Source organism: Salmo salar, chromosome 03 (genome assembly GCF_965601325.2).
Source record: "Salmo salar chromosome 03, fSalSal1, whole genome shotgun sequence".
Classification (NCBI taxonomy): Eukaryota; Metazoa; Chordata; class Actinopteri; order Salmoniformes; family Salmonidae; genus Salmo; species Salmo salar.
Window position 1 is genome coordinate 39,866,222 of NC_138293.1, and position 282,650 is coordinate 40,148,871.

General features: G+C 43.3%; 5 protein-coding genes across 12 annotated transcripts; 3 read left to right on the top strand and 2 right to left on the bottom strand.

Moving 5' to 3' along the window:
* The first annotated feature begins 3,426 nt into the window (after positions 1–3,426).
* Positions 3,427–101,041, top strand: LOC106600038 (receptor-type tyrosine-protein phosphatase S). Of its 3 annotated transcripts, XM_082973507.1 has the most exons (35): positions 3,427–3,809; positions 19,124–19,207; positions 24,041–24,247; positions 27,278–27,423; positions 27,726–27,867; positions 49,373–49,561; positions 58,490–58,600; positions 64,000–64,269; positions 64,508–64,887; positions 65,497–65,698; positions 66,011–66,147; positions 66,641–66,785; positions 69,445–69,765; positions 74,872–75,065; positions 75,430–75,456; positions 75,756–75,873; positions 76,057–76,698; positions 77,998–78,092; positions 78,278–78,531; positions 78,633–78,720; positions 78,876–79,091; positions 79,364–79,521; positions 80,207–80,319; positions 82,779–82,876; positions 83,150–83,285; positions 83,884–84,059; positions 84,753–84,872; positions 88,958–89,112; positions 89,281–89,566; positions 89,790–89,968; positions 90,195–90,321; positions 90,424–90,549; positions 91,365–91,519; positions 97,199–97,334; positions 98,257–101,041. In XM_082973507.1, exons 3-35 carry the CDS (start codon positions 24,109–24,111, stop codon positions 98,323–98,325), a joined length of 5,850 nt encoding a protein of 1,949 aa, XP_082829633.1. In that variant the 5' UTR covers positions 3,427–3,809; positions 19,124–19,207; positions 24,041–24,108; the 3' UTR covers positions 98,326–101,041. The 3 variants fall into 3 exon arrangements, with proteins under 3 accessions (XP_082829633.1, XP_082829631.1, XP_082829632.1); XM_082973505.1 differs by lacking the exons at positions 69,445–69,765; positions 74,872–75,065; positions 75,430–75,456; positions 75,756–75,873; positions 76,057–76,698 and having other exon boundaries at positions 3,444–3,809; XM_082973506.1 differs by lacking the exons at positions 69,445–69,765; positions 74,872–75,065; positions 75,430–75,456; positions 75,756–75,873; positions 76,057–76,698 and having other exon boundaries at positions 3,444–3,809; positions 27,281–27,423.
* Positions 101,042–109,262: 8,221 nt separating this feature from the next.
* On the top strand, positions 109,263–122,019 carry LOC106600442 (uncharacterized). 3 transcript variants are annotated; one of them, XM_045714840.2, is made up of 13 exons: positions 109,263–109,515; positions 112,139–112,297; positions 112,412–112,472; positions 112,645–112,717; positions 113,083–113,186; positions 114,658–114,747; positions 114,854–114,925; positions 115,373–115,480; positions 115,761–115,842; positions 115,987–116,067; positions 116,304–116,403; positions 121,023–121,133; positions 121,548–122,019. In XM_045714840.2, exons 1-13 carry the CDS (start codon positions 109,475–109,477, stop codon positions 121,567–121,569), a joined length of 1,104 nt encoding a protein of 367 aa, XP_045570796.1. In that variant the 5' UTR covers positions 109,263–109,474; the 3' UTR covers positions 121,570–122,019. The 3 variants fall into 3 exon arrangements, with proteins under 3 accessions (XP_045570796.1, XP_014047275.1, XP_014047276.1); XM_014191800.3 differs by having other exon boundaries at positions 115,388–115,480; XM_014191801.3 differs by having other exon boundaries at positions 115,391–115,480.
* A 2,861-nt stretch (positions 122,020–124,880) lies between these two features.
* LOC106600034 (alpha/beta hydrolase domain-containing protein 17A) lies at positions 124,881–135,446 on the bottom strand. Of its 4 annotated transcripts, none has more exons than XM_014191366.3 (6): positions 135,236–135,446; positions 134,402–134,479; positions 133,884–134,290; positions 133,300–133,494; positions 128,649–128,828; positions 124,881–128,427 (listed from the first exon to the last, which is right to left on the bottom strand). In XM_014191366.3, the coding sequence occupies exons 3-6, from the start codon at positions 134,285–134,287 to the stop codon at positions 128,202–128,204; spliced, it is 1,005 nt and encodes a 334-aa protein (XP_014046841.1). In that variant the 5' UTR covers positions 134,288–134,290; positions 134,402–134,479; positions 135,236–135,446; the 3' UTR covers positions 124,881–128,201. The 4 variants fall into 4 exon arrangements, with proteins under 4 accessions (XP_014046841.1, XP_014046844.1, XP_014046845.1 ...); XM_014191369.3 differs by having other exon boundaries at positions 133,884–134,293; XM_014191370.3 differs by having other exon boundaries at positions 135,302–135,438.
* A 5,695-nt stretch (positions 135,447–141,141) lies between these two features.
* On the top strand, positions 141,142–212,020 carry LOC106600027 (semaphorin-6B). Its single transcript, XM_014191361.3, has 17 exons — positions 141,142–141,475; positions 158,120–158,243; positions 159,234–159,345; positions 159,523–159,583; positions 159,717–159,779; positions 195,319–195,417; positions 195,513–195,603; positions 195,830–195,949; positions 196,497–196,585; positions 196,722–196,939; positions 201,747–201,878; positions 201,979–202,128; positions 202,291–202,470; positions 202,753–202,893; positions 203,263–203,340; positions 203,472–203,530; positions 209,765–212,020. Exons 2-17 carry the CDS (start codon positions 158,138–158,140, stop codon positions 210,775–210,777), a joined length of 2,712 nt encoding a protein of 903 aa, XP_014046836.1. The 5' UTR covers positions 141,142–141,475; positions 158,120–158,137; the 3' UTR covers positions 210,778–212,020.
* A 16,036-nt stretch (positions 212,021–228,056) lies between these two features.
* Positions 228,057–231,416, bottom strand: LOC106599936 (G-protein coupled receptor 55). The gene is made up of 3 exons (XM_014191278.3): positions 231,243–231,416; positions 229,883–230,017; positions 228,057–229,177 (listed from the first exon to the last, which is right to left on the bottom strand). Exon 3 carries the CDS (start codon positions 229,169–229,171, stop codon positions 228,197–228,199), a length of 975 nt encoding a protein of 324 aa, XP_014046753.1. The 5' UTR covers positions 229,172–229,177; positions 229,883–230,017; positions 231,243–231,416; the 3' UTR covers positions 228,057–228,196.
* Between the last annotated feature and the right edge of the window lie 51,234 nt (positions 231,417–282,650).

Consider the following 282,650-nt stretch of genomic DNA (forward strand, 5'->3'; position numbering starts at 1 on the left):
ACTAAATCATGTAATGAATAATGTGGAAAAGTAACAAGTTGAGGAGACTGAACTTCTTGGAGTAACCCTGGATTGTAAACTGTGATGGTCAAAACATATTGCTGCAACGGTAGCTAAGATGAGAAGTCTGTCCATAATAAAGTGCAGCTCTGCTTTCTTGACATTGCTATGAAAAAAAGGTACTTCTGTCCCTAGTTTTGTCGCACCTGGACTACTGTCCAGTCATATGGTCAAGTGCCACAAAGAGGGACGCAGGCAAATTGCAATTGGCCCAGAATAGAACAGCACGGCTGGCCCTTAGATGTACACGGAGAGCCAGCAACTCTCCTGGCTCAGGAGCCTGCTTGTCTTTGTGACAGTTATTGACATGTTAAAATCATCGATCTGTCTGTTGAAGCGACCAGCGCACAGCTCAGACACCCATACATACCCCACAAGACATGCCACCAGAGGTTTCTTCACAGTCCCCAAGTCCAGAACAGACTACAGGAAATGCAAAGTACTACATAAAGCCATGAATACATGGAACTCTATTCCAAATCATGTAGCTTCGTCAAGCAGTAAAATCAGATTAAAGAAACTGATAAAACTACAATTTATGGAACAGCGTGGACTGTGAAGAGACACATGCAGGCACACACACACACACACACACACACACACACACACACACACACACACACACACACACACACACACACACACACACACACACACACACACAGACACACACACACACACACACACACACACACACACACACACACACACAGCATTCACAAACACATGCTAACACACACTACACGCACACGGCAGTGTAAAGTACTACTTAAGTAGTTTTTTGGGGTATCTGTACTTTACTTAACCATTTATATTTTTGACAACTTGTACTTTTACTCCACTACCTTCCTAAAGAAAATAATGTACTTTTTATTCCTTACATTTTCCCTGACATCCAAAAGTACTTGTAACATTTTGAAGGCTTAGCAGGACAGGAAAATTGTCCAATTCACGCACTTATCAAGAGAACAAGTGGTCATCCTTACTGCCTCTGATATGGTGGACTCACTAAACACAAATGCTTCTTTTGTAAATTATGTCTGAGTATTGGAGTGTGCCCGTGGCTATCCATACATTTTCAAAACATGAAAATGGTGCCGTCTGCTTTGCTTAGTATAAGGAATTTGAAATGATTTATACTTTTACTTTTGACACTTAAGTATATTTTAGGAATTACATTTACTTTTGATACTTAACTATATTTAGAAACAAATACTTTTAGACTTTTACTCAAGTAGTGTTTTACTGGGTGACTTTCACTTTTACCTGAGTAACTTTCTATTAAGGTACTTATATTTGTACTCAAGTATGACAATTGGGTACTTTTTCCTCCACTGCACACACATACATTTTAAATGTTGTTATTTTGCTGTATTGATTTTGTATTGTAGATATGTTATGGTAGAGTAGTGTGTAATAATGTGTTATGTATTGTTTTATTGTATGTAATTGTGATTGGACTGCATGAAGAGTAGCTTCTGCCTTGACAGCAGCATATGGGGATGTGGAATAAAATACAAAAAAATACTTTACTCGCATAAAAACTGTGCATAGAAATGTGGGTAGTGATGGTGAAAACTTGGAGAAATCTTGAGGTTAACTGGGCTAAAGTATTCCTAGTCACAAAGAGCGCACAGACCACTTTTGTCTTTGCCACAATAATCAAAAATACTGCATTTTCCTTGTGGTCTATATTAAAGACGACTGAATTTAATATAACAGGCTTTTAAAATTAATATTGGTGCACAATTTCTACTTAAAATAGGGATCTAAAAGGGATTCATTTCGTGGAACAACCCAGGTATACACTTCGTACATTATATATAGAGCAGACACGTTTCCCTATTACATGTGTTAGAATGGCATTTGTTTGATTCATTATACTGTACACGTTATGAACGTGCAGCACTACTGACTAATGTAAGACAATATGGAAAGCTGATGTAACTACAGTGGTACTTCTCTTTTCACCCACAAGGTGTCAGCAGTAACAAAGGAAATACAGCTTAGCCTCCTTTGTTCGAGAGCAGCTCAGATGGTCATATTCAGTCATGCCAGATAGAGACCTGGTCCAAAAACCAACCCGGTACCACCTGCCCTAGCCCCTACCACCTTCACTAGCACCCAAACTTGCTGTGTTAGTAGACCTGAAGGACCTGGATAGATAGCAATATGGCATTGGCAAGGGCTCCCCTAAACCCCTCTTCATCGAATTACCTTCTGCCCCTGACATTAAAGAGACTACATGGATAAATGATGGTTAGGTAAAGAGATAAACACAAATAAAGAATTGGTCTGGTGAAAGCAGATTATGCCTAGATGATGGTGAAAAGACAAGGTGTGTGTTAGTTGGGTTGATTCTGTGTCAGGGCATGCAGGTTTGAATATGTGTGTGTGCACCGCATCTCACTCATATCATGAACTGAAAGGTTGTGTGCGTGTTTGTATGCGTGTAAACAGCTAAAGTCGGGAAAGGTTTGCGCTCCCTGTAGATCTACATAAACAAGCCTGTATCGTATAATCTGTCGGGGAGGAATGGGATGCGTGGGCTAACGAGCAGCAGTAAATTCCGGTGTTTGGGTTTTTCATCTCTGGTTATTTGGACAAATCACAATTTCGCAGGTCTAAGCGTCTCTCGAATTTCGGAAGAGGAGGGGACATTCAGCCCATAATTTGCAAAGATAGAGAGGGTGGAGCTCCTCGTTCCGGTTCCAGATCCTCGATCTAGCATCTCTTGATCGCTTTTCTCAACAAGTATGGACCCAGAACTTAATCGATTACATGAGACTTTATTTCTGGGTTAACGCGATTCGCCTCCCTCACGAGCTTCAACATCCACCTGGTTCTCTGCATCTCCTCTGGCCCAGTGTCAAGACAAGACAACACTTATTCTCTTTTTTTTATGAAGGCAATATGTTTATAAGAGTGTTATATACTTGACTCTGAATATTCAATTCTATAAAAACACTTAGGCTACTCCTATGCATATTTTCATAGTTCAAAAGGACCTTCTTTTGTAACAAAAAAAGAAACGACCTGCAGACGATTTGCAGTGGATAGGTGAGTTGTTCTAATGAGACAGTTTGAATGCTACTCCAATGAATGTAGCCCTAATGATTCTTAAATTAAGTTCTGAATATCTCCCTTTTTCTTATTGTTAAATATACCTCATCTAGTCCATCATGACATGTAGAGCTCACTCTAACATACGAGTTACAGTAGACAGGCTACCTCAGCAACAGCAGCCATCTCTTTAGCACCAGTCAGCGGTCCACTGAGATGACAAAAAGGTTTGGGTGATGAGGGGATGCGGTTGCTATTGGAGATCTTGACTCCTTCACGTCATGATGGGAGGGAGGGGGAGCTCATCCGTGTGTGAGAGAGCGAACAGGGGAGAGAGGGGGAGAGGGAAAGGATATAGAGAGGGAGGGAGGAAGGGCATTGAGGAGGAAGACAGTGAGTATCAATTGACAACCAGCAGTGTCTAAAGCCGCGCGACCGGAGATGGTCCCCCCAAACACGGGCGCAGAATAGTGGTCCTGCAAGGCTTCTGAGGAAGCGAGAGGACAGCCGAGGACGCCGGCGATGCATGCGTTCACTGCCGAAAAATCTAACCTTTCAGAGGATCTCTCCTGTCAAATGGGATTATTATTTCTGTCGGGGGTTAAAGGGAAGCTGCCAGCTGCAAGTCCATGCACATTCATTTATCCGATCAAAAACAAGACGGAGCACTCACTTTCTCCATAAAGGTAAATATGAAATCGATAAAAAAAAAGGTTGTTTTGCCATATGCACGAGGGATTCATTTCCTTTATTTATTATTAAACACCGCGCCCTGATCGGTGTAGCTCGGTAGGCAGTTTGGCTGTCGTGTGCTCGGCTGCTGTTTACAGACTCAATTTTAAACATATGGGTCAATTCGGATAATTTCTCCTTCAAACAATAATAGTATGTTTTGTGTTGTTTTGGGTTACTTTAGACTTTGCATGCAACTGTTGAGCATGGGTTTTCTGGTTGAGAATAATATAATTTGCAGGTTGTCGTCGGTGGTACCAAGCCTTTTTGCCACCCAGCTTCTCTCCTGCGCCTCATTGTTCACCGGAGAGGCTTTATAAGGGACCCCTCGCTGGTTGGCGATATGTCGCCCCTTTGTTCCTCATCTGTTTGTTTTGACACCAGCCGGTGCTTTCGGCACGTCTGTCATCGTATATATTATTTATTTATTCTTAATAACCAATCGCGCCTATATTATGCTCGTTTTTTGTTGTTGTCCTTTATAGGCATATATCGAGCGTCAGTTCACCCAATTGCCATAAATCGGGCATGACATGACACCAGGTGGCGGGGCGGATAGCCTATTTAGATTACTCTACAGACTATTGGGTCGCTTCGCCTATTAGGCACCTGCTTCTCCCATTAGCATTGTTGGAAAAAAAAAACATTAAATATTCACAGATTTTTTTAAACACATGTTAATATGATGTGTTGACCCATTTAAAAATCCTATAAGGCCAGAAAAATGCGACCACACTTTCAGGAAGCATCTATGCTTCTGAAATATAATGCTGGCATCGATTTACCTTGACACATTTTCGCAGGGTGTGCTTGCATTGACAAAAACAAGCGCACCTTGAATACTTAAACTAACCACCATGCTTTTCTTGGTGCTTTAATTCCTTACAGACAGCGCAACCACCAGGCCTTCAGGCAGCAGTTTGGATAGATCCTATCATATCAAATCCAAGTTTAGGCTTAATTGTTTTTTCTTCCTTCCTTTCTCTTAAAACAGATGGTCTCTTCATCCCTGGAGGGGCATCATATGTAGGCTGGTGTTCATTCCGACCACTTTCCACATCTCTAATTGGTTCAAATTCACACCCATGCACCCATTCATATTCTGAATTAGATTTTCATTTTAAACTGATAGATGTTTACTAAATATTTATATCTGGCAAATGAGACAATATGACCAGCTATATTTAGGCTTTTTTTTCCCTCAATCATTTTTTCTCCATTTCCCTGTAAAGAGGTCAGACAGCAATACAGATACGTATTTTTACAGTTACAGTGAGGTTACATGTTAGAACTCTGTACTGCAATTCTAGTAGGAGCTTCCTCCCATGAACCATCTCTCCCAGATTGGTTTTTGGTGACTTTTTTATGGGTAGACAGATACAGCTGGTGAAACCAATGCCTCTGGGTAGGCCTAGGTCTTAGATTGGTTCTGAAGAACTTGGGTCTGGTTCTCGGTAGTCCTCAGTATAAAATATTCACCAATCCTGTGCAAGAAACCTGAGAAGCAACATGCTACATACCAAACAGATAGGATTGGATTTGCTGTAATCCATTTCCAATTTGAGTTTTCTCTCCATCACTTGGCTTCAATCTCTTTCACGTCATCAGCTCCATCAGAAACGCATCAAAATCATGTCAACGTTGAAGTGGTGAGTGAGCCCTGTGGAAAGTTGGATTTCAGGTCAGAGTGCACTTTCTGCTGCGGTGTCTCCACAGATCCTGGCAGGCGGCATTGATTTTAAACAGCTGTGCACACGCTTCTATTTCTATTCTTCCTCTCCATGTTGTGTCTTTAAGTCCTGTGGGCTGCTGCTGGTTAGTCAGAGGCCCATGTTCCTGGTTATCTGCAACCCCAGGCCTTGTGCATGTCAGGGGCACCAGCGTGATGGTGCGTGAGTCAAAAGACTATAATAAGATGTTACTTGTCTGTTAAACAGTTCATCCACAGTACCATCCAGACTCAGAGGAATCTTTTGTTGCATCTTTCAACATTGTAGCTCTTGGCCTATTACACTACCATTCAAAAGTTTTGGGGTCACTTAGAAATGTCCTTGTTTTTGAAAGAAAAACACATTTTTTTGGTCCATTAAAATAACATCAAATTGATCAGAAATAGAGTGTAGACATTGTTAATGTTGTAAATGACTATTGTAGCTGGAAACGGCATATTTTTAATGGACTGGCAGCTTCATTAAATAGTACCCGCAAAACACCAGTCTCAATGTCAACAGTGAAGAGGCGACTCCAGGATGCTGGCCTTCTAGGCAGAGTTCCTCTGTCCAGTGTCTGTGTTCTTTTGCCCATCTTAATCTTTTCTTTTTATTGGCCAGTCTGAGATATGGCTTTTTCTTTGTAACTCTGCCTAGAAGGCCACATCGCGGAGTCACCTCTTCACTGTTGATGTTGAGACTTGTGTTTTGCGGGTACTATTTAATGAAGCTGCCAGTTGAGGACTTGTGAGGTGTCTGTTTCTCAAACTAGACACTCTAATGTACTTACTTGTCCTCTTGCTCAGTTGTGCACCGGGGCCTCCCACTCCTCTTTCTATTCTGGTTAGAGCCAGTTTGCGCTGTTCTGTGAAGGGAGTAGTACACAGCGTTGTACGAGATCTTCAGTTTCTTGGCAATTTCTCGCATGGAATAGCCATCATTTCTCAGAACAAGAATAGACTGACGAGTTTCAGAAGAAAGTTCTTTGTTTCTGGCCATTTTGAGCCTGCAAACGAACCCACAAATGCTGATGCTCCAGATACTCAACTAGTCTAAAGAAGGACAGTTGTATTGCTTCTTTAATCATAACAACAGTTTTCAGCTGTGCTAACATAATTGCAAAATGGTTTTCTAATGATCAATTAGCCTTTACATTTTTTTTAACTTGGATTAGATAACACAACGTACCATTTGAACACAGGAGTGATGGTTGCTGATAATGGGCCTCTGTACGCCTATGTAGATATTCCATAAAGAAATCTGCCATTTCCAACTACTATAGTAATTTACATCATTAACAATTTCTTATCGGTATTTCCAATCAATTTGATGTTATTTTAATGGACCAAAAATTTGCTTTTCTTTCAAAAACAGGGACATTTCTAAGTGACCCCAAACCTTTGAACAGTAGTGTATATCACAATGACCACTGCCATGTGGGTTAATCCAACGGCACTGCAGTCAGTTCTCCTGTATATGGAGCAAATAGTTTGCAGGTTTGTTTCCAGTCAGATCCAGCGACCAGAATCTTAGACGTAGTTCATATGCTCAGAACCTCTATACTTCATCAAAAAATTGGGTTTTTAAGCACACCATACAATACTTTTTTAGTTTTTACACAGCTCTACAGGACCTCCTTGGTAGATTAGAAGAGAGGAGAGAAGAACAGAGGAGAGAATGAGAGTAGAGGAGTGTGGGTCTGGAGTGTACTGTGGATGAGTGAAAGCTGTGAGATGGATTGTGACTTGATTGATGCCCTTCACCAGACGAATCAGAGATTGTGATGTGTCAGCACAGATTAATAATGCACACTGCTTCGATATACCTCTCCTTTACCTCTCTATCCCATTTCTCTCTCTTTTATCTACCTTTCTCTCTCTGCTTTTTTCCTCTTTTTCCTCCTCTCCTCTCCACCCTGTCCTTTCATGTTCTTTCTTTCATGTTTTTCTCCTGTCTTCTCTCCTCTCCTGTTATTTTTCTCTCCCCTCTCTCTTTCTATCACTTCCACCTCCTCTCCTTTTTTCTCCTCCCACCCTCTCTTTTTCCTCTCTCCCCTTTCTCCCTCTCCCCTCCTTTCTACTATCTCTCCTCTTTCCCTATCTACTGTTACATTAGGATTTTTCATTTTGCAATATTCTTCCTATCAGATCTTTATTCTAGCTCTGTTGAAGAAGCAATGTATATGTTAATGTGTTGATTTGCAAGCCACTGTGAAACGCTCTAAAGTGGAAGTAGTGAAGTGGTTGCACTGAGGTGCTGTTGCTGCTGTGTCACCGAGTGACAGAAGTTATAAAGGGCAAGGAGATTGAGTGACAAGATGGCCGACATGATAGAAACTTGCAGACTGTCTCATCAGACGTGGAATGAAGGCTGTGGTTGGCAAGAATATTCTAGAACGTTGTAAAGAATGCTGATGAATTTGCCTGTTGTTTTGGGCAAGGATAGTTTTGGGAAAGAGAATAAGCTTCTTTGGTTTTGGGCTGTAGAACAAGGCTATTTCCGTTGTACAAAGAAAAGAAAATCCTCTTTCTGATTGAGAATCCCTTTTTGGCTCAAGAGTAAGGCTAGTAAACTCATTAATGTCTCCTGGATGGCTGCCGAGACCTAGAAGAAAATAGAAAATTAATCAGTATCCAGACAGTAATGACTTGTTTTGATGAAATCTGTCCATGTTAATGCTTTGACCTCAACTGTATCACTATCAGCTATGGATTATGGCTACTGCTGTCTACTATGGTCTGTCTGTACATGATTATTTTATATCCCTATCTGTGTGGGCTGGGCAGATTTCAAAGGTTATGACTCTATTTGCATAACATCACCTCTCACGACTCCAGGTCAGAAGGATGGAGACGATTTGGGTCCTGCAAGAGTGGTGGGGGAGTATATATAATTGTCATTTTTTGGGCCAGATATTGCGATTAGGAATTGATATTTTCAAACACGGGTGAAAATGTGGTAATTCCATCAGACATGGTTTAAACAAGTGTCAGGGTAGAGAACATCACCTCTAAAATGAGATCTTAAGAATGAATAAAAACTGTGCTAACTGAATACAAAACCAATTTAAAAAAATATTTTCCAACATTGTTATAGGCTACAATGATACTATATAGGCTTATTACAACTACATATTATTAAACATACATGTTTTACATTATCATCAAAATATACTATGCTATAAGCACTTATTAAATAGTTAATGAACAACATTGAGTTCCTATTTCCTATTTTACCATTATGAGTTCTTAAGTTTTACATTATCATCAAAATATACTATGCTATAAGCACTTATTCAATTGTTAATGAACAACATTGAGTTCCTATTTCCTATTTTACTATTATGAGTTCTTAAATAACCTAAGTTAATTATTTATTCAGGCAGCCATAAGCTACAGATGGAATAGGAAGCTTATGATTGTGTAATTATGTATACACTCACCAACAAGTTTATTAGGTACACCCATCTACTACTGGGTTGGACCCCCCTTTACCTCCAGAACAGCCTGAATTCTTTGGGGCAAGGATTCTACAAGTTTGAAACGTTCCACGGGGATGTTGGACCATGCTGACGGAATGGCATCATGCAGTTGCTGCAGATTCGATGGCGGTACACCACCGCCACCAGCCTGTACCGTTGACACCAGGCAGGATGGGTCCATGGACTCATGCTGCTTACGCCAAATCCTGACTCTATCATCAGCATGACGCAACAGGAACCGGATTCGTCGGACCAGGCGATGCTTTTCCACTCCTTAATTGTCCAGTGTTGGTGATCTCGTGCCCACTGGAGCCCCTTCCTCTTGATTTTAGCTGTTAGGTGTGAACCCATTGTGGTTGTCTGCAGCAATAGCCCATCCGTGATAAGGACCAACGATGTTTGAGTTCCCGAGATGCTGTTGTACTACACTGTTGTACTCCATCATTATTTTTCTGTTTGCCACCCCCATGTTAGCTTTCACGATTCTTGCCATTCTCCTTCGACCTCTCTCATCAACAAATTGTTTTCGCCCACGGGGCTGAGACTGGATTAGATTTTTGTTTGTCGCACCACTCTTGAGAAACCCTAGACACTGTCGTGCCCAGGAGGACGGACGTTTCTGAGAGACTGGATCCGGTGTGCCTGGCACCGGCGATCATACCACGCTCAAAGTCGCTTAGGTCACTCAAACAGTAATTGAATACCTCGATGTCTGCCTGCCTGCTTTATGTATGTGATTCACTGTATGTAGGAGTATTCAATTTTTGTGAACCATTTTAATGTATCATAAAAAGACAGTATTATAACCATTATTCAGTCTGATGGTAGTTGGTATGCACCAGGCTGGCTGAGATGTCTGGCTGAGGTTGGCAGAGATGTCTGGCCGTTGTGAGGACGGGGGCGATTTGTCAGTCTGTTATCTTTGGCAGCTCTTTAATTTGTCACAGACACACACACACTTGCCCACAAGTGCGCACGGACACTGCACACGCACAGCCGCAAGGACACACACACACTAACAACAGAGAGCACGGACATGCACGCAACGCACACATGCACACACACACGTATAAACACTCTCTCAGTCTCCCTCTCACTGACAGACAGGACAGAACAATCGAGCGCAATGTTTGTTTTTATACGTCATTACTTTGGCTTTCAATTCGATTCACATCTTTTTTGTCTCTCAAGGCAAACCTCATTTTGGCGTCACAAATCTCTCATCTCCATCAGGAACCAATGCAATGAATGGCTCGTTACCAGTAGAATTGCTCAAGATGGGTGCATGACACAGGAGGTTGGTGGCACCTTAATTGGGGAGAACGGGCTCGTGGGAATGGCTGGAGCGGAATGAGCGGGGAGGGTATCAAATACATCAAACACATGGTATTTAAATATAATCATACACTTTAATGCACCTCTAATGAGTATTTCAGTAGTTTTTTTCCCCTGAGGTTAAAATGATGTTAGTCTGGGTGCCAGTCTGCTCCTGCTCTCATGTTTGCCTTGACAATGACAGCAATGGAGTTGGCAAGTGCACAAACAGATCTGGGACCAGGCGACAATGACATCAGTGTGGTTCTTAATTTATGCGAGGCCATGTAGCCAGCAGCGCCAGGGATAATTAGATCTCAGAGGAGAGGATAGGGATCATGTGACCAGGCCTAGCCAGGTGTCGCCATGACAGTGTATGTCGCCATGACAGTGTGTGTACTCAGGAGGGACGGAGCTGGGTAAACGTACAAATGTTATACCAAGGAATTAATACACAGAATATCGATGACAGAGGTTTTACAATTAGAATAATAAATCTAGCCTGCATGATCTGGACAGCAGAGGCCAAACGCACTAATGAATGAAGTAGGCTCTGCCTACACATTGCAAATAAAGGAAAGGGGGATACCTAGTCAGTTGCACAACTGAATGCATTCAACCGAAATGTGTCTTCCGCATTTAACCCAACCCCTCTGAATCAGAGAGGTGTGGGGGGCTGTCTTAACTGACGTCATCAGCGCCCGGGGAGCAGTTGTTGATGTTGGGGGCTAACTACGTTTCTCAAGGGCAGAACGGCAGATTTTTCAACTTTGGAGGCTCGGGGATTCGAACCAGTGACTTTTCGGTTATTGCAGTGCCTATCTGAGAAATAGTCCTCATCTTCCTGAAAAGCTTGAGATGTGTCTTGATAATGACATGAAAGTGAGTGAAGATGATGAAGGCCGTCTCTGTTGTCAGGGAGCTTCTATTGTTCTTTCTTCCATCTCTTCTCTCCTCCTCCAGAAGCTACTTCACTAATTGCCTGCTGTTGCTCCCGTCAGAAGCATCTCAGGTTTCACTGTGTGGCTCGCTTGATGGGTTTTTAATCGTTCATTTGCTCAGGAATGAGGGGAGGCCTGCTTCACAAATGGCACCCTATTCCCTATATAATGCACTACTTTTGACATTTTGACTATGGCCCATAGAGCTTTGGTCAACAGTAGTGCACTACATAGGCAATAGGTTGCCATTTGGGATGTAGACGAGAGCTCTGAGAAGTGTGGCGGCCGCTCAGCTCAGCCTGGACATCTCATTAACTCCCCTGAGAGACACGACAGACAGGCAGAACAGAACAGGACTGACTGAGCCTCTACTGTAAAACCAAAATGGAGGGTGCGGGCGGGAGGGAGGCAGTGATAGAGAGAGGGACAGAGACAGAGAGAGACAGGGCCCGGCGCCATCTTGGTTATTAAAAACATGGAGGGAGAGAGATAGAGGGTTCGTCACTAGTTACCACAGCCACAAAGTCGTAAGCCCTGCCTATTTCAACCATTTATCTTCTTAAAATGTGATTTTAAACCTAACATTAACCCTGACCTTGACCACACTGCCAACCTTATGCCTAACCCTAACCTTAAATTACATTTTAGTTTTCACGAATTTCTACGACATAGCCATTTGACTTTGTGGCTGTGGTAACTGGTGGAAACCAGAGAGAGGGAGGGATGTGTGGGGGGTGGCTTGATAGATGGATACATCTATTTTCACAAACATACCAGAATATTGCATAAACATGCTATTAAAATAGACTAGTGAAAAATAGTGTATCTGATCACTTTTACTCATTGAATCAGTAGAAGTACTGTCAAACAGATCATCATCCGCATGAACTGCATGTAGCCAGTCGTATCCAGAATAGGGTATGTAGTACATACTGTACTCTACTTAACTTCTATGGGCTAGGTGGGATGTTTGCGTCCCACCCTAGTCAACAGCCAGTGGAATCGCGTGGCGCGAAGTACAAATACCTAAAAAATGCTATAACTTCAATTTCTCAAACATATGACTATTTTACACCATTTGAAAGACAAGACTCTCGTTAATCTAACAACATTGTCCGATTTCAAAAAGGCTTTACAGCAAAAGCAAAACCATAGATTATGTCAGGAGAGTACCCTGCCAAAAATAATCGCACAGCCATTTTCAAAGCAAGCATATATGTCACAAAAACCAAAACCACAGCTAAATGAAGCACTAACCTTTGATGATCTTCATCAGATGACACTCCTAGGACATTGTGTTATACAATACATGCATGTTTTGTTCAATCAAGTTCATATTTATATCAAAAACCAGCTTTTTACATTAGCATGTGATGTTCAGAACTAGCATACCCACCGAAAACTTCCGGTGAATTTACTAAATTACTCATGATAAACGTTGACAAAATACATTACAATTATTTTATGCAAACGCTATGTCAGATTTTAAAATAGCTTTTCGGCGAAAGCACATTTTGCAATATTCTGAGTACATAGCTCGGCCATCACAGGCTAGCTAATTTGACACCCACCAAGTTTGGGGCTCACTAAACTCGGAATTACTATTAGAAAAATTGGATTACCTTTGCTGTTCTTCATCAGAATGCACTCCCAGGACTTCTACTTCAACAACAAATGTTGTTTTGGTTCCAAATAATCCATAGTTATATCCAAATACCTCCGTTTTGTTCGTGCGTTCAGGTCACTATCCAAAGGGTAACGCATTTCGTGACAAAAAAAATCTAAATATTCCATTACCGTACTTAGAAGCATGTCAAACGCTGTTTAAAATCAATTTTTATGCTATTTTTCTCATAAAATAGCGATAATATTCCAACCGGGCAACGTTGTATTCATTCAAAGGCTGAAAGAAAAAAAATGGAGAAGTCTCGTGAACGCGCATCTCAGTCTCACTGTCCCCAGGCTGACCACTTACAAACTCTGCTGCTGTACTTTGCCCAGAGACAGCAGACACTCCATTCCACTTTCTGGTGGCTTTAGAGAGCCAATGGAAGCCTTAGAAAATGTCACGTTACAGCACAGATGCTATATTTTCGATAGAGATGCAACAGAAGGACAACAAATTGTCAGACAGGGCACTTCCTGTATGGAATCTTCTCAGGTTTTGGCCTGCCATATGAGTTCTGTTATACTCACAGACACCATTCAAACAGTTTTAGAAACTTTAGAGTGTTTTCTATCCAAATCTACTAATTATATGCATATTCTTGTTTCTGGGCAAGAGTAGTTACCAGTTTAAATCGGGTACGTTTTTTTATCCGGCTGTGCAAATACTGCCCCCTAGACCCAACAGGTTAATGGTGCTCCGTGTACTGTGCTGCCTCCAGCATGGATCAAGGTTTCTGGCAGTAGGAATACTGCATAATAAATGATAATCTGCATGCGTTGCATGTAGCTAGATATGCAGAACATACAGTAGGTACTGTAGCTACTGCACCCAGCTTGTATGGAGGTATCTGGCAGGCTCCGATATGGTAATTGACCCATGAGCTGACAAGGTCTCAGCCATCAGGCTGCTTAATGAGCCAATGAACAGACAGAGTTAGACAGACCAAGGGCCTGTTTTAGTGATAGAGATAGCAGGGATGTGGAGGTTGACAGGACTAAAGTGTGTCTCTGGTTGTCGGTGGTGGAGATTTGCCTGTTTCTCTCTGTTAAAGCTGTTTATCCCCCAAGAAAGTGATGTTTAGTCATAGGAATTTGCATAATCTCTCTCTGTTGGTGAGAGTGTGTTTTAGTGTGGGTGTGTGTGTTCGGTTTGTGTGTATGGATACGCCTATGTGTGAATGTGAATGTTGTGATAATGATTATTGTTCATGCACAGCTGTATATGATTAGAAACTTGTCTTTACAATTATGATAACATTTCAGGTCCATTTCCGTTAAGCATGTTGAAAACAGAAATGGTACCCGAACCTTTTTCCGGTGTGGCCCAGCTAAAACTAATGGGAGTTTTTGGCCACCCACTTCGCCAACAGCAGTGTGTATATACTGTATATATATACAGTGGCTTGCGAAAGTATTCACTCCCCTTCATATTTTTCCTATTTTGTTCGTCTTACAACCTGGAATTAAAATAGATTTGGGGGGGATCTGTATCATTTCATTTACACAACGTGCCTACCACTTTGAAGATGCAAAATAAATGTTTTTGTGAAACAAACAAGAAATAAGACAAAAAAACTGAAAACTTGAGCGTGCATAACTATTCACCCCCCAAAGCCAATACTTTGTAGAGGAATTACAGCTGCAAGTCTCTAGGGGTATGTCTCTATAAGCTTGGCACATCTAGCCACTGGGATTTTTGCCCATTCTTCAAGGAAAAACTGCTCCAGCTCCTTCAAGTTGGACGGGTTCCACTGGTGTACAGCAATCTTTAAGTCATACCACAGATTCTCAATTGGATTGAGGTCTGGGCTTTGACTAGGCCATTCCAAGACATTTAAATGTTTCCCCTTAAACCACTCAAGTGTTGCTTTAGCAGTATGCTTAGGGCCATTGTCCCGCTGGAAGGTGAACATCCATCCCAAGTTGGATGGGTTCAAGTTGGATGGGTTCTCAAATCTCTCGAAGACTAAAACAGGTTTTCTCAAGAATTTCCCTGTATTTAGCACAATCCATCATTCCTTCAATTCTGACCAGTTTCCCAGGCCCTGTCTATGAAAAACATAACCACAGCATGATGCTGCCACCACCATGCTTCACTGTGGGGATGATGAGTGGTGTTGGGTTTGCGCCAGACATAGCGTTTTCCTTGATGGCTAAAAAGCTACATTTTTGTCTCATCTGACCAGAGTACCTTCTTCCAAATGTTTGGGGAGTCTCCCACATGCCTTTTGGTGAACACCAAACGTGTTTGCTTATTTTTTTCTTTAAGCAATAGCTTTTTTCTGGCTACTCTTCCATAAAGCCCAGCTCTGTGGAGTGTACAGCTTAGTGGTCCTATGGACAGATACTCCAATCTCCGCTGTGGAGCTTTGGAGCTCCTTCAGGGTTATCTTTGGTCTCTTTGTTGCCTCTCTGATTAATGCCCTCTTTGCCTGGTCCATGAGTTTTGGTGGGCGGCCCTCTCTTGGCAGGTTTGTTGTGGTGCCATATCCTTTACATTTTTTGATAATGGATTTAATGGCGCTCCATGGGATGTTCAAAGTTTTGGATATTTTTTTATAACCCAACCCTGATCTGTACTTCTCCACAACTTTTTCCCTGACCTGTTTGGAGAGCTCCTTGGTCTTCATGGTACCACTTGCTTGATGGTGCCCCTTGCTTAGTGGTGTTGCAGACTCTGGGGCCTTTCAGAACAGGTGTATATATACTGAGATCATGTGACAGATCATGTGACATTTAGATTGCAAACAGGTGGACTTTATTTAACAAATTAGGTGACTTCTGAAGGTAATTTGGGCGCACCAGATCTTATTTAGAGGCTTCATAGCAAAGGGAATACATATGCACGCACCACTTTTCCGTTTTTTATTTATTTTTTAGAATTTTTTCATTTCACTTCACCAATTTGGACTATTTTGTTTAAGTCCATTACATGAAATCCAATTAAAAATCATTTTAAATGACAGGTTGTAATGCTACAAAATAGGAAAAAGGCCAAGTGGGATGAATACTTTTGCGAGGCACTGTATATATATATATTTTTTTATTTTTTTAACCAAGGACCGACTAACCCCGTTGTGAGCCTTGACCTAAAAGTCACCAGCAGCTAACCTCTATCTGGGATCATTTTGAGTACAATAACTTATCTCATTCATTCTAAAATCTCTCCTCCTAACAGCATATCATCTTCCCTCTTCACTGTGATGTTAACAGGTTAAAAAGGGATAATCTGGGATTGACCAAACCTAGGTTACCATGGTAACAGACATCACAAGGTCACCATCATATTCTGGACCAATCCGTTTGATTGGAAAGTCATATTTATCCAATCTGCATTATATGCTACAGTCTACCATAAGGCCACCACTTCAATTGAACAGCCATATTGTGGTTTTTGCCTTTTCTGCATATAAGGCCTGGTTGTGTGTGAATAAATGGTTTCCCTTCCGCTCTTGTAATCCGGCCTATATGTACTTTAATACCATTTGGTGCTAAGTTTTCCTGCCAGTCCATCTGTTAGCTTCATTCTGAGGGCACACACGGTCAATGAGCAGTTGTCACCCGTTCTTCTGTGTCCCCTTTTAGCTGAGTAGGCTTACAGTACAGTACAGTACAGTACAGTACAGTACAGTACAGTACAGTACAGTACAGTACAGTACAGTACAGTACAGTACAGTACACCAATCCTTCGGAGGTATTGTGACCAGTGACCACATCGCTGCACTAAGCACTTGACTACACCACCAACACAAATCAGGTTAAACCCTTTGGTGGGTTTGTGTGGGATGTTTGGGTCTGATATGGATAAGGTCCCTGGTTCGAGTCCCTCTTCCACTGGGCAGTAAGAGGAGGCATGTACAGGTACTATGAGTATACCTTGAGAATGCAGCCAAGAGAGTACAGTTTGTACAGTTTTTGACAACACAGCTAGAGCCACTGCTGAGCTCAGCCTCAGCCTCAGGCAAGGAGGTCTAAAAGGCTCCTATTATGGTGACTTAAGTGGTTGACAGGAAATCGAATTCTGAAATTGGTTGAAGAAAAACGAGGCGTATAGCATACACGCGTGCACGCACACATGCACGCACACATACACGCACACAAAGTCACTCAGGAAGCATAACACACAGTCGTTCTAAGCCCTACAATGCCCATTCCGCCTCACCAAACCCCAGGGAGGGATGATCACTAAATGCATCATCCACCACAAGCCAAGCTTTAGTTCCCTACGGTTGTGAGGGAACTTGTTTTTTTCCCCCATATTCATTCTCGGAAGTATGATTTGAGGATCACTCATCCTGGCTCGTAGCTTAACATGAGTAAATGGGGTAATCTCTTGACGGCTTCTGGTTCCGAATGTTTGAGGTTGATAACGTTCCTTGTTCCCAAACATTCCTTCCTGTAGGAACTGGCATTAGTTCGCCGAACTAATATGTTATTGCCAGTGGGAATAGCTAATACTTCGGATTTCTGAACACTGCTATATAACTCAGTGGGAAGGAACGTTAATATAGATGGTTTGTTCAGGCACCCTGGTCTGTAGCTCCATTGATATGCAGCAAAGTGAACAGTGCTTGTACTAGGAGACTGACGGTTATGTCGTTTTGTCAGGAAGGGCTTGGATGACTGGTGAAGTGGGGATCACAGGAACATAAAGACAGCAGCTCTCCTGCTAAAAACGTAACCGAGGCTGATGCAGCAGCACCCGCCTGCCGTAAGCCGTGCCTCATCCTGCGCCACTCTCATCCCTGGCTCCTCCTCTCTCTGTGTGTTTGTGTGTGTGTGTGTGTGTTAGGGAGAGAGAAAGTGAATGTTGTGCTTTGCTCTGTGCATTGAGTGTGTCAGGGAGTGTGTGTGTGGTGTGGGTGTGTGTGCGTGCCTGCTTGCGTGCATGGGTGTGTTAGTGTGTGTGTGTATGTGTGTCTGTATGTGTGTGTATCCTAATGTGCCTGCATGCATGTGTGTGTGTGTGTGTGTGTGTGTGTGTGTGTGTGTGTGTGTGTGTGTGTGTGTGTGTGTGTGTGTGTGTGTCTGTGTGTGTGTCTGTGTGTCTGTGTGTCTGTGTGTGTGTGTGTGTGTGCATGCATGAATGACTGTCTCTTTGCCAACAGGGTCTTGGGTCATGTAGATCGTGCTGCTCCAACAGCCTGCTCCACCACCACAGGAGCTTCTGTAGCCCACAAATACACATTTCCTGTGCTAAATTGATTTGTATTGTATGGAACTATACATGTGTGTATATGAATAGTTTCACAATATGTGGTCTGTAAACAAACTACAATATGAAATCTCTAATGAAAGCGAAGCACCCTCCAACAGTGTGTGTGTGCATGCGTACTACTGTATGTGTGGTTTTGTGTATCCTTATATTCTGTCACTAAACTCAGCAATCTGTTCAACTGTATCGGTCTAAAGAGACTATCCTGTAGCTATTAACTGCTGTTGCTAGCAATCTCCCAGCTACTGATGGGCTGTAAACCTACCCAAGGAAACAGATCCTGCCTGTGATCTCAGATCTCACTGGCTGCTTTGTTGTCATGGAGACAGGGCCCGTAGAGGCTGCCTCAGCCCGACTGTGGTGAAAAGCATGCTGGGTAAGAGGGAGGGGGAGGTGATAAAAACAAAACATGTTATCTCACCCACAGTGGAACGGGAAAGGGTTGTTTTCCTCAGTTCAATGTGTTGATGCTTAGAATCATAATAGAGTAATTTCCCTTGATTTGCTCTTTAGATTCCCCATGAGGTATACTCCATGTCTGGCAAACTGAAGATAACTTAACCCTAACCGGGGTGGGGCTCAAACAAAGGATGTATGTGTCTTTCTCTGTGTGAGTGTGTCTGTCTGTCTGTCTGTCTGTCTGTCTGTCTGTCTGTCTGTCTGTCTGTCTGTCTGTCTGTCTGTCTGTCTGTCTGTCTGTCTGTCTGTCTGTCTGTCTGTCTGTCTGTCTGTCTGTCTGTCTGTCTGTCTGTCTGCCTGTCTGTCTGTCTGGGTGTGTGTGTGGGGGGGGGATGTGTGTGTGTGTCTCTGTGTGTGCGTGTGTTCGTGCGTGCATGAATGTGTCTGTGAGTCTGTCTGACTGTCTGTGTGTGTGTCGTTGTGAAGTCACAAATACCCGCAGGTCATGTTGACTCATTCCCTCCTTCCTGTGTTGTTGCAGGTCCGCTGGATGGTCACACTGAGGATTCCACAGAGCAGGCCATGATGCCTCAGCCTCAGTCAGGGCTGTAGAAAACACACAGAGGTAAGGACACACATACAGTCGTGGCCAAAGGTTTTGAGAATTACACAAATATTAATTTTCACAAAGTCTGCTGCCTCAGTTTGTATGATGGCAATTTGCACATACTCCAGAATGTTATGAAGAGTGATCAGATGAGTCCCTCTTTTCCATGCAAATGAACTGAATCCCCCCAAAAAAACATTTCCACTGCATTTCAGCCCTGCCACAATAGGACCGGCTGACATCATGTCAGTGATTCTCTTGTTAACACAGGTGTGAGTGTTGACGAGGACAAGGCTGGAGATCACTCTGATTGAGTACGAATAACAGACTGGAAGCTTCAAAAGGAGGGTGGTGCTTGGAATCATTGTTCTTCCTCTGTCAATCATGGTTACCTGCAAGGAAACATGTGCCGTCATCATTGCTTTGCACAAAAAGGGCTTCACTGGCAAGGATATTGCTGCCAGTAAGATTGCACCTAAATCAACCATTTATCGGATCATCAAGAACTTCAAGGAGAGCGGTTCAATTGTTCTGAAGAAGGGTTCAGGGCGCCCAAGAAAGCCCAGCAAGCGCCAGGACCGTCTCCTAAAGTTGTTTCAGCTGCGGGATCACCATTACAGAGCTTGCTCAGGAACTATTGGTCAATCCTCAAGAGGCAGGTGGATAAACAAAACCCCACAAATTCTGACAAACTCCAAGCATTGATTATGCACGAATGGGCTGCCATCAGTCAGGATGTGGCCCAGAAGTTAATTGACAGCATGTCAGGGCGGATTGCAGAGGTCTTGAAAAAGAAGTGTCAACACTGCAAATATTGACTCTTTGCATCAACTTCATGTAATTGTCAATAAAATTATATGAAATGCTTGTAATTATACTTCAGTATTCCATAGTAACATCTGACAAAAATATCTAAAGACATTGAAGCAGCAAACTTTGTGAAAATTAATATTTGTGTCATTTTCAAAACTTTTGGCCACGACTGTACACATGCAGACACGAGTGTGCACAAACACTAATGATGGGGGGAAAAAATCGATACAATTACATATCGGGATATTATTTTTGACGATATATCATATCGTATTGACAATTTCGCAATATAATTCATGCAATAATTAATGCAATATAACTCTTTCATAGCTTGTTCTCCTGTTTATTTTCAAATTGGGAGCCCATTTCTTTTCAGAATTTTTATTTCCGTGAATTGATCAAACATGGCTTTGTCTTGTCCCTCTGCAGTAGACAGACTGTATATACTGAACAAAAATATGACCACAGCATGCAATAATTTAATTTATTTTACTGAGTTACAGTTCATATATGGAAATAAGTCAATTGAAAAAAATTAATTAGGCCCTAATCTATGGATTTCACATGACTGGGCAGGGGCCCACCCACTTGGGAGCCAGGCCCACTCACTGTCCAGGCCCAGCCAATCAAAATTAGTTTTCCCTCACAAAACAGCTTTATTACAGACAGAAATACTCCTCAGTTTCTGGGTGACTGGTGACTGGTCTCAGACAATCCTGCAGGTGAAGAAGCCGGATGTGAAGGTGCTACGGTTGTGAGGCCGGTTGGACATACTGCCAAAAGCGACGTTGGAGGCGGCTTATGGTAGAGAAATGAACATTAAATTCTCTGGCTCTTGTGGACATGCCAATTTCTCTTGTGGGGATGCCAATTGCACGCTCCCTCAAAAAAAAAGAGACATCTGTGGCATTGTGTTGTGTGACAAAACTGCCCATTTTAGAGTGGCCGTTTATTGTCCTCAGCACAAGGTGCACCTGTGTAATGATCATGCTGTTTAGTCAGCTTCTTGATATGCCACATCTTTCAGGTGGATGGATTATCTTAGCAAAGGACAAATGCTCACTAACAGGGATGTAAACAAATGGTCATGGTCTGATAGTCTTTAGGTACCTTTTGGCAAACTCTAAGCGGGCTGTCATGTGCCTTTTACTCAGGAGTGGCTTCCATCTGGCCACTCTATCATAAACGCCTGATTGGTGGAGTGCTGCAGTGATGGTTGTCCTTCTGGGAGGTTCTCCCATCTCCACAGAGGAACTCTAGAGCTCTGTCACAGTGACCATCTGGTGCTTGGTCACCTCCCTGGCCAAGACCGTTCTCTCCCAATTGCTCAGTTTGGCCGGGCTGCAAGCTCTAGGAAGAGTCTTGGGGGTTCCAAGCTTCTTCCATTTAAGAATTATAGAGGCCACTGTGTTCTTGGGGACCTTCATAGCGGCAGAAATTATTTGGTACCTTTCCCCAGATCTACGGACATTTCCTTCGACCTCATGGCTTGGTTTTTGACATGCACTTTCAACTGTGGGACCATATATAGACAGGTGTGTGCCTTTCCAAATCATGTCCAATCAATTGAATTTACCACAGGTAGACTCCAGTCAAGTTGTAGATACATCTCAAGTATGATCAATGGAAACAGGATGCACCTGAGCTGAATTTCGAGTCTCATAGCAAAGGGTCTGAATACTTATGTAAATTAGGTATTTATGTTTTTTATTTTGAATACATTAGTAAAATGTTCTAAAAACCTGTTTTTTCGCTTTGTCTTTATGGAGTATTGTGTGTAAATTGCTGAGTTTTTTAAATATATTTAATCCATTTTAGAATAAGGCTGTCATGTTACAAAATGCAGAATAAGGGAAGGGGTCTGAATACTTTCCAAATGCAATGTATATGGCCCTGCTCCAAACACCCTCTAGATGTGATGTATGCTATAGTATATGCTCTCTGTAGGTACAGTACAGTAAGGGACGTATGCCAAGGGTGAACATAAGAACCCAGAGGCAAATCTGACATTGTTTCCCAGCCAACAGGGTCAATGCCGTGGTAGTAGAGATGAGATTAGTTTTACGGCATTAACAACTGTTACGACCGCTCCTGGCAAGGCCTGCAGTACAGTATGTAGATGGGACTGTTTTCTCCATTCCCAGACTCACAGTAAGCCCGTTTGTTTAACTGTGTTAATGGACCACAGCCGGGCAGCTGGTGCAGCTGGGGAACAGGTAATGTGGGGAAAGAGAAGGATCAAAGGTTTTGATAGCAGGTTAAAAACAAGAGGGAGGGGGAGACAGGGAGGTGGAGGGGGGTGAGACAGGGTGAGAGGGGTGAGACAGGGGAGCCTTGTGGGGAAATGAGGGATCAAAGGTTCACGTAGATATCAATTTAAATACAATAGAAGGAGATGGGGAGGAAGAGACGGGACAGGGAAGGTGGAGCCGGGGAGAACAAGATGGGGTGACGGGTAGAGACGGGGGGATGAGACAGCTGATGGGTTGGACGGGTAAGGGGGATATAGAAGTAGACAGGTGTGAGATGAGGGATTGAGATGAGAGAAGGGTAGACCACAACAGGGGCTTGATTAGAGTGACAGACCACTCAAGATTGAATTAGATCAGGATCAAGTCACCATAGTGGGAAAGCGAGATTTCCAAAAAGGAATTTATTCCATTGACTTTCTACAACCCTTTTACAATGTTACCCTACTGAGTCAGCCCAGTTCAACAGGACCCACGTGCTTCTTATCATCCATTGCATCATGCTGATGATGCTAGCTAATAAATTGAGTTTCTTTAAGAGGAGACTTCATCGTGCTGGATGGAATGGCACTTGAATGATCTCTGATTAGGTTGTAGCTATTAGGTTATTGAATTGAAAAGTAGATCCTGAAAGCTCTTCGATTCCCTATCTATTAGGAACTTCTCTCCAAGCCTAGATAAGAGAGAGGGGGAAGCAGGGAAGTAGCGCTCCATGAAATATATGTCAGATGGACAGATACGTTTATAGACCGGTTATATTTAGAGCTCAGACGGGTTAAAGAGCCAGACTCCAATGCTTTTAAGCGCGTCAGATAAGAGCTAGAGAATTCCATATACGTTTTAATATGGAACTCTCGACCGGAAAGGGTAGAACGTCCCTGTATTAGGGAACCACGTTCAACACTTTCACTGGATGTGGGAAACTGTAGATAACTGTGGGCAGTGTAGGATGTGTGTGCACGTGCTTGTCAGCATACTTGTAAGCGTGTGTGTTCCTCTAATCTGTATGTATCTATATAAGTCTGTGCGCACTTGTATCTTTGTCTCTCTGTGTGTCTTCCATCCGTTCTGAACAGGATTGAAACAAAGAAGCCTGTCTCATTTGGTTTCACACCTGCGCTCCCACACTGGGGGGGGGGGGGGGGGGGTAGGAATAGAGGTAGAGAAGGAAAGAGGGAGGGATCGATGCGACTGGAGGAGTTATTGACTCCTGGACGGGGAGCTTCTGCAGAGCTCGGCTGAATATCTCCTCTCCTGTCAGGGATAAAAAAAATCTCCCCCAGGCAAAGAAGAGTCAGGCCTGATCCCCCTGGCTGGACTAGGATTACCCACAGGACATCTATTATAGGGGGCCTTCGCCATCTAACATTATAGATATTACGCTCTTATTGAATATTGCATGGTGCCGGGATGGCATAAACACCCCTTCTGCTTCAATATCGTCTTTGCTTGAGTGTTTCCATATTAGGGTTTTATGTGCGATATGTATGTTTATTTGTGGCCAGTGGGGAAAGACTGTGTCAGTGGAAAGGCTAGAAGAACAGTGGGTGGATAGAGTGAATATAATATCTGTACCGGGCTCAACACCTTCCTTTTATTTATGGGTATTTACTGTATACACATGCAGAGGCTTGCTTGACCTGTCAATCCGAAGTCAAAAGTGTTTTTTATTCAACTGACCAAATCCGGTATGGTCATCGACTATGTGCATTGTTCTTCAAAAGGATATTCTCTCCCTCGTATTTATTTGAACACATTTGTTTTTATTGGTTTGTTTGTTTTTCCACAGAGTGCCAAGCCCTGTTGAGTGAAGTTCCCCACCATCCCCCACCTCCATCCCCAGTCGCCGGAGGTACCATGGTTCCCCCCAGTCCTGGTGGAACCGTAGCCCAGTCCAGGGTGCCTCGCCCTGGGTACGGCCTCTGCCTCTACCCCCCTTTTCTGCTGCCACTGTTGCTGGTGCTCACTTCCCTGCCTAACCTCTCTGACGCCCTAGGTAAGTAACACACTACAGATGTATGCTTGTGTGGGTGTGTTAGTTAATGTGTCTGTATAGTATGTCCTCCAAATGGTCGATTTGTTTATGTGCAGGTTTGTCCGTTTTTCTGCATGGCCGTCGGTGCGTCCTATCTCTCTATCTCACTCTCTCTCTCTATCCCTCTCTCTCCCTCTATGCTGACAAGCGTCTGTGGCAGTGAGTTGTGTTGGTCAACGCTAGCTGCAGTGAGTGGTGACGTGGTGTTGGGCTGGAGGTGGACCGGTGAGGGTGTGTCTGCCTGTCTGTTTCTGCGGTGATGGGTGTTTAACAAGATCCGTCAGGGCCGTGGTGGTTTTATTGCACTAATAAGCGGCACACACACGTCAGCGCTTATCCGATCGTCACCGTCACTAAAGCATGTCAACAGATGTCTTGTCTTATGGATCGACGGTAAGACAGGTGAACAGAGAACGCATCTCATTTTAACACTGCAGCACAGAAAACGCTATGGAAGTATGTGGCACCGAAGAGCATGAATGGTGTTTGACACTGATGAGCAGTGAGGGGATGTCAGCCTATAGTTAGTCATCACATCGAGGCTACTGTATGAAAGCATGTCTTGATATGTCTTACAGTTCTAAATTTAAAGGACAGTGTGTTACCTAGAGGTATTATCGCGAACAGCGTTGCTCTGTGACTCAAAGATAATAGCATCCCAAAAAGAGCAGTCTGAACCACCATATTTCTTAACGCTGATGTAGTGCCCATGTTCATATTTGTTTTGGTTGGTGGCTAGGACCTTGCGTTTTTCTTGACCATGTAACCTGACCAGGAAAAACTCTGGACCCTAGTTATAGGCCACTTCTGTAATTGGTATGGGTTTACAGTGAACCTGAGTGATCTGGTCAGACTTGTCCAGACGGATCTAATTTCCAGCCTCCAGTCATAGTGGGGGTGATTATAGTATAATGACACCCACTTGCTACCTACCGACGCACATCTGCACATTACACTTTCCCAGCACTGCTATTAGATAATCATAGCCTTGTGGTGTTTCATTATGATAGGCCAGATGTAAGTCTTAAGTCTATCTTTATATCCCACTGGCAGCCAGGGAGTGAAGGAGTCAAGGCTACTCAGCCTTTAAAGGGACGGACTGCATTCTTGACTATCCTCACCATATTCGGAGGAATTTTTCATGAAAGGAAAACCAATATGTATGTCTTGTTTGAATCAGAACCAAAGGCTCTAACCAGAACAGAATGCAGCTGGAGGCCGGTAGTTGCACCCGTGTAATTAGAATTGGTTCTAGTGTGCAGTGGGAATAGCACAATAATCTCTTTGAAAGTGACAGTGCAGAAATATAAACCAATGTTGAATGTGAAATCAACCCTCTTACACAGCTCCCCAAAGTACTGCCTGTTCCCAAGTGCAACACTTCACAACTGACAAAGTGTGTGACGTGTATGGTAAAAAGGCTACAATAATACGCAGTGTTTTTTTCCCCGAAAAGTATTGTTGAGGTTTCTCTCGGTTTCTGCTCAGGCACTTTACCTCACAGCTCAGAGGTGGGCTGGCTGCTGTGTGACTGTTACTCACTGAAGTGTGAAGTTAGCAGGGGAGGGAGAAAAGCCAGAGAGCTTTTCCGTCTCTCAGTGATTTTGGGGAGTTATTGCAGTGTTTTTTTTTTCTTCAGCTGCTCTGCCTCTCTATTGTAGAACTGAATCAACACAGAAGGAGCTGGCCCAGTGATAGACTGAGTGAGAGACAGAGGTGGGAGAGCGGTAGAGAGGGAGGAAGGGAGGAAGGGAGGTTATTATGGTGAGGGTCTGGCCGGCTTTGCCCTGATGGATAAAACTGATTCCGCCACTGAGGAGGAGTTAAGCTGGCTGCCATGGTAACAGACACAGAGGGATAGAACTCTGGGCTTGCCGAAGAAGAGTCTGACATTCTAAGATGGGCAGAGAGACGTAGGGAGGGAGGGACAGTATGAGACAGTGTGCGAGAGAGAGAAGAGAAAAATGTATGAAGTAGCTTGACAAGATTTTAGCACAATGGAAATGTATGGAATTTTTGTGCCTGAAATAGATTTTTATTTGCTGTTAGTAATAAGCATTACTGAATTTTGGAAACTCTAGCAGCCGACATGACACGTTCTAAAACTAGAGCGTTCAGATCAAGCAAATTTTGTTCTAAAACTGCATAAAACTGTCTTGTCTGTTAGAATTGGGCTTTATAAATATAAAGGGTATAAATTAAAAGCCAAATGTATGTACTAATGCAATCCCTAAATCCTTGTACTCAAAATGGTCTCCTTGTTTCATTGTAATTTACTGCAGAGGCTGAAAAGGGTATGTGTGATATTAATACATTAAAGCCAATTATCTACTGTGAATTTCCACGACACCTTTTCATACACCCGTGTAGCACCCACCCATGTGTTCTCACAATCTGTGCTGCATAGTGGAGTAGCGTGCCCCAGGGTAGTGAAAAAACCTTCTCCTGTGAAGCTGAAGCACATCTTTTATAGATGACACACAGGAAGTCCTTGGTTATGTCCTCTAAATGATAGCCAGGAAGTGGACTGTACTTAGCGGCCAATCACCATGTCCATCACGACTCAGTGATATCATGTCTCTCTCTTCCTGTCCACGGCTTTGGGCTAGTTGGCATCTCTTGAGTGAGAGCTGTCTATCTTTGGGTAGATCAGTTGGTAGAGCATTGTGCTTGCAATGCCAGGGTTGTGGGTTCGATCGCCACGGGGGACCAAGTATAAAAATGTATGCTCAGTTGCTCTGGATAAGAGCATCTGCTAAAATGTAAATTATGATTTATGTATATTTACATGGGGAAAATATTAAGCAAAATCATTTTAGTACCATCATTCTAATAATGTTTAATAATTTGGATGTGTCTGTCTATCTATCTGTTTATGGATCCATTATTTGTTTGTTTTCTGAACTGCATTTTGTCTTGGACTCCTGGCTACAGAATTTCCCTATGAGGACAATAAAGTTTTAATTGATTTGAATTGTCTGTCTATCCCAGCAGCGCCCAAGTTTACCAAGATTCCCGGGGACCAGATTGGGGTGTCGGGAGGCGTGGCCTCTTTCGTGTGCCAGGCGTCAGGTGACCCCAAGCCCATGGTCAACTGGAACAAGAAAGGCAAGAAGGTCAACTCCCAACGCATAGAGGTGAGCTCACTCCATTCTCCACTCTGTAAAGATCATATTTGTCTATTAGCAATTTTTTAGGGGTTTTGTTTTTTCACTTGTTGGACCAGCTCTTCTCTCCTTGTTTTTATTCCCCTGAATACTGGCCTTTTCCATTCGTTCCCAATTGGTCTCCTTCCTGGTTACTCACCTGGTTTCTGTCTCTTCCTGGTTCTTTGTCTTGGTTTCTGTCTCCTCTTGTTTTCCTCCTCATTCCAAACTGTTCCTGACTGTTTCTCCGCTGGCTATTTCCTGACTGTTCCCTATCTCCTCCTCTCTCCTAGACGATAGAGTTTGATGATGGAGCTGGGGCCGTGCTGAGGATCCAGCCTCTCAGGGCCCCCCGAGATGAGAACGTCTATGAGTGTGTGGCCCGCAACAGTGAGGGAGAGGTGGCCACCACCGCCAAGCTAGCCATCATACGAGGTGAGTGTGTGTGTGTGTGTGTGTGTGTGTGTGTGTGTGTGTGTGTGTGTGTGTGTGTGTGTGTGTGTGTGTGTGTGTGTGTGTGTGTGTGTGTGTGTGTCCACAAGAATAGGAAGCAAACAAACATTTTACCAACTGTGGACATTTTGTTAGTCCCTACAAGGTCAAATGCTATTTCTAGGGGGTTTAGGGTTAAAGTAGAATTAGGGTTAGAATTAGGTTTAGGAGTTACGGTTAGTTTTAGGGTCAGGATTTAGGTTTAGGGTTAAGGTTCGGTTTTGGGGTTAAGGTTAAAATTAGGGTTAGGGTAAGGGTTAGGGTTAGGGAAAATAGGATTTTGAATGGTTATAAATTGTGTCCCCACAAGGTTATTTAAACAAGACTGTGTGTGCATGTGTGACTGAGTTCCTCTTCATGACCATCTTCATTACAGTACAATTGCTAACATGCATTGGTAAAAGTAGCCTTGTGGCTACAGTCAGTGAAACAGAAGTGTATGTGGACCAAACTGTGAATCATTTTTCATTGCTTTCACACAAAATGCATTCAATGACCACATTCTCCGAAACCCATGAACTCTTTTCTCATTCCTACTCCGCCACCTGGAAAACTAAATATTTGCAGCACATGTTTTCAAATGCTAACACACTGTTTCCAAAACTGTTAAAAACACATTCAAAACAGAATGATGGCAAATGTCGTACATGTCTGCAGTAACCAGATTGAAATATATAGAAAATCTCAGCAGAATATATAATCATTCCAAACACAGCTGATTGCAATTTCAGTTGAAAGCCTACCCAAGTGTCCTGTTTTTAGTCTCATTACCAAACAGACAAAAGAGGACAGCTTCGGAATAATTTAGTTTGGAAACATGGATCAAGGAAGACAGGTTGTTGGGGAGCGAAGAGTGGCAGGGTTGGATTAGACATTCCAGAAGATACTTTTCAAGATGCATCGCCAGAGAAGACATAAGATGTGATGTTGATGAGAACTTGTGGCCAAATGCAGGAGAGAGGGAGAACTAGAACCCTCTCAGTACTGTACAGTATGAGTGATTATACTATACATGTTGTTGATTGTGTTTTTTTGTAATTATTATTGCCGCCCTGGAATTTCAGGAATTCGTTTTTTGTTTCAACTTTTTATTTTTCTCAAGTAAATTACTATATGCAAAGATATAGAAAACAATAAAGGCTATTGAAGCAAATTGCTGCATTTCTGATTTATTCTTGTTACATATATTTCAGTACAGTCAATAAAGTGAAAATATGTTATTCTTATTCTATAATGAAATACTGATTTATGTGAAAAATCATTCAAACTTCAAAGAGAAAAGTTCATAATTTATGTAATGCTCCCTGTTACTGTTTTTAAGGTCAGTGTGTTATGAGTGACGGTGTATGCTTTCTGAGGGAGAATTGTTGCCAGTGTTATGGTCGAACAAGCTTATTTTAAGACATGTATGAAGTGTTTTGGTGGTTTTGAGTGAGTTTTGGAGGTGAGATTAACTGTTTGGCCAAGATGCACGTTGGTAATGCAAACTGTGTGAAGAGTTTTGAAAAAGTGGCTTCAGTATTGACCGATGCTTGTTAGCAATTGAAAAAAACTGTAATACTATCTATTTTAAGCACACACATCTTGCACACACACACACACCTGCTCACACAACTGCTCACACACAGTCTCTCCCTTTGTTCCCTTCACTCTCAATACAAGACGTGACAAACACCTCTGCTTACACCCTTCCATAGCAGGAAAGAAGGAGCTGTTCTTTTTTAGCCTGAGAGTCGGTGTGATTTGGCTGTGTTGAGGACCAGTTAGCATGTGATTTAGACTACAGCTTCTCTCTCATAATCACTTAATTTGTTCGCTTCCCAGACTGAGATGGTGTGAACCTAATGTAGCTGCGTTTGGCTGTAAGTCTGGCTGTAAGCCTGGCTGTAAGCCTAGGAGCTGGGGACTGGGCCTAGGCCCAACACAGGAGAGAGGGATGGAGAGAGAGAGAGAGAGAGGGATGGAGAAGAGGGATGGATGGGATAACAACTCCTTTTTACATGGGAAAGCAGAGGATTAGAACTGGGCTTGGACAGGGACCCAGTTCTGCAGGAGGGAGGATGAGGAAGAGAGGGATTGAGGGAGGGATATACAGGAGGATGTAAGGAGGAGCGAGACCGAGGGGATATAGGGAAAGATGGACGGGGACTCGGTGGTGGAGGAGGGGGAGTAGTGACACAGCAGGAGAAGGGGTGGAGAGAGACGGAGGGGAGAGAAAGAAGAGAGGAGGTATAGAAGAAAATAATGAGGAGGGAAGGAGGGGTAGATTTGGCAGGCTTGTGGTGTTCAGCAGAAGGCTGGTAGCCTGGGGAATAGCCTCCTGTCCATCTGTTCATAGGCCTGTCATCACTATACAAACACACCCAACCCACTCTGTGTCTGTGGGACATTACTACATAAACCTTATAGCCATTCAGGGTGTGTGGTGTGTGTGTGTGTGTGTGTGTGTGTGTGTGTGTGTGTGTGTGTGTGTGTGTGTGTGTGTGTGTGTGTGTGTGTGTGTGTGTGTGTGTGTGTGTGTGTGTGGTGCTAATCATCAGATGAGGGAGGAGAGGAGGTAGGGGGCCCACGTGGGTAACTGGGGGGCCCTGCCTTGATTGGGTAACTGATTAATACAAAATAAAAAAATAAAATGCATAATAAATCAATGTTACTGGTCAATTGTGTGAGTCAGGGGCTGGGCCCAAGAGGCATTGTTTATATATATATACAGTACCAGTCAAAAGTTTGGAAACACCTACTCATTCAAGGGTTTTTCTTTATTTTTACTATTTTCTACATTGTAGAATAATAGTGAAGACATCAAAATTATGAAATAACACATATGGAATCATGTAGTAACCAAAAAAGTGTTTCACAAATCAAAATATATTTTATGTTTGAGATTCTTCAAAGTAGCCACCCTTTGCCTTGATGACAGCTTTGCACACTCTTGGCATTCTCTCAACCAGCTTCATGAGATAGTCAGCTGGAATGCATTTCAATTAACAGGTGTGCCTTGTTAAAATATAATTTGTGGAATTTCTTTCCTTCTTAATGTGTTTGAGCCCATCAGTTGTGTTGTGACAAGGTAGGGGTGGTATACAGAAGATAGCCCTATTTGGTAAGACCAAGGCCATTTTATGGCGAGAACAGCTCAAATAAGCAAAGAGAAATGACAGTGTCACGCCCTGACCATAGAGAGCCCTTAGTTCTCTATGGTGTAGTAGGTCAGGGCGTGACTAGGGGGTAATCTAGTATGTCTATTTCTATGTTGGTGCTAATATGGTTCCCAATTAGAGGCAGCTGTTTATCGTTGCCTCTGATTGGGGATCATATTTAGGTAGCTATTTCCCCACCTGTGTTTTGTGGGATATTGATTGATTGTTAGTGTGTTTGGGCACTACGTCATCACGGTCTTTTTGTTATTGTTTTTTTGTCTTTTTGTTTTGTTATTTTGTTTTGTTAGTTTCACTTAAATAAATATGTGGAACTATACTCACTCTGCGCCTTGGTCCGATCATTTTCAAGAACGTGACAGACAGTCCATCATTACTTTAAGACATGAAGGTCAGTCAATCCGTAAAATTTCAAGAACTTTTACATTTCTTCAAGTGCAGTCGCAAAAACCATCAAGCGCTATGATGGAACTGGCTCTCATGAGGATGGCCACAGGAAAGGAAGACCCAGAGTTACCTCTGCTGCAAAGGATAAGTTCATTAAAGTTAACTGCACCTCAGATTGCAGCCCAAATAAATGCTTCACAGAGTTCAAGTAACAGACTGTAACGTGTGCGCTGGGAGTCGGGAAGCAAGTTCAGGGAGTGCATAATTTAATAAATAATGGAACAAAGCAAGAAACACGAACAACGCACAGACAGGAAACTGAAACAGAAACAATGACGCCTGGGGAAGGAACCAAAGGGAGTGACATATATAGAGCAGGTAATCACGGAGATGATGGAGTCCAGGTGAGTCTGACGTGCAGGTGCGCGTAACGAACGATGGTGACAGGTGTGCACCATAACGAGCAGCCTGGTGACCTAGAGGCCGTAGAGGGAACACACGTGACAGTACCGCCTCCCCTCCCAGCCGCAGGACGCTGATCCAAAATGACGATCCCGGGGATCAGGAGCGGACCTGTCACCTCTGCTGAGGCGCGGGAAACCTGTCAGTCCAGCTGAGACGCAGAAGCATGGTGACCTAGAGCGCCAGAGAGAGCATACATGATGGTACCCCCCTCCCCGGCGCGTTCGGCTCCAGCCGCAGGACGCCAACCAAAGGGACGATCCCGGGGATCCGGAAGGGACCGGTCGCCTAGCTGAGGCGCAGAAACCTGACGACCCAGCTGAGGTGTGAGTGCCTGATGAGCCGGGTGAGACCTCCCCGGTTGCCTCGGTTGAGGCACGGTAACATGTTCACCAGCTGAGGCATGGGAGCCTATCGAGCCAGCTGAGGCATGGGAGCCTATGGAGCCCGCTGAGGCATGGCTAGCTGTCGTGCCCACTGAGGCATGGCTAGCTGTCGAGCCCGCTTAGGCATGGCTAGCTGTCAAGCCCGCTGAGGCATGGCTAGCTGTCGAGCCTGTTGAGGCATGGCAGCCTGTCGAGCCAGCTGAGGCATGGGAGCCTGTCGAACCCTCTGAGGCATGGCAGCCTGTCGAGCCAGCTGAGGCATGGGAGCCTGTCAAACCCTCTGAGGCATGGCAGCCTGTCGAGCCCGCTGAGGCATGGCTTGCTGTCGAGCCCGCTGAGTCATGGCTAGCTTTGGAGCCAGCTGAGTCATGGCTAGCTTTCGAGCCAGCTGAGGCATGGCTAGCTTTCGAGCCAGCGGAGGCATGGCTAGCTGTCGAGCCAGCTGAGGCATGGGAGCCTATCGAACCCTCTGAGGCATGGCAGCCTGTCGAGCCAGCTGAGGCATGGCTAGCTGTCGAGCCAGCTGAGGCATGGGAGCCTATCGATCCCGCTGAGGTAGGGAAACCCGTCGAGCCAGCTGAGGCAGGGGAACCTGACAAACCTGCTGAGGCCTCCCAGGTAGCTCCGGTTCGGACACTCGGACCCAACATCACCTCCAAGACAAAACAATCACCCCTCGATGCTTCCCTTTGGTGAGGCGTCATTCTATAATGTGTGCGCTGGGGGTCGGGAAGCAAGTTCAGGGAGTGCATAATTTAATGAACAAAACAAGAAACACGAACAACGCACAGACAGAAAACTGAAACAGAAACAATGATGCCTGGGGAAGGAACCAAAGGGAGTGACTTATATAGGGCAGGTAATCAAGGAGGTGACGGAGTCCAGGTGAGTCTGATGACGTGCAGGTGCGTGTAACGATGGTGAAAGAAACCACTACTATAGGACACCAGTAAGAAGTGTCTTTGTGAGACGCAGAGTGGGTGAACGGATGATCTCCGCATGTGTGGTTCCCACTGTGAAGCATGGAAGAGGTGTGATGGTGTGGGGGTGCTTTACTGGTGACACTGGCAGTGATTTATTTAGAATTCAAGACACACTTAATCAGCATGGCTCCCACAGCATTCTGCAGCGATACGCCATCCCATTTGGTTTGCTCTTAGTGGGAATATCATTTGTTTTTCAACCTAGCAAAATGTGGAAAAAGTCAAGGGCTCTGAATACTTTCCAAAGGCACTGTATATCCTCCTAATTTTGTACAATCTGTGTGTTGATTTATTGGCCTGGGCTATTGTTTGTTTGAATTCAAGACCAGATTGATCAGAGTAGCCACTCATTTTGGTATTAAAAAATATTCAGCTAATGTCTTCTTACATGATGTTAAAAAAAAAAAAAAAGGCTTATTTAAAAAAAATGTTTATTAACAAAGCCCCAGGATTTATGATTTCTTAATCTGACCCTGGGTGGGTGGGGTATGGGTTACATTTACAGCTCTCTTATGAAGCTACATAAGACTTTATAAGATCATGTAGAGTAGCATCTTTTTGTAATGGTTGGCCCTCAGTACTCTCTGTCTCCCTATGAGATTTACTCTACAGAAGCCTTGTTGTTGGCCACAGGAGTGAGCTACTCCTCAGCCTGACTGTTAATGGAGGGAAGCTTATGTAGCATGCTGTGGTAACTGGGGTCAGGCAGAGGAGATATCTCATTCAGACACTCACACCTCCCTCTCTCTCCTTCACTACCTCTCTCGCCATCACTTTCTCTCTCTCTCTCCACCTAGCTAGCTATACCAAAGTACAGTATACCAATATCTTTCCATATGTATTCCTCTCTCTCCCCCCCTCTCTCTCCCTCTGGACACTGCGGTTTTGTATTGCCTAGCCTAGGGGAGGTTTTAGTATCTGCAGTTATGCGTGTTTTAAACCTCCGGTGGGCGAGAGATTCTCATCACTGCAGTAATGTGTGTGTGTGTGTGTGTGTGTGTGTGTGTGTGTGTGTGTGTGTGTGTGTGTGTGTGTGTGTGTGTGTGTGTGTGTGTGTGTGTGTGTGCGTGTGCGTGTGTGCGCTAAACCATGATTACCAACACCTCCCACTGCCCCATTTTCAGAGAAAAGGGTCTAGGAAGAAGGGTGTTAGAGAATGATTTTCTACCACTATGACAAATATGCTATGACATAGACTGTCTGATCAAATAGAATCAAATCCAATTGCCGAATACAACAGGTGTAGGCTATGAAATGCTTACTTCTCAACAATGCAGAGATAAAATTATGAAACAAATTAGCAAATAGAAAATAGTAACACAATACATAACAACGACGAGGCTATATACAAGGAGTACCTGTACCCAGTCAATGTGCAGAGGTATGAGGCAGTTGAGGTAATCGAGGTAATATGTGCAGTAGATGTACTTTAGGCAGAGGTAAAAGTGACTGGGCAATCAGGATAGATAATATATGGAGTAGCAGCGGCGTATGTGGACAGTGTGAAAGTCTGTGTGTGTGTGTGTGTCTATGTCTCTATGCGTTGGAGAGTCAGTGTAAGTATGTCTGAGTGTGTGGGTGTGTGGGTGGAGTCCAGTGAGTGTGCATAGAGTCAGTGTAAGAGAGTCAGTGTAAGTATGTATGAGCGTGTGGGTGGAGTCCAGTGAGTGTGCATAGAGTCAGTGTAAGAGAGTCAGTGTAAGTATGTATGGGCGTGTGGGTGGAGTCCAGTGAGTGTGCATAGAGTCAGTGTAAGAGAGTCAGTGTAAGTATGTATCAGTGTGTGGGTGGAGTCCAGTGAGTGTGCATAGAGTCAGTGTAAGAGAGTCAGTGTAAGTATGTATGAGTGTGTGGGTGGAGTCCAGTGAGTGTGCATAGAGTCAGTGTAAGAGAGTCAGTGTAAGTATGTATGAGCGTGTGGGTGGAGTCCAGTGAGTGTGCGTAGTCAGTGTAAAAAAAAGGTCAATGCAATAGTCTGAGTAGCTGTTTGATGAACTGTTCGGCAGTCTTATGGCTTGGGGGTAGAAGCTGTTCAGGTGCCTTTTGGCCCCAGATATGGCTCTTCGGTATCGCTTGGTGTGCGGTAGCAGAATGAACAGTCTATGGCTTGGGTGGCTGGGGTGGCTTTTTTTCGGACCTTCCTCTGACACCGCCTGGTGTAGAGGTCCTAGATGGCATGGAGCTTGACCCCTGTAGCGCCTTTCAATCGAGGGCGGTGTAGTTGCCACATCAAACAGAGATGCAGCTGCTCAAGATGCTCTCAAAGGTGCAGCTGTATAACTTTTTGAGGATCTGAGGGGCCATGCCAATGCTTTTCAACCTCCTGAGGGGGAAGAGGCACCTTCTTCACGACTGTGCTGGTGTGAAAGGACCATGTTAAGTCCTCAGTAATGTGGACACCAAGGAGCTTGAAGCTCTCGACCCGCTCCACTACAGCACCGCCAATGTGGATGGGCGTGTACTTGCTCCTCCATTTCCTGTAGTCCACGATCAGCTCCTTTGTCTTGCTGACGCTGAGTGAGAGGTTGTTGTCCTGGCACCACACTGCCAGGTCTCTGACCTCCTCCCAGTAGGCTGTACTATCATCGTTGGTGATCAGCCCTGCCACTGTTGTGTCGTCAGCGAACTTGATGATGGTGTTGGAGTCGTGCAGTTGTGGGTGAACAGGGAGTACAGGAGGGGACTAAGCACACACCCCTGAGGATCAGCATGTGTTGTTAACTACCCTCACTACCTGGGGGCGTCCTGTCAGAAAGTTGCAGAGGGAGATGTTCAGTCCCAGTGTCCCGAGCTTGGTGATTAGCTTGACCTGTAGTCAATGAACAGCATTCTCACATAGGTATTCCTCTTGTCCAGGTGGGAGAGAGCAGTGTGGAGTGCAATAGAGATTGCATCATCTGTGGATCTATTGGGGCGGTATGCAAATTGTAGTGGGTCCAGGATGTCTGGGATGATGGTGTTGATGTCCTCCATGACCAGCCTTTCAAAGCATTTCATGGTTACAGATGTGAGTGCTATGGGACAATATTTGTTTAGGCAGGTTACCTGTGAGTTCTTATAACAGGGACAGTGGTCATCTATAGACTGGGACAATGTCCATGAAGACACTTGCCAACTGGTCTGCGCATGCTCTGAGAACACGCCCTGGTATTAGCCTTTAGGCCGGTGCGGACACTGCCTGTAATCCATGGCTTTTGGTTTGGGTACGTATGTATGGTCACTGTGGGGATGACGTCGTCGATGCATTTATTGCTGAAACCTGTGACTGATGTGGTAAACTCTTCAGTGTTACCGGATGAATCACTAAACATATTATAGTCTGTGCTAATGAAGCTGTCTTGTAGCTTAGCGTCCGCTTTGTCGGACCACTTCTGCACTAGATTCTCCGAAGGGAGGGCAAGGGACGGTCTTGTATGCGTTTCTGTGGGTAGAGTATAAGTGCTCCAGAGTTTTTGAGCCTCTTGTGGTGCAGCAAACGTGTTGGTAAAAGTGTTGTAAAAAATGATTCCCCCAGAGTGTTCCTTGTTGGGATGCAGAGGTCCCTGATGCAGCATTCAGGACTGCAAGCACCAAAACGTCAATTGATACTATAGCGATTCAGATGCTTGTGTTATTAATCTTGCACGCGGCAGACACTATTTGTTTGTTTCCACGAGACTAACGTGTTATGTGTGCAGACCGATTTCAATCGAACATGGCCTAGCCCTAGTCCCTATGTGGCAACATAATATGCTATTAATATGTACATGTCGGCATGTGTTATCTGTAGCAGTAAGGGCTAAGTCGGGGGGGGGGGGGGGGGGGGGGTTGTAGACAGATAGATATACAGTCTGACAGTAAATACTGGAAGCATCATGTCGAGGCTCATTACCATAAAAGGGGCATTATCATTTAAAGTGTTTCCCTAAATCTCTTTAGGCTCTTTTATGTCAACACTAGGAGGTAGAGAATTACCCCAGATGACAGTTAAATCGTACCTAAGTGGGGAAGGATCATAGTCATTCAGGGTTTACCCTAGGTTTGTTCTTAGGCGGGCTCATTTTCCATTGAAACTAAGTGAGATTTATTTTAGATGAAGGTGATAGAGGGGTCCTAAACTCTGGTGCTGGGTTTGTTTCTGGGAATACAGTATAGGGCTGTGTGTCTGTGTGTGTGTCTGTGTGTGTGTCTGTGTGTGTGTCTGTGTGTGTGTCTGTGTGTGTGTCTGTGTGTGTGTCTGTGTGTGTGTCTGTGTGTGTGTGCGTGCCATATCCTGGCTGTAGCACCATGCATGCGTCGCTGTGCAAACACTAGGATTATAGCTGCTAGCCTCGTGACAGAACCCTAGGAGAAAAACATTGGTCGTAACCCGCAATGTCTCACTGAAATACTGCTGTCACACGCATACACACTTTCAAGCACGTTTTTTTCTGGATGATGGTGGTCGTGGCAATGGGTGCGGTCGGCAAGCCTGACCGAGGCCATAATGTTTTTTATTGAGTTTTTTTGTGTGCAATTTTATCATTTTTAAGCCAATTTCCTGCAATTCTCAGAATTTCTCCATGGAGCCAAGATACATTTTTACCGTTTAAAGTTAATTTCCTGCAATTCTACACATTTTTCCATGTAGCTGAGAGCTAAAGCTAATTTCCAGGAATTTGACATATTCTGCCATGTAGCGGAGAGAACATTTTACAGTTTTAAAGATAATTTCCTGCAATTCTATGCATTTTGCCATGGCTAATGCTGTGTTATTTTTCTCCAAGTTAACAACAAAATCAATACTGTTAAATGTATTGTTTTGGGAATTTTCTATTCCCCTGACTGTTAAGATTTTATTTTGGTGATTGTTCATTCTCAAAGATTATTAAAAAAGTGATAGGTCCATTATCTTTTCTACATACTTTATATTTGGTTGTAGTCATTTAAGTTTATGCTGAAAGCATTTTTCAATCCAGAAAATGCATTTCAACCCCAAAAATTATATATCTAGATTTTTTTAATGCATCACAAAACAACGCTTAGGCAGGCCACTCAAGGGTTTATTTATTTATTTATTTATTTTTACCCCCAATTTTGATCCTGTCTCATCGCTACAACTCCCCAATAGTCTCAGGAGGCGAAGGTCAAGTCATGCGTCCTCCAAAACATGACCCGCCAAACCGCGCTTCTTAACACCCGCCAGCTTAACCCAGAAGCCAGCCGCACCAATGTGTCAGAGGAAACACCGTTCACCTGACGAGCAAGGTCAGCCTGCAGGCGCCCGGCCTGCCATAAGGTAAAGTAAAGCCCCCTGGCCAAACCCTCATGACACTGGGCCAATTGTGCGCCGCCCTACGGGACTCCCGATCACAGCCAGTTGTGATACAACCTGTGATCGAACCCGGGTCTGTAGGAACTCCTCTAGCACTGTGATGCAGTGCCTTAGATTGCTGTGCCACTCGAGAGGCCCTCTGCCCAAGGGTTTCTATGGCAGAAAAATCCCTGAAATGTTCTAGTGTATTATACATTTTTATTCTAACAGGCATTGGGTGAAAAATAACCAGTGGTACCAGCCCACTGGGCACACACTGGTTGAATCAACGTTGTTTTCATGTCATATCAATGAAATTACATTGAACCAACGTGGAATAGACGTTGAATTGAGGAGTGTGTGTGTCTGATGAATTATGCATTGGTTTAAAACATGACCAAGGTGCTATCGTATCATGGCGGTAGGTACAGTAGGTTAGGTTTCTTTATATTATCTCCATTGCATGCACCTATAATCGCATTTGCACTGTGGCGTAGAGTTGAGCAGATGTGTTTTTAGGATTTCCACACATGGGGAAAATCTTTTAGCAGGGTCTGGACATTTTTTGGCCTTTGATAAACGCATTTCATGCAATTCGACGTAGATTACATGATAGAATAAATTAACAAAATATTTTTTTAATACCACTAAAATGAATGGCTACTCTGACAGTGGCGAACTGAGATCAATAAAAACAACCTGGCCTTGAATGATAAATCAAATAAAAAATTAAAAAAATGTCATATGCGCCAAATACTTGAAAATTTTAAGGACAGCCACACACTCTAGGAGCTCAGATGCAATAATTTACTACCCTAATATCATACGTTTCGACAGATAAGCCGTCTTCATCAGGGTATAATGACAAACACTGCGGGGTGACTAGTTTATATAGTGTCAAAGGACACACACACAGGTGTCTGCAATCATGGCCGATATCATTGGTTAATTCTCTGATGTAAAAAAAACAACATACCAAAAACATGAATGGATAACATACGATCATAGTTACAATTTGGCTACATAGGCCTACAAACATTTGCAATAGCAAAATCACAGTAATCACAAGAATGGCTCAAATCAAAGTCTATGTTGAGACCGAAGGGAGCAAGGGTCTTTATATTAAAGATCCAGGCAGCCTCTCGTTTTAACAATAAATTGTCGAGGTCACCCACTCTCCTAGGGAGGGTGACCTGTTCGATGCCGATATAACGTAGGGAAGAAATCGAGTGGTTTGTTTCCAAAAAGTGGGCCGCAACTGGTTAAGTCGAGTTTTTGCACCTAACGGGGCTACGATGCTCTGAGATACGTACTTTTAATTCACGCTTTGTTTTACCCACATCATTTTTACCACAAGGACACGTTATAAGATAAATAACTGCCTTAGTGGAGCACGTAATAACACCTTTAATGGGATCGATTTCCCTGTTTGAGGGTGTTTGAAGGATCTACATTTATAAGTGCCATTGCATTGAGCACAGCCATTACACTTGTAGTTTCCATCCAGTAGGGGCGCAAATAGACATTGTGCAAGGGATATCTTGGGGTGGTAAATCAGAGTTTACCAATTGATCTCTGAGATTTCTGCCCCACAAGAATACGACCAAGGGAGGGTCCAAAAACACATTACCCACACTGTCATCGGATCTTTCGAATGTGCCTATGTTTGTGAACGATTCCCTTAATTTGTTTAGAGCACATTGAATAGCGGGGTAGTTAGATCGCAAGAATACTTATTTTTACGCCAAATACAACTGGTGTAGACTATACTGTGAAATTCTTGCTTAGGAGCCATAAACAATGCAGTTTAAAGATACAAATAAAATGGTAACACAAAAGCAGAAAAATAAAATACACAAGAATGGAGCTACAGTGCATTCGGAAAGTATTCAGACCCCTTTCCTTTTTCCACATTTTGTTACATTACAGCCTTATTCTAAAATAGATGAAATAAAAATAAGAAATCATCAATCTACACACAATACCCCATAATGACGAAGCGAAAACAGGTTTTTAGACATTTTTGCACATTTATTTAAAATACAAACCAGAAATACCTTGTTAACATAATTATTCAGACCCTTAATTATGAGACTCAAAATTGAGCTCAGGTGCATCCTGTTTCCACTGATCATCCTTGAGATGTTTCTACAATTTGATTGGAGTCCACCTTTGGTAAATTCAATTGATTGGACATGATTCGGAAAGGCACTCACCTGTCAGAGCAATAACTAAGCCATAATGTCAAAGGAATTGTCCGTAGAGCTCCGAGAAAGGATAATGTCGAGGCACCAAAACATTTCTGCAGCATTGAAGGTCCCCAAGAACAGTGGCCTCTATCATTCTTAAATGGAAGAAGTTTGGAACCAGCAAGACTCTTCCTAGAGCTGGCCACCTGGCCAAACTGAGCAATCGGGAGAGAAGGGCCTTAGTCAGCGAAGTGACCAAGAACCCAATGGTCACTCTGACAGAGCTCCAGAGTTCCTCTGTGGAGATGGGAGAACCTTCCAGAAGGACAACCATCTCTGCAGCACTACACCAATCAGGCCTTTGTGGTAGAGTGGCCAGATGGAAGTCACTCCTCAGTAAAAGGCACATGACAGCCCGCTTGGAGTTTTCAAAAAGTCACCTAAAGATTCTCAGACTATGAGAAACTCTGGTCTGATGAAACCAAGACTGAACTCTTTGGCCTGAATGCCAAGTGTCACGTCTGGAGGAAACGTGGCACCATCCCTACAGTGAAGCATGGTGGTGTCAGGTTTGAGGGAAAGATGAACTGAGCAAAGTACAGAGAGATCCTTAATGAAAACCTGCTCCAGAGTCCTCAGGACCTCAGACAGGGGAGAGGATTCACCTTCCAACAGCCCAACGACCCTAAGCACACAGCCAAGACAACACAGGAGTGGCTTTGGGACAAGTCTCTGAATGACCTTAAGTGGCCCAGCCAGAGCCTGGAATTGAACCCGATCTAAAATCTCTGGAGAGTTCTGAAAATAGCTGTGCAGCAACGCTCCCCATCCAACCTGACAGAGCTTTAAAGGATCTGCAGAGAAGAATGGGAGAAAACTCCCCAAATAGGGAAGAATTCATTCCTTTACTTTTATCCTTCACCCTTAAAGAGGGTGAAGCCCCTCCCTCATCAAAGGAAGCCATCATTACTGTCATACCAAAAGAGGGTAAAGACAAAGAACATTTCAGTAATTATTATAGGCCAATCTCAATTTTGAATTTTGACTATAAACTATACACCTCGATTATCATCAGGAGACTTCAAACCTTTATGCCGGATCTAATTGAGTTGGACCAAACCGGGTTTATTAGAGGCCATCAAACCCAAAACATCAGAAGATCTCTACATAACATCAATCTGATTAAAGAAAACAATTCAGAAGCACTATTAGTCAGTTTAGATAGAGAAATGGCTTTTGATAGTGTTAATTGGACTCATTTATATCACGTTGTAGAGAGATTTGGCTTAAAAAAAGATGCAATCCAATGTTTTAAAACCATTTACCATGAGCCTACAGGTAGAATTAAAGTATTTTAAAATGTTTTATTTAACCTTTATTTAACTAGGCAAGTCAATTAGGAACAAATTCTTATTTACAATGATGGCCTACCCCAGCCAAAACCAGAGGATGCTGGGTCAATTGTGCACCACCCTACGGGACTCCCAATCACAGCCAGATGTGATACAGCCTTAGACCACTGCGCCACTCAGGAACAGTATATTGAGCCCCTTTCTCAAGCAACAAGGCAAAATGATTAATTACATGGTATTGGCATCAGAGGAAAAGAGCATAAAATTGCCTTATATGCTGATGATGTGCTAGTTCAAATGACTGACCCCAACACTTGCTTCCCAAAACTAACATATGGTTATTTTTCACGATACAAACTTAATGTACACAACACACAAATTCTATGCTTTAATTACACCGTATTGCAGGAAATAAAATATACATTTGGTTTCAACTGAAATTCAGAAAAGGTTACATATCTAGGGGTAAACCTAACAAAGGATAATTCAAAGCTATATATAACAAAATACAAACCAATTATCTGAAATATTCATAAAGATATATAGACATGGTCCCTTCTCCCTTTAGATTTCAGCTCTAGAATAGAGAAAGTTCAAATGAATAGTCTCCCCAGATTCCAGTCTTTACCAGTCGAGGTCCCCCTGAAACAATTCAATCTGTGGGACAAGTTAATATCATGGTTCATTTGGAATGGCAGGAAACCAAGGATTAGATATTTGACTCTACAGCTCCCTAAAGACAAGGGGGGGGTGGGGGGAATACTACTTAGCTGCACAACTAGTGTGTTGGTGTGACTCACAATACAGTGCTATTCGGAAAGATATTAAGCCTGTCATTCAAGGCTGCCTAATCCAGTCTGTAGCTGGGGATAAAGACACATTTCGGACATTAACAGGAATACTGAACCCTATATATCATAATTTACACTAGACCTCTGGTTTTCGATGGTGAAACAACACAAACTGGAAGAGGAAATCAGAATATAGAAATGGTTTGAGTTTGATCCATAATTTAAACCAGGTGTCTATGATTTTAATAATAATCCTAATCCTAGTGATTAATTCATGAGTTAATTGTTACATGATTAATCGGGTAACAATTAAACATAGTTAGTTGATTAGATAAATAACAGTCATCAGATTAATGAAAGTAGTCATGACAAGGGAAAGAAATTCCACAAATTAACTTTTAACAAGGCACACTTGCTAATTGAAATGCATTGCAGGTGGTTGAGAGAATGCCAAGAGTGTGCAAAGCTGTCATCAAGGCAAAGGGTGGCTACTTTGAAGAATCTCAAATATAACATATATTTTGATTTGTTTAACAGTTTTTTGCTTACTACATGATTCCATATGTGTTATTTCATAGTTTTGATGTCTCCTACAATGTAGAAAATAGTAAAAATAAAGAAAAACCCTTGAATGAGTAGGTGTGTCCAAACTTTTGGCCTGTACTGTACTTCTACAAACTCAAGACGAGGAGATGAAGTTTTGTTGACCAGTTTTTTTTCACTCCTAGAATCAAAAGTCAACAGCTAGGAATACAAATGCCATAATGGCGGCTGTATGGCCATGTAGATGTCAAGAAGATTGTTTTGGGATAATGTATGTTCGGTGTTAAAATATGTTTGGTGTTGAAAGTCCCTAGAACGTGATGGGCAATGACAGATACCTGATAAAAGTTATCCTTGCTGCAAGTAAAAAAGCCATGATAAGGAAATGTTATAAAGCAGAAGCACCACAATTTGAAGAATGGCAAAGTATAATCCAAGAAATCTTTAATATGGAAAGCTTGACATGACATATATACACTGCTCAAAAAAATAAAGGGAACACTAAAATAACACATCCTAGATCTGAATGAATGAAATAATCTTATTAAATACTTTTTTCTTTACATAGTTGAATGTGCTGACAACAAAATCACACAAAAAGAATCAATGGAAATCCAATTTATCAACCCATGGAGGTCTGGATTTGGAGTCACACTCAAAATTAAAGTGGAAAACCACACTATAGGCTGATCCAACTTTGATGTAATGTCCTTAAAACAAGTCAAAATGAGGCTCAGTAGTGTGTGTGGCCTCCACGTGCCTGTATGACCTCCCTACAACGCCTGGGCATACTCCTGATGAGGTGGCGGATGGTCTCCTGAGGGATCTCCTCCCAGACCTGGACTAAAGCATCCGCCAAATCCTGGACAGTCTGTGGTGCAACGTGGCGTTGGTGGATGGAGCGAGACATGATGTCCCAGATGTGCTGAATTGGATTCAGGTCTGGGGAACGGACGGGCCAGTCCATAGCATCAATGCCTTCCTCTTGCAGGAACTGCTGACACACTCCAGCCACATGAGGTCTAGCATTGTCTTGCATTAGGAGGAACCCAGGGCCAACCGCACCAGCATATGGTCTCACAAGGGGTCTGAGGATCTCATCTCGGTACCTAATGGCAGTCAGGCTACCTCTGGCGAGCAAATGGAGGGCTGTGCGGCCCCCCAAAGAAATGCCACCCCACACCATGACTGACCCACCGCCAAACTGGTCATGCTGGAGGATGTTGCAGGCAGCAGAACGTTCTCCACGGCGTCTCCAGACTCTGTCACGTCTGTCACGTGCTCAGTGTGAACCTGCTTTCATCTGTGAAGAGCACAGGGCGCCAGTGGCGAATTTGCCAATCTTGGTGTTTTCTGGCAAATGCCAAACGTCCTGCACGGTATTGGGCTGTAAGCACAACCCCCACCTGTGGACGTCGGGCCCTCATACCACCCTCATGGAGTCTGTTTCTGACCGTTTGAGCAGACACATGCACATTTGTGGCCTACTGGAGGTCATTTTGCAGGGCTCTGGCAGTGCTTCTCCTGCTCCTCCTTGCACAAAGGCGGAGGTAGCGGTCCTGCTGCTGGGTTGTTGCCCTCCTACGGCCTCCTCCACGTCTCCTGATGTACTGGCCTGTCTCCTGGTAGCGCCTCCATGCTCTGGACACTACGCTGACAGACACAGCAAACCTTTTTGCCACAGCTCGTATTGATGTGCCATCCTGGATGAGCTGTACTACCTGAGCCACTTGTGTGGGTTGTAGACTCCGTCTCATGCTGCCACTAGAGTGAAAGCACCGCCAGCATTCAAAAGTGACCAAAACATCAGCCAGGAAGCATAGGAACTGAGAAGTGGTCTGTGGTCACCACCTGCAGAACCACTCCTTTATTGGGGGTGTCTTGCTAATTGCCTATAATTTCCACCTGTTGTCTATACCATTTGCACAACAGCATGTGACATTTATTGTCAATCAGTGTTGCTTCCTAAGTGGACAGTTTGATTTCACAGAAGTGTGATTGACTTGGAGTTACATTGTGTTGTTTAAGTGTTCCCTTTATTTTTTTGAGCAGTGTATATTAAAACTCCAAAAACCTGTATTTGAAAGTAACTGGGAGAAATGGATACAATTCCCAAACCAGGAAGACCTGATTAACTAATAATATCTTCTTAACAATACAATATCACAAGTATGGCAATTTCTGTTTTGCAATTAAACATAGTTAGTTGATTATTTTATTATTATTTATTATTTTAATAAATATGTATTATTTCGTTTCATTGTTCATGTAGATATACTCTTTACTGTTTCTGCTGTATTGTTTAGAAAAAGACAAATAAGAAAATTGCTGTCTAGCTATGATCTCCAACACCTTGACAGAGATTAAAGAATTTTGAAAAGAATAATGCGCAAATATTGCACAATAGAGGTGTGCAAAGCTCTTATGAGACCTACCCAAAGGTGTTGCCGAAGTTGTTTCTAACAGGGGGGTGAAGACTTATCTAATCAAGGTATATTAGTGTTTCATTTTTCATTCATCTTTAAAAAATGTAACAATGTAACACAGCAAAATGTGGAAAAAGTCAAGGGGTGTGAATACTTTCTGAAGGCACTGTATATTTAGGCACACACCGTACTGTGCATAAACTCTACCACATTGTAACGTATATGCTTGGAGTCGGAAAGCAAGTGCAGGTGGTGACTTTAATAATAAACGGAATATGGAACAATATAACAAACACAAATAGCGTATAGACATGAAACACATAAACAATACTGACTGGGGAAGGAACCTAAGGGAGTGCCAGATATAGGGGAGGTTATAAGTGAGGTAATGGAGTCCAGGTGTGCCTCATGACGACTTGCAGGTGCGCGTAATGATTGATTCCAAATGTGCGTAATGATGGATCCAGGACCGGTGGTTAGTATTCCGGCAACGTCGAGTGCCGGAGGGGAGGAGCAGGAGTAGGCGTGACACCCATGTATAATGTGGAGAGCTCATATGCTGTACGTCTAATGACAGCGAGCAGACAGGAATACATAAAAGCTCTCTCTCTGTCTCTGTGCTCTACTGCAGTGGTCTGGTCTCATAAACAATCAGTTACACCATGCAGCAGCAAGCAGCCAGCAGAATAGACCCTGAGGTGATGGAAAGACCCCTCTATGCCTATCTCATTCTCAATTCAATTCAAAGGGGCTTTATTGGCATGCAAACCGTGTTTACATTGCCAAAGCAAGTGGAAAAAACAAAAACGAAAGAAAAAAACGACAAAAACCAACAAAGCGAATGAAACAAAACAAAGACAAAAACAATCGGACATTAAGAGTAAACATTAGACAGACAAAATGTTTGAAGAGAATAAGGACATTTAAAATATTATATTATTAGCTGTTTAAAATGTAGTATAACATTTCAAATGTTACACTTTCTCTCTCTTCCTTTCTCTCTCTCACTCGTGTGAGCCTCTATATCTGTCTCACTCGCTTTTTCTCAACCCCTCCCCCCACACTTTCTGCCCCCTCTCTCTTTTACTCCTCGGAGGGCCTTGCCTCCCGACCTGCCCATCGATCCCTCTCTCTCTCTCCTTTCTTTCATTTTCTCCCTCCTGTCGATGGCGGTATCGCTAGCGTCCATTCAGCCAGGTTATTAGTATTGATCAGAGAGGGTTGGGGGTGTTGCGGCTCGTTTTGCATCCCCCCCTCAAACGGGTGTCCTCTGGACAGCTAGCCAGGATGTGGTCAGAACCCAGGCAATGGTGGTGACAGGGCATCTGACGTGGAAATGATTTTTACTGAGTCTACTTGAGTCTCGTCTCATTTATTTTTCTCATCTTCCGTTCCCCTCCCCCTCCCTCCATTCTCCTGTCTCCTCTCTTCCCACTCCTTTCCCTCCTCTCCCCCTCTCTTACTTCCACACCTGCCCATCTCCTCAGTCCCCCTCTCGTCCATTCTCATCTTCTCTTCTTCCTATTTCTGTCTCCTCCTGTTCTTTTCTCCTGAGTGGGGCCTGTCTGACAGGCTCTCTGCAGCCTATCTTTGATGAGATAGCGATACAGTCAGGTGAAGACAGATGTTACAGTGACACACTACTGGATGGCTGGCAGGGGGAACCGTTGAGATAAGAAATAACAGCTAGATCATATTTCTGGTATTAAATCAGACTGTTTTGCCCATAGTTACGTTTGTTAGAAGCATTAGTTAGAAACTCTGTTGTGGTACAGATTTGAACTGAGCCCAGTTCAGTGGGATCTGTTTGACACTCAATTGGTTGTCATGGTGACAAATGATCTATCTCAGAAGGGAGAGAAAAGGGATACCTAGCATGATGGACGTGTGTGTGTGTGTGTGTGTGTGCGTGTGTGTGTGTGTGTGTGTGTGTGTGAAAGAATGTGTATGTGCAGGAGAAGGGTGTCAGGTGGAGGAGAAGGGGAGAGAAAGGAGGAGGGGGGAAGAAAGGAACGAGGGAGGGCTGATGGAAGGATGATTATGTGGCTGGCCATCTGGACTGCAGTCAAAGGGAGCCTATTCACCAGAGAAAGTGTGTGTGTGTGTGTGTGTGTGTGTGTGTGTGTGTGTGTGTGTGTGTGTGTGTGTGTGTTGTGTGTGTGTGTGTGTGTGTGTGTGTGTGTGTGTGTGTGTGTGTGTGTGTGTGTGTGTGTGTGTACGTGCACCCTGTCTTATGCATCTGCGTTTGGGCACCTGTGTATGATTTTCTCTGTGTCCCATTGTGTATTTCTCCCCATACCTTGATAGAATTAGCATGAACATACACATTGGCAATAACACAAAGCCCCAACGCAGTCGGACACAGTCACAGACGTCTTTCCTCCTAATCGTTTGTACACTAATAATTAGCCGGCTAACAAGTCGTTATTACCCCCTGTGCCCTGCCTCTCCCTGCTATCTGACTGCCTAATTGACATTGCTGTATCTGAGAAGGAAGCCTGTGCATAGTCATTAGAGCTATAATTACTATACACCTCACGGCACAGAGAAACACGGAGGATACCAGTGTTTTCTGTGCATAGCTATTAGAGCTGACACTACTACCACCTACCTGCCCAGGCCTCTGGGGAAGGAGCAGAGGAGGGGGTAGCCCACTGTCTGTACTGTGGATATGATATATCATCATAATATGTGCCACTTAGTAGAAGCTTTTCCCAAAATGACTAACAGCACATTTTACCGTAGATTGTGTATATGTTCCCTGCGGGAATTGAATCCGATAACCTTGGCCTTACCAACTGAACAACACAGGAATACATGTATGTGTGTCAACAGGCCATGTAGGAGCAATGAGCTGGCCAGGCTCCAGGCGTTTTACATTTTAGTAATTTAGCAGACGCTCTTATCCTGAGTGACTTACAGGAGCAATTAGGTTTAAGTGCCTTGCTCAAGGGCACCTCAAAATATTTTTTACCAAGTCGGCTCAGGGATTCAAACCAGCGACATTTCAGGCTTAGTGACTGAAGGCCTACTGGATCATTTGTTTGCTTACCAACACAGTTGACCTAATCTAGTGGCCACCAGCCAGCTAGACTAGCGAAGAGAAACAATTAATCAAGAGGGATTGTAGTTTGAAGTGTGCTTGGGAGTCTAGCCACCATCTGTGGGTGTGGTGTGATGTGGTGTTTTTGAGGAGACTACAAATGATTTTAGATGGAGACAATGGTGTCATAACACTCAGCATGTGTAGTAGGTTTATGTGTAGTAGGTTTATGTTAACCACATTGATCATACCAAGGCATGATATACTGGGGTTCTGCAATCTATCTTCCATGTTGCTACCAAACATCAAACCTTCCATGATTCTAATTCACATTCTCTGTGGAACTCTTATGAGACAAATTAAAATGACTTGCCATCAAAGTGACTTAACAATATCTCTTCTCCCTCTCCTTTCCCCTCTTTCCATCCCACCCTTCCCCCATGCCTAACCCTCCAGAGGACCTGTTGCCGTTTGGTTTCCCCAGCATCGACATGGGACCCCAGCTGAAGGTGGTAGAGAGGACCAGGACGGCCACCATGCTGTGTGCTGCCAGCGGCATCCCAGACCCAGAGATCTCCTGGTTCAAAGATTTCCTACCTGTAGAACCCAGGTCCAGCCTGGGACGCATCAAACAACTACGCTCAGGTGAGATGGAAGGGAGAGAGGGAAGGGAGAGAGAAAGGCCAGGCAGAGAGAGAGAGAGAAAGAAATGGGTGAGGAATACAGAAGTGATATGAATCACGGGATTCCTCAGTATGTTCTTGGGGAGGTTTGTTCTTAGGGCAAAACTCTCAATGGACTACTACAGAGCAAGCTAGATCTGAACTGATGTTCATAGCACACTCCTTTGAAGCCCTCTTCATGTTCAATGTCATTTTATATGTTTCTGGAGAGACCAGACGTATTGTCTAGGCATGTCTGGCAAACAGTGCATTCAGAAAGTTTGCAGACCCCTTAACTTTTTCCATATTTTGTTACGTTACTGCCTTATTCTAAAATGCATTAAATCGATTTTTTCCCTCATCAATCTACACACAATACCTCATAATGACAAAGCAAAACTGTTTTTTTGAAATTATTGCAAATGTATTACAAGTAAAAAACTGAAATATCACATTTACATAAGTATTCAGACACATTACTCAGTACTTTGTTGAAGCACCTTTGGCAGTGATTAGAGCCTTGAGTCTTCGTGGGTATGATGCTACAAGGTTGGCACACCTGTATTTGGGGAGATTCTCCCATTCTTCTCTGCAGATCCGCTCAATCTCTGTCAGGTTGGATGGGAAGCGTCACTGCACAACTATTTTCAGGTCTCTCCAGAGATGTTCGATCGGGTTCAAGTCCAGACTCTGGCTGGGCCACTCAAGGACATTCAGAGACTTGTCCCGAGGCCACTGTGTTCTTGGGTACCTTCAATGCTGCAGACATATTTTTGGTACCCTTCCCCAGATCTGTGCCTTGACACAATCCTATCTCGGCGCTCTAATTACAATTCCTTCGACCTCATGACCTGGTTTTTGCTCTGACATGCACTTTCAACTGTGAGACTTTATGTAGACAGGTGTGTGCCTTTCCAAGTCGTGTCCAATCAATTGAATATACCACAGGTGGACTCCGATCAAGTTGTAGAAACATCTCAAGGATGAGCAATGGAAACAGGATGCACCTGAGCTCAATTCCGAGTCTCATAGCAAAGGGTCTGAAAACTTATGCAAATAAGGTATTTCTGTTATTTGTTTTTAATACATTTGCAAAAATGTCTAAAAACATTTTTTCACCCCCCTGTTAGAAACAACTTTGGCAACACCTTTGGGTAGGCCTCAGAGTGCAAAGCAAGGTAATTCCACATGGAGAACATGGTAATAACACGTCCCTCATCTGCTTCTTGCGTCCTTTTTGTTTTTCTCCATAATCGTCAACAGCCTTCAGTAAGTATTACTGTAACCATAGCCATGCACATACCTTTTTATTGTATGTCTCTTAGACTACATACAGTCACTACACCGTTAAAGTAGTCTTTCCCAAATGGTGGATCAGGACCCACTGGTGTGTCACAGCCAGTTATTTTGGGGTCACAGAAACTGACTAGAGACGGCTGTGAATAGAAACATGGTTTTGTTTATTTAATGGGTCAAAAAGTAAACGACTTTAAGAGCCTCTGCAGTATAGTCCCTTGAAGACACTGAAGATCCCTCTCTGCATCTCTACGGCCCCTCTCTCTTTCCCTGATCCCTCTCCTCCCTCCAGTGTCTACACACACACGCACGCACGCACGCACGCACACACACACACACACACACACACACACACACACACACACACACACACCCACCCACACACACACACACACACACACACACACACACACACACACACACATCCATTCATCATCTCCTGAGTAGGTGTAGTGAGGCATATGGTCCAAGAGTCAAAGTTTGTCAAGAGTCTTCATAACTCAAAAGTGGTGTACATTTTCGACAACCATCTGTTGTGTAGGTCCTGCCATACGCATTAGGAGAACTCTGCAGGCCAATCCTCTATCCTCTCATTAATTTGGGTTTGAGGCCTACAGAATTGCCCCTAATGTACGAAGTGAGATCCACACAACATATGGTGTGCAATATGGACTCGGTTTGACATTAGACCACTTTTGACATGTGAAATTAGCAAACAAACTTTGGTTTTGGGGTGAACCTTTAAGTTTTTTTGGGCGTTAGTGATGATGGGCAGACATCTCTCCTATTCAATTTTGGGCATGGGAGAGGGACACTGAAAGCACATGATCAACTCTATAAAATCTGGAGACCACCCCCAAATTCACTTTTTATTAGGAGTAGCTAAATCTTTGTGACCACGCAGCTTAGCTTAGTGAACACGTGGAGTAGTCAAATAATTATATTCAGGGCTTGTCCACCCTAGTTTCTTGTATAGCTTACCATTGTTAACCACTCCCATTTATGTTGTTATCTGTCTCTGTGCGTTTCTTTCAATATGTGTGTGTGTGTGTGAAAAGGTTTTGTTAAAAAGAAAAATGCTATTGAAACCTCTTTGCAATTAGGAATTGAGACCAAAAACTCAAGAGAAGTTTCAGGTGCTTAATACCAAGGGTACAGTCAGCTGAGTACATACATTTAGAAAGTTCACAACACATTATATACTCTTCCCATGTAGGCATCACCTGCCCAGCTATACATCTTTGTTTAGCCCGTCCATCTTCGGTTCTGGGCCTGACCCTGCTCTCTGATCCAAGGCAATTTCCTCTTATCGGATTAGGTCAACCTTTCTAAGTTAGCACACACAGTTTCATGGCCTGAACTCAATTAATACTCACAGTACTCATTCACGAAACAGGATACAAACAAACTACAGTTTAACATGAAACATGTTACATTTTGACAGAATCCATCAGTTGGTTTCCATCTGTGTGAGTCTATGAGTGTGTGTGTGTGTGTGTGTGTCTGTGTTTCAGGATCTGTTGTCTCAGAGAGTGCTGTAGAGTCCTCTCTATCTTCCTCCCTTTCTCCTTCTTTTTTCTCTTTCCCCCCCGCTCTCCTGCTTGGTTGTTGCACAGATAAGTTATGCCTGTTTTGCGCCGAGCTCTGCTTTGTTCCATGGGGACGGGAGAGCGAGGGAGAGAACGAGAGAGGGAAAGGGAGAGGGAGGAGGGAAGTGAGAGAGAGTTCTGCCTCGTTTGCCTTTCATGTGTCTGCAGGAGAGAGAAGCAAAGAGGTCAGCTGCAGCTAGCAGAGCGGCGAGAGAGCCGGCTCAATAAACACAAACACGCAGGAATGTACGCAGGAACGTACACACATACATTCCCTAACAAGACAACTCCCCATAGTTTCCAGATTGTTACTGTAACTTCAGCCTCTCTAGATTAGTTGTTGTCCAGGTGTAGATACAATACTCCTGTGGAGGAGTCTCTCTCTCTCTCTCTCTCCCTCTCTCTCTCTCTCTCTCCCTCCCTCTCTCATGTCTCTCTCTCCCTCTCTCTCTCTCTTTCTCTTTCTCTTTGTCTCTATCTCTCTCCCCCTTCTCTCTCTCTCCCACATACACACAGTGTCTGGATCGATCGCACCTCTCCTGCGCTGTCTTACTGTATGTCCGTCTGTCTACGCTGTTAGAATGAAGGGCTTTGTAACACTAAAACTAGTGGCAACTGAGCTACCACCACCTTAAAGGAGATGAAAACTTACCTTTGCTGCAGTATTGAAACACATGGTTATGAGGGTATTGGGACAGATTAAAGGTTTATTGAAACATACATCCGTGGGTGTTCTGAAACATGACATGGTGTGTTGGAACGCCACATAATGTAGTTGTGCGACACCTTTCCTGAGACTGGGAGCATTAACCCGGAAAAGGTTGAAAACACTGTTAACTTCTGTTTTGGTGTCCTTTCCTCTTTCTCTAAAGCTCTTAAACACTTTGATGGTTTTTCGAAACCTGTGTAGTGCAGAATTAGATCCCTTCTCTTTTTGTATATTCCCTGCTATTATATGGTGTGTTTATAAACTCCTCATAATTCCGTTTTTTTAATTATGAGTAGTATTATGCTTAAACAAAGGACACGAGAAAAGATTGTTTTGTGAAAATATAAATGAATACGTTTGTTCAGGATAATAATTGATGAGCACAAAAATACTTTTTCGAGACATGATTTTGAAGCTTCAAATGTAAAAATGTTCTTTGCAAATTATCAAATGACAACAAAACATGAACAGTTTTTTCACACTTTTATATTGATAAAGTAAGACAATTCAAAGATCTGGAAGGTATTAATCATAGTAATATTCTTCAAAATCAACGGAAATATGGCATTATATTTCTAATTTATGGGAAAAAAATACAGGCAATGACTGCTAATGTTAGCAGGAGCACTAATACAAAGTTTAGCCCAGGGCTCAATGTGATCCACCAGTCATCCATTATGCTAATGTCTCTGACCTGAGTCTTTATATTCAGATGATGATACATGGCATGGAAGGTTGTTCAGATGGATTGAATCACAATACGGGGCGGCAGGTAGCCTAGTGGTTAGAGTGTTGGGCCAGTAACCGAAAGGTTGCTAGATCGAATCCCTGAGCTGACAAGGTAAAAATCTGTCGTTCTGCCCCTGAACCAGGCAGTTAACCCACTGTTCCGAGGCCGTCATTGTAAATAAGAATTTGTTCTTAACTGACTTGCCTAGTAAAATAAAAGTAAATCAGTGTCATGACTTCTGCTGAAGTCGGTCGACGTCACCGGCCTTCTAGCCATCGCCTTTTCATTTGTTTTGTCTTTGTTTTACACACCTGGTTTCAATTCCCCAATTACATGTTCATTATTTAACCCTCTGTTTTCCCCATGGTTTTTGTAAGTGATTGTTTTATTGTTTGGTCCGATGTTTGTGAGCTTGGTATTGCTTCATGTATTTGGAAATTTTTAGTAAAGTTCATTGTGTTACTCATCTCTGCTGTCCTGCGGCTGACTCCTCTGCACCAGCCACATCCAGAACCTTTACAGTCAGATATGATTCACAGTTGGCATTAGTCTATAATTCTTGTTAGGATTGGCCAGCCGGTGGGTAACTTAGTATGTATGTTTGTTTTTCTGCAGGGAGACAAAGAAATAGAAAATATTAACAAGGAATAATGATAGTACATGAATGCATAATTACGTTATCAAATTGTATAATATTAGTTACAATATAAATATAAATTATTAAACATATCAATAGCAATATGCAAAATGCTTATGTGATTAAGTTATGCAAATATAGCAACAAGATATAAATATGAATGTCAAAAGTGGTGTGCAATAACATGTGGTGTGGACCCTGGTTGCTTCTGTGTGTCGCTCTCGATGTAAGTCTGTTAGTAAATGACTAATGTGATGTAGTTGAGTGGCTTCACTGCAAGTATATTGTGTTAAAAAAAAAAACATGAAGGCCAAAACTAGAGCAGGCTAAATTGGCAGTGACTATGCATGTAGCATCAAGAAAACATATCAATGTATCAAAATGGCTGTTTGACTTGAAATCCGAAATGCTACAATGTGATAACATTTTGTACGCACGTTTTCATTGACACATACTTTTTAGATTGTTTTGTAGAGTTTCATCTGAGCGTTTGGCATGCTCTCACCTATCTGGGTAACAAAGATGACGAGATCAGGGCAAGGATTTCTTTCCAGAGAGACATCAGGGATTGTAACATACTCTCTCGGGATATACTGTCAGAGTCGGTCCAGCCATCTGTATTCTCAGTTCATTGCGCCGACAGAAGAAGGGCAGGGGTGTATGTTTCATGATTAACGACTCATGATTTAATTGTAATAACATACAGGAACTCAAGTCCTTTTGTTCACCCGACCTAGAATACCTCACAATCAAATGCCTACCGTATTATCTCCCAAGAGAATTCTCTTCGGATATTGTCACAGCCATGTATATCCCTCCTCAAGCCAATACCACGATGGCCCTCAAGGAACTTCACTGGACTTTATGCAAACTGGAAACCATATATCCTGAAGCTACATTTATTGTAGTTGGGGATTTTAACAAAGCAAATTTGAGGAAAAGGCTACCTAAATTCTATCAGCATATTGACAGTAGTACTCGCGCTGGAAAAACACTGAACCATTGTTATTCCAACTTCCGGGATGCATACAAGACCCTCCCCCACCCTCCTTTCAGCAAATCTGACCACGACTACATTTTGCCCCTCCCTTCCTATAGGCAGAAACTCAAACAGGAGGTACCCATGCTAAGAACTACTCAACGCAGGTCTGACCAATCGGGATCCACGCTTCAAGATTGTTTTGATCATGCGGACTGGGATATGTTCCGGTTAGCTTCCAAGAATAATATTGACATGTACACTGAGACGGTTACTGATTTCATCAAGAAGTGTATAGGAGATGTTGTACCCACTGTGACTATTAAAACCTACCCTAACCAGAAACCGTGGATAGATGGCAGCATTTGCGCAAAACTGAAAGTGCGAACCACCACATTTAACCATGGCAAGATGACTGGGATTATGTCAGAATACAAACAGAGTAGTCATTCCCTCCGCAAGGCAGTCAAACAGGCAAAACATCAGTATAGAGACAAAGTGGAGTCGCAATTCAACGGCTCAGACACGAGACATATGTGGCATGGTCTACAGACAATCATGGGCTACAAAAGGAAAACCAGCCACGTCGGGGACACAGACGTCTTGCTTCCGGACAAGCTAAACACATTCTTTGCCTGCTTTGAGGATAACACAGTGCCACCGACACATGTTAACCCTCGCAAGGCTGTCGGCCCAGATGGTAACACTAGCCGCGTCCTCAGAGCATGCACAGACCAGCTGGCTGGTGTGTTTAGGGACATATTCAATCTCTCCCTATCCCAGTCTGCTGTCCCCACATGCTTAAAGATGGCCACCATTGTTCCTGTGCCCAAGAATGCAAAGGTAACTGAACTAAATGACTATCGCCCCGTAGCACTCACTTCTGTCATCATGAAGTGATTTAAGAGACTAGTCAAGGATCATATCATCTCCACCTTACCTGTCAATCTAGACCCACTACAATTTGCTTACCGCCCCAATAGGTTCACAGACAATGCAATCGAGATCACACTGCAAACTGCCCTATCCCATCTGGACAAGAGGAATACCTATGTAAGAATGCTGTTCAATGACTATAGGTCAGCAGTCAACTCCATTGTACTCTCCAAGCTCATCATTAAGCTCGAGGCCCTGGGTCTGAACCCCGCCCTGTGCAACTGGGTCCTGGACTTCCTGACGGGCCGCCCCCAGGTGGTGAAGGTAGGAAACAACATCTCCACTTCGCTGATCCTCAACACTGGGGCCCCACAAGGGTGCGTGCTCAGCCCCCTCCTGTACTCCCTGTTCACCCATGACTGTGTGGCCATGCACGCCTCCAACTCAATCATCAAGTTTGCAGATGACACAACAGTAGTAGGCTTGATCACCAACAACGACGAGACAGCCTACAGGGAGGTGGTGAGGGCTCTGGGAGTGTGGTGTCAGGAAAATAACCTCTCACTCAACGTCAACAAAACGAAGGAGATGATCGTGGAGATGATTGCCTTTTCAACCTCTGGAGGCTGAAGAAATTTGGCTTGTTGCCTAAAACCCTCACATACTTTTACAGATGCACAATTGAGAGCATCCTGCCGGGATGCATCACCGCCTGGTAAGGCAACTGCACCGCCCACAACCGCAGGGCTCTCCAGAGGGTGGTGCGGTCTGCACCACGCATCACCAGGGGCAAACTACCTGCCCTCCAGGACACCTACAGCACCTGATGTCACAGGAAGGCCAAAAATATCATCAAGGACAACAACCACCGGTTGCCCCTAAGTGACCGCTAATGTCACTTATGCCTGGAACCGCCCCTGCACTGCCCAGAAGAAAAATATATATTTGAAGTATTCTGTCCTCTGAGCCATGTTGTTGAAAAGCATATCTGCAACTGTGTCTCAGTGACTCACCTAGTTCCTTGTTTTCTTCCCCTATCTACACAGATACACAGTCACAGGTCTTACACAGAAATACCCACCCTACCATATCCACACTGTTATGGTCAGATTCTGTAGTACGCTTTTCCGTCACACTGCTATGAGCCTTTGTGAGTCTGAAAGCAGCTGTGTGTGTGTGTGTGTGTGTGTGTGTGTGTGTGTGTGTGTGTGTGTGTGTGTGTGTGCGTGCGTGCGTGCGTGCGTGCGTGCGTGCGTGTGTGCGTGCGTGTGTTTCTGAGAGAGTTGTTTTGTCGTTGTCTTGTTTCAATTTCCCCACTGTGCGGTAGATTTAAGTAATCCCCTGCTTTTGCGGTCCCTCCTCTGTCTCCATGTCTAACACACTTTTTCGGATAAGGTGTGTGTGTCCGGTGGGGGTGGTTGGCGTGTGCGTGCATATTGATTTGTTTGTGCACACTCTTGTGTGTGGTTCCAGCCCCTAGCTCCATTTCAAACACACACAGTTTGTGATAAGGGCCTTGTAAGCATTGTGAAGGGTTTACAGCAGAACATGCTCCAGGAGAAAACGAATGGAAGAATAATAATAATGTGCCATAATAACATGGTTTAGGAGATTGGGATAATAATGTACAATGCTGCTATACACCTCAGTGAATTGTGCAGAGAAACAGAGGGGGGGAAGGCTGAATGGGGATTTAAAGTGTTGCCATGTTGAGTCCTCTGTTTAACTTCAGATATGCTCCAGGGACTCCTATAGTGCATCGTTAACTACTCTCATTTAGCTTGCTGTGGGGAACATGGATTTTTCATGGCAGAAATGAACCAGTAATGGAAAATCCCTCATTTTAAATGGTAGTTTTAATCAGTTTTAGGTGATGCACGAGGGTTGATGAGTAAAAATAGATTTCATTTATGAATGTATCAATAATTAACCCATTGTAATGTCTCTTTTTCCTCTTTCTCTCTCTCTCTCTCTCTCTCTCTCTCTCTCTCTTCCACTCTTCCCTTTTGTCTTTCTCTCTCCCCATCTATCTCTCTCGGTCTCTCTCTCTCTCTCTCTCTCTCAATCTATCTGTCTCTCTCTCTTTGTCTTTCAGGTGCCCTGCAGATAGAGAACAGTGAAGAGACCGACCAGGGGAAGTATGAGTGTGTGGCCACTAACTCTCAGGGCGTACGCTACTCTTCCCCAGCCAACCTGTATGTGCGAGGTAGGAACTGACCCCGGGTGTAAGATCTCTCACACACATACATTATATCACACACACCACTATAACAAACACACACGTAACAGCCGTCGCTATTATACTATACATATAGCAAGGTGTTAAGTGCCAGTTTGTTTACATGTTGTTTTGTTATTTATTTCCTTCCTATTGGCATCTACTAACCAAACACAACCAAACCTTAACCACCAAATGAAACACCAGTTGGTGATCAAAGATTGGTAATATCCAAGACTAAACTGGGTTTTTACCAGTGCTGCGTCAAGGTGCTCTATTTTATAATAACTGCCACTGGATGGACGTAGACGAAGAGGGATGGGCCAATGGCGTCATACATGTCCAGATTCTTCAGGAAGTATTATTGCACTGTGCAGTTCGAGGGCCTTTGCTACAGTATGACATCACTATTGTCCTATCCCTCTTTGTTTTATTGTAAATTCAGGGCCACAGGGTTTATGCTACTATCTTCCACTTTAATGCACTGATTTGCTAGGGAAAACAATTGGTTTCTCAAGTCTAAATCAGATACGAAAAAGTAAGAATGCAGACACTGTGGCCCTCCAGAAGTTTAAGACCCCTATTCTAGGTACCTCGACTGGGGTAAGGGAGACCGGGATCTCTGGATTCAGTTTTATGGGTTCTAGACTCGCCGTTCTAAGCTCTTGAGCCCTTGAATTCGAAGTTCCTGATTCTTCATTTTAAGTGGGTTCTGTGGTTCTGTGAGAACCAGTGTGTATGTGCGTGTGTGTTTACACGTGTGTGTGTGTGTGTGTGTGTGTGTGTGTGTGTGTGTGTGTGTGTGTGTGTGTGTGTGTGTGAGGCTTTGAGCTGGCCATTTTTACTCTCTCTGTGTTTCCCCGTTCTCTCTCTCCCCCTCACGTCATTGTGTTCTACATCAACCCCCTTACATCCCCCAGAGCTACGAGAAGGTTGGTGTGTCCTTTATTTTCTGTCGTTACTTCCTTTTTATAACAAATTTACTCCTAAAGTTAGGAGAGAGAAAACGGTCTGAAACCGTCTAGAACAGAGGTATGAATAACCCTCATGTTAAATTGGTTTTGATTTGATGAACACATTTCTTTGACTGAAGACGTTTCACTGAGCTCTTATAAGGCTACCTGCCTACACAGTCGTTTGCATTGATTGCATTGTGAGGCCTTGTTTGCAGACCTTTGTTTTTGCTTTCACTCCGTGCGCGACATTCTCTGCATGGAAAGTTTCTTGTTGCCATGGAGACCCAGGAATTGGAAATTAAAAGGAGGCTATCTACACATGGAGGGAGAGCGGTGGCCGCGCTTGCATGCCTTGTACCCTGACCGTGTGACTCTGTATGTGCGCGGCTCCGTTTGTTTGTGTGTGCGCGTGCGTGCTTGTATGTGTGTTGAATTGATTGATTTCAGTATTGTCTTGTCCCTTGTCTTGTATTGGTCGTGCTGTACTGTTCTGTCTGTGTGGGCTTGTGTTATGTCACTACCGTGCTTCTGCACTTGCGGCATGTTGTGTGTCACATTGCCAGTGTGTGTCTCTGTCTCTGTGTGTCCTCTTGGTCTGCTACTGTTTGTTTGCCTACTCAGTGTAGCTTGTTTTCTGATTGGTTGAGTGGTCTTCATATCCTCCTCGGGGAAAATAAAGCGGTCAAATAATGCTTTATTTAAGTGGCATTTAAAGAGCCACAGAAGTAACTTATAATTAATTTGCACACTTGTTTGGTCAGCAAAGACTAAGTCACTGCTGGTGACACTGGTTGACACAACACAACCAGAGGCCAACGCACAGTACTTCTTTATGTACACTATCTGTGTTTATATGCAGGTAAACAAAACTTACAATAGTATTTCATTGCGCAAAACATGAACGTTTTAATTCAGTGGATCATGTCCATGTCCAGTAGAGTGTTATTCACACAGAGATCCTATGTAATTCTATGGTTATTCAGCTGCTAAGCAGCGCATTGCTGTGCTTATGAAACGACACGATGACCTCCATTGATCGGCAGTTGAAGTGAACGATTTACCCACCGCTATCACGGCGGCAGCGTAGCCTAGTGGTTAGAGTGTTGGACTAGTAATCGAAAGGTTTCGAGTTCAAATCCCCGAGCTGACAAGGTACAAATCTGTCGTTCTGCCCCTGAACAAGGCGGTTAACCCACTGTTCCTAGGCTGTCATTGAAAATAAAAATGTGTTCTTAACTGACTTGACTAGTTAAATAAAGGTTAAATAAAATATATATTTATTCATACAATGCACACATATTAGATGAGGCATGATTAACTTGTGTTAATGCCAACTGGTCTTTAGTGTGTTGTGCTACTCAAATGAAACAGTATCCCAGCTCCCAGTCACCGTCTGCTATGGTCTCACAACCTGATCAACTGTTCCCTGTAGAAATAGCCTGTTATTGATGCTGGAGGGAAATAGAATACATCATTGCATTACTGCTATCACCCTGGACTGTATAGTAGGCTATGTTATTAACAAAACCGGGAGCTTCTAGGAGATATGCTTTCCCATCAATATTCTGACCAGAGACGCATCCTTTATCTGAATACGTTGTGAATGAACTGTATATTCCGTTATATGAAATTCTACGTTGTTTTAGTGATGCTACATCCACATAGACGTCTGTTAGTGTTTATGATACATATTATTGAAGCCCTCTATCCACGGTGACATAATGGAATAAGGTTAATCATTTGTGACTGTGCTAATCGCAAGTGCTCTCTGTTCAGCATGCGCTTGAATATTGTACTGTCTTTTTGTATTAATACCTGCAGTGCTGGATGTAGCCTACTTTCCTACTTGACGTACTGTATATATCAACGTGCTCTTCTTCAGAATGAATTGGACACATCGGTATACCAGTCTCCAAACTTCAAGAGAACTTCTAGTCAAAATGCAGTAGTTAGATAAGTACACTACACATAAAAGGCAACATTATACACATACTTTAAGAGTTTTGTCTTGTCATATAAAAGATAAAGCCGAATTGTGTGGATAGTTGCTCTTATCTGCTGCGTGCTGGTCACTCTGTCCCTGTTTGTCTCTGTCTCGTTCTTGCATGCTCTGGAGAGAATATGCCTGCCTGCCTGCTTTTTGATTTGATATCTGTTATAACAGTTGAAATTGTTTTTGTCTCTTTTTTTTAGACAAATGTCTCTTTTTTTATATATCTTTTTTCAAATGTCTCTTTTTTTGTCTTGAACTTTGGTGTCCAATTCTGGGTGTCTGTTGGTATTCTAGGATCACTCCAAATGTATTGCACTGTTATGGAGAAATGGGGTCATGTCCACTGAACTATTGAATAATTTGAAGATGCCAAAATGTTCATTCGTATTTGGTTTTGGTGAATAGTTTGTTTGCGTTCTATCTGTGGAAGACTAGAAATACTGTGAAATTCATGGAACCGAGAGAAGATATTTCAACACTTGGTGAAGTTTATTAATGGATCTAAAAATGGCTATTTTACATTAAATGGATCGGCTGAGAATCATTTGGTGCGAAGACTGAGGCCAGTGATTCTATAAAGGCTGTTTCCCCCTGTGTTACTCCCACTGAGTGAGTGGCGATTCCTGTATTGTGAGTCAAACACATGATTCAAACAGCTGATTCAGATACAGTGTTGAGTCTTGATGCTAGCCAATATTTATTATGTCTGTCTGTCAGTCTGTCTGTCTGCCCTCACCTTGCATCCACTCCTGCCCATCTAGAGTCGTTGGTCTGTCTGTCTGATTGTCTATCTGTCTATTTTGTACTTCAGTCCTCTGTGTTGCAGCCTTGGGGTACCTAGTTTTCTGTTCCTATGACATCCACCAATAAAAGCCTGATTTTGAAGAACCAAACAGCAGTTTCAAGAGCACCATGTGTTTTCTCTTCCCCCGCCCCCATCCTCCTTTCTTCTCCTCTTCCCCCTCTGTCCTTTTCCCCCTTTCTTATCCTCTCCTTCCCCTCTTACCCTCTCTGTCCCCATCCCTCTCTTCTAATCTCCCGCCCTTCTTTCTCTCTCTTCTGCATTCGGACATTTCCATCTGTACCCTGGTGTGTAGGATCAACAGACAAATGTGCATACTTTTTTTTATTAATAAAAGCATGCACATACTATCTCTCTTTCTATTTATCTCTCTCTCTTTCTCTCTGTCATGACGGATGCCTTGATGTTTCCTTATTTAACGTGTTCAACGCGTACCTTGTAATTGCAACGACTCCTATTTATATCTCCATCATCCACACTTTCTTTACATTGCTGTGTTCATCTGGTATTCTGGTTGTACAATGAGGCTGTGATTTGCCACATTGATTGTCATTGTTTGGAAGAGGAACCAGACAATACTCTCCCCCCCTCTCTCTCTCTCTCTCTCTCTCTCCTCTCTCGCTCTCTCTCGCTCTTCCCCCTCTCTCTTCTCCCACGGGTTCTTCATGAGCATAGGTAATGCTATAAAGTCATCCAGGAATGCATGTGACCCATGAGCTCTATCTCTCTATGCATCTTATATAAGATAGACCTGACAGATAGCTAGTAGATTCAGATTCAGCACAATTACAGTTAACAGGAGCACTCTGTGCATGTTGTCTGACTGATAGCAGGTTTTGTTGATTGGCTCGGCCAGCGCCACGTATCTAAAGGGCCCTCATCTGCAGTGGAGAACTTACCCTGGAGGCACAGAAGTCTTTTTGAAGTTTCTCACTCAAGTTTCTGGCGAAGTTTCTCTTTTTCAGTCAGTAGCCTTGAGCTTCACTGCAGGGGGAGTTCAGCTGTAGTTTAGATCTTCACATCAGTTTGATTTTGCTCATCTTAGCTCTTCAGAGAAAATGGTAATGGTATTTTGTGCAGCCCAGAGCTCCAATATCTGTATTGTAGATCTTGTTTTGTAACAGGGATTGGGGAAGAGGCCGTTTTCTAGTTTGGCATCTACAGTGATGTGTCCAGAATAGCAAATGATGTCTTGTGAAATATACAATGGGTTGTTTCACAGTGGCTAAGACATGAGAATTGCACAATAGGTCTCATGTGCAGGGTGAAATATAACTTGAGATAGTCAGCAGTCTCTCAACATAGAATCTGTGTATTTCAATTGCAATCATTTGCCTTTTCAAAACTACCAATGTGGTTTTGATTAAACGTGAAATATTCCTTTATAGAACTCCTGTAAAAGCAGTGAAGATCATTCTACCCTTTCTGTTACCCCTTTCTCTCTCTCTCTCTCTCTCTCTCTCTCTCTCTCTCTCTCTCTCTCTCGCTCTCTCTTTCTCTCTCTCTCTTTCGTTCTCTCTCTTTCTGTATCTTTCTTACCCCCTCTCTCTCTCGCCCTCTCCTGTCCCTCCCTCTCCCCCTCCTCATTCCCCTCTCCCCATCCTCCCCCCGTCTTCCCCCTCTCCTCCTCTCCCAGTGCGTCGCGTGCCCCCTCGTTTCTCCATCCTGCCCGCCAACCATGAGATCATGCCTGGCGGCAGCGTCAACATCACCTGTGTGGCGGTGGGCTCGCCCATGCCCTATGTCAAATGGATGCTGGGTATTGAGGACCTGACCCCGGAAGACGAGATGCCGGTGGGACGCAATGTTTTGGAGCTCAACGGAGTGAGAGAGTCGGCCAACTACACCTGCGTGGCCATGAGCAGTCTGGGGATTATAGAGGCCACCGCACAGGTGTCAGTTAAGAGTAAGGGACATCCTTTCGTTTTCTGACTGTGCTTCCACTGTGTCCCGCTCGCTGGCTTTCGTGTCTCCCATTAAAACATATCTGCCCCTAACAGCCACATTAAACATATATATTAGATAGTTAGGGCCACCTATGATGTCGCAGGTGTCCGCCAAGAGTAAGGGACACTAGTCTCCCCCTATCTGCCTTAAGACATTATTAAAGACAGTTAAAACAATATCTGCTTCTACCGTCACAGCTCTTCCCAAGCCTCCCGGTACCCCCATCGTCACAGAGACGACCGCCACCAGCGTTACCATCACCTGGGACTCCGGTAACCCCGACCCGGTGTCCTATTACATCATCCAGTACCGGGCCAAGACACCGGACAGCAAGTATGAGGCGGTGGACGGTATCACCACCACCAGGTACAGCATCGGAGGGCTCTACCCCAACACGGAGTACGAGGTTAGGGTGTCGGCCTTCAACAGCATCGGCCAGGGCCCCTCGTCCACCCGGGTAGAGGCCAGGACAGGGGAACAGGCCCCGGCTAGCCCCCCCAGGAACGTCCAGGCTAGGATCATCTCCCAGAACACTGTCATGGTCCGCTGGGAAGAACCGGAGGAGCCCAACGGACAGGTAAAATACAATTGAATTAGTGTGAATTAATCTGTTGTTTTATTAAGAGAATAAGTAGCAGGGATAATGCACAGTAATCCACTTCTCAAACAATAATGAACGTCTCAGAACACTGAGGTGCAATAGGCAATAGTGAGCTAGATTAACATCTATTCCCTGGGCAGTCTAAAAATAACAAGCTGAATAATGGAATCAACATAAGCAACAATAATCACAATAACAAGATGAGGGCAATGCATCATAAACAGATAATACAAATGATGTGACATACATATTACAGTTTAAATCACACGCTATAATGGTTAGGCTTTAGGTAGAGGTCAGTTGAAAGGTCATCTAGTTATTAAATTATAACGGTCATGTCGACCTTGAAGCTAATGCAATGTTTATCTAGCTCAGCTAGCAACATAGGTCCAATATAACGGAATGCGCATTGATGTCACAATATATAATAGCTTCCAAACACAAACAAACAAGGACCAGACGTGAGAGGTTAACTAACACACTCTCGCTCTCTCTCTCTCTCTCTCTCTCTCTCTCTCTCTCTCTCTCTCTCTCTCGCTCTTTGTCACTCTCTCTCTCCTACCCTCCCTCACTCTCTCCATCCAGGTGAAAGGTTACCGGGTGTACTACACCATGGACCCATCTCAGCCCATGAGTCTGTGGCAGATCCATAATGTCCAGGACAGCACCATCACCACCATCCAGAGCCTGATACCCTCTGAGACATACACAGTCAGAGTACTGGCCTTCACCTCTGTGGGAGACGGACCCTTCTCTGACTCCGTCCATGTCAAAGTTCTGCCCGGAGGTGTGTGTGTGTGTGTGTGTGTGTGTGTGTGTGTGTGTGTGTGTGTGTGTGTGTGTGTGTGTGTGTGTGTGTGTGTGTGTGTGTGTGTGTGTGTGTGTGTGCGTGCGTGCGTGCGTGCGTGTGTGTGTGTAGGTTAGTAACATAAATATTGCGGAGATCTGTAGGGCTCCCTTGTAACAGAGTCTTACATCTTAATAAGACTGGTCTGTTTAAATAAAGGATTAATTGAACAGTCTAGAAGCTACTAATTGACTGAATGCTAGAGAGGTGAATTCTAACTCTTGTCCTCTCTCCTCTCCTGTCCCCTGTTAGTTCCAGGGCAGCCAGGGAAGTTCAAAGTGGGAAAGGTGACAGACACCAGTATACAGCTCACCTGGGAACCTTCCTACACCAAGGAGGGCATCGTCAACTACGAACTGCTCTACAAACCTGTCAAGTTTGGCAGCCTGGTAAGACTTCTTCTTCCATACGAAGTACATTTCATTAACCTTTTGCTGCAGTGGGCTACATCAGTGTCACACAGAGTGATTCTTGGTAGTCTTAATCAAGTACACTTCACACACATGGTTATTTGCTTAAAAGAAAGAAGACAGCTGTACTATGTCAGATATACAAATGTAATCAATTTGGAGTTTGCATCCCAATATTACACTTTATATACATCACAGAAGACTGAAACATAACAAAACTGTTTGGCATAGAAACACCAAATTAATCTTTGTTAATTATGAAATTATGAAATATATTAATTACATTCCACACGTGAGGCCAAGGAGGGCGTGTTTGGTCATTGACTGCAGGAAAGAACTACAATTATTATATTGATTTAATACACACAGATAATCCAGAGTAATTCCTTTCTTTCTTTCTTTCTTTCTTTCTCTCTTTCTCTCTTTATTTTATTAATGTTCTCTCTTCCCCATCTCTCTCTCTCTCTAACAGGAGAAGTTGACTTTCGGGCCCAGGGCGTCGTACACAGTGGAGGGACTGAGGGCTAATACAGAGTACTCCTTCTCCCTGGCAGCCATTTCTAACAAAGGCATCGGAGCCTTCACCAACGAGCTGGTCCAGAGGACATCACAAGCCAGTATGTTTTCCTTTGTCACACCTGCAAACACACACTATGTAACGTTACAGTGTTTGCACTCCTGCTGCTTGTATCCCACACAGCTCCAGAGTCACTGGACCCTGGGAGTCGTCTACACACCAATCTATCTTGTCCTCTCATCCATTCATTTATCCTGTGCACTCGTCCATCCCCCCATCCATCACCTCTGTATTTCAAGTGTGCCTGACGTCCAACGCACCAGCATTTTGGTTTTTACTTTCATTTTTCTCACACAGTGAACAGTCCCAAGCGGACGCCGCTTTCTGTTTTTCCCTCTTTAACTTTCTTCACTCCTTCATTTCCTTTCCTTCAAAGTGGGTCAAAAGTGGACTTTTTTTCTCCAGTTCAAGAAGCTCACTGTTACAGGTCAAATGTCAATAGTCGTGAGGATCTTGTATATGTGTTGCCTTTATTAGAGGTAAGTGTTGGAGGTAATAGGTCTGCATCCAGCCTTAAAGGTAAAATATTCATTTTTAATATTTAATGATGTATTTGTTACCTGGAAAAAAGGTACACCATATGAGGTACACAGGACGTACATTCACCAACAGAATCTTTCTACATGCCTTACCTACAAACGGAGGTTAGACCCGTGGGTGGCTGTTGAGGAGACAGCAGGCTGGGGAGTGACTGAATGCATTTTATTTCATGGAGCAGAATGCATTTCACACTCAGCTTGGCACAGTTAGCGTTCTACCACTTGGCTTTGGTGCACATCGTGATTGTTCCCCAAGGCTACTGGTACTAAGACTGTGCAGCTCAAGTGTCAGACTCACATATCTGTCAAAATCCCAAATACTCCAGTCAAATGCACACCTTTCCCTCTGCATCTTTATTTGGTCAACGTTTTGGTTCAATGTGATGTGTGGTGTCTCTGGTTGCATGGTAAGAAGGTCCTGTGTGCTATTAGTCGGAGAGACAGGTAAGTGTTTCAAACAGTGCCTGTTTATGTCTTTTATCCTTACTGTTCTTCTGTCATGTGCCTTTACTCTTGTTCTGTCTCCTAGTTCCTCTGACGTTGCATGAGGTCAACTTTCATGAAAGTATTTGTTTTTGATTCTAGTTTCAGTTTCCTCAAACCCTGCTCTCCACCTTTTTCTATGACATTTCAAATCCCTGAACCTAATTTGAAGACATGAGATAGGGCAGTTAAAGAAGCACTAAAAGATATAAAGAGTTTGGCAAAGTTCCAACACAATTATTACATTCCACTGAGAATGTCAAGAAACCTTTGGTAGCAGGATAGAAGATAAACTGCTGAACTCTATACAGTATCTGGGTCGTTCCACCAATAGAGTGCCTTTTAGGTAGTGTAATTTGGTAAAAATATATATATATTTCACCAAATGTTTACATTCTGTCATAAAGAGCACGTTCAAGTTCATCAATCAATCAATCAAATGTATTTATAAAGACCTTTTTACATCAACCGATGTCACAATGTGCTATACAGAAACCCAGCCTAAAACCCCAAACAGGAAGCAACGCAGATGTTGAAAAAACATGTTTTCCCATCTCAAGAGGTTAAATTAAGAAAAATGTGAAAAAATATTGGCAATTAAAGTAACAGGTTTGACCGTAACAGGGTTGAAGTTTTCATCTTAAGTAAGCAATAACTCCTCTTGTGACAGGGGGAATGGAAGCTTGTTGTGTGTCACAGGGAGTGAAATTGAATGCAAGTTTCACAATATATATTTTTTTAACACATTTCTAGCCTATGGGTAACAGTGTTGACGTGCAATTAAAAAGGAATGGTTTCACCACATTAAAACAAGAGTTCAGTTCATGTAACAGGGTTGACTTAAAATGAAATAAATTAATCTTCAGAAATGACTTTAGAAGTAACTTGGGTTTTACATTGTTGGTGAAAACGTTGCGATTTTTGGGGGGGTTAAGTGAGTTAAAGTATTTATAATCTAAAACCTGAGGAGGGACATTTTCCATGTGGTCTATATTAAGATGCTGAGAATATAAATGTATCCTCCCTATCGTTTAATAATTAGAAAGCAGATCATTCAATCAAAGTTCCTACTAGTCCCAGACTAGGGGCAATGTTTTAATGAGCTTGGATCCCAGGAAAACAATGAATTTCTCATTTGGGTCCCAGGCTGAAAATGTTTAAGAACCAGTATAGTATAGACAGTATAGCTCTGTCCTTATCCAGCTACGCTAAGCTAGTCATAAATCATTGTGCTGCCATTGGTCAGAGCAGACAAGTGGAAGCCTTTCATCCGGTATCAGTTGCATATCCTCCTGGGCGGTAATTAAGTTGTCCACTCTGCATGGATGCCCCCTGCCTTCTCCTTTATCTTATTACCTAGCTAACATTATTAATTTCTTTCTTCCTCCATAATGGCTTTGTCTTCTGTGTTGGAGCCTTTGTTTCTCTGTTTAGCTGAGTCATGTTTGTTTGTCTTTAGAGGCCTTCTCTTTTAATTTAGTTTTGTATTATTTTCCCTTATAGTTTAGTTTTCCTTGGTTTAGTTTCAATTCCTTTTTCCACCTTTTTGTTATATTCTTGTTTTGCTTGGGTTTTTCAACCTCTCTCTGTCACTGTCTCTTTGCTTTCTCTTTCTTCGCTGCGTTCCTTACTCCCCTGCCTCTGCAAATTTCCTCTTCCTGCCCCTCGTCCAATCAGAGCCATCGGCTGCGCCCCTAGGCGTGTCCTGTGACAGCCCCAGGTCCACCTCCCTGAGGGTAAGTTGGAAACCACCACCCACTGAGACCCAAAATGGCGTGCTGACTGGCTATGAGCTGCGCTACCAGCAAGTGGTGTCTGGGGCCAGGGTCGAAGGTCAGGGTCCGGAGGTGAAGGGGCCTCCCATCCCCCCAGAGCAGGGGCAAGTGGTGTTGGAGGGGCTAGAAAAGTGGACCTGGTACCGCGTTATCCTGGCAGCTTTCACTACCGAGGGGTCCGGACCGGAGAGCCCGGCGCTGCTCTGCCGCACGGACGACGACGGTGAGTATGTGTGTGTATGTGTGTGTGTACATTGATCAACTGATCAATGTATTGATAGAGTAATTATATGTTGTGTGTGGATGATGGCGCCGGAGAAGATGGCAGCCGTTTTATGATCACCTAACCAATTGTGCTTTTGTGTGTGTTTTTTCGTGTTATTTGTAACTTATTTTGTACATAATGTTTCTGTCACTGCGTCTTATGACCTAAAAGATCTTCTAGATATCAGGACAGCGATTACTCACCCCGTACTGGAGGAATACCTTTTCTTTAATGAGTCGGACGGGAAGGATTTCCTTCAGACGCCCGACAAGGCCCTCATCCCTATCATTCGCTGGAGAAAGAGACGGAGATATCGGGGACAAAGGTCTGGGTGCCTTGTAAGGAACCGATGTCGAGCGGATAATCTCCCTTCACCATCGGTCCTATTAGCCAACGTACAATCAACGGAAAATAAAATAGATAAACTACGATTACGTATATCCTACCAACGGGACATTAAAAACTGTAATATCTTATGTTTCACTGAGTCGTGGCTGAACGATGACATGAATAACATACAGCTGGCGGGTTTTAAGCTTTTCGGCAGGATAGAACAGCGGCCTCTGGTAAGACAAAGGGTGGCAGTCCATGTGTATTTGAAAACAACAGCTGGTGCACGAAATCTAAGGAAGTCTCGAGGTTTTGCTCGCCTGAGGTAGAGTATCTTATGATAAGCTGTAGACCACACTATTTACCGTGAGAGTTTTCATGTATATTCTTCGTAGCTGTCTATTTACCACCACAAACCGATGCTGGCACTAAGACCGCACTCAATGAGCTGTATACGGCCATAATCCTCCTGATTCCTGCTTACAAGCAAAAACACCAGGAAGCACCTGTGACTTGGTCAATAAGAAAGTGGTCAGATGAAGCAGATGCTAAGCTACAGGACTGTTTTACTAGCACAGACGGGAATATGTTCCGGGATTCTTCCGATGGCATTGAGGAGTACCCCACATCAGTCACTAGCTTCTTCAATAAGTGCATCGATGATGTCGTCCCGACAGTGACCATACGTACATACCCCAACCAGAGGCCAAGGATTACAGGCAACATCCGCACTGAGCTACAGGGTAGAGCTGCCGCTTTCAAGGAGCGGAACTCTAACCCAGAACCCTTATAAGAAATCCCGCTATGCCCTCAGACAAACAATCAAACAGGCAAGTGTCAATACACTACTGAGATTGAATCATACTACACCAGCTCTGACGCTCGTCGGATGTGGCAGGGCTTGCAAACTATTACAGGCAACAAGGGGAAGCACAGCCGCGAGCTGCACAGTGACACAAGCCTACCAGATGAGCTAAAGGCAAGTAACACTGAGTAAGTAACACGTAACACGCTTCGAGGCAAGTAACACTGAAACATGCATGAGACCATCAGCTGTTCCGGATGACTGTGTAATCACGCTCTTTGTAGCGAATGTGAGTAAGACCTTTAAACAGGTCAACATTCACAAGGCCGCAGGGCCAGATGGTTAGGACGTGTACTCCGAGCATGCGCTGACCAACTGGCAAGTGTCTTCACTGACATTTTCAACCTGTTCCTGACTGAGTCTGTAATACCAACATGTTTCAACAGACCACCATAGTCCCTGTGCCCAAGAACACTAAGGTAACCTGCCTAAATGACTACCGACCTGTAGCACTCACGTCTGTAGTCATAAAGTGCTTTGAAAGGCTGGTCATGGCTCACATCAACACCATTATCCCAGAAAACCTAGACCCACTCTAATTTGCATACCGCCCCAACAGATCCATAGATGATGCAATCTCTATTGCACTCAACACTGCCCTTTCCCACCTGGACAAAAGGAACACCTATGTGAGAATACTGTTCATTGACTACACCTCAGCGTTCAACACCATAGTGCCCTCAAAGCTCATCACTAAGCTAAGGACCCTGGGACTAAACACCTCCCTCTGCAACTGGATCCTGGACTTCCTGACGGGCCGCCCCCAGGTGGTAAGGGTAAGTAACAACACATTTGCCACGCTGATCCTCAACACAGGGGCCCCTCAGGGGTGTGTGCTTAGTCCCCTCTTGTACTCCTTGTTCACCCATGACTGCGTGGCCAAGCACGACTCCAACACCATCATTAAGTCTGCCGACAACACAACGGTGGTAGGCCTGATCACCGACAATGAAGAGACAGCCTATAGGGAGGAGATCACACTGGCAGGGTGGTGCCAGGACAACAACCTCTCCCTCAACGTGATCAAGACAAAAGAGATGATTGTGGACTACAGGAAAAGGAGGGCCGAACACGCCCCCATTCTCATCAACGGTACTGTAGTAGAGCAGGTCGAGAGCTTCAAGTTCCTTGCTGTCCACATCACCAACAAACTATCATGGTTCAAACACACCAAGACAGTCATAAAGAGGGCATGACAATGCCTATTCCAACTCAGGAGACTGAAAATATCCTCAAAATGTTCTACAGCTGCAGCTGTAGTCCCCTGACTGTTTGCACCACCGCCTGGTATGGCAACTGCTCGGCATCCGACCGAGAGGCGCAACAGAGGGTAGTACATACGAAGCAGTACATAATGGGCCAAGCTTCCTGCCATCCAAGACCTCTATACCAGGCGGTGTCAGAGGAAGGCCCTGAAAATTGTCAAAGACTCCAGTCACCCAAGTCATAGACTGTTCTCTCTGCTACCACACGGCAAGTAGTACCGGAGCGCCAAGTCTGGGTCCAAAAGGCTTCTTAACTTCTCAGGGCTGCGTGGGATGCTACCGTCCCACCCACGGTTCACACTATTCAACAGCCAGTGAAAAATCAGAGCGCCAAATACAAAACAACAAAATGTCATAATTCAAAGTTCTCAAACATACAACTATTTTACACCATTTTAAAGATAAACCTCTCCTTAATCCAACCACATTGTCCGATTTCAAAAAGGCTTTATCGCGAAAGCATAAAGTTAGATTATGTTAGGACAGTGCCAACACAAGAAAAACCACACAGCCATTTTCCAAGCAAGAGAGGGGGTCATAAAAACCATAAATACAGCTAAAATTAACCACTAACCTTTGACGATCTTCATTAGATGACACTCCTAGGACTAAATGTTACACAATACATGTATGTTTTGTTCGATAAAGTTCATATTTATATCCAAAAACCCCATTTTACATTGGCGCGTGATGTTCAGAAAATATTTTTCCTCCAAAACTGCCGGTGAATCAGCACAATTTACAAAAATACTCATCATAAACGTTGATCAAATATTAAACTGTTATTCAAAGAATTATAGATAAACATCTCCTGAATGCAACCGTTGTGACAGATTTCAAAAAAGCTTCACGGGGGAAGCACACTTTGCAATAATCTGAGTACGGCGCTCAGAAAAATACAACAGGCAATACAGATACCCGCCATTTTGGAGTCATCTAAAATCATAAATAGCATTATAAATATTCACTTACCTTTGATGATCTTCATCAGAAGGCACTTCCAGGAATCCCAGGTCCACAATAAATGTTGTTTTGTTCGATAAAGTCCCTAATTTATGTCCAAATACCTCCTTGTTGTTAGCGCGTTCAGTAAGCTACTCCAAATGTAGGAAGCACGCCCAAAATTTCACGACGAAAAGTCAAAAAAAGTTCTATTTACGTTCGTTGAAATATGTCAAACATTGTATAGCATCAATCTTTAGGGCCTTTTTAACATAAAACATAAAACAATAATATTCCAACCGGATGATTCCAATGTCTTGAAAAATGTTATGGAACACAGCTACCTCATCACGTGAATGCGCGCCACAAAACTCATGTCATCTTCTGAGTCACCAACTTCACGGCCTTCTTGTTCGCTCTCTGTTCACCGCAAAGGCCTGAAACTAGGTTCTAAAGACTGTTGACATCTAGTGGAAGCCTTAGGAATGAACCCTAAGTCACTGTGTGTTAGATAGGCAATGACTTAAAAAGACTACAAGCATCAGATTTCCCACTTCCTGGTTGGATTTTTCTCAGGTTTTTGCCTGCCATATGAGTTATGTTATACTCACAGACATCATTCAAACAGTTTTAGAAACTTCAGAGTGTTTTCTATCCAAATCTACTAATAATATGCAAATATTTGACTCTGGGCTCGAGTATTAGGCAGTTTACTCTGGGCACGTTTTTCATCCGAAATCGAAAATACTGCCCCCTATACCTTGACAGGTTAACAGCTTTTACCCCCAAGTCAAAAGACTCCAGAACAGCTAATTAAAGGGCTACCCAGACCCCTCTTTTACCCTGCTGCTACTCTCTGTTTATTATCTATGCATAGTCACTTTAGCTCTACCTACATGTACACTACCGTTGAAAAGTTTGGGTTCACTTAGAAATGTCCTTGTATTTGAAAGAAAAGAAAAACAATTTGGTCCATTAAAATAACATAAAATTGATCAGAAATACAGTGTAGACATTGTTAATGTTGTAAATGACTATTGTAGCTGGAAATGGCAGATTTTTTATGGAATATCTACATAGGCGTACAAAGGCCCATTATCAGCAACCATCACTCCTGTGTTCCAACGGCACATTGTGTTAGCTAATCCAAGTTTATCATTTTAAAGGGTTAATTGATCATTAGAAACCCCTTTTGCAATTATGTTAGCACAGCATTTGTGGGTTCGATTACAGGCTCAAAATGGCTAGAAACAAAGAACTTTCTTCTGAAACTCATCAGTCTATTCTTGTTCTGAGAAATGAAGGCTATTCCATGCGATAAATTGCCTAGAAACTGAAGATCTCGTACAACGCTGAGTACTACAATATAGTGTCTAGTTTGAGAAACAGACGCCTCACAAGTCCTCAACTGGCAGCTTCATTAAATAGTACCCGCAAAACACCAGTCTCAACGTCAACAGTGGAGAGGAGACTCTGGGATTCTGGCCTTCTAGTCACTTTTATTTTATATTTTTTACTTATGTGTTTTTTACTACTTAACACTTATTTTTCTTAGAACTTCTTAAAGCATTGTTGGTTAAGGGCTTGTAAGTAAGCATTTCACTGTAAGGTGTTGTATTCGGCGCATGTAACAAATACAATTTCATTGTGTGTGTTCCTCAGTCCCGGGTGCGGCCCCTCGGCAGGTGGAGGTTAAGCCCTTCAACTCCACGGCCCTCAGGGTCACCTGGCGATCTGTGTTGGCAAGGCAACGCCAAGGCCAGATCCGCGGTTACCAGGTGCACTATGCTCACGTGGAGAGCGGCTCATCACGCACCCTTCCCCGGATCAAAGACCTGCTATTGGACGACAGCCAGGTGATGTCATCACTAATCTTACCATTCTTACTTACAATTTTCTTAAAAATATTTAATTGGAGTATCTTCGCAACAGTGAAGTGCACACTTAAAAGGATAACGTACACCTTTGCCAGCTGTCACACCTCTGCAGATCACGGCAGGTTTGTAGCGCTAAAGTGAAGCAAATCGTACGCCTTACATTTATCTCACTTTGAGTCTTTGTAGTACGCATCACTTCCCCCTACGCTCTTATTTCCTCCTCTTATATCTAATCTCCTCTCTTGACTCATTCACTCCTCTCTCTCTCTCTCTCTCTCTCTCTCTCTCCTCCCTCTCTTTCTCTCCCCTCCGCTCTCCCCTCCGGGTCTTCCCGTGGGATCAGTTTGTGGAGGATGACTTTACTGAATACGTGAGTATGGCTCATTCTGTCAGTATTAAACTGAACCTTATGTTGTACGTTGCATAAGGAAGTTATGAAACCCTCATTAGGAGATGGCTTCTATCTGAGAGACATCCAGTTTGTAACATGTCTCTATGTGAAAGTAATAGGGCAGAGTAAGTTCATGCTTATTGATGTTTTAGTGGAGATAGGACGAGAAAGGAATGGGTAGGCAGGAACGGAGAGGGGAGGGAAGAAGAGAGAGAGAAGTTTTATAGAGGTTTAGCTGAAAAAGAAGTGTGTGTGTGTGTGTGTGTGTTACCCTGTAGGAGATGATTGTGGGGGGTCTTAAGCCAGAGACCTCTTACTCTGTGTCTGTGGCTGCTTACACCACTAAAGGGGACGGAACACACAGTAAAGCCAGGGTGGTGCAGACACTGGGGATTGGTGAGCATCACACACACACTCAAAAAAGGATAAGATCATTTAAAAATGCACACACCCATAATACACACACAATACACCCAGGCTACAATGGCATATTACACATATTATACAGTATATTCATGTATTAAATGAACAATGCATAACTGACATGTTTGTGCCTCTCCTTCATGCTCTTGTCTGCAGTGCCTGGTGCCCCCTCCCTGTCAGTGCGCCCGGGATCTGAGTCCTCTGTGGTGGTGAGATGGGGGCCCCCTTCAAGGGGGTCAGACTCAGGTCCAGGGGCCAAAGGGTCTGAAATTCAGATCCAGGGTTACCAGCTACAGTTTGGGCTGAAGAATGCCACTCTGGACACTATGGTGGAGTTTTCGGCCAGGGAGCGAACGTACACTCTCACAGACGTAATTCCAGGTTTGACCTATGTCGTTACTCTTTCTGCCAAAAGCCGGTCGGGTTATGGAGATGAGTCGTGGGAGGAACTTGAGATGCCCGAGTACCCACCCAGGGGGTACCCCCAAATCTTGGAATCCGTTAATGCCACCTGCTGTTCACTCCAGTTCTCCTGGCTACCCCCTGTGCCAAGCGAGCGAAACGGCGTGATCACTGAATACACAGTAGCTTACCGGGAAGAGGGGGGTCTTGACCCTATGGGCATTGATCCTCTCAGCCCCCCTCGCCAGATCACGCTCCCAGCCAGTGAGTCCAGCTACACCATCCTGGGCCTGAACCACAGCACTGGGTACGAGGTGCAGATGTGTGCTCACACCAGCGTAGGTCCCGGCCCCTTCAGTCCCCCGCTGCTGTATCGCACACTGGCTTTCGAGACAGGTAGGGCTGGCCTGGGGCCTGTGCACAGGGCTCAGGAGAAACCTCCCTATTCACTCTAAGCACTGGTCTAGAGTCATATTTGTCTGCTTTAATCTGAACCTTGAATATCAAGGTCCAAAATGCAAAGCTGACTCTGGGCCAGTTCTAAGGAGTGACTTTCATCCACAGAGTGGTTGAAAACTACAAAGTCCACTGGAAAATCCCAGTCTCCTCCACCCACACCCACCACCTCCTCCCTCACCTACCCCTCACCACCAAGGAAAATGGACTGAATGCCACAGGAATGAATGTATGGAGAACACTCTCACACACCCACAGGTAAAAGTCAGTAGAAAAGCCGGGTAGGTTGTGAACTGTGAGGTAAGTGTTGAGTCTTGGCTCATTGGCTGAACGAGGCTTTAGTTTAGACACATGGTTAGTATCTAAAGGTAAGCTTTTACATCAGTCAATCCAGCACCTCCTTTTGGATTGACTGAACCTATTCCAACCTTTGTTGACATGTCGTCGGTGTGTTTTTTAACCCTAACACTCCCAGCAGGCACTAAACCACTAAACACTAAACACACACATTCTTCAGTTCTGTTTCTCTAACTCCACTCTTCATTCTGATCAATCAATCAATCCACCTCTTCACCTCCTCCTCCTCCAAACCTTCATCTATCGTTCCCACTAACTTGAATTCAGATCAGTCTAAAGACATGCTTCTGCCCCATCACTCACACAGACACCCACTCACAGGTCTACAGGGTGGAAACAGAGGAGTGGAGAGGTTGATTGGCACAGGGCAGTCTAGATGACCCTGCCTTGACTGTGTCTGTATGTATCTTACAGGAGAATTCTGTATGTCTAACCTCCCCTCATTCCCTTCACAGCGACCCCATAACCCTTTGAGAAGATAGTTATTTCGAAGTTACATATTCTGTGTGTTCTGTTCCGGGAAATCTACCGGAGCAAATTAGGCTAGAATGAGATAAAGTAGGATTAGGCAGAGGATGTCATAGTAAAGAGGAAGTACAGTGCACACAGGCGCCAACGGTTCCTATCTCTTCTATTCTTCAATTCTATTCACTCTTATTTGGTACCCAGTGCCCACATACGTACTTCCTAAAGAATGTTGAGCTGTATGACATCACTGTCATGTCCTTCTTCATCTTATTTTAGGAATTGGGATCCTTTGTTATAGAACCTACTAGAATGGGTTGGTAGCCTCTCCACAAAGGGTTAAGGACCGTAGAGACATGTGAATAGGGCAGTCTACACCTCAACTGATCATTTGTCTGTTCTCCATCTTCCAATCAGATGTCCCGAGGAACTTCTCAGTGAACCTGGCGACCAAGACGAGTGTTCTGCTGACCTGGGAGTTCCCCGACAGCCCCTACCCATACCACTTTACTGTGAGTGTGCGCGTGTGCGCGTGCATGTGCATGCGCATGCATGCATAAACATCTGTGTGTGTGTCTGTGTGTATGTGTGCGTAAACACAATTGTGCGTGCATGTGTGTGTATGTCGCTGCGTGTGTATATAACGTATGTACAGTATGATCTTAGCCGTAAAATACCCCTATCCTATTCCTCCCAGGTGGAGTATAATCATCAGAAGATGGAGGTGGATGCCAGGCTGAGGAAAGCAGTGATCCCCAACCTGCAGCCCGATACTGACTATGACTTCAAGATCACCTCCCCCGAGGGCAACATGGGCCGGCTGAGGCACCGCATCCTAGCCAAGACGTCTCCACTAATCGGCATCCGTCGTCCGGAGATAGACCACACCCGGGACACGGAGACCACCATCACCATCATTCTGCCTTCACTGGAGAACCGCAGCCCTGTCAAGTAAGGCCTACCTAGAGGAAGGATTTCTACTGATTTTAATGGCGTTTCGAATTTGCGATGATATTTTCTGATGTCCTGGGTGCTGGTTGTGTCTCCTCTAGGAACGTGTATGTGGTGGTAGTTCCCCTGAGGAGGGCGAGGGGGGTCATCAGGCATCTCAAGAACCCAGACGAGATGGACCTGGAGGAGGTGAGAGCTATGGCAACCCATTTGGGAACACATCACACAGCTGGTCCTCTCTCTGAAAACCTTTGCTCTTTTAGATTTGGTTTCTTAATGTTTACATTTTTTTTTTTAAACGTATCAATAACATCCGTCTCTCTTTCTCTTCCTCTCCTTCCCAGTTGTTGGACATCAGTCAAAGACAGAGGGACAATAGACAGCAAAAACAGGTTGACCTGCGTCGAGCCTACATCACTGCCCGCTTCACCCCTGATACCCTGCCAGCCTTCTTCACTTTGGGGGACCAGCTGGACTACGGAGGCTTTGAGAACCGCGCTCTAGAACCGGGACAGGAGTACGTGTTCTTCATCCTGGCGGAACTCAACGGCACCACAGGGGTACGGGAAAATCCAATTCTGATTTTTTGGGGTTTGTTTGTTTTTGTGTGATTGCATATATGTATTGGTGGACAGTGTGTATCTCTCTCACATAGTCACGTCTTCTCCCTCATTCTCAAAAGACAAGCTACTTTGGCATGGCCATGAACAACACTGTTAAGACAATGAAATATACAGTATATCACTCGACAAATGGAGAATGAAAAGGCAATAATGTTCATTTCCCCTAGTGCGATATGTATTCCTCAATGTGCTCTGTTTGTGTATTGTAGAAGATGTACGGGGCCAGCCCCTACACAGACCCAGTGATAGCCCCCGACTCAGACCCCCAGCCCCTGGACGCGGGGGATGGTCTGATCTGGGTGGTGGGACCCGTCCTGGCCGTGGTCTTCATCATCTGCATCGTCATCGCCATCCTGCTCTACAAGAAGTGAGTGAGACCCGGGGAGGGACCACTGAACTTACACAGGGGCTGTATATCGAACAAGTAAAACACACTCAAATCAGCTTGCATGCTTTGCTATAACCAGCGAACATGATAATATGCTATTTTTCGCTAACATTCTAACAGGCTATACCTAGCTAACACATACGGTATGGTTCTATCCCATGACAGCCATTGAAATGTGTCTGTTTCAGCTTACACAGTATACTGGCATATTAACAGGCATAGAAACAAGGGACAGGATTGTAAGGGCAGCTAGACTGACCCAGCCAAAGAGATGTGTCATCCTTAGTTACCCAGCCATCAAGCTTTTGAATACAAATGTATCATATTCCTCTTTTCATTATTCACTCCCTCGCTCGCTCCTGTTTCGGAAGCAGCAAGCCAGACAGGTGAGTGTCGGCCGTACTAAGTAGTTGGTTTATTGTGTTAGTGACATATTTTGATCTCTAAGGACAAATGATACAGTGTCAATTCAAATGCCTAACGGGCAGTGCAGCAATTTATAGAAATAATGCAGTCTAAAGTATTTAAAACTTGTGTTCATTGAACCAATATATTGTGGTGAATACTGTTAGTCAATCATGACCTCTAACGTCTCTACTCTCTCTGGTGTGTCTCTTGTCTGGTGCGTGTCCTGTTGTGTTCCGTCTCCTTGGTCCCTGAGCAGTAAGAGGAAGGACTCTGAGCCAGGCACCAAGAGCCTTCTGGGTAACGCTGAGATGATGGCCCACCACCCCACAGACCCCGTCGAGATGAGACGCATCAACTTCCAGACCCCTGGTATGCATTGTGCACAGACAAATGCATGCACCCACGCACACACACACACACACACACACACACACACACACACACACACACACACACACACACACACACACACACACACACACACACACACACACACACACACACACATTGTTCGATAGCACATTGTTCTTGATAAAAGAAAGAAAAGTTGCTGAATTTATATGGTGGGAGGAACTGCAATAAAGAACAAAGTGAATTTCAAGTGTAGAAAGTTACCACAGACAACACACCACACAGGGTCAGGTTTTATAACCCTCTGACGCTTCCGCCAGGGTTTCATTTCCTTCTGAGATCAAAATGGCTGTCCTCCAGGTTAGTACAGTTAAGATGAGTCATCGTCCGTGAGTCATACCTGTGCAACGGGCGGCACGGCACTCTGCCCAAACACTGTAACCGTCTCGGTGTCTGCCCGACCGCCCACAGTCCCACCTGGCAGGCGCTAGATAGCCATGCCAGAGAGGACAGGGGTGTCACCACTGTCAGAACTGAAAAACACTTACATGACCTATTTGTTTTTGAAAAGATGAAAGGTGAGAGTTATAGTTACTTTTAGCTAATAGAATTATATTTCTGTCCAGAAAGCATGTTGCAGATCTTCCGCTTTTCCTAGCGTGGCCAGACAAGGCAGACCCACTCCGCCTCCACACCCTCTGTGAGTCCCACCTCCAGCTGCTCTGGTGTTAAATCCCCTGGCTACGCCTCCGCCACTTCCTGTTTACCCTCTGTATTACAAGAAACTGCTACCCCCTCACAGAAGGAACTTAGATGAGAATGAGGAGGATGTTATTGTGTAAAATATATAGTATATTGTATAATTAGGTTATTTGTGGCAATATTAACATTGTTCATGCCACACAGGTGTTGTTCAATGTGTTCATCCATTTGATATTTGCTTTAACAGATTGTTTTCTTACAATTACAATATTTTGCAACACTGCTCATGGTGCATGATGATATTGAATTATATTGTATTGCACTCTCCCCTACATCTGACAGTGTTTTGCATTACATGGGGGCTAACACTCGACCTCCACACCATTACCACCCACTGTGTTTGTGGAGATACTAAGGGTGGCGTTCGGCCTAATTAACACTCTGTCTTTTTTGTTGTTGTTTTCTCTGAGTCATCGCTTGTGCTCCTAATCGCTCAGAAAAGTAATTTCCATATCAAAGGAAAACATTTCCAAACCAACCGAATCGCAGACTTTGTATCTTTTAAGTGGATTAATATTGATTCTCCATTGTGCTATTCGTGTAATATGCGTTTTTTTTTACTCTGTAATTGTATTTTGCCATCTAACAAAGAACCCGTAATTAATCTCGTGCGACGACAGAGTGGTGTGTGTAGGTGTACTCTATACAGTCTTGTCACTGGTAGACTTACCATTATGCAGAAGAGGCAACTGCCTCAGGCCTCACATAACCAAGGGGCTTCCTTTTTTTGAGGCATCATAATAAAACATTTTAAAAATCCCCATCAAAATCTTTCCGTTTAAGATAGAGATATCAGCATCCGCGGTGGAAGGTGGCCGAGATTTAGCGGTGTTTGTAGGACAGAAACGTCAAAACATACTTTATTTTTATTACATTTCTGACTCTGTTTTTCCATCTATGAATGAGTTTTTCAATGTGTTTCTATGGGCTAATGGCAGTCAGGCCAAATTCAATGTTTCATCCAATAATTATTTTATATATATATATATATATATTTTTATACCTACAGGGGTCCTAATATTCTAAATCAAATAGTTTAAATGATCCTTGGTATGATGATGTTAAAACAATTCCATATGTTAGCTTAGTAGAAACCCAGCCCCTCTAGGGGGATGCAATAGCATTTCTTTAGTAAAAAGACAGGTGCTGCTGAAAATACTGCCATCGTCGTCGAGGTAGAGGACATGTATGTGTAGCCCATGTATTATGGCATGTCATACTCTTTTTGGCCAGACAGCATTTGATAAATGTGCTACATATATTCGCTAGCTCGGATGCTTTCTCTGGTGAAATAGTTTCAGCCACTTGCTAATTCAAGGAAGTTGGCGGGTGCACAGTGCACTGTTTGGATGAATGTGCGAAGGTAACCTACTTTTTGAAGTGATTGTTTTTAATAATCAGATGAAAACATCATGACTGGTTGTGTTCATGGCACATTAAAAGGGCATATATTTTTACAGTTAAATTACATGTATTTACTATAAAAGGGGGGTGGGGGCTTTAGACTGGCCTCTGCTTGGGGCCTCCAAATCACAGAGTCTGCCCCTGAGTCTTGTGTAAACTTCCAAGGCTTATGCCTATGCAGGATTGAGCTTAACTCAGTTTTGAGTCGCACTGACAAACTGGGTTTGAAACCCGCTTAGTCACACAGAGAGCCCTCATAATGACCCTTGACGTCTGACCTCCTACTTTTAACCCTTGTCCCTGTCCTGTAGGTATGATGAGCCACCCTCCCATCCCCATCACAGAGCTGGCTGAACACACAGAGCTGCTCAAGGCCAACGACAACCTGCGTCTGTCTCAGGAGTACGAGGTGAGAGATGCAGCATGGAGGAACGGATGAACATCACTCTTACATACAATACTATATAGTACCTAGGGATAGGGTTATTCCTCAAAGTGTACCAATTGCCCCTTGCAAACTAAGATGGTATCCTATCCTATACTCCTTGATCTTCATCATAAATTCTACTTAATGGGTGCTCTCAATTAGATTTTAGGTGCCATCAACTGTAAATTAGGAGAAAAAATTGCAACTGATGTGGAAATCCTGTAACTCTTCATCTCTGTTTCCTGGTCTCTCCAGTCCATTGACCCAGGTCAGCAGTTTACCTGGGAGCACTCCAACCTGGAGGTGAACAAGCCCAAGAACCGCTATGCTAACGTCATCGCCTACGATCACACTCGCGTTGTCCTCGCTCCAATAGAGGGTTCAAGTCCAGGTACATTTAGTAATTGCTTGCTTTTCTAAATTCTGCCAACCTTGCCAGCAGGAATGCCAGCAAGATATTTAGATAAGCTAGCTACTCTAACTTGATTGATAGTCTGAAATGACTTCTTGGTAGCTAGTTATGAGCGTAGACGATTGGGAACCTATCTGGGCTAGCTAAAGCCAACTTCATAAATTTGCTAGGTGGCTAGTAGTATTACAGAGAAACAAAAACAGAAAATGTAACCCAAAAATTATAAAATTATAATTAAAAAATAGATGTAAAAAAAATAATACGGGACTCATCTGAGGGGGCACATGCCCCTGTGCCCCCTAAGGGCATGACGCCTCTGGGTACAGTGTACCGCTTCGAGATGTTGGCCTCACTCGTAAGACATGAAATCATTGTAAATTATGAATAACATGTCTGATATTGTTTGATAGATAAAAATCTGATTGATAAATCGACATCTGTTCCCAGATACGAACAGACCCAGATACATGGACAGACCCAGAAAAAGCATAGTCCTTGACTTAATGGAATAGAAATTGAAGTGAATAGAAATCTCAACAACTCTCCTCTCTTCCTCCTTTTCCCTCTCCATATTCAGGTATCCTGGGTAGTGACTACATCAATGCTAACTACATTGATGGCTACAGGAAGCAGAATGCCTACATTGCCACACAGGGCCCGCTGGCTGAGACGTTCGGGGACTTCTGGAGGATGGTGTGGGAACAGAGAGCAGCCTCCGTGGTCATGATGACTCGCCTGGAGGAGAAGTCACGGGTGAGAGGGGGAGGGACAGGGCAACACTCATCCACTCATCGTTATTATCTACTGTAGGGCAACACTCATCCACTCACTTAGAGAATAAGGGTTCTTTGTTTGTCCCCATAGGAAAACACTTTTTGGTATCAGGTAGCACCTTCTTTTCAAAGAGTGTACTGTAGGGCAACACTCAGCCACTTTGAATGGGACTAGGGCTCTGTCATTCATTGTAATGTGCAGTCATGTCACTCATGTCATCCACTGTCATTCACTGCTGTAGGTCAGAAGGTTTCTGTCATCCACTGTAGGGCACTGTCATCTACTCAGTGTCATCCAATACTGTAAGTCACTGAAGGTTACTGGAAGGCTATCATCCACTATAGGGCACTTTTTAGGTCACAGTCATGAGTCATCCGCTGAAGATGATAGGGTACTGTCATCAGCTGTAATCGGCTGCCATCCATTGAAAGGCACTGACAGTCATCTTAGCATCAGAGCCATATTTAGATATCTAAGTAGGTCAAGACAATTAGGCTAATGGATTAGTCTCTTTTGATTATCAGAATATGTTTTTTTATGAAAATGACGATGATCATAACGTCGACATTGAAGACGATGATGAAGATGAGCTTCTGCTGCTGATGATGAGATTACTGACAGGGATGATTTTGATAACAATGATGCTAATGAAAGTTTTTTTTCCTTCTGTAGGTAAAGTGTGACCAGTACTGGCCGACTCGTGGTTCAGAGACCTATGGGATGACCCAGGTCACCCTACTGGACACTATGGAACTGGCCACCTTCTGCGTGCGCACCTTCTCCCTGCACAAGGTCAGTACACACACACACATGCATGCACGTACGTGCACAGGCACTCATGCACGCACACACACACACACACACCCACACCCACCCATGTTATGTTCTTCTATCTTTGTGGGACCTAGAATTTATTTATATTCAAATCCGATTTTCCCTAACCCCTAACCCTAAACCTAACACTAACCCTTACCATGTCCCTAACCTTAACCCAAACCCTAAACCTAACCCATAACCCTAAACATAACACTAACCCTTACCATACCCCTAACCTTAACCAAACCCTAAACCTAACCACTAACCCCTAACCCTTACCCTAATTCTTACCCTAACCCTAATTGTAACACACACACGCACACACGCGCGCACACACACACACACACACACACAAACTCCACCTCACCTCCCCTGTTCTCTTTTATCTTCTCCCACTCCCCCCTTTCTATTCTTCTGTTAAATCCATCGCCATTTGCTCTTGATTAATTTACTGTCATGCCCCATGACACTTCTACACTCTCAGCCAACTAATGAACCAGAAACAATTTGAAGGGATTTGAATTCAAATCTCGACTGTCACCCTGTGAGAAAACAGCAGAGAGCAAAGGGGAAGGTGATTACATTGTAGTTAATGGAGCATTAGTTCTATCCAGTCAGCAATTCAGCCTGAACCTGTCATGATGCACTGTTACAGAGAGATTATCACTGTTAGAATCACACTACTTCCTGAATATTGTACTAATCTAGGAACTAGAGCCCTACCAGGCAGTGTCTCAAAACACACAGAAACTAGGCCAGCTGACTTTTAAGTGCTTTGAGGTACATTTTTAATATATCAGTCATGAATATAGAGTGCATACAGTGCATTCGGGAAAGTATTCAGACCCCTTGACTTTTTCCTTTTTTCTTTTTACGTTACTGTCTTATTCTAAAGTGAATTTAATAGTTTTTTTTCCTCATCAATCTACTCAAAATACCCCATAATGACAAAGCAAAAAACTGATATATCATATTACATAAGTATTCAGACCCTTTACTCAGTAATTTGTTGAAGCACCTTTGGCAGCGATTACAGCCTCAAGTCTTTTTGGGTATGACGCTACAAGCTTGGCACAATTGTATTTGGGGAGTTTCTCCCATTCTTCTCTGCAGATCCTCTCAAGCTCTGACAGGTTGGATGGGGAGCGTTACTACACAACTATTTTCAGGTCTCTCCAGAGATGTTTGATTGGGTTCAAGTCCGGACTCTGTCTGGGCCACTCAAGGATATTCAGAGACTTGTCCCGAAGCCACTCCTGTGTTGTCTTGACTGTGTGCTTAGGGTCGTTGTCCTGTTGGAAGGTGAACCTTCGCCCCAGTCTGAGGTCCTGAGTGCTCTGGAGCAGGTTTTCATCAAGGATCTTTGCTCCATTTATCTTTCCCTCGATCCTGACTAATCTCCCAGTTCCTGCCCCTGAAAAACTTCCCCACAGCATGATGCTGCCACCACCATGCTTCACCGTAGGCATGGTGCCAGGTTTCTTCCAAATGTGATGCTTGGCATTCAGGCCAAAGAGTTTAATCTTGGTTTCATCAGACCAGACAATCTTGTTCCTCATGGTCTGAGAGTGCTTTAGGTGCCTTTTGGCAAACTCCAAGCGGGCTGTCATGTGCTTTTTACTGAGGAGTGGCATCCGTCTGGCCACTCTACATTAAAGGCCTGATTGGTGAAGAGCTGCAGAGATGGTTGTCCTTCTAGGAAGGTTCTCTTATCGCCACAAAGGAACTCTGGAGCTCTGTCAGAGTGACCATTGGGTTCTTGGTCACCTCCCTGTCCAAGGCCCTTCTCCCCCGATTGCTCAGTTTGGCCGGGCGGCCAGCTCTAGGAAGAGTCTTGGTGGTTCCAAACTTCTTCCATTTAAGAATAATGTGGAGGCCACTGTTCTTGAGGACCTTCAACTATGGGACCTTATATAGACAGGTGCGTGCCTTTCCAAATCATGTCCAATCAATTCAATTTACCACAGGTGGACTCCAATCAAGTTGTACAAACATCTCAAGGATGATCAATGGAAACAGGATGCACTTGAGCTCAATTTCGAGGCACATAGCAAAGGGTCTGAATACTTACAGTTGAAGTCGGAAGTTTACATACATTTAGGTTGGAGTCATTAAAACTCTTTTTTCAACCACTCCACAAATGTCTTGTTAACAAACTATAGTTTTGGCAAGTCGGTTAGGACATCAACTTTGTGCATGACACAAGTAATTTTTCCAACAACTGTTTACAGACAGATTATTTCACTTATAATTCACTGTATCACAATTCCAGTGCGTCAGAAGTTTACATACACTGAGTTGACTATGCCTTTAAACAGCTTGGAAAATTCCAGAAAACGATGTCATGGCTTTAAAAGCTTCTGATAGGCTAATTGACATCATTTGAGTCAATTGAAGGTGTACCTGTGGATGTATTTCAAGGCCTACCTTCAAACTCAGTGCCTCTCTGCTTGACATCATGGGAAAATCTAAAGAAATCAGACAAGACCTCAGAAAAAAATTGTAGACCTCCGCATGTCTGGTTCATCCTTGGGAGTAATTTCCAAATGCCTGAAGGTACCACGTTCATCTGTACAAACAATAGTACGCAAGTATAAACACCATGGGACCACGCAGCCGTCATACCGCTCAGGAAGGAGACACGTTCTGTCTCCTAGAGATGAACATACTTTGGTGCGAAAAGTGCAAATCAATCCCAGAACAACAGCAAAGGACCTTGTGAAGATGCTGGAGGAAACAGTTACAAAAGTATCTATATCCACAGTAAAACGAGTCCTATATCGACATAACCTGAATGGCCGCTCAGTAAGGAAGAAGACACTGTTCCAAATCCACCATAAAAAAGCAGACCACGGTTTGGCACATGGGGACAAAGATCATACTTTTTGGAGGAATGTCCTCTGGTCTGATGAAACAAAAATAGAACTGTTTGGCCATAATGACCATTGTTATGTTTGGAGCAAAAAGGGGGAGGCTTGCAAGCCGAAGAACACCATCCCAACCGTGAAGCACATGGGTAGCAGCACCATGTTGTGGGGGTGCTTTGCTGCAGGAGGGACTGGTGCACTTCTCAAAATAGATGGCATCATGAGGATGGAAAATTATGTGGATATATTGAAGCAACATCTCAAGACATCAGTCAGGAAGTTAATGCTTGGTTGCAAATGGGTCTTCCAAATGGACAATAACCCCAAGCATAATTCCAAAGTTGTGGGACAATGGCTTAAGGACAACAAAGTCAAGGTATTGGAGTGGCCATCGCAAAGCCCTGACCTCAGTCCTATAGAAAATTTGTGGGCAGAGCTGAAAAATTGTGTGCGAGCAAGGAGGCCTACTAACTTGACTCAGTTACACCAGCTCTGTCAGGAGGAATGGGCCAAAATTCACCCAACCTATTATGGGAAGCTTGTGGAAGGCTACCCAAAACATTTGACCCAAGTTAAACAATTCAAAGGCAATGCTACCAAATACTAATTGAGTGTATGTAAACTTCTGACCCACTGGGAATGTGATGAAAGAAATAAAAGCTGAAATAAATCATTCTCTCTACTATTATTCTGATATTAAAATAAAGTGGTGATCCTAACTGACCTAAGAGAGGGAATTTTTACAAGGATTAAATGTCAGGAATTGTGAAAAACTGAGGTTAAATGTATTTGGCTAAGGTGTATGTAAACTTCCGACTTCAACTGTATGTAAATAAGGTTTTTATGTTTTTATGTATTTAATGTGCCAAAAAATTCTAAAAACGTGTTTTCTCTTTGTCATTATGGGGTATTGTATGTAGATTGATGAGTGAAAACATGTATTTAATCCATTTAGAATAAGGCTGAAACGTCACAAAATGTAGAAAAGGGGAAGGTGTCAGAATACTTTCCAAATACACTGTATGTCAATTCATATGTTATGTAATGTTTGGAAGCATAATAATTATCAAGTACATGGGGAGAACACAGATTCTTTTGTTTGGTTTCTGAAAGTACCCCTCTCTCCCTTCTGCTGTGTCTCGTCCTGTAGTAATGGTGATGGTACTATTAATGCTCTCCTCTCTGTTCTCTCAGAGTGGTAGTAGTGAAAGGAGGGAGGTGCGTCAGTTCCAGTTCACTGCCTGGCCGGACCACGGAGTACCAGAGTACCCCACCCCGTTCCTTGCCTTCCTACGCAGGGTTAAAGCCTGCAACCCCCCTGACGCAGGTCCTGTCATCGCACACTGCAGGTACGAGGACACACAAGCACACATATACCCACACACACATATACCACACACCTGCGGCACGCACGCACACACACACCCTGGATCCAGTCACCCATACACGACAGGCTGTCCTGACGAATGACCACTGATCGCTCAGACCCCCCCTCCCCCCCTCTATCTCTCTCTCAGTGCGGGGGTGGGCCGCACCGGCTGCTTCATCGTGATCGACGCCATGCTGGAGAGAATCAGACACGAGCGCACGGCCGACGTCTACGGTCACGTGACCCTAATGAGGTCACAGCGGAACTACATGGTGCAGACGGAGGACCAGTACGGCTTCATCCACGAGGCGCTGCTGGAAGCAGTGGCTTGTGGGAACACGGAGGTGGCAGCCAGGAGCCTGTTCTCCTACATGCAGAAGCTGGGCCAGGTGGAGAATGGAGAGCACGTCACCGGCATGGAGCTGGAGTTCAAGGTGAACATATAAACACAGCGGATACTGTAGCATAGAAATATAGTGGATGGAATAGAGACATGTAGAAATATAGTTCAAATACGGAGATATGCCAGTCAGAAATAGGTTCACAATCAGAAACACTTGGGAATTTGGAATTCAAATTTGTTTTGGTGTAATACAATGCTTCAAAAAGCAATCCTCTCTGTATCTCTCCTTCTCTATTTTCCTCTCTCGCCTTCAGCGTCTGGCCAACACAAAAGCCCACACGTCTAGGTTCGTCAGTGCCAACCTGCCGTGTAACAAGTTCAAGAACCGCCTGGTCAACATCATGCCCTACGAGACCACCCGTGTCTGTCTGCAGCCAATCAGAGGCCTGGAGGGCTCAGACTATATCAACGCCAGCTACATCGATGGATACAGGTACGTCTGAACCATTTAGAAATAGAAATAGTAGAATGGACATCCCAATTTAAGACAATGTTCCATTATTAAATTGCTTTTGCATAGATATAAAACCCTAGGAAGTTCGAATCTGTGCCACAAACTGTCCACCATCTTGACTTGGACCAGGTCTGATAAGCTATGTTAAACTGCTAGTTTTATCTTTATGGTCTATTAATTGAGGATTGTGTCCGTGTGGTTATAGGCAGCAGAGAGGATACATCGCCACCCAGGGTCCACTGGCTGAGACCACAGAAGACTTCTGGAGAATGCTGTGGGAACACAACTCTACCATCGTTGTCATGCTCACTAAACTGAGAGAGATGGGACGGGTAAGGTTACGCACACACATGCACGCAAGCACCCACCTACTCACACACATACACACACACACCACACACGTGCCATCTCTGTTCCTGTGTGTGTCTCTACAGGAGAAGTGCCATCAGTACTGGCCTGCGGAGCGTTCAGCCAGATACCAGTACTTTGTAGTGGATCCCATGGCTGAATACAACATGCCCCAGTACATCCTCAGAGAGTTCAAAGTCACTGACGCAAGGGTGAGCGTGTGTGTGTGTGTGTGTGTGTGTGTGTGTGTGTGTGTGTGTGTGTGTGTGTGTGTGTGTGTGTGTGTGTGTGTGTGTGTGTGTGTGTGTGTGTGTGTGTGTGTGTGTGTGTGTGTGTGTGTGAGAGAGAGAGTCTTAGTGTGTGAATGTGTTTTTGTGTGTGCAACATTTCCGCAATACTGTCTATACTCCTCAGGCAAGTCAAGGTCAATGACACGTGACTATTCATGCTTGTGTGTGTGTGTGTGTGTGTGTGTGTTGTAAATGTAACTGTGAATTACTTATCCTTTTTGTATGGTATTTTATAATGTAATCAGTCACCTCTCCCCCTTGTCCTCCATCTATCAGGGGACTGTGTGTGTGTGTGTGTGTGTGTGTGTGTGTGTGTGTGTGTGTGTGTGTGTGTGTGTGTGTGTGTGTGTGTGTGAGCCGTTGATAAGCCTGTCCTGACGGCCCATTAACAGATGTTGTATTGATCTCTGTGGAGTCAGGTTGTCTGAGCAGAGAAAATATGTAATTGGCTACAGACAGACAGGCTCCAGAGCCAGGCAGACAGGATTTATACACACATAGATCAGACGGAGAGAAGATGAGGAGGGTAGGTGGTCAGGAACCAGAACCAGACCTGCAACCTTACTAGAAAACATAACTCTGTCTGAATAGATAGTAGAATAGTTTGATTGGTAAAAGCAATAGGAGGGAAATCTTGCTTTCACTTTTCCAATCACGTACAGAGCAGTGTTTACCGGTAACAATAAGGAGGAAGCAAGGGTGTATGTCACTTTTTCTTCCTTCCACTCTCCCATCAGGATGGCCAATCGCGGACAGTTCGTCAGTTCCAGTTCACTGATTGGCCAGAGCAGGGAGTTCCGAAATCTGGAGAGGGCTTCATCGACTTCATTGGCCAGGTGCACAAAACAAAGGAGCAGTTTGGTCAGGACGGTCCAATCAGTGTCCACTGCAGGTAATAGCTATAGGTTTTGATTAACAATGCATTACCCTTATAGACTTCACACATCTCTTATTCCCCATTACTGCTGTATAAAGGTTTTCCAAGATGGCGTAGCAGTCGGACGTGTATTTCTCTTGTCCTGTCTTGTACATAGTCGTTTTCCTTATTTTTTTCGTATATTTCGTATATATTTTAATCTACTTTCCATCTACGAACTGAATATACTTTCCTGCAACCCGCCTCACCCAATGTTGTATGGATCTGCTATTTTTATACTTTAGAATCGGAACCCCCATCAGAAGCTAGCCAACTAACTAGCTAGTAGCTAGTAGTCAGTTAGCCACTGCTAGTGGTCTTCACCGTTAACTCGGAAACCAGCCAGCTTCATCTTGGTCAATACCTGCCAGTCTGCCCAGCGCGATATCAACCCAGAGCATATCGGACAGCTTTTTCTCTACCTCATCACCGGATTCCTGCCACAAGCCCTGGTCCATTACACCGGATCATCGCAGCTAGCTGGCTGCATTCGAGTGGCTACTGCTGGCTAACGCCTCTGTCCCAAAGCAAGCACCAGTTAGTCTTGAGCTAGCCTCGAGCTAGGCCCATCTTCCGGCTAGCCGAAGAGGTCTACCAGCTAATTATTGGGCTAAAATACCTCTTTTGCCAATTGGCCAGGACCCTTTTTTACCGACACAGAGCCCTGCCGATCCATCACGACTGGTCTGCCGACGTAATCGTCCGAGGTGGTTTCAACAGGCTCTTCCGTTGCGACATCGCCGAAGGCCCATCTGCTAGCCCTGGCCCGCTAGCTGTCTGAATTGCGGTGTCTCCAACTCGCCTGGCATAGTAGCGACTACTGAACGGCTCCCTGACTCACCTGTTGCTGCTCATTGGACCCTATGATCACCTGGCTACACATGCCTCTCTCTAATGTCAATATGCCTTGTCTTCTGCTATTTTGGTTAGTTATTATTGTCTTATTTCACTGTAGAGCTCCCAGCCCTGCCCAACATGCCTTAGATAGCCCTTTTGTCCCACCCCCCACACATTCAGTGACCACACCTGGCTTAACTGGTGCCTGTAGAGACAAAACCTCTCATTGTCACTCAATGCCTAGGTTTACCTACACTGTACTCACATCCTACCATACCCTTGTCTGTACATTATGCATTGAATCTATTATTCCACGCTCAGAAATCTGCTCCTTTTACTCTCTCTGTTCCTCTGGTGATGTAGAGGTTAACCCAGGCCCTGCAGCCCCCAGCACCACACCTATTCCCCAGGTGCTCTCATTTGTTGACTCTTGTAACCGTAAAAGCCTTGGTTTCATGCAAGTTAACATCAGAAGCCTCCTCCTTAAGCTTGTCTTATTCACTGCTTTAGCACACTCCGCCAACCCTGATGTCCTAGCCGTGTCTGAATCCTGGCTTAGGAAGGCCACCAAAAATTCAGAAATGTCCATCCCCAACTACAAAATGTTCCCACAAGATAGAACTGCCAAAGGGGGCGGAGTTACGATCTACTGCAGAGATAGCCTGCAGAGTTCTGTCATACTATCCAGGTCTGTGCCCAAACAATTTCAGCTTCTACTTTTAAAAATCCACCTTTCTTGAAACAAATCTCTCACCGTTGCCGCTTGTTATAGACCCCCCTTAGCCCCCAGCTGCGCCCTGGACACCATATGTGAATTGATCGCCCCCCATCTATCTTCAGAGTTCGTACTGTTAGGTGACCTAAACTGGGATATGCTTTACACCCCGGCCATCCTAAAATCTAAGCTAAATGCCCTCAATCTCACACAAATGATCAAGGAACCTACCAGGTACAACCCTAAATCCGTAACCATGGGCACCCTCTTAGATATCATCTTGACCAACTTGCCCTCTAAATACACCTCTGCTGTCTTCAACCAGGATCTCAGAGACCACTGCCTCATTGCCTGAGTGAGTGATGGGTCCGCGGTCAAACGACCACCCCTCATCACTGTCAAACGCTCCCTAAAACACTTCAGCGAGCAGGCCTTTTTAATCGACCTGGCCCGGGTATACTGGAAGGATATTGACCTCATCCCGTCGGTAGAGGATGCCTGGTTGCTCTTTAAAAGTGTTTTCCTCACCATCTTAAACAAGCATGCCCCATTCAAAAAATGTAAAACTAAGAGCAGATATAGCCCTTGGTTCACCCCAGACTTGACTGCCCTTGACCAGCACAAAAACATCCTGTGGCGTTCTGCATTAGCATCGAATAGCCACCGCGATATGCAACGTTTCAGGGAAGTCAGGAACCAATACACACAGTCAGTTAGGAAAGCTAAGGCTAGCTTTTTCAAACAGAAATTTGCATCCTGTAGCAGTAATTCCAAAAAGTTTTGGGACACTGCAAAGTCCATGGAGAATAAGAGCACCTCCTCCCAGCTGCCCACTGCACTGAGGCTAGGAAACACTGTTAACACCGGTAAATCTACGATAATCGATCATTTCTATAAGCATTTTTCTACGGCTGGCCATGCTGGCTACCCCTACCCCAGCCAACAGCTCTTCACCCCCTGCAGCAACTTGCCCAAGCCCCCCCCCCCCCCCCCCCCCGCGCTTCTCCTTCACCCATATCCAGGCAGCTGATGTTCTGATGAAAGAGCTGCAAAATCTGGATCCCTACAAATCAGCTTGGCTAGACAATCTAGACTCTCTTTCTAAAATTATCAGCCAAAATTGTTGCAACCCCTATTACTAGCCTGTTCATCCTCTCTTTCGTATTGTCTGAGATCCACAAAGATTAGAAAGCAGCCGTGGTCATCCCCCTCTTCAAAGGGGGAGACACTCTAAACCCAAACTGTTATAGACCTACAGTTGAAGTCGGAAGTTTACATACACCTTAGCCAAATACATTTGAACTCAGTTTTTCACAATTCCTGACATTTAATCCAAGTACAAATTCCCTGTCTTAGGTCAGTTAGGATCACAACTTTATGTGAAATGTCAGAATAATAGTAGAGAGAATGATTTATTTCAGCTTTTATTTCTTTCATCACATTCCATATGGGTCAGAGGTTTACATACACTAAATTAGTATTTGGTAGCATTGCCTTGAAATTGTTTATTAACTTGGGTCAAACGTTTTGGGTAGCCTTCCACAAGCTTCCCACAGTAAGTTGGGTGAATTTTGGCCCATTCCTCCTGACAGAGCTGGTGTAACAGACTCAGGTTAGTAGGCCTCCTTGCTCACACACACTTTTTGAGCTCTTCCCACATTTTTTCTAGAGGGTTGATGGCCACTCCAATACCTTGACTTTGTCGTCCTTAAACCATTTTGCCACAACTTTGGAAGTATGCTTGGGGTCACTGTCCATTTGGAAGACCCATTTGCAACCAAGCTTTGCCTTCCTGACTGATGTCTTGAGATGTTGCTTCAATATATACAGATAATTTTCCATCCTCATTATGCCATCTATTTTGTGAAGTGCACCAGTCCCTCCTGCAGCAAAGCACCCCCACAACATGATGCTGCCACCCTTGTCCTTCACGGTTGGGATGGTGTTCTTCGGCTTGCAAGCCTCCCCCTTTATCCTCCAAACATAACGATGGTCATTATAACCAAACAGTTTTATTTTTGTTTCATTAGACCAGAGGACATTTCTCCAAAAAGTATGATCTTTGTCCCCATGTGCAATTGCAAACCGTAGTCTGGCTTTTTTATGCCGGTTTTGGAGCAGTGGCTTCTTCCTTGCTGGGCGACCTTTCAGGTTATGTCAATATAGGACTTGTTTTACAGTGGATATAGATACTTTTGTACCTGTTTCCTCCAGCATCTTCACAAGGTCCTTTACTGTTGTTCTGGGATTGATTTGCCCTTTTCGCACCAATTACGTTCATCTCTAGGAGACAGAACGTGTCTCCTTCCTGAGCGGTATGACGGTTGCGTGGTCCCATGGTGTTTATACTTGCGTACCATTGTTTGTACAGATGAACGTGGTACCTTCAGGTGTTTGGAAATTGCTCCCAGGGATGAACCAGACTTGCGGAGGTCTACAATTGTTTTTCTGAGGTCTTGGCTGATTTCTTTTGATTTTCCCATGATGTCAAGCAGAGAGGCACTGAGTTTGAAGGTAGGCCTTGAAATGCATCCACAGGTACACCTCCAATTCACTCAAATTATGTCAATTAGCCTATCAGAAGCTTCTAAAGCCATGACATAATTTTCTGGAATTTTCCAAGCTGTTTAAAGGCACAGTCAACTTAGTGTATGTAAACTTCTGACCCACTGGAATTGTGATACAGTGAATTATAAGTGAAATAATCTGTCTGTAAACAATTGTTGAAAAAATTGACTTCTGTCATGCACAAAGTAGATGTCATAACCGACTTGTCAAAACTATAGTTTGTTAACAAGACATTTGTAGAGTGGTTGAAAAACTAGTTTTAATGACTCCAACCTAAGTGTATGTAAACTTCCGACTTCAACTGTATATCCATCCTGCCCCGCCTTTCTAAAATCTTCGAAAGCCAAGTTAACAAACAGATCACCGACCATTTCGGAATCCCACCGAACCTTCTCCACTATGCAGTCTGGTTTCTGAGCTGGTCATGGGTACACCTCAGCCACGCTCAAGGTCCTAAACGATATCATAACCACCATCGATAAAAGACAGTACTGTGCAGCCGTCTTCATCGACCTGGCCAAGGCTTTCGACTCTGTCAGTCACCGCATTCTTATCGGCAGACTCAATAGCTTTGGTTTCTCAAATGACTGCCTCACCTGGTTCATGAACTACTTCTCAGATAGAGTTCAGTGTGTCAAATCGGAGGGCCCGGACATCTGGCGGTCTCTATGGGGGTGTCACAGGGTTCAATTCTCGGGCCGACTCTTCTCTCTGTATATATCAATGATGTTGCTCTTGCTGCTGGTGATTCTCTGATCCACCTCTCCGCAGACGACACCATTCTGTATACATCTGGCCCTTCTTTGGACACTGTGTTAACAAACCTCCAAATGAGCTTCAATGCCATACAACACTCCTTCTGTGGCCTCCAACTGCTTTTAAATACAAGTAAAACTAAATGCATGCTCTTCAACTCATTGCTGCCCGCACCCGCCCACCCGACTAGCATCACTACTCTGGACGGTTCTGACTTAGAATATGTGGACAACTACAAATACCTAGGTGTCTGGTTAGACTGTAAACTCTCCTTCCAGACTCACATTAAGCATCTCCAATCCAAAATTAAATCTAGAATCAACTTCCTATTTCGTAACAAAGCCTCCTTCACTCATACTGCCAAACATACCCTCGTAAAACTGACTATCCTATCGAACCTTGACTTTGGCGATGTCATTTACAAAATAGCCTCCAACACTCTACTCTGCAAACTGGATGTAGTCTATCACAGTGCCATTCGTTTTGTCTATGGCCTATTTATTGCCTTACTTCCCTAATCTTCTACATTTGCACACACTGTACATAGCTTTTTCTATTGTGTTATTGACTGTACATTTGTTTATGTGTAACTCTGTGTTGTTGTTTTTGTCGCACTGCTTTGCTTTATCTTGGCCAGGTCGCAGTTGTAAATGAGAACTTGTTCTCAACTGGCCTACCTGGTTAAATAAAGGTGAAATAAAATACAAAATATTAGTCTGGCCGTCATATTGTTAAGGTCAGAGCTGGTATTTGTTTGACCCGTGTGTGTGTGTGTGCAGTGCGGGTGTAGGGCGAACTGGAGTCTTCATCACTCTGAGCATTGTTCTGGAGAGGATGCGTTACGAGGGAGCTGTGGACATCTTCCAGACAGTCAAGATGCTGAGGACACAACGCCCTGCCATGGTGCAGACGGAGGTAGGCTTTACAGACACAACGCCCTGCCATGGTGCAGACGGAGGTAGGCTTAACAGACACAACGCCCTGCCATGGTACAGACGGAGGTAGGCTTTACAGACACAACGCCCTGCCATGGTGCAGACGGAGGTAGGCTTAACAGACACAACGCCCTGCCATGGCGCAGACGGAGGTAGGCTTTACAGACACAACGCCCTGCCATGGTGCAGACGGAGGTAGGCTTAACAGACACAACGCCCTGCCATGGCGCATACGGAGGTAGACTTCACAGACACAACGCCCTGCCATGGTGCAGACGCAGGTAGGCTTAACAGACACAACGCCCTGCCATGGCGCAGACGGAGGTAGACTTCACAGACACAACGCCCTGCCATGGTGCAGAAGGAGGTAGGCTTCACAGACACAACCCCCTGCCATGGTGCAGACGGAGGTAGGGTTCACAGACACAATGCCCTTCCATGATAGACAGAGGTAGGCTTCACAGACACAACTTCCTGCCATGGTGCAGACAGAGGTAGGCTTCACAGACACAACCCCCTGCCATGGTGCAGACGGAGGTAGGGTTCACAGACACAACGCCCTTCCATGATAGACAGAGGTAGGCTTCACAGACACAACGCCCTGCCATGGTGCAGACGGAGGTAGGCTTCACAGACAAAACGCTCTGCCACTGTGCAGACGGAGATAGGGTTCCCAGACACAACGCCCTTCCATGATAGACAGAGGTAGGCTTCACAGACACACCGATGACCTCTCCAATTATAAAATGGTTTGTTGAGAAATGGACAGATATTGCTAGATGTTTTTTTTCTCCATTCATTCATAGAGATAGCAGACCACCTCACTAGCTACACATGTCCATGTCAGTTATCAATATACTGCACTAGACAAAAATCTGTCTATATTCTTTCTTCTTGTTCAGGATGAGTACCAGTTCTCCTACCAGGCTGCCCTGGAGTACCTGGGGAGTTTTGACCACTATGCAACCTAAGAGAGGAGAGGAACTGTCATCCCTCCTTCCTTCTGCTCAGATAGAGGTCCACAGAGAAACAAGGAACAACCAACGAGAGAAGCAGGCTGGAAAACGACAAAACAATGAACCTTAAATCCCACCTGAGGGACGACACTACTAACAAGGAGTAATTATACAAGAACATCAGCAACAAACAAAACAACAACAACAACTAGATGAATGTCAAAGAAAACCTGCGCTCTCAGGAAAGACCTGGAAAGGGTGTGTTGGGAGTCGGAGACAGACTATTACATGTGTAATCCTGCTTATTCTTCTTACCTCAGTGTTCAAAATGTGGAGGACTTATAATACCTGTGTGTGTTGTGGTCAGCTATTTCAAAAACGAAACCAGTGAAAAACAAAACTGCTTCAGAAACAGGAGTTATGATATGTATGTGTAAAAAATACAAGGACACAAAAAGCCTGGATATTTGCTGCACCCTAAATGGGTTTTTATGTTATTATCTTTCTATCTATGGGTTAAGTGTATGAGGGGTGAAAGTGCAAAGGTGAACGTTTTCATGTGTCTGTCGTTTTGCATTCTGGTGTCTGTTGCTGCCAGAGCTAGTCCTGGCTTAACCTGAGCACAGTTTTAGACAGTGGACTGAACCTAGTCCTAGACATCAAAGTAGGACTAGAGGGACGGTTTGAGCTGCATGTCTGTGATTGGACGCTAGACTCTCCTACCCACAGTGCCAAGAGAAACCACGCTGTTCCTGGGCAGATGGAAAATGTACTTTGACCTCTGATGAGGAGGAATGGTGCCCTACTATCTGTACATCCAGCTTACAATATATGAGCAGTAAACTCACAGATCTTGAATCAGTTTACCATCCTTAAATTGTAACCTAAACCATTTGGGTGAAAAAGCTAAACTGACCTTGATCAGTGTCTGGGCGCAACTTCACCCTACTCCAAGTGGGGATCAATATGTTTAGTTATCCATGCTTACTTGCTATTGCTGACATCATATTTCATAACCTAATGACAGTAAAGGTTAAACACAGTTTAGGCAATTCCATTTCAATCCCAGCCAGTCATTTCAGGAGATTCCATGTATGAATTGAATATTGTCTATATTTTTCTTGGAGGACCATTTCGATGAATGAACAGAATTTCAAATAATGATCTTTTTTTGGGGTCAATTTCCAGCTTCTGCAGAAATAATTGTAAGGATCCTATTCATTGTGGTTCAGTGTCTGCCTTATGTTTCACCATGTTGGTTCTCTGCTGCTTAGGTTGTATCCCATGTACCTGAGCTAAGCATTGAGTGTCATGATGTAGCTTACACCTATTTGAATTCTGTCACTATACATTGGAATGGTCCTGATGGCTCAGTGGGCTGGAGCCTAGTTCTGACAGCATTAAGGTTGTGGGTTAAATTCCTGCTTGGGGCTACGTATACGGTACTGAATATGTGTGTTAACCGCGAGTTGCTTTGGATGAAATGAGTTTTGCTTGTTAAACAATGTAAATCCCAACGGGTTGAGAGTAGAAGAAAGAGGTTTGAACTCAAACTCAACCCACTCTCTTCCTCTCAGTCCCTCTCTCGGCTCACAGTGGCTCTTTACATCTTCTCTACGGTTTCTCTCTGCTCTAGACTTACTGTGCAGACAACAACAAAAAAAACGAACGACACAACCCGATGCTTTCCCTCAAATCCACTCCGACATCCCCCACCAGCCCTTGAGATGTTGTCCTCTTCTCTTATTGATTTGATGTACTATAATCTGCTTCCCCAGATACGTCGTGATTGTAGAGCACAGTATGGTTTATCGTACATGAACTTGAACTGTACATACCGTCTGACGTATAGAGTTCTTTATAGTCCAGTAGGCCTGAGCATAAGGCGTACATACAGTACAACACGCATAATTATTTATTATTAAAAAAAAGAGCCTTATTGTTATTGTTGACTTTGTCAAATATTTATTTGATATGATTTTTTCAATATTTATTATCATTCTATTTTGTTACTGTTATTAAGACTTGATTTTTTTACTCTTGGTTGATTTGTTTATTTATAGTTTTATTTGGGAAAATAACCGAATATAACCAATGAGATGTTGTTTACTTGGCAAGCCAATTTTACTGTATGATATCGTCAATGTTTTTTTTAATTGTCTTTTTTATTTGCTTTAGTACAATGTGTACAGCACTCTGTGTAGAGTGCTATTTGATACTGATGTCCTCATAGATAGATACTTAGAGCCAGACCTAGTTTCAGTTCAGTGACTCCCCCCGCCCCCATTATCATAGCTAAATTGGTACGATCCGATCGCCAATACGGCGGCATAGATAGAGAGTTTAATCGGTCGAGGAAAGTACAGTAGTTGTTTGAAGTCTATGCTACACTGTTCAATTATAGTGTGCTACTATAGATTGAAGGAGTATATGATAACATTTTGGGACAAATGGTGGGGAAAGTATTGAACAATTAAGTTATCCGGATATGAAATTTAAGTGTGGTCCAAAAGTTTATCTGGCGTGACTTAAAATTAGAATTATTAAAATATAAATATACCTGAAATGAAAGACCCACAGACTAGACATGTGACATCAAGTAAGGGCCAGTTTCTATGGCACCACATATATCCTGTTACCTGGTAACTGTTATTTCCTTTAAACCCTGGTTGTAGATAGTATTGTATGTTGACTTTGTATTAAAAGCAGGATGATTGGAGATACAGCATAATGAGTCATTTGGTTCCTCTGTCATTGTTTGTGATTGTCTTACAACTGGCTGCAAATTATGCACGGTAAAAGTATAGGAACAGTAACACAGCAGAAGCAAGGGAGGAAGCCTTTGTCATGAGATACATTTCAAGAAGAAAGGTATGAAGTGTATCTTTCTCCACTAGGTGGTGTCCAACTACCTATCTAGAAAGAACATTTATATTTATTTTAGTAGGCAAGTCAGTTAAGAACAAATTCTTATTTACGGTGACAATGGGTTAACTGCCTTGTTCAGGGGCAGAACGACAGATTTTTATCTTGTCAGCTCGGGGATTCAATCCAGCAACCTTCCTGGTTACTGGCCCAACACTCTAACCACTAGGCTACCTGCTGCCTCAACATGTAGGTAGGCTACATGCCGCCCCAACTGGTAAAGGGGAGCCCCAACATGGCTCCCCTTTAACCAGTCACAGTCCATCTAATCTATCATTATACCAGAAAATGTTCCTAGCTGCGATCCCTCAACATTCAGGTTGTGAAACATTTCCTTGTATTTTGTATTTGGACCAGCCAAATGGTTTTCTTTAGAATGTTGTAATGGATGGAAAATGTCTATTTGTCATCTAAATTCTAAAACACAGTTGCAATACCATTATGCACTACAGAGATTGTCACAAGCTTCTCCCCTATTGTGTAGTGTGATACAGTGATTAGGACACAAAGAATGGTGTGCCCTGAGCATAGTAGGGTTTGAGTTACAGGAAACTTCCGTGATAGCAGGGCGCCCACACACCCACACCCACACACACAGTGAGGTGCTGCAGATCCTATCACCTCTCATTCAGATGCACCTAGATGATACAGTCTATGGCACTTTTTGCTCAGCTCTGAATGTACGCCTTATACCTCCCTAACCTCTGCTTGACTATCTTTCCCCTCAAACGTGCATGATATTATATACAGCAGAAGATCTGTTTAAATGTGAGCGAAACGTGAGCGAAATTGCTTCCGTCGTGCAAACCAATTGGGGTCAAGCCTTTTACAGTGAAGCACGTTGTCATTAAACTAATGTTCTATTGGATGTAACTCTATCATTCAGAGGTGTCACATTTCCTTGTGGAGATCTCTGCTGTGACCGGCCCAGTAACCCTAACCCTCTGTCCCAACACAGTATCTCACAACCCCAGACGGACCCGCACAACGAGGCCCGCTGAGGGTGGGCGTAACACTACACCTCGGCGCTCTGACGCCAAAAGAATAGAGTTACAGCCCAGTAAACTGGGCCATATAAACTTATACAGCTGCCCAATCTGTCTGTCTCTGTTAGTAGGAGATGCTCTCAGGTTGACCTAACATCTGTCGAAGTATCGGGTTGGTTTGTCAGAGGGTGGTAGAGTTCTTTGCTAATACAGAATGGAGAGGTATAGACTGTATGTTAATTACAAGCTTATAAACGTATGAATATCTCATGCTGTAGCTTATTCATCAGGCTGGCCAACAGGGTTGTTTTGATATGGACTGTATGAAATGCATTAACGATCCCTTCACCCCAAGGCACCTAGTAGGTCTCCGTAACGCTTCAATGATACAGTACATATTAAATAGAGTCCTATGTACCTTGGGGTAAAGCCCGTCCTTGAGTTGGATTGAAATAGGTTCCGGTACTAATTTTGGGTACTGTTTATATTTAGGTGCAGAAGCGAAATACTTTTGCGCTAATATTCTATAAGAGGAACAGGAGCTCAAGCAGTAGAACATTTGAGGTGTTGGTACGCAGCTCCGGTGAGCTCCTGCCCAAGTCAAGCACTGGGTAAAGGGAGTTGCTTTCATACAGTCCATATCAAAACAACCATGTCATTTCCAAATGAGCTGACATATGCAGTGTTTACCATGAATGCAGTCTCCACTAACGCAGGAACATTGCCTTCTTGGGTTAGAGTCTATCAGATCTGCGCTAGCCAACACCAGCACAGCAGTTGTTTTGACAGTGCCAGAGGTGGAACTGTAGTAGCCTAGAGTGGTCAAATCCACAAGCTTATAACCTACCTAAAGCGGACATTGCCCTTGGCTACACTGAGTTCCATTTCGAGAAATCCCAAGCAGCCATGTTTACAAATTCAAACACTGGAAAGTGAGATGTAATCTACACCTTGATTATGCCGATAGAAAAATCCTCATTATTTTGATTTATAAACTGGGTGGTTTGAGCCAAACTGCTGATTGGCTGACCGTATACAATGGGTGCCAAAACATTTATTTTTACTCTTCTAATTACGTTGGAAACCAGTTTATAATTAAACAAGAAGGCCTAAGGAAGTGTGGTATATGGCCAATATACCAAGGCTTAGGGCTGTTCTAATGCACAACGCAACGCCATTACAGCCATTAGCCATATACTGTACCACAAACCCCGAAGAGCCTTATTGCGATTATAAACTGGTTACCAACTGAATTAGGAGAGTAAAAATACATGTTTTGTCATACCCATTGTGGTTCGAGCCCTGAATGCTGATTGGCTGAAAGCCGTATTATGTCAGCCCTATACCATGGGTATGACAAAACCACGGCTAAGGGCTGTGTCCTAGCACTCCGCTTTGCTTTGTATGTAAGAACAGCCCTTAGCCATGGTTTATTGGCCATATACCACACTTTCTCCCACTGAACTTCTAACTTGACTGGGGCAGGTGTGATTTTGTGACAATGATTGCAAGAGCTACCCACCGATTTGACAGCTCCAATGCAGTTCCACCTCTGCTACGCAGTGCTATCGACGGTTAACGCTTGATCTGATTGAATCTAGGCCTAAAAATGTCAATCAAGCTGTAACGCTGATCTTCCGCGATATGGATTGAATTGAGCCCCGATGTTTTTGCCCAGTCTATATTAGCGGAACATAAATGTCCTGTAAAGGAATTCGTGAGTGATGTAGGATGTCTGCATTGAATTGAAATATATAGGCTATAGGAATATATAAGAAGATATAGGCTATATCCATACATTGTCGCAAAGTGGGTCGCGGACCTGTTAATGGTGGGTCGCGACGTGTCAGAGTGAATGTATAATTATTTCATTAATTACTGGAATTGACTTGGCCAAGTGCCCTGCGGTCTCTGCTCAGTTTGGCAGCTGCGCGAGTGGGAGGGAGTTGCCCGTGTGCTTCGCGGTTTACCGGATCTTTTTTCTGCAGTTTTCTTGAAGATCACTCTGCACACACGATGCAGCGCTGTCGTTCAGCAGCAGATGATGCGCTGTCTGCCACTGACTTGTCATTACCACAAACCATCACTCACCGCTGTCATGAAATGGACTCATGCTAGCCACAAGTTCTGATTGAGCTCAATTGTCATGAAACGCATATACAGCGATGAGTATCTCTCTTTCATACAAACTTATAACGAGGAGCGCCCACAATGTGTTTTGTGCGGGGATGTGCTTAGTAATGAGTCTCTCATAACGAACAAATGAATATGATGGTAAACCCAGGGAGTTCTTTCAGAACCGGTGCAGAATGCTTCAGGAAACAGTGTGTCGACAGTTGAAGAGTACGTCAGCTAGCAAGGGATTGTTGTCATTTTATAACAGGTGATGATCAGCAGAAATAAGGGAATACTAACTAACTCTCAACGTAGTAGATGTGAGTTTCTCTTTCAAACAATCCCCTGGCCTTGTCAGGAGCGAAAATCTGATATCAACTTTGGAGGGGACAATTACATGAAATTTTCTCAAGAGCAATTCCTGAGGGGGACAGCAAAAGTAGTGCTGTAACACATAGCCTACATTGTAATATGGTAAATGTATATTGAGGAACCAAAGAAATAAGGTGTTTGCCGTACTCCTAACTACCGGTACCCAAAACTACACAACTAATCACAACAGCAATACCATTGCATTTAACAAATCTTAGTTCAGTCACCAGTTTAAGTTGAGAGTGGGGATATCCATGGCATTTTCCAATTATGTTCCTATTTTACAAGTAAAAAAAATTGAGAACCTTTCATAATGTTGCCAAACAAAGACTCAACAAACTTACCTGAGACTCCCTGTCTCTGCCAGTCTGTCCCTGCATATCTGTCCACAACTCTGCTGTCTGTGTGCCATCTGTTGCCTGCTCTGCCTAATGACATCATTGTGAAACATTTCCATTAGAATTTCATTTCTTTCTTATGAACATTTTATCAACTAGTCTTTGAGATATTAGGCTACTAGGGTTCTTACTATGCGTATTGTATTGAAAAATACTCTGATGTCCGTCTTTTATTTTTCTGCCATTTTTCTACCTGGCTGGCTGGCTACACACACACACAGTGTGTAGGTTATTTACAGTAGGAGATGGGCTTCTATCATCTTCAATCATTCTATTTGGGCTTCGATCTAAAAGGTAGCTAGCAAATGTGAAACGGATTAAAATGACAAGAGTTGACAGCTGTATGAGTTCACCATTTACACAACATATGCTGCAACCTTTTGTAATTTTAATAGTTTGTTTCATATTGGCTGGCTTCCAACAATAGCTGAATTTGCAAAGCTAGCGAGCACCAATTCAGTTTCAGTGGTGTTTGCTATAATCTTTGCTACCCGGGTTAAATAAAGGTGAAATAAAATAAATAAATAAAAGTTCCCTTGCGACAATTTAGCTTTTGCAACGAGACCATTAAATATATTTAAGACAATGGTAGAAGAGAGTGTAGTTCTGTTCAGTTTGGACTTCAGTTTATCGCTAACCTTTATCACAGGGACTTTGAAGCACTAACTTACATCATCATCTTCATGCTGATCTTGGAATACATTGACGATAGCAAAGATTCCATCTTTGACGACGCCACATAAATGGAATAGGTACTAGCTAGCTTAATAGTTAATATTTGCGCGCTAGCTCTGCATATTCAGCTAGTGTGTGTGTGCGCGATTGACTGGATGAACCTCACGGCAGTTACGTGCAAACTAAGGAACTGGCAGTGGATCAAACCATTGTGAGGCAATGGGCGGGGGGGTCGCAATCTTTTGAAACTTGAAAACACGCTATTAAGTGTCTATAATCAGCACAATTGCTTTCATTGCGTATTATTAATATTATTTAAATTACATAGTTATGTTTCAGTGATATATTGGGGGGGACAAATCATATTTTTCCCAGGATGGGGGGGTCGTGTCCCCCCCGTCCCCCCCGGGATTTCCGCCCCTGGGCCTTGTACACAGCTAATAGTTAACATTTGCCAAAGCAAACTCGCTACTAATAGTGCAACCCTAGTAACAGTACAGATGAAGATGAAAAATGATCAGGCCCACTGTACATTTTACTGTAGAAATGATTGTTGAAAACTAGTCTAGGTTTGAACTGTTTCTGTTAAAATACATTTTTTATTCTTAACTGGAATAAACTGATTGAAGCAAGATGCTTTTTGAGGTAAACACACTCACACAGTTCTGGGTTGTTCATCTACAGCAGGAAGTGGTCTCCTGCCTGCCTGAGAAAGCAGTAGATGTTCTGATCCAGTTTGGCACCACATACCAATGCGAGTCAGGGTTCTCAACGCTCACATACTTAAAAAAAACAAGTACAGAAACAATTTCAAGGCTGAGCATAACCTCAGTGTTGTACTGTCAAAATCGGAGCCCAGAATAGACATGCTCTCATTAGGACTGTGTGTGTGTGTGTGTGTGTGTGTGTGTGTGTGTGTGTGTGTGTGTGGGTGTGTGTGTGTGTGTGTGTGTGTGTGTGTGTGTGTGTGTGTGTGTGTGTGTGTGTGTGTGTGTGTGTGTGTGTGTGTGTGTGTGTGTGTTTTCTGGTCTACATCTGTGTGATGTGATCAATCAATTTATTCCAGTTCAGAATAAAAAAATATATATATTGTATTTTAACAGCAACAATTCCAACCTAGACTTTCTTTCAACAATAATGTATTCATTTTTCATCTGTACAGTTCCAACCTAGACAGATATGTAAGAGTGTTTTTAATTAATGGGGGAAAATAAACATGAATAGATATTTTCGATATTTAATTTCATTGTTGTTGGTTTTTGTCTATATTGCATTTGTTTTAGGCATAAGGGCAATGAAATGTACCGATATGTATGTATAGTTGCATATTTTCCTAAGCTTGGGTCCCAGGAAAACACAGAATTTCTAAATTGGATCTCAGGCTGAACAAGTTTAAGAACCCCTGGAGTAGAGCATTATTTATTATCATGGCCAGACAGATACAGCTTTGGCTGAATTTCCTCAAACTCAAAAATGTCTTTGCCATGATGATAAAGTGGTTTTCAGGAAAAACATGTATGTTGTTTCAGATTCTACACCCGCAATTCTTCAGAATCTGCATTGTAACGTTGGCTTCGGAACAAACTGAGTAAAACTCAAACGGACAACTAGAAAATGCTCAAACCAAGTTTACACACCCACTGGGTCAAACAGCTGTGTGTGAGAGTCAGGGGCGGAAATCCCGGGGGGGACACGACCCCCCCATCCTGGGAAAAATATGATTTGTCCCCGCCAATATATCACTGAAACATAACTATGTAATTTAAATAATATTAATAATACGCAATGAAAGCAATTGTGCTGATTATAGACACTTAATAGCGCGTTTTTAAGTTTCAAAAGATTGCGACCCCCCCACCCTTTGCCTCACAATGGTTTGATCCACTGCCAGTTCCTTAGCTTGCTAGGTAACAGAGAGGTCGTATCTACTGTCTGAAAGGCACTCAATGCACGTAACTGACGTGAGGTTAATCCAGTCAATCACGCACACACACTAGCTGAATATGCAGAGCTAGCGCGCAAATATTAACTATTAAGCTAGCTAGTACCTATTCCATTTATGTGGCGTCGTCAAAGATGGAATCTTTGCTATCGTCAATTTATTCCAAGATCAGCATGCAGATGATGTAAGTTAGTGTTTCAAAGTCCCTGTGATAAGGTTAGCGATAAACTGAAATCCAAACTGAACAGAACTACACTCTCTTCTACCATTGTCTTAAATATATTTAATGGTCTCGTTGCAAAAGCTAAATTGTCGCAAGGGAACTTTTATTTATTTATTTTATTTCACCTTTATTTAACCTGGGTAGCAAAGATTATAGCAAACACCACTGAAACTGAATTGGTGCTCGCTAGCTTTGCAAATTCAGCTATTGTTGGAAGCCAGCCAATATGAAGCAAACTATTAAAATTACAAAAGGTTGCAGCATATGTTGTGTAAATGGTGAACTCATACAGCTGTCAACTCTTGTCATTTTAATTCGTTTCACATTTGCTAGCTACCTTTTAGATCGAAGCCCAAATAGAATGATTGAAGATGATAGGAGCCCATCTCCTACTGTAAATAACCCACTGTATGTGTAGCCAGCCAGCCAGCCAGGTAGAAAAATGGCAGAAAAATAAAAGACGGACATCAGAGTATTTTTCAATACAATACGCATAGTAAGAACCCTAGTAGCCTAATATCTCAAAGACTAGTTGATAAAATGTTCATAAGAAAGAAATGAAATTCTAATGGAAATGTTTCACAGTGATGTCATTAGGCAGAGCAGGCAACAGATGGCACACAGACAGCAGAGTTGGGGACAGATATGCAGGGACAGACTGGCAGAGACAGGGAGTCTCAGGTAAGTTTGTTGAGTCTTTGTTTGGCAACATTATGAAAGGTTCTCAATTTTTTTGACTTGTAAAATAGGAACATAATTGGAAAATGCCATGGATACCCCCACTCTCAACTTAAACTGGTGACTGAACTAAGATTTGTTAAAGGCAATGGTATTACTGTTGTGATTAGTTGTGTAGTTTTGGGTACCGGTAGTTAGGAGTACGGCAAACACCTTATTTCTTTGGTTCCTCAATATACATTTACCATATTACAATGTAGGCTATGTGTTACAGCACTACTTTTGCTGTCCCCCTCAGGAATTGCTCTTGAGAAAATTTCATGTAATTGTCCCCTCCAAAGTTGATATCAGATTTTCGCCCCTGGTGAGAGTGTGTGTCGTGTACGTGACTTATGTGTACATGTGTTTGCATTTGTATTTTGATTCATGCATTATGTGTATGATTTACCCAGAACTAACCTGTGGGTGGGAGTAGGATTGTTACAACACCTGTAGTAACAGTTTCCACAAGCTGCAGAGGTGTGTGCAAGTGGCACGGCAGCAGGCTCGGGCCTCCAAATTTGATTGGTTAAGCTTGAAGAGGATAGGCTGGTAACAGGAGAAGGATGGTAACAGGAGAAGGCTGTCTCTGCCTCTAGCCATCTATCAGCTGCTTCTCTCTGTGGGCTAAAGCCAGGTAGGAAACTAGAGAGACAGGATGGGCGTATACTGCAGCACATTGGTGGCTATGTGAGAGAGTCGGTTTACACCGACACCGTCAGTGAAGTACAGAAGGGTGGAGTGGAGAGGAGCTGAGTGGGAGTGTGAGTGTGCGTGGGGGAGTGTGTGAGACATTTAACCACTCCAAACCATGAACATGAAGCACCGGAGGTTCTCCCTTGACAGCTCAGTGTGAGTATCAACCAATCAAACTTTTTTAAATAAGTGACTTATTATTATGCATTGTTTCTGTACAGTTACTGACAGGCTCAGTAAAACTCCAGCTGTAGAGACCGTCTCCAATGTTTATGTTTACATTAGTAAGTTGGAATGTTCCTTAACTTAATCTTATTGGATTTTCTAATAGGATATTACAGTATTGAATACTGTACAGTCCTCAAACATACAGTAGTACATACCACATAGATTAGAACACACCCATATGGGGTTTGGGCCATTCCGCTTGTATTTATTGCTGTTTCAAAAGTGGGTTAGTCTGAATGGAGGATTCACCTGAGTGGAGAAAGAGAAAGTGAAAGAGAAAGAGAGGGAAGGAAGGAAGGGAACTTGTTTGTTGCTATAATTTGGACTCAGGGGTGGACGTAACATAGTAAACGAAAAGCCAGGACACTCAAATTAGTATGATATGTTAAGTTTGGTATGTAACGTATACATTTTTGGATGTCCATCATCCATTTTGTATGATTTGTTACAAATTACAATTTGTATGATATGTTTGTTATGATTTTCAATTTGTTTAATATGTTATGAATTTGCAACACGTATGATATGTTAAGAATTCCAATTTGTTGTGGCTAACATTAGCTAGGTGGCTCACACTAACGTTAGCTAGGTGGCTAACGTTAGCTAGAAAAATGGCAGGAGTTAAGGTTAGGATTGAGGTTAAGGTTAGGGTTAGGGTCAGGTGTTATCTTAAAGGGTTAAGGTTAGGGGAATGGTTAGCTAACATGCTAAGTAGTTGCAAAGTAGCTAAAAAGTAGTAAGTAGTTGCAAAGTTGCTTATTAGCTAAAATGCTCAAGTTGTCCGTGATGAGATTTAAACAAGCTAAACGTTTGCATTATATGCAAAACCATCCACCCCGACCAACCACCCTCCTTTCGTTTTTGACTTAATAAATCCCTTTCCTGCAGTGAAATGACCTAGTGGCCTCCTGGGTGGAATGTTATTAATATTTGTAATAAACATTATTTCAAAAACCTGCTGAAAATCTGGAGTTTTTATGTCAAACGGTTTTGTTATATTTCAGTCTTCTGTGATGTATATAAAGTGTAATATTGGGATGCAAACTCATAATATAATACCTTTCAAATCTATAGCTGACATGTTACAGGTGACTTATTTTTTTTAAGACCATAACCATGTGTGTGAGATGTGTACTTTTGTTTCAAAGTAGATTTGTTTAAGACTACCAAGGAACACTTTGTGTGACCCTGATTTAGCCCACTGCAGTAAAATTAAGGAACCTTCTAATGTAACCATACCAAATGTAACATATCATACTAATTTCAATGTCCTGGATTTTCGTTTACTATGTTACATCTGTTCTATGAGACCAGGCTGTTTTGTTGACGTTCCACCAAAATGCGTTGCAGCCATACCCTTCAGGGCCTTTGTCTTTATTTATTAGTAATTTTTTAAGATTAGGTTAAAATTAACAACTTTCTATTTATTTTATGAGATACAAACAGGTTGTTTTGCATTATATCTTATTGCTTTGTTTGTTGTAGTTTTAATATAATCTTTATTTTATATATATATATATATAGCGTAAGCATATATTTTCAATCAATAATTAATCAAATTCATGACTTGACAATATATTTTTGACAAACCTAATAAAATGCACACATTTCAAACAAATATTTACATTTGTTGGTCCTTGTCCAGACTCAGAAATGACAGGCTGGTCTAGTCGGGAGGAGGTGAAGCCGCTTTCTGTAGTGGATATATATGTACATACTCAATGCTTTTTTGAATAAAGATTGTTTTGAGGACTCTTTAATTCTGTGATGATTTAGTGCTTTTTATTTGCACATTCACATTGAAGTTTGACTTTTCGAGCTGTAAATGTAGTAGCTTTTGTTGCTATTAGGCCGATGTTGTCTGTAAGGAGTGGCACAATAGTTAATGTATAGTGATGGAACAGGATTAACAAAGATAAATATATATTCCATTTCCATTGTTTGCTTTCTCCCAGCCTCAGGTGGGGGAACTTAAACATCGTATAACACACACTTTGCATGTGACATGTTTTGATCATTTAAAATGCAAATCATAGCAAATCTTCCTTTGACCTGGATGCCACATATGTTTTAGACAACTCAGTTAACCGTTAAGGTGTTGTTGACTATCTTATCGACTACAAGCTAGAACTGCTCTGCCAACCGTTGAACTCTTCTTTATGGTTGTCTGATGGTATCAAGTAGATGATGTGAATGTAAATAATGGGTGGCAGGTAGCCTATTGGTTAAGAGCATTGGGCCAGTAACCACAATGTTGCTGGTTCGAATGCCCGAGTCAAGTAGGTGAACAATCTGTCAATGTGCCCTTGAGCGAGGCACTTAACCCTAATTGCTTCTGTATTAATTAATTGTTAGAGCAGCTTTCACCAGAAGACAAAACTATGCCCATGGGTAGGTGAATTTAAATTCAAACCACAACTTTATGTTAATTACAAAGTAAGACCTATACTGTAGGTAAATATGCAAATAGGTAAGAATGACCTCTAAACAGAAAGTGTTTACAGACCCAGGTGGCGACACTCTGTGACCGTTTAGTGTCCTGTTCCTCCAGGTCCCTGGAGGATGGTGATGGAGGTAGTCTGCTGGACCAGAGGAGAGGCAGCCGCAGTAGGCCTAAGAAGAGTGGAGAGAGGAAACGCCACAGTCTAGAGGAGGCACAGCTGGAAATACAGGAGCTGGGATGCAGCCTGAACAGGAGCAACTCACTCAGGTCAGAGGTTACTTATGAAAGGAAGTACAATGACTAGAGTAGGACTTGGACTGGGGGAAACAAAACCCTCAAAGTCCGTATGTGCGTGTGTAATTGTGATCTCCCTATCCACAGGTCACAGACCATAGAGGAGGAGAGCTTCCATCGGCCTGATGGCGTCATCATCACCAAACATGTAAGCACATTTAAATGTAGAGTACAACACCCTGCAGGTACTATGGCTCCATCTCCACTACATGTTTGGGTTCTTGGATCTGGCTCGGAAATATGTCCTGATTGAATGATTGATACATTCATGAATTGGTTGATTGATTGATTAATTCGATCATTTCCTCTGTCTCTTGTAGAGCTTTGTGAAATACAACAAAGCCTTTCACAAACTCTTCAAAGACATTCCTGCAGAGGAGAAACTAACCCATGGTGAGTTGATATCAGTACATGGGGAGTGTGTAAGTTATTTATGATTTTGTCGTTGTCCATTGATTGTTTGTCCGGGCTGCGTGTGGATTCATGTCTTGCATGTTTGCTTATGGAGTCGACATAATAATGAATGCATTGGGACATTCAATATAATTCATTCCACAACCTGTGCATTGTGCTCCTTGCTAACAACTAATTACATTAAAATACTTATTCACTCACTTTTTCACAATATGTTAACATGTGCCCTCAGCTGCTTAGGACGGCATACAGAACATCACACTGTATTCTGGGAAAAGGGATGTTTTATTCAGAAACTCTCTGTGTCTCTCTCATTTGGCACTGTTCTCTGCTTGTGTTTTCAGCATTCACTTGTGCCCTGCAGAAGGAAGTGCTGTATCATGGGAAGCTATTTGTGTCTGTCAACTATGTGTGTTTCTACTCCTCCGTACTCCTCAAAGACACCAAGGTAAGAGGCTCAAATATAGTAGAGTAGAGTAGATAACGCCAAGTTCGCCAACATACAGTGCCCTCCATAATTATTGGGACAGTGAATCATTTTTTCTTCTTTTGGCTCTATACTCTATACTCTATACTCTATATTCTATACTCCAAACAATGACTATGAGGTTACATTGCAGACTGTCAGCTTTAATTTGAGGATATTTTCATCCATATCGGGTTAACCGTTTAGAAATTACAGTACTTTTTGTACATACATAGTGCCTCCATTTTAAGGGAACAACAGTATTAGTCAATCACCACATTCCGGAGACACCTGAAACCCCACCTCTTTAAGGAATACCTAGGATAGGATAAAGTAATCCTTCTAACCCCCCCCCCCCCCCCCCCCCCCCTTAAAAGATTTAGATGCACTATTGTAAAGTGGTTGTTCCACTGGATATCATAAGGTGAATGCACCAATTTGTAAGTCGCTCTGGATAAGAGCATCCGCTAAATGACTTAAATGTAATGTAATGTATTAGGACAAATTCACTTTTATGTGTATTAAAGTAGTAAAAAGTTAAGTATTTGGTCCCATATGCATAGTACACAATGACAACATCAGGCTTGTGACTCTACAAATTTGTTGATGAGTGAGAAAGTTACAGACCCACAAATATCATACCCCCCTCCAAAAAATGCTAACTTCCCTTATTTGTAATGGTGAGAGGTTAGTATGTCTTAGTGGTATGTTATTTTGGCATCTGTAACTTTGTTTCACAATTGAATTCAGGATTATTCGTGATCAATGCAGTTACTTTGAAGTGTTTAGAAACATATTCTATTCTTATTTAAGATTTTAAAAAGTCACTCCAAAATGACACAATACATTATTTCATATTCATTTCTGTTGGGCACAGAATTATCTGAAACACAACTAAAACAAAGAGCAAATGCTTCCAACAAAAATGGATGAGAATACCCTAAAATTAAAGGTGATAGTCTGCACTTTAACGTCATAGTCATTGTTTGATTTCAAATCTAGACTTTTGGAATATAGAGCCAAAAGAAGAGAAAATGCATCACTGTTCCAATAATTAGGAGGGCACTGTAAGTAGAAGTAGATGTACAGTTGTGGTCTGTGTTATGTGTGAAGTTGATGTGGTACCTGTTTCTTTCTGTGTCACGTGTGAAGTTGATGTGGTACCTGTTTCTTTCTGTGTCACGTGTGAAGTTGATGTGGTACCTGTTTCTTTCTGTGTTACGTGTGAAGTTGATGTGGTACCTGTTTCTTTCTGTGTCACGTGTGAAGTTGATGTTGTACCTGTTTCTTTCTGTGTTATGTGTGAAGTTGATGTGGTACCTGTTTCTTTCTGTGTTACGTGTGAAGTTGATGTTGTACCTGTTTCTTTCTGTGTTATGTGTGAAGTTGATGTGGTACCTGTTTCTTTCTGTGTTACGTGTGAAGTTGATGTTGTACCTGTTTCTTGTTGTAGGTGGTGGTTCACGTGTCCAGCATTAAGGAAGTGAAAAAGCAGAACTCAGCCTTGTCTATGCTCTCCATCCACACTACGGATGGAGACAAGGTCGGAAACAAACCCACAGTGGCCTTGTTAGTCTTTGTTTGAGTGCATGTGTCTTTGCATGTGGGTTGTTGTGTAGTCCCTCATTCTGTTTTGTCTACGTTTTCAGTATTTGTTGGTGTCTTTGCGGAACCGGCAAGTGTGTTACAAAATCCTGCAGTCTGTGTGTACACAAGCACAGGTATACCCACATGACCTCTGACCTCTCTCTCTCTCTCTCTCTCTCTCTCTCTCTCGCTCTCTCTCTCTCCTCTCTCTCTCTCCTCGCCTCCTCTCTCTCTCTCTCTCTCTCTCTCGCTCTCTCTCTCTCTCGCTCTCTCTCTCTCTCTCTCTCTCTCGCTCTCTCTCTCTCGCTCTCTCACTCCCTCTCTCTCTCTCTCTCTCTCTCTCTCACTCTCTCTCTTGCTCTCTCTCTCTCACTCCCTCTCTCGCTCTCTCTCTCTCTCTCTCTCTCTCTCTCTCTCTCCCTCACTCTCTCTCTTCCTCTTGCTATATAACTCTCTCCCGTCTTTCTCTCTCCGTCTTATTCACCCCATTTCTATCTATCATCTGCAATTATCCTCTACTTTCTTTGTTCTCTGTTTTCACCAAAGACAAATATTCTTTGACACACTGCATTGTGTGTCATACTGTGTTCACACAGCAGCAGGGGGAGCAGGGGGAGAATGGTAACAGCAGTTCCCACGCCTCCCCAGGAGAGAACGGTGTTGACGACGTGAATCAGGACATAGACACGGTAAGACCCCACCATGTCCCACCATGTACTGCCCAGTTCTACTTTGACTGGTTATGACAAATGTCTGTCCTTTGTTGACACACCTACCTCTGGTTCCTCGTGGTTGATCTGCACTGTGCACTTTGTGACGTCAAAGAATTCACTGTCACTTTCCAGAACTCACTTCCAATTTGATTTTGTGTGGAAGGAATTAAGACACCACTAAGATAAATCATGGGCTTGTCATGATCAGACACACAAGCATACTTTCCTTTTCATTTTAACCCTTCCCTGCCCACAGATATCCAGCCACTCTAGCCTGGAGGACAGTATGGAGCAGAGCCTTCCTAAAGAGACCGTCTACTCTGACCTGCCCAGCAGAGGTTAGAAAGACTGTATTAGGATGTTTCCGGAAGAGACAGGAGAAAGAAAGGAGGGAAAATAGGAATAACAGAGGACATAAAAGAGAATATTATGTTATGTTGTAATAGAACAATGATTAATAAATGCATGTTCATCTTCCTCAGGGAGGGACAGCTACACTCCTAGAAGCAGCATCAGCAAAGACCAGGACGATCAGTTCACATTCACAGAGGAGGAAGACTCAGGTAGTTAAACACACACTGAAGCACACACAGACACACTGACAACCACAAACGCACACCCCCACATACGTGCAACCACACACACGTGCACATATACCACACACACACACACACACACACACTTAAATGCTGTTTGAATAATCAATCAAATGTATTTATAAAGCCCTTGTACAGAAACCCAGCCTAAAACCCCAAACAGCAAGCAATCCATTTAATCAATTTTTTCTTCTCTGGATCAGCTAACTCGTGTTTTTGGAGAGTCACTGAAAGGATTAAATCCCTCCTCCTCATCAGAGAGATGAGCAACCTCAACATCCTCCTCTCCATCTATCTGTTTCTGTGAGTACCATCCACCTCTCTGTCTTTCTCTCTGCCGTCTCTCTACCTCTCTATCCTCTCAATGTCTAGACCTAGATGCTGAAGCCCTTCCCTCACCTCTTATCTTATCCACACACTGCCACGAGGGCTGATGGGCGGCCAGCTCTAGAAAGAGTCTTGGTGGTTCCAAACTTCTTCCATTGAAGAATGATGGAGGCCAATGTGTTTTTGGGGACTTTCAATGCTACAGAAATGTTTTGGTACCATTCCCCAGATTTGTGCAATGACACAATCCTGTCTCTGAGCTCTACAGACAATTTCTTTGACGTCATGGCTTGGTATTTGCTCTGACATGCATTGTCAACTGTGGGACCTTGTATAGACAGCAGTGTGCCTTTCAAAATCATGTCCAATCAATTGAATTTACCGCAGGTGGACTCCAATCATGTTGTAGAAACATCTCAAGGATAATCAATTGAAACAGGATGCACCTGAGCTCAATTTCGAGTTTTATAGCAAAGGGTCTGAATACTTATGTAAATAAGGTGTTTCTGTTTTCATTTTTTTTCAAATTTGCAAAACTTTCTAATAACCTGTTTTTGCTTTGTCATTATGGGGTGTCGATTGAGAAGAAATGGTTTAATTTAATCTATTTTATAATAAGGCTGTAACGTAACAAAATGTGGAAAAAGGGAAGGGGTCTGAATACTTTCTGAATGCACTGTATAGCCTCGTTATTGTTATTTTATTGTGTCATTCTTATTTGTTTTACTTTAGTTTAATTAGTAAATATTTTGTTAGGTCTTAATTTTCTTAAAACTGCATTGTTGGCTAAGGGCTTGTAAGTAAGCTTTTCACGTTAATGTGTTTTATTCGGTGCATGTGACAAATACAGTTGTATTTAATTAAATGTATCTAGCGCTCTCATGAGTGCTTTGTTCTGACCTTGTCCATTTTCAGATGTGCGTCTACACATGATTTTCAAATGTGTCTCTCATCTATCCATCGTGTACCCATTGTGATCAGATTTCCTGGTCCCTTTGGCTATATAATCACCTTTTCAAGGAAATGCAGGCGTCTGCCTAACAGTCTGTCTGTCTAGGTATGTTGTCTTTCTGGATTGGTTAGGAGCCATCTGATGTTTATATGAGGTTAATTCCTGGAGAGATGGGTAGATACAGTACCTTCAGAATGTATTCACACCCCTTGACTCTTTCCACATTTTGTTGTGTTTCAGCCTGAATTTACAATGGATTAAATTGCAATACCCCATAATGTCAAAGTGGAATTATGTTTTTCACATTTTTTACTAATTAATAAAAAATGTAAAGCTGAAATGTCTTGAGTCATTAAGTATTCAACCCCTTTGTTATGACAAGCCTAAATAAGTTCAGGAGTAAAAATGTGCTCACCAAGTCACATAATAAGTTGCATCGACTCACTCTGTGTGCAATAACATGATTTATGAATGACTACCTCATCTCTGTACCCAACACATGCAATTATCTGTAAGGTTCCTTAGGTCGAGCAGTGAATTTCAAACACAGATTCAACCACAAAGACCAGGGAGCTTTTCCAATGCCACGCAAATAAGGGCACCTATTGGTAAGTGGGTAAAAAAAGCAGACATTAAATATCCCTTTGAGCATGGTGAAGTTATTACACTGAACAAAAATATAAACACAACATGTAAAGTGTTGGTCCCATGTTTCATGAGCTGAAATACATTTTCCATATGCACAAAAAGCTTATTTCTCTAAAATGTTGTGCACACTTTTATTTACATCCCTGTTAGTGAGCATTTCTCCTTTGCCAAGATAATCCATCCAACTGACAAGTGTGGCATATCTAAAGCTGAATTAAACAGCATGATCATTACACAGGTGCACCTTGTGCTGGGGACAATAAAAGGCCACTCTAAAATGTGCAGTTTTGTCACACAACACAACGTCATAGATGTCTCAAGTTGAGGGAGCATGCAATTGGCATGCTGACTGCAGGAATGTCCACCAGAGCTGTTGCCAGAGAATTTAATGTAAAGTTCTCTACCATAAGCCGCCTCCAACGTCGTTTTAGAGAATCTAGCAGTACGTCCAACTGGCCTCACAACCGCAGACCACGTGTATGGCGTCATGTGGCGAGCGGTTGTCAACAGAGTGCCCCATGGTGGCGGTGGGGTTATGGTGTGGGCAGGCATAAGCTACAGACAATGAACACAATTGCATTTTATCGATGGCAATTTGAATGCACAAAAATACTGTGACCAAATCCTGAGGCCCATTGTGAGGTGCATGTTTTTTAAGGTGTCTGTGACCAACAGATGCATATCTATATTCCCACTCATGTGGAATCCATAGATTAGGGCCTAATGCATTTATTTCAATTGACTGATTTCCTAACATGAACTGTAACTCAGTCAAATTAATGAAATTGTTGCATGTTACATTTATATTTTTGTTCAGTATAATTACACTTTGGATGGTGTATCAATAAACCCAGTCAAAAATACAGGCGTCCTTCCTAACTCAGTTGCCGGAGAGGAAGGAAACCATTCAGGAATTTCACCATGCGGCCAATGGTAACTTTGAAACAGTTACAGAGTTTAATAGCTGTGATAGGAGAAAAATTAGGATGGATTAACAACATTGTAGTTACTCCACAATACTAACCTAAATGGAAACCTGTACAGAGTGTAAAAAATATTACAAAACATGCATCCTGTTTGCAACAAGGCACTAAAGTAATACTGCAAAGAATGTGGCAAAACAATTAACTTTAAGTCCTGAATACAACGTGTTATGTTTGGGGCAAATCCAAAACAACACATTACTGAGTACCACTCTCCATATTTTCAGAAACAGAATGGAGCTAAGGCAAAATCCTAAAGGAAAACCTGCTTCAAACTGCTTTCCAACAGACACTGGGAGATTAATTCATCTTTAAGCTCCCGAGTGGCGCAGCGGTCTAAGGCACTGCATCTCAGTTCTAGAGGCGTCACTACAGACCTTGGTTTGATCCTGTGCTGTATCACAACCGACCATGATCAGGAATCCCATAGGGTGGCGCACAATTTGCCCAGCGTCATCTGGGTTAGGGTAGGCCTTCATTGTAAATAAGAATTTGTTCTTAACTAACTTGCTCAGTTAAATATAGGTTAAATAAAAAACGTAAAAGACAAGGACAAATCTAAACTGGAGTTGCTTACCAAGAAGACAGTGAATGTTCCTGAGTGGCTGAGTTACTGTTTTGAATTAAATCTACCTGAAAATCTATGGCAAGGCCTGAAAATGATTGTCTAGCAATGATCAACAGCCAATTTGACAGAGCTTAAAATCCAGGTGTGGAAAGCTCTTAGAGACATACCCAGAAAGACTCTCAGCTGTAATTGCTGCCAAATGTGCTTCTACAAAATATTGACTCAGGGGTGTGAATACTTATTTAAATTAGATATTTCTGTATTATATTTTCAATAAATTTGCTAACATTTCTAAAAACATGTTTTCACTTTGTCATTATGGGGTATTCTGTGTAGATGGGTGAGAAAAACAAATATTTAATCAATTTTGAATTCAGGCTGTAACACAACAAAATGTGGAATAAGTCAAGGGGTATGAATAGGAAGGCATTGTTGATGTATCTGGTTTTCGAAGCACAATATGTTCTCCAGATGGTCACACTGTATGTATGGTGAACTTATTTCATACTGTATGTGCTGTGAACTTCTTTCATACTGCATGTACTGTGAACTTCTTACATACTGCATGCACTGTGAACTTCTTTCATACTGTATGTACTGTGAACTTCTTTCATACTGTATGTACTGTGAACTTCATTCATACTGTATGTACTCTGAACTTCTTTCATACTGTATGTACTGTGAACTTTATTCATACTGTATGTACTCTGAACTTATTTCATACTGTATGTACTGTGAACAAAATAACGGGCTCCCCTTTAGAGTCTGGTTCCTCTCACGGTTTCTTCATCTTTTTATTTTATCCAACCTCCAAGGCCTATAGTAGATAGGTTTTCCTTGCAATTGTCTCCTTTGGCTTCTCTTTCATTAGTTGCCTGTGAACTGTGGAGGATACATGTAATTGTGTGTTTGTGCTCTGACAATACTTTCTATTTTCCCCTCAGGGGATTAATCAATTCATATTGAATTACACCTAATGCTGATAGATTTATGTAGACTGTGTTAGATTTTATATCACACACATCACTGTAGAGAGAGATTACCTTTCATGTGCGATAAAACAGTATTCAACAATATAAACAATAAAGATTAGGGAGGAAACACTTCCTTAGTTATTGTGCTTTATGTGTACAGTACATAGAGTACATATCCCTTGGCATAACATAGTGTTATCCCCACACTCCTAGGCTTTTAACTAGTGGAACTTGACAGGTATGGATTGCCCATGAAGTAAAAACCGAGGTGATGGCAAGCAAGCAATCAGGAAATACTGTATCTTATCCACCAACGTGTGTGTGTGTGTGTGTGTGCTGTGTGTGTGTGTGTGTGTGTGTGTGTGTGTGTGTGTGTGTGTGTGTGTGTGTGTGTGTGTGTGTGTGTGTGTGTGTGTGTGTGTGCGTGTGTGTGTGTGCGTGTGCGTGTGCGTGTGTGCGTGTGTGTGTAGGGTGGTGTTTCTACTGCTGTCGTCAGGGTACATCGGCCTGCGGATCTTAGCGCTGGAGGAGCAGCTGAGTTCCCTAGGGGCCCTGCCTGAGTTCTCCATACACCACAGAGAGTGAGCAAACACACACTCACCATGGGGTAGTTTTCCACAGATTACTGTTCCCTGATGTGATACTATCAAGCACCATAAAAGAACTCCAAACTTTTACATGAAAAAAGGAAGCCACTTCTCAAATGAAAAACCATTCAACTATTTATGGTGAAGCATGCACGCATGAGGATAAGGCAAGCTAGCTCAAACTGGTTGTGTAGACAGAGTGTTCCCAGACATCAATGCTACAGTACATCAGCAGCAAGAATCTCAGGAGATTAGAAGATAAACGGCCCTGGTGGAATGCCACTTGTTTTTCCAGAAGTCACTCCACTATTATTATACATAACCCTAACTGCAGGAACACCCCTTGTGTGAATTTGAGTCTTCACTTTACTAATATGTGTCCTCTTACTGCTCCTTCCTCATTCACAGATACAGGTACAAGGAAACGTAGTCTGAAGAAACATACAGCAGGAAGAATAAGAGTGTTTGTCCAAAGCCACAGTACAACAAACTACGCAGATCCACTTACTGTATAAAGGGTCTCAATTTCACGTCGTCTTGTGACTCGTGAGATGGACCATTGTTAATATATTCAGTATTTATTTGTGGATCCTCCCGATCTGTTGAGGAGACAGATCACTTAGAATCTACGACTCTAGCGCCCCCTAGTGGTGTTTCTCGGAAATGTGGAAAATATTGACTTCACACAAAGCAACATGCCTTTTTATCTTTTTCTTGGTAGCCTATATTTCGTAGAATTTGATTTCAGGCCGTCGCAGTCCACTCCTAAAATAAATTGTCTTCCTGCTTTATTTGTTTGTCTCAGCTCAACTGTCTTGCTTATTGTCTTGCTGTAAATTGTGTTATTTTTTTAAGTAATTAAAGTCAGCAATTACTTTAATCTCAAATTTGCTTGCAAATTCATTTTAGAGAACTTGTCTAACTGTCAGTGGCACAAACAGGCCAGCAGGGGGCATATTCTCCTCAAAAACAAATAAAACCTATTGTACACAATTATTAGTGTAGTATACTTCCAATCTATAAAATCATGTATTTGAAAAGAGGCTGCTTGTAAACATTCAAAGTATATGTTTTCTTCTTAATACCGTTCTTGAATGTCACCCTATAAACTAAAATGGATTGATCACTGGCATAAAGTAGTTTCTCTGGACCCCTGCAAGGTCGGAGTTCCGCCCCGCCCCTCCCCTCCCTAAAATAAAATAGAATGCGTCAGCCAGACAGCCACTCACAAAGTATAGACTACTAATTGCTGTCCATGGTGCTGAAATTTCAACATTTCTATGCAGCTGCCTATCGAATCGATTCTACGCTTTCTGAGGTGCCAGGGCATGTTGCCTAGAGCTTTGCTTTAGCTAATGGATAAATTATTATTGTTAGTCTTATTTGGTCATCATTCTCTCATACAAAGCCTAAACATTTCATGAAGCTATAGCCTCCTACATGGTGTCTGTTGGCTGGAGGCAATGTCTCTGTTGGCTGGAGGCAATGTCTCTGTTGGCTGGAGGCAATGTCTCTGTTGGCGGCTATAATGTAATTACTTATTCTATAATTAAAGTTGGAAATTCAAACATTGCAGATTGTAAAATTGATTTCCGATGCAACAGCATACTAATCAGTTACCAATATATTTTTTAAATATACAACTGTCCTGTATAGCCTAACTGAACATGCCTGACATGAATTGTCCTTGCGCTCTCTTCCGGCTTGGATAGAAAGTTGTGCAAAACCAGTCTATTACCCCTTAAGAATCATACCTTTTTTTTCAATTTTCGCCTAAAATGACATACAGTACCCAAATCTAACTACCTGTAGCTCAGGACCTGAAGCAAAGACATGCACATTCTTGATACCATTTGAACACTTTGAAGTTTGTGGAAATGTGAAATTAATGTAGGAGAATATAACACATTAGATCTGGTAAAAGATAATACAAACAAAAACATCATCTTTGAAATGCAAGAGAAAGGCCCAAATGAATTATTGCAGTTTAGGCACAATTTAGATTTTGGCCACTAGATGGCAGCAGTGTGTGTGCAAAGATTCAGATTGATCCAGTGAAGCATGGCAATACTGGACAATATTTTGTATCAAGTCTACCAAAATGTGACGAATTTGTCAATTGATTTCAAGTACATTACTGTAGGGAACATACAAAAATCATATGGTAATACAAAATTTAAGTTTACACACTCTCAGGAATGTCATACATGATGGATCATTAGCTTATAAACTAACTTTCACACATCTAGATGGCCGGGTGGGGTGGGTGTGGAGCCAGAGACAGCAGGGGTTCAAACTGTAGAACCCAGTTCCTACATTTGAATATAAAATGTATTTTATCCAACAAAACTATACTACATTTTATCTTTGGGACCCTCAGAATGACAAATCAGAGCAAGATTAATGAATCTAAGTACATTATTTACCTTTAGAGGTGAATGTATCAAACCAGTTGCTGTGATAAAAGTTTTTTGTTCTTGTGCACTCTCAAACCATTGCATGGTATTTTTTGACTGTAATAGTTACTGTAAATTGGACAGTGCAGTTAGATTAACAAGAATTTAAGCTTTCTGCCCATATATACGACATGTCTATGTCCTGGAAAGTTTGCTGTTACTTACAACTGTCACGCTAATCACATTAGCGCACGTTAGCTCAACCGTCCCAGTATAAGGACACCCATCATGTAGTGGTTAATGCCAACTAATACAGACCTAATACAGGACAATGACCCAAAACACACCTCCAGGCTGTGTAAGGGCTATTTTACCAAGAAGGAGAGTGATGGAGTGCTGCATCACATGACCTGGCCTCCACAATCCCCTGACCTCAACCAAATTGAGATGGTTTGGGATGAGTTGGACCGCAGAGTGAAGGAAAAGCAGCTAACAAGGGAATTGTCTGCTTATATGCCCTCTTTATTTATCCTACGGTTCTGACTTGGTGTACTGGGAGAATACTGTAAGAACAGCCCATGTTCTGAATTCTGTCGCTGTACATTTCAAAAGTGCTGAACAAATAGTTATATTGATTACGTCCGTCCTAGCTCGCTCGTTGTCTTAATCGAAATTACAGATTGCCCCTTATGCCATAGTTTGTACATCTCAAACGCCAGTAGAAAGCGCATTTGTTTAAGCAAGTCAGCCACATCAGCTATGTTTTTTTTTAAATGAACTGTTTCAGTTATAGTGTCACCGTTATAGTGCAATTATGTATAGTTTAGTGTTGTGTTGTGTAGTGGCTTTGCTGGCATGCATCTAAAAAAATTGTTGGGAGTTTTTCCCATCAAGATTTACAATAAAGTGGTGATCCTAACTGACCTAACATAATTTTTACTAGGATTAAATGTCAGGTATTGTGAAAAACTGGGTTTAAATGTGTTTGGCTAAGGTGTATGTAACCCTCCGACTTCAACTGTATATATAACTAGGAATAAAGTGACCAGGTAACAGGATAGATAATAAACAGTAACAGAAGTGTATGTGATGAGTCAAAAAAGTCGGTGCTAAAAGGGTCAATGCTGATAGTTAAAGAGTTATCCAAACAGCTACCCGCACTAACTATTTAGCAGACGTATGGCTTGGGGGTAGAATCTGTTCAGGGTCCTGTTGGTTCCACACTTAGCAGAGAGAACAGTCTATTACTTGTTAATGAACAATGCACTGTAATTACGACATTCATTCACAAATTATGTGATTTGTTTTTACAACCTAGAGTCATCAAATGATCAACGCAGGTTCATATTTTTGTACATAATTGTTCTTTATTGTTTTTTCCCCCCCATTGTCAATAAAAAGGTCAAGGTTCAGTCCCATTAATTAATGTCATTACATAGTTTCAATTTCAAAAAAAGAAAAGATAAAATTACAAATCATAACATAGAATAGGTGAAGTACAACATCCATGTATAAACCACTTCCACATGTTCTAACCCCACCCAGCGTTTTTCCTATCCAAACTCTAGCACAAAACTCAAATCAATACTTTAGTTTCAGTAATAAAAAAAACAATCAATACCCCAGTTTAAAAAGCACTATATCGTGCAATGCCTTGAGTTCTACTTTGTCCTCTGGCATCACACACACAAAGTTATATTCCCCACCCAAACATTTGCCCAGCAAAACACAAATAATGGACATGCATACAGTTGTCAAGGTATCGCTACCTCACTTTCATTATCATAGGGTCAAGAGAGACTATTCTCTATTCAGTCTCAAGTCTCAATGAACCACCATATTCATTATTCCCCCTTATATTCAGACACCTTCTTAGCAAGAACCACCTAGGGTACAATAATGAAAACCGGAACAGATCTAGTCTCATCCTAGAACCCTGGCAAGTCTAGAACCCTGGTGAGTCTAGAACCCTGGCAAAGGAGGCTGAGGAACTTCCACCACCTTAGGTTGGGTGACACACAGCATACAGTGAAAATGGAATAGATCCTTGTTCAAAATGATCATGGAAAAGCAGCCCACCTACAAAGTGCCACTTTCACCCAGGATGACTGCAGTGTTAAGTAGTGTTGTTCAGCATACACTAGCCTTTGTCCCTTCAATAGAGAGGTACTATTTTAGACAGTAACTGCAGTTTTCTATGACTAGATCATTCCTAGAGTCCTTGCTTCAGGTCTTTCTGGTGGGAGGATCAGTTAGTCAACAATACTAAAATAGACACAAATGTACATATTATATTTAACTACACTTTGGATGCTTTGTACAATAGTCCTGAACTTAAGACCTGCTTATCATGCTTGCTTGTGCCGTGTGGTTGTTTGTGGACTGATGTGGTGGAACCTGCACCACACTAACAGTGAGCAGCTCGTTTACGGCTTGGATCAGACGTGAATAATTCTGTCACCATAGAAGAGCTCCTATACACCACAGATATCATACCATCAGTTCATGAAACTGGCATTCATGTTGGCTCCATCTATGTTATGGAACCTAGTTATGATTCGACGTTTCAAACAGAGTTTAAGTAATGGCTCGACTCAATCCGTAGTGCTGGAGACCTGCGTTACAGCCTGATAGAAACGTCCAAGTAATGTTCCTGCGCTTGCGGAGACCGCATTCACAGTAAAAGTGGCATATGTCGGCTCCAATCGGAAATGACCTTCACATTTCAACCGCGCTACAGCGCTGAACCTCAGTGATAAGGATTGAATCAAGCCCTAACTCTGTGTCTATCTGTGGCTCTGCTATACACTATAAAATGTTATTACTTTGAGAGAAAATGCATGAGCAAAGATTGAGGATAAATGTGAATTAAGGAATGTGTAATCCTTTCAGATCTCAGAAAGTCAGTAAAAGTGTTATATTTATAAGACTCTAACACAATTTCTTTACCATCAGGAATAGAAAAGGTCTGTCGTCCTGTGTTTGATACAGATAAGTAGCAGCAAACCAAACAACCATTTCGTACATGTACGATGTAAAATGTAAGACGCATGAAAAAACATGTTACTTTGACAGAAAATGACAGTTTAGATGGCTTCGCGGACATCATCCACTGCAATTGATCATCAGTCCTGCTCTCTCCATCCTCAAAACAGTAAACTGAACCATCTTCTCAAGAGCTACAGAGAAGACCGTTTCTAAATTGAAAACTAAAAGAGATTTTCCAAAGGCCTCTCAAACCTGTTTTGTTGTATAGGCTTGATTGATCTTCATTCACATTTGCAATCTATCAAGACAGACACAGAGGTCTCCTTACAAAAACAAACTTGTTTTTTTTTATGGTATTTTCTAGCCTGACTCCAGATGTGTTTGTGACTACAAATCTATATTCATCTAAGGCTTCAGAGACATCAAAGTCTCCACAACCCGTAGACTTCAGACACATTGGATAATATGGATGGGCAACAGTCAAACAAATAGTAAAATTAATACTGCAGTAGATCTTCATTCCTTGCCCTCACTCAGTTATCATAACCTTAGTTTAAGAAGTTAAAACACAGACTCACAGGAGAGAAGACTTTCTCTCCTGCGAGTCTGTTTTAACTTCTTAGCAAACGGACAGGGGCAAGTGGACAGAAAATAACTGGAATTTGAGAAAATATTCTTTCTCAAATGACTCTCAAAAGGCCAGTTCTCCCCCTCTCTGGATTGGTGAAGGCAATCCAGAGAGGGAGATGTCTCTTTTAAGAGTGACGGGGAGAAATACAAACAAAAGCAGACAGACAGCTGTCCACTGTAGACACAGGGAGGAGTAATGACAACTCAGGTCCATACAGATAGCATTTTCAACTGAGTTGTACATACATACATGTAACTGCCAAAAGAAAGGAAACACTTTAGTAAATGAGGGATGCAAAGTATTTTGAAAGCAGGTGCTTCCACACAGGCGTGGTTCCTGAGTTAATTAAGCAATTTAACATCCCATCATGCTTAGAGTCGTATAAAAATGCCCAGTTGCCCATTATTTTGGCTTCCATAGCTAGAAGAGATCTCAGTGACTTTGAAAGAGGGGTCTCAAAGAAGCATAGGTTTCTTTTTTATTTAACTAGGCAAGTCAGTTAAGAACAAATCCTTATTTACAATGACAGCCTACCAAAAGATAAAAGGGCTCCTGCGGGGACGGGGGCTGGGATAAAAAAAAAATACAAATATTGGACAAACCACATTTAAAAAGGGGTTGTGGTTGTGTGTTCCAGACACTTGTAGAATCTTTGCCAAGGCGCATTGAAGCTGTTCTGGCGGCTCGTGGTGGCCCAACGCCCTATTAAGACACTTTGTTGGTGTTTCCTTTATTTCGTCAGTTACCTGTATGTACACAGAGAAGACAGTTTGTAGGTGCACACACATATTCAGCCTCAGGAAGCCTCAAGGAACACGTACCCAAAGTCGGACAGTCGTGTCCATATCAAAGAGGTCATTCATTTCCATGAGTCAACACACATACCCTAAACGCACACACAGATTTACAGCATACTGGATGCTCCTCTTCAGGTACTGTAGGTTGATGACTTTGTACAGCTCCTGACAGACACAGACACACACACACACACACACACACACACACACACACACACACACACACACACACACACCCTCTCCTCCTCTCTCAGGCGTGTGCTGCAGCCAGGTCTTGGTTGATGAAGCGCCGTAGTCTCTCCAGGTATTGGCTGTAGAGCTCTATGTCGTTGTGTCCCGCCCCCTCCACCCAGAGAGGCTCCACGGCCTTGGGACAGCGCTCAAACAGAGCCAGGCCGTGGGAGAAGTCGATCACCTCGTCCTCCGTCCCGTGAATGATCAGCACCGGGGATGGGATCTTAGACACTTTCTCTATGCTGCAATACATCGGTTATAATCAGTTAGTAAGCAGTCTACGAGACCTTGTCCTTGTTTCTGCGATTACATTTGTGTATGATCATTTTGTGATGTGTTTTTTGGGTGAGGAGTCCAAATATTTATTTAATCCAAAAGATGTGGGCCTTTATGACAATTTCTTTTGTCCTGGATCTAAATTAAGCATTCTAATGTTTTTTTTTTGTGTGCATGTGTGTCTTACTTGGGGAAGGCATCAAAGCAGTAGGTCTTCTTGGTGTCAGGGAAGGCCACTCTCATGCCAGAGGTGAGAGGGGAGTGGAGCACCACAGCAGCACACTCAAACCTGGACGCCAGGTCCACCGTGGGTACCGTGCCAATACTCTGCCCATACAGGATGATGTTCTCTGGGCTGATGCCATACCTGACACACATACGCACAGAGAACTGAGTAAACAAATACAGAGAGGACCAAAATAGGCCTACTTGCTTTTCCAACAAGCTCTCACAGTCGCACATCGGAATTAGACGTTCATCCATGTTTCTTATATGTCAGGGTTAAGGTTAGGCATTAACTCCAAATGGTTAAGATAAGGGTTAAGGTTTAGGGTAGGTTTTAACAAGATTCTATCGCTGGAATCGAACTTGCAACATTTGGAATCAAATGCAGATTCTTACGCCCATCCAGCATCCCCTTCCTCAATGCTCAAGCAAAACCAACTTGAAGGCAACAGTGCCCCTAGTGGCCAGCTTCCAAGTCATCGCTCAACATCCTCAGACATGGATGGATGTCGAATACTGACCTGTATCACGGGTGACCTGGTTGTGGTATTCACAGTGTTTGCTAGGGCTGTCCCCGACAAAAAAATGATATCGGTTGCCCGATAGTCATCTGTTATTTTGACCAATCAATTGTTCAAAAAAAAAAAGTAAAGTATATTTTTTCCATATAGAGACAGATCCTATGTGTTTTAATCTAATCAACTATATGCTTGTCTGATGCTTTAAGTGCTCTGTTTAATAAAATAATTAAGTCATACAGATGAATGAATAGAGGGAGTCCAACCACAATTGATTTGATTGTGGTGGGCTCAGAAATTCAGATGGCAAACTCGGAAAGGGGGAATGTATGGTTGCTCAGGAGGTAACGGGGAAGTCAGATGTGCACCAAACAAGTGCTGTTAGATTACAATATCATTTTTCGACCGTTTAGAACAATGAAAACATGAAATAGATTTAAAGCGTAACCAGAAAGTCTGTTGTAAGGTACATTTTTTTGGGGGAAAGCCTTTATTACAGCAAAGACTAAAAACAGACACATGCATTCGTGAATGCAATCGCCGGCATGGAACGATATATTTATTGTTTACACTAATTATATAAAGATGGCTTTGTCATTTTATTTGAAACCTAAGAAAAATGCTTGATTGCATTTCAAATCATGAATGACTCGTATGCTGTGTGATGTCATGAACGAAAGAATGAATGATCGATACAGTAGCCTATAAAAGTATTGAAATATAGGCCTAAGTAAGTTACGGCATTAAGCCTAAACAGGATGCGCTCTTAGGCCGACAACTTGATGGTGGTTATACAAGGCTGCTCTAATAAGCCCACGAATAGTAATGACATTACTTAATATTATAATGATGATCCTACTGGTAATAATAACAATAAGGTGATCAAGAAAATATCATTATTATAAATGATTGTTTTTCTGGCAATTTGGAACAGTGTAAACAACGCAAAAAAAATAAGTAATGCCAGAGAGGCTGTTCTGATGAAAAAAAGTGCAAAGCCTTTATTACAGCATAGCAAAGATTAAAAAGAACCAAATTTGTGAAATAGTTTATCCAACACTGTGGTTGCGTGAGGCTCGGTGCTCACGGGATCAGTAGGCTATTAAAACAAACACTCAAACAGGCAACAGAAGCAGGATGTCTTACTTCTGTAGATATGGATGATTTATAAAGCCAGGCACATTTAACAGTTAGGCTGTTGATTACAGACCTAATTAAGTTGGGGTTTCCTCTCGCTTCACTGTTCTTAGACAATTAAGTCAAGGGCTATTTTCCTCATCTCCTAACTCTGCTGCTGCTTCCGCCGCATCGTTCTCAACACCAATATGCTGGGTAACTTTGCTATTATGCGCATAGCAACAAGGTCTAGGAAAAGGCGACAATTTAACAGCGCACTGATGTGTTTCAGAACAGCGGACAGCGACCGCTACCCGACGTGGAAGAAAGGGGCATTTGTAATAAAATTATATAATTTTTTTGTGTTGCACCATTGTTCTTACGTAATATAACCATATACAATTTCAGTAGCATGTCTTAGAGTGATGGACTGTGCCATCCCCATGGCCTCCACAATGGATTAGTTAACTCAGGCAGACGCGAATTAGACATGAAAAAAATATATATATTTTTGCTACTGCTCGACGAAAGAAATCTCAAATCTCAGACCAACAGCCTATCGACCAAACAATCGACCAGTTGACGAAATGGGGTCAGCCCTAGTGTGTGCAGCCTCAGCCCAGCACTATATAAGGAAGTTTCACACAATTTTGAGCTACAGTTTCATTCAGAGTTTGATTATTTGTTACATCACATTTTTTGCCTCCCATTTGGTCCGGTTCATTTCACATTGCCAAATATCAAACAAAAAAATCCTAAACAAAACCATATGTCCATGCAAGTCATTTGTTTATTTGACAAAAAACGCTCACGTTAAATCCATCTACTGTGCCTTCGGAAATTATTCAGACTACTTGACTTTTTCCACATTGTTAGGTTACAGCCTTATTCTAAAATTGATTACATCGTTCATTTTTTTCTCATCAATCTACACAATGACAAAGCAAAAAACAGGTTTCAGAAAAAAACTGATATATCAATATTACTCAGTACTTTGTTGAAGCACCTTTGGCAGTGATTACAGTCTCAAGTCTTAGGTATGACGCTACAAGCTTGGCACAACTGTATTTGGGGAGTTTCTCCCATTCTTCTCCGCATAGCCTCTCAAGCTCTGTCAGGTTAGATGGGGAGTGTTGCTGCACAGCTATTTTCAGGTCTCTTTGAGATGTTTGTTTGGGTTCATCCGGACTCTGGCTGGGCCAGTCAAGGACATTCAGAGACTTGTCCCGAAGCCACTCCTGCGTTGTCTTGACTGTACTTCGGGTCGTTGTCCTGTGGGAAGGTGAACCTTCACCCCAGTCTGAGGTCCTGAGCCCTCTGTAGCAGGTTCGTCAAGGATCTATCTCTGTACTTTGCTTCGTTCATTTTTCCGTTGATCCTGACTAGTCTCCCAGTCTCTGCCACTGAAAGATGTCCCCACAGCATGATGCTGCCACCACCATGCTTCACCGTAGGGATGATGCCAGGTTTCCTCCAGACGTGACGCTTGGCATTCAGGCCAAAGAGTTCAATCTTGGTTTCATCAGACCAGAGAATCTTCTTTCTCATGGTCTGAGAGACTTTAGGTGACGTTTGGCAAACTCCAAGCGGGCTGCCTTTTACTGAGGAGTGGTTTCCGTCTGGTCACTCTACCATAAAGGCCCGATTGGTGGAGTGCTGCAGAGATGGTTCTCCCATCTCCACAGAGGAACTCTAGAGCTCTGTCAGAGTGACCATTGGGTTCTTGGTCACCTCCCTGACCAAGGCCCTTCTCCCCCAATTGCTCAGTTTGGCCGGGCAACCAGCTCAATTAAGAGTCTTGGTGGTTCTAAACTTCTTCCATTTATGAATGATGGAGGCCACTGTGTTCTTGGGGACCTTCAATGCTGCAGACATTTTTTGGTACCATTCCTCAGATCTGTCTCGACACAATCCTGTCTCTGAGCTCTATGGACAACTCCTTCGACCTCATGGCTTGGTTTTTGCTCTGACATGCACTGTCAACTGTGGGACCTTATATAGACAGGTGTGTTCCTTTCCAAAACATTTCCAATCAATTGAATATACCACAGGTGGACTCCAATCAAGTTGTAGAAACATCTCAAGGATGATCAATGGAAACAGGATGCACCTGAGCTCAATTTCGATTCTCATAGCAAAGGGTCTGAATACTTATGTAAATAAGGTATTTTTGTTGTTAATATATTTGCTAAAAACTTGTTTTTGCTTCATCATTATGAGGTATTGTGTGTAGATTGCTTAGGATTATTATTATTTTTAACATCCATTTTAGAATAAGGCTGTAACGTACCAAAATGTGGAAAAAGTCAAGGGCTCTGAATACTTTCCGAAGGCACTGTATGTTTATCTTGAACCATCACTTGTGAGAACCAATCTTCATATTACTTATGCTTTGGTCTTCCAACAACATGCGGGATGAAACAGCGCAAAAGCCCCCCTAACTGCGGCATGAACGGGCTATATTCAACAGCCTATCCGCGGTATAGTCCCCGTCTCCCCTAATCTACATATACTCACAGAATGTTTGAGAGATATCAAGTTATAATGCTGTGGGCTGCATTTCATCAAAACGCTCACAGTGAAACAACCAATAACACTGTGCGACTCTGGTTCCTTTCCTTTGTTTGGTCCGGACTGCGTTCTCACCTGCAGCGAACCGCATCATGGTACGAATTTAAACGGACCAAGACCACCCTTTCTGAGCAAACCAGTGTGTTGCTTAGTGCACTCCGGAGTGCGGGTAGTGTGTTCACACCAGTCCAAACGAACAAAATTAAGGGGGAAAACGCAACAGGGTTTGGGGAAAAAAAACGCTCCAAACAAATTCGGTGTGAAAGCCCCCTAATTCAGCTGATCAAAGGTCTTGATGATTAGTTGACAAGCGGGTGTGGCTGTGTGTGTGGTGTGTGTGTGTGTGTGTGTGTGTGTGTGTGTGTGTGTGTGTGTGTGTGTGTGTGTGTGTGTGTAACAGCTGTTTACCGAGAGCGTAGGGCGTGCCAGGCAGCGTCTATGTCAGCGTAGAGGTTCTTCTCTGAGGGTTTGCCGGTGCTGACACCATAGCCAGAGTAGTCGTAGGAGAAGATGTTACAGTTGATACGGGTGCCCAGGCCAATGTAGAAGCTACTCATCTGACCCAAGTCTACTGCATTACCATGGGAGAATAGCAATGTGAACCTAGGAGAGAAGGAGGTGGGGGGGTGAGAAGGTGATGAGGGAGGGAGGGAGGGAGGGAGGGAGGGAGGGAGGGAGGGAGGGAGGGAGGGAGGGAGGGAGGGAGGGAGGGAGGGAGGGAGGGAGGGAGGGAGGGAAAAAAAGGTACAATTTAAGAGAACGTAAAATAGAAGGATGATGTACTGTACAATAGAACCATAGAACACTATCATACTTAATGCATTTCTATAAAACAGAACAACCTGCAGATGTCTATTTTTAGGGATAGACACTATGCACAGAGAGAAACAAACACCATCTCTTTGAAAACAAACAAGAGAAATGTCACAGCCCACCAATTGATTAACACTGTTCTAACTTCTTCCTCCCCTCCACTCCACTCACTCACTCACCTGGCATTGGGGGCACAGCGGATGTACATGCAGCCCACCCTGTTCCCCCGGCTAGACCTTGTCAGGAACACGTCCGTCATGTCCAGCTCTCTCTGGGTGTACTGGAACTCTGCCCTCTCTGTCAGGTGGAGCTTCCACCTGCCTTCTCCTCCTCCTCCTCCTCCCCCTCCTCCTCCTCTGTCTCCCCCACTGCCACCGAGCCGGGAGCGCAGGCCCGGAGCCCCCAGAGAGGGGGGTGCACCCCCAGGTGTGGTCCCGGCTGCTGCCGCAGCTGTAGCCTCTGGGTCTGGCAGCATTGCGTAGGTAGGCTCTGGAGGGAGGAAGGCCAGCTTGGCTGCGATGCGGCTGGGGCAAGGAGGGCAGCAGAACAGGCAGCATAGCTCTCTAATGGATAGGCCGTTCATCTTCTACTGGGGGGAAAGGGGAAAGTGTGTGTGTGGGGGGTAAACAGCTTGCCTAGCCGTATATATGACACACTGATGGATGGAGCATCTGATGGTGAAGAGAAAATATTCTACCTGTATTAAAGTTCCTCAGGGACTTGGAATGAGATGGGACAAAGGTGCCAACACCACCTGATCAGGTCACTCAGCAGGCTGGATCAGTGGGCAAAAAGAGTGCCATGAACACACAGTACAGACCTGCTCAGTTAGCTAGCTTACCACCACATTATTCTGTAAGGTGGGACAATCAAAGTGAGGTTTGAACCAGTGACCCTGTGGATACATGCTATACGGTCCTGACCTCAGTCTTGGCTGACGTTGGATGCCAGCCTTGCATACATAGAAAGCCGTAGCTACTATTTAGTTCACAATTCAATACAATTTCAGAATTCACAAGCTAACGTTAACTAACTATAGTAACGTTAGCTCATTTACAATGTCCTAAAAATGCACATATTGTGTATATTCACGTTAACTAGCAAGCTACAGCAAGCAGGAAAGGCAATATAATATCTAGGTAACTTTAACTTCGATATCATACTGCATATTATGGTGAAGTACTCAGTAAAACACTGATGTTCAACAATGAGGATAGTTAAAGCTAGTTAACATTAACTGACTAGCGAATTAGCTTGATAAACTAGCTATATTGATTGTGATGCGCCCTAGCTAACCCTGCTAGATAGCTACCGGTACATAAAGTTAACGTTATGTGTCGAAAAATATAGCTTGGGAAACGAGACGATATTTAGCCAGCTAAATCTGTGGCTAATGTTAATGCAATAACGTTAGCTAGCTATCGGTAAATAACTTGCTAGGTGGTGTAGCGAATGCTAGTTGGTTAAACTAGCTAGCTATGTCAAAACATCAATTAGCTAGCTAACGTTAGCTAGCTTAAGGTTAATTTACCTCTTCACGATGGGTTTGCGGACAAGATAAAATATTCCTGTCTATCAAAAAAGAGCTGCACAATACCTCGAAAATTCTTCTTGAGCCCTGACATGGGTAATGTACTCTGTATAATTTGATATGTGTCTGTCATTTGTAGATTGGCTAGATAAATATCATGACAACTACTTATATTTTTCCACAACCCTGTCCGACTAGACCCGGAAGTGACGGAGGGATAGGGCGTAGCCCATTGCGTTCATTTAGCGCTTACAATGTTACATTTGACAAACTTGTCGTTTTCACTGATTACATTGTGATACTATATATTTGCACTGGAAAAGAGCAGACCGTGTTTTACTATCCCTGTGGGACTTTTGGGGTTAGTAAAACAAGGAACATTTTCCCTAATGGGGTCTTTTCCTAAATCCCCATGAGGAGATGGCTATTTTAAGATCAGGGTTAGAGTTAGGGTTAGAATTAGGGTTAGTGTAAGGGTAAGGGGTTATAGTTAGGTTTAGGGTTAGGAATTAGGTGTGAGGGAAAGAGAGAGCGGGAGGGTAAGAACCTTAGGTTTGGTCAGTGTGTTTCCTCTGGAACCTTAATTAGAGAGGGACAGGTCAAAAAGTACAAAACTGCCCCTTTTTGCTAAGAAGGGTTCAGCATTTGTCAAAATTTACTTTTGTAGCAGGTTTAGAAGAACACACACACAGCAGGTTAGGATAATTAGGTTAAGGTTAGGGAAAGGGTTACGTTTAGGGTTAGCTAAAGTGCACAAAAAGATATCTGCTTTTGACTTCAAATTTAAAAGCTGTTTCGCATCTAGATATGAACCTTAGACAAGTGCGTGGATCAGAGCATTTTACCCGAAGTGTGTGGTGTCATTGCTTTGCTGTGTCTGTTGGAGAACTAAACACAGCCCCCCAAATAACCCAATTGTGTTTTTTCCATATCCAATCTTTTGTTCTGACTATCAACACTCAGTTTTATGTGACCCACTATCAGATCAAATCAAATCAAATGTATTTATATAGCCCTTCTTACATCAGCTGATATCTCAAAGTGCTGTACAGAAACCCAGCCTAAAACCCCAAACAACAAGCAATGCAGATGTAGAAGCACGGTGGCTAGGAAAAACTCCCTATCAGATGTGTACATTCACACTGATGTAGACTCTGAAGTAGCGTTTAAGATGCTGATTTCCTGTCACTGTTCCTTTACATTTTGGGGTGATTGTCATGCTAATGAAAGGTCATGTGTAACAAACAAAAAACACTTCAGAACAAAACAAATCAGATTTCAGTGTCCATACTGCATGAAGTTACATATGGAACATCAGAATTGTATCAGGATTGAGATCCGTATGGATGTGGTATCCAGCACCAGTCAAAAGTTTGGACACACCTACTCATTCAAGGGTTTTACTTAATTTTTTACTATTTTCTACATTGTAGAATAATAGTGAAGACATCAAAACTATTGAAAAAAACACATAGAATCATGTAGAAAGCAAAAAAGTGTTAAAATAAAATATATTTATATTTTAGATTATTCAATGTAGCCACCCTTTGCCTTGATGACAGCTTTGCACACTCTTGGCATTCTCTCAACCAGCTTCATGCGTTAGTCACCTGGAATTAATTTAAATTAATAGGTGTGCCTTGATAAAAGTTCATTTGTGGAATTTATTAATACGTTTGAGCCCATCAGTTGTGTTGTGACAAGGTAGGGGTAGTATATAGGTGATAGCCCTATTTGGTTCATATCATGGCAAGAACAGCTCAAATAAGCACAGAGAAACTTTAGTCCATCATTACTTTAAGACATGAAAGTTAGTCAATACGAAACATTTAAATAATTTTTTACATTTCTTCAAGTGCAGTCGCAAAAACCATCAAGCGCTATGATGAAACTGGCTCTCATGAGGACCGCCACATGAAAGGAAGACCCAGAGTTACCTCTGCTGCAGAGAATAAATTCATTAGAGTTACCAGCCTCAGAAATTGCAGCCCAAATGAATGCTTCACAGAGTTCAAGTAACAGACACATCTCAACATTAACTGTGCAGAGGAATCGTGAATCAGGCCTTCATGGTCAAATTATTGCAAAGAAACCACTACTAAAGGACACCAATAAGAAGAAAAGACTTGCTTGGGCCAAGAAACACAAGCAATGGACATTAGACCAGTGGAAATCTGTATTTTGGTTTGATGAGTCAAAATTTGAGATTTTTGGTTCCAACCGGTGTTTCTTTTTGAGACGCAGTGTAGGTGAACAGATGTGTATGTGTGGTTCCCACTGTGAAGCATGGAGGAGGTGTGATGGTGTGGGGGTGTTTTGCTAGTGACACTGTCTGTGATTTATTTAGAGTTCATGGCACACTTAACCAGCATGGCTACCACAGAATTCTGCAGCGATTCGCCATCCCATTTAGTTTGCACTTAGTGGAACTATCAATTGGTTTTCAACAGGACAATGACCCAACACACCTCCAGGCTGTGTAAGGGCTATTTGACCAAGAAGGAGAGGGATGGAGTGCTACATCAGATGACCTGGGCTCCACAATCACCTGGCCTCAACCCAATTGAGATGGTTTCAGATGAGTTGGACCGCAGAGTGAAGGAAAAGCAGCCAACAAGTGCTCAGCATATGTGGGAACTCCTTCAAGACTGTTGAGAAAGCAGTCCAGGTGAAGCTGGTTGAGAGAATGCTTATAGTGTGAAAAGCTGTCATCAAGGCAAAGGGTGGCTACTTTGAAGAATCTAAAATCTTAAATATATTTTGATTTGTTTAACACTTTTTTGGTTACTGCAGGAATCCATATTTGTTATTTCATTGTTTTAATGTCTTCACTATTATTCTACAATGTAGAAAATAGTAAAAATATTGAAAAACCCTTGAATGAGTAGGTGTGTCCAAACTTTTGACTGGTACTGTATATCGGATGTAAAAAGATCAGATTCATGTATGTTTTTGCTGTTTACACATTAGGGAAAAGATCAGATGTATATCAGATATTAAAATAATTGGCAAAGTATCTTAATTGGGCTGCTTGTGTGAACACAGCCATGGTGTCTGTTGGATAACTATTTTGAGAACCATCCGCTTTTGAAGAAATGTGTGGTCAATTGAGATATGTGTTTATTTTCTTTAAAAGTGTTTATGTATTGAAATTTGACAGACTATGTATTGCTTTGAAAGTTATGCCACTGCAGTAATGTCTTTTAATTTTCAGTTTATTCTAGCCTATGTGTTTGGACAGATTTTGATGGGGGGTCCAAGCAGTATATTGAACCCTTCCTCCACTGAGGTAATTTACTTTCAATGAACCTATATATTTGTATTTCAAAAATATTTACTGTTTATGTTTAAATGTGGCCAACTGTTTTCTCTGTCTTTCAGTATGTAGTTTTAATTGTCACTGTTTTTGGCCTGTTTTTGTTCAGTTGTGAACTCAGTCAAATAGTAGTCTTTGAAAGCACTGCAGCACTACAGACATTCAAGTCATTAGTGTTGTGTTTTACTGTAGCCTATGTAAAACAAGCCAACCTAAACCTTTATTCCTTCAATAAACTTTGCTTATTTTTTATACTGCATCTGCCTCTGGCTGTGTTTATGGGCCTAGAACGTGTGATACCAATAGATTTTACAGATGGATAAGACTATTTACATAATTAGGAAAAGCATCATTTACAACAATGACTTTTGTCTGTCCTACCTCACAGAATAGTATGAATAGGCTATAACACATTTGATTGAGTGAATATATAATTACTGTACACAATTATAGAGATACTCTGCTCTTATTTGCTGAGATCGTTCTTTGGAAACATCTGCCACTCAGCCGCTCCCTTGTGCCCGCCTTTCATTTTATTTATTTAGTTTTGACAGCTTCCACTGATGGCATGGAAGTCGATGACAGCAACATCACCTAATTCCCTGTGGTAAATGATCACACTCATCTTTCCTCTCGCACGGTTCATTCCTACAGCAGTGGTTCCTTTATTATGCAGTGTTTTAACCTACCTTTAACATTTTCACACCCAGATTTATCCTTCATGGGTTATGTCATGTTTTAATTAGATTACATTTTATTGGATCCTAATCTGAATGTCATCCTTTCTCCAAAATAAACATTTGCAGTTTGTTCCATATTTCTAGCCTAATGATATGCTACAGTGTTCAAAGACAAAAAATAATTTTTAAAAATAATTTTGTAATTCTTTTTTTTTTTGTTAGATTTTTCATGATGAAAATAAGTGATTGATTTGACTATGCAAGAAAAAAACCTAACTGTGTTGGTGCGAGTGAAAGAGCGAAAGAGAGCGAGAGAGCCAGAGCGCGAGAGAGAGAGAGAGAGTGAGAGAGCGAGAGAGCGAGAGAGCCAGAGCAAGAGAGCGAGAGAGAGCGAGAGAGAGAGAGAGAGAGAGAGAGAGAGCGAGAGAGCGAGAGAGAGCGAGAGAGAGCGAGAGAGAGCGAGAGAGCGAGAGAGCGAGAGAGAGCGAGAGAGAGCGAGAGAGCGAGAGAGAGCGAGAGAGCGAGAGAGAGCAAGAAAGAGCGAGAGAGCCAGAGCGAGAGAGAGAGCGAGAGAGAGTGAGAGAGAGCGAGAGAGAGAGAGAACAAAAAAAACTATACATTACTTGGCCTAAACATCAGTGCCACAGGTAACTTCCACAAAGCTGTGAATGATCTGAGAGACAAGGCAAGAAGGGCATTCTATGCCATCAAAAGGAACAGAAAATGTGGCATACCAATTAGGATCTGGCAAAAAATACTTGAATCAGTTATAGAACCCATTGCCCTTTATGGTTGTGAGGTCTGGGGTCCGCTCACCAACCAAGAATTCACAAAATGGGACAAACACCAAAACTCTTCATGCAGAATTTTGCAAACATTTCCCCCGTGTACAACGTAAAACACCAATTAATGCATGCAGAGCAGAATTAGGCCCATACCCGCTAATTATCAAAATCCAGAAAAGAGCCGTTAAATTCTCAACCACCTAAAAGGAAGCGATTCCCAAACCTTCCATAACAAAGCCATCACCTACAGAGAGATGAACTTGGAGAAGAGTCCCCTAAGTAAGTTGGTCCTGGGGCTCTGTTCACAAACACAAACACACCCCACAGAGCCCCAGGACAGCAACAAAATTAGACCCAACCAAATCATGAGAAAACAAAATGATAACTACTTGACACATTGGAAAGAATTAACAAAAAAACAGAGTAAACTAGAATGCTATTTGACCCTAAACAGAGAGTACACAGTGGCAGAATACTTGACCACTGTGACTGAACCAAACTTAAGGAAAGCTTTGACTATGTACAGACTCAGTGAGCATAGCCTTGCTATTGAGAAAGGCCACCGTAGGCAGACCTGGCTCTCAAGAGAAGACAGGCTATGTGCACACTGCCCACAAAATGAGTTGGAAACTGAGCTGCACTTCCTAACCTCCTGCCCAATGTATGACCATTTAAGAGACACATATTTCCCTAGGATTACACAGATCCACAAAGAATTCTAAAACAAACCCGATTTTGATAAACTCCCATATCTACTGGGTGAAATACCACAGTGTGCCATCACATCAGCAAGATTTATGACCTGTTGCCACAAGAAAAGGTCAACCAGTGAAGAACAAACACCACTGTAAATACAACCCATATTTATGCTTATTTATTTTCCCTTTTGTACTTTAACCATTTGTACATCCTTACAACACTGTGTATATATACATAATATGGCATTTGTAATGTCTTAATTATTTTGGAACTTCTGTGAGTGTAATGTTTACTGTTCATTTTTATTGTTTATTTCACTTTTGTATATTATCTACTCCACTTGCTTTGGCAATGTAAACATATGTTTCCCATGCCAATAAAGCCCCTTGAATTGAATTGAATTGAATTGTGTGAGTGAGAGAAAGCGCGAGCGAGTAAGAAAGGAAGAGCGCAAGAGAGCAAGGACGTCCCCATTCATGCACTGTGGGGTGCTGTGTCGTTTTGCAATGGGCCCCTGCCGTGAATATTTCTGTATCGGTCTTGGTTTGGTATTTTGATGTATTATTGGCTATGGAGACATTCTGCGTTGGTGTTCTTCCTGAACCAAGTATTGTCTAGGAATATATATATGCAATACAGCCTGTGATAAGAGCTTGACCAGTGCCGACTCAAATCAGGGAGGAGAGCCGTTGTCTCGGGCTGACAGTCCTGGAAAGACTGCACAACTGTGTGAATGAATTAAGACTGAATTGAAAGACTGGTGAGTATTTTGCCTGCACATATAGCCTAAGCTTTCTAGTCATTTGATGGTGATGCTTGCTTACCCCTCTACACCGATTCTACTTTAATGTTGTGATTTGCAGGGGTGTCCGCAAAATATTCACATTTTCAGCCAAGTCACTGGAATGTAGACTACAAAAACCACTGCACCTGCATGTACCGTATTTCGCTTTCATCCGGGAAAGGTTTATTGGAAAGGTCCGGACTGGTCTGGGCGCATTCTCTGAAAGATAACTGAGATGCCACGGTTACGCGTAGAAGCCACTCGATGAAGAGACAGGTGCGATGGAGAGGATTGATATTAGGCTAGCTGCGGGGATAACGGCTCCGTGCTGTGCTTCACCCTTTGTGTTGATTTGAGAGTTGTAGAAAACCCGATCTGTATAGGTTACGAGAAGACGGCTGGTACCCAGCCAGACATAGCCCGCATACCTGTCGGTCTCGCACAGTCAATGGTGAGTGAGCTAAGCGGTATGGCGACGATGGTGAACAGGTATTGCGTTCGACCGTAGAAGCGTTTTTGTCGCGGCCGCACCTTATGTTGCTGGTTTGGATGTGCATGCTTTGAATACACGCATGTATGTTTAATTAGCTGCCTGCCATTGAATGCTTTGGGTTACTGATAATGACAAAATACTCGTGTGGCATATTCATTTGACGTATCTGTCTCCTGGGGTTGCTACTGTCTGGGCCCTGTGCTCTTTGTGTTATTCAATGTATCATTGTTTTCATGATGGATTCATTGATTTTGTATTATTTTGTCATGTTTTGCATCACTTGATGTCGTCCAGTATTTGGATGTGGGCCTATTGGTATATGATCATAAATGTTTATAACTGCTTTCAATGTCAACATGCAACACCAGTAAGAATTCTGATCATAAGGATGACAATATAGTGAAGACGATGAGTTTAATCATGTTGTCAACTAGTCTACATAGGCATACTGATCCTATATGGAACCACAGCTCTTATTCACCCCTATGCATGAGGCACATAATGCTCGTTTTGTTTAATTCCTTGGGTCATTCTTGTACAGTGTGACTCTGAACCTGGGGAATGACCTGAGGTAAGTAATTGGCATGAAACAGTGACATTGAATAATTATGTTTTCTCAAGGTTTTCAGTGATTTAGACCAAAGGTCAGACATGGTGATTTGACTTCTGTCACTCCATTGATTGGCTCATTATTCTTTCAGTGATGGAATTACACTAGTTCCATGGTTTATGGTCTAAGTGTAGTATAATATAAAACACTGGCCTGTACTTTTAACTAGACTAATTATATTGGTAGTAAAACAAGTATGCCCAGACTGCCGCCCCCTGTTGTTACCCTGTTCATTCCAAATGGCCTCTGGATTGCCTGTGATTGGTCCATAGGGTTTTCGATGGGAGCGGGAGCAGAGCCATGCATACAGGGTGCAGCAAACATGACATTCTTTAAAAATATATATTTTATTTCACCTATTCTTGCTGCTTTTCCCAACATACATAGGCAAAAACAGGCAAAAACAATAAAGGACTTAACATTCACATACATACAGCACATTTCCACAAACATCATTGACGTCACACTTGCTCAGACCCACACGTTCCCACCGTATCCACACCCAATGTGCTTTCCAACACTTGTGAGACTAGTACGTGTAACGGCTGTCGTAGAAAGTAGACCAAGGTGCAGTGTGTCGAGTGCTCATGATGAATATTTATTTTAACTCAGAACACTAAAGAAAAAATAACAAAGTGAAAACAAAAGCACACAGTTCTGTCAGGTACATAAACTAAACAGAAGACAACTACCTACAAACACAAGTGGAAAAACCCCTACTTAAGTATGATCTCCAATTAGAGACAACGAGGACAGCTGCCTCTAATTGGAGATCATCCCAAAAAACAACAACATAGAAATATAAAAACTAGAATCTAAACATAGATATACAAAACATAGAAAAACACAAAACACCCCCTGTCACGCCCTGACCTACTCTACCATAAAAAATAACATCTTACTATGGTCAGGACGTGACAGTAAGACTCTTGTAAGACTTGCAAAACATGACATTCTATTGTGTATTTTATTGTGTACACTTGCTGGAATGTAATGGCTTTGGAACTTGAGATGAGATGACAGGGTTTGCTGAACTCTATATCTCTGACTGTGAGTGGGAGGTGACACTAATGTCTCTAAGGGAAGTTAGCAGGGTCATAGCATTCCCATATAGAGCTGAAAGTGTGAAGGAGAAGGAGGAGTAGACACCAGATGGCCATGCTTGAAGGGACATTGAATGGACAATTGGATGAGCTTTGTGGTCTTTATTAGGGCTAAGGTTAAGGTTAGTGTCTATAATCACATTTATGACAAGATAAAGTTGTATTTATGTCCTTTCTAGCAGGGCCAAGTAGTATGACCAAAGAGAGGCTTCAGAGAAGAGGGATCAACATCAGGGAGCTTATTTGGTCTAAATCCCACAGGCAGGCAGGCAGGCTGAATATACTGTACACTAAAGCCTGGGCTGCCAACACACCACCCACTCTCTGTGTTTGTGTCCATCAGACTTACAGCCCACTGCGGCTTCCTTAAAGAACCCAACACTGCTCACTTACTGCTGGACTTTCTGGGGCTGGCAGATTGATTTACCCGTTATGTATTATTTATTGTTTACAACTTCCCCCTTTATGTTCAAGGCCAGCGAGTTCCAGTAGAGGACTTTAAAGGCATCCGAACAGATTGTGCATATATTATGCCGACATTTTGTGATGCTTTTGTGCGTTTTGGTCTTTGGTAAAGTTTTTTTCAGCTATTCGTGCACACAACATTTTTTCTCGACGCAACCCGAAGTTCGGTAGCCGAAGTCTACGCCCCTTCGTCGGTGATTGGTTCTTCCCGTTTCAGCCCGAAACTCAGTGTGGATTCAACGTGGTGAACGACAACTTTGAGCATCGCTTGGTCCTAGGAGGTACAGAAGTACCTGCACCTCTACGATTCTAGCCATGCATTATGTAAAGACCAGCATGTATAAGCCAATTCATGGAGGGAGATTGTGGAGATGCTGGGTTCTGACCAAATTACTTGTTGGGTAATGTTCACACCGAGTTTGTCAAGGCAAAGAAAAGCCTCTGGTCGTAGAGAGGGGGAGGAGAAAGAGAGGGGGGAGTAAAGGGACATGGAGAGAAGTGCAGAGAGAGATGGGGAGAGAGGGGCTGAGAGAGAAAAGGGAGGGAGAGTGAGACAGAAAGTAGAAAGAATCGAGAGATAGAAATGGAGAGACAGAGTATGAAAAGAGAGAGGGGGAGGCATGCAGTCTAAGGGAGTGTGAATGGTTTCCCTGTTTTCCCTGCTTTGGACACAGGCAGCCACACAGCAGCCCTGTGAGCAGGTGCTCACCCCACTACAGGAACAACATGTGCAGCCAGTGTTTCCCCTAGGCGCTCTTCAGACAGCACCCAACCGGTTCATGTACTAAATAAGTCTTGGTAACAGACGTGTAGACTCTTCATTCTGTTCCTCTATGACCAAGATGGCAATTGCAAACTATTTGTTCTTGTTTACTTCTGAAATAAAATGAAAAAACAGACATAGCAGCCAGCTGCGCAGGGAGAGAAATTTGGGCAAATGCATCACCCCCCACCCCTAAACATCTTCCCACGGCCATGCTTCTTTTACACTGGTAAACACTGATTGATTGGTTTCAAAACTGCAGAGTGTGAGAAATGCTGTTTCACTTTTAGCTGTAAAATGAGTAAACACCATTTGCCTCTGTTATTCTTCCTAAATGCCTATTTGGGAGGAAAATGGAGGTTGAGTAAAAAGTGCTGCTTAATTATTTAAACTGCTTCATTATTTAAACATGAATAATAAAATAGCACTTTTTTATTGTCCACTACCTCCATTTCCTACTAGAGTAGGTGAGGATTTCTCACACATTCCGTTTGCTCTAGTTCAATACACGAGTAACAGAGGTTGGCCAGTGAACCAGTCGTGCATGACGAGTAGCTTTCCCTGAGACCTGAAGTGGCAGTACTATGTGGCAGTGCATGTGTTAATCATAATTTATGATCCAGGTTTGAAATATCCAGATGTGACACAAAAAGGATATGTAGGCTACTGAGGCCCCATAACTTATATGGTGCAAGCTGATGTTCTTCTGTTCGATGGACCAGTATGGAGTGTGTCCCGATGTCCTCCTAACCGCCCAGACAGTCCAGTCTTTTACTTCCTCAGCACTACATCAACACTCTCAAAGCAACCCTGTGAAGCCTCTGTATACCCCAGGGTCTATAGGATCAGAGGGCCCTGGCTGTGCAGGCATCTGCTCGGTGACCTATACCAGCTGGGGTCCTGGGAGCAAGGACGTCAGGGAGCCATTCTTCAGCATAAAGAGGGCAGAGGTGCTGGGCTCCCGGAGGCAGGCCATTGTACTGCCCATCAGAATGTAGATCTTGTTGTGAGGAGAGGAGGTACCAAAAACAAACCAGCTCACACCGAAAACCCCCCCCCAACTATTTCACCCAGTTCCATTTAGGTTGCTTGCTCTGGTGGTCGCCGACCTGAATGGGTGGAATCTGATTCCTGCATGGGTCACGTATAGATAAGTGCTTCTATATATAAGCACTTATCTATACGTGATATATTGCTTTAGATAAAAGGCTCTGTGCAGTGATTTATTACACATTAGGAACGTATTTGAGTATTTATGTTTTAAGTTGTATGCTCTTCTTTCATCAATAATGTCTCCCCTGAGCTCTGCTCATTATAAAGAGAGTCTGATGCCCAGCATGAGGTCTCACACAACCGTCGAGTGATGCTAACATGTGTGTTCACTTCTGCAACACATGCCTCTCAGATCCCTCAGCCCTGGATCCCCTAGTGTAGCGAAGCCTTTGCTACGCTCGTATTAAAACGAACCAGGGACCTAATAGCACGTAGGTTCAGGACGGGTGTGTGTGTGCGTGTGTACAGAGCATGTGTTTAGTGGATATTTGATGCTGAACCCTTTCATGTTTCCCACATGTTGCCATATTAACTAGAGTTGATGGGAGATCGTTATCCTTTCAGGATGAGATTCTGATTAGAATCAATCTAGGGCACTTTTTCCCAAATGGTGTGTCTGAACCCATTGACGAGTGACAGTTAGGTCCTATTTGAGGTGTGGATTAAATGGGCTGTGGCTGGAAAAATTGTTTGTTCATCTTGAGGGTGATAATGAAATTCTAAAGACTTTAGGCAGGTCATCATAGCACCAAAATAGTTTGGGAACGGCTGATCTAGGACCTGCACTTGAATATTAAAGCAAAGTTGATGTGTAGGGCCTACTGTAAATGACAGGAGAGGAGTGAGAACTTTAATATAGAACAGGGTGAGGTTCTTATAAACACTACTAGACATAGGAAGGAGAGTTAGATTACTCCTTTTGTAAACCATTTGTTTTAAGATTTGTTTTAAGATTTGCAGTATGTAGCCTTTCGGTCACTTTCATGGGCCTATTTGCTTTCTTATCTAGTTTACTATAACTCCATTATAGCACAATAATGCAAATATATACAGACAGTGAACAATTGTTCCTATACTGTGAGTTTGAATACGATAACTTTATCTTTTCCTTTTCTGCCCTCTGGAAAGATGACGGTTATTCCATGGTCTGTATCTTGTCTCTTGTGCTCGTTTGCATTAAAGCAGCCGTCCACTTTGTGTGCCTCACACTGACTCAAACAACCTTTTCAAAATCCTAGTTTGTCTGCTCCCCTTGACTTCTTACTTCTTATGGAGAGTAGCTGGGAGTTTCTTGGAAGTACACTCTTTTTGTTGAAGTGTTTGCTGCTTTACCCGTCCAAGAGAAAGAGTTCACAGAGCCTGTAAGCCAAAGAAAGCCATTTAAAAGGCATCGTAGCAAAAAGAAAAAGCTGGATGAGGATTTTATTGGCAGACAGAGGCACAGTAGAGTCTTTTGTCTGGAGATGCTGGTTATATTCTGATTTTGTTTTTGCTGGAGATAATCTCCCTCTCCTCCTCTCTCCTCTTCCCTCTCTCCTACCTCTCTCCTCCTCTCTCTCTCCTCCCTCTCTCCTCCTCCCTCTCGCCTCCACCCTCCTCCTCCCTCTCTCCACCTCTCCTCCTACCTCTCTCCTCCTCTCTCTCTCCTCCTCCCTCTCGCCTCCACCCTCCTACTCCCTCTCTCCTCCTCTCTCCTCCTCCCTCTCTCCTCCAATTTCAGACGCCAAGGGTCTCTCTTAATTATGTATTTTCATCAGGGGAGAGTCAAAATTGAGAGAGACGCAAAGGAGTAGAGCAGCAACACAATTATACCTGAGAGAGAGGAAGGGAGCACGTTCATTGGAGAGGGTGTGTGTGTGCATGTGCTCACATGCATGCATAAGTGTGTGCACATGTTTGAGTGTGTGTGTGTGTGTGTGTGTGTGTGTGTGTGTGTGTGTGTGTGTGTGTGTGTGTGTGTGTGTGTGTGTGTGTGTGTGTGTATGTACATGTTTTGAGTGTGTCTTTACACACGTGTAGCCTGGTGCACATGCAATACCTGTACAGACCCCATATGGTCATAGTGTACAGCAATCATCTCTGCTCTGCTATGGCAAAGACTATATTTATCTTAATTACAAGCAATCAAACACAGGGTATGGCATGTTCTATACTGTATAGGTATAGGTGCTCAGGGAGTGTGTTTGTGTGTGCCTGTCTGCACATGTACACTTTCTTGTGATTATGTGTTTATTGTGTGTCTGCGTATGCTGCTATGTTAGGGTTTCCCAACTGGTGGCCCGCAGGGGATTTATTTACAGTGCATTCGGAAAGTATTCAGACCCCTTCCCTTTTTCCACATTTTGTTATGTTATAGCATTATTCTAATGGATTAAATATATTTTTTCTCCTCATCAATCTACACACATACCCCATAATTACAAAGTGAAAACAGGTTTTTAGAAATTTATGCAAATGTATAAAAAATAAAAAACAGAACTGCCTTATTTACAAAAATATTCAGACCCTTTGCTATGATACTCGAAATTGAGCTCAGGTGCATCCTGTTTCCATTTATCATCTTTGAGATGTTTCTACAACTTGATTGGAGTCCATCTGTGGTAAATTCAATTGACTGGACATGATTTGGAAAAGCACACACCTATCTATATAAGGTCCCACAGTTGACAGTGCATGCCAGAGCAAAAAGCAAGCCATGAGGTTGAAGGAATTGTCCGTAGAGCTCCGAGACAGGATTGTGTCGAGACACAGATCTGGGGAAGGGTACCAAAAAATTGAACGTCCCCAAGAACACAGTGGCTGGCCTCTATCATTATTTAATGGAAGAAGTTTGGAACCAGCAAGATATTTCTAGAGCTGGCCGTCTGGCCAAACTGAACAATCAGAGGAGAAAGGCTTTGGTCAGGGAGGTGACCAAGAACCCGATGGTCACTCTGACAGAGCTCCAGAGTTCCACTGGGGATATGGGAGAACTTTCCAGAAGGACAACCATCTCCGTAGCACTCCACCAATCAGGTCTTTATCGTAGAGTGGCCAGACAGCAGCCACTCCTCAGTAAAAGGCACATGACAGCCCGCTTGGAGTTTGCCAAAAGGCACCTCACACCTTGAGAAACAAGATTCTCTGGTCTGATGAAACCAAGATTGAACACTTTGGCCTGAATGTCAAGCATTACGTCTGGAGAAAACCTGGCAACATCCCTACTGTGAAGCATGGTGGTGCCAGCATCATGCTGTGGGGACGTTTTTCAACGGCATGGACTGGGAGACTAGTCAGGGAGACTAGTCAGGATCAATGAAAAGATGAACGGAGCAAAGTACAGAGAGATCCTTAATGAAGCGCTCAGGACCTCAGACTGGGGCTAAGGTTCACCTTCCAACAGGACAATGACCCTAAGCACGCAGCCAAAACAACGCAGGAGTGGTTTCGGTACAAGTCTCTGAATGTTTTTGAGTTGCCCAGCCAGAGCCCGGACTTGAACCTGATCGAACATCTCTGGAGAGACCTGAAAATAGCTGTGCAGTGACGCTCCCCATCCAACCTGACAGTGCTTGAGAGGATCTGCAGAGAAGAATGGGAGAAACTCCCCAAATACAGGTGTACCAAGCTTGTAGCGTCATACCCAAGAAGACTCAAGGCTGTAATCGCTGCCAAAGGTGCTTCAACAAATTACTGAGTAAACGGTCTGAATACTTATGTGAATGTATCTTATGTGAATGTAATTATATTATTTTAGATTTTTTTTACATTTTCCAAAAATGTCTAAAAACATGTTTTTTCTTTGTCTTTATGAGGTATTGGGTGTAGATTGATGAGGAAAAAAAAATATTTAATCGAATTTAGAATAAGGCTTTAAATGTGGAAAAGGTCAATAGGTGAATACTTTCATGAATGCACTATATATTTAATTATTGGACATGAAAGACAAAAACACCGGCAAATTAGCTTCAAGTGATTTACATTTTTGAAATCTGTTTTTTTTTTATTCCCACACTTAATAGAGAGATATACGCTGAGTATTCCAACCATTAGGAACTGCTGAGTTACCGTTGAGTTACCATTGAGTTACCTTTGTGTTACCGTTGAGCTACAAGGTGTCAAAAGCGTTCCACAGGGATGCCCATGTTGACACCAATGCTTCCCACAGTTGTGTCAAGTTGGCTGGATGTCCTTTGGGTGGTGGACCATTCTTGATAGACACAGGAAACTGTTGATGTGTGAAAAACCCAGCACTGTTGCAGTTCTTGACACACTCAAACCGGTGCACCTGGCAGCTACTACCATACCCCATTCAAAGGCACTTAAATCTTTTGTCATGCCCCTTCACGCTCTGAATGGCACACATACACAATCCAATGTCTCAATTGTCCCAAAGTTTAATCTGTCTCCTCCCCTTCATCTACACTGATTAATGTGGATTTAACAAGTGACATCAATAAGGGATCATAGCTTTCACCTGGATTCACCTGGTCAGTCTGGAAAGAGCAGGTGTTCTTAATGTTATGATCGTATAAGAATGTAAGCAAAGTTTGAAATGGTATGTTTTAGTCAAAATGTTATATCTGTTTGGGCTTCTTCATGTTTCGGTCTACAAATTATTTGTAATTATGTTCCGGCCACCTGACCTTTCGCTCAAGAAAAAAAATCATCCCACGGCTAAATCTAGTTGATGACCCTTGCTCTATGTGCTCGACATCCCAGTGTTGTGCTGTGAATGCATATGGGTTTGCTGCAGTTGAGCTCTGTGTAATAGCTAACGTTTGCCCTTGCTGCAGCTCAGTACTGTGCGCGTGCGTGTGTCTAATCCGGCTGTAGCGTAGTACTGCACTATAAATAAACACATACATCTGCTGCAGACCCAGCTCCAAGTTATAAAATGTGTGTGCGATGCAGTCGAACATGTGCATGTGTTCGGTGTGCATGTGTGCATGGGTGTCTGCCTATGTGGGTGTGTGTGTGTATTCGTGCATGCGTGTCTGCCTGTGTGTGTGTGTGTGTGTGTGTGTGCGTGTGTGTCTCCCTATGTGTGTGTGTTTGGGCTGCGGCTTTCTGTTGCTTGGGGAGATATTTCACTCAGGACTCAAAGACAAGCCAAGGGTACTGCTAAACACTCCCCATTAGTTAGACCAGAATAACATGTACTGTCTGGGGGGGGGGGGGGGGGTTGCAGGGAGGTCGAGAGGGAGAGAGAGAACGGGAGAAGGAGAGAGAGAAAGATGCAGAGCGAGAGAACTGAATGCATTCAACTGAAATGTGTCTTCCGCATTTAATCCAACCCCTCTGAATCAGAGAGGGAGAGAGAGAGAGCATGAGATCGGGCCAAGTTGAGGATGAATATGCAAAAAAGGCAATTAGAAGCTAAGGTATTATGTTAATTAGAATAGAGATCTCGGCTGTGTGACCTCTTCTAGCTCTTATCTGCCCCTTTACCACCTGGATAGGCTGTCTAACCACTCCTATAGGGCACTTTTCTTCTCGACTTTCCTCAATAACTGACCTAGGATAAGCTGTCTAATCACTCCTAGGGCTCCTCAATGATCAACTCTCCTTATAACTGTTTTTAGATCAGCTGTTCCTAAAAGACAGTAACTCTTAAAACTACACCATTATTTTTTATTTACCAAAACGTTTTTTCAGAGATGTTGAATAGTTTGATTAATTCTATATTTTACAGTTTCCAGACGAGTTGCATGTAGACATGTTCACCCAACACTGGACCTCCAGAGAGTGGGACCTGTGAGAGAGGGATAGAGGGGGAGAGAGGTGCTCTCTGACTGGCTACACTCCAGGTCTGACCAGCCTCTTTATAATTACATACTGGCATAATAGACCCAGGGGAAAATTCTCTCTCTCTTTCTTCTCTTTTTCACTCTCTCTATCCCTTTCTCCCTCCATCCCTCTCCATGATAACGTTCAGCACTCTGCCAGGGAATCTAATGCAGACATAACCTGGGCATTAGCATATAAATTACTCTGCAGATTGAAAAGTGCATTAGGATATTTAACAGAGAAAACGCCATATTCCCTTAACTGGGATTGGCCCCCAGACAGTTACACACTTAAGGGAAGGCTGTGGTATCCAATAACACACCCTCCTTGATTAGATAAAGACCTTATCTCATTGATTTCTATGCTTATATCTGTGTGTTAGTGTGTGTGTTAGTGTGTGTGTGTTTGTCTGCATACGTTCATAACTAATTTGCCTGCCCTTTTGCCATCTACCTCCATTACCTATGCCGTAACACTCAACCGTTATCATTGTCAGTGTCAGTCCATTCATGTAACCAGTGAATGTAGTGTACTGTAGACACATTGATGGTGAAGGTGACCCAGTTATCCCAGTTTATCCCCCATCCCCTCAGGCCCCGCTACTTTCTTCAGGGATTTTAACCTGCATATGGGCTCTTGAAAGAAGAGCAGAAGAGAGAGAGTAGAAGAGAGAGAGAGAGTAGAAGAGAGAGAGAGTAGAAGAGAGAGAGAGAGAGAGAGAGAGAGAGAGAGAGAGAGAGAGAGAGAGAGAGAGAGAGAGAGAGAGAGAGAGAGAGAGAGAGAGAGAGAGAGAGAGAGAGAGAGAGAGAGAGAGAGAGAGAGAGAGAGAGAAAGAAAGAAAGAAAGAAAGAAAGAAAGAAAGAAAGAAAGAAAGAAAGAAAGAAAGAAAGAAAGAAAGAAAGAAAGAAAGAAAGAAAGAAAGAAAGAAAGAAAGATTACCATTTCAGAAATAAATAGTGTCAGGTGATTGTTTGCCTCCTGCATATCTTTCCATCTCTCTCAGTCAACCTGACATGACACTGACGTTGTATAGAGTTGGAACATGTTGTGTTCCCTAAAAGCCTGTGATTTCAGAGAACTGCTCAGTGTCCAATACAATCTAGATAATGCCACGGAACACTTAGACCACAGCACAATAGAACACCTCATTTAGAATGACAGGCTAGGAGCGGAATCAGAGCCATAATTATTGGTAATCCGTAAAAGAGCTAGGCAGTCATGTATTCCTATCCACTTCCTTTGCTGGTAGAAGTGTGAATATCAAACTCATTAGTGGACTCATCTGTGGCTGTGTTTTTAAAGTGGATTTAAAATGGCACAACTTATCACATTGTAAACAGGTTATTTCTCATCGGCTAACTTCCTGTCATTTACTCATCCCCATTCAGGATTACAGTCATGTTTTCCTTTTGAGAGAGTACGTTTAATTGAATTGGTGCAGTGATTGCAGTTATTCGGCAAGTTAGATTAATTTCCAATTGCTATCGGTTGCTATGGTAACAGGGCACAGGGAAGAGTGGCTGCAGTAGAGAGAGAGAGAGAGAGAGAGAGAGAGGTGCAGGAGAACGGTGATAAAGTCCTCATCATCACTCTGTTCCCAGACCCAAACACAAGGACACGTTTTACACTAATAGAACACGCACCACAACATATTGGAATAATACGGATCCAAAAGAAACACATTTTCAAGTTTCAAGTTTTATTAGTCATAGGATACACATACAGCGTCCAACTAAATGTTTACTTGCAGGTTCCTTCTCGACAATGCAACAACAATAAGAGATAATAAAAGATAAAAATACAAACATAAAGTAAATGGCTCAGTAGGATAGAATGAACATTTTAGCATAAGTATAATACAGGAAGCCACTATTTATAGTCCAATATTTACAGTGTATGTCCTTGATGGGTAGGAGTACGGTCCCACAGATATACTGGGCCGTCTTCACCACCCATTGGAGGGCCTTGCGGTCGTAGATGGAGCATTTCCCATACTAGGCCGTGATGCAACAGGTCAGGACGCTCTCGATGGTGCAATGGTAGTATTCTGGAAAGGACCCTCGTGTGGCATGTTGAATTTCTAAAGTTGCCTTAGGAAGTAGAGGCACTGTTGCACACTCTTGGCAAGAGTGATGGTGTTGTTGGTTCATATCACGTCATCGGTGATGTGGACGCTGAGGAACTTAAAACTGCTGACTCTCTACTGCAGTCCTGTTGATGTGAATTGGGGTATGTTCCCTCCTCTGACTCCTGAAGTAAAAAATCAACTCCTTTGTTTTGCTGAAGTTGAGGGAGAGGTTGTTGTCCTGGCACCAGTTCCCTTGCCTCCTCCCTGTAGACTGACTCATCGTTGTTGGTTATCAGGCCTGGCGTCGTCAGCAAACTTGATGATGCAGATGGTGTCGTTCGAACCTCACAGTTGTAGGTTGACAGGGAGTACAGTAGAGAGCTGATGATACACTCCTGGGGGGGGGGGGGGGCCCTGCGCTAAGACTCAGTGTGGCGGAGGTGTTGTTGCGAATCCTCACAGCCTATGGTCTGCCCGTCAGGAAGACCAGGATCCAGTTGCAGAGGGTGGTGTCCAAACCCAGGGCTCCTGAGCTTGGTGTCGAGCTTGGAGAGAACAATGCTAAACTGTAGTCAATGAACCGCATTTGCACTTACTGTAGGTGTTCCTCTTGTCCAGATGTGTTACGGCCGTGGATCTGTTGGAGTGATGACCGGGGTGAGTGCAAAGGGGCGATAGTCATTTGGGCATGTCACTTCGTTTTTCTTGGGCACTGGGACAATGGTGGTCTACTTGAAGCAGGTGGGGACTACAGCCTGGGACAGGGACAGGTTGAAGATATCCGAAAAGACGCCCACCACCTGGTCAGCACATTCCGAGGACACGGCCAGGGATGCCATCTGGGCCAGCGTCTTTGTGAGTATTCACTCTTTTGAGAGTTTTCCTCACATCAGCTTCGGAGAATGAAAGCACCTGGTCATCCGGAGCAGCAAGAGTTGTCCTCGATAGCACAGTAGCAGAAAGTAATTACCTTCTCACATTCTTCAGTAATTGTGTAGCTCACGACCTGATAAGAAAGTGCAGGTCTATATTTATTGTGTATAAAAAATGCTGTGGGCCTTGATATGGACTATTCTGTATTTCTCATGCATTAGAATGACCTAGTCCTCCACTGTAGTTCAAGTGGTATGTACTGAATCTACCAGGGGATCCATTAAAATGCTGTTTCTCTATTCTGCATTTGAAATGCTAATGCAATGAGTATTGATTTTGGTTAGGGGGTCCTAATAAAGGCATGATCACCTGCAAATCTAAAGTGGTATTTATCAGACTGAAGAGTTGGATGAAAAAAAGACTCCCGTTCACATGTTTTGGTCTTGACAATCCTTTTCAAGATGAGAGTCAGCGGCCTATGTGGTTCTACTCTTGATATATCACAAACGCTATCTACAATTTAACTATGTATTTATTTTGACAATGAATGCAGTTGGCCCTCAAGAGAGTCATTGAGCCAGTCAGGTGATGAACACATTCAGTTAACCTCCTGATTTGGGTAATGCTGTGGGAGTGATGTGAATATAACATTTCACTGTCGCTCTCATTAGATCTACTGAATCCCACAGTTGGTTACCGTAGAAGCCATGTCACTTCATTATTCTCTCTCTCTCTCTCTCTCTCTCCTCTCTCTCTCTCTCTCTCTCTCTCTCTCTCTCTCTCTCTCTCTCTCTCTCTCTCACCCCATTTAAAAGCGGGTTCAATTAAAGCAGGCTCAGACTTCAAAGGAATCAACAACAAAAACGGTGCCCCTTTTTCACATAGATAACCGATCACCTGCTGTGACATACAGTAGCCAATAGTGGTCTATATATTCTCCTAGACCTATCGTCGATAGCCAATAGTGCTGTGCGATATAGTCTTCCCTTGGCCCAGATCTGGAGTGGGATTTCAAAGATCAATAACTGGCCTTATGAGGCTGCTTCATCATTTGAGTTGTGTGTTTTTGTGTGTGAGTCAGTGCGTGCGTGTGTGCATGTGTGTGTACGTGTGTGTGATTCATCATCAGCATACTTCAGTGTCAATGTGACTACCTGTGACAATCTGGTGTCACTCAAATTGCTTTCGCTCTGTTGTGTTACAGAGTTTACAATGTGTGTGTGTGTACATGGCTATATGTGTGTATCAAAAAACGGTCATTTTATCACCTTAGCAACAAACCAAGGTTCCTATCGACGTTCCATACTGTCTCACCTATCATAGTTTCTGTATTGAGCTACGTTCTGAGAAAAATCATAGGAGAGGGGGAGAGAGGAATGAGGGGAGGACATGACAGGGGGATGGAGGAAGAGTGAGGTGGGTCGATATGATTGAAACAGCATAGATATTGAGCTGTTATGTCTCTCTGTTCCCCTCTTTCTCATTCCCTCTCTTTCTTATCGTATCCCTCCATCCACCCTTCCATCACATTCTCATTAAAATTCTTCAAGATATTTTCTACCTCAAGCTTTGAGCCCCCTCTCCTTTCCCCCACTCTCATTTCCTTTCATGTCTTCTCCTTTCGTCTCCTCTTCTGTACTTTCCTTTCATTTCCTTTTCAGTTTTCTCCCCTCTTCCTCCATCATCCCTCCTTATATCCCTCAATTAGTTTCTCAGACAAAGAGAACTTGTTCTTTCCATAGCACTGAATATATCTCCCGTCGTGGTACAAGTGTGAAACAGCAGAAGGTGAGGACTGTGTTTAGAGAGTTGGAGGGGAGTTGTAGCCCCGTACAGGGTCGGGTTCAGCTCCATTACAATTACAATTCTAATGGGAAAAATCTTGAATGAAAATACATGTTGCTACAATTTTCCCTTAATAAAGAATTTCATAAAGAATTGACTGAGTTCAAATGAAACCGCTCCCAACCCGGAATGCATGCACTATACTGTAGCTCAGTGTGTGTTTATATAGGATAGGCCATAGCCTCTGAGGAATCAACGAAAAACAATGACATTTAAACGTCTGGGTGTGTAGAGAGTGTCAGACAATCTTTCTCATTATTTATGCGTGGCAGTAAGTCAGCCCTGCTGTTATTTCACTGTGTTGGTTTTATAGAGAGCAATGTGTTGATTGATGCATGGGCTTGTGGATGCCCACATTTGACTGTTTCACCCCTGCGCTGTGGGGTTTGGGTGGGGGTGGGGAGGCGATTGTGTGTGTGTGTGTGTGTGTGTGTGTGTGTGTGTGTGTGTGTGTGTGTGTGTGTGTGTGTGTGTGTGTGTGTGTGTGTGTGTGTGTGTGTGTGTGTGCGCGTGTGTATGTGTGTGTGTGCTCGCATCTGTTGCATATGTGTGTGTTTGAGGGAGAGAGGGTGAAAGAGAGGTTCGGCTGTATGACCCTCTGATGGCCTTTTATTGTTTTGTTAAGACCTAAATCTGTTTCCTCCCTCGGTCTACCCACAATTCACTGCCTTCTTGACCCCTGGTCGGGAGGTCACTGTGGTTCAGGAAGGCACCAGTTGAAATGTGTCAGAGAGATGGAAGATTGTTCTACTCACACGCTGTGCTTACAGTATGCACTGACTGTAAATCACCCTAGACAGGAGACTTTACTGCAGCTGAATGAATGACTAGGATTGTTGTGCGTTACCAGTCACTGGGCTCTATTAAGTGCATGGCGATTGTTCAGCTTGTGTGTGGCTTCCCTCAGCTAGTCTGTTGTTCTCCAGCTGCCCTCAGTCTTCTCTGTTATATAGGATGTTATGGTGTATGCCCCCTGTAGGGTTCCCTGTATGGCTTCAGTCTCTATGTATGACTCTCGGGTGGTATATGGCTTAGGTCGTCACGTTCAGCTGGGAGTGCTCAACAATGGATTGCCATTCTACACAATAGAGGGAACATTACACCTCATTTGACACAATGGTCACTCTGCTAAAGCCAGATTGGTGGCAGCATGTGTGTGGTGTGTGTGTGTGTGTGTGTGTGTGTGTGTGTGTGTGTGTGTGTGTGTGTGTGTGTGTGTGTGTGTGTGTGTGTGTGTGTGTGTGTGTGTGTGTGTGTGTGTGTGATAGAGTGTGTCCTGCCCCAGCCCTCTCTCACGCCTACACTGCTCTGTGGACCATACTTTATGTCTCAACTGTTTAATTGCTGTGTGTGTGTGTGTGTGTGTGTGTGTGTGTGTGTGTGTGTGTGTGTGTGTGTGTGTGTGTGTGTGTGTGTGTGTGTGTGTGTGTGTGTTATAGAGTGTTATAGAGTGTGTGTTCTTGCAATCTGTTGCAATCAGAATCTGTACGAGACTATAACATTTCTGGTGTGATTTGTACCTGTAGGACTGGTCACTGATTATTTTCTTCTCCCTTCTCTCTTTCTTTCCGTGTCTAGTGCCCGTGCTGTGCTGCCATGACGACCATGGCCCCTCCCCTCATGTTTCTCCTCCTGCTCCTTCAATTGGCTCACAGCTCTTTCCCAGAGGAGCCTGGTCCTCTAAGCTATGCTCCCTTAGAGGGTATGTGTCATTCTCCGTGCATGCGCATTTGTGCGCGTCCATGCGCGTGCCTGCATGTTTGTTCATTTGTCAGCTTGTGCGCTGACATTTGCGCATAAGTGTGTGATTGTGCGCTTGCTTGCATACTTGAGTGTGTGTTTATGTATGTATGGTATCAGTAGCATTGATGAATGGCCCTCTGGTGAATCTCAGTATTCCATCAGGACAGAAAGGTTAGAGGTCACAGCCTTGGTCTGGAGCTGTTTTCACACAAAACAAGCGTGTCACAGGGATGGATAGCAGCACTGAAAAATGTGTTTCTCCTTGAGCGTGCAAGAATGAAAGATTTAATGCTCTCCTCTCCTCGCCTCTTTGATTTAATATTATGGCGCTGCGATCTGAGGTCATTGCTTTGTCGTTGTTTTTATTGCATTTCTGATTGAGCATCAACCTAGTTCAAGGGGAGAGGAGTGAGAGAGATGGAAAGGTAGATGGAGAGGGAGAGGGAGCTGAAGAAAGAGGGAGCAAGAGAGAGAAGAGAGAGAGGGATGGAGATTGAAGAGAGGCAGAGAAAAAGGAGATAGATAGGCAGATGTGGAAAGGGAGAGAGGGCAAGGAGGTGGAGATAAATAGATGGATGGATGGATGTGTATTATTATGTGGCTCTCTGCAGTCAAGGACAATGAGACAGAGGTCCCACTCAATCTCCTGAAGAGGAGTCCCTATGGAAATGACACTGTGTCCTCTCCACCCTCCCCGCAGTGTGTCCTGTTCTTCCATGCTGTATCTAACTGGGTCTATCCCCCCTCTCTCTCTTCTGTCTCCCTCCCTTATGTTTCTCCCTCTGCTACTAGCTTCCTCTAACCCCCCTTTTTCTCATTCTCTCACTGTGTCCTCCTCACTGTCTTCTTCAACCCTTTACGTCTTTCTCCATCCCCTGGAATATAAGAGTACAATAAACCACATCTCTCTCTCTCTCTCTCTCTCTCTCTCTCTCTCTCTCTCTCTCAGTGGTGAGGAGGTACCCTGTGTTTGTGGGTAGAGCTCATCGTTCCTCACAGAGACAGGAGCTGCACATTCACACAGTGCTCCAGGTCAACCGCACACTCTACATAGGAGCCAGGTAACCAACAACATCAACCATCACCTCTGAGCCATGATCCATACCACACCCCTAACAATCCTCACTTTTATCTTTCAGCAGTTATGTCGACCGGTTTATGATAAGGTCACTGTAAAACCATTTTGATCCACTCTGCTTTCCCCCCCTGTTTCTCTCCCCTCCTGATGTATATTCCAGAGATGATCTATATAGAGTGGAGCTGGACAATATGTCAGGGGACGAAATATTCTACAGCAAGGTGAGAGACACACACACACACACAAAACACACACACGCTAACTGTGTGACCGCACTGGTATCACATACACCTGATTAAATCATACCCCAGTGTGATAACCCTCCGGTCATGTCATTTTGTGTTCTTCTGCTAGAAGCGGACGTGGGAATCCAATAAGAATGACATTCGAGTCTGCAGGATGAAGGGAAAACACGAGGTTAGTTCCCATCCCTGTGTCAGCCGACATGTGTCAGCCTACACACACCCAACACTGTCACACACACACACACACCTTTAGAAATCATATACGCCGACAGATATCTACACACTTCTGCCCACCCACAAACACATAAGAGAACTTTATATGTCCGACTCAATCATTAGCCATGACATACACGCTCTCACCCATGCACACTCACAGGGAAATGTTCTCTACAATACACACCTGCATCGCTGCCAACACACAGAGAAACTCTATCCCCACTATACACACCTGTAACCCTCTCTAGCCCAGAGTGAAGCATGTGTCAGTCAGAAACTTCCATTCAGGGAAACTCTCTCTAGGCTACTCTTTCCTGTGTGAGGGAGCTATTGGTTATCTGTTCTAATATCACCAATAACATGTTTTTCCAGTGAGAATGTGATACCGGCAATTGATCTGAGTAATATGTAGTGTCCGAAAATGCGCTTTGGTGACGAAATTTCACTTCCTTATGTTATAATAAAAAGCATGAGCTGGAGCACACCCTGATAGGGCTCCTGAGTGGCGCAACGGTCTAAGGCACTGTGTCTCAGTGAGAGAGGCGTCATTACAAACCCTGGTTCAATTCCAGGCTGTGTCACAACCGGCTGTGATTGGGTGGCGCACAATTGGCCCAGCGTTGTCCGGGTTAGGGTAGGCCGTCATTGTAAATGTGTTCTTAACTGACTTGCCTAGTTAAATATATATATATATACAGTGCCTTGTGAAAGTATTCGGCCCCCTTGAACTTTTTGACCTTTTGTCACATTTCAGGCTTCAAACATAAAGATATAAAACTATAATTTTTTGTGAAGAATCAACAACAAGTGGGACACAATCATGAAGTGGAACGAAATTTATTGGATATTTCAATCTTTTTTAACTAATAAATAACGGAATAATTGGGCGTGCAAAATTATTCAGCCCCCTTAAGTTAATACTTTGTAGCGCCACCTTTTGCTGCGATTACAGCTGTAAGTCGCTTGGGGTATGTCTCTATCAGTTTTGCACATCGAGAGACTGAAATTTTTGCCCATTCCTCCTTGCAAAACAGCTCGAGCTCAGTGAGGTTGGATGGAGAGCGTTTGTGAACAGCAGTTTTCAGTTCTTTCCACAGATTCTCGATTGGATTCAGGTCTGGACTTTGACTTGGCCATTCTACACCTGGATATGTTTATTTGTGAACCATTCCATTGTAGATTTTGCTTTATGTTTTGGATCATTGTCTTGTTGGAAGACAAATCTCCATCCCAGTCTCAGGTCTTTTGCAGACTCCATCAGGTTTTCTTCCAGAATGGTCCTGTATTTGGCTCCATCCATCTTCCCATCAATTTTAACCATCTTCCCTGCCCCTGCTGAAGAAAAGCAGGCCTTAACCATGATGCTGCCACCACCATGTTTGACAGTGGGGATGGTGTGTTCAGGGTGATGAGCTGTGTTGCTTTTATGCCAAACATAACGTTTTGCATTGTTGCCAAAAAGTTCGATTTTGGTTTCATCTGACCAGAGCACCTTCTTCCACGTTTGGTGTGTCTCCCAGGTGGCTAGTGGCAAACTTTAAACAACACTTTTTATGGATATCTTTAAGAAATGGCTTTCTTCTTGCCGCTCTTCCATAAAGGCCAGATTTGTGCAGTATACGACTGATTGTTGTCCTATGGACAGAGTCTCCCACCTCAGCTGTAGATCTCTGCAGTTCATCCAGAGTGATCATGGGCCTCTTGGCTGCATCTCTGATCAGTCTTCTCCTTGTATGAGCTGAAAGTTTAGAGGGACGGCCGGGTCTTCGTAGATTTGCAGTGGTCTGATACTCCTTCCATTTCAATATTATCGCTTGCACAGTGCTCCTTGGGATGTTTAAAGCTTGGGAAATCTTTTTGTATCCAAATCCGGCTTTAAACTTCTCCACAACAGTATCTCGGACCTGCCTGGTGTGTTCCTTGTTCTTCATGATGCTCTCTGCGCTTTAAACGGACCTCTGAGACTATCACAGAGCAGGTGCATTTATACGAAGACTTGATTACACACAGGTGGATTCTATTTATCATCATTAGTCATTTAGGTCAACATTGGATCATTCAGAGATCCTCACTGAACTTCTGGAGAGAGTTTGCTGCACTGAAAGTAAAGGGGCTGAATAATTTTGCACGGCCAATTTTTCAGTTTTTTATTTGTTAAAAAAGTTTGAAATATCCAATAAATTTCGTTCCACTTCATAATTGTGTCCCACTTGTTGTTGATTCTTCACAAAAAATGACAGTTTTATATCTTTATGTTTGAAGCCTGAAATGTGGCAAAAAGTCGAAAAGTTCAAGGGGGCCGAATACTTTCGCAAGGCACTGTATATATATATTTAAATACAATTATTTTGTGTAGAAAGGCTGTAAGCTGTGAACTGTAAGCTACAAAACTAAATAAAGAGTGGGCGACTCTTATTTATTTTTATAACTTCCTGTCACGATTGTCGTTGGTAATGGAGGACCAAAACGCAGCAGGTATGTGTAAGCTCATCTTGACGTTTATTAACTTCCAAAATGAACACCAAAATAACAACACAAGCGAACGAACAAACAACAAACAGTCTGGCAAGGCACAAGGCTAAACACAGAACAATCTCCCACAAATACACAGACAAACACACCCAACTAATATAGGACTTCCAATCAAAGGCAACACCACACAGCTGCCTTCAATTGGAAGTCCACCCCAATTAACTCAACATAGAAATAGATCAACCAGACTACACATAGAAATACATCAACATAGACCATAACTCAAAACCCGGAAATAATAAATCAAACGCCCTCCTAACTAACACACCACCCGGAACCACATAAAACAAATACCCTCTGCCACGTCCTGACCAAACTAAAATGACAATTAACCCTTATACTGGCCAGGACGTGACACTTCCTTATGTTATAAAATACAATTTACCAAGACAAATATGTTTATTCATGTTCTGAATCGTTCAGTGGGGTCTTTCTCTAACATATCATTAGCATTATATCCAAAAAGTCAGATTTCATAACCTAATACATCCGAAAATAAGCACTGAGCTCTGACGTAGTGGTGCAGGTTTCTCGTGACAACTTTTGAGGATTTTACATTTTGGTGTCTTCGTCTTCAAAGTTGTTTACGTGGGTCGCAAAAATCTAAATTAGCACGGCACGAGCTGAATTTAAAATAAAATGCTTTGAAAAGAAATAGCTTAGTATACGCTCAGTGCGCCGTTGACATTTCACAGAGATACACTTGTTTTTGTGAGAAATCTTTGAAAAAGAACAGGAATTTTCTAATTAATATGAAAAGCGTATATTAAAATACGTCTCAAAAACAATATCCATCTTACCTCTATATTGTTTTATGTCCCGCGGAGTCGAAAAGAAAGATGTTTAACAGGAAAGTGAGCCTGTCAGGTAGCCAGTAGCCTAAATTCTTGCACTGAATCCAGCCTAGCTGACGCGATGCAATTTTCCAGATTTTCTACCACTTTTTTTTCTATGGTCTCCATTGATTAAGTCACCCTAATTCTGGCCGTCCTACAAAGGTAAAAACTCTTAAGAACCTTTGAAAGGATTATGATGGGGACATGATGTTTGAGCCATTGGTTTTCTTAGAGGAGTGTCTACACAATTAATGTTTTTTTTTTTACCCATTGGTCAAAATATGCGTTTTTGATTGGGCACTCTATGAGTACTATGGGGTGATATGACCAAAGTGAATAATGAAGGCAAAAAGAGACCTAAGAGATAAAGGAAAGAGGGTATAGTGAGAGAAAGACTTGACTTGTATCTGTCTTTTTAGCAGAGAAGGGGAGAGAGAAAGAGAGAATGGGGGAAGGAGAACATCAGGACAGGAGGGAGGGAGGGAGTAACCACTGGAGATAAATGGAGGGGGTAGAAGACACAGTCACAGATCAAATGAGAGAGATAGAGAGAGACAGTGGAGGTAAAGAGAGCATGGGAGATAGAAAGAGGTGGTATGACATTAAGGCAGACAGATGAAAGGAGAGAAAGGGAGAGAAAGAAGCAGAGAGAGTAAATACATCAAAGGTGTGAGAGGCCGTCAGGCCGAGCGAGGGTAGGAGGAAGGAGAGTGAGGCGGAGCTGAAAGTGAGAAAGAGCAAAAGTGTATGGCAGAAAGAATGAGTAAGAGAGAGAAGAAAAACTAGAACATGTAGAGGTACTTCTAGCTGACATGAACCCAAGGGGAGCTCATAAAGAGTGAACGTTGTGGTGAGCTCAGGCTAAAGCTCAGGGATACATCTGAACGGTGTGATGTATGTTAAGGGTGTAAAAGAGACTTAGGTTCGGTGTAATTTCCCTAAGGCTTACTTACGTTAGTGGTTGTTTTCACCTAAGCCATCCCACAGTTCAGCCTAGCTCATCATATTCCAGCCATGACACATGTAGTGTGTAAAGTAAACCAGACCTGTTCTGTACACTAAGAAGTGATTTATGCACTACTTTTGTCATGTGCATATAACATTAAACTAATTTATCTGCCTAACCAGTTGAGGGATGGGTTTGAAATACGCACACACACACACACACTTGCTCCTTTCCACCTGCCACAGCAGACACTGCCAGTACTCAATTACAATAGCTACTGTGGGTCTCTCTACCTGGAACACTCTCTACTCTGGAACACATGCATCTACAGTGTATTGGCAAAAACCTCCATACTGATCAACAACTTCAAACATGGACTCTGACCTGTCCAATGAGTCAAACTGATTAAGAATCCCACAGTACCAAAACACACACACAGTCACACACACACACACGTGCGGTGCAGTAATTAGAATCCATAGAGCAGCTTTAATTGTTACAGTCTGTGTGCTCATCCCTCCTCTGCCTCTCTCCATCGCTTTCTCTGTGTTGTCTGCTGCTGTCTCTCTTGTCTTCCCTCTTCCCTTGCTGTCTCTTAGTCTTCTATGATGCGGTCTCTTTTGTCTACCCTCCTTTCTCGTCCTGTCCTGGTTGTAAAAAGTGTAAAAGGAAGCTATTGTTTTAATAGTCATTTCACAGGCTTTTTCACCTCACCTGCAAATTCTTTGTAAACCATGTTTTACCTTTTCACTGCCTGTTATAATTTGTGCAAATAAATACAATGAATTAGAATCTATAGAACAACTTGAAGTCATACAGTCTAATGTGTGCTCAACCCTCCTCTGTTCTCTCTCTCCATCTGCCCTCGGTCACTTTCATCTGTCACTTTCTCTGTGTCTTGTTAGTTGCTGTCTGTGTCTTGTCTCAGATTCTTGTTTGTTACTGTCTCCTTTGTCTAATCTCTTTTGTTATGGCCTGTTCTGTTCTTCTGGTGTCTCTCTCCATCATCTACTCTTCTGTTGCTGTCTTTGTGTCTTGTCTGGTGTCTCTCGCCATCATCTACTCGCCTGTTGCTGTCTCTGTGTCTTGTCTGTTGTCTCTATCCATCATCTACTCTTCTATTGCTGTCTCTGTGTCTTGTCTGTTGTCTCTATCCATCATCTACTCTTCTGTTGCTGTCTCTGTGTCTTGTCTGTTGTCTCTATCCATCATCTACTCTTCTGTTGCTGTCTCTGTGTCTTGTCTGGTGTCCCTCGCCATCATCTACTCTTCTGTTGCTGTCTCTGTGTCTTGTCTGGTGTCCCTCGACATCATCTACTCTTCTGTTGCTGTCTCTGTGTCTTGTCTGTTGTCCCTCGCCATCATCTACTCTTCTGTTGCTGTCTCTGTGTCTTGTCTGGTGTCTCTATCCATCATCTAGTCTTCTGTTGCTGTCTCTGTGTCTTGTCTGGTGTCTCTATCCATCATCTAGTCTTATGTTGCTGTCTCTGTGTCTTGTCTGGTGTCTCTATCCATCATCTACTCTTCTGTTGCTGTCTCTGTGTCTTGTCTGTTGTCTCTATCCATCATCTACTCTTCTGTTGCTGTCTCTGTGTCTTGTCTGGTGTCCCTCGCCATCATCTACTCTTCTGTTGCTGTCTCTGTGTCTTGTCTGGTGTCCCTCGACATCATCTACTCTTCTGTTGCTGTCTCTGTGTCTTGTCTGGTGTCCCTCGCCATCATCTACTCTTCTGTTGCTGTCTCTGTGTCTTGTCTGGTGTCTCTATCCATCATCTAGTCTTCTGTTGCTGTCTCTGTGTCTTGTCTGGTGTCTCTATCCATCATCTAGTCTTATGTTGCTGTCTCTGTGTCTTGTCTGGTGTCTCTATCCATCATCTACTCTTCTGTTGCTGTCTCTGTGTCTTGTCTGTTGTCTCTATCCATCATCTACTCTTCTGTTGCTGTCCCTGTGTCTTGTCTGGTGTCTCGCTCTATCATCTACTCTTCTGTTGCTGTCTCTGTGTCTTGTCTGTGTGTCCCTCGCCATCATCTACTCTTCTGTTGCTGTCTCTGTGTCTTGTCTGTTGTCTCTATCCATCATCTACTCTTCTGTTGCTGTCTCTGTGTCTTGTCTGGTGTCCCTCGCCATCATCTACTCTTCTGTTGCTGTCTCTGTGTCTTGTCTGGTGTCCCTCGCAATCATCTACTCTTCTGTTGCTGTCTCTGTGTCTTGTGTCCCTCGCCATCATCTACTCTTCTGTTGCTGTCTCTGTGTCTTGTCTGGTGTCTCGCTCTATCATCTACTCTTCTGTTGCTGTCTCTGTGTCTTGTCTGGTGTGTCTCTTTAGTTTTGCAATCCAAAACGGTCAAGGGGATACTGGGTTACCGTAACTTGTTTTGGGCCTGTGTCATCCTCTTCCCTTCCTGTTGCCCCTGGCTGCTGCTGTTCTAAGGGCTCCACTGGTATGATGTTCTCATCTGTCGTCCTCCTTGGCTCATCTCCAAGGTAGCGAAGTAGATGTGCAACATATCATAAGTTAGTTTTAAAGTAACTGTATACTGACATGACCAGTGCTGTAAAGTACTTAAGTAAAAATACTTTAAAGTACTACTTTAGTCGTTTTTTGGGGTATCTGTACTTTACTATTTATATTTTAGACTTTTTCGTCACTACATTCCTAAAGAAGGAATGTACTTTTTACTCCATACATTTTACTCCACACATCTTCCTGACGGCCAAAAGTACTCATTACATTTTGATTGCTTAGCAGGACAGGAAAATTCCTGGTCATCCCTGCTGAATCTGATCTGGTGGACTCACTAAACACAAATGCTTTGTTTTTACAGTGCCTTCGGAAAGTAATCAGACCCCTTGACTTTTTCCATATTTTGTTACGCTACAGCCTTATCCTCTCTAGGGTAGGTGGCACCAAATCGTCCCACCTACGTACCAGCCAGTGGAATCCTGTGGCGCATTATTCAAATACCTTAGAAATGCTATTACTTCAATTTCTCAAACATATGACTATTTTACACCATTTTAAAGACAAGACTCTCGTTAATCTAACCACACTGTCCGATTTCAAAAAGGCTTTACAACGAAAGCAAAACATTAGATTATGTCAGCAGAGTACCCAGCCAGAAATAATCAGACACCCATTTTTCAAGCTAGCATATAATGTCACATAAACCCAAACCACAGCTAAATGTAGCACTAACCTTTGATGATCTTCATCAGATGACAACCCTAGGACATTATGTTATACAATACATGCATGTTTTGTTCAATCAAGTTCATATTTATATCAAAAACCAGCTTTTTACATTAGCATGTGACTAGCATGTGACTAGCATTCCCACCGAACACTGCCGGTGAATTTACTAAATTACTCACGATAAACGTTCACAAAAAGCAAAACAATTATTTTAAGAATTATAGATACAGAACTCCTTTATGCACTAGATATGTCGGATTTTAAAATAGCTTTTCGGTGAAAGCACATATTCTCAGTAGATAGCCCGGCATCACGGTGCTAGCTATTTAGACACCCAGCAAGTTTAGCACTCACCAAAGTCAGATTTACTATAGGAAAAATGTTATTACCTTTGCTGTCTTCGTCAGAATGCACTCCCAGGACTTCTACTTCAATAACAATTGTTGGTTTGGTCCCAAATAATCCATCGTTATATCCAAATAGCGGCGTTTTGTTCGTGCGTTCAAGACACTATCCGAAAGGGTAAATAAGGGTGACGAGCATGGCGCAATTCGTGACAAAAAAATTCTAAATATTCCATTACCGTACTTCGAAGCATGTCAACCGCTGTTTAAAATGAATTTTTATGCCATTTTTCTCATAAAAAAGCGATATAATTTCCGACCGGGAATCTGCGTTTAGGTAAACAGACGAAAGAAAATAAAGCATGGGGTCGACTCGGGCACGCGCCTAAGCCCATAGTACTCTGATCGGCCACTTGCCAAAAGCGATAATGTGTTTCAGCCAGAGGCTGCCTCGATATCGTTCAGCTTTTTCCCGGGCTCTGAGAGCCTATGGGAGCCGTAGGAAGTGTCACGTTATAGCAAAGATCCTCAGTCTTCAATAAAAAGAGCCAAGATGAAACACAACTTGTCAGACAGCCCACTTCCTGCATGGAATCTTCTCAGGTTTTGGCCTGCCATATGAGTTCTGTTATACTCACAGACACCATTCAAACAGTTTTAGAAACTTTAGGGTGTTTTCTATCCATAGCCAATAATTATATGCATATTCTAGTTACTGGGCAGGAGTAGTAACCAGATTAAATCGGGTACGTTTTTTATCCGGCCGTGTAAATACTGCCCCCTAGCCCTAACAGGTTATACTAAAATTGACTAAATTAAAAAAATCTTCAGCAATCTACACCTAATAATAATAAGGACAAATCGAAAACAGGTTTTTAGACATTTTTGCAATTGTATTCAAAATAAAAAAGAGAATAAGTATATTTACATGTATTCAGACCCTTTGCTATGAGACTCTAAATTGAGCTCAGGTGCATCCTGTTTCCATTGATCATCCTTGAGATTTCTACAACTTGATTGGAGTCCACGCCTCCAATCAAGGGGCACACTTCAACACTCAGACGCAGACATCATTTACAATGCCTTCGCAAAGTATTCAACAGCTTTATTCTAAAATGTATTAAATTGTTTTTTTCCTCATAAATCTACTCACAAAAAACCCCAACTGAAATATCATTATTTACATAAGTATTCAGACCCTTTATTCAGTACTTTGTTGAAGCATATTTGACAGTCTCGAGTCTTCTTGGGTATGACGTTACAAGCCTGGCACACCTGTTTTGGGGAGTTTCTCCCATTCTTCTCTGCAGATCCTCTCAAGCTCTGTCAGATTGGATGAGGAGCGTTGCAGCTCAGCTATTTCCAGGTCTCTCAAGGGATGTCCGCTCGGGTTCAAGGCTCTAGCTGGACCACTCAAGGACATTCAGAAACTTGTCTCGAAGCCACTCCTGCGATGTCTTGGCTTAGTGTCGTTGTCCTGTTGTAAGGTGAACATAACAAGTGACATCCTGAGCCAAGGTGGGCCACCAGTGATGCACTGAATAGAAGGGTGATACCTGGATGTCCAGCAACGACAGCTGTGTGCGCCCAGGTCAATAGCTGATCCCTTATCTCCATGGGAATGTAGGTGCGCTCAGGAGGACAGGTGGCAGGTACGGGTTCCCTCTCCAGGGCCTGGCGAATGTCCACATCTATGTTCCAGAGCACGGGGGCTATGACTCGAGAGGGCGGATTATGGAATCATCGAAACGGGACGGGGCGATATGTCAGCGTGAAATCAAACCTGGTGAAGAAAAGGGCCACCTGGCATGTCGCAGGTTCAGTCGCCTAACTGTCTGTATGTATTCCAGGTTCCGATGGTTGATGAGGATCGAAATGGGTTCTGGGTGCACTCCAGCCAGTGTATCTAATGCCAACTTCACCGCCAGGAGCTCCTGATCACGAACATCATAGTTCCTCTCTGCAGGAGACAGTTTTCTTTTAGTAATATGCACATGGATACAATTTCTGTGGATTACCTTGATGTTGGGACAGGACAGCCCCCACACCTATTTCTGAAGCGTCCTCCTTGCCGTAACTTTACTTTCATTAATCTGATGACTGTTATATATATCGAATCGGCTAACTATGTTTAATTGTTACCCGATTCAATGAATCATGTCACAATTAATTCATTAGGAATTTGGGGCACCTCGAGGGCGGTTGTTTAAGGAGTTACCATCTCCCTAATTAAACTCTAAAAGGTCTTTACCTATCACATCCATAAAACAGTCAACGTATTAAATCATAACCTCTTATCACATCATCATTCTGAACAGTCGTAACCTTCTTGGATCTGCAAAAACCCCAGCCTTACTTATGATTCAGTACTACACAAATTTGTTTAATTATTTATTTACTAGCTAACTAAATAATACACAGAATAAATATACACACTTAATACATGGGGAAAACGGTATTAAGGCGGCTTAATAAACAGAAAATGAAGAGGGGGAGAGAGAAAAAGGGACACTTATCATTGATACATTTTAGAACTATTCTCACAGTAATCATATTTTTGCACACGAACCGCCACCCATTTGAAGTAAGAAATCATGAATGTATTTACGTTTGAATGCCTTTGTTCACCATTTATTTCTGTCGAAACAGCCCTCCTTTCAGTGGCACACTTGTATGGCTCTGATTTTCCAAAAGGGGTCTCCCCTTTCCCATCTTCTACTGTTGTTCACTCTGGAAGATGCTCCTCGGAAGATAGGCTAGCCAGCCGTGTTGACGGTTCCCGTTGGTGATGAGTATAGGAGAATATGGTGAGTTGAGAAGAGTAGTATCATGGTTTGAAGAGTTTGCTTTTCTAGATATTTGACAGCTAATCAGCCGTACCAGTGATTGTCCGAGAGGGGAGTTTTCGCTTCTCTCCACCTCGTGTTCATAGTCAGAGTTTTAACCACTTTACATGCGCAGCTGCAGCCTGGCGATGTTCGGGTCTAGTCTGGAAGGTGAGTTTATTTTCTTCACATCGTGTTGAGGTTCAAAGTTTCAACCATTTCAAACGTTTAGCTACCGGCTCCACGCTTTTCTGGTCTAATGTTAATCTTTATATCAATCCTTTTATGCACTCTGGTCAAAGAGGATGGTTCCGTCAGTCTGACACACTCTCTGACCTCACTCAGGGCGTGACTACTTACTATGCACAGTTTATAGGCGTCTCCTAAAATCACATTCACTATCTTAACAAAAATACTTTCATCATTTTTCATATCTCATATACAATGTTAAGGATGGACATTTGACAGATAAAGGGGATATACTTTCCAAGTTACAGTATTTCCTTTTTAACCTTTTTAATGACATCACTAAATAAAAACCAATATGACATTAGTTTTCTATAGATCATCTCTGACCATTCCCCACATTCTTATGTTAGAAATATTGTTCCAGTGTTCACTTTTTGAACGTGTTAAAGTTTTGGCGGGAAAAGCCTGTTAACCCCTGTGCGGCCTCCGTCCCGCATCCAGCGAAAAATCATATCGCCATTAGCATAACAAAATGTAATAATTTTTTTTTCAATTTTTTTTTTCAAATTATATAGTTTTATAGATACACCTCTCCTGAATCAAACCACGTTGTCAGATTTCAAAAAGGCTTTACAGCAAAAGCAAAACATTAGATTATGTTAAAGGAGTATATCATAAAAGTAGCCACATAGCCATTTTCCGACCAACCACATGCATCACAAATAACCAAAAAACAGCTAAATGCAGCACTAACCTTTGACAATCTTCATCAGATGACACACCTAGGACATCATGTTACACAATACATGCATTCTTTTGTTCGATAAAGTTCATATTTATATATAAAAACAGCATTTTACATCGGTGCGTAACGTTGACTAACTATTTTCCCTCAAATGCATCCGATGAAACAGAGCTACAATTTACTAAATTACTATTCGAAAACATTTTTAAAATGTAATATTGTCATTCTAAGATTTATAGATGAATATCTCTTGAAAGCACCTGTAATGCCAGATTTAAAATTAACTTTACTGGGTAATCATACTTTGCGATGAAAGGGGATGCGATACTCTGAAAAATAGGCTAACGTTACAGGTCAGCACCATCTTGGAACAATCGCATATCACATCTAGTCTTGTATACTATTGTCAATAATCCCTTACCTTTGGTTGTCTTCATCAGAAAGCACTTCCAGGAATCCCAGGTCCACAACAAATGTATTTTCGTTCGAAAAAATGACTCCTTTATGTTCCAAGAGCTTGTTCTTGTTAGCGCGTCTGAAGGCTGATCCAAATGCTTCGTCGGCCACGGGACAGCCATTTCGAGAAAAAGCGTTTTTTTCCCCATTTAAGATCGTTCAAACATGTCAAACGTTGTATAACATAAATCTTCAGGGCGTTTTTCAACAAGAGAGCCAATAAGATTCGAGGGGGACGATTGCATTGTGTTTCAAAACGTTTCGAAAGGGGAGGGTAACCAGGGGCGCCGGCGTCATAATGTTGATGGCCCTCTCCGTGTGACCACGTTCCACAGCGTCTCATTCATTCAGTTTTAACAGTAGAAGGCTCAAGCCACTTTGTGAAGACTGCGGACATCTAGTGGAAGCAATAGGAAGTGCTCAATGAACCATTGCTCACGGTGTGATTAATAGGCAATGTGATGAAGTTCAGTTTGCAATTCAGAATTCCACTTCCTGTTTCGATCTGACTCGGGGTTTTGACTGCCATATGAGTTCTGTTATACTCACAGACACCATTCAAACAGTTTTAGAAACTTTAGGGTGTTTTCTATCCACAAGTATTAATTATATGCATATCCTAGCTTCTGAGTTTGAGTAGGAAGCCGTTTAAAATGGGCACGAATTCTTTTCAAAAATCGCTTTAGTGCCCCCTATCGTAGGGTAACGCCAAGAGGTTAACAAAGACATGCCTTTGGTTCATACTGGAGGGGAAGAGTGAGAGTCCTCTTATCCTGTAATTTACAACAGGGTGTGAACTGTCAACCCCCCAGCAGCTCACTCCCCCTCTCTGTGGGTGAGGGAGGGCCTGGTTACTGTCATCCACCGCCAAACTGATCTGACCAATTCTGATCCTCACAGGACAATCATGATAACCTCCACCACAAAGGGCACCGCAGGACCTGGATGTTTAAGAAACGGGGCGGAAGTGAATGCGACCCTTCAGTAGGCGGAAGGCATGTCAGCTGCATAATTCCATCCCAACTTCCGGGAACCACCCTTGAGGAGAGAACTTAGAGGAGAGGCGATCAAGCTACAGTTCTTAATGAATTGATGGTAGAAGTTGGCAAATCCCAAAAAACGTTGTAACCCCTTTATGGTGGTTGGGACTGGCCATGACCTGACAGCATCCACCTTCCTCTCATCCATCATGACACCTTGCGGGCCAATCTGGTAACCCAAAAAGGAGACCTCCTGATGGAATTGGCACTTCTACGCTTTAATGTACAGGTAGTCAGCAGGCGTTCCAGGACTACTCGGACATCAAATCAAATCAAATGTATTTATATAGCCCTTCTTACATCAGCTGATATCTCAAAGTGCTGTACAGAAACCCAGCCTAAAACCCTAAACAGCAAGCAATGCAGGTGTAGAAGCACGGTGGCTAGGAAAAACTCCATAGAAAGGCCAAAACCTAGGAAGAAACCTAGAGAGGAACCAGGCTATGAGGGGTGGCCAGTCCTCTTCTGGCTGTGCCGGGTGGAGATTATAACAGAACATGGCCAAGATGTTCAAATGTTCATAAATGACCAGCATGGTCAAATAATAATAATCACAGAAGTTGTCGAGGGTGCAACAGGTCAGCACCTCAAGAAGAAATGTCAGTTGGCTTTTCATAGCCGATCATTGAGAGTATCTCTACCGCTCCTGCTGTCTCTAGAGAGTTGAAAACAGCAGGTCTGTGACAGGTAGCATGTCCGGTGAACAGGTCAGGGTTCCATAGCCACAGGCAGAACAGTTGAAACTGGAGCAGCAGCACGACCAGGTGGGCTGGGGACAGCAAGGAGTCATCGTGTCAGGTAGTCCTGAGGCATGGTCCTAGGGCTCAGGTCCTCTGAGAGAGAGAAAGAAAGAAAGAGAGAAAGAGAGAATTAGAGAGAGCATACTTAAATTCACACAGGACAACGGATAAGACAGGAGAAATACTCCAGATATAACAGACTGACCCTAGCCCCCGACACATAAACCACTGCAGCATAAATACTGGAGGCTGAGACAGGAGGGGTCAGGAGACACTGTGGCCCCATCCGATGATACCCCCGGACAGGGCCAAATAGGAAGGATATAATCCCACCCACTTTGCCAAAGCACAGCCCCCACACCTCTAGAGGGATATCTTCAACCACCAACTTACCATCCTGAGACAAGGCCGAGTATAGCCCATAAAGATCTCCGCCACGGCACAACCCAAGGGGGGACGCCAACCCAGACAGGAAGACCACGTCAGTGACTCAAACCACTCAAGTGATGCACCTCTCCTAGGGATGGCATGGAAGAACACCAATAAGCCAGTGACTCAGACCCTGTAATAGGGTTAGAGGCAGAGAATCCCAGTGGAGAGAGGGGAACCGGCCAGGCAGAGACAGTAAGGGCGGTTCGTTGCTCTAGATCCTTTCCGTTCACCTTCACACTCCTGGGCCAGACTACAGTCAATCATAGGACCCACTGAAGAGATGAGTCTTCAGTAAAGACTTAAAGGTTGAGATCGAGTCTGCATCTCTCACATGGGTAGGCCAACCATTCCATAAAAATGGAGCTCTATAGGAGAAAGCCCTGCCTCCAGCTGTTTGCTTAGAAATTCTAGGGACAATTAGGAGGCCTGTGTCTTGTGACCGTACCGTACGTGTAGGTATGTACGGCAGGACCAAATCGGAAAGATAGGTAGGAGCAAGCCCATGTAATGCTTTGTAAGTTAGCAGTAAAACCTTGAAATCAGCCCTTGCCTTAACAGGAAGCCAATGTAGGGAGGCTAGCACTGGAGTAATTGGATCACATTTTTTGGTTCTAATCAGGATTCTAGCAGCCATATTTAGCACCAACTGAAGTTTATTTAGTGCTTTATCCGGGTAGCCGGAAAGTAGAGCATTGCAGTAGTCCAACCTAGAAGTAACAAAAGCATGGATACATTTTTCTGCATCATTTGTGGACAGAAAGTTTCAGATTTTTTAAATGTTACGTAGATGGAAAAAAGCTGTCCTTGAAACAGTCTTGATATGTTCTTCAAAAGAGAGATCAGGGTCCAGAGTAACGCCGAGGTCCTTCACAGTTTTATTTGAGACGACTGGACATGAGTGATGTACTCTTCCAAGGATGCCGAGTAAACCAGGTTGTCATCAATATACACGTCCACCTGGCGTCCAAGCATGTCCCAGAACACCTCGTTGATGAATGCCTGGAACACTGACGGAGTATTGGCTAATCGGTGGTGGGGGCTCCCATCTGATGAGTGAAATAGAGGGAGCACTGGAGTAGGAAGCCATGGCATTTCAATGGAGTCCCGTCATATTTGTCTGGGAGGGACAATCAGGCATCGCTGACCAGAACGGACTGCTGTATGGGCCGGGGTACTGGCTCGACTTGTAGTAGACAATCCTACTCTGTTTGGAGATGACACCCCTTGAGTAATGTTGACTCGTTGAAGAACGCAGAGGACCTTATCAATAGCCGTCCCCAAATGAGCCAGCTGGTCATGGTGTTGATGAAGTAGGTGTCCCTGTTCGCCGACCATCTGGAAGATGTCTTGGTTAACTGCTGCTTCCATTCGTGGAGGAAAGAGTAAGTAATCAAAGGAGTAATGAAGTCCAGGTGTGACTGATGATGAGACGCAGGTGTGTGTAATGATGGTTTCCAGGTGTGTGTAAAGATGGGTTGTAAAGATGGGTTGCCAGGACCGGTGGTTCATAGACCGGTGACGTTGAGCGCCGGAGCGGGAGTGGACGTGACAGACACCATCAGAAAGCACACATTGTGTCCTGACTGTCAAATAGTTCTTAAACCATTTGCAAGACTACTTATCCAGGCCCATTTCAGACAGTTTTTGAATGAGTAGTGAATCGTCAACCGTGTCCAATGCCTAACAAAAGTCTTTAAATTAGGCAGCACAATGTTTTTTTAATGTTCTAGCCTATTTAAAACATAATCTAAAATAAGCATAGTTGTCCAGATGTCCAGATCTAAAACCAGATTGGTGCATATTTAGTTAAAAAAGTTCTTAGCTGGGAGTTGGTCAGGGATTCTAATACCTTGGCTAGGCAAGATAACTTGGAAATTGGCCAGTAACAATCTAAGTTAGAAGGATCTCCACATTTATGTAGGGGGAGGACATGTCATTTTCCAAATCTTAGGTATAACACCAGTAGAAATTAAAAATACAAGTTAAAGGTTCAACAATGAGTGGGGCAGAGCGCTGTAGTAAGAAGGGGTCAGGTGAATCAGCCCCTGTGAATTTCTTTACATCGATCTTTAGCAAGGTCCTTAAATACATCGTAGACATCAGATAATTTAAATGAAAATAAAGTATGGGAGTCTTCTGAAATGACTAAACACATTTTCATAGACTAACCTTTCAAACAAGTGCAAAACAATTTTTTTTTTTTATTTTTTGTCTAGTATGGGACCAGAGGCTGTTGAAACCTGCTGGAGCAATGAGGCGGTGAAGTGCTGTTTCAAAGATTTGACCACTTTCCAGAACTTGGCTGGCTTACCACCACTCGCCGATACACAATTCAAGAAATATGTTGATTTTGCTTTTCTAACCAGAGATAGATATTTATTTCTCAAATTTCTGAATGACTGCCAATCAGATGTAGAATCAGTCAGTCTAGCCTTAGCCCAAGCCTAATTTCTTTCCTGTAATTTCTCAGACAGTTCATACGTGAACCTTAGTCTTTTGTATGGCACATATTTATCTGCAACAGAGTTAAACAAAGAAATAAAATAATTAAGGGCCTTATCCCAGTCACTACAAGTTGGTATAACCCACCAGTCACTCAAACCCAGCTCAAAACATTTTGCTCATTAAAATTCCTATAATTTATCGTTGTAATAGTGTGTGAGCGAGATTTAGGTAGCTTAACATATTTTATGCAGGGAGTACAAATATATTTCATCCTATCAGATACTGGCATCAACCAATCCAGATTAAGATCACCCACTATTAATAATCTTGATATAGCATAGTTAGACAGCAGGTCAGACAATTTGCTAAGAGCACATAAGGAGGCCGAAGGAGGGTGATAAATTCCCACTAGCGTCAGATGGGCATTATTACCAAGGCCCACATTTAAGACTAGACATTCACATTGCTTAGGTAGAGAGGCAGTAATGGATACATAAACATTTAAGTTGCTCTTTATGTATACGGCAACACCCCCTCCTCTGTCAACTCTGTCAGATATAAAAACATTACAACCAGTCAGAGACACATCAGCCAAGATTCAGTTATAACCAGAATGTCTGCGTTGGTTTGAGAAGCAAGAGTTACAATAAGATACATTTTCTAAATCAAACTTCTTCGAAATCAAACTTTCAGATCAGATGGAGTTTCAAATACGAACGTGCCATGTTAAGTAGGTAACCCCTTATTAGAAAATAGCATGGAGGCTTGAATTGGAACAGATACAAGATTGCCTAGAACTGATCCATTATGCCTATGCGTTGAACAAGGAAATGGATTAAAACAAGACTCAACCTGTTGTGGGTATGGACTGACATCCCATCATTTTTGTAGCACCTCTTCAATATTAGCACTCAGCATTCTAGCTCCTCTCCTGTTTGGGTGCAAGCCGTCCCTTTTTAAGAACTGAGGATGTTCCCAAAATAAGTTGAAATTGGTAATAATATCCAACTCTCTTTCAGGGCAGTTTTGACATCATCCAAGATTCCACTGAAAATAGCCTGGAGAATGACCAACTCCACGATCGTGTGTAGGAATAGGGCCAGAAAGGATCATCTGCTTGCCGGTAGCCAATAACTTGTTCTTCAGGTATTCTAAATCCAGTCTCAACTCCCCCCCATTGCCGCAGCCTGATGTTGCTAGTACCGGCATGCACGACCAGCGTGTTTCGGTCTAGGATGACCATAAGCTCCAAGTAATGTCACGCACCGTGACTCCAGTAATTCCCCGGCAACCACTACATCCTGGACAATGGAACTCCCGACTGTAGCTACCTTGAGGAGAGGGGGTCGTGGATTCCCACTCTCAAATGTTGTTTTTTGCCATCATTGTAAGCCTGCCACACACACACACACACACACACACACACACACACACACACACACACACACACACACACACACACACACACACACACACACACACACACACACTATATGAAAGATTTATTAAACATAAGAATGAGTGTGAGTTTTTGTCACAACCTGGCTTGTGAGAAGTGACAAAGAGCTCTTATAGGACCAGGGCACAAATAATAAAATAGTAGTAATAAATAATTTAGCTCTTTATTTAACCATCTTACATATAAAACCTTATTTGTTCTTCGAAAATTGTGAATAACTCACCACAGGTTTATGAGAAGGGTGTGCTTGAAAGGATGCTCATAACTCTGCAATGTTGGGTTGTATTGGAGAGAGTCTTAGTATAAGTCATTTTCCACACACAGTCTGTGCCTGTATTTAGTTTTCATGCTAGTAAAGGCCAAGAATCCACTCTGACATAGGTACGTGGTTGCAAAGGGCATCAGTGTCTTAACAGCGCGATTTGCCAAGGCAGGATACTATGAGTGCAGCCCAATCCAGAAATCTGGCAGTGGCTTCTGATTAAATTTTCACAGAACTGCTTGTTGCAATTTCGATGAGGCTCTCTTGTTCAGATTTCGGTAAGTGGACTGGAGGCAGGGCATGAAAGGGATAACGAATCCAGTTGTTTGTGTTATCCATTTCAGGAAAGTACCTGCGTAATTGCGCACCCAACTCACTCAGGTCCTTCGTTATATCACATTTGACATTGTCCGTAAACTTGAGTTCATTTGCACACAAAAAATCATATAATGATGGAAAGACCTGTGTGTTGTTAATGCAGACAGAGAAGAGCTGCAACTTCTTAATCATAGCCTCAGTTTTGTCCCGCACATTGAATATAGTTGCGGAGAGTCCCTGTAATCCTAGAATCAGATCATTCAGGCAAGAAAAAACATCACCCAGATCGGCCAGTCGTGTGAGAAACTCCTCATCAGTCGCTCTTCGCTACGTCAGATTCACAACTGTCAGTGTCCATGCGAGCTGGGATAACAACAAATGTAGAATTACTGATGCTAGCATTGGATGTGCTCGTGGAAGCAGAACAACTTGTGTCGTCTACAGGTGCAGGTGTAGTACTGCTGGTAGTAGCAGTACTACCTTACTTTTTTTAACCATTTATCAATTTTCAAGCAAACGGAATGAGCAGCAGCTACGTTTGGCTACATATGGACCGTTAATGGAATTCATTAATGTGATTGGATGTTAATTATTTGACTTGGCTACCTGTATTTGACATTGTGTTGTTATTTTGCTGAACACTAGATGGTTTAATTTTATTTTTGGCAGTAAAACGAGGCTACTCAGGCGAGAAAAAAACCTCACCCAAATGTATAGCCCTGTTGGAAAATATAAATGGACTGTTTGAAATTTGTTTAGTTAAAAAAAAGGTGAATCACATTTTATTTGGCGTACCCCAGTTTGGGAATACCTGTCGTAGAGCACCCTGGATTTTCACCTCGGTCATTCAGAATTGTCGCATTAAAAACAGCATGCAATCTTGAAGTCTCTTTAGCCAGAGCGAGACGTTCTCTTAGGACCTTATTCTCCTCTAGTAGCTCAATGATCCTCTCCTTTGAGGCACAGAGCTGTTTGCATTTATCAAAAGTATATACAGTGCATTCGGAAAGTATTCAGACCCCTTGACTTTTTCCACAATTTGTTACATTACAGCCTTATTCTAAAATTGATTAAATTGTTTTTTTCTCTCATCAATCTACACACAATACTACACTCCTGCGTTGTCTTGGCTGTGTGCTTACGGTCATTGTCCTGTTGGGAGGTGAACCTTCACCCCAGTCTGAGGTCCTGATCAGTCTGGAGCAGGATTTCATCAAGGATCTCTCTATACTTTCTCCGTTCATCTTTCCCTTGATCCTGACTAGTCTCCCAGTCCCTGCCACTGAAAAACATCCCCACAGCATGATGCTGCCACCACCATGCTTCACTGTAGGGATGGTGCCAGGTTTCCTCCAGGCGTGACGCTTGGCATTCAGGCCAAAGAGTTCAATCTTGGTTTCGTCAGACCAGAGAATCTTGTTACTCATGGTCTGAGTGTCCTTTAGGTGCCCTTTGGCAAACTCCAAGCGGGCTATCGTGGCCTTTTACTGAGGGGTGGCTTCGGTCTGACCACTCTACCATAAAGGCCTGATTAGTGGAGTGCTGCAGAGATGGTTGTCCTTTTGGAAGGTTCTCCCATCTCCACAGAGGAACTCTGGAGCTCTGTCAGAGTGACCATCGGGTTCTTAGTCACCTCCCTGACCAAGGCCTTTCTCCCCCGATTGCTCAGTTTGGCCGGGCAGCAAGCTCTAGGAAGAGTCTTGTTCTCGGGGACTTTCAATGCTGCAGAAATATTTTTGTACCCTTCCCCAGATCTGTGCCTCGACACAATCCTGTCTCGGAGCTCCACGGACAATTCCTTCGACCTCCTGGCATGTTTTTTTCTCTGACATGCACTGTCAACTGTGGGACCGGTGTTTGCCTTTCCAAATAATGTCCAATCAATGGAATTTACCACAGATGGACTCCAATCAAGTTATAGAAACATCTCAAGGATGATCAATGGAAACAGGATGCACCTGAGCTCAATTTCAAATCTCATAGCAAAGGGTCCGAATACTTATTTCTGTTTTGTATTTTTATACATTTGCAAAAATGTCTAAAAACCTGTTTTCGTTTTGTCATTATGGGGTATTGTGTGTAGATTTATGATTTTTTATTTATTTTATCCATTTTAGAATAAGGCTGTAACATAAAATGTGGAACATTTGTAAGTCGCTCTGGATAAGAGCGTCTGCTAAATGACTTAAATGTAAATGTAAATGAAAAGGGGAAGGGGTCTAGCCTGCTGCTGTCAACTCCAGGAGAAGGTAAAATCCAGCCGAACACGATGTATTAAGAACATCACCAACACCGTGGTCCCTAAATAAAACACTTAAAACAACGTTTTTAAAGGTATAAAATGTACTTAGAAATATAAAACATATAGCTAAGTGTTTCTAAAAATTAAAACACTGAAGCGCTCTATCACCATATTGCCACACCGACATTTCTGTTGAGGGATTGTGATTAGAATTTTTGATTGACTGACATCCAATAGCGTAAGGATTCTGAGCAATAAAGCCATCTTAATAGCACCAGCCAACCCTTATGCTGAGAAAGACTAGCTAGTTAGCTAAAACCAAACCTGTGGCTAACTCTGCTGCTGCTGCACTTTGAATTTCTGGTTGTTCTGCTCTCTCCACCTCATTCACTGCTGCCTGGTTATGCTCAGCCTGCTCACTTTTATTGCCTCTCTTTCTGGAAAAAAAAGTTCACAATATCCATATTCATAGCAAACTAAAATTGGTTCTGTGAAAGTTGCCAGAACATTCATAAGGTCACAACAAATATTTCATAACACAAAAACGGATTATAGAATGTTTGTATAAATCCTCTTCAGCGTCTCGTCCCATCAGCGGGATCAAAATCCAGGGAAAACTCCTAGCGACATTAGCATAACGAAATGTAATATATATTTTTTTCAAATATAGGACTGTCTCATATCGTTTTATAGATACACCTCTCCTGAATCGACCCACGTCGTCCGATTTCAAAAAGGTTTTACAGGAAAAGCAAATCATTAGATTATGTTAGAGGAGTCTATCGTAAAAGCAGCAACATAGCCATTTTCCGACCAACCACATGCATCACAAATAACCAAAAAACAGCTAAATGCAGCACTAACCTTTTACAAACTTCATCAGATGACACACCTAGGACATCATGTTACACAATGCATGCATTCTTTTGTTCAATAAAGTTCATATTTATATATGAAAACAGCATTTTACATCGGCGTCTGACGTTGACTAACTATTTTCCCGTCAAATGCAATCCGGGGAAACAGAGCTACAATTTACTGAATTACTATTCGAAAACATGTTTAAAATGTAATATTGTCATTCTAAGATTTATAGATGAATATCTCTTGAAAGCACCTGTCATACCAGATTTAAAAATAACTTTTACTGTGTAATCACACTTAGCGATAAAAGGGGATGCGATACTCAGAAAATGAGCTAGTAAATACAGCTCGGCGCCATCTTGGAACAATTGCATATCACATCTAATGTTGTATAATATTGTCAATAATCCCTTACCTTTAGTTGTCTTCATCAGAAAGCACTTCCAGGATTCCCATGTCCACAACAGATGTATTTTCGGTCGAAAAAGTCCATCCTTTATTTTCCATTAGCTTGCTGTTGTTAGCGCGTCTGAATGCTGTATCCAACAGCCGTTTCGAAATAAAACATTTTTTTCCCCATTTAGGTTCGTTCAAACATGTCAAACGTTGTATAACATAAATCTTCAGGGCCTGTTTCAACAAGAGAGCCAATAAGATTCGAGGGGGATGATTTCATTGTGTTTCAAAACGTTTCCAAAGGTGGGGGTAGACAGGGCGTCATAATGGTGATGGCCCTCCCCCTGTGACCAATTTCCAACGCGTCTCATTCACTGAGTTTCGACAGTAGAAGGCTCAAAACACTTTGTAAAGACTGGTGACATCTTGTGGAAGCAATAGGAAGTGCTCAATGAACGATATCTCACGGTGTGAATAATAGGCAACGACGTGAAGTTGAGTCCACAATTCAGAATTCCACTTCCTGGTTCAATCGGTCTCGGGGTTTTGACTGCCATAGGAGTTCTGTTATACTCACAGACACCATTCAAACAGTTTTAGGAACTTTAGGGTGTTTTCTATCCACAGGTATTAATTATATGCATATCCTAGCTTCTGAGTCTGATTAGTAGGCCGTTGAAAATGGGCACGAATTTTTCCCAAAATGCGCTGTGGCGCCCCCTATCGTAGGGTAACGTCAAGAGGATAAAACAATCGCCTGATGTTGCAAGAACGTTCCTAGAACACATTTAATCTGTTCTTTAAAAGGTTCCCAAAATGTTTCATTAGGTCGTGGGAACTGGTGGGAACATTGTTGGGACATCAGAAACGATATGTTCCCAAAACACAAAAGATTTCCAATTGTGTGGATGATTCTACAATGTTTATTTTAGAGTGCAAAAATGTGCAACTGATGTTACAACAACATTCCCAGAACACATTTTGTCTGTTCTTTAAAAGGTTCCCAGAACATGTAATTAGGTCGTGGGAACAGTGTGGGTACATTACAAGAGATATGTTCCCAAAACACAAAATATACTCAGTTGCGATGACATTCATACAAAGTTTGTCTTTACTAATGACTCATCTCTTCAGTAGGTCCAATGATTGAGTGCAGTCTGGCCCAGGGGTGCAAAGGTGAACGGCAAGGCACTGGAGTGACGAACCGCCTTTGCTGTCTCTGCCTGGCCGGCTCCCCGCTCTCCACTGGGATTCTCTGCCTCTCACCATATTATGGGGGCTGAGTCACTGGCTTACTAGTGCTCTTCCTTGCTGTCCCTAGGAGGGGTGCCTCATGTCGTGCCAGGCTTTTATCGCTATACTCGACTTGAGTAGGTTGAGTCATTGACATGATCATACTTTTGCGCCCCCTCGGGCTCATGCAGTGGAGGAGATCTGCGTGGGCTATAATCAGCCTTGTCTCAGGGTAGTAAGTTGGTGTTCTGTTGATATCCCTCTAGTGCTGTAGGGGCTGTGCTCTGGCAAAGTGGGTGGGGTTTTATCCTGCCTGGTTGGCCCTGTCCGAGGGTATCGTCAGACAGGACCACAGGACAACCTGGCCTGATGACTCCTGGCTGTCGCCAGTCCACCTTGTCGTGCTGCTGCTCCATTTTCAACTGTTCTGTCTGCAGCAATGGAACCCTGACCTGTTCACCGGATGTGCTACCCTGCTGTTTTCAACCCTCTCCCTCCCTCCCTCGCTTGCTATCTCGACCTCTTGATGTTCGGCTATGAAAAGCCAACTGACATTTACTCCTGAGGTGCTGACCCGCTGCACACTCTCTAAAACCACTGTAATTACTATTTGACCCTGCTGGTCATATATGAACATCTTGAAGAACAATCTGGCCTTAATGGCCATGTACTCTTACAGTATAATCTCCACCCAGCACAGCCAGAAAAAGACTGGCCACCCCTCAGAGCCTTGTTCCTCTCTAGGTTTCTTCCTAGGTTCATGTCTTTCTAGGGAGTTTTTCCTAGCCACCGTGCTTCTACATCCGCATTGCTTGCTGTTTGGGTTTTTAGGCTGGCTTTCTATATAAGCACTTTATGACATCTGCTGATGTAAAAAGGGATTTATAAATACACTACTGTTCAAAAGTTTGGGGTCACTTAGAAATGCCCCTGTTTTTGAAAAGCACATTTTTTATCCAGTAAAGTAAAATAAAATTGATCACAAATACAGTGTAGACATTATTAATGTTGTAAATGACTATTGTAGCTGGAAACGGCAGATTTTTAATGGAATGTCTACATAGGCGTACAGAGGTCCATTATCAGCAACCTTCACTCCTGTGTTCCAAAGGCACGTTGTGTTAGCTAATCCAAGTTTATCATTTTAAAAGGGTAATTGATCATTAGAAAACCCTTTTGCAATTATGTTAGCACGGCTGAAAACTGTAGTTCTGATTAAAGAAGCAAAAAAACTGGCCTTCTTTAGACTAATTGAGTATCTGGAGCATCAGCATTTGTGGGTTTGATAACAGGTTCAAAATGGCCAGAAACAAATACATTTCTTCTGAAACTCGTCAGTCTATTCTTGTTCTGAGAAGTGAAGGCTATTCCATGCGAGATATTGCCAAGAAACTGAAGATCTCGTACAACACTGTGTACTACTCCCTTCACAGAACAGTGCAAACTGGCGCTAACCAGAATAGAAAGAGGAGTGGGAGGCCCTGGTGCACAACTGAGCAAGTGGACAAGTACATTAGAGTGTCTAGTTTGAGAAACAGACGCCTCACAAGTCCTCAACTGGCAGCTTCATTAAATAGTACCCGCAAAACACCAGTCTCAATGTCAACAGTGAAGAGGCGACTCCAGGATGCTGGCCTTCTAGGCAGAGTTCCTCTGTCCAGTGTCTGTGTTCTTTTGCCTATCTTTTATTTTTATTGGCCAGTCTGAGATATGGCTTTTTCTTTGCAACTCTGCCTAGAAGGCCAGCATCCCGGAGTCGCCTCTTCACTGTATGATCACTCGCAAACCCCAGAGGACACAGCCTTGATCTTCAACCAACTCCCATTTACAGTGTAACACACTTTTCTGAGTAGCAGATATTTTCTTGCTTTGCTCAATGTCTTTTGCACACATTGGCAGCTCATCCACTTATCCAGTAGAATACGCTTCCCGCAGACTACCAAGTCATTCTCTTCTCTTGGTAGTCTGCGTTACTGTGATCAGTTGACACTTGGTATTTGATGTCGTAGTTGTCCGTCACGAGAATGAGTGCCCATCTTTCCATTCTCAATGCTGCTTGGGTTGGAACCACAGATAGCCAGCAAGATAGCCAGCAAAGGCTTGTGATCTGTGATTAACGTGAACTTCTTTACTCCAAAGATGATTGACATAGCCTCTTTTTAAATCTGGGTGTAAATCTTTTCTGCGTCTGATAGCGTCCACGAAGCAAAGAAAATGTTTTTTTCTTCTCAATTGTCCATGATGTGGGAGATCTCGGCGTCCACGCCATATGATAATGTGTTGCAGACAAGCTTCAGGGGTCGTTGGGTGTTGTAATGCACCAGGACATAACTCTGTAGAAGCAGCTGTTAGCTTTTCTCAAACGCTGCGTCGCATGTGGCTGTCTAACTCCATGGTTCTTCTATTCTCAGAAGTTTGTGCAACTGCTGGAGCAAGGTCAACAGGTCCGATAGGAATCTGCCATAATAGTTTAGCAGGCCTAGGAATGACTTCAATTCTGTTACGTTGGTTGGCTTGGGTGGTTTGACAATGGCTGCAACTTTTCCATCTTTGGGATACAGTCCTTCCTTGTCAATCTGATGACCCAAGTATTCCACACTGCTTTGTAAAAACGTGCACTTTGAGAGTTTCACTTGGATCCCACTGTACCTCTCCAGACGTTTGAACACTTCATCCAGCTTTTTCAGATGTTCCTATGTGATGAAGGTGTAATCATTGAAACAGGTGACATGTTCAATTCCCTATAGGATATGTTCCATGACTGACTGAAAGATTAAAGGAGCACTTGAGACACTGTAGCTGAGGCGATGATACCTTTACAGCCCACGGTGAGTGTTGATTGTCTGTTACCCAGAGTGGAACAGGGGAACCCAAGAGCAGACTCAGTTGAGGAGACTGGGATGAAGCAACCAAGGTATTTATTGAAACACAGGGGGAAGATGGAGTTCAGGCCAGGGGAAGCTTGGGAAGGTTGCAGGAAACCAGGTGCGGAGGCTGAGGCTGGAGCGAGAGGGGTTGGGACAGGGTAAGCAGGTCCGGAGGGGAATCCAAGGGAGTAGTAGAGTGGGGAATCCAGGACAGAGTAGCAGGATGATGAGACGTGGGACTGGAGACAGGGACCAGAGTCAGAGCGGGCAGAACTGTAGTGGAGAGGAAAACAGTGCCAGTCAAGGGAAAGCAGGGACAACAGGATCTAAACAGGAACAAACGGCTAGAAACATAGACTGACTGAGCAGAGATTACGATCTGGCAGCGTGGAAGTGACAGGGCTGAGTATTTGTAGAGGTCTTGATTATGAAACAGGTTGCAGCTGGTGGGGATCTGCTCTGACTCCAGCACACCTGTATCTGCCCACACAATCACACACACAGAGAGAGAGAGAGGGAGAGCAGGAGAGTACTGGGGGAGTGGCGGCAGGTCAAGGAGACACAGGATGAGCAGTAGAGGGCATTGCTGGAGCAGATGTGACATTGTCAGATATTTCTCAGAGTCTGTGTCCAACTGGAGCTGCTGGTAGGTGTGCAAGAGATATCATTTGCTGAATGATGTACCCTCCAGCTAGTGTAGTGAATAAGTCTTCCGTGTTTGTTAAGGGGTAAGTCTCCTCTTCCACGCTGTGGTTGATGGTGACCTTATAATCGCCACATATCCGAATGGATTTGTCACTCTTTGGAACGATGTGATGCATAGCTTCAGAGCACGGTCCACTTACAAACTGATCTTTTACTGCCTCTCGTAGATATTGTCCAAAAACACAATTAGCTGACAGCTGTCTCAAAGCCACTGCACAATCAGACAGACTCTCCTTCCTTCTGGCTACATTTTTATAACAAAATTGCTCCGCAATCAGCAGAGGTTTTGGTTTGTTGTTAGCTAGCAAAACAAGTTTCAGTTTGTCATACTGCGACGTACTTGGTGTACCAGGTGTGATCAGACTCTTTAATAGTCCATAGGTTTCCGCATCGATCACACAAAGAAACACACTGACCTTCTTGTTGTCTTTAATGTCATTTGGAAACGTACATAGCTCCAAACGCTCAAGATAACTTTCAAAATCCTCCCGTGATTCTTTGTACTCGTCCACTCGTCCGACTTGCATAGTAGCCATTTCTCCATTGCTACTGTTATCTGGGCTAATATCCTCGGCGGTAGCTAGCTCACGTACCTCGGTCCGTGAAATATCAGTTTCTTTTATATTTTCTTCCTGCCAGGTGCACACCTGCTCCATCGTCACCATTTGTTGTACTTTTAATTTGTATCACCTAATAATAACCAAACAGGCGAGAGGAGCTCAGTTGGGAAACTTTACTAATCCTAAACATGGTAGTACAACACAGGGGCATGTTTGAGGCCGCACATTCTATCAATGTATCAAAGTTAAGAGGTCACAGGATTAACCAATCAGGTAAATGATAATTGTATCTAGGCAGATTACCATGTTAATAGACCAATCTATTACAGTCAACATATGAAGTCTAAAGAAAAATGTTTTGTTTGTATGATTAAATGCTGTTCAAATGTACTATGAATGAAATGAAATTGACATGTGTCTCTCTGTTACAGTACATACAATTCAGTCCTCAAATGTGAATTGCCATTAAATCTGGAGAGAAACATAAAGGGGATGTACTCCAATCTGCTTTAATTTTCATGCTGAGAATGTTAGGTATTAGGTAAAACTTAAAAATAACGTTTTCTAAATGTTCTTGAAATTTTGCGTGAACATCAATGGAATATGATGTTAAATAAAAAAAAAACTATGCTATGAACATCATAAAAATGGACATTTCATTCTTACAACATTAAGGAAATGTCTTGTGCAACTTAACTTAAGCATTGTATGAATGTCATCACAACTGATCATATTTTGTAATGTACCCACACTGTTCCCACAACCTAATTACATGTTCTGGGAACATTTAAATAACTCAGAAAGGCTGTTTTGTCAACATTCTGTCAACACCAAATGTTTTGTGAACCCTAATACAAACATTATCTGAATGTCAGCGCCACTGGACAGTTTTTGTGTTTTGGGAACATATCTCGTTACCACAACCTAATGAAACTTTCTGGGAACCTTTAAAGGACATACAAAATGTGTTCTGGGAACGTTCTTGTAACATCGGGTAAATGTTTTATTGCAACCTAAAAGGAATATTGTATAATCATCCGCACAACTGGACAGTTTTAATTTTTTGGGAACATTTCTTTGTGATGTCCGCACAATGTTCTCACCAGACTGTTCCCACAACCTAATGAAACATGCTGGGAATCATTAAATAACAGATTAAATGTGTTGTAGGAACGTTCTGGCAACATCAGGCGAATGTTTTATACGTTATGGGAACCTTTGCCATGACTTAACGAATGTTCTGGGAACTTTCACAGGATAAATCTTGGTTTGCTGCGAAAACATTACTGGTACATTGTGTACCATTACCTGGAAACCTAATGAGAACTTTTCAGGAATGTTCTGTGGTGCTCTCACAGTCTCACGTCACCTCTCACAGTCTCAGGTCAGAATTAGACTTTCATCCATGTTTCTCAAACGTAACATTTTGAAAACTTAAGGTTAGGCATTCACTCCGAATGGTTAAGGTAAGAGTTAAGGTTTGAGATATTGTAGGCTTAAAACAAAAATCTCAAAAACAACTTTCTATCGCTGTATTCGAACTTGCAACCTTTGGAATCAGAGGCAGATGCTTGAAGATAACAGCGCTTACTGTTGCCCCTAGTGGCCAGTTTCCACGTCATCTCCCAATGTCCTCAGACATGGATGGACGTTGAATACTGACTTGTATCACGGGTGACCTGGCTGAATGGAAACTGTTTTTTGAATAAATTATGATTGACCAATAACTCTAAAGGAATGTGGGGCATGTGATGTCATGGCCCCAGTTGCATTTGCAAACAAATACTTTTATGTACGAATTCTATGGCCTAATTTGTAGTCCTAAACATAGGGTGAAAGTGAGCAATTGACAGTGAGCTGTGAGCAAAATAACCAGACCGGATGTTAAAATGGCTTATTAAAATATTGAATTGTATTGAATCAAATTAATCAGATCCAATGATTTACTGCCCGTAGGATGTGGTGCCACTAGTTTAATTTTAAATGCCTAGGCCTACTGCTTGCAAAATCAAAATTTTCATATATAAAATTAATGTTCCTTTGCAGGACAAGGATTGTCCTGATTTTCAAGAATGCCTGAATGGCTTCAACTTGCTTTTATGGTTGGCTGATGCAAGTTTCACCATCCTATAATTTCAGATCTACAGGGGTGCAAATTTCACCATGGCACAGACCGTGGCGATACGTTGGCACATGACAATTATTAGAATTGTAAATTCTTGCATTCTATCCATGCTGGCTTTTGCAGGCTACCTGATATATGGAACAGATAGGCGGGAGGGAAAACAAGCTGTGGCCAATTTATTAACGCACAATTTGCCTAAAAGAGTAATGGTTTCACTTCAATCACTTCATTCTTATTCCACACTAGATTTTTACGTACAGGTTTTTTTGGGGTGTGTGACGTCATTTTTATTCTTTTTTTTATTTAACCAGGTAGGCCAGTTGAGAACAAGTTCTCATTTACAACTGCGGCCTGGCCAAGATAAAGCAAAGCAGTGCGACAAACAACAACACAGAGTTACACATAGGATAAACAAAAGTACAGTCAATAACACAATAGAAAATTCTATATACAGTGTGCGCAAATGGAGTAAGGGGGTAAGGCAATAAATAGGCCATAGTAGCGAAGTAATTACAATTTAGCAAATGAACACTGGAGTGATAGATGTGCAGATGATGATGTGCAAGTAGAAATACTGGTGTGCAAAAGACAAAAAAGTAAATAAAAACAATATGGGGATGAGGTAGGTAGATCGGATGGGCTATTTACAGATGGACTATGTACAGCTGCAGCGATCGGTAAGCTGCTCAGATAGCTGATGCTTAAAGTTAGTGAAGGACATACAAGTCTTCAACTTCAGCGATTTTTGCAATTCGTTGCAGTCATTGGAGGCAGAGAACTGGAAGGATAGGCGGCCAAAGTGAGTGTTCGCTTTGGGGATGACCAGTGAGATATACCTGCTGGAGCACGTGCTACGGGTGGGTGTTGTTATGGTGACCAGTGAGCTGAGATAAGGCGGAGCTTTACCTAGCAAAGACTTATAGATGACCTTGAGCCAGTGAGTCTGGCGATGAATATGTAGCGAGGGCCAGCCAACGAGAGCATACTGGTCGCAGTGGTGGGTGGTATATGGGACTTTGGTGACAGATGGCACTGTGACAGACTGCATCCAGTTTGCTGAGTAGAGTGTTGGAGGCTATTTTGTAAATTACATCACCGAAGTCAGGATCGGTAGGATAGTCAGTTTTACGAGGGTAGGTTTGGCAGCATGAGTGAAGGAGGCTTTGTTGCGAAATAGGAAGACGATTCTAGGTTTAATTTTGGATTGGAGATGCTTAATGTGAGTCTGGAAGGAGAGTTTACAGTCTAACCAGACACCTAGGTATTTGTAATTGTCCACATATTCTAAGTAAGAACCATCCAGAGTAGTGATGCTAGTCAGGCGGGCGGGTGCGGGCAGCGATAGGTTGAAGAGCATGCATTTAGTTTTACTATCATTTAAGAGCAGTTGAAGGCTACGGAAGGAGTGTTGTATGGCATTGAAGCTCGTTTGGAGGTTTGTTAACACAGTGTCCAAAGAAGGGCCAGATGTATACAGAAGGGTGTCGTCTGCATAGAGGTGGATCAAGAAATCACCTGCAGAAAGAGCGACATCATTGATATATACAGAGAAAAGAGTCGACCCAAGAACGGTGGGATTCAAAATGGTCACTGATCTGTTTGTTAAATTGGCTTTCGAAGACTTTAGAAAGGCAGGGCAGGGTGGATATATGTCTGTAACAGGTTGGGTCTAGAGCGTCTCCCCCTTTGAAGACGGGGATGACCGCGGCAGCTTTCCAATCTTTAGGAATCTCGGACGATACGAAAGAGAGGTTGAACAGACTAGTAATAGGGGTTGCAACAATGGTGGCGAATAATGTTAGAAAGAGAGGGTCCAGATTGTCTAGCCCAGCTGATTTGTACGGGTCCAGGTTTTGTAGCTCTTTCAGAACATCTGCTATATGGATTTGGGTGAAGGAGAAGCTGGGGAGGCTTGGGCAAGTAGCCAGGAGGAAAGCATGGCCAGCCGTAGAGAAATGCTTACTGAAATTCTCGATTATCGTGGATTTATCAGTGGTGACAGTGTTTCCTAGCTTCAGTGCAGTGGGCAGCTGGGAGGAGGTGCTCTTATTCTCCATGGACTTTACAGTGTCCCAGAACTTTTTGGAGTTAGAGCTACAGGATGCAAATTTCTGTTTGAAAAAGCTTGCGTTTGCTTTCCTAACTGACTGTGTGTATTGGTTCCTGACTTCCCTGAAAAGTTGCATATCCCGGGGACTATTCGATGCTAGTGCAATACGCAACGGGATGTTTTTGTGCTGGTCAAGGGCAGTCAGGTCATTACATCCAGCTGTTTCTATCAACACAAGATAGTTAAATGGAAACACATTGCTGTAGGCAATTGTCGCATCTATTTTCCATGCAAACTTTCTCAATGGACGACAAAAAAATCACTGGATAAGTTCATGGAAGCATTGCTACAGTAGTGACATCAAACTGGCGCTGTATGGGTAGGGGAGGTGTTAAGGAACGTAAGTGCAGTGGTGTAAAGTACTTATTAAGTAAAAATACTTTAAAGTACTACTTAAGTAGTTTTTGGGGGTTGTAGTTTACTTTACTATTTATATTTTTGACAACTTTTACTTTTACTTCACTACATTCCAAAAGAAAATGGTGTACTTTTTATTCCATACATTTTCCCTGACACCCAAAAGTACTTGTTACAATTTGAATGCTTAACAGTTCATGAAAATGGTCCAATTCACACACTTATCAAGAGAACATCCCTGGTCATCCGTACTGCCTCTGATCTGGCAGACTCTGTAAACAAATGCTTAGTTTGTAAATGAGTGTTGGAAAGTGCCCCTGGCTTTCAGAAAATTATAATAAGGAAAGTGTGCCGTCTCGTTTGCTTAATATAAGGAATTTGATGCATAGCATTTACTTTTACTTTCTACTTTTACTCAAGTATGACAATGGAGAACTTTTTCCACCTCTGCGTAAGCGGTCCACTGCGTTGTGAAATCTCGATGAATCGCATCATATATCGCGTCACTCCAGAGGCTTCTTGCAGTTTTGTTTCTTTTTTTAAATATAAACGTAACATGCAACCATTAAAGATTTGACTGAGCTACTGTTCATCATTAGGCCCTAATCTATGGATTTCACATGACTTTACCTGGCAGCCAGGCCAACCCAGCCCCCCGAAGCCGGATGTGGTGGTCCTAGGCAGGCTGGAGGTCCAAGTGTCCTGCGGTTGTGACGGTGGTTGGACATACTGCCAAATTCTCTAAAACGATGTTGGAGGCAGCTTGTTGTAGAGAAATTAACATTGAATTATCTGGCAACAGCTCTTGTGGAATTCCTTTAGTCAGCTTGCCAATTGTAATCTCCCTCAAAACTTGAGACATCAGTACCATTGTGTTGTGTGACAAAACTGCACATTTTAAAGTGGCCTTTTATTGTCCCCAGCACAAGATGCACCTGTGTAATGATTGTGCTGTTTAATCATCTTCTTGATATGCCACACCTGTCAGGTGAATGGATTATATTGGCAAAGGAGAAATGCTCACTAAAAGGGATATAAACAAATTTGTGCAAACCATTTCTGGGATTTTTTATTTCAGCCCATGAAATATGGGACCAGCACTTTACATGTTGTGTTTATATTTTTGTTCAGTATACATTTGAAGTTGGAAGTTTACATACACCTTAGCCAAATACATTTAAACTCAGTTTTTCACAATTCCTGACATTTAATCCTAGTAAAAATTCCCTGTCTCAGGTCAGTTAGGATCACCACTTTATTTTAAGAATGTGAAATGTCAGAATAATAGTTGAGAGAAGGATTTATTTCAGCTTTTATTTATTTCATCACATTCTCAGTGGGTCAGAAGTTTACATACACTCAATTAGTATTTGGTAGCATTGCCTTTAAATTGTATAACTTGGACCAAATGTTTCGGGTAGCCTTCCACAAGCTTCCCATAATAAGTTGGGTGAATTTTGGCCCATTCCTCCTGACAGAGCTGATGTAACTGAGTCAGGTTTGTAGGCCTCCTTGCTCGCACACGCTTTTTCAGTTCTGCCCACACATTTTCTATAGGAATGAAGTCAGGGCTTTGTGATGGCCACTCCAATACCTTGACTTTGTTGTCCTTAAGCCATTTTGCCACAACTTTGGAAGTATGCTTGGGGTCATTGTCCATTTGAAGACCCATTTGTGACCAAGCATTCTGACTAATGTCTTAAGATGTTGCTTCAATATATCCACATAATTTCCTGCCTCATGATGCCATCTATTTTGTGAAGTGCACCAGTCCCTCTTGCAGCAAAGCACCCCCACAACATGATGCTGCCACCCCCATGCTTCACGGTTGGGATGGTATTCTTCGGCTTGCAAGCGTCCCCCTTTTTCCACCAAACATTACGATGGTCATTATGGCCAAACAGTTCTATTTTTGTTTCATCAGACCAGAGGACATTTCTGCAGTTGCAAACCGTAGTCTGGCTTTTTTATGGCGGTTTTGGAGCAGTGGCTTCTTCCTTGCTGAGAGGCCTTTCAGGTTATGTCGATATAGGACTCGTTTTACTGTGGATATAGACACTTTTGTACCTGTTTCCTCCAGCATCTTCACAAGGTCCTTTGCTGTTGTTCTGGGATTGATTTTCACTTTTCGCACCAAGTACGTTCATCTCTAGGAGACAGAACGCGTCTTCTTCCTGAGCGGTATGACGGCTGCATCATCCCACGGTGTTTATACTTGTGTACTATTGTTTGTAAAGTTGAATGTGGTACCTTCAGGCGTTTGGAAATTACTCCCAAGGATGAAACAGACTTGTGGAGGTCTACAATTGTTTTTCAGAGGTCTTGGCTGATTTCTTTTGATTTTCCCATGATGTCAAGCAAAGAGGCACTGAGTTTGAAGGTAGGCCTTGAAATACATCCACAGGTACACCTCCAATTGACTCAAATTATGTAATTTAGCCTATCAGAAGCTTCTAAAGCCATGACATAATTTTCTGGAATTTTCCAAGCTGTTTAAAGGCACAGTCAACTTAGTGTATGTACACTTCTGACCCACTGGAATTGTAATACAGTGAATTAGAAGTGAAATAATCTGTTTTTAAACAATTGTTGGAAAAATTACTTGTGTCATGCACAAAGTAGATGTCCTAACTGTCACGCTCTGACCTAGGAGAGCTATGTTTTCTCTCTTTAGTTAGGTCAGGGTGTGATAGGTGGGTGGGCATTCTATGTTTTGTGTTCTATGTTTTGGCCAGGTATGGTTTCCAATCAGTCTATCGTTGTCTCTGATTGGAAGCCATACTTAGGCAGCCTGTTTTTCCCTTTGTTTTCGTGGGATCTTTTTTTTGTGCAGCTGTGTGTGTGTGTGTGTGTGTGTGTGTGTGTGTGTGTGTGTGTGTGTGTGTGTGCAGCCCCAGAACGTCACGTTTGTTTCAGTTTTCACCTGTTTCTTGTTTTGTTCGGGTTCACTAAATAAATATGTGAAACTACCGGCACGCTGCGCCTTGGCTGATCTATGACAGGGAATTTGAAGATAGCACTCGTGACACTAACCGACTTGCAAAAACTATAGTTTGTTAACAAGAAATTTGTGGAGTGGTTGAAAAATGAGTTTTAATGACTTCAACCTAAGTGTATGTAAACTTCCGACTTCAACTGTATATTTTAAAAAGTGCCGTGGAAGCCCAGGCCTGATGATGCCACTGTGCACACACCCAAACATATACGCACGCACACTTCCTCTCCTCTCTTACTCTCCAATCATTTCTCATCCTTTATTGTCTCTGTCTTCAGGGGGAGTGTCGTAACTTCATCAAGGTGTTATTGAGCCAACATGGAGAACTGTTTGTGTGTGGAACTAACGCCTTCAACCCTCTATGTGCCAACTACACTGTGAGTATCTGTTTATTCAATTACATTTATTGAAGCTTTATTGGCGTGTGTGTGCGTGTTCATACAGTACATATGTACAATTGTGTGTGTTGCAGAGGGACACTCTGGAGATGGTAGGAGAAACGGTCAGTGGGATGGCTCGATGCCCTTATGATCCCAGACACGCTAACGTGGCTCTTTTTGCAGGTACAGGAGTTTCTCTCTTTCTTTTTACTTTCAATCTCTTTCAATATATTGGAAAGTAATGACGTAGCACTTTTCACTAGGTCTGTAAATGTCCAGGGGAAAGCATTCAGATGACGAATCAGTCTCGAGACTAGAGCTGTGCGAAGGGACTTGACTAACCTTGTGTTCATGATTAATACAGTGCATCGTTGTTCTCGCTCTGTCTTTCTGTTTCTCTCTCTCTCAGAGGGCAGTCTCTTCACTGGTACTGTAACAGACTTTCTGGCGATTGATGCTGTGATCTATCGTAGCCTAGGCGACAGCCCTGCTCTCCGCACCGTCAAACACGACTCCAAGTGGTTCAGAGGTACACTGAAATGACGTACTTGCATGTGAGTGAATGGGTCAAACACATCTCCGCTGGTGAAGAACAATATTTCCTTAGATCACGTAAACACTGCGGGCTAACCCAAACACTCTAAAGTGGTCTCCATTCCTACCTAAATCCTTGTATCCTAAGAGTGAATAGATAAAAGCGATAGGCTAGCTTAGTGCCTGGTTAAATGTATTGCTTTCATCCTGTCCTGTCAAATCAGAGAGGACCAGACCAACAGATCAAGGACATGAAATCCCCATCAGACTGAAGCAGAGCGTGGAGCCCTGGAGGTCATAGACAGAGATTAGTAAATAACTGCTCTGTGCTTGTCACTGATGATAAATTAAACAGGACATGAATTATTAATGGGTGACCCCACTGAAGTGCCATATGTTGTTACAGAGAGGTGTCAGATTAGGTATCGGCAATAAATATAGAGCTGTGAGGGGTGGATGGGGATGTATGCGTGCATGTAATGGCGGGGGGGGGGGGGGTTAAATGCATGTGTGTAATGGCATTTCTCTCTACTCTTTCTCAGAGCCCTTCTTTGTGAGCGCAGTGGAGTGGGGGCCTCATATTTACTTCTTCTTCAGGGAAATGGCCATGGAGTTCCATCACCTGGAGAAGGTACACAGTACTCACAAACACACATAAATACACATCCATGCACACATAAACGCATGCACACGGAAATGGCAATTTGTACAACCCATTTTGTTTATATTGTTTGTCTTGTTTATACTGCGTGTGTGCGTGTGTACAGGTGATGGTGTCTCGTGTGGCGAGGGTGTGTAAGGGGGACCAGGGTGGGTCTCAGAGGGTGTTGGAAAAACAGTGGACATCGTTCCTGAAGGCCAGACTGAACTGCTCTGTCCCAGGAGACTCCCACTTCTACTTCAACCTGCTCCACGCCACCAGCCCCATACTCAACATGAACGGCAGGGACGTCATACTGGGACTGTTCTCTACACCACCCAACAGGTACACACACACATACTTGCCTAGTTAAATAAAATAAAAAGTATGCGCGTATGGACATGGATCTTTCTATAAATAATGGGTCCAATCTGTGACATTGGGATCATAATGTTAAGTTCCACATGTGTACTTAAAGGAATACAGTGCCTTTGGAAAGTAATCAGACCACTTGACTTTTTCCACTTTCTGTTACATTACAGCCTTAATCTAAAATGGATTAAATAAATACAAATCTTAGCAATATACTCACAATACGCCATAATGACAAAGTGAAAACAGGTTTTAGACATTTTTGCAAATGTATAAAAAAACTGAAATACCTTATTTGCTTAAGTATTCAGACCCTTTGCTATGAGACTCGAAGTTGAGCTCAGGTGCATCCTGTTTCCATTGATTATCCTTGATATGTTTCTCCAACTTGACTGGAGTCCACCTGTTGTCAATTCAATTGATTGGACATGATTTGGAAAGGAACACACCTGTCTATATAAGGTCCCACAGTTGACAGTGTATGTCAGAGCAAAAACCAAGTCTTGAGGTTGAAGGAATTGTCCGTAGAGCTCCGAGACAGGATTGTGTTGAGGCACAGATCTGAGGAAGGGTACCAAAAGCATGTCTGCAGCATTGAAGGTCCCCAAGAACACAGTGGCCTCCATCATTCTTAAATGGAAGAAGTATGAAACCACCAAGACTCTTCCTAGAGCTGGTCGCCTGGCCAAACGGAGCAATCATGGGAGAAAGGCCTTGGTCAGGGAGGTGGCCAAGAACCCGATGGTCACTCTGACAGGGCTCTAGAGTTCCTCTGTGGAGATGGGAAAACTTCCAGAAGGACAACCATCTCTGCAGCACTCCACCAACCAGGCCTTTATGATAGAGTGGCCAGACGGAAAGACTCTCAGACCATGAGAAAGAAGATTATCTGGTCTGATGAAACGAAGATTGAACTCTTTGGCCTGAATGTCAAGCGTCACATCTGGAGGGAACCTTGCACCATCCCTAAAATGAAGCATGGTGTTTTTCAGTGACAGGGACTGGGAGACTAGTCAAGATCGAGGCAAAGATGAACGTGGCAAAGCACAGAGAGATCCTTGATGAAAACTTGCTCCAGAGCGCTCAAGAGCTCAAACTGGGGTGAAGGTTCACCTTACAACAGGACAATGACCCTAAGCACACAGCCAAGACAACGCAAGAGTGGCTTCGGGACAAGTCTCTGAGTGTCCTTGAGTGGCCCAGCCAGAGCCCGGACTTGAACCTGATCGAACATCTCTGGAGAAACCTGAAAATTGCTTTGCAGCAACACTCCCCATCCAACCTGACAGAGCTTGAGAGGATCTGCAGAGAACAATGGGAGAAACTCCCCAAATACAGGTGTACCAAGCTTGTAGCATCATACCCAAGAAGACTCTCGGCTGTAATCGCTGCCAAAGGTGCTTCAACAAAGTACTGTGTAAAGGGTCTGAATACTTACAGTTGAAGTCGGAAGTTTACATACACTTAGGTTGGGGTCATTAAAACTTGTTTTTCAACTACTCCACAAATTTCTTGTTAACAAACTATAGTTTTGGTGGGTCGGTTAGGACATCTACTTTGTGCATGACACAAGTCATTTTTCCAACAATTGTTTACAAACAAATTATTTCACTTATATTTCACTGTATCACAATTCCAGTGGGTCAGAAGTTTACATACACTAAGTTGACTGTGCCTTTAAACAGCTTGGAATATTTCGGAAAATGTCATGGCTTTAGAAGCTTCTGATAGGCTAATTGACATAATTTGAGTCAGTTGGAGGTGTACCTGTGGATGTATTTCAAGGCCTACCTTCAAACTTGACATCATGTGAAAATCAAAAGAAATCAGCCAAGACCTCAGAAAAAAAATTGTAGACCTCCACAAGTCTGTTTCATCCTTGGGAGCAATTTCCAAATGCCTGAAGGTACCATGTTCATCTGTACAAACAATAGTACGGAACTTTAAACACCATGGGACCACACAGCCGTCATACCGCTCAGGAAGGAGACGTGTTCTGTCTCCTAGAGATGAATGTACTTTGGTGCGAAAGTGAAAATCAATCCCAGAACAACAGCAAAGGACCTTGTGAAGATGCTGGAGGAAACGGGTACAAAAGTATCTATATCCACAGTAAAACAAGTCCTATATCGACATAACCTGAAAGTCCACTCAGCAAGGAAGAAACCACTGCTCCAGAACCGCCATAAAAAAAACAGACTACGGTTTGCAACTGCACATGGGGACAAAGATTGTACTTTTTGGAGAAATGTCCTCTGGTCTGATGAAACAAAAATAGAACTGTTTGGCCATATTGACCATTGTAATGTTTGGTGGAAAAAATGGGAGGCTTGCAAGCTGAAGAACACCATCCCAACCGTGAAGCACAGGGGTGGCAGCATCATGTTGTGGGGATGTTTTGCTGCAGGAGGGACTGGTGCATTTCACAAAATAGATGGCATCATGAGGCAGGAAATTATGTGGATATATTGAAGCAACATCTCAAGACATCAGTCAGGAAGTTAATGCTTGGTTGCAAATAGTCTTCCAAATGGACAATGACCCCAAGCATACTTCCAAAGTTGTGGCAAAATGCTTAAGGACAACAAAGTCAAGGTATTGGAGTGGCCATCACAAAGCCCTGACTTCATTCCTATAGAACATTTGTGGGCAGAACTGAAAAAGCGTGTGTGAGCAAGGAGGCCTACAAACCTGACTCAGGTACACCAGCTCTGTCAGGAGGAATGGGCCAAAATTCACCCAACTTATTTTGGGAAGCTTGTGGAAGGCCAACCAAAACGTTTGACCCAAGTTAAACAATTTAAAGGCAATGCTACCAAATACTAATTGAGTGTATGTAAACTTCTGACCCACTGGGAATGTGATGAAATAAATAAAAACCTGAAATAAATCCTTCTCTCAACTATTATTCCAACATTTCACATTCTTTAAATCAAGTGGTGATCCTAACTGATCTAAGACAGGATTTTTTTACGAGGATTAAATGTCAGGAATTGTGAGAAACTGAGTTTAAATGTATTTGGCTAAGGTGAATGTAAACTTCCGACTTCAACTGTATGTAAATAGGATATTTCATTGTTTTTATTTTCATAAATAAGCTAAAATGTATTAAAAAAAAAACATTTTTGCTTTGTCATTAGGGGGTATTGTGTGTATTTAAAAAAAATGTATTTCACCTTTATTTAACCAGGTAGGCCAGTTGAGAACAAGTTCTCATTTACAACTGCGACCTGGCCAAGATAAAGCAAAGCAGTGCGACACAAACAACAACACAGAGATACACATTGAATAAACAAGCGTACAGTCAATAACATAATAGGGGGAAAAAGATTGATGGATTGATGTTACAGATTGATGGGGGGGAGTTTGTAAATTTTAGAATAAGGCTGTAACATTACAAAATATGGAAAAAGAATGGGTCTGAATACTTTCCCGAAGGCACTGTATATGCAAATTGGCCCATAATTTTACCTATACAACAGCATAAGCCTAGGACATCCTTTAAGCAGAGTTCATACAGATATTGGCAAGTCAAATTCAAGGACTTTAAGGGACTTTTTCAAGCACTTAATTGTTATTTTCAAGGACCTCAATTGTATAATGTATATAATTGTACATACTGTATAGGGCCTAATATAGACCCCCCGCCCCCCCAACACCCCCAAAAAGCATGCAAAAAGTGTAAATAAAAAAATAAAAAGTAGGCCATGACCACTTTAAGAACAATGCATTTTTTGGCTTTGCTGATGCATTGATATTCAAATTGTTATTACATTCTAAAATATGTGAGAATAATGTGGACTTGCCTGACTAAATAAATGTAATGCATTCGTGGCCATTTCTGTAGCCTTTGTGGCCAATGCAGACCCACATAATAAAGCCATGAATAGCGGTACCATAAATCTCACCATCGCTGTTGTTATAATGAGAATGCAACCAAAAACTAGGTTATTTTTGTAATAGAAGTATTAGTATGGAAAGCCAAGTTGAAACCAGCGTTAGATGTTGTCATCCTCATAATCACTGCACGTGATCTTACCGCAACACCGTTCAATTGAAGAGGCAGGAAACAAATTAAAGTTGCCACATCTCTCACAAAACAGATCAAAAATGAAATCAAAGATAATTATAAGGGAGCAGGAGAACTTATATATTGGCTACAATAATTACAGACTTTTTTGAGTACCAAATTGAGGAAATGTCTGATTTTCAAGCTAGGCCAATTCCAGTATTTGAATTTCTGAGCTCCAAATTCAGGACTACCTAGTTAACTAGCTAGCTCACAATACCAGCCAACTTAGCTTCGTTGTTCCTTGCATGCGATTGGCTGTGGTCTTGGAGACGGCACGCGGCCTGGGAGACAGAGCTGCTTGTCAGGCATCGTTCAGGGCTTAAATGCCCCATGAGAACATTGCATGCAATGTAGCAACAGGGCTCCTTGAGGTCATTATCGTGCATCTGAACAAATTAATGGATGATGCGTGGTACTTTTGATTATCTTGTGATCTTGACAAAACAACTTTTATTGTGTAGTGATCAAGAGATAAATCAAGTGTGATCTCGACATAACGAGAGATTTATTTGATTTTATTAATATGTCCTCTCTGGACTTCTGTAGTAACAAGTTGTCCAGCTTATGAAACCCTCACTGGTACCCTAGTTTTTAGAAAGACCCACATGCACGTACACATGAACACACACAGGCACACATCATATAGCTGATCCATATCTAATCCTTTCTGCCCCACCTCCTCTCCTTCTCTCTCCCTGTCCCTGACAGTATCCCTGGGTCTGCAGTATGTGTGTTTGACATGCAGCAGTTGGCTAGGGTGTTTGAGGGAAGATTCAAGGAGCAGAAATCTCCAGAATCCATCTGGACACCTGTATCTGATGAGCTTGTGCCCAAACCCAGGTACTTTCAACAATAACTCATATTTATCTTTGTGTTGTATTGTAATGCGATGTTCTATCATATTATTCTGCCTTATTTTGACCCTGTTCTCTCTCTGTAGGCCGGGTGGCTGTGCGGTGCAGGGGTCTCAGTTCAGCTCGTCCAAAACTCTGCCGGATGAGGTGTTGAACTTTGTGAAGACTCATCCCCTGATGGATGAGACCATACCCCTGGTGGGGCACAGACCCTGGGTTGTCAAGACTATGGGCAGGTATAACTAAGGATACCCATGGTTACCACTGAAATCAATGTTTGCCCTTCGTTGTATACCTCAAGTGTCCTGAAATTGAGCTCACCAACTTCCTCGCTCCCTCTCCCTTCTCATTCCCGCCCTCCCTTTCCCTCTATTCTCCCCCTCCATCCCTCTCCCCAGGTACCAGTTGACAGCCATGGTGGTGGACACAGAAGCTGGTCCCCATAGAAACCGTACGGTATTGTTTCTGGGGTCCACGCGAGGGACCATCCTCAAATTCCTCATTGTCCCCAGTGGAGACAACTCTCCCACACACAGCAGTGTGTTTCTGGAGGAGGTGGAGGGCTTCAACCCTGAGAAGTGAGTACAGGAAGGGAGTTTGGCCACAATCCCTTGTTCTCGCTGCAGTCCTGTGTTTTGTCAGCTCATTATTGTGGAGATTAACTGTTTAAGTCACTATGCTTGTTGCGCCATTGTTTTTTTTTAAACCTTTCTGTTTGCAAAGGCAGCGATCACCCTAATGTGAATCCCTATTTTTCTCTGCTGTAACAATAGAAATTTATGAAAATACTCGAAAGATGCATCTATGTCTCTTTCTCTCGCTCGCTCTCTTTCTTTCCCTTTCTCTCTCTCTGTCTCCAGGTGTGGAGAGGACTCTGTCCAGGCCAGACAGTTGTTGTCTCTGTCCTTGGATCGTCCCAGTCACACTCTACTGCTGACCTTCCCTTCCTGTCTGGTCAGACTGCCCACAGCACGCTGCCACCTACACTCACGCTGCATGAAGTGAGTAACACACACACACATTCACAAACACTCACACACAGGGTTTTGTTTATGGTTTTGGCTACCCTAACCCTAGCTTGATGTTCACAACCCGGATCAACCCCAACCCTAACCCTAGCCATAACCCTAGCTTAATGTCCACACCCTGAATCAACCTAATCCTAGCCATAACCCTAACCTTAACCCCATGTCCACATCCCGGTTCAACTCTAGCCTCAACAACCACCCTAACCCTAACCATAGCTTTATTTCTACATCCCAGTTAACCCTTACCCTAATCTAACACACACACACACACACACACACACACACACACACACATGCCATCTCCATCAGGCTGATCAGATCTCCATGTGTGTGTATATTTAGGAGCTGTCTGACTTCCAGAGATCCCTACTGTGGCTGGACCAGAGGCAGCACCTGCTCCTTCCTCAGACCAGGCACACGGTGAGACAGCTGCCCATATAGACACAGATCTAGGATCAGATGAATCAGTTAGTTGTGTATTAATCTATTATTATCTTTTGATGTTGATGTGCTGTGTAATCGGTTAATCTATCATCCATGTCCTATTGCAGACTGCCTTTTCAGCAAGACATTGAGTATGGCAACTTCTCCCATCTTGGAGACTGTGGTGGTAAGTACCTTGTCTTTAGCCATGTAGCTCTGTGTGTAGAAACTGTTCTTTCTTTCACTTAATGCATGCTCCGCCTAGTGGCTCAATCATGCATTACAAGCGTTTGCTACACCGACATCAATGCAATTCAAGTGTTTGTTATTACAAAGTATATGTTTTATTTGTCATGGTCTCAGTTAAAATCTCAATCACAACCCAAGTATACATAACATCACAATGATACTGCAGTTCATATACTGTATATTGTATGTTTCTGTATATTTGTGTATTGAACTTGCATTTACAGTGGTGACGGAAGAAGACTGTCATTTGAAGTCTGTCAGCAAGGTGATTAGCTAGTGTGAAATGTCAGGGCTTTGATTTCCCGCTCCTCAGATCAGTGTCCTTCAGAAGCCTCCCAGTATGACTGCTTTTAATTGGTTGCTGGCTTCAATAAATGCATGTTGATTGTTTGACAGAGGAGTGAATGTCTTGATCAGTGAAGTAAAGCCTTCTGGTTCACAACCCCACAATCCCACAGGACTAAGCCATATTCTGAGTGTTCAGCTGTCAACGACTGTCTGCTACAGTTTGACAAATAGTTGCCATGAAAACATGTACAAAAGAAAAATGAGGACAAAACTCAGTATGCAAAACTTTGTGGTGCTCAAAGCTGAGATTCTGGCAGGGCATAAGATAACGTCTTCTCCTAACAAACACATCTCAAATCTGTCTTGGTGTCAATCAGGATGTCTCTTTCTCATCAGCAAACTGTTCCAGGACCTGCAATCTGTTCCAACTCAAATTATACACAACAATATCATCTGTTTTATCGCAAATCTATAATCTGGGGAGTGTTCTGATTCCAGAACACTACAGTACAATCTCATCTATTGTATTGTAGTCTATAACCTGCAATCTGTTCTAAAGTCTAAGTCCATAATATTAAAATATCATCTAAACTCTCTATCATAGATCTATAACTTGCAATGAATTAGTTCCTCTACCAGAACATTGCAATCTCGTCTGTTATACAGTGCCTTTGGAAAGTATTCAGACCTCTTCCCTTTTTTTCACATTTTGTTACGTTACAGCCTTATTCAGAAATGTATAAATAAAATGTTTTTCTCATCAATCTACACATAATAACCCATAATGAGAAAGCAAAAACAGGTTTTTCAACATTTTTGCAAATGTATTAAGAAATAAAAAGTATTCATACCCTTTGCTATGAGACTCGAAATTGAGTTCAGGTGCATCCTGTTTGCGTTGATCATCCTTTAGATGTTTCTACAACTTGATTGGAGTCCACCTGTGGTCTCACAGTTGACAATGCATGTCAGAGCAAAAACCAAGCCATGAGGTCGAAGGAATTGTCCATAGAGCTCTGAGACAGGATTATGTCGAGGCACAGATCAGGGGAAGGGTACCAAAACATTTCTTCAGCATTGAAGGTCCCCAAGAACGAAGTGGCCTCCATCATTCTTAAATAGTAAGCCGTCATTGTAAATAAGAATTTGTTCTTAACTGACTTGCCTAGTTAAATAAATAAATAAATAAAAATAGTAGAAGTTTAGAACCACCAAGGCTCTTCCAAGAGCTGACCGCCCGGCCAAACTGAGCAATCGGTTGAGAAGGGTCTTGGTCAGGGAGGTAGCAAAGAACCCGATGGTCACTCTGACAGAGCTCCAGAGTTCCTCTGTGGAGATGGGAGAACCTTCCAGAAGGACAACCATCTCTGCAGCACTCCACCAATAAGGCATTTATATGTTAGAGTGGCTAGACGGAAGCCACTCCTCAGTAAAATACACATGACAGCCCGCGTGGAGTTTGCCAAAAGGCACCTAAAGGACTCTGACCATGAGAAACAAGATTCTCTGGTCTGATGAAACCAAGATTGAATTCTTTGGCCTGAATGCCAAGCATCACGTCTGGAGGAAACCTGGCACCATCCCTACTGTGAAGCATGATGGTGGCGGGATCATGCTGTGGGATGTTTTTCAGCGGCAGGGACTGGCAAAGGCAAAGATGAATGAAGCAAAGTACAGAGAGATCCTTGATGAAAACCTGCTCTAGAGCAATCAGGACCTCAGACTGGGGCGACGGTTCATCTACCTCTCCGCTGGCCTCCCCAGGAAGGCTACATCCTCAGCAGCCAGGGCGTGGTCCCTGCACCTCCATCCTCCATGCCGACCCCCAACGGCCAGCAGTATGTGGCCCAGCACTACACCCCCGGGCAGGGCTCAGCTGAGAGGGGAACTGAGGAGAGGAGAGCTACACGTCTGGAGGAAACCTGGTATCATCCCTACGGTGAAGCATAATGGTGGCGGCATCATGCTGTGGGGATGTTTTTCAGCGGCAGGGTTTGGCAAAGGCAAAGATGAATAAAGCAAAGTAAATCAAATCAAATGTATTTATATAGCCCTTCTTACATCAGCTGACATATCAAAGTGCTGTACAAAAACCCAGCCTAAAACCCCAAACAGCAAGCAATGCAGGTGTAGAAGCACGGTGGCTAAGAAAAACTCCCTAGAAAGGCCAAAACCTAGGAAGATACCTAGAGAGGAACCAGGCTATGAGGGGTGGCCAGTCCTCTTCTGGCTGTGCCGGGTGGAGATTATAACAGAACATGGCCAAGATGTTCAAATGTTCATAAATGACCAGCATGGTCAAATAATAGTAATCACAGTGAAATGGTTGCAGACGCCACCAGCAGGGTTCCATAGCCTCAGGCAGAACAGTTGAAACTGGAGCAGCAGCACAGCCTGGTGGACAACAAGGAGTCATCATGCCAGGTAGTCCTGAGGCATGGTCCTAGGGCTCAGGTCCTGAGAGAGAGAGAGAGAGAGAGAGAGAGAGAGAGAGAGAGAGAGAGAGAGAGAGAGAGAGAGAATACTTAAATTCACACAGGACACCGGATAAGACAGGAGAAATATTCCAGATATAACAGACTGTCTGGGGCAACGGTGAACCGTCAGACTGGGGCGACGGTTCACCTTACAACAGGACAACGACCCTAAGCACACAGCCAAGACAACGCAGGAGTAGATTCGGGACAAGTCTCTTAATGTCCTTGAGTGGCCCAGCCAGAGCCCGGATTTTAACCCGATCTAACATCTCTGGAGAGACCTGAAAATGGCTATGCAGCGACGCTCCCCATCCAACTTGACAGAGCTTGAGAGGATTTGCAGAGAAGAATGGGAGAAACTCCCCAAATACAAGTGTGCCAGGCTTGTAGCGTCATACCGAAGACTCAAGGCTGTAATTGCTGCCAAAGGTGCTTCAGCAAAGTACTGAGTAAAGTGTCTGAATACTTATGTAAATGTTATATTACATTTCTTTATTTTTAATACATTTACAAACATTTCTAAAAACCTATTTTTGCTTTGTCATTATGGGGTATTGTGTATAGATTGATGAGGGGGAAAAAACAATTGTCACGCCCTGACCTGAGAGAGACGGTTTGTTTCTCTATGTGGTTAGGTCAGGGTGTGGGGTAGGCATTCTATGGTGTCTATTTCTTTGTGTTGAGCCGAGTATGGTTCCTAATCAGAGGCAGCTGTCTATCGTTGAATCATACTTAGGCAGCCTGTAGTTGTGGGATCTTATTTTTGTACTGCTTGTTAAGCCTGCAAGATGTGACGGTCGTTATCATTGTTTATTACTTTGTTTGTAGTGTTCTGATTAAAAATTAAATACAAAGATGAACACTCACCACGCTGCACCTTGGTCTACTCCTTTGGACGGTCGTTACAGAAGATCCCACCACCAAAGGACCAAGCAGCGTGGGCAGGATGACTGGACATGGGAGGACATCCTGGATGGCAAAGGATCCTGGACGTGGGAGGAGATCCAGGCCGGAAGGGATCGCCTCCCATGGGAACAGGTGGAAGCAGCGAGGGAGGTACAGCGACGAGATCGACAGGCAAGGCAACAACGGAGGGCCCGAGAGGCAGCAGCAAAAAAAAATTTTGGGGGGGCACACGGGTAGATTGGCTAAGGCGGTTTTAAGACCTGAGCCAACTCCCCGTGCTTACCATGGGGAGCGAGTGACTGAACAAGCACCGTGGTATGCGGTGATGCGCACTGTGTCGCCCATGCGCACCCACAGCCCGGTGCGCTCGGTACAAGCTCCTCACCGTTGCCGTGCTAGAGTTGGCCATCAGCCAGGAAGAAGTGCGCCGGCTCAGCGTATCTGGTCTCCAGTCTCTTCGGCCCAGGTTATCCTGCGCCTGCTCTACGCACGGTACCCCCTGTTCACCAGCGCAGCACAGTTCGTCCTGTACCAGCGCTCCGCCCTTGCTGGGCGAAAATAACCATCCAGCCAGGACGAGGTGTGCCAGCCCTAAGCTCCAGACCTCCAGTGCGCCTCCATAGCCCAGTACGTCCTGTGCCTGCTCCGCGCACTCTCCCTCCAGTGCGCCACCATAGCCCAGTGCGTCCTGTGCCTGCTTCTCACACTCTTCCTCCAGTACGCCTCCATAGCCCAGTACGGCCGGTGCCTGCTTTGAGCACTCGGTTCTCAGTGCGTCCCCCCAGTCCGGTGAGACCTGTTCCAGCTCCACGAATAAAGCCTCCAGTGATAATCTATGGTCCGAAGCTTGTAGAGATGATCCATGGCACGAAGCCTCTAGTGATGATCCATGGCCCGGAGCCTGTAGGGATAATCCATGGCACGAAGCCTGTAGGGATAATCCATGGCCCGGCACCTGTAGAGATGATCTATGGCACGAAGCCTCCAGTGATGATCCATGGCACGGAACCTGTATTGATGATCCAAGGCATGGAGCCTGCAACGACGGTCCCTAGTCCGGAGCCTCCGATGACGCTCCTCAGTCCGGTGCCTCCAACGGCGGTCTGCAGCCCGGAGTCTTCAACGGTGGTCTGCAGCCCAGAGTCTTCAACGGCGTTCCTTCAGCCCAGAGTCCTCAGCGGCAGTTGGCAGTCCTAAGCCTCCGGCGATGATCCACGGTCTTCTTCCTCCGGCGACACAGAAGCGGGGGGATCAGCGGGTGGTGTGGGGGCTACGCCCCGAACCAGAGCCGCCGCCAAGTATTAGATGCCCACCCGGACCCTCCCCTATAGGTTCAGGTTTGCGGCCGGGAGTCCGCACCTTTGGGGGGGGGGGGGGGGGGGGGGTACTGTCACGCCCTGACCTGAGAGAGATGGTTTGTTTCTCTATGTGGTTAGGTCAGGGTGTGGGGTGGGCATTCTATGGTGTCTATTTCTTTGTGTTGAGCCAAGTATGGTTCCTAATCAGAAGCAGCTGTCTATCGTTGTCTTTGATTAGGAATCATACATAGGCAGACTTTCCCCACTTGTAGTTGTGGGATCTTATTTTTGTACTGCTTGTTAAGCCTGCAAGACGTGACGGTCGTTATCATTGTTTATTACTTTGTTTGTAGTGTTCTCATTTAAAATTAAATACAAAGATGAACACTCACCACACTGCACCTTGGTCTACTCCTTTGGACGGTCGTTACAACAATTTAATTTAGAATAAGGCTGTAGCGTAACAAAATGTGGAAAAGGCAAAGGGTCTGATTTACTTTCAGAATGCACTGTATATCACTCTCTAGAACCTCACCTCTTCTAGTTCCAGAACTTTTGCTTTCTAACTCAGATATAGGCCAGTTTACTGCAGTCAGCCTATTCCATAGAGAGAGGTGAAAGCATGAAGCCAGACCCAGAACTATGGGTCCAGGGCCTGGCAAACATCTGCTGTGTCTGTGCAGATGGGAGTGATTAGAGCGGTGGAAATATTTACCAAAATAAATGATGTATTTTAGGGAGAAACTCACTGACCAGCCCTAGATCCTTCCTGAACACAGAATGGAAAGTTTGAGCGGAGTCTGTTTTAGTGTTTTCCCTTCTTACTGATGACAAGTGCAGCTTTCAGCCCAGCCAGCAGAACCCCAAGGGTGTGCTGGAGAAAGCACCAAAAAGGAAAAGGAGATGCTTCTCTTCTGCAATTTTACAATGTTATGATAGATTACTGTAACACAGAATAAGATTATGCTCTTGGATAATAAAATATAGCAATATCATCTTTGAGATCAGGCAAATCATGTTTAGATCTAAACGTCACAATAACAAAAGCATGGAGAGGGTCATAAAGGAGAATGGAAACGAAAAAGTAGAGGAGAGTGAAGGACTGTAGAGTGAGAACCTGTTCATGCTGTAACGTTGAGTGGATTTAATCTTCTCTCTTGCCATTAACTTTATGATTCCTTTCATCTCCCCTCTCCCCTTCAGGTGTCATACAGCAGAGTCTGCTGGTCGAGCCGGAGAGTCTGGTCTCCCTCAACCTGCTGGTGACGTCTGCAATCTCGGCCTTCACCATCGGGGCGATGCTATCAGGCCTGGCCGTCTGCTGGATCATGGCCCACAAGCCCAGCAACCGACGCCACGCTAGCAACACCAGCCAGTCCAGCATTCAGCGCCGGGAGAGGGGGATGTTGACGTCAGGAGGAGGGATGGGAGGATCGGTCCTCAGTGTGACCCGTCAGGGAGGAGGGGATAGACCTTGTTCTCAGGGCGGGGAGACCCTGTTTGTGATGCCCAATGGATGGGTGAAGTCAGGGGAGCTGGACCCAGGGTTCTTGCCCACGCCAGAGCACACGCCCCAGCAGAAGAGACGCGGGCTCAGGCTTTCCGATTCTGGATCAGGGGGGTGGGACAACAGCCAGACCTACCTGGGAGGGAGCACCATGGGGCTGGCATCCCCCTGCCCTCTCCCTTGCCCCCCACACCCCTCTACTGCTGTCTACCTGACCACCAGACTCTTCCAGGGTGGAGGAGGTGGGAGACATGGTGGTGAGGACCGAGGAAGAGAAGGGGAGACGCCTCGCCAGCACTACGTGTGCCTCAGCAAGCCCTGGGGGGAGAAGGGGAGGAGTGGGACCCCAAAGTCGGCACTTCGCAAGTCGGCAGGGGAGTACGTGTACCCCATGACCCCCCAGGACTCCCCGAATAGGAGGAGGGTGGTGTCAGCCCCCAGCGCCCACATGGAGTTTGGGGAGCCCCTGCCTCTCCGTTGGCCTCCCCAGGAAGGCTACATCCTCAGCAGCCAGGGCATGGTCCCCGCACCTCCATCCTCCATGCCGACCCCCAACGGCCAGCAGTATGTGGCCCAGCACCACACCCCCGGGCCGGGCAGGGCTCAGCTGAGAGGGGAACTGGGGAGAGGAGAGCTGGGGGAGCTGGTGGATCTCAGCCAGCTGCTGAGTAAGAAGAGTTCCAATGAGAGGACTCACAACGGGCAGTGAAAAAGAGAGTGAAAAGCAGGGAAGGACCCCAGTCACTGCTTAAGACCATATCAGTCTCTTTCTACATCTCTCTCCTTCTCTCTGTTCTACCTTTTCTCTCCCTCCCTCTCTCTTTCTTTTCTCTCTCTGCCTCTCTGTCTCTGTCCCTCATTGTCATTCAGTCCTCCTGATATCTCTGTATCTCACTGGTGGACTCCTGAGGCTGTTCTTTCTGTGACTGGTTACTACTGCTGTCACTCAGATCCTGCTTGGCTGTGATTAGCCAGAGAAAATGAGGTTGTTGCTGTGTCTGCCTATCCACTCAAGCTGCTTAAAGAGGGGAGGAGGCGAGAAAGAGAGAAAGGAGAGCGAGAGATAGGAATTGAAAGAGAGGTGAGAAAGAGGGAAAGAGAGAGGGGAGGAGGCGAGAAAGAGAGAAAGGAGAGCGAGAGTGAGGGATTGAAAGAGGGAAAGAGAGAGGGGAAGGAAGGACGGAAGAGTTTGCTAGACAGTGGAATTCTTACAAAGAAAACATGCTGAGAGAGAACCATAAGCAGGAAGCAACATGCAAAAGAGACCCAGAGACAGACACTTGCCGACAGCCTTACCTGTGCTTCAAACAGGCCAAAAAGGACTAACCAAACAACATGGCCACTTTCAGGTGTCAGAAGACGAGACCTAGGAGACATCATTCCTACACAATGCACTCTGTCCACCTTCCAGTACAGACTGAGTGGCACTCACACATGAATTAGAAAGATATTACTTTTAGGAATCTTAGGTGAATGAAACAGACACTGTTCAGCCTCAGTGTGCAGGAAAACACTGAGGTTATTCTGACTCTGAACGTGAAGAGAATACCTGATGAAGAGTGTCGAAAGGAAGCGGCAATGAAGATTTAATAGCCTGCCCTCCAGCAGCCTCCTGACACAACACACACACACACACACACACACACACACACACACACACACACACACACACACACACACAGAGAGAGAGATTTACAGCTCAGTTTTAATAAGCCTGGTCAGGGGACCATATATTCCCAGTGTATGTGAGGTGAGAGGGGCCATACTGTACTGCTCCTAACCTGTCTCACTGGAACCATGGGACTATAACCCACTTTTACTGAGAAAGGAGGAGAGTCGGACTGGAATGTCAGCAGTATTTCTGCCAACCAGGCGTTCTCTCTAATGACGCCATTTCATCCATCCATCCACCCCTTCCACTCTATGTTTTTCTTTAATGGCATAGAGAATTAGGTTGGGTGTGTGTGTGTGTGTGTGTGTGTGTGTGTGTGTGTGTGTGTGTGTGTGTGTGTGTGTGTGTGTGTGTGTGTGTGTGCACGCGTGTCCATCCTGTGCCCTGTGTCTGTATGCGGAGGTGCACTGACTATGCATGTGTGTGACAGTCACTGTTGTTGTGATTAAACAACTGTCCTGCCGCTTACTCATCAATGTTCATGGTTATTTTCATAGAACTCAAATGCCATCATATATTCTACCCATCAAAGTGTGTAATAAAAGACTTGCCATTACGTTAAGCGGACATGGGGAGAGGGATAGATAGAAAGACAGAGAGATAAGTAGAAAGACAGGAGGGTGGAGACAAACAGAAAGGCAGAGTGAGAAAGAGAGAGGCAACATGGAGACAAGAAAGAAGATCGGATCTGCCATTCTCAAGTCGTCAGAGACACAGCTCCAGTCACATTCAGAAAAACGTTTTGTTCAGTTCTGTTGTGAACCTGAGCAGCAATGACTTGTATATAAAGACACTTGTGACTCAACCCCAGATGTCTGTGTTACCATTGGAGGAGCACAATGATGACAGCACTCAGACAGGTCATGACTCAAATCACACCCTATTGTCCATATAGTGGTCAAATGTATTGCACTGAATGGGAAATATGGTGTTATTTGAGATGCAGCCACAGTAACAAACACACTCATAAACACCATGCCGATGTCTTTTCTCCCTCCGTGTCAATACAATGTGTGCCAATATTCTGAACTGTACTTTTGGGTGACATATCACGTGACCACTGAAACAAAAAGGAAATGTTTTTAAGTGCCATAAAAACCATGTCAATTCATTTTATACCTTATATATTTGATACTGTGATGTTGTATAATTTGTTCAAATGTGTACAGTCTTACTTCCTGTGTGCAATGATGAGGAACTTCACAATGTCGCCTTCAGGTAGCCTACTGAATGTTTGTTTTCTTTCATAATTCTTTTGCCTTTGCTGCTCTTGTGCATTTTAGGCATATCCATTTCAAATGCTAGAAACACTGAAAATCTGTTTATAAACCACTTATGAACATAGTACAGAATTTGGTTCAGTTGTTACTGAAATGTGCTAGCATTGTATTGATTGTTTTCGCCCACACCAACAAACAGCCATACTGTGGAACCTTCAAGTCAAAGGCTACTTACTGAATGAATATATATACTAATTTGCTCATAAAACTGTGCAGTAATAATACATCATGGAAAAGCACAACTTTTATTTTTCTTATTTGAAAAGGAGTTGTACTGTATCTAATGCATATCCTTGTAAATAATTGATTTGAATGTATCTTACCCATTTGGTTTTAATGATTCTTGTTTTCTTACTTGACATGGGCCTTTCTCTTTGACGTGTGAGTTTTTGTTGACTATGTTGTGAATGATCTGTAAATACACTAAGTACAGTATTTACCTTTGACTAAATGCTGAGGCTAGCTGTTTTCTTTCTAAAGAGTAGAATCGCAGGCTTGTCCTGTTGAGCTGAATTAAAAAAGGTATCCAGTTGACTTGTGACTTACGGCTGTTCACACACACACACACACACACACACACACACACACACACACACACACACACACACACACACACACACACACACACACACACACACACACACACACACCACACACACACACACACACACACAATTCGAATTAAAGGCAGTCAATTCAGGAAGTAAACTAAAATTCAATAATCGAAAAATGGGCATTCATTTTCAATGACTTCTCAATAAAATGAAAAGTAGAAGCTATTTCTTTCAAAAGGTTTTCCATTTCTGAATGTTAAAGATGTCCTCCAGTGACTTTTTTAAAACTTTTACTTTTGAAAAGCGATATCCCAAGTATAAATACAGTGAAGTACACACACTAAAGGGTAAAAAATAATACTGCAAACTTCAAGGAGTAGGGCGTTCAAAGAGTTGGTCTGATGGGAATCTGTGATGTCATCGGCCTCCCCTCTTGCTTGAGGAACGATAGAGGAGCAATAGAAAACAATAGAGGAGCAATAGAGAACAAAACAGAAAAGGCACACTTGTGCTATGTCATGACTGGACCACCTATTTAGATGTGACTTTTGTTAAGTAAATCCGGTGTTAACTGAGGTGAAAAGGAGACTGGATTGCCACTGTAAATTCAAATCACTTCCTGAATTGACTACCGTCAACTCGAATTGAGCCCAACCCTGACACACACTAAACACTTCATGCGAGAGTATAAAGCACTCAGTCAATATGGAGACCCCTGTCAATATATTCTTTCTTATTCTAATAAACCATTAAAATCTATTAATCTCTGTTATATCTTTACATATTGTTAATCTTAATCTTGACATACAGTAGAGGGCACTTTCAAGCAACCATATTTATCACCCCTAGATGGCGCTCGAAACTAGTCTTTGCAAGAGAGGAAGCCATCTGTGAAAATAACTGCATCTCCCATGTCTACAGTGGCCTCCTCTCATTTCTTTACCTTCAGATGCACTGATGTGAAAGACCTAGATTGGTGAAAACAAATTCACAGTAGGAATCCACCTAATTATCTTAATCTATCATGTGTTTTCAGATCATCGCGAATGAAGGAAAGAAGGCCAAAATGATCTAATTGAGATGCACCCAATATGATTCCACTGTTGCCAAGGAGATGTAGGTGGTGAATCATTGCTTGTTAGAGGTGATGCCATTATCAGCTGGAACATTGCCTTTGTATTAGAAGCAGTCTTTTTCATGATGATCAATGTGTCCTTGAGGGCCGCAATATGTATAGGCTTTTGCTCCAGCCCTGCACTTCTACTCAAATCATCACCTTATGGTTGTGGTCTTTAGACCGCTATTAGTTTAATCACAACAAGATCTCACAGTTTCACTTCAGTATTCAGTGTTTGTTCTTAAAGGCCCTGTGCAGTCAAAAACATGATTGTCCTATGTTTTATATATATTTCCACACTATGAGGTTGAAATAAAACTGTGAAATTGTGAGAAAAAAAAAAGTATTATGCCCTTTTAGTGAAAGAGCTGTTTGAAAAGACTGCCTGAAATTTCCGCCTGTTTTGGTGGGATGGAATTTTGGCCTGCCTGGTGACATCACCAGGTGGTAAATTAGTTAATAGACAAATAGGAAAGAGAGTTCCAAACCTCTCTGCCAATAACAGCTGGTTTTCAGTTTTCCCCTCACAACTCAGATCACTCCCAGACAGTCCTATCAACATTTTTGCTTGAGAAATTGCTCTTTGCTAAGAAGCAATTATTATTATTATTTTTTATTTTATTTTAATTGAAAACAACCACAGTAGGGTACTTAATTGTTACCCAGAAATTATTTGATATTGCGATAAAAACGTCTGCATTGGACCTTTAACTAAATCATGGTTTAGTGTTTCTGTTTCAAAATTAACTTTTTTTAAAATCAAGTCCTTCGGGGGCATTTTGACGTCATCCAAAAACACCTAATTCTGCCTATAGTAATTTGATAGATAGGACCTTTATTTTAATCTAGGTTTCTCTGGAGACATAATAACAAGTTATCTATACCACCAGAGGGTGTAGTGGGATCTGTATTAGTGATTTTGACCAGATAGACTGATCACCTACAGAGACATAATTCCCCATATACTCGTCTAATATTGTACTTTTCTATACAACGTATCATAGACTGTGTACAAAACCAAAATTACCTTATTTTTGTGCATATACAAATCTGACAATGGTATACAAAGTCTGCCACTGGTATAAATACTTGATAGAACTGCAATACAGAACTCTGATTGTACAACTCTCTCTCTGGTGCCAACATAGAGGGTCGCCTCGCTTCTAGTCCTTAGGAAACTATGCAGTATTTTGTTTTTTTTATGCATTATTTCTTACATTGTTAGCCCAGAAAATCTTAAGTGTTATTACATACAGCCGGGAAGAACTATTGGATATCAGAGCGACGCCAACTTACCAGCACTACGACTTTCCCGAAGGGGATCCTTTGTTCAAACCAACCAAGGCATTCAAACTGTTTCCAGAGAATGACCCAAAACAACGTCACCGCAGGAGAGGTAGATGGACCACCCACCGCTTCCAAGTATTTTACTCGCTAATGTCCATTCTCTAGATAACAAGGTAGACAAAATTAGGGCTAGGGTTGCTTTCCAGAGACATGTGGATTGTAACATACTCTGTTTCACAGAAACATGGCTCTCTGGGGACATGCTGTCGGAGTCGTTACAACCACCGGGATTCTTTGTGCGTCGCGCCGACAGGAATAAACATCTCTCAGGGAAGAAGAAGGGCGGGGGTGTATGTTTCATGATTAACGACTCATGGTGTAATTGTAACAACATACAGGAGCTCAAGTTCTTCTGTTCACTGGACCTAGAATTCCTCACAATCAAATGCCATCCATATTATCTCCCAAGAGAATTCTTGTCGGTTATTGTCACTGCGGTGTATATCCCCCCCAAGCCGACACCACAACGGCCCTCAAGGAACTCCACTGGACTCTATGCAAACTGGAAACCATATATCCGGAGGCTGCATTTATTGTAGCCAGGGATTTTAACAAAGCAAATTTGAGAACAAGGCTACCTAAAATCTATCAGCATGTCAATTGTAGTACCCGAGCTGGCAAAACACTGGATCACTGCTACTCTAACTTCCGTGATGCATACAAGGCCCTCCCCCGCCCTCCGTTCGGCAAATCCGACCACGAATCCATTTTGCTTCTCCCCTCCTATAGGCAAAAACTCAAACAGGATGTACCCGTGACAAGAACCATTCAACGCTGGTCTGACCAATCGGAATCCACGCTTCAAGATTGTTTTGATCACACGGACTGGGACATGTTCCAGGTAGCCTCAGACAATAATATAGATTAATATGCTGATTCAGTGAGTGAGGTCATAAGGAAGTGCATAGGAGATGTTGTTCCCACTGTGACTATTAAAACCTACCCTAACCAGAAACCGTGGATAGATGGCAGCATTCGGACAAAACTGAAAGCGCCAACCACCGCATTTAACCATGGAAAGATGACAGGGAATATGGCAGAATACAAACAGTGTAGTTTTTCCCTCCACATGGAAATCAAACAAGCGAAACATCAGTATAGGGACAAAGAGGAGTTGCAATTCAATGGCTCAGACATGAGACGCATGTGGCAGGATCTACAGGCAATCACGGACTACAAAAAGAAAACCAGCCACGTCACAGACACCGACATTACGCATCCAGACAAACTAAACACCTTCTTTGCCCGCTTTGAGGATAATACAGTGCCACCGACGTGGACCGCTACCAAGGAGTGTGTGCCTCCTCTCTCCTTCTGTGTGGCCGACGTGAGTAAGACATTTAAACGTGTTAACCCTCACAAGGCTGCCGGCCCAGGCGGCATCCCTAGCCGTGTCCTCAGAGCATGCGCAGACCAGCTGGCTGGGGTGTTTACGGACATATTCAATCTCTCCCTATCCCAGTATGCTGTCCCCACATGCTTCCAGATGGCCACCATAGTTCTTGTACCCAAGAAGGTAAAGGTAACTGAGCTGAATGACTATCGCCCCGTAGCACTCACCTCTGTCATCATGAAGTGCTATGAGAGACTAGTGAAGGATCATATCACCTCTACCTTACCTGTCACCCTAGATCCACTGCAATTTGCATACCGCCCCAATAGGTCCTTAGACAATGCAATCGCCATCACACTGCACACTATCCCATCTGGAAAAGAGGAATTCTTATGTAAGAATGCTGTTCATTGACTACACCATAGTACCCTCCAAGCTCATCAATTTGTTTGAGGCCCTGGGTCTCAAACCCGCCCTGTGCGATTGGGTCCTGGACTTCCTGTACAGGCCGCCCCCAGGTGGTGAACATAGGAAACAACATCTCCACTTTGCTGATCCTCAGCCCTGGGGCCCCACAAGGGTGCATGCTCAGCTCCCTCCTGTACTCCCTGTTCACCCATGACTGCGTAGCCATGCACGCCTCCAACTCGATCAACAATTTTGCAGACGACACAACAGTAGTAGACTTGATCACCAACAATGACGAGACAGCCTACAGGGAGGAGGTGAGGGCACTCGGAGTGTGGTGTCAGGAGAACAACCTCTCACTCAACGTCAACAAAACAAAGGAGATGATTGTGGACTTCAGGAAACAGAAGAGGGAGCACCCCCTTATCCACATCGACGGGACAGCAGTGGAGAAGGTGGAAAGTTTCAAGTTCCTCTGCGTACACATCACTGACAAACTGAAATGGTCCACCCACACAGACAGTGTGGTGAAGAATGCGCAACAGTGCCTCTTCAACCTCAGGAGGCTGAAAAAATGTGGCTTGTCACCTAAAACCCTCACAAACTTCAACAGATGCGCAATTGACAGCATCCTGTTGGGCTGTATCACCGCCCGGTATGGCAACTGCACCGCCCACAACCGCAGGGCTCTCAGGAGGTTGGTGCGGTCCGCACAACACATCACCGGGGGCAAACTACCTGCCCTCCAGGACACCTACAGCACCCAATGTCACAGGATGCCAAAAAGATCATCAAGGACAACAACCACCTGAGCCATTGCCTGTTGACCCCTCTACCATCCAGAAGGCGAGGTCAGTATCTGTGCATCAAAGCTGGGACCGAGAGACTAAAAATAGCTTCTATCTCAAGGCCATCAGACAGCCATCACTAACACAGAGAGGCTGCTGCCTACATACAGACTTTAAATCATTGGCCACTCTAACAAATGGATCACTAGACACTTTATTAATGCCACTTTAATAATGATGTTTACATATCTTGCACTACTCATCCCAGATATATATATATATATATACTGTATTTTATACCATCTATTGTATCTTGTCTATGCCGGTCAGTCATGACCCATCAATATTTATATGTACATATTCTTATTCCATCCCTTTACTTAGATTTGTGTGTATTAGGTAGTTGCTGTGGAATTGTTAGATTACTTGTTAGATATTGCTGCACTGTCAGAACTAAAAGCACAAGCATTTCGCTACACATTTTGCAATAACATATGCTAACCATGTGGATGTGACAAATAACATTTGATTTGATTTGATACACTCTGAATCTACACAGAGAGCTCTAATGGTGTGAATTCCCCTGAAAAGTATTTATTCTAGGGCAAACCTACAAAAACATCTTTATTTGAATCCAGGTTTCTCTGGAGACATAATATTAATTTATACATATCCTCAGAGGGTGGAGGGGGACCTCTGTCAGTGATTTTGACCAGATCACCTGCAGCAATTGAGCTCCTTGTGTACTCACCTATGGTTATAACTGGTTATAACTAGGTATGACTTTGAAAGAAATAAAAATGACCTAACATACTGTTTATGCTTAGTTGCAGTCAAAGCAGCTTATAAAAGTATGTCAGTGGTATGAATACTTGCTAGAACTGTAATACAGAAATCAGTTACCCTCTGAATGTACACATAGTGCTGTATTGGTGTGTATTCTCAGAAAAATAAATATTGTACGGGAAATGTTACATAAATACCAGAATTCCTATAATATCCTCCAATATTATATATGTGCAACTTGTTATGGTATTTGGGTTGCTATAACATTAGGTGTGAAGTAACATTGAGGATTGTAGCATGCTTTTTGTAGCATCCTGCCATAGGCAATCCCACTCCCATTGTCTCACCAGAAGTGATGCTAATGCTGGCTGTGGGGTAAGTAAATAAAGAAAGCCATATTTTTTGTCATTGTCTCTCAGGATCAATGGCTTAATCACTTTTTGTCAATAAAAATACAATTGAAATAAAATGTTGGTGTACCGTCCCTTTAAATGGCAGTCGTATTTAACCACATAAATATGGAAATGAACAGTACCAGTCAAAAGTTTGGACACCTACTCATTCAAGGGTTTTTCTTTATTTTTCTTATTTTCTACGTTGTAGATGTCACATCCTGACCAGTAAAGGGGTTATTTGTTATTATAGTTTGGTCAGGACGTGGCAGGGGGTATTTGTTTTATATGGTTCGGGGTGTGTGTGTATGTAGAGGGGTGTTTGGTTAATGTATTCCGGGGTTTTTGTCATTGTTCTATGTTAGTGTATTTCTATGTTCTGTCTAGTCATTTCTATTTCTATGTTTAGGTAATTGGGGTTGGGGCCTTCAGTTGGAGGCAGCTGTCTATCGTTGCCTCTGATTGAAGGTCCTATAAATAGGAATGTGTTTGTCATGGGATTTGTGGGAGGTTGTTCTTTGCATAGCTGTGTGTTGCCTGCAAGACTGTTTGTCGTCCGTTTATCGGTTTCTTGTTTTGTTTATTAAGTGTTCACATTAAAAGTTCAATATGAGCACTCAACCTGCTGCGCCTTGGTCCATCCATTACGACGACCGTTACAGTAGAATAATAATGAAGACATCAAAACTATGAAATAACACATGAAATCATGTAGTAACCAAACTGGTGTTAAACAAATCAAAATATATTTTATATTTCAGAATCTTCAAAGTAGCCACCCTTTGCCTTGATGAAAGCTTTGCACACTCTTGGCATTCTCTCAACCAGCTGCATGAGGTAGTCACCTGGAATGCATTTCAATTAAGAGGTGTGCCTTGTTAAAAGTTAATTTGTGGAATTTCTTTCCTTCTTAATGCGTTTAAGCCAATCAGTTGTGTTGTGAAGGTAGAGGTAGTATACAGAAGAGAGCCCTATTTGGTAAAAGACCAAGTCCATATTATGGCAAGAACAGCTTAAAAAGCAGAGAAACGACAGTCCATCATTACTTTAAGACATGAAGATCACTCAATACGGAAAGTTTCAAGTGCAGTCGCAAAAATCATCAAGCGTTGTGATGAAACTGGGTCTCAAAAGGACCGCCACTGGAAAGGAAGCCCCAGAGTTACCTCTGCTGCAGAGGATAAGTTCATTAGAGTTACCAGCCTCAGAGTTCAAGTAACAAACACATCTCAACATCAACTGTTCAGAGGTGACTGCGTGAACCAGGTCTTCATGGTCGAATTGCTGCAAAGAAACCACTACTAAAGGACGCCAATAAGAAGAAGAGACTTGCTTGGGCCAAGAAACACGAGCAATTGACATTAGACTGGTGGAAATCTGTCCTTGGTCTGATGAGTCCAAATTTGAGATTTTTGGTTCCAACCACCGTGTCTTTGTGAGACGCAGAGTAGGTGAACGGATGATCTCCGCATGTGTGGTTCCCACCATTAAGTATGGAGGAGGAGGTGAGTCTGGGGTGCTTTGGTCTGGGGTGATGGTCAGTGGTGACACTGTCAGTGATTTATTTAGAATTCAAGGCACACTTATCCAGCATGGCTACCAGAGCATTCTGCAGCGGTATGCCATTCCCATCTGGTTTGCACTTAGTGGGACTATAATTTGTTTTTCAACAGGCGTATTCACCTGGAGCTGGATCCAGTGAAAGATGGAGTGGCCATGGCTAGAAAGCCGGTGACGTCGACCTCCGAACGCCCCTCAAACAAGGAGAGGAGCCGACTTCGGCGGAAGTCATGACACAAAGAGAGGGATGGAGTGCTGCATCAGATGACCTGGCCTCCACAATCACCCGACCTCAAACCAATTGAGATGGTTTAGGAGGAGTTGGACCGCAGAGTGAAGGAAAAGCAGCTAACAAGTGCTCAGCATATGTTGGAACTCCTTCAAGACTGTTGGAAAATAATTCCTCATGAAGCTGGTTGAGAGAATGCCAAGAGTGTACAAAGCTGTCATCAAGGCAAAGGGTGGCTACTTTGAAGAATATAAAATCTAAAATATATTTTGATTTGTTTAACACTTTTCTGGTTACTGCATGATTCCATTTGTGTTATTTCATAGTTTTTATGTCTTCACTATTATCCTACAATGTAGACAATAGTAAAAATCAAGAAAAACCCTTGAATGAGTAGGTGTGTCCAAATTTTTGGCCTGGTATTGTATATTTACTTCAAAATTCAAAAAACTAAATGATACTACAATCAAATGATGTTAAATCAGCTTTTTGTACTGATGCTGATTGTACTTTGGAAAAAAGCTGCACATTATTTAAAGGGACATTTCACCACTGCTCTTTCACTTTATACGTCTATGATTATTAATATGTTTCTAACATATAATATGTAAGCAAACCACAATATTCAGAATTCATAGTGATTTCAGGACGTAGTACCACCCCTGTCGAAGTGGATCTAGTTGAGAATGGGAGTCAACAGGTAGCTAGCTAACATTACTCACTGGGCCTACCACTCATTCAAAGATCATCAGCTTCTGAATAACTATTTATTTGTATTTTTGTGACCATAACAACTGTAAAGTTAGGTAATGGTGTGGTGCTGAGTACCTGGATGAGCAAACAAGCAAGCATAGGCTGCTGGGGTAATGTTTCATGATTTATCTTAGAAGTTGAGCAGAGGCAGAGGCTAAGGTGACTGGCCTATGTGTTCTATTTACAGAGTCCGGTCCCATCAACATCTGCAGTGGCATCAACATCAAGCTCAGCACAAGGAACTAGTGTCAGTCACCTAGAGCTAAATAAATATACTGTAGCTGGGCGTACAATGTATTCGGAAAATATTCAGACCCCTTGATTTTTTCCACATTTTGTTACGTTACAGCCTTATTCTGAAAAGGACTCCATAATGACGAAGCAAAAACAGGTTTTTAAACATTTTTGCAAATGTATTAAAAATAGCATCACATTTACATACAGTGATGGAAAAAAGTATTTGATCCCCTGCTGATTTTGTATGTTTGCCCACTGACAAAGAAATGATCAGTCTATAATTTTAATGGTAGGTTTATTTGACCAGTGAGAGACAGAATAACAACAAAAAAATCCAGAAAAACGCATGTCAAAAATGTTATAAATTGATTTGCATTTTAATGAGGGAAATAAGTATTTGACCTCCTCTCAATCAGAAAGATTTCTGGCTCCCAGTTGTCTTTTATACAGGTAATGAGCTGAGATTAGGAGCACACTCTTAAAGGGAGTACTCCTAATCTCAGTTTGTTACCTGTATAAAAGACACCTGTCCACAGAAGCAATCAATCAATCAGATTCCAAACTCTCCACCATGGCCAAGACCAAAAAGCTCTCCAAGGATGTCAGGGACAAGATTGTAGACCTACACAAGGCTGGAATGGGCTACAAGACCATCGCCAAGCAGCTTGGTGAGAAGGTGACAACAGTTGGTGTGATTATTCGCAAATGGAAGAAACACAAAAGAACTGTCAATCTCCCTCGGCCTGGGGCTCCATGCAAGATCTCACCTCGTGGAGTTGCAATGATCATGAGAACGGTGAGGAATCAGCCCAGAACTACATGGGAGGATCTTGTCAATGATCTCAAGGCAGCTGGGACCATAGTCACCAAGAAAACACACTACGCCGTGGTAACCCACTACGCCGTGAAGGACTGAAATCCTGCAGCGCCCGCAAGGTCCCCCTGCTCAAGAAAGCACATATACATGCCCGTCCGAAGTTTGCCAATGAACATCTGAATGATTCAGAGGACAACTGGGTGAAAGTGTTGTGGTCAGATGAGACCAAAATGGAGCTCTTTGGCATCAACTCAACTCGCCATGTTTGGAGGAGGAGGAATGCTGCCTATGACCCCAAGAACACCATCCCCACCATCAAACATGGAGGTGGAACCGTTATGCTTTGGGGGTGTTTTTCTGCTAAGGGGACAGGACAACTTCACCGCATCAAAGGGACGATGGATGGGGCCATGTACTGTCAAATCTTGGGTGAGAACCTCCTTCCCTTAGCCAGGGTATTGAAAATGGGTCATGGATGGGTATTCCAGCATGACAATGACCCAAAACACATGGCCAAGGCAACAAAGGAGTGGCTGACGAAGAAGCACATTAAGGTCCTGGAGTGGCCTAGCCAGTCTCCAGACCTTAATCCCATAGAAAATCTGTGGAGGGAGCTGAAGGTTCGAGTTGCCAAACGTCAGCCTCGAAACCTTAATGACTTGGAGAAGATCTGCAAAGAGGAGTGGGACAAAATCCCTCCTGAGATGTGTGCAAACCTGGTGGCCAACTACAAGAAACGTCTGACCTCTGTGATAGCCAACAAGGGTTTTGCCACCAAGCACTAAGTCATGTTTTGCAGAGGGGTCAAATACTTCTGTCCCTCATTAAAATGCAAATCAATTTATAACGTTTTTGACATGCGTTTTTCTGGATTTTTTTGTTGTTATTCTGTCTCTCACTGTTCAAATAAACCTACTATTAAAATTATAGACTGATCATTTCTTTGTCAGTGGGCAAATGTACAAAATCAGCAGGGGATCAAATACTTTTTTCCCTCACTGTAAGTATTCAGACCCTTTACTCAGTACTTTGTTGAAGCGCCTTCGGCAGCGATTACAGTTTTGAGTCTTCTTGGGTATGACGCTACAAGCTTGGCACACCTGTATTTGGGGAGTTTCTCCCATTCTTCTGTGCAGATCCTCTCAAGCTCTGCCAGGTTGGATGGGGAGCGTTGCTGCACACCTATTTTCAGATCTCTCCAGAGATGTTCGATCGGGTTCAAGTCTGAGCTCTGTCTGGGCCATTAATGGACATTCAGAGACTTGTCCTGAAGCCACTCCTGAGTTGTCTTGGCTGTGTGCTTAGGGTCATTGTTCTGTTGGAAGGTGAGCCTTCACCCCAGTCTGAGGTCAAGAGTGCTCTCGAGCAGGTTTTCATCAAGGATCACTCTGTACTTTGCTCCATTCATCATTCCCTCGATCCTGACTAGTCTTCCAGTCCCTGCCGCTGAAAAACATCCGCACAGCATGATGCTGCCACCACCATGCTTCACCGTAAGCATGGTGCCAGGTTTCCTCCAGACAGGATGTTTGGCGTTCAGGCCAAATAATTCAATCTTGGTTTCATCAGACTAGAGAATCTTGTTTCTCATGGTCTGAGAGTCCTTTAGGTGCCTTTTGGCAAACTCCAAGCGGGCTGTCATGTGCCTTTTACGGAGTAGTGGCTTCCGTCTGGCCACTCTACCATAAAGTCCTGATTGGTGGAGTGCTGCAGAGATGATTGTCCTTCTGGAATGTTCTCCCATCTCCACAGATGAACTCTGGAGCTCTGTCAGAGTGATCATCGGGTTCTTGGTCACCTCCCTGACCAAGGCCCTTCTTCCCCAATTGCTCAGTTTGGCTGGGCGGCCAGCTCTAGGAAGAGTCTTGGTGGTTCCAAACTTCTTCCATTTAGGAATGATGGCGGCCATTGTGTTCTTGGGGACTTTCATTGCTGCAGAAATGTTTTGGTAACTTTCCCCAGAGCCGTACCTCGACACAATCCTGTCACAGAGCCCAACGGACAATTCCTTCGACCTCATGGATGGTTTTTGCAATGACATGCAATGTCAACTGTGTGCTCTTATATAGACAGGTGTGTGCCTTTCCAAATCTTGCCCAACACAAGACAATGTTCACCAGCTAAAGAACATTCAGGATCCTGCCTGGAACATTCAGCCAACACAACATCCATATTCAGTTAGACTGATGATGTAGTATATTAGGTACTCACACTCACTTCCGGGATAGCACGAGAGGCGGGAACCGGAAAGACTGGGCCATGGAGGTGCACAGGTGGCCTTGACCACACCGCCTGCACAACCCATCCTGGCTGGATGGAACTAGCAACCCTGCACGAGCGGGGTGCTGGTACAGGGCGAACTGGGCTGTGCAGGGGCCTGATGGTTGCCGTGCATAGAGCGGGAGTAGGGTAGCCTGGTCCTAGGAGGCGTACCGGCGACCAGATGCGCTGTGCAGGCATCCTCCCACCAGGCTGGATGCCCACTCTAGCACGGCATCTGCGAGGGGCTGGAATGGGCACCGGACTGTGCGTGCGTATGGGTGAGATAGTGCGCACCTCAGCAAAACACGGCGCCCTCCACTCCATACGCTCCTCCACATAATCACGGGTAGCTGGCTTATGGCTCTTCCTTGGCCTAACCAAACTACCCGTGTGCCCCCCCCAAAAAATTATTGGGGGTGCCTCTCCGGCTTCCTCGCCAGTCGTGTACCCCGGTAGCGTTCCCGGTCCTCACCAGCCTTTCGCCGTTCCTCCCTCTCTCTTTCCACCTGTCCCCATGGAAGGCGATCCTTTCCAGCCTGGATCTCCTCCCAAGTGTAGGAGCCTTTTCCCTCCAAGATCTCCTCCCAGGTCCATTTCTCACCATAGTCCATGTACTCAGCGTTCCTCTCCTTTTTCCGCTGCTTGGTCTTGTTTAGGTGGGTGGTTCTGTCATAATTGTTGAAGCCGTGTTGAATGGACCAAACTGCAGGCGGAATGTGGATACTCATCTTTTAATGTAAAGAATAATAAATAAAGCAAAGGATACACAAACCTAAGTGACAAACATACTCCTAAATATATGACTCCCAATCAGGAACAACGATCCCCAGCTGTTCCTGATCAGGAGTCACAAGACTAACACAGAAACAGACATACTAGACAACACATACAGACTTCTTCTGCCACGTCCTGACCAAAATACTACACCACTACTCCCGCTGCTGGTCAGGACGTGACACCGTCATATCGCTCAGGAATGAGACGTGTTCTGTCTCCTAGAGATGAACGTACTTTGGTGCGAAAAGTGCAAATCAATACCAGAACAACAGCAAAGGACCTTGTGAAGATGCTGGAGGAAACAGGTACAAAAACATCTATATCCACAGTAAAACGATTCCTATATCGACATAACCTGAAAGTCCGCTCAGCAAGGAAGAAGCCACTGCTTCAAAACCCCCATAAAAAAAAGCCAGACTACGGTTTGCAACTGCACATGGAGAAATGTCCTCTGGTCTGATGAAACAAAAATAGAACTGTTTGGCCATAATGACCATTGTTAAGTTTGGTGGAAAAAGGGGGAGGCTTGCAAGCCGAAGAACACCATCCCAACCGTGAAGCACGGGGGTGTCAGCATCATGTTGTAGGGGTGCTTTGCTGCAGGAGGGACTGGTGCACTTCACAAAATAGATGACATCATGAGAAAATACAATTATGTGGATATATTGAAGCAACATCTCAAGACATCAGTCAGGAAGTTAATGCTTGGTTGCAAATGGGTCTTCCAAATGGACAATGACCCCAAGCATACTTCCAAAGTTGTGGTAAAATGGCTTAAGGACAACAAAGTCAAGGTATTGGAGTGGCCATCATAAAGCCCTGACCTCAATCCCATAGGAAATTTGTGGGCAGAACTGAAAAAGCGTGTGCGAGCAAGGAGGACTCAGGTACACCAGCTCTGTCAGGAGGAATGAGCCAAAATTCACCCAACTTATTGTGGGAAGCTTGTGGAAGGCTACCCAAAATGTTTGACCCAAGTTAAGCAATTTAAAGGCAATGCTACCAAATACTAATTGAGTGTATGTAAACTTCTGACCCACTGGGAATGTGATGAAAGAAATAAAAGCTGAAATAAATAAATCATTCTCTCTACTATTATTCTGACATTTCACATTCTTAAAATAAAGTGGTGATCCTAACTGACCTAAGACAGGGAGTTTTATAAGGATTAAATGTCAGGAGTTTTGAAAAACTGAGTTTAAATGTATTTGGCTAAGGTGTATATAATCTTCCGACTTCAACTGTATATCATTCACATTTACAACCACACATGGACAGACAGACAGACAGACAGACAGACAGACAGACAGACAGACAGACAGACAGACAGACAGACAGACAGACAGACAGACAGACAGACAGACAGACAGACAGACAGACAGACAGACAGACAGACAGACAGACAGACAGACAGACAGACAGACAGACAGACAGACAGACAGACAGACAGACAGACAGTCTTGTATTACTAACCTTGTGGTGACACACAATTCAGTACAATTTAAAATCCTATTTTCCATAACCCCTAAACCTAACCTGTACCCTAACCTTAACTCTAACCTTAACCCGAAAACCTAACCTTAACCCTAGCTCCTAACCCTAAAACTAATGCTACTGTAGCTCCTAACCCTAAACCTAATTCTAACCCTATCACTAATTCTAACCTTAATCCTAAACCACCACACCTGTGTTGGGGACTTCTGGTCCCTCTCTCTCACACACACGCAAACACACCCATACACGCACACACACACATATACACACTTTATTTAAAATATGATTTTAATAAAAGAGATGTCAAAAAAACATGATGACGTTATTCTGGCGGTGTAATACATGGAGGGAGGGAGGGGTATGATGCATCATTATCGGGGTAGGTTTGTGTGTTCACAGTTTGATTGGTGGTTAATGCAATCTCTGAGCCTCTGTCAACTTCTGCTGATCTACTGGCTTTAGAATAAAACTGTTTCAACAGAAAGTAATAACTAATGGAATCCAAGAAGCAGTTTGTGGTAGCGATCCATTCACAAACCTGCCAAAAACCATCCCAGTCTAACGTTTCCCAGTGGTTTGTTTTGGCCAGGTATTTCAGCAGAAACCCAAGATGGATGGGGGTGTAGCAAACCACAAAGACGATCAGGTTGGCTGTTATAATGCCAATGATGTTCCTCTTCTCCACAGTGGTTTCTTCCTGATCCTTCTCCTTCAGCAGAACCATTATGGTCTGTGTGGAACAGAACACTATAATCAAGAGTGGGAGAAGGTACCCCAGCACTTCTAGAACCGCAAGGAACCCAACAGGCAATGGGATTTCTTTACATCTCTGATAGCATGTCAATAGTTTTTGGGGATGGTTGGCATCACTGAACACACCACAAATCATTACTACCATGACCCATATGGCCCCACACACCGCCACAGCCACCTTCTTTGATCGCCACGCTCTGGTCTGGAACGGGAACTTGACCACCAGGAAGCGGTGGACGCTGATGGCGGTGACGGTGAAGATACTGGCGTACATGTTGATGTAATGTGTTGAGATGAGAAACGAGCAGAAGGGCGTTATGGGCAGACTCTGGAAGGCATCATAGATGCGGAAAGGGAGGAAGAGGATTAGGGCACAGTCGGCGGCGGCGAGGTTCAGCATGAAGATGTGTGTGTCCGTCCACGTGGCCCGTTTGATGAAGAAGACACGTAGAGACGCCATGTTGAGTAGCAGGCCCACCAGAAACACAGAAAGGTAGCTCACACCTTGGAGGATGTGTATGTGGATGGTGTTCGTGTCACACATAGCTACCTAAAGAGAGATTATAAAAACATAATTTACTGTTCTTTTTCTCTGAGTGTAGAAAGTTTTTTTTGCAGAGTTCACGACCTGCTACACTTGTGAGAAGCAAGACAAGCCACACCCCCAAGACAACTCTCGTTTGCCTTCATTCATGGCCGCAAGCATTTCATAATGAGCACAGATGAAAAACTAAGCCATATCAGGAAGTGCAGTTGCCTTTTAATCTGCTCTAATGTGAAGTAAATTGAGGACAAACCTGCACCTTAATCCCATTTCTTTCATCTCTGGTCTCTTTTCAGATGAGTGCAGATGATTTTATATATATATATATTCATTTAACTAGGCAAGTCAGTTAAGAACAAATTCTTATTTACAATGACGGCCTACCCCAGCCAAACCCGGACGACGCTGGGCCAATTGTGCGCCGCCCTATGGGACTCCCAATCACGGCCGGATGTGATTCAACCTGGATTTGAACTGTAGTGATGCCTCTTGCACTGAGATGCAGTGCCTTAGACCGCTGCGCCACTCAGGAGTCAAGAATGAAGTAAAGGCAAGGAGAGAATCCACTTCAGACTATTGAGCTGCACTCACAGTAGTAGACTCTTGGTCTAATATGAGTATTTGTGTGCACCAGATCTACAGGAACCATGCGGCTCCTCAGTGCATAAACATACCTTATTTAGCCAGACAGTCATATAAACATAATCATACCTGTTATTTCTCCCCTCTTCTTTCACTTTCACTCTCAGGGACTGATGTTATATTACTCCTTCCAACGAAAAGGCTTTAGAATAAGTTGCTTTTTTATTTTTGTCACTTGTCAGGGTAAAACTGCAAGTCAGGCGTCTACAGTTAAAAGGAAATGAGAGTTATGTATGTTTCTGATTCATAATGGTGTGGGTTTCCCACTAACTGACTAACATCTCTGCAAAACCACAAATAGGTTATCTTTTAAAATTGTTCACCGAGGCACAGTATTGCACGGTGAAATACATCTTTGATACATTGCAAATATTGTCAGTAGATTGGATTATCACAATATACTGTTGTTGTTAAAGTGAAAATGTGACATTTACAGTATTCATACCCTTTGACTTATTCCACATTTTGTTGTGTTACAGTCTGAATTCAAAATGGATTAAATACTCAAACAAAAATCTCACCCATCTACACACAATACCCCAATTTTAGCAAATTTATTGAAAATGAAATACAGAAATATCTGATTTACATAAGTGTTCACACCACTGAGTCAGTACTTTGTAGAAGCACCATTGGCAGCAATTACAGCTGTGATTCTTTCTAGGTAAGTCTGTAAGCGCATTCCACAGCTGAATTGTGCAGCATTTGCCCATTATTCTTTTCAAAGGTCTTCAAGCTCTGTCAAATTGGTTGTTGATCATTGCTAGACAACAATTTTCAGGTCTTGCCATAGATTTCCAAATAGATTTAAGTTAAAGCTGTAACTCGGCCACACAGGAACATTCATTGTCTACGTGCTTATATATGTGTAGTGATTGGGTGTATTGATACCCCATCCAAAGTGTAATTAATAACTTCACCATGCTCAAAGAGATATTCAATGTCTGTTTATTTTTATCTACCAATAGATGCCCTTCATTGCGAGAAATTGGAAAACCTCCCTGGTCTTTGTGGTTGAATCTGTGTTTGAAATGTACTGCTCAACTGAGGGACCTTACAGATAATTGTGTGTGGGGTCCAGAGATGAGGTAGTCATTTAAAAAGTATGCAACGTATTATGTGACTTCTTAAGCACATTTGTACTCCTGAACATATTTAGGCTTGTCATAACAAAGGGGTTGAATGAATATTTGTTTTATTAATAAGCAACAAAAAAAATCCACTTTGACATTATGGGGCATTGTGTGTAGGCCAATGACCAAGAACATCAAAACGTAATCATTTTTAAATTCAAGCTGTAACACAACGAAATTTGGAAAAACTCAAGGTGTGTGAATACTTTCTGAAGGCACTGTGTCAGAAATACTCCATAAATAGCCATATGTGTAGCCTACATCATTTAATATTTTTAAGACCAAATATTACTTACCTTTCAACTGAACTTTTCTATTGTCAGAACTTTAGAATGCCCGATTTAGGATCTGAAACTCAGTTCTATGTTACAATTTTACATATATTGCTAAATGCTCATTTGGGACTTCTGTAAAGTATGGTCTATCTTCCTAGCTTCTATCTAAACCTTGATAGAGGAAGTATATGTCAGTCACATAAAAAGACTATGTGGGGTGATCCAAACCTCAATTTGCATGTTTTGCTTTGTGACTGGTTAGGGAGGAAGCAGTGTTGCTATGTCAACAGGGCCGTGGGAGAGTGAAGTATAGTCTGGCCAGGGTGTACAGTATTGACCTGTGTCACGTACAGTAAACCACTGGCTGCTCTTTGTACTCAAACAGAATGATGAAGGTAGAAACAAATGCACAGAGGGTTGTGTACATGACACTGCAACAAAATTTCCCCATGGGGACAATAAAGTCAGTAAGTTAGTAAGGGTGTTGTTTCACCAGAATATGTTCAGACGAGAGAGTTTTACTTTACTCAACTCCCTCCTCTGAAACTGAAATGTTGAAATAATCACTCAACTGTTACAGTTTTTTTGGTGGTATTCATGTAACTGTATAGGTCATTAGACACTGTAGCCAAGATTTGTGTGATTTTGAAAGGCAAAAAATAATGCAAAACTGTATTTTCATCTTGACCCTCTCACCTCTCTTCAAATTGAGGCATTTTTCTTCCATTCCTTTTTGTCTTACACAATATCTCATCAAGGGACAATTTCCGTCAGGAGTGTTGAAGGGGAAAAACGGGTCAGCGGGGAGACGGAAGTAGAGGTCGGAGGTCATGACTGGAGCACCAGGGGACTGATTGGACAAGAAGAAATTGATTGTCTTCTTCTGAAAGACTGTCTTTCCAGCTCCAATCATCCCGAAAAGCAATGTTGTAAATGGGTCAGTGTTTCATTCTGAGAAATTTAGAGAATGAAAAGAGAGGTAAATTGCTGTTTTGACAATTGGAGTGAAAATTGGACCAAGAAATGACCTGTGACAAGCAGCCTTGAAGGAAATAGGTCACACTTTCAAATTGTGTCATTGTGATATTTTCTGGTACTTCTGATTGGAAACAAGTCTCCCATTCTCTCTTCTCTTTCTCCTATTTTTCCATTTCCTTCTCCTTCTTATTTTCCTTATCTTTCTTTCCCTCTCTCTCTCCCCCTCCCAAACAGCACCCATCAACAACAGACTGACATTATGAATCCAAACCACCACTCGCCATGGCTGACTCGCTCCTCCATCACGCCATTCTACATTATTTTCAGTGAGATTTATTTTAGCATTTAATTTCACCATCATTTCAGCTCTTATAGCTTCATCAGGGTGGCATGGTATTTCACAACCAAGCCAAACAAGATGAGGGGAGCAGGACTAACCAGACTAACCAGCCTGTTGATCTGGGATCGTATTCATTCAATTTTGTTTTAGCATTTTGGTCATTTAACAGATGCTCTTATCATTGTCCACCTTTCTCACTCTATGTTTAAAGCGTCTCGGAGTATGAGTGCTGATCTAGAATCAGTTTTGCCTTTTACAGTAGATCGTGATGAGTAACATTACATGGACCTAGATCAGCAATCCTACAATTGAATACAGCCCTTAAACTCATTTTAATGAAGATGCAACTCGAACCAGGAGAACACAACAACAACAACACCAGAGAATCAGAGCTGGTTACATTTGGCAATAGTGTACCCTCCAGGTATGTCAGCACAGTACAGTCCAGTCTGTGTCAAGAAGTCTATACCTTTATGGCACAGGTCAGTTTACACGGTTCAAGCCGGTTTGGCAGCAAAATGCCTGGGAAGTACTTTTCAGTACCTACACGACCCTCAGCTTACTTTGAAGTATTATTTAACACATTTCAGAACAAATCAATCTCTCTCTCTCTCTCTCTCTCTCGCTCTCTCTCTACATGTGTACGTATAAACACAGTCAGCCCTACGGGTTGTTTGTGGACATGTAGGTAGGTAATTGCCGTTCCCTGTGTAAACCCTATTATAAAGCATTTAGAGGCCATTTGGATGAACATTAATGACACATGGACATGGGCCTCTATATGCTGTTACCTCAGGCCAAACCACTGACCGTGACTCAAAGCCAACTTAATTAGGCTTTCTACCATTCTGTTCACTGTGTACGTGTCGGTGCCGTGCGTACGTGTGCGCTCTGTGTGTTGCATGTACAGTATGTACCTGTATGTGGGTGCATGGAATAGACTTTGATGAGAGGAAATTGAGGTTTAGGTGCTGTCAGTGTTTCATAATGTCAACTGGTAGCTTTTACTAAACCTAACACTGTAAGACTTTAGGGAGTGTGGCTGACTGGATAACCTTGAACCCCACGGCACATACACTCTCTCCCACTGGGCATAGACGTAAATTCAACATCTTGTTTTGATTTACATTTGGTTGAGTTGTCAACTAACCTGAATTCAACGAGAAATCAACCAAAAATGTCCAAATGTCATTCAGTTTTCCACGTTGATTCAACGTCATCACATTGAATTTACTTGTTGAAATGACATGGAAACAAAGTTGATTCAACCAGGTTTTGCCCAGTGGGCTGTGTGTCAGTCACATCAGGTCAGGAGGTGAGTAACCATGGAAGGAGTGACTATGCATAGATAATAAACAGCGAGCAGCAGCAGTGTAAAAACAATTGAACGGTGTTGTGCTAGCTACTCTGTTGCGGTAAAACCACATGCAGTTATATTGAGGATGACAACATCTAATGCTGGCTTCAACTTGGCTTTCAAATAAAAGAAAATGTTCAAATCAAATCAAATGTTATTTGTCACATGCGCCGAATACAACAGGTGTAGACCTTAAAATAAAATGCTTACTTACTAGACCTTAATTAACCAAGTTCAAGAAATAGAGTTAAGAAAATATTTACTAAATAAACTAAAGTAAAAAAATCGAATCAAATCAAAAATTAACACAAGAAAATTGCATAACAATAACAAGGCTATATACAGGACACCGGTACCGAGTCAATGTGCAGGGGTACAGGTTAGTCGAGGTCATTTGTAAAGTGACTATGCATAGATAATAAACAGCGAGTGGCAGCAGTGTAAAAACAAAGGGGGATCAATGAAAATAGTCTGGGTGGCCATTTGATGTTCAGCAGCCTTATGGCTTGGGGGTAGAAACTGTTATGAATCCTTTTGGACATAGACTTGGTGCTCCGGTACCGCTTGCCGTGCGGTAGCAGAGAGAACAGTCTATGACTTGGGTGACTGGTGTCTTTGACAATTTTTTGGGCCTTCCTCTGACACCGCCTAGTATATAGGTCCTGGATGTCAGGAAGCTTGGCCCCAATGATGTACTGTGGCATACGCACTACCCTCTGTAGCTTGTTTGGCCCTGTCCGGGGGTATCGTCGGATGGGGCCACAGTGTCTCCCGACCCCTCCTGTCTCAGCCTCCAGTATTTATGCTGCAGTAGTTTGTGTCAGGGGGCTAGGGTCAGTCTGTTATATCTGGAGTATTTCTCCTGTGTTATCTGGTGTCCTTGTGTGAATTTAAGTATGCTCTCTCTAATTCTCTCTCTCTATCTCTCTCTCGGAGGACCTGAGCCCTAGGACCATGCCTCAGGACTACCTGGCCTGATGACTCCTTGCTGTCCCCAGTCCACCTGGCCGTGCTGCTGCTCCAGTTTCAACTGTTCTGCCTGCGGCTATGGAACCCTGACCTGTTCACCGGACGTGCTACCTGTCCCAGACCTACTGTTTTCAACTCTCTAGAGACAGCAGGAGCGGCAGAGATACTCAATGATCGGCTATGAAAAGCCAACTGACATTTACTCCTGAGGTGCTGACCTGTTGCACCCTCGACAACCACTGTGATTATTATTATTTGACCCTGCTGGTCATCTATGAACATTTGAACATCTTGGTCATGTTCTGTTATAATCTCCACCCGGCACAGCCAGAAGAGGACTCGCCACCCCTCATAGCCTGGTTCCTCTCTAGGTTTTGTAGTTTTTCCTAGCCACCTTGCTTCTACACCTGCATTGCTTGCTGTTTGGGGTTTTAGGCTGGGTTTCTGTACAGCATGCCAAACCTTTTCAGTCTCCTGAGGAGGAAAATGTGTTGTTGTGCCCTCTTCACAAGTGTCTTGTTGTGTTGGGGCCATGATAGTTCGTTGGTGATGTGGACACCAAGGAACTTGAAACTCTCAACCAGCTCCACTTCAGCCCCGTCGATGTTAATGAGGGAGTGTTCGGCCCTCTTTTTCTTATAGTCCACCATCAGCTCCTTTGTCTTGCTCACATTGAGGGAGAGGTTGTTGTCCTGGCACCACACTGCCTGGTCTCTGACCTCCTCATCGCTGTCGGTGATCAGGCCTACCACTGTTGTGTCGTCAGCAAACGTAATTATGGTTTTGGAGTTGTGGTTGGCCACACAGTCGTGGGTGAACAGGGAGTACAAGAGGGGACTAAGCACACCCCTGAGGGGCCCCAGTGTTGAGGATCAGCGTGGCAGATGTGTTGTTGTGAAGACACTTGCCAGTTGGTCCGCGCATGCTTTGAGTACACATCCTGGTAATCCGTCTGGCCCCTCGGCTTTGTGAATGTTGACCTGATGGAGATAATCAAAGGACCTGAGCCCTAGGACCATGCCTCAGGACTACCTGGTATGATGACTCCTTGCTGTCCCCAGTCCACCTGGCCGTGCTGCTGCTCCAGTTTCAACTGTTCTGCCTGCGGCTATGGAACCCTGACCTGTTCACCGGACGTGCTTGTTGCACCCTCGACAACTACTATGATTATTATTATTTGACCATGCTGGTCATTTATGAACATTTTAACATCTTGACCATGTTCTGTTATAATATCCACCCTGCACAGCCAGAAGAGGACTGGCCACCCCTCATAGCCTGGTTCCTCTCTAGGTTTCTTCCTAGGTTTTTGGCCTTTCTTGGGAGTTTTTCCTATGGAGTTTTTCCTAGCCACCGTGCTTCTTTCACATGCTTTGCTTGCTGTTTGGGGTTTTAGGCTGGGTTTCTGTACAGCACTTTGAGAATATCAGCTGATGTACGAAGGGCTATATAAAAATAAATTTGATTTGATTTGATTTGATTTGTTGCCTACCCTTACCACCTGGGGGCAGCCCATCAGGAAGTCTAGGATCCAGTTGCAAAGGGACGTGTTTAGTCCCAGGGTCCTTAGCTTATGGATGAGCTTTGAGGACACTATGGTGTTGACGCTGAACTATAGTCAATGAACAGCATTCTCACATAGGTATTCCTTTTGTCCAGGTGGGAAAGGGCATTGTGGAGTGTCATTAGGTTGCGTCATCTGTGGAACTGTTGGGGCGGTATGCGAATTGGAGTGGGTCTAGGGTTTCCGGGATGATGGTGTTGATGTGAGCTATGACCAGCCTTTCAAAGCACTTCATGGCTACCGACGTGAGTGCTACGGGGCAGTACTCATTTAGGCAGGTTACCTTCACTTTCTTGGGCTCAGGGACTATGGTGGTCTGCTTGAAACATGTAGGTATTACAGACTCTGTCAGGGAGAGGTTGAAAATGTCAGTGAAGACACTTGCCAGTTGGTCCGCGCATGCTTTGAGTACACATCCTGGTAATCCGTCTGGCCCCTCGGCTTTGTGAATGTTGACCTGTTTATAGGTCTTGCTCACATCGGCTACGGAGAGCGTGATCACACAGTCGTCCGGAACAGCTGGTGCTCTCATGCATGCTTCAGTGTTGCTTGCCTCGAAGCGAGCATAAGAGGTATTTAGCTTGTCTGGCAGGCTCGCATCACTGGGCAGCTCTAGGCTGGGTTTCCCTTTGTAGTCCATAATATTTTTCAAGCCCTGCCACATCCGAGTGTCAGAACCGGTGTAGGATTCAATCTTAGTCCTGTATTGATAAGAACACTTGATTTAGAATTAACTGGACTACTTTGCTTAGTGTTGATGCTGTTCCACCCTTTTCAGTGTAAGAAATGAACACCTTCAGTGTTACCCATCCAGGTCATTTACTCAAAACGGTGCCTGAGGAAGCCCCGCAGCATCATCAAGGACCCCACACACCCCAGCCACAATCTGTTCACTCTCTTACCATCAGGCAGACGGTATTGAGCATGAGGTCTGATACCAACAGGCTCAGAGACAGTTTCGATCTACAAGCCATCCGACTGATGAACACTTGAACTGGACTGACCACCGGCTCTGATTTTCTGCACCTTAGCACACATGCGCTCACTCACTCACTCACTCACTCACTCACTCACTCACTCACTCACTCACTCACTCACTCACTCACTCACTCACTCACTCACTCACTCACTCACTCACTCACTCACTCACTCACTCACTCACTCACTCACTCACCCACCCACCTGCTGCTACCAGACTCTTATGATTGATAAATCCTGCACAATTTAAACACTTTCCCCCAATCCCCCCTTCCCCAAAACACGTGTAAATATTGGACAATAAATTGTGATGTTCATATTCTTACATTTTATTATTTCTTATTGTTGTTGCATGTTCGAGAAGGAACCTCCAAGTAAGCATTTCGTTGGACGGTGTATACCATGTGTATTCTGTACATATGAGTAATAAAACTTGAAACTTGAAACAGAGAATTATTTTTGGGGTGTTGTTTTAACAGTGTATGGTGTAGAGCTTAATTTGCATATTTCCCAGAGATCATTTTCTTTTTAGTAAATTGTAGAGTTAAAACTTATGACTGTATTTGTTAGTGACAGAGACATGGTTGTTGAATTATTTCCTTTTAAAGGCCTGTGGCTTTCACCAAGTGAGCTCCTAGGCGAATGTTATCATTAAAATGTTGTCACTGACGTGATCTTCCTGTCCGGTCTTGCGCCCCCTTAGGCTCGTGCGATGGAGGAGATCTTCTTGGACTAGTAAGTTGGTGGAATTTTGATATCCCTCTAGTGGTTTGGGGGCTGTGCTTTGGCAAAGTGGGTGGGGTTATATCCTGCCTGGTTGGCCCTGTCTGGGGGTATCGTTGGACAGGGCCAATAGCGGGAACGTTTGAACATCTTGAAGAACAATCTGGCCAAATGGCCACGTACTCTTACCATCGCCACCTGGCATAGCCAGAAGAGGATTGGTCACCCCTCATAGCCTGCGTCCTCTCTAGGTTTCTTCCTAGGTTCCTGCGTTTCTAGATAGTTTTTCCTAGCCACTGTGCTTTTACACTCTGCATTGCTTGCTGTTTTGAGTTTTAGGCTGGGTTTCTGTATATGCACTTTGTGACATCTGCTGATGTAAAAAGGGCTTTATAAAAATATTTGATGATTTGATCAATACATTACATACAGTGCCTTGCAAAAGTATTCATCCCCCTTGGCGTTTTTCCTATTTTGTTGCATTACAACCTGTAATTTAAATAGATTTTTATTTGGATTTCATGTAATGGACATACGCAAAATAGTCCAAATTGGTGAAGTGAAATTAAAATAATAACTTGTTTCAAAAAATTTGAAACCCCCCCCCTGAAAAGTGGTGCGTGCATATGTATTCACCCCCTTTGCTATGAAACCCCTAAATAAGATCTGGTGCGACCAATTACCTTCAGAAGTCACATAATTAGTTAAATAAAGTCCACCTGTGTGCATGATCTGTCACATGATCTCAGTATATATACACCTGTTCTGAAAGGCCCCAGAGTCTGCAACACCACTAAGCAAGGGGCACCACCAAGCAAGTGGCACCATGAAGACCAAGGAGCTCTCCAAACAGGTCAAGGACAAAGTTGTGAAGAAGTACAGATCAGGGTTGGGTTATAAAAAACTATCAGAAACTTTGAACATTCCACTGAGCACCATTAAATCCATTATTAAAAAATTGAAAGAATATGGCACCGCAACAAACCTGCCAAGAGAGGGCCGCCTACCAAAACTCATGGACCAGGCAAGGAAGGCATTAATCAGAGAGGCAACAAAGAGACCAAAGATAACCCTGAAGGAGCTGCAAAGCTCCACAGTGGAGATTGGAGTATCTGCCCATAGGACCACTTTAAGCCGTACACTCCACAGAGCTGGGCTTTACAGAAGAGTGGCCAGAAAAAAGCCATTGCTAAAAAGATAGAAATAAGCAAACACGTTTGGTGTTCACCAAAAGGCATGTAGGAGACTCCCCAAACATATGGAAGAAGCTACTCTGGTCAGATGAGACTAAAATTGAGCTTTTTGGCCATCAAGGAATACGCTATGTCTGGTGCAAACCCAACACCTCTCATCACCCCGAGAACAGCATCCCCACAGTGAAGCATGGTAGTGGCAGCATCATGCTGTGGGGATGTTTTCATCGGTAGGGACTGGGAAACTGGTCAGAATTGAAGGAATGATGGATGGTGCTAAATACAGGGAAATTATTGAGGGAATCCTGTTTCAGTCTTCCAGAGATTTAAGACTGGGACGGAGGTTCACCTTCCAGCAGGACAATGACCCTAAGCATACTGCTAAAGCAACACTTGAGTGGTTTAAGGGGAAACATTGAAATATCTTGGAATGGCCTAGTCAAAGCCCAGACCTCAATCCAATTGAGAAACGGTGGTATGACTTAAAGATTGCTGTACACCAGAGGAACCCATCCAACTTGAAGGAGCTGGAGCAGTTTTGCCTTGAAGAATGGGCAAAAATCCCAGTGGCTAGATGTGCCAAGCTTGTAGAGACATAGCCCAAGAGACTTGCAACTGTAATTGCTGCAAAAGGTGGCTCTACAAAGTGTTGACTTTAGGGGGGTGAATAGTTATGCACGCTCAAGTTTTCAGTTTTTTTGTCTTATTTCTTGTTTGTTTCACAATAAAAATGATTTTGCATCTTCCAAGTGGTAGGCATGTTGTGTAAAATCAAATGATACAAAGCCCCAAACAAATCCATTTTAATTCCAGGTTGTAAGGCAACAAAATAGGAAAAAATGCCAAGGGGGGTGAATACTTTAGCAAGGCACTGTATATCACAAGGCCTTACTTGTTGGCCTAGTATTACCCTAACACAGTGGTGTTAAGAAAATGCTGGTGTACAGGCCACATCTGGCCTGCAAGTCACATTTTGCTAGTTTGCAAAGTTATGTGTAATTCCTATTGGAATCCAGCCAGAGTTAGGATATCCAACAGTTGGAATTTTTATTCACCCATAACCTGCTTTTAGAATGACTGTCAGAGTTAAGAAACTTGAAGAAAAATAATACTACCTAAACCATTTAAACCAGAACAACCATTTCAGTAACAGGTGCAATAAATCTAACTGATTGGATTAGTTTAGAACAATATATGTTATCTATCTTTATGTAGCATAAAATGTATCAATCAATGTACATGCAAAAACACAGATATAAAAAACAATCCCCCCCAAAAAAAATCGACCTGCGGTAGAGCATGCTGGGAAATATGATAATGATGGGTGTGGTTTTGAATGGACTGTTTTACTCTCCACAGTGTAAAACAATACTCTGGTTATCAACACAAAAACTTGGGGATCTTTTACACCACCAAGTGTTAATTTCACTCTTATAGAGTGAATTTAATTCCTGAATCTACACTAGAAATGTTACACTGAAAATCTACACTGGCCAATTTTCTTTGTAGGGAGAGAGGGGTGGGAACAGTGAATGAGAGAAGGAGAGAAGGACAGATTTAGGGAGGGAGAGAGTGACACATTTAGGAAGTGAGGGATGAGTGGATTTAGGGAGAAAGGGATGAGAGGAGTGGAGTAGAGCAGAGGATTGAAATTATGGGATTATGGTTTGACTTGGCTAGTACAGTACAGTGGAGATTGGGATTATCACAGGGAATGTTGCTGCGGGATTAAGAGTCTAATGACATAACAACAATCGCAATAGGCATCAACACACTGTATGGTCAAACAGTAGCAGATGGCAGTTTGCTATTACCTAATTGCTAAATCAAAGACTTTCTCTTTTACCAACAGCATAACAACAAACATATCAATGGCATTCAGACTTTATCTTATAAAAGGTGATTGTGAAATGCAAAGCAGAACAAATTTCAGTAGTGTAGCCTGCATGCTTGCAAGAATAACCCAAAATATTCAATATCAATGTTGATATTCTGTATCTGTGGTGAATGTATGGCTGTAGTCTTATCTTTATTTATTTGTATTTTATTTAACCTTTATTTATGCAAGTCAGTTCATAACAAATTCTTATTTAAAATTACAGCCTACCAAAATTATCTGTTTGATTGCCATGCCTTTCTATCTTTCTTAGATTTTCTCTATACCTGTCTAAGAATATGAATGTTTGTCTTTTTATGTCACTTGTCTTGTGGATCTGTTTTTCTGACTACCGCTCTCCCTTCCTGCCGCTCCACACATGTATGTCTGCCTGTTAGCCTTCCTGTGTTTGAAAGTGCCCTTTACACATCAGTATTGCAGTATTGCAGTATGGGGGGCTTTCCACCGCTGTATCTAGGTCAGTTGAGAGAGACACACCCTTATCTCCCCTTTTTGTGCCTCTCACCCTCCCTTTCCCCTTCTTTACCCCTCTCCCTCCGTTTTCTCAGTTTGCTGACTGTGACGCAACGCAGACCTGCTGCAGACTCACGATTCTTCATCTTCTACAAATGTTTTACTCCCTCATTCACAATGATGCAAAAGAGTATGTTATTTAGTTACATTTACCATGCTACACCTGACAATGTTTTTCTAAAAAACATTTTTTCTTTCTTAAATCTAGAAAAAAATCCACATTTAGAACCCTAACTAAAAGCATTCCTAATTTGCATTCTACTCTAAAAGGAATTTTCATCCCTACTTTTCCGTGCATTTACATTGTTGTATAGTTGAAAAAATGCCATAGTCTCCACCTCCATCATCCATGGGTGTGTGGTAGTGACATCATTAGGCCTGGGCTTCTGGGGCTTCAGTCCTGAATCTTTTGATGATTCTTCAATAATAATAATAATTATAACTATAAAAATAAAATAAAAATTCTGTCTGATTTGAGTTTCCATAACCACACGTCACTTGTGCTATGCAGTATTTACTGACAAATTTTCATGACAAAAATAAACAGCACAATACACTGAGCTAGGCATTAGTAGGTACTGCAAGAAGCACTACTAAGAAGAAGCCCACAACTGGGCAACTCAAGTCCTGAGGGCCTGATTGGTGTCACATTTTTTCTCCATCCCTAGCAAACACAGCTGATTAATCAAATTGCATTCTAAACTGAAGATCATGATTAGGTGATTATTGGAGTCAGGTGTGTTAGCTGGGGCTGGGGAAAAACTGTGACACCAATCAGGCCCTTGAGGACTGCAAATGCCCACCGTGATTGGTCAAGATTTCACAACGCAGTGGACCATTCACGTCCCTTGACCTCTCCCCCACCCCTACAGCGCCTGTTAGATGTCAATGTCATCATTCAGCAAAACGCCTGTCACTTAGTCGGAGTCTGCATCATAGAACAGAGTAAATACGGAACTTCTTCCAAAACCGAAAGAGAGGCAAAAAAAGTGAGCAGGTTGAGCACGAGCAGGCAGCAGTGAATGAGGTGGAGGGCAGAACAGCCAGAAAGTCAAAGTGCAGCAGCAGCAGAGTTAGCCACAGGTTTGTGCAGGGTTGGTGTTAGCTAACCATCTAGTCTTCCTCAGCATAATGGTTGGCTAATGCAAATAAGAGTGTTTAGCGCTCAGCATCCTTAAGCTATTGGGTGTCAGAGTTATTTAACAGTATATTTAGTGAATGGGCAAGCTAAGGATGTTGATATGTCTGTCCGCTCTGTGACAGCGTTGTAGAAGTCACAGCAATACCCCATGTCCATTATTTTATTCTTCATGCACACAGCAAGCCCACGGTCGTGTGGGAGACGCATCCCTAAGGCCTCCTTCGGTTCCATTTTCACACTGACATACAAAGTAATTCATACAAAGTAATACCATTACACCTACAAAGCAAAAGTAAATGTCCAAGATTTGTAAAAGCCTGGGTAAAAAGTATTATTTGGTAATGAAGTGGACAGTCCCGTACTCACTGTTCGCCTGCCCGACAGCTAGCAGTGAGGGAGATGGTGGTTGCCTGTCATGTCACGTCTTGTAGAGCTCCTGTATGCTGCATCTCTCTGGTCTTAACCTGCCCGAAACCTAGCAGTGTGGCAGATGGTGGTTGCCTATCATGTCACGTCTTGTAAAGCTCCTGTATGCTGCCTCTGTCTGCTCTTAACTTTTGGCTCAGTGCAACGAATGAAGCTACTTTAAGCTAGGCAAAGCAGTAACGCCTGCGCTGACCCTGTCCATTAACAGTGACTGGAGTCAGGAACGGCCGAAGTGTCAACGATTTGAATGGCTGAAAAGGAAGGTATAAATAACCTGGCTCCTTTCCTGAGATTTTGAGCATACAAACCATCAGAATCATTGAGAAAAAAACATTACATAACAAAACATAATGACAATATTTATATAATTTTAATTTAATTTGGCTTTTCATAACAGCTTTTTTAAATTAGATTATCACAGGGTGGGCACTGCCTACATTTCCTACCTTGACTGCACATCACTGCTGTGGACCCACAACAGAAAAACGCGAAGTGAAGCAAATAAAATGTTATTTGTTACATGCGCCGATTACAACAGGTGTAGTAGACCTTACAGTGAAATGCTTACTAACAAGTCCTTAACCAGCAGTGCTTTTAAGAAGTGTTTAAGAAAAATAAGTGCTAGGTAAAAAAATAAAAAAAATAAAATAGAAGTAACAAAGAATTAAACAGCAGCAGTAAAATAACAATAGTGAGGCTATATACAGGGGGTACCGGTACAGAGTCAATGTGCAGAGGCACCGGTAAGTCAAAGTAATTGAGGTAATATGTACATGTAGGTAGAGTTAAAGTGACTATGCATAGATAATAACCAGAGTGGCAGCAGCGTAAAAGAGGAGTCTGTGTAGCCCTTTGATTAGCTGTTCAGGAGTCTTACGGCTTGGGGTAGAAGCAGTTAAGAAGCCATTTGGACCGAAACTTGGCGCTCCGGTACCGCTTGCCTTGCACAGTCTATGACAAGGGTGGCTGGAGTCTTTGACAATTTCCCTCTGACACCGCCTGGTATAGAGGTCCTGGATGGCAGGAAGCTTGGCCCCAGTGATGTACTGGGCCATACACACTAGTGCCTTGCGGTCGGAGGCCGAGCAGTTGCCATACCAGGCAGTGATGCAACCAGTCAGGATGCTCTCGATGGTGCAGCTGTAGAACCTTTTGAGGATCTGAGGACCCATGCCGAATCTTTTCAGTCTCCTGAGGGGGAATAGGTTTTGTTGTGCCCTCTTCACAACTGTCTTAGTGTGTTTGGACCATGATAGTTTGTTGGTGATGTGGACACCAAGGAACTTTAAGCTCTCAACCAGCTCCACTACAGCCCAAACGATGAGAATGGGGGTGTGGTCGGTTCTCCTTTTCCTGTAGCCCACAATCATCTCCTTTGTCTTGATCACGTTGAGGGAGAGGTTGTTGTCCTGGCACAACACGGCCAGGTCTCTGACCTTCTCCCTATAGGCTGTCTCATCATTGTCGGTGATCAGGCCTACCACTGTTGTGTCATCAGCAAACTTGATGATGGTGTAGGAGTCGTGCCTGGCCATGCAGTCATAAGTGAACTTGGAGTACAGGAGGGGACTGAGTTGTGTTGAGGATCAGTGTGTTGATCACTGTGTTGAGCATCAGCGTGGCGGATGTGTTGTTACCTACCCTTACCACCTGATGGCAGCCCATCAGGGAGTCCAGGATCCAGTTGCAGAGGGAGGTGTTTAGTCCCAGGGTCCTTAGTTTAGTGATGAGCTTTGAGGACACTATGGTGTTGAACTCTGAGCTGTAGTTAATGAATAGCATTCTCACATAGCTGTTCCTTTTGTCCAGGTGGGAAAGGGCAGTGTTGAGTGCAATAGAGATTGCATCATCTGTGGATCTGTTGGGGCGGTATGCAAATTGGTGTGGGTCTAGGGTTTTTGTGAAAGTGGTGTTGATGTGAGCCAAGCCTTTCAAAGCACTTCATGGCTACTGACGTGAGTGCTACGGGAAGGTAGTCATTTAAGCAGGTTATCTTAGTGTTCTTGGCCACTATGGTGGTCTGCTTGAAACATGTAGGTATAACAGACCCAGTCAGGGACAGGTTGAAAATGTCAGTGAAGACACTTGACAGTTGGTCCTCGCATGCTTTGAGTACACGTCCTGGTAATCTTTCTGCCAGACAATGGTGTTTCAGTGAGCAAAGAGGTTGAACGATTTGAAGTGAGAGTTAAAGAGAGGTGATGAATAGAAAAAAAGATGTGAGAGACGAAGAGTCCTTTTACTGTGTCTGTGACAAAGGAAAAACAAAATGTCATGAAGGGGAAGAAAACTAGTACGGTGTGCAGATTAGAGGGAAGTCTTGGATGGCTACCCCGAGGACCTTCACCTACACTTCCAGGGCTTGGCCCCGGAGGAGGGGGGAAAGTAAGGAACTCATCATCAACGATGATGACGGTGAGGGCATGACTGAGCTCCTCCCCTCTCGTACCGTCCCAGGCAAGCGATTCCTCCCAGCCATACCAGTTTCCATGGTGAAAGCCAAATGTAACTGGGAGAAACCCTTGACCAGCAAGGTTTAAACCAGACTTTTGTCCAACATGAATGTCAAGGACACGGAAGAGCTGGGCCTTGGCAAGCCACTGGTTACTGGCCAACCACCTCAACCCCTGTGCCTCATCGCTGACAGGCACTTCCCTCCCTGGTAAGATGGGTGTACGTGTCTGCTTCACATTCTGTACATTCGTTGAATGTTACATCCTTAATGCTGGCCGATTAAACCGATTTGATGCTGGAGATACATCATCTCCTAGCTATCGGCAAGCCTAACCCAGACCTTTGGGATGAGATCTGTGTCATCACAGACCTCAACATCCAAGCCGCCAGAGGTGCCATTCAAGGCTGTTGCCATGCCGTGAGCTTTGAGGTGGTGAGGAGAGAGTCTTGTGGCTCAACTTGTCCAGTCTGTTGGACAAAGAGAAAGGGGATTACCTTGACCCTCCTGTCGTGCCGAATGAACTGTGTGTGCCGGCTATCACCGCCATGTGCCAGAAGTGCAAACTTCAGAAGATGGAGGGCAAAGCCTTCAACTTCTGGCTTACTCGTAGACCCGGGAACACGGGAACCCTAGCTACTCGCCTACCACTCCAAGAGCCAAGGCTTCCCAGCAGGGAGAGGGCAATTTGCTGTCACCAGCGATGGCACCAGCGATGGCAAAAGTGATGCCCCCAGCGACGCAGCAGACACCGACCCCACAGTTCGGGTGCCCGAACAGGGGCCAACAGTGGGGAAAACAGTCCCTCGCTGCAGCTGCATCAAGGTTCCGCCCAGCTGATTGCCCTATGTGGAAGACAGGGTGCCTGACCTAGGGGTACACCCCCTGCGGCAGAGATGGGCAGCTAACAGTTCTCACCATGATCTGGCCTACCTCCTCTCGGATGGAGTACAGACTTCCCCTCCATCACAATGGGGGAGAGGAACATCTGTGCTCCTTGAGCCCGTCCTTTTGTGCTGCGACCCATTCCCATGCTTTCACTCTCAAGGAACATAGAGGGAATCCACTCTACCCCCGAATGCCCTTCGTGCCATGGCTCTCCCCCTCTTCCCTCTTGTTCAAGCAACCAGGGAAGGAAGACAAATTGTCAGTCACCACCAACACAGCCCATTTCAATAAAAAAGTATCTGCTGTATGCAGGCTTCATGCCAAGGACACAGAGCAAAAATACATTAAAAGGGTGACTCGCTCCATCGCGTTTCGACCTGTGGACTACTAGCCACAAGAGCAGGGAACTGTTGCGCATGCACAGTCCAGTCCCGGATCACCACCCTTTTTCAACTGAGTTTTGGAATCAGTAGCGATTGGCGACTCGGCACGCATACTAGAGCAGGACATTAAGCAAAGGAGCGACAGACAGCCACCTTAGCTTCTACTCCCGGTACTTCCTGGTTCCCAAAAAAGGGGGAGGGGTACGCCCCACTCTGAACCTATGGGTCCTCAATGGCTATCTGAAAAAGTTCAGTTTACGTATGCTTACATGCCCGTCTGAAGTTTGCTAATGAACATCTGAATTATTCAGAGGATAACTGGGTGAAAGTGTTGTGGTCAGATGAGACCAAGGTCGTTGAGGTCAACCTGCAGGATGCTTATTTGAACACATAACCATCATGCTAGCACACAAGGTTTGCTTTTCCAGTCACAACCTACAAATACTTCACTGTCCCATTCGGTCTAGCACTAGCTCCCCTGAACATTCAGCAAATGTGTAGCTGAGAGTGTCTGTCTACATAGATGATTACCTGCTTTGCTCCCCATCCCGGGAGTAAGTGGTACAAGACGCAAGTTCCCTTTTAACCTATCTAAGGTTCAAGATCAATCCGAAAAAGAGCTGTTTGGTGCCAACACAGAGAATAGAATACATAGGAGTAATGCTGGTTTCTCTCTCTTATCGGGCAACACTCTCGGATGACCGCATTGCATCGTTCCGCCAGTTCCTTTCTCTGTTCCACAGGGGGGCGTTTTGATTTTCATTTTATTAGGATCTCTTTTAGTCCTCATTTGGACTAATCTTCCAAGAATCCTTAAACATTAAAATATAATTTATAATACTACCGTTGACATTTTGACCAGATAAATACTCTAATAGTCTGAAAAGATAGTCACGTTCAGAACGTTTCTCTGAGTGCCGGGGTTGTGTCCACCAACTCAGTAGTACATCTTGGCCTACTGAGGATGAGAGACTTCCAGCGCTGGGTGTCTACCCAGCGTCAGATAAAGGTGACATCCCGATGTCTCTCGGTGTCACGTCCTGACCAGTAAAAGGGGTTACTTGGAGTTTGGTCAGGGCGTGGCAGGGGGTGTTTGTTTTGTGTGTTTCGGTGTTTTTGGGTTTAGGTTCTATGTTATCTATTTCTGTGTTTATATCTAGTTTTCTATTTCTATGTTGGGTTTTTGGCAATGACCTCCAATTAGAGGCAGCTGGTTGTCGTTGTCTCTAATTGGAGGCCATATTTAGTTGTGCTTGTTTCACTTGTGTTTTGTGGGTAGTTATTTTCTGTATAGCCTGGGAGCCTTATGGAACTGTTATCGTCGTTTGTTTATTTTGTTTAAGTGTTTTCTTTAAATAAATTAAGAAGATGAGCACTTTACCCGCTGCGCCTTGGTCCAATCCTTACGACGCCTATGACACTTGGCTCTCTGCCACTGGAAAATCCCATTGGTCTTTGTTCTTGGGACTCCCTTACGGGTAGTGGCAATGAGGAAGGTGGTGACGGATACATTTCTGCTTGGCCTCGGGAAGAAATTAGAAGTCCTAACTGTCCTTGAAGTCCTAACTGAGTAAAAATGTATCCCTCACCACCTCATTGCCACTACCCCTAGGGGAGTCAAAAGAACAAAGACTGAGGGGCTCTTCCAGTGATAGAGCCAATAGACATGGGGAGGTCACCTTTATCTGAAGCCTGGTACACAGACAGCCGAGACCAGCGTAGTAAAAAAAAATCCTAATTACAGTATCAGCTTCCATTCAGTCAGCACATTAAACTGCTTCACCAGACCAAATATCCACACTCCTTTCATGATACTTTAATATTTTATTGTCTATCAGGGTTTCCCAAACTCAGTCCTGGGGCCCCCTCTGGGTGCATGTTTTGGTTTTTGCCCTAGCACTACACAGCTGATTCAAATAATCTAAGCTTGATGATGAGTTGGTTATTTTAATCAGCTTTGTAGTGGTTAAAACCAAAACGTGCACCCAGGGTTGGCCCCAGGACAGAGTTTGTGAAACCCTGGCCTATTTGAAACCTGTGCTTCCTACTTTTCTCATAACATTAGTTACCTACTGTCCTTTACATTCATTGAAAAATATCCTCGCACTCATCAGAATTTTCTTGATTCATTGTTAAGGAAGAGTGGGGGAAATTGTTTGAAATTTCAGCGCTCACTATTAGTAAGGGGAATTGTAACATATTTTGTATTTTTGTCTATTATGGACCTGTTTGCGTTAGTGATAATTTGGCTCTCGATTTGCCCTCAGCATTCTTTTATGTTTTACCATTCGGAATGTCTAAATAATGCATATGTTCTTCTGAAATATGAACACAGAAATACTAGACATTTTGAACTCTCATTATCCTTTAAAATTCCAAGCCGTTGTGGCTGTGTTAACTAGCGACCATGTCCTTGGCGTACTAAACATAGGGGTGGACTTATTGTCCAGAGGGAATCCCCATCACGGAGAATGGAGACTCCAAGTGGTGAAACTGATCTGGGAGAGATATGGTCATGCATTCATAGATCTCTTCGCTTCGCACGAAAATGCACACTGCCTGCTGTTCTTCGTGCTAGCAGGAGACGCACCATTGGGGGTAGATGGGCTGGCACACCCTTGGCCGAGGGTGATGCTTTACACTTTTCCTCCTCTAAGTCTCATACTCCCTACTCTAGTCAGAGTAAGGGAAGAAGGCTCATCCTCCATCTTATTAGCCCCTCAATGGCCAGGCAAGCTCTGGGTAGCGGAGATCATTCTCCTGCTGTACGACGAATCCTGGTAACTCCCGTTACACAGGAGTCTTCTGACCCAAGAAAACTGAGAGATTTTTCACCCTCCCCCAGACACCATGGCCCTATAGGCATGGCCCATGAGAGTTTACATTTGAATATAACAGGTCAGCCTCTTGTAGTCATGTCGACTATCCAGATGGAAGTTAGCTTATGCTCTTCAAATGGACTTTAGCTGTCAGCGCCGAGATGCCCGTGCATTGACTTTTGTTCGCTATACATGTCAAGGGATGCTATTCATGAGGACATATTGTTCTGGCTCACGATTACCGCGCATGAAACGGCACAGGGGATGTTCAGTGTTCTCTGTGGCGGGACGGCGGGCAGGCCACTGCACTCTAGTTATGAATGTGTCTCCCTCTGCCGTATGGACGCATTGTATGATACACCGAGAGCCAGGGACGCAACTTTGGTTTTAGAAGTGGGGGGGACATATATATATATAAAATCTAAAATGGTAATATATAACCAGTCAAACATTTTAACACATCTACTCATTCAAGGGTTTTTCTTTATTTTTACTATTTTCAACATTGTAGAAGTGAAGAACAGTGAAGACATCAAAACTATGAAATAACACATATGGAATCATGTAGTAACCAAAAAAAGTGTTAAACAATATGACAGCTTTGCACACTCTTGGTGACAGCTTTGCACACTCTTGGCATTCTCTCCACCAGCTTCATGAAGGATTCTTTTCCAACAGTCTGGAAGGAGTTCCCACATATGCTGAGCACTTGTTGACTGCTTCTCCTTCACTCTGTGGTCCAACTCATCATGTAAGCTCTGTTACAGTAAACTATGATATAGGCCCTTATGTGAACCACTTTAACTTTGAGCCTGTTTCTTATGCTGAGGTCTATAAAGCACTAAAGGTAATAAGCACTAAAGGTAATAGACACTAAAAAGTCTGCAAGTGCAGACGACCTGGATCCCTACCTCTTAAAGATAGCAGCTGGTATTACTACTGAACCTGTGGCTCACATTTTCAACTTGAGTCTCTTGACCAATTCCATACCCAGCATTTGAAAATCAATGTATGTCCTCCCACTGCTAAAGGGTGGAGATCCCTCAGATGCTAATAACTATCGTCCTATCTCCAAACTTCTTATCCTGGCCAAAGTCTATGAATCCCTGGTGAATTCAAAGTTAAAAAACTTAACATACTGAGCAGGGTTCAGTCTGGCTTTAGATCGGGGCACAGCACCACAACTGCAGCTATGACATCATAAATGCACTTGATAAAAAGCAACATTGTGCTGCTCTGTTTGTTGGTTTATCAAAGGCATTTGATCCAGTTGACCATGAATTGTTGCTAGCTAGACTCAGTAACATTGGTCTCAGTGAAGGGGCAGTAAATTGGTTTAGGAACTATCTTTCTGAAAAAACACAATGTGTATATACCGACAATCACAAGTCTAGTTTTCTTGAGATTAATAGAGGTGTGCCCCCGGGTTCCATTTTAGCTCCTGTGTTGTTCTCAATTTTTATTAATGATTTGGGAAATGGGATGCAACCGGCAAAGTTAAATCTATATGCAGATGATACAGTCATATATGTTCATGTGATCCTTCTCTGGTTCAGGCTGTTGGAGAGCTCCAGACTGCTTTACAGTCACTGCAGGCCTCCCTTAATGGTCTCAAACTGGTCTTGAATGTACAAAAAACTAAATTCATGATCTTTGCCAGAGCTCGCACTCAGCCAGAGAAGGTTAGCATTGTCACATCTAGTGGCTTATCCATTGAAAAAGTGTTATCCTACAAATACCTAGGTATATGGTTGGATGACAAGTTGTCCTTTAATGTTCATATGGATAATCTTATGGGAAGGTTAAATTGTTCAGGCTACTTTTATCTCTGTAATTAATTATGGTGACTTGTTGTATGTGCATGCAACCTCCTCCGTCTTAGAGAGACTGGACTCTGTTATCATACATCCTTGCACTTTATTACAAATGCCATGTCACTCACCCTCCATTGCACCTTGTACCTAAATGGTAGGTTGGACCTCACTTATCTGTGCAGAAAGCTACATTTGGATGTGTTCATCTACAAAGCCCTTTTGGGTAAACTCCCTCTTTACCTCTGTAGTCTGGTCTACTTCACCACCAGCAGTTACCATACCCGGTCTGCTAGGTGGTTGCTACTTAAAGTCCCCAAGACATTCATAGTATTAGGCAAGATTGCCTTCACTTCTTGTTTAACCAGCGGCATGGAATAGTCTACAATCCATGCTTCATCTAGATATGTTAGTGCCACTGAATGAATTTCAAATATCGATGGGAGACTCTGTTATGGAGGAGTGTAAATGATTGTTTTAGGCTGGATCATGTTGTTCTATTATATTGTTATATGTTTTAATTCTTTAATGAATTGATTGTTGCTGCCTTCTTGGTCAGGTCTCCCTTGAAAAAGAAACTCTGGGTCTCAATGGGCTTTTCCTGTTTAAATAAAGGTTAAATTAAATAACTCATCCCCCAAAACATCTCAATTGGGTTGAGGTCGGGTGATTGTGGAGGCTAGGTCATCTGATGCGGCACTCCATCACTCTCCTTCTTGGTCAGTTAGCCTTTACACAGCCTGGAGGTGCCTTTACACAGCCTGGAGGTGTGTTTTAGGTCATTGTCCTGTTGAAAACAAATGATAGTCCCACTAAGCGCAAACCAGATGGGATGGTTTATCGCTGCAGAATACTGTAGTAGCCATGCTGGTTAAGTGTGAATTGCATTCTAAATAAATCACTGACAGTGTCAGACGACATCCCTAGCCGTGTCCTCAGAGCATGCGCAGACCAGCTGTCGGGAGTGTTTACGCACATATTCAATCTCTCCCTATCCCAGTCTGTTGTCCCGACTTGCTTCAAGATGTCTACCATTGTTCCTGTACCCAAGAAAGAAAATTACTATCGCCCCGTAGCACTCTTCTGTCATCATGAAGTGCTTTGAAAGGCTAGTTAAGGATCATATCACCTCCACCTTACCTGACACCCTAGACTCACTTCAATTTGCATACCGCCCCAATAGATCCACAGAGGATGCAATCGCCATCGCACTGCACGTTGCCCTATCCCGTCTGGATAAGAGGAATACCTATGTAAGAGTGCTGTTCATCGACTACAGCTCAGATCAACACCATAGTGCCCTCCAAGCTCATCACTAAGCTGAACCCTGCCCTGTGCAACTGGGTCCTGGACTTCCTGACGGGCCGACCCCAAGGTAGTGAAGGTATGCACAACCCCTCCGCTATGCTGATCCTCAACACGGGGTCCCAACAAGGCTGCGTGCTCAGCCCCCTCCTGTACTCCCTGTTCACCCATGATTGCGTGGCCACACACGTCTCCGACTCAATCATCAAGTTTGCAGATGACACAACAGTGGTAGGCCTGATTACCAACAACGACGAGACAGCTTACAGGGAGGAGGTGAGGGCCCTGGTGGAGTGGTGCCAGGAAAATAACCTCTCCCTCAACTTCAACAAAATGAAGGAGCTGATTGTGGACTTCAGGAGACAGCAGAGGGAGCACGCCCCCATTCAAATCGACAGGCACACACTGGAGAGCGTGAAAAGCTTCAAGTTCTTGGGTGTGCGGACCACCCGAGTGGCGCAGCGGTCTAAGGCATGGCATCGCAGTGCTCGAGGCTTCACTACAGCAGGTCAGGACCGGGAGACCCATGAGGTGGCATACAATTGGCCCAGCGTCGTCCGGGTTAGGGGAGGGATTTCTTTGTTCGATCGCACTCTAGAGACTCCTTGTGGCGGGCCGGGTGCCTGCAAGCTGACTTTGGTGGCTCTTTTCCTTCGCGTGGCTCTCGACCTTCGCCTTTCCCGAGTCCGTATGGTACAGCAACTGCACCGCCCGCAAACCGCAGGGCCAAGAAGATTATCAAACCTCAGCCACCCGAGTCGCTACCTACTCAACCCTGCACTTTAGAGACTGCCCTATGTACAGTCATGGCCAAAAGTTTTGAGAATGACACAAATATTAATTTCCACAAAGTTTGCTGCTTCAGTGTCTTTAGATATTTTTGTCAGATGTTACTATGGAATACTGAAGAATAATTACAAGCATTTCATAAGTGTTAAAGGCTTTTATTGACAATTACATGAAGTTGATGCAAAGAGTCAATATTTGCAGTGTTGACCCTTCTTTTTCAAGACCTCTGTAATCCGCCCTGGCATGCTGTCAATGAAATTCTGGGCCACATCCTGACTGAGGGCAGCGCATTCTTGCATAATCAACGCTTGGAGTTTGTCAGAATTTGTGGGGTTTTGTTTGTCTACCCACCTCTTGAGGATTGACCACAAGTTCTCAATGGGATTAAGGTCTGGGGAGTTTCCTGGCCATGGACCCAAAATATCGATGTTTTGTTCCCTGAGCCACTTAGTTATCACTTTAAGGCAAGGTGCTCCATCAGGCTGGAAAAGGCATTGTTCGTCACCAAACTGTTCCTGGATGGTTGGGAGAAGTTGCTCTCTGAGGATGTGTTGGTACCATTCTTTATTCATGGCTGTGTCCTTAGACAAAATTGTGAGTGAGCCCACTCCCTTGGCTGAGAAGCAACCCCACACATGAATGGTCTCAGGATGCGTTACTGTTGGCATGACACAGGACTGATGGTAGCGCTGACCTTGTCTTCTCAGGACAAGCTTTTTTCCGGATGCCCCAAACAATTGGAAAGGGGATTCATCAGAGAAAATGATCTTACCCCAGTCCTCAGCAGTCCAATCCCTGTACCTTTTGCAGAATATCAGTCTGTCCCTGATGTTTTTCCTGGAGAGAAGTGGCTTCTTTGCTGCCCTTCCTGACACCAGGCCATCCTCCAAAAGTCTTCACCTCACTGTGCGTGCAGATGCACTCACACCTGCCTGCTGCCATTCCTGAGCAAGCTCTGTACTGGTGGTGCCCCGATCCTGCAGCTGAATCAAATTTAGGAGGCGGTCCCGGCGCTTGCTGGTCTTTCTTGGGCGACCTGAAGCCTTCTTCACAACAATTGAACCGCTCTCCTTGAAGTTCTTGATGATCCGATAAATGGTTGATTTAGGTGAAATCTTACTGGCAGCAATATCCTTGCCCGTGAAGCCCTTTTTGTGCAAAGCAATGATAACCGCACGTGTTTCCTTGCAGGTAACCATGGTTGACAGAGGAAGAACAATGATTCCAAGCACCACCCTCCTTTTGAAGCTTCCAGTCTGTTATTTGAACTCAATCAGCATGACAGAGTGATCTCCAGCCTTGTCCTCGTCAACACTCACACCTGTGTTAACAAGAGAATCACTGACATGATGTCAGCTGGTCCTTTTGTGGCAGGGCTGAAATGCAGTGGAAATGTTTTTGGGGGATTCAGTTCATTTGCATAGCAAAGAGGGACTTTGCAATTAATTGCAATTCATCTGATCACTCTTCATAACATTCTGGAGTACATGCAAATTGCCATCATACAAACTGAGGCAGCAGACCTTGTGAAAATGAATATTTGTGTCATTCTCAAAACTTTTGGCCACGACTGTACATAGTCATTGAACACTGGTCACTTTAATAATGTTTACATACTGTTTTACCCACTTCATATGTATATACTGTATTCAAGTCAAGGCTCATCTTATATAACTTAACTACTTCTGTACACACCTTTTCTATTCATACAGCGCTTTCAGAAATTATTCACATCCCTTTACTTTTTCCATACTTTGTTAGAAGGCCAGCATCCCGGAGTCGCCTCTTCACTGTTGATGTTGAGACTGGTGTTTTGCGAGTACTATTTAATGGAGCTGCCAGTTGAGGACTTGTGAGGCGTCTGTTTCTCAAACTAGACACTCTAATGTACTTGTCCTCTTGCTCAGTTGTGCACCAGGGCCTCCCATTCCTCTTTCTATTCTGGTTAGAGCCAGTTTGAGCTGTTCTGTGAAGGGAGTAGTACACAGCGTTGTACGAGATTTTTGTACGAGTTTCTTGGCAATTTATCGCATGGAATAGCCTTCATTTCTCAGAACAAGAATAGACTGACGAGTTTCAAATGAAAGGTCATTGTTTTTGGCCATTGTGAGCTTGTAATCGAACCCACAAATGCTGATGCTCCAGATACTCAACTAGTCTAAAGAAGGTAAGTTTCATTGCTTCTTTAAATCAGCACAAAGGTTTTCAGCTGTGCTAACATAATTGCAAAAGGGTTTTCTAATGATCAATTAGTCTTTTAAAATGATAAACTTGGATTAGCTAACACAACGTGCCAGTGTTGGTTGCTGATAATGGGCCTCTGTACACCTATGTAGATATTCCATAAATAAAAAATCTGCCGTTTCCAGCTACAATAGTCATTTACAACATTAACAATGTCTACACTGTATTTCTGATCAATTTTATGTTATTTTAATGGACAAAAAATGTGTTTTTCTTTCAAATACATGGACATTTCTAAGTGACCCCAAACTTTTGAACGGTAGTGTATATATGAAAAATCAAACAGTCATATATCTTGATTAGATACGTTTTCAGCCCCCTGTGTCAATAAATGTTAGATTCACCTTTGGCAGCGATTAGAGGGGTAAGTCTCTAAGAGTTTTGGACACCTGGATTGTACAATACTTGAAGAAATTCATCAAGCTGTGAAGTTTGCGGTTGATCATTGCTAGACAGACATTTTCAAATCTTCCCATAGATTTTCAAGCCGATTTAAGTCAAAACTGTAACTAGGCCACTCAGGAATATTCAATGTCATCTTGGTAAGCAACTCCAGTGTATATTTGGCCTTGTGTTTTAGGTTATTGACTTGCAGTAAGACGAATTTGTCTACTAGTGTCTGTTGGAAAGCAGACTCAACCAGGTTTTCCTCAAGTATGTGCTTAGCTCTATTCCGTATATTTTTGTCGTTAAAAACAACTCCCTAGGCCTTGCTCATGAAACATAACCATAATATGATGCTTTAACCACCATGCTTGAAAATATGAAGAGTGGTCAGTTATGTGTGGTGTTGGATTTGTCCCAAACATAACGCTTTGTATTCAGGACATAAAGTTCATTTCTTTGACACATTGTTTGCAGTTTTACTTTAGTGCCTTATTGCAAACAGGATGCATGTTTTGGAATATGTTTTATTCTGTACAGGCTTCCTTCTTTTCACCAATCAATTAGGTTAGTATTGCGGTGTAAGTACAATGTTTTCTCCTATCACAGCTATTAAACTCTGTAACAGTTTTAAAGTCACCATTGGCCTCATGGTGAAATCCCTGAGCCGTTTCCTTGCTCTCCGGCAATGAAGTTAGGAAGGACACCTGTATCTTTGTAGTGACGGGGTGTATTGATACACCATCGAAAGTGTAGTAAATAACTTCACCATGCTCAAAGGGATATTCAATATCTGTTTGTTTTTTACCAATAGGTGCCCTTCTTGAGAGGCATTGGAATCCTCCCTGGTCTTTGTAGTTGAATCTGTGTTTGAAATTCACTGCTCGACTGAGGGACTACAGATAATTGTATATGTAGAGTACAGAGATGAGGTAGTCAACCAAAATCTGGTCAAACACTATCATTGCTCGTTCTAATATTTCTATATTTCTTAATTCCTTTATTTTAATTGTTTTATTTGCCTGTATTATTATGCATTGTTACAGTTGGTATTATTGCACTGTTACAACTAGGAACATAAGCATGTTGCTACACCTGCGATAACATCTGCAAAATATGTGTACGCCCCCAATAAAAATGTTATACTTGGATAGAACGCAAGAGTGACAAACTCTCCCTGTCCTGGGCACCTCCCTGCAAGAGGAGGCCCCTCTCTCATCAGTGGTAATCACATTGGATTGTGGAAGTTATTATATTAGCCTATAATAGCGAGGGGTTACAGCCTCCGGAGGGCCTGAGGGCTCACTCCACCAGAGGTATGGTTACCTCCTGGGCACTGTTCAAGGGCATCTCCTTACAGGCTTGCTGGGCATCCCCTCATACTTTTATGAGGTTCTACCGGCAGAAGACTTCCTGGTAATATGTCTATACAGTATGTGTTTTAAGTGTGTGTTACATGTGTGTATTACGTGTGTGAGTAACTTACGTGTGTGTGTGTCTAACTTACAGTGTGTGTGTGCGTGCGTGCGTGTGCAAGTGAGTGCAAGTTTGTGTGCATGTATCACTGCCTATCTGTAAGTGGTTCAGAATCAAATGGCAGAGCATGCTAACTCACAGCAGATAAACACACCACCCTGTTTCCATGGTAACGTCAGCTCACCACGGCCACATCTTTGCATGTCGTATGTTTTTGTATTTGCATCAAGTTTCCATCCATTTAATTTACCACCCAAATAAAGATATTATTTTAGAGGTTGTCTTATACATTCAGACTTGTCTTTCATCATACCAACTTAAGTGATTTAATGTGATTTATAACCGTATTAGCTGGTCCATCCAGTTTATTCAATATTCTTTGACACATCATAAATCCTACCTCTATTCAAGCATGTGGGTGTGACTGTGAATACACTTTCCATATGAAGAGTTCATTTTATCCACCAATTTTCACATTCGTGTTTTTCATCAGAAATGATTGCTTATGGGTACCTTCATGTGTGTGTAAAATATTACTGTTCTCAGATTTTTCACTCATAGATATGTCTTGTAAAACGCTATATGTCCATTGTTTAGCTGGAATGAAGTGTTCATATCATATACATATCATATATATATATGACTGTGATACGTGGTTGTCTCCCCTAGCTATCTTAAGATGAACACACTTACTAAGTCTCTCTGGATAAGAGAATCTGCTAAATTACTGAAATGTAAAAGCTTGTAACAACGACGCTGGGAGTCAGGCGTAGTGGGTGAGTTTAATAGTAACGAACAAAGATACAATACAAAACAAGAGAAGCGTCTGGACATGAACACAGAACCAATACTGCCTGAAGAGTAATGCTAGGGAATGCTAGATAAAGGGGAAGTAATCAGGGTAGTGATGAAGTCCAAGTGTGCCTAATGATGGGGCTCAGGTGTGCATAATGAGGGTTGCCAGGTGTGCGTAATGATGGGTTGCCAGGACCGACTTCGAGGGCACCGGAGCGGGAGTAGACGTGACAGTACCCAGTGACTCACCAATCTCTTTCATAATTTCTTTCAACAATAAAATGTAATTTACCAGCATTTATGAAAATGGCTGTATAGCGTTTTGGAATGAAACACTTCATATGTTCCTTTCGATCTGTTGTTCGCTTTTGCGTGTACCCATCCACCAGCTTTGTTCAATGACAAGGTGGAAGTAGGGACAAAAGAGAGAGAGTGAGAGAGAGAGAGAGAGAGAGAGACAGGCTCAGTGTTGTCTTTTCAAGGCAGGTCTGAACAGAGACGTATAAATAAGGGTGTGTTGTTCTATGTGTTGTTGCCTTGTTTGCATCTCACTTAACAGTTATAGGCTATCTGCTTGTAGGGGGTTCATTACCGTTCAATATGTTGTTAAACTAGAAGGCATGGAGATACAGTGCCCAGAGCCGGCGCAGGATAACCTGGACCGAAACGGCGCACTGGAGACCAGACACACTGAGCTGGCACAATCCGTCCTGGCTTGATGCCTACACTCGCATGGCACTTGCGGGGGGCTGGCCTATAGCGCACCGGGCTATGAGCGCGCACTGGAGACACCGTGCGCTTCACAGCATAACACGGTGCCTAACCAGTACCACGCTGCTTCCGGTAAGCACGGGGAGTTGGCTCAGGTCTAACACCTGACTCCGCCAATCTCCCCGTGTGCCCCACCCCAAAGAAATTTGGGGGCTGCCTCTCGTGTCCGTCGCGCTCCCCCGGCAGGTTGTTGCAGTGGTCAAATAATTGTTCCCATGTCCAGTCAATCCTTGACTCCAAAACCTCCAGCGACCAGGATGCTATTACCTCCCGAGCACGCTGCTTCATCCCCTCCTGGTGCTGCTCCTTCCTCCGCTGCTTGGTCCGTTGTTGGTGGGTGATCCTGTAACGGCCGTCGTCAGAATTAGACCAAGGTGCAGCGGAGGATGTGTTCATCATTAGAATTTTAATAGACTGAACGAACACAATACAAAAACGAAACAAAAACGACCAGAAACAGTTCTGTCAGGAAAACACACTAACAGAATACAATCACCCACAAAACCCAAACGAAAAACAGGCTACTTATGTGTGACTCCCAATCAGCAACAACGAACTACAGCTGTGCCTGATCGGGAGCCACACACGGCCAAACCAAAGAAACCAGCCAACATAGAAAAATGAACATAGAATGCCCACCCAATGTAACACCCTGGCCTAACCAAAATAAAGAACAAAAAACCCCTCTCTATGTCCAGGGCGTTACATTACGTAAAATGTGTTGTTATGGCTAGTTAATGTGTAGTTACATGGCTTTGCATAAAGACCAGGGTTGAGGAGTAACGGATTACACGTAAAGGATTACAAAAAACAGTAACTGCAATCCATTACGTTACCAGCAAAAATATTGTAATCAGATTACAGACACTTTTGAAAAACTAGATGATTACTTCGAGGATGACTTTTAAATTTAGAAAGACTGTTTGCAAAAAACATCTTTGACACTTCTCTGTTTTCTCAATGACATTCAAATCAGCACAGATTTTGTTTGTTCCACCTGAGCGAGTCTGACCACAAGTCAGAGTCCACTATGACGACACGCCAAATGTGTAGGAATAGGCTTTTATAGGCTAAAGTCCAAGCAATATCTTCCAATGGTGTGACTGCTGTCGGCATCCAAAGATTATCCAACTTGAATAAACGTTTGAAGGTAAGCATGACAGCAGAGGTGTAGTATGGATATCACTTATTATTGACATCTACATGGCGCATTGATGTGAATCACACTGCTGCTCTCTCATTTAGCTATTTGCACCTTACAGATTGTGATTGTTGTGGATGGCTGTTCACGAATGAAAAAGTGTATTTGAACCCAATAATGGTTCAAAAGCTCTGACAAAGGCCGTGAGGCCGATATGTAAAGCTTATTATAGAGGAGTGACACTATCAAGAGCAGTGTGCGGGTTCCTACTTTTTTCTCATCTTATTCAACTATTACCAAGCACCTGCAAAAAAGGTTGCTCAGATGTGCGAGTGCCTTTTGAATTTTGAACTCAGTAATGGTTGAATTCAAGAAGTTTAAGCTGCCTATCAATCATTGTTTTTGAAACCAGTGGACAGCCAGTGAAAAATGAGCTCTTGCAAAAGCTGCATAGCGCGGATCCAAGCCCATGAAATAAATGTGGGGCACATGCTCAAACTTTCACACTTTTGATAGACTTAAAGAGGCAATCTGTAGTTACTACATTCATTTTTCGACTTATAAATTATATACACTACTGTTTAAAGGTTTGGGGTCACTTAGAAATGTCCTTGTTTTTGAAAGAAAAGCTATTCTTTTGCCAAGAAACTGAAGATCTCGTACAATGCTGTGTAGTACTCCCTTCACAGAACAGCGCAAACTGGCTCTAACCAGAATATAAAGAGGAGTGGGAGGCCCCCAGTGCACAACTGAGCAAGAGGACAAGTACATTAGAGTGTCTAGTTTGAGAAACAGACGCCTCACAAGTCCTCAACTGGCAGCTTCATTAAATAGTACCCGCAAAACACCAGTCTCAATGTCAACAGTGAACAGGCGACTTTGGGATGCTGGCCTTCTAGGCAGAGTTGCAAAGAAAAATAAATATCTCAGACTGGCAAATAAAAAGAAATGATTAAGACGGGCAAAAGAACAGAACTCTGCCTAGAACAGCAACTTGCCCAAGCTCCCCCCCATTTCTCCGTCACCCAAATCCAGATAGCCGATGTTCTGAAAGGGCTAGACAATCTGGACTCTCTCTTTTGTTGGGGTCAACTTGGGGTCATGATAGGGGCTGCACCAAATGTTTGATGTATTATAATAATTGATTATGCTTATGTTGTATTAATAGAAGGGGAAGGGGTATAAGACCCCTCCACATTTATAGGGTCCTAGACTACAGATTAACAATATATATATTCATTATAAGGTTTAATATTGTTCAGTTGACATGTACTGCTGAGCCTTTAGATAACACTGAAACTATTGTTTGTATAGCTGTGTATGCATGGGCTTGGTCTCATGAGTAGAAGGTAATGATGTATGCAGTGACATCACTAGGGCTGGACTTCGGGCTTAATAAAATAACTTGGACCCTTTCCTATTTTGCAGAACTCAGGAGAGACATCAGTTGTATGTGTGATTTTTGATATTTCACTTCTGTCTACAGCTGTATTTTAATTAAAATTGTTATGACTTATAAGTGCACATTTTGAGTATTCCTTATTTGTTAAGTAAAAAACGGAGCACAGAAAAACGAAACCAACACTTTCTAAAATTATCCGCCGCAATTGTTGCAACCCCTATTACTAGCCTGTTCAACCTCTCTTTCATATCGTCTGAGATCCCCAAAGATTGGAATGCCCTCTTCAAAGGGGGAGACACTCTAGACCCAAACTGTTACAGACCTATATCTATCCTACCCTGCCTTTCTAAGTTGAAAGCCAAGTTAACAAACAGATCCCCGACCATTTCAAATCCCACCGTACCTTCTCCGCTATGCAATCTGGTTTCCGAGCTAGTCATGGGTGCACCTCAGCCACACTCAAGGTCCTAAACGATATCATAACCGCCATTGATAAGAGACAATACTGTGCAGCTGTATTCATGGACCTGGCCAAGGATTTCGACTCTGTTAATCACCACATTCTTATCGGCAGACTCAACAGCCTTGGTTTCTCAAATGACTGCCTCGCCTGGTTCACCAACTACTTCTCAGACAGAGTTCAGTGTGTCAAATCGGAGGGCCTGTTGTCCGGACATCTGGCAGTCTCTATGGGGATGCCACAGGGTTCAATTCTCGGGCCGACTCTTTTCTCTGTATACATCAGTGATGTCGCTCTTGCTGCTGGTGATTCTCTGATCCACCTCTCCGCAGACGACACCAATCTGTATACTTCTGGCCCTTCTTTGGACACTGTATTAACTAACCTCCAAACGAGCTTCAATGCCATCCTTCCGTGGCCTCCAGCTGCTCTTAAATGCAAGTAGAACTAAATGCATGCTCTTCAACTGATCGCTACCTGCACCTGCCCGCCCGTCCAGCATCACTACTCTGGACGGTTCTGACTTAGAATATGTGGACAACTACAAATACCTAGGTGTCTGGTTAGATTGTAAACTCTCCTTCCAGACTCACATTAAGCATCTCCAATCCAAAATTAAATCTAGAATCGGCTTCCTATTTTGCAACAAAGCATCCTTCACTCATGCTGCCAAACATACCCTCGTAAAACGCACTATCCTACCAATCCTTGACTTCGGCAATGTCATTTACAAAATAGCCTCCAACACTCTACTCAGCAAATTGGATGCAGTCTATCACAGTGCCATCCATTTTGCCGCCAAAGCCCCATACTACCCACCACTGCGACCTGTATGCTCTCGTTGGCTGGCCCTCACTTCATATTCATCGCCAAACCCACTGGCCCCAGTTCATCTATAAGTCTTTGCTAGGTAAAGCCCTGCCTTATCTCAGCTCACTGGTCAACATAGCAGCACCCACCTGTAGCACGCGCTCCAGCAGGTATATTTCACTGGTCACCCCCAAAGCGAGTTCCTCGTTTGGCCGCCTTTCCTTCTAGTTCTCTGCTGCCAATGACAGGGACGAATTGCAAAAATCACTGAAGCTGGAGACTCATATCTCCCTCTCTAACTTTAAGCACCAGCTGTCAGAGCAGCTCACAGATCACCGCACCTGTACATAGCCCATCTGTAAATAGCCCATCCAACTACCTCATCCCCATACTGTTATTTTTATTTTTTTGCTTCTTTTGCACCCCAGTATCTCTACTTGCACATTCATCTTCTGCACATTTATCACTCTAGCATTAATTGCTAAATTGTAATTATTTTGCCACTATGGCATATTTATTGCCTTACCTCCCTTATCTTACCTCATTTGCACACACTGTATATAGACTTTTCTATTGTGTTATTGACTGTATCTTTGTTTATTCCATTTGTAACTTTGTGTTGTTGTTTGTGTCGCACTGCTTTGCTTTATCTTGGCCAGGTCGCAGTTCTCAACTGGCCTACCTGGCTAAATAAAGGTGAAATAAAAAAATAAGATAGAAGGCCATCATCGGGAGTCGCCGCTTCACTGTTGACGTTGAGACTGGTGTTGTACCAGCGTACACGGTGTTGTACTCTTCAGTTTCTTGGCAATTTCTCGCATGGAATAGCTTTCATTTCTCAGAACAAGAATAGTCTGATGAGTTTCAGAAGAAAGTCTTTGTTTCTGGTCATTTTGAGCCTGTAATCGAACCCACAATTGCTGATGCTCCAGATACTCAACTAGTCTAAAGAAGGCCAGTTTTATTGCTACTTTATTCAGGACAACAGCTTTCAGCTGTGCTAACATAATTACAAACGGGTTTTCTAATGATCAATTAGTCTTTTAAAATGATGAATTTGGATTAGCTAACACAACGTTCCATTGGTGATGGTTGCTGATAATGGGCCTCTGTACGCCTATGTAGATATTCCATTAAAACATCTGCCGTTTCCAGCTACAATAGTCATTTACAACATTAACAATGTCTACACTGTATTTCTGATCAATTTGATGTTATTTTAATGGACAAAAAAATGTCATTTTCTTTCAAAACAAGGACATTTCTAAGTGACCCCAAACTTTTGAACGGTAGTGTATATACATATACACCACTGGTTCACCGGACGTGCTACCTGTCCCAGACCTACTGTTTTCAACTCTCTAGAGACAGCAGGAGCGGTAGAGATACTCTCAAAGATCGCCTATGAAAAAGCCAACTGACAACTACTATGATTATTATTATTTGACCATGCTGGTCATTTATGAACATTTGAACATCTTGGCCATGTGCTGTAATAATCTCCACCCGGCACAGCCAGAAGAGGACTGGCCACTCTTCATAGCCTGGTTCCTCTCTACTAGGTTTCTTCCTAGGTTTTGGCCTTTCTATGGAGTTTTTCCTAGCCACCGTGCTTCTACACCTGCATTGCTTGCTGTTTGGGGTTTTAGGCTGGGTTTCTGTACAGCACTTTGAGATATCAGCTGATGTAAGAAGGGCTATATAAATACATTTGATTTGATTTGATTTGGTCAAAAGTTTTAGAACACCTACTTATTCAAGGGTTTTTCTTTATTTTTACAATTTTCTACATTGTGGAATAATAGTGAAGGCATCAAAACTATGAAATAACACATATGGAATCATGTAGTAACCAAAAACAAATCTAAATATATTCTATATTTGAGATTCTTAAATACTCTTGGAATTCTCTCAGCCAGCTTCACCTGGAATGCTTTTCCAACAGTCTTGAAGGAGTTCCTACATATGCTGAGCACTTGTTGGCTGCTTTTCCTTCACTATGCGGTGTGACTCATCCCAAACCATCTCAATTTGGGTTGAGGTCATGGGATTGTGGAGGCCAGGTCATCTGATGCAGCACTCCATCACTCTAATTCTTGGTAAAATACACAAACGATAGTCCCACTAAGCCCAAACCAGATGGGAAGGCATATCGCTGCAGAATACTGTGGTATCCATGCTGGTTAAGTGTGCTTTGAATTCCAGATAAATCCCAGACAGTGTCACCAGCAAAGCACCCCCACACCATAACACCTCCTCCTCCAAGCTTTACGGTGGAAAATACACATGTGGAGATCATCCGTTCACCCACACCGCCTCTCACAAAGGCACGGCGGTTGTGACCAAAAATCTCCAATTTGGACTCCAGACCAAAGGACAAATTTCTACCGGTCTAATGTCCATTGCTCATGTTTCTTGGCCCAAGCAAGTCTTTTTTTATTATTGGTGTCCTTTAGTAGTGGTTTCTTTGTAGCAATTCGACCATGAAGGCCTGATTCACACAGTCTCCTCTGAACAGTTGGTGTTGACATGTGTCCATTACTTGACCTCTGTGAAGCATTTATTTGGGCTGCAATTTCTGAGGTTGGTAACTCTAATGAACTTATCCTCCGCAGCAGAGGTAACTCTGGGTCTTCCATTCCTGTGGCGGTCCTCATGAGAGCCAGTTTCATCATAGTGCTTGATGGTTTTTGCGACTGCACTTGAAGAAACTTTCAAAGTTCTTGAAATTTTCCGGATTGACTGGCCTTCATGTCTTAAAGTAATGATAAACTGTCATTTCTCTTTGCTTATTTGAGCTGTTCTTGCCATAATATGGACTTTTTTTTTTTAACCAAATAGGGCTATCTTCTGTATCCCTCTACCTTGTCACAACACAACTGATTGTCTCCAACGTATTAAGAACGAAAGAAATTCCACAAATTAACTTTTAACATGGCACACCTGTTAATTGAAATGCATTCCAGGTGACTACCTTATGAAGCTGGTGTAGAGAATGCCAAGAGTGTACAAAGCTGTCATCAAGGTAATGGGTGGCTATTTGAAGAATCTCAATGATAAAATATATTTTTATTTGTTTTTGCTTACTACACGATTCCATATTTGTTATTTCATAGTTTTGATGTCTTCACTATTATTCTACAATGTAGAAAATAGTAAAAATAAAGAAAAACCCTTGAATAAGTAGGTGTTCTTTAACCTTTGTCCGGTAGTGTATATATATCTATTGATTCTTGAAGAATATAACTTATAAATGCCTCATGAACTGTCACACTCCATGAGAACCCAAAATATGAACTTGTTTTTCTCCAATGTTTGTAAACATTGTAATTGTAAACAAACACTGTATAGCCTCATAACATGGTTCAAACAATAATTTTGATATCATAGATGGTCAGTCCTTGCATCCATAGCCCTGTTTATTTATCTAAGAGTGGTAACATTTCTCCATGCCCATCCCTCAGCTTTTTACAAAAACAGGCATGTGACGGTTTTGTTATTGTTTCTGTTTCATCTGTGGATTTTCCCTTTAAACAGCTGCATATTATCAAGATGTCAATGTGTCACCAACAATAAGGTAAACAATAGGCCTAAAGCAAATGCAACATATGGCATTCATTTTCCACATGTAAATAGCACTTTTCAGTAGTGCTCAAGCATGCCATTCCATAAGCGCAGCATTTATTTTTAGTCCTTAGTTTTGGGGTTATGCTCAGGTAAAAATATTTGGCTAATCTATACTTCCATATTTGGCAATTTGGCTAATCTGGGCTACCGAGTGGCGCAGCAGTCTAAGGCAGAGCTTCTCAGTGCTAGAGGCATCACTACAGATCCTGGTTCAATTCCCAGTTGTATCACAACGGGCCGGGATTGGGAGTCACATATGGCGGTGCAAAATTAGCCCGGGATAGGCCGTCATCATAAATAAGAATTTGTTATTAACTGACTTGCCTAGTTAAACAAAGGTTAAATAACAAAAAAATATATATATTTCCAAGTCCTATTTCTGAATATCAAAGTGGTATAACATTTATTGGAATGACTGGAATTCTGATAGACTTTGGTTTTTAATGTAAAGATATAATTTAATCGTATTATTAGATGTAGTAGAAAGCGATGGGTTAGAAGAAGCCTACATAACCAACCCATAAAGTACTATTTAACATCCTGTCACGTCCTGACCAATATTTAGGTATTATTTCTATTATATTTGGTCAGGACGTGGCAGAGGTATATTTGTTTTGTATTATGGGGTTTTGTGTGTGGTGTAGTGGGGTGTATTAGTTTGGTATAGGTTCTAGGTTTGTTTTTTCTATGTGTAGTTTTGGGTGCTGGACTCTCAATTGGAGGCAGGTGTTTCTAGTTGCCTCTGATTGGGAGTCCCATAAGTAGGTGTGTGTTTGTTTGGTTTTCGTGGGTAGTTGTTTTTGCACTGCGTGTTGTGTGCCTGCAAAACTGTTCCTGTCGTGTATATTGTTTTCCAGTGGATGCGTTACTCCTTTTTTTGAATTAAAACATGAGCATCCATATTCCCGCTGCAGTTTGGTCTATTCAACACGGCTCTTTTTGTGACAGAACTACCCACCACCAAAGGACCAAGCAGCGGAGAAGAGGACAGAGGCAAGTGAGGGAGGAATGTTGGAGGCAGCCCCAAGAATTTTTTAGGGGGGGGCACAAGGGCTATTTGGCGGGGCGAGATTACAGCCCCAGGCCAGCTCCCCGTACCCTTGTAGGGCAGACTGGACAGGTCCCGTGCTTTGGGGTTGGGGCTGTGGTGAGGCCTGGGATTTTCAGGCCGGTAGGCAAGGTACCAGCGCCCCGCATGTGCCAGGGCGAAGTAGGCATCGAGCCGGAAGGGGTGATGCCAACCCTGCGCTCAAGACCGCCAGTGCGCCCTTTCGGTCCGGTGTTTCCCGCCAGACGCACTAGCATGGAGGTGCGTGTCTCCAGGCTGGCACGTCCTATACCAGCCCCACGCATCAGGAGTCTAGTGTGTCAACCCAGCCTCGCCAGTCAACAGTCGCCAGAGCTGCCCGCCAGTCAACAGTCGTCACCAGAGCTGCCCGCCAGTCAACAGTCGTCACCAGAGCTGCCCGCCAGTCAACAGTCGTCACCAGAGCTGCCCGCCAGTCAACAGTCGTCACCAGAGCTGCCCGCCAGTCAACAGTCGTCACCAGAGCTGCCCGCCAGTCAACAGTCGTCACCAGAGCTGCCCGCCAGTCAACAGTCGTCACCAGAGCTGCCCGCCAGTCAACAGTCGTCACCAGAGCTGCCCGCCAGTCAACAGTCGTCACCAGAGCTGCCCGCCAGTCAACAGTCGTCACCAGAGCTGCCCGCCAGTCAACAGTCGTCACCAGAGCTGCCCGCCAGTCAACAGTCGTCACCAGAGCTGCCCGCCAGTCAACAGTCGTCACCAGAGCTGCCCGCCAGTCAACAGTCGTCAGAGCTGCCCGCCAGTCAACAGTCGTCAGAGCTGCCCGCCAGTCAACAGTCGTCAGAGCTGCCCGCCAGTCAACAGTCGCCAGAGAGGTCAGACTGCGCTGAACTGCCGGAGTGGCCAGACTGCGCTGAACTGCCGGAGTGGCCAGACTGCGCTGAACTGCCGGAGTGGCCAGACTGCGCTGAACTGCCGGGGTGGCCAGACTGCGCTGAACTGCCGGAGTGGCCAGACTGCGCTGAACTGCCGGAGTGGCCAGACTGCGCTGAACTGCCGGAGTGGCCAGACTGCGCTGAACTGCCGGAGTGGCCAGACTGCGCTGAACTGCCGGAGTGGCCAGACTGCGCTGAACTGCCGGAGTGGCCAGACTGCGCTGACCTGCCGGAGTGGCCAGACTGCCCTGACCTGCCGGAGTGGCCAGACTGCCCTGACCTGCCGGAGTGGCCAGACTGCCCTGACCTGCCGGAGTGGCCAGACTGCCCTGACCGTCCCGAGTGGCCAGACTGCCCTGACCGTCCCGAGGGGCCAGCCTGTCCCCCGGCCCAGCCCGAAGGGCCAGCCTGTCCCCCGGCCCAGCCCGAGGGGCCCTCCTGTCCCCCGGCCCAGCCCGAGGGGCCCTCCTGTCCCCCGGCCCAGCCCGAGGGGCCCTCCTGTCCCCCGGCCCAGCCCGAGGGGCCCTCCTGTCCCCCGGCCCAGCCCGAGGGGCCCTCCTGTCCCCCGGCCCAGCCCGAGGGGCCCTCCTGTCCTCCGGCCCAGCCCGAGGGGTCCGTCTGCCTGGCGCAGCTATCGGCTCCACCGAAGTGGGCGACGCCGAGGGTGGAGCAGGGTCCACGTCCTGCACCGGAGCCACCTCCAGGATAGGTGGGTTGGGGAGGGAGGGTGTAGCACAGTGCCGTCGTTGACGGCAGCCACCCTCCCTTCCCTCCCTTATTGTTTAGGGGGTATTGCTTTTTGGTTTTGTTGGGGTAATGGGGATTTTTTGTGTTTTCTTTTAAGGTGCATTCCGGGGTCTGCACCTTTAGGGGGGGGTAATGTCACGTCCTGACCAATATTTAGGTATTATTTCTATTATATTTGGTCAGGACGTGGCAGAGGTATATTTGTTTTGTATTATGGGGTTTTGTGTGTGGTGTAGTGGGGTGTATTAGTTTGGTATAGGTTCTAGGTTTGTTTTTCTATGTGTAGTTTTGGGTGCTGGACTCTCAATTGGAGGCAGGTGTTTCTAGTTGCCTCTGATTGGGAGTCCCATAAGTAGGTGTGTGTTTGTTTGGTTTTCGTGGGTAGTTGTTTTTGCACTGCGTGTTGTGTGCCTGCAAAACTGTTCCTGTCGTGTATATTGTTTTCCAGTGGATGCGTTACTCCTTTTTTTGAATTAAAACATGAGCATCCATATTCCCGCTGCAGTTTGGTCTATTCAACACGGCTCTTTTTGTGACACATCCAAATATGGCCAGCCATGTAAACCTTCCCAAGTTCTCTCACATCACCCCGCTCCTCCGCTCTCTCCACTGGCTTCCAGTTGAAGCTCGCATCCGCTACAAGACCATGGTGATTGCCTACGGAGCTGTGAAGGGAACGGCACCTCCATACCTTCAGGCTCTGATCAGGCCCTACACCCAAACAAGGGCACTGCGTTCATCCACCTCTGGCCTGCTGGCCCCCCTACCTCTGAGGAAGCACAGTTCCCGCTCAGCCCAGTCAAAACTGTTCGCTGCTCTGGCACCCCAATGGTGGAACAAGCTCCCTCACGACGCCAGGACAGCGGAGTCAATCACCACCTTCCGGAGACACCTGAAACCCCACCTCTTTAAGGAATACCTAGGATAGGATAAAGTAATCCTTCTAACCCCCCCCCCCCCCCCCCCCCCCCCCCCCCCCCCCCCCTTAAAAGATTTAGATGCGCTATTGTAAAGTGGTTGTTCCACTGGATATCATAAGGTGAATGCACCAATTTGTAAGTCGCTCTGGATAAGAGCGTCTGCTAAATGACTTAAATGTAAATGTAAACTTTAACATTGATTTATCCTGCAATAGATGTCGTTCAATTGGTAACATACATTTTTGTCTTCTTCTAATGCCTCTTAAGTGGACAGTAATCTAAAAGTAAGTGAATGTAATCAGATTACGCTACTGAGTTTGGTTAATCCCAAAATTACGTTACTGATTCTAATTTTGGACAGGTAACTAGTAACTGTAACAGATTACATTTAGAAAGTACAGTGACAAGAAGAAGAATGTGAACCCTTTGGAATAACTTGGATTTATGCATAAATTGGACATCAAATTTGATCTGATCTTCATCTAAGTCACAACAATAGACAAACATAGTGTGCTTAAACTAATAACACACAAATTATTGCATTGTTCTTGTCTATATTGAATACATAATTTAAACATTCACAGTGTAGGTTGGAAAAAGTATGTGAACCCCTAGGCTAATGACTTCTCTAAAAGCTAATTGGAGTCAGGAGTCAGCTAACCTGGAGTCCAATCAATAATCAATGAGATGAGATTGGAGATGTTGGTTAGAGCTGCCTTGCCCTATAAAAAACATTCACAACATTTGAGTTTGCTATTCACAAGAAGCATTGCCTGATGTGAACCATGCCTCAAACAAAAGAGATCTCCGAAGACCTAAGAATAAGAATTGTTGACTTGCATAAAGCTGGAAAGGGTTACAAAAGTATCTCTAAAAGCCTTCATAAGTCCATGGTAAGATAAATTGTCTATAAATGGAGAAAGTTCAGCACTGTTGCTCCTCTCCCTAGGAGTGGCCGTCCTGCAAAGATGACTGCAAGAGCACAGCACAGAATGCTCAATGAGATTAAAAAGAATCCTAGAGTGTCAGCTAAAGACCTACAGAAATCTCTGGAACATGCTAACATCTTTGTTGACGAGTCTAAGATACATAAAACACTAAACAAGAATGGTGTTCATGGGAGGACACCACGGAAGAAACCACTGCTGTCCAAAAAAAACATTGCTGCACGTCTGAAGTTTGCAAAAGTGCACCTGGATGTTCCACAGCGTTACTGATAAAATATTCTGTGGACGGATTAAATTACAGTTGAGTTGTTTGGAAGGAACACACAACACTATGTGTTGAGAAAAAAAGGCACAGCACACCAACATCAAAACTTCATCCCAACTGTAAAGTATGGTGGAGAGAGCATCATGGTTTGGGGCTGCTTTGCTGCCTCACGGCCTGGACAGCTTGCTATCATCAATGGAAAAATAAATTCCCAAGTTTATCAAGACATTTTGCAGGAGAATGTTAGGCTATCTGTCCGCCAATTGAAGCTCAACAGAAGGTGGGTGATGCAACAGGGCAACGACCCAAAACACAGAAATCAACAACAGAATGGCTTCAACAGAAGAAAACAAGCCTTTTGGAGTGGCCCAGTCAGAGTCCTGACCTCAACCCGATTGAGATTCTATGGCATGACCTCAAGAGAGCAGTTCACACCAGACATTCCAAGAATATTGCTGAACTTAAACAGCTTTGTAAAGAGGAATGGTCCAAAATTCCTCCTGACCGTTGTGCAGGTCTGATCCGTAACTACAGAAAATGTTTGGTTGAGGTTATTGCTGCCAAAGGAGGGTCAACCAGTTATTAAATTCAATGGTTCACATACTTTTCCCACCCTGCACTGTGAATGTTTACACGGTGTGTTCAATAAAGACATGAAAACGTATAACTGTTTGTGTGTTATTAGTTTAAGCAGACTGTGTTTGTCTATTGTTGTGACCTAGATGAAGATCAGATCAAATTTTATGACCAATTTATGCAGAAATCAAGGAATTTCCAAAAGGGTTCAGATACTTTTTCTTGCCACTGTAACCTATCCAACCCTGATAAAGACAATGCCAATTTATGTAGTTGTATTGTATATGTGCAGCTTGGAGAGTGAAAGCGACCATAACAGTAACGATTCATGTGGCATAAGAATTAAGCAATCACTGCAAGGCCTTTGGCTTGAATGGGTTAGCATAATGCCAGCTCTCCAGTCTAAGGATCAAAACATTGTCCTTTGTCATAATGTTTGCAATATAAACTATTTTCAGGATAATAGCTATCTGGGGACACTGTGTTCTCTCCACTGACACACTGTGTGTGTGTGTGTGTGTGTGTGTGTGTGTGTGTGTGTGTGTGATTTCTGAGAGTTTGTGTTTCTATTGAGCTCAGACTGAACTCAACCCCATCCATCTGATAAATATTTATCATGGAACACTGTCTCTGAGTAAAGAGAAAAAAATTGAGGAAAGAGAATAGAAAGAGGAAGAGAGGAGAAGGATGAAAGGAAGGATCATGATGACAGGGATGAATAAGAGAAGAGAATTGAATAATGAAAGAGGAGGAAAAGGAAGAGAGGGATAGGAAGAAGGCAGAGAAGAGGTGGAAGAAGTGAAGAAGGAGATGGAGATGGGGAGGTAGAATAAGAACCAGTAGTGGTGCATGGGTAAAATCACTGGGGAAACCAATCCAGAAATAAAAGCCATATTACAACCTATGCGTTGTGATAATTGTGTTGTTCGCTCTATAACAAAAAACAGTAACTGTAATCTGTTACATTACCAGCAAAAATATTGTAGTCAGATTACAGATACTTTTGAAAAACTAGATGATTACATCGAGGATTACTTTTACATTCAGAAAGGGTGATTTTGCGAGAATAAAAATCTTTGACACTTCTCTGTTTTCTCAATGACATTCAAATCAGCATTGAAAAAAGGCGCAAGTTTAAGTTTGTTCCACCTGAGCGAGTCTGACCACAAGTCAGAGACCCCTATGATGACACACCAAATATGTTTGATGGATTGCGGGAAAAGAGAAGAAATAGGCTTTTGTAGGCTACAGTTCAAACTATGTCTTCCAATAGTGCGACTGCTGTCGGCATCCAAAGATTATCCAACTTGAATAAACGCTTGGAGGTAAGGATGACAGCAGTGATGTAGTTCGGACATCACTTATTATTGATATCTACATAGCGCATTGATTTGAATCACACTGCTGCTCTCTCATTTCACTATTTGCATCTTACAGATTGTGGTTGTTGTGGATGGCTGTTCACAAATCCAAGTGTATTTGAACCCAATAATGGTTGAATTCAAGAAATTTAAGCTGCCTATCAATCATTGTTTTTGAAACCAGTGGACAGCCAGTGAAAAATGCGCTCTTGCAACAGCTGTATAGTGCAGATCCAAGCCTATGGAATAAAAGTGGGGCTTTTATTGCTCAATCATGCTGATAAATAAAAAAATCCATAGCCTACTGGACACATGCTCAAACTTATACACGTTTGATAGACTTAAAGTGGCAATCTGTAGTAGCTACATTCATTTTTGGATATCCATTGATTCCTGAACAATATAACTTATAAATGCCTCATCAGTTTAGTTCAACTGTCACACTTCATGAGAACCCAAAATATAAACTTGTTTTACTCCAATAAACATTGCAAATGTAAACAAACACTGTATAGCCTGATAACATGGTTAAAACAATAATTCTGTTATCATGGATGGTCAGTCCTTGCATCCATAGCTTTCTCCAAGCCCATCCCTCAGCTTTGTACCGATACAGAGGCGGGGCAACCATTTTGTTATTGTTTCATCTGTGTATTTGCCCTTTAAACAGCTGCATATTATCAAGATATCAAAGTGTCACCAACAAAAAAGGTAAACAATAGGCCTATAGCAAATGCAGCATATGGCATTAATTTTCCACATGTAAATAGCACTTTTCAGTAGTGCTCAAAACATGCCTTTCCATGAGCGCAGCATTTATTTTTCAACTCGACTCAATGAGCCCAATCAGTCCTCCATGACAACAAAATCATAAACAACAGAGAAGGGCTGGCTAATACGTCCTTAGTTTTGGGGTTATGCTCAGGTGAAACAATTTGGCTAATCTATACTACCATATTTCCAAGTCCTATTCTTGAAGATCTCAGGGGTATAACATTTATTGGAATGACTGGAATTCTGATAGACTTTGGTTTTTAATGTAAAGAGATAATTTAATTGTATTATTATATGTAGTAGAAAGCGATGGGTTAGAAGAAGCCTTCATAACCAACCCATTAAGTTAAATTTAACATCCAAATATGGCCAGCCATGTAAACTTTAACATAGATTTTTCCTGCAATAGATGTCGTTCAATTGGTAACATACATTTTTGTCTTCTTCTAATGCCTCTTAAGGGGAAAGTAATCTAAAAGTGAATGTAATCAGATTACGCTACTGAGTTTGGGTAATCCCAAAATGATGTTACTGAATCCAATTTTGGACAGGTAACTAATAACTGTAACGGATTACATTTAGAAAGTAACCTACCCAACCCTGCATGAAACAAACAGTTACATGACCTACAGCATGGTCAAGAAGCAAAGAAAACAGGAGCTGCCTGCACTATTCCAGCACCATTTCAACTTCAACATTTCAACATCATCTAATCACCTACGCTTAGTCTAATACAGTGACAACTAAAAGATACCAAAAAAAGTCCAATCAACTCAAGCTAAATATGACGTGGCTGTCCATGGTTCTGATTTGTGTGTGTGTGTGTGTGTGTGTGTGTGTGTGTGTGTGTGTGTGTGTGTGTGTGTGTGTGTGTGTGTGGTGTGTGTGTGTGTGTGTGTGTGTGTGTGTGTGTGTGTGTGTGTGTGTGTGTGTGTGTGTGCTTGCAAGTAGAAAAAACATGTTGACTCACCCTACTTGTAGAGAAATGCCAATGCCGTCCTCTTTCATAATGCCTAAATGGGTTATGACTCTCAATTTTAGCAAAAATGGCTACACTGGAGGACAACAACACAAGATGCAACAATAAATAAAAAAGTCTGTCAATAATGAGGTTTGGCTTGTGATGTGATTGGTCTGAAGCCAAATCCAAACTGTCTTCCCTCAACACAATCCTGTCTCAAAGTTCAACGGACAATTCCTTCGACCTCATGGCTTGGTTTTTGCGCTGACATACACTGTCAACTGTGAGACCTTGCATAGACAGGTGTGTGCCTTTCCAAATCATGTCCAATCTATTGGATTTACTACAAGTGGACTCCAATCATGTTGTGGAAACATCTCAAGGATGATCAATGGAAACAGGATGCACCTGAGCTCAAATTTGAGTCTCATAGCAAATGGTCTGAATAAGATATTTCCGGGGATTTTTTGCAAAGAAATTCAACAAATCTGTTTTTGCTTTGTCATTTTGGGGTATTGTGTGTAGATTGATGAGGGGGGGAATAATTTAATCAATTTTAGAATAAAGCTGTAACGTAACACAATTTGGAAATGCTTTCCTTGTATGTCTTCTTGTTTTATTCTTGGTACATTTTTTGGGGAAGCCTGGCTTTCCTTGGCAGCCATGAATACACGCCACTGGCTTTTAGTTTTTGTTGTCCTAGGCTAACTGGCTAAAACACTTGCTTGCTAGCCTAACTTCCTTTCATGGTCAACGATGCGCAAGGCCAGATAGTTAGCATTAGCATACTACAGAGAGTGCACTGCTTTGTTCGCTCAGATGCTTTCTCCAGTCAGATACAGTTGAAGTCGGAAGATTACATACACTTAGATTGGAGTCATTAAAACTCGCTTTTCAATCACTCCACAAATGTTTTGTTAAAAAACTATAGTTTTGGCAAGTCGGTTAGGACATCTACTTCATGCATGACACAAGTCATTTTCCAACAATTGTTTACAGACAGATTATTTCACTTATTATTTCAATGTATCACAATTTCAGTGGGTCAGAAGTTAACATACACTAAGTTGACTGTGCCTTTAAACAGCTTGGGAGATTCCCGAAATGGATGTCATGACTTTAGAAGCTTCTGATAGGCTAATTGACATCATTTGAGTCAATTGGAGGTGTACCTTTGGATGTATTTCAAGGCCTACCTTCAAACTCAGTGCCTCTTTGCTTGACATCATGGGAAAATCAAAAGAAATCAGCCAAGACCTCAGAAAAAGAATTGTAGACCTCCACAAGTCTGGTTCATCCTTGGGAACAATTTCCAAACGCCTGAGGTACCTCGTTCATCTGTACAAACAATAGTATGCAAGTATAAACACCATGGGACCACGCAGCCATCATACTGCTCAGGAAGGAGACGCGTTCTGTCTCCTAGAGATGAACAAACTTTGGTGCGAAAAGTGCAAATCATTCCCAGAACAACAGCAAAGGAGCTTGTGAAGATGCTGGAGGAAACAGGTACAAAAGTATCTATATCCACAGTAAAACAAGTCCTATATCGACATAACCTGAAAGGCCACTCAGCAAGGAAGAAGCCACTGCTCCAAAACCGCCATAAAAAAGCCAAACTACGGTTTGCAACTGCACATGGGGACAAAGATTGCACTTTTTGGAGAAATGTCCTTTGGTCTGATGAAACAGAAGTAGAACTGCTTGGCCATAATAACCATTGTTATGTTTGGAAGAAAAAGGGGGAGACTTGCAAGCCGAAGAACACCATCCCAACCGTGAAGCACGGGGGTGGCAGCATCATGTTGTGGGTGTGCTTTGCTGCAGGAGGGACTGGTGCACTTCACAAAATAGATGGCATCATGAGGCAGGAAAATTACGTGGATATATTGAAGCAACATCTCAAGACATCAGTCAGGAAGTTAAAGCTTGGTTGCAAATGGGTCTTCCAAATGGACAATGACCTCAAGCATACTTCCAAAGTTGTGGCAAAATGGCTTAAGGACAACAAAGTCAAGGTATTGGAGTGGCCATCACAACGCCCTGACCTCAATCCTATTGAAAATGTGTGGGCAGAACTGAAAAAGTGTGTGTGAGCAAGGAGGCCTACAAACCTGACTCAGTTACACCAGCTCTGTCAGGAGGAATGGGCCAAAATTCACCCAACTTATTGTGGGAAGCTTGTGGAAGGCTACCCAAAATGTTTGGCCCAAGTTAAACAATTTAAAGGCAATGCTACCAAATATGAATTAAGTGTATGTAAACTTCTGACCCATTGGGAATGTGATGAAAGAAACAAAAGCTTGAATAAATAATTTTTTCTACTACACTGCTCAAAAAAATAAAGGGAACACTTAAACAACACAATGTAACTCCAAGTCAATCACATTTCTGTGAAATCAAACTGTCCACTTAGGAAGCAACACTGATTGACAATAAATTTCACATGCTGTTGTGCAAATGGAATAGACAACAGGTGGAAATTATAGGCAATTAGCAAGACACCCCCAATAAAGGAGTGGTTCTGCAGGTGGGGACCACAGACCACTTCTCAGTTCCTATGCTTCCTGGCTGATGTTTTGGTCACTTTTGAATGCTGGCGGTGCTTTCACTCTAGTGGTAGCATGAGACGGAGTCTACAACCCACACAAGTGGCTCAGGTAGTGCAGCTCCTCCAGGATGGCACATCAATGCGAGCTGTGGCAAGAAGGTTTGCTGTGTCTGTCAGCGTAGTGTCCAGAGCATGGAGGCGCTACCAGGAGACAGGCCAGTACATCAGGAGACGTGGAGGAGGCCGTAGGAGGGCAACGACCCAGCAGCAGGACCGCTACCTCCGCCTTTGTGCAAGGAAGAGCAGGAGAAGCACTGCCAGAGCCCTGCAAAATGACCTCCAGCAGGCCACAAATGTGCATGTGTCTGCTCAAACGGTCAGAAACAGACTCCATGAGGGTGGTATGAGGGCCCGGCGTCCACAGGTGGGGTTTGTGCTTACAGCCCAACACCGTGCCGGACGCTTGGCATTTGCCAGAGAACACCAAGATTGGCAAATTCGCCACTGGCGCCCTGTGCTCTTCACAGATGAAAGCAGGTTCACACTGAGCACGTGACAGACGTGACAGACTCTGGAGACGCCATGGAGAACGTTCTGCTGCCTTCAACATCCTCCAGCATGACCGGTTTGGCGGTGGGTCAGTCATGGTGTGGGGTGGCATTTCTTTGGGGGGACGCACAGCCCTCCATGTGCTCGCCAGAGGTAGCCTGACTGCCATTAGGTACCAAGAGGAGATCCTCAGACCCCTTGTGAGACCATATGCTGGTGCGGTTGGCCCTGGGTTCCTCCTAATGCAAGACAATGCTAGACCTCATGTGGGTGGAGTGTGTCAGCAGTTCCTGCAAGAGGAAGGCATTGATGCTACGGACTTGTCCGCTCGTTCCCCAGACCTGAATCCAATTGAGCACATCTGGGACATCATGTCTCGCTCCATCCACCAACGCCACGTTGCACCACAGACTGTCCAGGAGTTGGCGGGTGCTTTAGTCCAGGTCTGGGAGGAGATCCCTCAGGAGACCATCCGCCACCTCATCAGGAGCATGCCCAGGCGTTGTAGGGAGGTCATACAGGCACGTGGAGGCCACACACACTACTGAGCCTCATTTTGACTTGTTTTAAGGACATTACATCAAAGTTGGATCAGCCTGTAGTGTGGTTTTCCACTTTCATTTTGAGTGTGACTCCAAATCCAGACCTCCATGGGTTGATAAATTGGATTTCCATTGATTCTTTTTGTGTGATTTTGTTGTCAGCACATTCAACTATGTAAAGAAAAAAGTATTTAATAAGATTATTTCTTTCATTCAGATCTAGGATGTGTTGTTTAAGTGTTCCCTTTATTTTTTTGAGCAGTATATTATTCTGGCATTTCACATTCTTAAAATAAAGTGGTGATCCTAACTAGGATTAAATGTCAGGAATTGTGAAACTGAGTTTAAATGTAGTTGGCTAAGGTGTATGTAAACTTCCGACTTCAACTGTATATTCAGCCTCTTGCAAATTGAAGGAAATGTAAGAAGCACAGAGAGATTTTGTAAAATTTTTTCATGGTCAATTTTTGGTGGAAGCCTGGTTTCCCTTTGCATCCATGAATACATTCCACTGGGAAGAAGAGAAGTAAAAGTAGAGCAGGTAGATGAACGAGAGGAAATTATTTTCTGTGCTAGCTGACACACTGACCTAGTGGCACAGCGAGTTTTACCCGGGCCAGATTACAGCCCCACAGCAGGGGAGGGAGCGAGGGATTAGAGGGGCTCTGAAAGCGGGATTACAGAATGAGAGAGAAGTGGGAGAGGGATTACACCCCCATGGACGACAGGATCCTGACATATTCTCTGTGGAAATAGTAGTCACCAGTCTTAGTCCTGATAGGCCATTGTCTACCCAGGATTTCATTCCTGATTTACACTGATCAATCTCTCTCTTTTCTTTCTCTATACAGTATCTAGCTATGCATCACTTATCCATATATGTCATCTTTGTTTTCCCTGTGTCTGTCCGTCAGTCCGTCTGTTGCTCTGTCTGTCAGTCCGTCTGTCGCTCTGTCTGTCTGCCAAATACATCTCCATCTGTTCTGTTTGGCTTGTTTCGCAGCTGCTGACATCCTTCAAAATAACACTCCTGCCCTCTCTCTAGCTCTCTTTCTGTCCTCTCTCTCTTTCTCTCTTTTCGCTCTCTTTGCATTTTTCTCTTTGTATTTCAATTAAATTACATTTAAGGCACTTTATCGGCATTGGGAAACATATGTTTACATTGCCAGAGCAAGTGAAATAGATAATAAACAAAGTGAAATAAACAATTAAAATGTACAGTAAACATTCACTCACAAAAGTTCCAAAATAATAAAGATATTTCAAATGTCATATTATGTCTATATACAGTGTAATGATGTGCAAATAGTTAAAGTACAAAAGGGAAAATAAATAAACATAAATATAGGTTGTATTTACAATGGTGTTTATTCTTCACTGGTTGCCCTTTTCTTGTGGCAACAGGTCACAAATCTTGCTGCTGTGATTGCGCACTGTGGTATTTCACCCAATATATATGGGAGTTTATCAAAATTTGATTTGTTTTCAAATTCTTTGTGGGTCTGTGTAATTTGAGGTAAATATGTGTTTCTAAAATGGTCATACATTTGGCAGGAGGTTTGGAAGTGCAGCTCAGTTTCCACCTCATTTTATGGGCAGCATGCCCATAGCCTGTCTTCTCTTGAGAGCCACGGCGGCCTTTCTCAATAGCAAGGCTATGCTCACTGAGTCTGTACATAGTCAAAGCTTTCCTTAAGTTTGGGTCAGTCACAGTGGTCAGGTATTCTGCCACTGTGTGCTCTCTGTTTAGGGCCAAATAGCATTCTAGTTTGCTCAGTTTTTTTGTTAATTCTTTCCAATGTGTCAAGTATTTTTATTTTATTTTTATCATGATTTGGTTGGGTCTAATTGTGTTGCTGTCCTGGGGCTCTGCAGGGTCTGTTTGTGTTTGTGAACAGAGCCCCAGGACCAGCTTGCTTAGGGGGCTCTTTTCTAGGTTAATTTCTTTGTAGGTGATGGCTTTGTTATGAAAGGTTTTGGAATCACTTCCTTTTAGGTGGTTGTAGAATTTAATGTCTCTTTTCTGGATTTTGATAATTAGCGGGTATCGGCCTAATTCTGCTCTGCATGCATTATTTGGTGTTTTACGTTGTACACAGAGGATATTTTTGCAGAATTATGCATGCAGAGTCTTAATTTGGTGTTTGTCCCATTTTGTGAATTCATGGTTGGTGAGCGGACCTCAGACCTCACAACCATAAAAGGCAATGGGTTCTATAACTGATTCAAGTATTTTTATCCAGATCCTACTTGGTATGTTGAATTATATGTTCTTTCGAATGGCAATGCCTTTTCTCTGATTGTTCACAGCTTTGTGGAAGTTACCTGTGGCACTGATGTTTTTTGTGTGCTCTAGGGCAACGGTGTCTAGATGGAATTTGTATTTGTGGTCCTGGCAACTGGACCTTTTTTGGAACATCATTATTTTTGTCTTACTGAGATTGACTGTCAGGGCCCAGGTTTGACAGACTCTGTGCAGAAGATCTAGGTGCTGCTGTAGGCCCTCCTTGATTCGGGACAGAAGCACCAGATCATCAGCAAACAGTAGACATTTTACTTCAGATTCTAGTAGGGTGAGGCCGGGTGCTGCAGGCTGTTCTAGTGCCCTCGCCAATTCGTTTATATATATGTTGAAGAGGGGTGGGGCTTAAGATGCATCCCTGTCTGACCCCCCCGGCCCTGTGGAAAGAAATGTGTGTGTTTTTTGCCAATTTTAACCACACACTTGTTGTTTGTGTACATTGATTTTATAATGCAGTATGTTTTTCCATCAACACCACTTTCCATCAATTTGTATAGCAGACCCGCATGCCAAATTGAGTCAAAACCTTTTTTGAAATCAACAAAGCATGAGAAGACTTTGTTTTGGTTTGTTTGTTTGTCAATTAGGGTATGCAGGGTTTTCTCTCTCTCGCTCTCCTTGTCAACAGACTAGAGGAACATATTTGCATGCATGTCTCCCAGCTATGTTGGAGTCCTCCCTCTCCTTCCCTCCCTTTCTCTCTTTCTCCCTCCATCCTCTCCCCACTAGCCTGTTCTGTAGTTATGTAAGTCTTTAGGTCAGAGTGTCACCTCGGTTGTCAAGGGAGACAGAGAACAGAGTGGCTATGGAAGAGGGACATGAGAGAAGAGAGAGAGAGGGAGGATAGAGAGAAAGGATACAGATGATAGAAAGAAAAGAGATTTATGATTATACTATAATTATGTATTATCAGTCATTTAAATAAATTAAAAGGAGAAGGAAGACAGATGAGGCATAGACAGGTTTGTTGTTTAGCAACAAAATTAACCCATGCTCAACTATGGAGAAAAACAGATGGGGTTGGCTTAGATTGTTGACAACATGTAAACTATATTTCCTCTCCAAATGTTTATTGAAAACATAAATACATTTGCACAATGAGCACTTGTTGTCCCTCAAATATATCGTTACAGTTGTTGGTTAGATAGCTAGTTGATTTTGGCCATAATAGCATAGACATGACAGTCAAAACACCTCTAAACAAGACATGGTATCAATAACAAGATATGACGATATTGAGTGGTGTGTGGCTTCGGGCTCCACTCACTCCAGTGTTGCTCCACAAACCTATTGCGCAATCTGCCTTCTCCCGGTTTCATAACTAAACTGCCAGAGC

What these genes read in the sequence shown, in the direction of transcription:
- LOC106600038 (XM_082973507.1), top strand. Translation starts at nt 24,109, where the DNA reads ATGGTTCCCCCCAGTCCTGGTGGAACCGTAGCCCAGTCCAGGGTGCCT. An exon ending in CCTGTCATCGCACACTGCAG is followed by an intron (nt 89,113 to 89,280) that starts GTACGAGGACAC and finishes TCTCTCTCTCAG; the next exon opens with TGCGGGGGTGGGCCGCACCG. An exon ending in CTGCCATGGTGCAGACGGAG is followed by an intron (nt 97,335 to 98,256) that starts GTAGGCTTTACA and finishes CTTCTTGTTCAG; the next exon opens with GATGAGTACCAGTTCTCCTA.
- LOC106600027 (XM_014191361.3), top strand. Translation starts at nt 158,138, where the DNA reads ATGACGACCATGGCCCCTCCCCTCATGTTTCTCCTCCTGCTCCTTCAA. An exon ending in AAGCTATGCTCCCTTAGAGG is followed by an intron (nt 158,244 to 159,233) that starts GTATGTGTCATT and finishes TCTCTCTCTCAG; the next exon opens with TGGTGAGGAGGTACCCTGTG. An exon ending in GGATGAAGGGAAAACACGAG is followed by an intron (nt 159,780 to 195,318) that starts GTTAGTTCCCAT and finishes CTCTGTCTTCAG; the next exon opens with GGGGAGTGTCGTAACTTCAT.
- LOC106600442 (XM_045714840.2), top strand. Translation starts at nt 109,475, where the DNA reads ATGAACATGAAGCACCGGAGGTTCTCCCTTGACAGCTCAGT. An exon ending in TTCTCCCTTGACAGCTCAGT is followed by an intron (nt 109,516 to 112,138) that starts GTGAGTATCAAC and finishes CTGTTCCTCCAG; the next exon opens with GTCCCTGGAGGATGGTGATG. An exon ending in CACAGAGGAGGAAGACTCAG is followed by an intron (nt 116,068 to 116,303) that starts GTAGTTAAACAC and finishes TCTCTGGATCAG; the next exon opens with CTAACTCGTGTTTTTGGAGA.
- LOC106599936 (XM_014191278.3), bottom strand. Translation starts at nt 229,171, where the DNA reads ATGTGTGACACGAACACCATCCACATACACATCCTCCAAGGTGTGAGC.
- LOC106600034 (XM_014191366.3), bottom strand. Translation starts at nt 134,287, where the DNA reads ATGAACGGCCTATCCATTAGAGAGCTATGCTGCCTGTTCTGCTGCCCT. An exon ending in TGGCACGCCCTACGCTCTCG is followed by an intron (nt 128,829 to 133,299) that starts GTAAACAGCTGT and finishes TATGTGTGTCAG; the next exon opens with GTATGGCATCAGCCCAGAGA. An exon ending in TGCTTTGATGCCTTCCCCAA is followed by an intron (nt 128,428 to 128,648) that starts GTAAGACACACA and finishes GATGTATTGCAG; the next exon opens with CATAGAGAAAGTGTCTAAGA.